Genomic DNA, 229,309 nt, shown 5'->3' with positions numbered 1-229,309 from the left:
TCTGATTGTTCTGTCTGCTTTACTTCAGACAGAAAAACCTAGTGCTGTGGGATATTGAATATCTTGAACCATGGCTAAATCAGCAGTCACTAAGACCCTGGAGAATCAGTAAGCTCTTAGCATAAGTTTGTAAAACAGTTGTTCTTGCCTGTCTTTACCAGAAGTCTGATTGTACTGCTGTCACATGTCACCCTTGCCCAAGTCCGATACAAAACTGGATTCTTCAAATGAGTATTCTATCTTCAAACTTTCATTCATTTAAAAGACCAGGTTTTATTCTATCTGGAAAGAAAAAAAAAATCTGGAGTTCAGTGGCTTTCTGTTTAATCTTGTGGCTTTACTTATTTCTATAGATTATTAGGTAGGTGGTAGAAACATATGTTCACAATAAACGTATGTGTCACATGAGAATTATTTCTTCATTTTTGGTATTTAATAAGTACAAAGGAGACAGAATAACTAAATGTTGTGGTTCCATTTTGTTCAGTTTGCTTGTTTCATTTATTATGTTATAAAAGATTATGAAATAGTTCTTGATATTATCAGTCAAGATCTTATGCCCTTATCCTAGAGACAGGCTGTCTTAATTCATTCTTCTGAGGTGAGACAACCAAGGATACTTGAGGTCACTTTTGGCTGGTCTGGTAATAAAACTTGGGGATCAAGCACAGTAGTCTTTACAGTTCACATATCTTCTGAGAATAATTGTGCCAAGTCTTTGTGTCTAAGTCCATAATACTGTATCATGCTTCAGATGCAGAACTCAAGAACTTTATTATATTTTCCTGCCTGAGAAGACACTTGCTTATGTCATGATCAAACTGCATTACGTCTTGAAATGGCAACTTCACAAGAGGAGAGCAGTATGGTGACATGACAGCAGTAGAGTAAAACTCCTGTATTCAGGAGACTTCAAGGATTATACTGATATCTCATAAATTCAGTAGGATTACATGTGTGAAAGTTTTGGAACTAGTACTTTTTAAAATTTAATTAGCAAATAATATAGAAAGAACAACAGTAAAGAGCATTAACACTGGTAAACCAAAGCACCCAGAAGTGTGGAAGTGCCAAAATTACAGCACCAGCTCTGACTGTGTGCTCACATTTTATAGATACTTGCTTCATCCTGTGCGTCAGGCTTACATCAACTGTGGCAAAAGCTGCAAGGAGAAAGAGAATTGTCTTGAGCTAAATGTCTTGAACTAAAATGCAGGCAGCTGGGTCCCATCCAACGTTCTGCCACAGCTGTTTTACATGGCTGGTGGATAAACATATCCATATCATAATGTGTTTGATATCTGTTATTTTCCAACATTTAATTTTCCAGCCTTGGTATTCTTTCAATGTTATTAAAAATGTAATGTAGTTAGCTGTAGATCATTACTCCTTTCAGCTTTACTGGTTCAACTCTGCGGGCCACTGATGTACTTGCACCCACAGCCACAGAAGAGATTTTCTGAAAAGTTGTTTTAAAACATTGTAGGAAGTGACTCAGGATAATTGCTAGTCTAATAGGCTCTCTTGGCTTCCTGGAGTCTTTTAAAAATAAATCCTTTGCAAGAAGTGGGAATGTCTAGGAAAGAAAAGAAAAAAATATGCCAGTGAAGACACTTAAATTTGATACAGTCCACATAATTTAACTCTCCTTGCAACCCAGGCTCCCCTGATGTTTTGTAACACATGATGATTTTGATATAGTATATCATTGGTGGCATTTTTGTCTGCATGGTTGTCTACTGTGTGCATACGTTGTTTTCCCCCAAGTTGTATCTCTGGCTTCTTTGATGCATCTGTGCTTTAACAGTCATCAATCCAGTATGTGTGTGAAAGAAGCCAAGAAACTGTTGTCCCACAAAGCTCTCAAAGGGCCCTGGTTAACCTGAATTTACTATATAGCTTTTGGTACAAAGCAAAATGAATCTAAGTTAGCTCTGAGAATAGCTAGTTGGCCTGTGATATATTACAAAAATGTTGTTTAATTCTGATATTATATATCTGCAGAACAATTTTAGTTTACAACTGTCCAAATAGTCTGAACTACTCAATTCTCTTTGGTCTAGTTGACTGCTGCAAAGGAGTCAGAGCTGAGCCACAACTCCCTGTGTGGGACAGAGATCACTCTTTCCTGCCTCTTCTTCTGCCAGTGGTGGAGGCAGCGTGTTCCCAGCCCGTGCTGCCTTCTTTCTACCCTCATGTATGAGTACTGTCCATCAAGCTAAGGCTGTTGCTAAATTTAGTTTGAGGAGTTCAGTTGCAGTGTACTGCCAAGATGCTGGCTTTGTAAATCTTACTCTAACACTGCACTGCTTTTAATTGGAAGCACTCCTTCAGTTGTGGGAGCCTCATTCTCCCCTGATTCTCACTTTTTATTGACTTTGATGCTGGAGGAAACTGAGTCTAAAATGCTGTCACTTCGTTGCCTACCTGTAAATACACATTTGTCCAGTGTCATGCATTGATTATGATACTCAAGACACTTGCCATCCTCTGCACGATCCTGTGTGGCTGATGGGACATCTCAGGTATACTGTGGTACTGCGCCACAAAGTGCTTCCTTCCCCCTTTCCTGATATGCAGGTTACAATCCCTTGCATGGGACAAAGATAGCTCTGGCAGCGTCTTAGAATGATCCTTCTTGCTGGCACATATGTGTCTGCAGCACATCACCATCTTCCCATCACTTAAACTGTTTACTAGCACCTGTAAGCCATTGTACTGCTTCAGGCCATGGAAATGAAGACATCTATGGGATCCGTAAGTCATTTCACTCTGGTCAGTGCAGTGCAGAATTAAATCTGGAGGCCAAAAGTACATAGAGAATAGAATTCTGTCATGCAAAATGAAAGGAAAATCACCGGGTGGATTTAAAAACTATGGCCAAGGCTGTGTGCATCTGAGGACAAAGACAGAGCTCTCTTCATGCTTTGGAGTGTGCTATTCTTTTGAACATATGCCATAACTTTGCATTTCCTGACTTCAGTGGATTAGAAAAAGGCCTGGCAGGTTCCCAAAACTGAAATATATGCAGAAATAACATTCGTAGCAATACCAGTGCAAGGAAAAAAACCCAGCATCTGAAACAACCTCATGCTTCAGGGTGAAAACTGATCAGCTGTGAGGTTCAAGAAAGACTTTCTTTTCCCTCTTTACCTTTCAGTTCTTAGGTAATATTCCAGCCCAAAACTGGCTGGATGTAGTGTGTTTTGTGTTCTTCATGCTCTGTCTGAATCATCAAGTATCTAACCACTGCTTGAGGCAGTGTACTGGACTAGAGAGCTGCATGGTCTGTTCCACTATGGTAGCAAGAATAGTATTTTAATATGGTTTCATTTCCTTTGGTTTATTATTTTGTTATGTAGCACTAAGGCAGTGACAACTGGACTGCTATAGCTGCTCATGTGAACATGTATTGAGACTGGTTGGGATCTGAGGAACACATACTCTCTTGTTTTGCCAGTCACGCGCTAGTGATGTAGAGGGTCTCACTGTGTTCTCTTTTTTTTAGGGCTGAGCAATGCCTATGCTTGTGTTGATCCAGTGCAAAAAGTTGATTTTCACCCTCCAAAAGTGCCTGCCTCGTATCTTTTGGGAGAAGTTCTTTTTAAAATCAATTATGTTTAAAATGAAGAAACTTAAGCTCCTGCATGCACGCTCCCAGTCCAATGGAGAGGGTTCTCCTGTATATGCTTTTCATATTGTGGTGTTGTGTTCTAAAAAGGGGTCATGTTGCGTCTTGTGGAAGGGAGTCTTATGTGATTCAGTGCAGAGATTATGAATATACAATGATACAACTAGCTATTCTTCCTTTTATTTCCAGAAGAAATGCAACAGGTTCATAGAAATATTGCCATAACCCACAGTAACTGGAGTTTTGTAGCACTTCTGATGGCATGGATGTTTCTGCCTTAACAACTACATGTTAAGAGGTATATCCCTTCAGGACAGAAATGAAATGCACTACTGGACAGCGGTCAATAGCAGCTTTCGCTGTCTTTGTCCTTACCATGTATGAGTAAACAGAGCATTTCAGTCTCTTGGCATTTCAATCTTGCTGCAAAGTCTGTTGAAATAAAGAAATCCCATTTGTGCTTGGGTGACATCATAAGACAGGCTGTAGTTATTAATCATAGAATCATAGAATGGTTAGAGTTGGAAGGGACCTTGAAGATCATCTAGTTGTAATCCCTCTGCCATCAGTGCTTTAATTCTGTGTGATAGTTAGGATTTCCACATTCCTCCTTTTCTATTATCTAAGGAGAAGATGTAATATAATCTTACAAATTCAATGGAGAAAGCAGAAGTCATGGATAGCCATCTCATCTTCAGCAAACATCAGGTGCCTTTACTGTGCTTTAGAGAGTTTATTAACCACAGGAGCTGAGTCAATGAAAGCTACTGGGAGGTGGAACTACCTATAAGGAACAGATCTGGTATCCTACAGAGAAGCCCCGAATCGCTCTGCCCTTTGGAGCTATCTGGGGATATCTATGGGACAGGCTGCCAATGAGCAGCAACATAACTCCAGGCATGATCTTCAATAAGAGTAGTATGCAGCATGGAAGGGTGAGGACTCATGCCCTGAATTATCCTTGCTAATCTTAAAGAGTGTTGTGGTTTAACCCCAGCCAGCAGCTAGGACCATGCAGCTGCTTGCATAGTTCTCCCTCTTCCCCCCAAGAAGGGTAGGGAGAAGAGGGAGAAAAGGAGGAGAAAGGAAAGGGAAAAAAAAAACCCTTGTGGGTTGAGGGAAAGACAGTTTTAATAGAACAATATCAGAAAAGGAAATTAGCACTAATAGTAGTAGTAGTAATAATAATAATAATAATGGTAAAAGAATATACAAGACACATGTCACTCTGACTACCTGGTAAATTGGTGAAGTGTCACTGTCTGAAGCGGTGATAGCAGATTCCCCCCCAGCTGGCCAACCCCTGTTTATATACTCTGCATGATGTCTATGGTATCGAGCATTCCATTGGCTGTTCCATTGTTCTGTCTATGCTTCTTCTCAGCTTCTGTGGGAAGCTGAAAAGAGTCCTCGAAAAGTGTAAATATCACTTAGCAACAACTAAAATAGAATTCGTTATTGACATGCCTTTCACTAGAAAGAAAATTACCTCTTTCCCAGCTGAAACCAGGACAAGTAGACAAGTGGGAGATCTGATAGCCAGAGCAGACAACAATGCCACTTGTTCAATGCTTGGATTCCATGGTCAAAACTGGGTTCTTTTTATTATTTTTCATTATATATGAAAATATTTTACTTCCTTTTCTTGACAGAATACTGCTTTGGGGCTGGAAATATTTTCTTTTTCCTGCATCTGCCAGATTCTTACATTCATATTTTAAGTATAAAGGTGGAAATTTTTTCAAAGAGACACCATCTTCTTCTGGAATTTATCTCAAGGCTTTCGGTTGTAGTGATGATATGGCAATGTATGGGGCTAGCTGCCATTAGAAAATTATCAGAGCAAACTTGATTTTAAGCCTTTTGTAGTTGATCAGATGATTTTTATTGATTTCAAAGAGCCCTGGCTTATGCTCAAATGTGATGACGGTAGAGCAGAAAAGAGAAAGCATATGTATATGAAAAAACTAATCCACACAGCTCCAAATGGTAAATTTGCTCTGCCAGTAAGCTGCACTGAAAAGAACCTTGGCTTTACATTTTTGAAATAGCACTCACCTCTCCAAAAGTGGTACCAAGACACATACTTCTTATAACTGTTTACAAATGGAAATGATGGGGTATAAAAAAAAATAACAGTTGCTTATAATAGCAGCACATTTGTAGACTCCTCCAGAAAATGTTGAATAAGTTTTGAACTTCTTAAAAAGGTCTGTCTGTAATCAGGCAAGGCTCACTCAAGGACTTTCAACATATATCACTTAAACTTCAGGCCTCAGTTTCCTCATCTCTTGGAAAGGACTACTGATACTTACAGGCTTATAGCCAAGCTCAGCTCCTAAATGCAAAACAGAGGTCTTATCAGCCCAAATTTATCGTCACTTGCCTCAGCAGGGTTATACCATGAGTACATTTCACTCTTCAAATCCTGCTTAACGTTAACACTAATGCTTCTGCTGCAGTTTTTGCTTTAGCATCTCTTCTCTTCTAAATAACATTTTATTTAATAATAAGTGACTTTCTCAGCAGGTAAAACGTGTCATACTCTACAGTACCAAAGAAATAACAGAAACAGACATGCAAAGAGAGCATAATAGAGATCAAAGATCAAATGAATTTTCTGAGCTGGTATTCATCTGAGATGAGACACTTCTAGAAAGTATTTTGAAGTTAGGAGGGAAGCTGGCCCACGTGCCTGGGAAAACATTCCAGCTGGAAGGGGTTTGAGCAAAACTGAAAAAGGATGCGGACAAGATGCTTGGAAGGTCTGTTTCACTCCTGTCTTAGTTAAATACAGCTGAAGCCTGGGCCCAGCAGAGGGCTGTAGGCTAGGAGTGTGTGTGTGGGGTGGCCTCTTTGCCAGGCTTGATGTGAAAACTGTTTAGGCACAGCTGAGACTGGAAAATACTGCTTTCCAAATGGGGACTTGCATGACAGATAGTTACATCCTGGGTGTGGATATAATATACCATGGGCAGCAAAGTACAGGAATTGTCTTTTGCTAGGGACGTACACAACCACATCTGTAGTTCCCTGCTATTTCCTGCCCGATCCCCCTTGGAGGGGTTTTCTATCCAAAAGTGTAAAAATTACAAATCCCAAAAAACTGCAATCTGGGCTCTACCTAGAGAAACTTTTAGATTGTTCATTCCATAAATATCTCTTACAGGCTGTCTGACGTCAGAGGATTTGGAGAGAGAGGCTGGTCTGAAAGTGAAAACAGCAGCAGTTCCAGTCTGACTACAGCAGCACAGCCAGCAAGAGGAGCAGCACAGGCATTTCTCTATGTGGATTACAGGACTGCGGAACAGGGAGGAACTGCGCAGAGACACGGGCACTACAGTGTAAGTGCAGCTGCTGCAGCAACTCTTCTCATGTTTTTGCTTGTTTTCAAGAACAAATCCCTGCAAGTACGGCTTGCCTTTCTTTTCTTTTTTTTTTTCCTCCTCTGAAACATTCTGAAGCCAGCTTGGCAGCACACAGGAATCAGTTTTGTCTTGATTGCTTCTCCCAAAGGTATGCAGAGGGCTGACAGCACAGGCTTTTGCACTCTTCTGTATGTGGATAGGGGTGACGGGGCTGAGGGAGGTCGGAGAAGGAGAGAGAGGGAGGGAAGGACATATTTTGGAAGACTACAAAATTAACTGAAATCCAGCTCCTTCATGGTAGCAGGACAACAAAATCCCAAATAAGCTCTAGGCAAAACCCAACTTCCTTAGGCAATTTCACAATGCAGGATTTCTTTTTTAACTCTTTAATCCCTTGACATATTTTGCATCAAGCAGTTTGTCTTCCTTTATGGAGAGGACAGGCAGTTTCCTGGCTCCCTGACAGTGAAGTCCTGTCCCACTCTATTTGCCAGGCTACGGACAGTAACAGATGCTAACATGAGTATGAGGTGTCTGTCACTAAATCTCACAAATTTAGCACCTTGAGCCCGTACTAGCTTGATACTAAGGGCTCTCCAAAGAACCCACCGCTTCTGCAGAGGAAAGAGGCATCTCTCACATCCAAAACCAAGCTGTAAAGGGGAGATACATGAGGGAGGCAACTGCTACAAGGAGAATCTCCCTGTGAAAAACCTGCAGAGGTACTCCTGTGGACGCATGCTGCAAGTCCCAAGAAACACTACTGGTTCTTAATAACTTTTTTTTTTTAACCTCAGCATTTCAGAGATTCCCAAGCCTACTCCATAAGAAGGCAGTGTTTTCAGTGGGGCACTCAGCTGTATTTATTTACAATTAAAATTCAGTGCCGCATTCATGTAACTAACGTTACCTCCCGCACCCCCACACCTGGATGTCCCTTCTTCATTCCCTGACTAGAGATTGGAGCAGTTCTGGGAACAGCTGTGGAGGCAGCTGTCCTCCTCATTGGCATCTTCTCCAATGAGACCCATGACAGAAACAGCTCATTTCCCTAGATGTGTGGAAGAGTTTGAAGCCTCCTGTGTGAAGCTGACATACTTAGCTAGCACTTGCAACTTTAGAAAGCCCTTTGCCAGTGAGAGGGTGCTTGGTTTGTGCAGGTGCTGGAAGGAGAGATGACGCCCTTGAACATAAGCACAAAGCTGGGCTGAGGAGCAGGAGCTACGTGAATTGCACAGTATAATGCACCGCACTGTTAGCAATCGGCTTCAGCCAACAAGCTGTCACAGGAAAGGCTGTTGCGAGTCAGCAGTCCCTGGGCTGAGTTGTTTTGGTAATAGAATAAGTCTGCAAATACTTTTCCTTTTGAGTGTGGCATGCTCGGTAAGGGAGATGGAAGTAAAGGAGGAAAGGTGAGGATTGGGAGGAGGAAGTTCTGCAGGGATCTCCCCTGCAAAATGAAATTGAGCAAGTGTAGTTAGCTGTGCTGAAAGCAACTGCAGGTTGATGTAACCGCTGCGCTGGCTAATGTAATGGGGGTGGCCTTTACTGTGCAGATGTTCAAGGTCTAATCCCCACTAAGGGATGCCATGCCATGCCATGTAAAGCAAGCTAGGCTGAGCTGGAGGAAAAGCAACCGTACTGACTGAACATGTAAGGGAGCATGTGTTCTCAGAGCTGGATCCTGCAGGGATGAACTTTGGAAGTGAAGTCTCCAGACTTGTAAGGAATCAGTTTGGGATCTGTGCTTCTTTGCCATGACATACCAGAATTCTTTTCCTCTCCCCCACTTATTTCTTTTTAGATTTTGTTTCCAGTAGCCTAGCAGCTCTATTTCCAAGTAGCTGCTTTATTTTCTTAGCAACAGCCTAATCACATTGGCTGGCAATATGAACGAAAAAAAATCCTTAAGAAATGTAGTAACTTGTTAGAACCCCCAATAAAAGCTTGAGAGCTGTCACAGTCAAGACAAGTGTCTGGGAGCCACAGACACTTTTACCTAGTTCAGCAGTTAGTCTGTCTGAAGTGCATTGGGCAATCCAGAACTAACATATACAGAACTGATGAAAGCTGGAGTGTGACAAGAGGAACTAAGAAGGAGATAATTCCAGATTTGGGGTGTTTTAAAATGATTACTTCCTTTCTGTGTCACAATTCCTCTCTCTGTCCTCCAGCTCAGCATCCCACTAGTGAGTGACGCTACCTGCAGGGGTTTGCAAGTCTGGAAGTTCCTTGTGGGCTGTTAGTTGTGGTTCAGGGGGAAAGTTGCACACTGAGTGGAAGGGTAGGAGGAGGAATGGGGAAGGAGGTACTGATCTGGCAGGAGATAAATATAGTGTCTCATGAAAATGCATGGGTCATCACTCAGCATCCTTGAGTTTGGATGAGGTTATACCATCCAGGAAATTGCTAGTTCTTATACTGGTGGACACTGACCCTGGAAGCAAGAGAAACAAACACACTATGGACAAGGCAAACATCTTTTCAGCTTTGTGAAACAGAAACGATTCCCTGTTGGAGCTTATGACAGTCACAGTGCAACCCTGAGGTTTTAAAAGTCTATATTAATGTGTTATGAAGTGCAGTCTCATGGTTTCACAGAGCTGAGTAAACAAATTATCTGGATATCCAAGTGGCCTTACCACACTGTTTCACTTGTTTGCTGCTATCACAGCTGTTTATTTTAGTTGTGCTCCTCATGTGTAATGGAGATCATTCTGTTCGTCTTGAAATCAGTTGCAAAAATTTTTCTTACCAAGTCCAGACGTGGCGTGCACTGACTGTATTTTATTGGTAGGGAGGCACAGCAAGAGTTGAACAGCATCTTGAAGGCATCTCACAGATAGTTTGGTTTTGCTCCATGTGCCTTAGTTGACATAAAATTCCCCCAAGTTCCAATGGAATCCCAGAAACCCATCTAGTCCCTCCAGGCCAGCCATCTGACCTAGCGATTGAGCAATCAGGGGACACCATTTCCTGACACTTAGGGGAAGGATGTGTGGGAGGTTTGGCTCTTAGCACTTTAATCGCTGTGAATTTTCAAACCTGGGTCAATCCTACGGAGATCTGACCCTCTCTCCCTTCCCTGCCCCTCCAGCCCCCAGGCAAGCACAGTATGTTCCTAAATTAAAAGAAAACTGACTGCTCTGATTTTCATTGTATGAAAGACTTTACATTTATTTTCCTGTGCTTTTTGTTGTGTTGATGATTGACAGTGTTGTCTCTTATGGCTTTTCTGTTTTACGATTGTGTTTCCTAATATCACACTCCTTTGAACTGAGGCATTTGCAGAAAAGTGGTAGTAGTAGGACTCAGTGTATATACTAACATGCAGTAGGTCTGATTAATTTCTCATCGTTCTGCAATTCCATTTAACAGTGGAGTTACTTCTGTTTGGCTGTACTCTGAGTTGTTATCAGGCTGAGGACTTGTTATCTTCCAAGCTCTGTGTATTAAATTATTAAATTTCGTAACACTATGTAAATTAGTTAAGTGGGATTTATTGGATTGGATTCTCAGCCAGTGCAAATTGGTATGGGGGCTGCAGTGTAGTATGACAAATGTATTCCAGCTGAGGATTTGGCCCAGTGTCTTCAGTAATGAGTGACCTAAGCTCACACAGTGCAAGCCTGCTCTCATCTGTACTGGTGAAAGTTTTTTGTAGCTCTGTATTGTTCAAGAAATTTATTCCAGGCTTCAATTACAAGTAAGTTCAAGTAGCATCAGAATTTGGTCCAGAGAAACTGAGGCCCAAGTTGTGCAAAGTAACCTGTAATTTTGGCTCTTTATTTTTAGTGTCTTGTTAAGGCACCAAGAAACTCGAAAATTGAGACAGCCAAAATTATAAGCTGCTTTTGAAATGCTAGCCAACTGACTTGGGCAAATCTACACAGTGGATTTAGTTCTTCTCACATACTTTTTACAACAGTGTAACTCTCTGAAGGTCAGCGAAGCTATTGCTGTTTTACAGCAGTAGAAGTTGCAAAGGAATGTATCCCATGTTGCTGGAATCTCCCATGAGCTTTGGTATGTCAGTCCTTTACTCATATTCTGTTTTTCTTGACATGCCTAGGACGTGCACCGCTTTGATTTGCTGAGAACCACGTAGCCACATGCCCATGAACACGTCACATGCTGAGCAGCACTGTTGGTAGTGCAGCTTCAAGCTTTCTTAGTGCTGTCTGTTAAATCTGTGCCTGGTGATGGTCAAATAGGCTTTTCCCTCCCTTAGGCTTTGTATCTGGTTTGTATGTTGCCCAAAGTTCACGTTCCGTGTTAGATTTGTATTTTCAGTTTGTTTTCCACATGGTATTTCAACACTTGAGATTTTGGCTTCTCTGTTGATCTCTATGGCGTCAGATAATGTGTTCTAGGAGTAGGAGTTTTCTGGACTTGGGACAACATGGAGTAACAAATCTGACCAGGAGAAGCTCTTGGGTTTTGGATTTAGTAGAAAAGTTATTCTGAGAGTATGGCAGGCTTATACCAGTGATAAGGCTTCTCTGGAGTTAGGAATTAGAGAGACTTAAGGTGGAAAAAAAGAAGTAGATAAGAAAGGGAGGAAATCAGAAGCCTTGCTGGAATTCAAGGAGTGGGAGCTGGAGATCAGAAGGATGTGTTTAGACTGCGTGAAAATGGAAATAGAGGTAGCCTTGAGAAACTGAGAAAAACTTTGGCAGCAAGAGAGGAATAGGCTCCCTCCCTGACTAACAAGTGCTTGCTCACTTCCCAGTTTTGCTGGCTTCAAAGTAATAATCACTGAAATTGATATTTCTGCTCATGAGCTTTGAAGTTCACATTTGTTTTTGTTGAAGAGTATTTTTCTCTTCACAGTGTCCCAAGATGACTTAAATTCAGGCAATGCATGTGCCAGCCCAGCTCTTCTTTGTGCTGGGGACAAAGCTGATTTGTGAGATCCAACAACTCTCTTCTGTCTCTTTGGTATATTACTTTTTTAACCAGGGATAAACAAGGACTCATTTTTACTGTTATGGCTTTTATTATTCAAGGCAGTGAACAAGCCTGATTTTGGGGGCTTTGCATTTTTTTTTGCTGTTTGGCAGGGCAATGTTTTTAGTAAACAATTGAATTAATGAGCCATGAAGTCTTAAGAGATGGAAATTTACGCAGTGCCCTGTTCATCCTTGAAGAAAGTGGTCAGGTTCAATTTAACTGTTTAAAATCTGATCTGAAAATGTATTCCCAGGACATTTTAATAAATTAAATACTCACACACATGCAAAAGGGAGAAGGAACATTTCTGCCAAGGAGCACAATCCAGGTTGGATTTCATTGTGAACAAGTCATGGAAGGATACATTTCAAGAGTTTAATATCATGTAGCAAGATTCCTTTCTCCCAAGACAAAGCTGTGGGAAGAGATGAAAAATCTTGGAGGATGGGTCCACTGGTAGCTATTAAACATGATAATCTGTCTGTACTTCCATCTCCAAGTCCTAAACAACTAAAAGGATTGAGCAGGGGTAGGATTAGACTATATATGGCATTTTTATGTGCTTTTCCTAACCATTTGCAACTGACCATTACTTGGAGATAGGGTGCTGGTTTAGATGGACTTCTGATTTCACTCTATGTATTCATTTTTATATTCTTTTGGTCTTCAAAAGAGAAAACACTGTGAAGATCCTCTGATTTTTCAGCTGTTCTGCAAGGGAGAAAGTCATATCTGTAAGATGTAGGCTGAGGAACCCGACCAGATATATCACAAACCTACAGAAATTTATTCACATTTTAGAGTCCTTTAAGTATCAAAAGTGCGTTTAAAGAAACTATACCTTCATTTTTAGCACTGTCTGTGTCTTCTTGTCAGTGAAAAAAGTGAACAGCATCTCTCTTGTTCCCCAGTTCAAAAGTGGATTACACACCGACAAGTTTTTGCAGAAAGGAGTTAATTTGCTAACCCCACTCCAGTTATGTCGAGAAATGTTTTGCATTTTCTTTTGCATTTAAATATTTATCTAAATCTGAATGTTTGAAATAGGCTTACTCTTACTCATTAATAGTATGATTGTTGCTGATGTTTTCATAAATAACAAATATTTTGAGTGCTTCCATTTTCCAGGAAAGCTCAGTGCTTTTAAAAAAAAAAATAGGCTATTTTTAGGTGTTTCAGGCTGGTCTTGAAAAATAATTAATCTCTTTGCACGCTCTTGGTCTTGCACTGTCATCTGTTTTCTTTCAAATCTCCAGAAGGCTGTGACAGAAATACATGGGAATTCCATGTTTCTCTGCGTCAGCCTGCCAATTCTGCTTCTTTCCTTGTCAGGTTGAAGGAAGAAACCTTTTCAAGAAGGAATGAAACTACTGTGGAGCTGTATAAGCATCCTTGCCTCTGCTGATCTGTGTGTGGAAGTTTTCTGGACTCCTGTAGAGGTGTAACATGACTTCCCCCTAACATGAAATTATTTTTTCCCCCAAGAATGTTACAACAGTCCAGTCCTTCTGAAAACATGTAGTCAATAAATCATCAGCGTGCAATACAGTATGTTCTGTACTTTACACTGGTTTAAGATCAAACCCTGAATGCTGTGGGTATTGTATGTTCATTAGCCAGATTGTTTCTGATGGAGCTGAGGCAATCTCAGTGGACTGTTCCTATTTAACCAGTAGGAGTTAAATGATGAGAATATTTTCTTGTCTGCAATCACACACTATACAATTATGTGAGGATAAGTTACATATATGTAGTTAGATAAAGTTAACAATTTGTTCTTTACATTCAGGACTTTCCTTTGGAAAATTTCCAAGCACTTTACAAACATTAATGGATTTAGCATTTTGGGAAACTGAGGCACAGCTTTCTCAGAGGCCTGCAACCTGATGGGAGTCTGTACTATCATTTAAATACTCTTACTGCAGGTAGTTTAGAGACCCATTTTTTAAACTATCTCTATGTCCTCTGAAATGGTAGTTTAATAAAGCTATAGCAATTAAACTAAAATATTAGAAGAGCATCTTTATCATTATGTCGCATTTAGACTCCTGCCTGGTAGACAAGCCATGTATTCACCAAAATCATACTTCTCCCAGAATGCAAGTATATCACCCAACTGCAGAGTGGGTACTCTTCCCCTTTCTTTCTCTCTCCCCCATATCTGTGTTCTGGCTTAGCCAGAGCCTCAAGTTATAATCCAAAGTTTTTCTACCCTTTGTTTAGGTTTCTGCCTACACTAAGAGTATGAAACTTAGGTATTGCCGATACTGATTGTAAGAGATCTGCCCTAACTAGATGGAATGGGTTTATTTGTTAGATTTAACAGCATACATCTGTTGAGAGGGTTTGCCAGGATATCTTTCTTCCTTACAAACATTGTCAGGAATGGGGCAATCCACTAGTACAGACAGTGTTGGTTTTCTCACTGAGTCACTGACCATTAAACTGGGATGCCTGGACTGTGAGTACCCTGCTTAAATTCATTTGGCAGAATCCTGACCCCCTCCAGGCAGGTGACCCCATCAGCATCTGCACAACAGATGAAAGAAAGCAAGATCTTGACCAAACACGAGGGGACTTTAGTCTTTTGCTACTTTTGCAGCCGTGTATACAGCGGGAACCAATTAAACTATGTTTCGAACAGCTGAATGCACAGAGAGACAGTTGGTTTTATTCTCGCCTGTGCTCTGATCTGTCAGCATCCTCCTGCACTGTTATGCAGGGATAGAGTAATAACCATGCTAGGGTCCTGCCAATATGAACTGTCTTCCAACTGTGCCCTACTGAGATATGAACTTGCCCTCATTGCTTGTTTCATACTTTTACTGCCCTGTGGGTCAGGCATCCCAATGAGTGAATCTCTCTGGCTCTGTTGTAGAGGCCCTGAAATGTGTTGCCAATGACAGAAGTACAAAGCTTGACCTTAGCCTTTCATCGTCAGCAGGATTCAGGCAGTCTTTGGGAATGCTACGAAGTCTTTGGCACTCACCATTACTAAGTTATAGGGAGAAAAACAGATGCATTTTCTGACTTGGTGAAATTTTCCTTGGGGGACCCATGAATTGTTTTCCAGCTGTGTCTGGGCTTATCTAGAATAGCTTCATGTACCTGCTGGGGGACATGTGTTAAGCTATAAATGTCCTACTGTGCCCTTCATGACACTTTTTATGTTTAAACAGAGGCAAAATTTAGCAAGCAACTCCTCACTGCCTCATCCCCTGCTTGCTTACAGTGGTGATGTTTAGTGTGTTCACATCTATGGGAACATCTCCAGAGGCCCATACTCTTTCTGATTTACACATCTGTTAGTGTAGCTAAGCTACTGTGAAATGGGAGCCTTTTCTAAGAAAATACTGTAAATACAAGCTAGAGTTGACCTAACATAATATATTAACATTTTTATATAGTATCACTGTACTTTTAATAAAAAGCAGCTTAAGAATGCTGCTTCATCATTCTGGAGATTCAGTTTTTCAATTACTGGCCTCGATTTTTGCAAGATATATCAACATACAGTTCAGATTATATACATATCAATATTTTGGTTTTTCTCACTTTGCTATGAAAAAAATTTTAACGTTATCTGTAGCTGTGTGTATTTTTATTCACAGAGCATGAATATTCAAGCAAGAGTGGACCGCATTATGATCTCTAGAATCAGACATCAGAGGTCAGGGAGATGATATTATACCTCTGTACAATGAAATACCTGATTTGTCATTTTCAGCTGCTTTAAACTAAGAATGAAAATGGCAGCCTCGCTTCGGACTCAAAAACATGTCTAATTCTGCTTCCCACTGGTCACTTGAAAAGTCTTATGTTAATGTGTGACAGTATTGGAATAAATGTGCTGTGAGGTCTGCTGGACTATGTGTCTGTTAGGCAGTTGTCTGCAATTGTAGGAAACAGGACGTGATGACCTTGTAGTCCTATACTCCCATGAATGCACATGACACAGAATCCAATTGACCACCCTACAGGCTCTGGTGACATGTGGGAGTGCAGCAAATTGAAATGGAAGCAGATGGCAAAAAAGTCCCCTCTGTGTTTTGCCTTGTCTTTTCTTTCAGGGATGTTGCCTTAAGTCTTTGATCCAAATAGCCTGCTGAGGAAATATGTCTCTGAGCTATGATGAAACAACACTAGGAACACTGTGTTCAATTCTGGCTACTCAATACTAAGTGGTTACACAGTGATGGGGAGAGATAGGCAACCTTCGTTTTTCCTTTGAGCACTCATTAGTCATGGTCTCTTGGGATTGTTTAGCTCTTTTAGGAATAGACTTAATTCACAAAGAAGCTAGAGGGAGCTGGGCAGTTTGGTGCCAGACTGGGGGGCAACACCTTCAGAGGAACGGGAAATACTCTTTGACTTCCTTTAGAAATTCTCCCATTATTAATCTCTGGCTTGCTTCTGCCGTCTGGCCACTGCCATTATCTGTCATTGACTGTTTGCATGACTTGGGGTATGTGCTTTCCAGTGTGCTGTCTATCTACCTACCTTCTTATCTACTTACCAATGTACCTACCTGTTTGTTTGTTTGCTTGTAATGGAACAGCTCAGGCTGCATTGATGTGTAAGCTTTATTTTCTAGGTTTCCTAGAGCCTGTGACCCTGAGTCCACGAGCTCTCTACGTTCCTATGTTTGTTGCGTTTGGACTTTTAAAGCTGAAGTTCTCAGCAGCATTTTGGAGGCTTGTTTCTAGGGTCGGATTTTGCCATTTGTTGTGGGTCATACACACTGCATCTTGTGATGCTAATAGGGTGGGGAATAATGTGCCCTGTAGCCACAGTGAAGCTCCCTGAGAAATTCACTCATGGGTGTCACAAAAGGAATTGTACCAGTTCTGTGATACTTAGAAGCAGCCTAAAAAGTCTCCATGTAGAATAAGATATCATGCTGGATTTATTTAGTATCTCTGGACTTCAGTTATGTTCTGAGTGTCCCATGAAGCTGTGGGATCATGGCAAATGTTGTGTTGCTCCTAGGCAAATGCACCCAGACTTGAGATTGTTCAGTGGTCATTGTGCATAGTTCTTAAAACACCACGCTCACTTTTACATATTCACTGAGCAGAGACATAGTAATCACTGCATTATATTAGCGTCTGTATATCTGACACACCCAGTGATTTGTTTTCAGACTTTCCCACACCCTGAGTTGTCACTTCTTAGTTTGGGTCATTTTTACCATGACTGTGTCAGATGTCATTTTCCCTCCAGATATTTTTGGGTGTGGTTGATTGCAGCAGGGAGAGAGGACAACTCAAGTCTGCCTTTTGCAGCACACCTGAGTTGCATCATTAGGGAGCATTAACAATTGAGGCAGTTGGACTAGGTGATCGTTGTAGGTCCTTTCCAAATGTTCTGTTCTATTCTATTCTATTCTATTCTATTCTATTCTATTCTATTCTGTTTGTTTCTATGTGTTTCTATGTGTTTCTATTTGTTTCTGTTTATGGGTGTTTTCTTGTCTGTTTTGGTTTGGATTTTGGTTTTGGTTTGTTGTTTTTTTTTTCACTATAGAATCATAGAATGTGTTGGGTTGGAAGGGACCTTTAAAGGTCATCTAGTCCAACCCCCCTGCAGTAAGCAGGGACATCTTCAACTAGATGAGGTTGCACAGAGCCTCATCCAGCCTGGCCTTGAATGTCTCCAGGGATGGGGCCTCCACCACCTCTCTGGGCAACCTGTTCCAGTGTCTCAGGATGTACCTTCTATCCAAATGGTTACAGTTCTTTCTTTTCACCTTCCTTTCTTTACCCATCAGAGGAACATGATAGTCCTGAGACTCTAATATGGGCCTAACTAGATCTCACTACACTGAACCACTAGGCCAACACAGACCTTTCATTTTCTTATTGTCATTTGGTATCAGTAGGATGATTTTGTTATATCTCATCGTGCCTGTCTGATGTATCGAAAAGTCTGTGTGTCTATGTTTGTTAGTATTTTATTATTTTTTTGCCTTGCTTGAACTGTGTCAGCTTTTGGAGATCCTCTTCTGTAGAATGTGTCAGAGGTGACTAAGTGGCCCCTTGTCCTGCCTGCTTTGCTAATTGTGCTGAGCCAAGTAGTATCTATTGGATACGCAAGCATGGAAGGTAAGGAAGGGTTTCGATAACTCAGGGAAACAAATGAGTTGTAGATGAGAGCTATGCTGCTGGTTGGCCAGTAATTACAGGCTGCAGACTTCAGATGTTCCAAAAGCTAAGCAACCTCCACCTTGCTTAATACTTGGCTAAGATAACAAAGCCTATATGAAGCAGTGCTGATCATTTAGAGGCATATATCAATTTTGATTTGGGTTCAAGACCAAAATCTGAGGAATTAAATATTATAGGATATCAGAGTTTCTTGCCTGTGTTCCACAGTGCTTTTGAGTGGTAAACTAGTCATCTTTGAGGAAAGGATTCAAGAGTTTAGACTATTAGGTAATATAACTTACAGAATAAAGTAACAATTTTGGTCAGCACTTTACCTCGTTCAGTAAAATGTATAGTTTTCAGATACTTATCATTAGGTGCACTAAGAATGGGACACAGTCTAATATAGCTGTCTTTGATTTCTGGTTTCTCTTTGTATTCTGGCTGCTTTTTTCTGACTCCCCATAGACCCTTAGTAAAACGTCCTCTTCCAAAAAATGTTAATATAGATGGTCCCTTGGACTCCACCCCTGTGTGTCTGAGTGTTGTGTTACATTGGGCCAATTACAGGACCACATTTACAAAAATATTTGTTAGCTGTGGATGCTTCAGTTTTTGTGTTCAAAATTTACACGGTTTATGTGACCCAAAACCACCTCAGCTCTAGCAGACATTGGCTTTGACCTGTAGGGCTTGTTTTTTCAGAATTGTTGAGCATTCACATCACCAGTTCACTTCAAAAGGAGTTGTGGGTGCAAAGGCATTCAGTTACTGGTCACAGTGACAGTCAGGATCAGAGCTCCACAGAGCAGTTCCTGGCTCCAGGTAAATAAACTCACATGAAAAACTAGTAGAAACTTCTGAGCTGTGCAGGGATCCCATGTAGCTGCACCTCCATAAATGGTTCTTGTCTTTCTTAATAAGATTTAAACAGCTAGGCTTTCATAATAATCGCAGCTATCGCCATCTATGCAGCAACAGTAATTACCAGTTGAGTAGGAGCTATTGTCTGCTACTGAAGTCATCTCTTCCATTGTAGTGATGGTTTTTAAAATATCATGGCTTGGGAACTGGTTGGAATGTCCCTTCCTACATTGGCTTGGCACTGACCTACCTGGTTGTAGAGTGACTGCATGGCAGTGCTTCTTGGTTTTCTTTCCTGAGGACTTCCTATGGCTGGCTTTGTGCCTAAGAGGTGGGTGAACAATGCAGCAAGCCCTGGTTTTTCTTATTCACTGCGGTAAGTTTAAGGTTGCCTGGAGAACTCAGCAGTTATAGAAAGCAGCACGTTGGAGAGGTGTCACAGCCTCATCCTTCCTTAGAGTGTCAGCTGAATTGACTAGGGAGTTCTGGCTGCACCTTTTCACAAAAACAGTAATTTCCCTGAGCTCTCATTAGCACACTTCAGTGATCATGGTGCACCATGCTGTGCAAAACCTCCACATAGTTCAGGAATAATGTAATCTAGGTTTTTGTCTGAGGTCTGAGCATGATTTGACTAATGGTGATTTAGAGCTGAAATAGAAACAGGGCTGGAGAAGCGGGCTAAACATTTTTCTCATTTAGCTGAGTTGTCTAAACACTGCGGACTAAGATGAGTTTATGCAGAGCCTTCTAACATTGACTCTGAGTCAGGCATTATTATCCCTCTTTTAGAGAGTACAGAGTCACAAACATGAATTGGCTTGCCCATGCCCACACAGAAGTGCACAGCTAGTGTCAGCATTACAACTTGGTTACTCAGAAGCACACAGATGCGGAACAAGTATCACACTTTTTCCCACCCTTACTTGCTGGAAAGACTTCTTGCGGGGGATCACATGCATGCTCTTTGTTCTTTTGCTGTCTTTCGTGAGTATGTTGTTTTGGTGTAATTTTCTTTTTGATATAAAAATCTTCATGAGTAAAGTAATGCTTTTTAACATGTACTGTTTCATGATCACTGTAAAAGTATGGTTCCTTGAGTATGAAAAAGTTTGTTTCTGTAGAGCTTTCTGTTGTTGGCTCTCCTGAGTAAACCAGTACACACTGGTGGAAAGTGAGAAAGGCCATATGAAGATTTCCAGAAGTGGCTGAAGGAAATGTTCATGGCCATACCAAAGCACAGCAGTGAAAATGAGAGGACAATCAATTTAAATGAAATCAGTAAGTTGCAAAAGGTTTAGAAAACTTCAGGTTGATGCTGAGGTTGAGAGTTAGGTTTCCTGTCTGTTGACAATTTATGAATGCCTTTGCCTCTCCCTAGATGTTGGGCATAACTGTTTGTGTCAACTTCCCTACGGCCCAGAGCAGGATCTGCAGGCCCTTTCCTTTAAAGCCTTTGGAATTTACATAACCCTGCAATTGTAGCAATGCAAAATGTGGCTCTGGTTACAATAACAAGGGTTTAGGGAACGCAGGGAGAGATTGTAGAGGCAAAGGCATAAAAGCAAAACAAAACAAAACCCTACATGCTGTTTTAATTTTCAGCAGCCACGTGAGAACTGTCCTCCAGTTCCTAGCTATAAATAAATCTCTGCCGTCATAGGAAGACAAAAAGCAAAACAGTTCACATTCCTCCCAAATTTTCTTAAGGTTATAAAAAATAAAGGAAAGGTAAATATTTCAAAAGCAGAGTGTGTCTTTGCTGAGGAATGTCGAATTATTACTCAAGGGGGTTGATATTTGCATCAAGTGAAGAAATTTACATTAAACCTCCCTTTCCCTGCTGCATCTCCACCAGCTCTTTTGAGAAAACCATGTAGGACAGGATATGGAAAATGTGCCAGACAATGCTTCTTAAAGCCCCAGGGGTTCACTGCCCTAGTGTCAGCTGAGGCAGGAACTTTCTTTGGGATGAATGAGGACTACACAGGAGCATACCTGTTGTTTCTTGTCAGATGTTACATCCTAGTTCTGTTACATGTTGTGTTAGGGAGATGGGGACTTGGTGCCAGGGTTTTTCCACTTTCCCAGTAACTTGGGGTTAGGACTGTAACTTCCTCCTTTGAAGAGATGCAGAGGTAATGGGAATGCTCTTCATGCCTTTTCTCCAGCTTTGAGCTTTCATTTCTCAGACGCAACTCGAAGGACAGGCTGGATAGAACGCCGTGTAAGGTATTAAACAGATGGGATAGAATTGTAAGGAGTTTCATCGCATTGGCTCTCCTAACAGAAAAAAAAACCAAATCCATCACTTGCACATAACTGGTGAAATAGAGAGTATCTAGGTCTACAGCACATCTGCTTTCCAGAAATGATACCGATAGCAAAAGCTGAAAGAGGAAGCTTTCTGGAATATTATTTGTATTCCTGGAACAGCTCTGGGGAGTGGATTTGGCATCTAAAGCCAAATTCTTTGCTGTAGCAAATGTGACAGGAATAGTGACAAGGTTCTACTGGCATTGAAGCAGAAGAAAATGGAGAACGACCTTAATGATTTGGACGTGGCAAGAAAACCACATTCTTAATTTAAGGTTTTTATATTCTTATGACTGGTCTTGTATGTGGCAAAATGTTGAAGTTAGTGAAGACTACTCAAAGAGGCAGCCTTTGAGCTAAATTTAATGAGGACAGAAGATTAAGTCCACAGCAGTAGCTTTTTCTGAACTGTTTTCCTTTTTTTCTAATCCCCAAAATGTTGTGAAATAGGTTTATCTTGCAAACTTTTGGGTTTTTAAGGTCAGAAGCTTCAAAAGATTTATTTCCACTATCACTGTTTCTTCTATCATGTGCTGCTTTTATGCAAGATTCAAACACCAGGTCTCCAGAACTCCTGGTATGTGTGAGATTTGGACATTTCAAGGACTCACCTCTCCAATCAAATCTGAGGTGTTATTTCTTATCTTTTATGAACAAACCTTGCTGTACCTGTTGCCTAACCTGAACTCAGTTTAACAGTATCATTATCTTCTCCCTCTGCCATCAGGAAGATGGAGTGGCACTTACAGTGCTGGGAGCAACAGAGCATTCTGACTTCAAGAATAAACAGACAGAAACTGATCCAAATGTTTTAATAAGAAAGGAAATCCAAGTCAGAGAAACAAAGAAAATGTAGTACAAGAGTACGTCTGTGTGCACGGCAGGTAGTGTGTATTCCTGTCTACACAACAAGGCCTACCTGAAGGCAAAAAAACCCATTCATTATTGGCCCCATTTGACTTACCGGGAAATTAGGCAAGAGAACTGGCTGCAGTGTGAAAAGGCCAGGCACTAAGTTTCCTTACTCTTCAGGACTCAGTCAGTGTAAATGCATGTGCTGTTGATAAAAGGCATTGTGCAATGCAGTACCATTATTTTCACTACTCCATTTTTCTGCGGTTTTCCCTTTCCATGTCACTTCTAGAATAATAACTTCTCAAATTCACTACACAATTCAGCTGAGGACAGACAAATAGTAGCACACTTCCCAAGGCAAACTCTTCCTGCCCTTTTGAAAAATTAGCCCCATGCAATTTTTTCAGCAGCATCAAAGAGTTAAGGGGAGAAGTGGATAGAGAATCTTGACATCAGACTCCCTTGCCTTAAATCTAGCCTCCTCCTACAGAGTTTCAGTCTCAAATGAAGTGTCTCATTATGGATTGAGTGGCTCAAGAAAAAAGAAAATTGGTGTACTTTCCAGCTATCCAGATTAATTAATAGAAATACCAGTGGCTGAAAATGTAAACAGAGTATTTTGATTCTCTCTGGTAAAATGAGGAATGGATTTTATAGACCTGTGAGACAAAGAGAATGAGTGAGTGAATGAATGAATGAATGAATGAACACAGCTGTAAGGTGCTATAAAGTTTTTATTTCTGTGTGTTTTGGATAACCACATTATTCATAAGTGGTTGAGCCATGAGTGACTCAGCTCATCCCAGTAAAGAAGCCGCATCCTTACTTAGTATCATCAAAGGTTTTTACTTCTGCCACTTTACTTTGTTGATTCATGTATTTGTTAATGTTTGCCTCAGTTTTCCCTCTTTTAGAGGACATCAGCTATTGTGGAAACACTGTCACTAGTCAGGACAGGGTTTAGTTATGTGAGCACACATTGACATGGATAAAATGTGCACGGAAGGCTTTTGAAAAATGAGTGACGATCACTTCATTGCATAGTGAGGTGCTGTGGCACTGATTGATGCAGATGTGAGTGCAGAATCAAGCAGACAGTGCTCCATACCAAAAGTGGTGCTATAGAAATAGGCAGGCCTGCTTGATAAGTAAGCTTATAGTTATTACATGTGGCTAAACAAAGATTTAGTCACCTGTTCAAATGCAATTTCAGTTGATCAGAATGAAAAATTGTTACAATTGCAAGTGTTGTAGGGTAAGCTACCGTATGTTTAGACGCAGGTATCAGAAGATGTAATGCTATGTGAATTGCATGACTAAGGATAGCTTTTTAGGAAACATAAGGAAAGACTGAATCATTGAGTGGTAACATAAGGAGATAACCTTTAGCAGTGAGCCCTATGGTAACCAGGACCATGTGAGGGTTTCTCTGCATTAACGGGACAGAAAGGTTTAGTTGCAACTTCTTTCTAGGAAGGTAAAGATCCAAGTCTTAAAAGTGGCCTAATGTGTCAGTGTGATGAAGAGTCCCGGGCAGCAAGAGTGGAGACTGGGAAAGAAATATTGACACCAGCAAACTGGGAAGGAACTGTGGTTTGCAGGGAGACTGATTGATTTAAGTTGAATCTGAACTATGGTGTTGCTTTGAATGGGCATGAGACCTCCCAGAATGGGATATCTTTGATTTTGCGAGTGTTCACTGGAAAGCACAGGAAGGACAAACTGCAGCAGAGGAAGAGCCTGATGTTGCTGTGAAATGGTTCTCCAGTGTATGATAACATCTGCTTGACACTACCTCGTTGTAGGGATGGACAGTGAGCCAGCTGAGAGCTTGTGGGTCAGGATTAGTGGGCAGTACAAGAGCGATGCTTTGGTGGATGTCTGTTATAGATCGCCTGGTTAGAAGAACAAGTAAAGGATACCTTCTTCAAGCAACTGGATGAGCCTCACAGCACACAGCAGGGCACAAGAAATCCAGGAGGTTTCTGGAGTGATGAAAACTTCCTAACATAGATAATGAATGTGCTGAAGAGAGGAGTCACTCTGCTGGACCTGGTATTTACAAACAAGGAAGAATGGGTTGGGGATGTGAAAGTCAAGAGTAGCTTTGGTTCCAGTGACCATGGGATGGTAGAGTTCAGGATCCTGAGAGGAGGGAGCAAAAAAAAAAGCAGGGTCACAACCTTGGACTCCAGGAGAGCAGACTGTGGCCTTTTCAGGGACCTGCTTGAAAGAAGCCCATGATACACGGCCCTGGAGAAAAGAGAGGTCCAGGAGAGCCAATTGATTTTCAAGGATCACCTCCTCCAAGCTCAAGAATAGTTCATCCTAATGATCAGGAAATGAAACAAAGGTGTCAGGAGGCCTGTGTAGATAAGCAAAGAGCTCCTGCCTAAACTCAAACATAAAAAGGAAGTTTATGAGAGGTCAAGTAGCATCAGGTGACCTTGGAGGAATATAGAGACACTATCAGAATGTGTGGGGATGGGAGAAGGAAAAGCGAGGCCTACCTGGAGTAGAATCTGCTAAGGGACATGAAGGGCAGCAAAGTGTGTCCAAAGGAAGATCAGCTGCAAAAGGAAGATGAGGGGGAAAGGTAGACCCACTGCTGAATTGTCTAGGGAACCTGGTGATAAAGGACACAGAAAAGGATGAGATACTCAAGTCTTCTTCACTGTGGTCCTTACTGGAAGTACTCACCTTCAGAAATCCCAGGCCTCTAAGACCAGCAGCAAAGTATGGAGCAAGGAAGATTTACCCTTGATGGATGAGGATTGGATTAGGGAATATTTAAATAAACGTGACAATAAACGAGTTCCCACCTGCAACCTGATGGGATACACCCACGAATGCTGAGGGAGCTGTCTGATGTCATTGTGAAGCCACTCTTGATAAGCTTTGAAAGGTTATGGCCACTGGGGGAGGTTCCTGAGGACTGGAAGAAAGCAACTGTCACTTTTATCTTCAAGAGGGACAAGAAAGAGGATCTGGAGCACTACAGGATGGACAGCCTCATATCAATCCCTGGTAAGGTGATGGAGCAAGCAATCCTAGAAACCTTTTTGAAACATACGAAGGACAAGAAGATAACTGGGAGTAGTCAGCATGGATCTATAAGGAGAAACCATGCCTCACCATCCTAATAGCCTTTTATGATGAGATGATTGGCTTAGTAGATATGAGGAGAGCAGTAGATGCTGTTTATCTTGACTTTAGTAAAGCTTTTGACGCTTTCATGTAATGTTCTCATTGACAAACCTATAAAGTGTGGGCTAGATAACTGAACAGTTACATGGTTTAGTAGCTGGCTGAGCTGCTGGGCTCAAAAGGTTGTGGTCAGCAGCAAACAGATCAGCTGTGGGCCACACAAATGGTGTATCCCAGGGTCAGTATTGGGATCCAAACTGTTTAACATTTTTATTAATGGCATGGATGATGGGACGGAGTGCACCCTCAGCAAGTTTGCAGACAACATAAAACTGGGAATAATGATTGATAGACCAGATGGTTGTACTGCTGTTTGGAAGCACCTCAGTAGGAATCTTGTAACATTCAACAAAGGGAAATGACAAGGCCTGTTCTTCGGGAGGAATAACGTCATGCACTAGTACAGGCTGGGCCCAACCCCTGGAAAGCAGCTTTGCAAAAAAGGGCCTGGAGCCCTGGCAGGCAACAAGTTGAACATGAGTCTGAAATGTACCCTTGAGGCAAAGGTGGCCAACAGCTTCTGGGCTGTATTAGGAAAAGCATTGCCAGCAAGTCAAGAGAGGTGATCCTTCCTCTCTGCTCAGCATTGATGGAACACATTTGGAGCGCTGTGTCCAGTTCTGGGGTTTCCCAGTGTAAGAGAGATGGACATATTGGAGAGAGTGCAACAAAGGGCCACAAAGATGATTAAAGGGCTGGTACATCTGACATATGAGGAGAGACTGGGAGACCTCAGACTGTTTATTCTGGAGAAGAGAAGACTTGAGGGGATCTTACTGATACATATAAATATCTGATGGTGGAGGGAGTAAAGGAGATGGAGACAGATGCTTCTCAGTGGTGCCCAGCGGCAAGACAAGAGTTTATGGGCACAAACTGAAATACAGGAAATTCCATTTAAACATAAGAATAAACATTCTAATGTGAGCATGATCAAATGCTGTAACAGGTTTCTCAGTGAGGTTGTGGAGGCTCCATCCATAGAGATACTCAAAACCTGACCAAATGGGACCCCAGGCAACCTTCTCTAGTTGACCCTCCTTTGAGAAGTGGTTTTGGAGCAGGTGATTGCCAGAGATCTCTTCCAACCTCAACTGTGTTCTGTGCTTGTGATACCTTAATCTGTTATTTTCTCATGACTGAGTCAAAACAGTTTAAAAACTGTGATCGCAGCTGGCACTTACTATTTTGTGCCAAGTACTATTTGGGATGTGCTGTCCCACATCCTCTAAAAATAAGTTATGTCAGGACAAAAATCAGGAATTGTGGTGAAAGGTTTTGGGGGGAGCAGTAGAATTGCTTCCTGTGCTATATATAATTTGAGGTTGAGAAGAGGACTTCACTCTCTAACGTTTCTAATGTGGTATCTTTCACTAGTATCAAATTCTTACCAAAAAAAAAAAAAAGAGTCCTGAATTTGCCTGGTGTTGACAGACCTGTGTTAAAGTTGATATTGTTACTTCAGTGGAAAAAGGGGTTAATGAAGGGAAAAAAAGGCCTGTGTTTCTGTTATCCCCCAAAGACTACAGTTTCTGTGAATAATCTTAAGGCACCCATGGAGGAATTGACAATTTTAATGATGTTTCTCTTAAAACAGCTTAGTTAAAGGCCATGGGAAGCAAACAAGGAAAAGGTCGCTTTAATGGTATTTCCTAAAATGACAGAACAGCAGCATTTGTGGAATGTCCTGGAGCACAATCATTTGGCTTTAATAAAAAATAATGAAAAAAACCCAACAACAAGAAAATTAGCTGAATGATAAAAGTAAATAATTCATAACAGATTTCCTCCTAAATCCTGGAAGTCGTCTGTATAGAGCAGCTGATACGAAGAAGCGAAAGCCAATAGTTCTGCATCAGCTGAAAACCATCTTTGTATATGTTACTCATACTCTATGCAGACAAATTTATTTCTTTTCCTCTGTCAGTGATCACTTATGATCTCCATACTCAATGTGTAGAGTAACCAATCAACAATTTGTCTACAATGCAGATGCAATCAGTGTTGAAGATATAATGGTACGTGTGAGATACTCATATTGGATTTGATTTTATAGTGCATTAATAGCACTATTGAGTGCTTCAGCAAAGAAGCTGTTAAGTGTGTTCTCGCCTTTACGTGCCCAATAGTACCTACTACCTGCATTTTCTCTTGCTTAGTGTCAAACGTGCTTCAAATCATTCTGGTTTAAGATAAAGTGATTTAGTCAAAACACTGGAAGACCAGCCCTGTACTGAAGTTAACACAGACCATACAGGAACCTCTGTACATATTTCTTCTGTACTTTCTTTTGAAAGTGATAAAACATTGGAGATGCATTTTATATTGATAGAAAGCTAAAAGGAAATATTTATTTGCAATTGTTTCTCCAGAAGACCATCTCTACAGTCAAAACAGCTGTACTAACTCATCTGAAGGTGGGCTCTTCCTACATTGTGAGGACCTGAATTGAACACAGAGACCTACACAGAAGAGAGAGAAGAGCAAATCAGAAACTACACATATCATCCAGGTTAGTTCTGATTCGCATATGGGGAATGGGAAAGGAGCAGAATACCAGGGAACAGGATTTTAGGTATCGCTGTTGTTCTCTTAAACTTCTGTGATGTTACCTATGTTCTCCAGGCAAGAGGAATCTTCCACCTATTGCAAGGTTGTTTTAACTTTAGAGCGAGGTTACAGCAAACAGGGCTTCACTGTCCCAAATTACAGACAAACCAGGTGTGTTTATATCCTAATGGCATAAATATTGTATCCTCCTACACGATCTGTTCTCTTCACCCCTTCACCGTTTTAACAGAGCAGAACTTGTATCCAGGCGGTGCTACAAGTGTTAGTCACGCTGTTACTCAGTCTGAGGGCCAGCATATTCACTTAGTTTTGATTATAATTATAGCCTAAACTGGAGGCATTTCTTGTAAGTTGGTAAATATGCTTATTGCAAATGATAGTTTAGTGATGTTTTGACTTTATGCTCTACTTTTCCTCTTTCTTTCTTTATCCTGTCCTTCAGAGCAGCCACCAATTAGAAGAAAACTTACTGTCATCATCTTCCTCCTTGGTGCAATTTAGAATCCTTCAGGGCTTTAGTCTATTAAAAAGAGCTTGTGCATTCAATTTGTGCATGAAGCCTAATTGCACATAATGTCTCATCCTTTTCAGTGTCCTTTCAATTTCTCTAGCAGTGCTTGAAGCAATCACTTATAGAGACAAAATAGCATGAAACCTTTTCTTCCTATGGCATTTCCACTTTATGGGATCTGAAATGCTGTGAAGGCCTGTGACCCGGTTCCCTACTGGCATGCACTCTGCAGCAGTACTTACATGAGTGCAATGTGAGTGTAAAGTGTGGGTGAATACATCAGCTTCACCCTGATGTAAATGAGTACGCCAAGCAGCAGGGCAGTGGTGAATCAGTTGTCAGGGCTCAAGCTCAGTCATACTTCTGCTGAATTGAGCAGTAAGTTTCCTGCAGTTGTCTCCATAGGCATGATCCTGCCTCTCTGTCAGTATCCTAGATAGTTCCCACAGCTGTTAGAACCTCACAGTCAGCCAATACAAAAAAATACAAATGCTAAACTTCAGATTCTGTTACCTGAAACAAAGTATGGTATTTTGCTCACAGCTCCAGTTCTCTAGCTGTGTATGAATATGTATTTAAAAGAAAGAGTTCTACTCCCCATAATTTTAACACATTACCATTTTATGTCTTTGAAGTCTTCTGGAAAACTGACTAATTCAGTCACATCCCTCAAGGTGACTACATTGTTCTCTGGCATGTGCAGTGGTTCAGGAGCAAACAATGATTTTAGGAGCCCATTCTCTGTGCATGAACATCTTGCATAGAATCAGGGCCACTACCTAGTTAAATTCTTGCTTCTCTCTTGGCATACACCAAGTGTCCTTCTGACTCAGACTACCACCGTGGAATTAAACCTTGCAGAATCTGGGCGTGCCCTTCTTCATATCCCAGTCAACTGTTTCACAGAGAGCGCAATGTTTTTTTTTTGTCTCTGGAGCAACACAATCTTTCTGGTAATCACACATGTACTACTTAGCACCCCACTGAAGCAGGGTGTTCTGCATTTCCAGTGAACTGAACCATCTTGCCAAGTACAACAAAGATGGCTTACACCTTTCTTCTCCCCTGTCCTCACCCTCACAGTGAAGCAGATTTCCAAGAGCAATTCAGCATCCTTTGCCTAGAAGTAAGGAGCCACCTTTCCGTAGGAACTTTGTCCCATTTCCAAGACTCCTAAGCATACAGGAATTCCTGCAAACTACTCTCCAGGAAAGTGTGTGTCACAAAATAGGACAGATTCTATGTGATGGAAGTTACGTCCAGGAAAAATCAGGGTGGATTAACAGTGGTGTAATGGAGGGGGGGAAAAACCAACCAACAGCAAAACACCAAAGCCCCAAAAGCCAGAATAAAGAGCTTGGTCATCAAGTACTGAAACAAAATGTCATTTGCAATTAATTGCTATAATAAGGTCAGCTGCCTTCCTAATTGATTTCAGCTTCTTACTAAGGGATCACTGCTGCTAATTAGTTTGCATGTAAACTTCGGAGGACATGAATAATCAGAGTTTAGCAAGACACACCAACCGTAACTAATCCTTCTAGCTCTTCTGCAAAGAATACACAGTAAGCAAATGTTGTCCTCTGTCCAGTACCACTGATGGAGCCAGGAGTAATTGCTCCAGCTCCTTTTTTTTCCACTGAGATGCTACAAAGCACTCAGAAGCATGCAGAACTGGCAACCTTGAAGTCCCTTTTGAAGGAAGTGAGTTTCCTAGGTAGAATAGGAGCCGTGCGATAGATCTGTCACCACGGCTGTAAAGAAGAGGATATTTAGCTGGAGCTCCCTGCCTGCTAAGCAGATGTGTCAGGATCCATGAGTAGCCAAGTATCATTTACAAAACCTCAAAGCTGTTCTAAGTTGACATTAGAATCTTAACATACCTTGATCAGCTTATGGACCACAGAGTCACAAGGGCCATTAAAAAACTGCCATTACTTCTTCACTCTGGTTTTGTTCTAACCAGAAGTCAAAGATCTGGCCTAGACCCTGTATCAGAATAAGAAGTGGAAAGAGCCTTTCCCTTTCCCTGTTCCTTTATATAGACATTGCTTTGATTTTTCTGGAAGTCACTGAGGTCTGTGTGTTCATAGCTAGAGACTGACTTTATTTCTGACTGTATTAATGCTGTATTCTCGGTTGGAGCAAGACATATTGATCTGCATCATTGCTAATTAAATGATGGTCAATACAACATCAGGCATTTCCTAACCAATTCCAAAACTTAAAAAGCCCACATGCCCCTCCCTCCTGTGCAGCTGAACAAATCCATGCACATAAATCAGGGGAATAAGAGGGAAAAGAAGCACAGACCATTCAGAGCCCAAACTAATTTTAAAATTATCATTAGTGAAAGCCTAGGTTGCAGTGCAGCCCAAGGTGGTCTCTGAATTTTTTTTCAAAAAGGCAAAAAAAATCCTTCAAATGAGAAACGTTGAGGAATGTTATTATACAGACTTTTGTTGTAGCAGCTGCCCAGGGACAAGCTCACTCCAGCCCTCCTTAGTTCAGATATTTAGTATATGTAGCCAGCAAGATGTAGTTACTCATGTTTGTGCTACAGATCTCTTGTCTGCATACTGCCCTTTCTGTAAGGTGACCATTTGCTAGAACACAGATTCTTTTTTTTAAAAAAATTTATTTCTCTGGAAGATGAGAAGATATATACCGAATAGAAGGAAGCATTCAAAAATGGTGGGGAAAGCAGAGGAAGACTCCATTTTACGAATCAGTATCCTCTGTTTTGCTAACTGAAAAGTAGGAATAAACTGAAAGGATCTGAAGTTCAGCTTAGTTTTTTTTTTTCTGAAAGTCTGGCCTGTTATCCCTAAGAAAGTATTATGAATAGGTTCAAAATGGTCATAAAGTGTTAGACGTGAACACAACCCAAGTTCCTTCAAGGCAGACAAATGAAGTCAAGGTGAAGTTGCTGGCTACAAGTGTTTACAGTAGTCAGGGACTGTTAACTACCTTTAATTGCTGGCAGAAGATCAATGTTTTGGTGTCAGGAAATTTAATCTAATTCTGGCTGATTCTGTCTCCCTTGCTTTGAGGGATCTGGGTTTGAGTTAGGCTGTTATCTGAAAACAGGGTTGCACTTTCAAAATGTTTAAGAAGTGCCAAGCAAAACTAAAGGGAGAAATGAGACAATTCCTGTAAAATTTACACATTTTTTTCTTTTTTCCTTCATTTGGAGTGATCTCTGACGTGCTCTTTATAAGAGCTTGTAAACCTTCTTTCTGAAAAACAAATGTCTTTTTCCTTTTTACATAGCTGTTACCTGAGTTGCAGCAACAAAAAATGGCTTTGCTTTTAGGCTTGCCTGTTCCCTTGTCAGCAAACAACTTGTGCAGACCACTCACTAAATCTTGACCAATAAAGGAGAGCAAGTTATAATGGGCATGAGAAGCCAATGGAAGAGAAGGAGCTGTGAACAGAAAAAACACAGGGAAAAGGGTGAAATTGAAATGTGCCATCTCCTGAAAGGTCCAAACCAACATCTTACAACATCTTATTATGATGGATATGGATTTTGATGTAGTTGTAGTTGACATAAATTCTGTGGTGTGGGACATTTTTTAATATGGAAATAAGATCTTTTTATTTAAGAACAATTGGTAGAAGTAGTTTGATAGGTAGTATGTTGATTTAAGGCATTGTCAAGAACATGATCTTCATGTTGAAGGCCCTAGCTTTTATGAACTGCACAACTCTTACAGACCTGATAAGGTGTAGGGTCTGGGAACCAATTTATTTACTTTCAAGCATTTTTTTTATCAACTGAGAGGACAAACCAACCAAAAATAAATGTTTGCGCTGGGTTTGTTGTGGCAGCTAACTAAAATGTGTTTTTCCATGGTTTCAGGAATGCCGTAGAAAAAGAGGTGCACCAACAATACACCAGATGCAAGCTAACCTTAACAACAATAAGTTCTGTCATAGTTTCACTCAAACATTTGCATGCATGCACATGTGTAAATGCATACATGCACACAAAAGTGTGTACACGCACTGTGATTCATGAAGTGGAAAACAATCTTGTGGCATTAATAGTGTTAATTTTTAATTAGTAATGAACATTATTTCAGATGAGCATTGTCCAGATCCCTACTTTTTTAAAGTTCAAAGTGAGTTCTCAAACTTCTGTATTAACACATTAAAGATGTGAGTTAGGATTGAAAAGCTTTACTCTGCAATTTATATACCCCTGAATTGGAACATAATTCCATCCTTATTCATCGGGAAGTCAGTGGGAGAGGAATCCAGCCCTTAGATCTGATGGTGTGGTTTGAGCCCAAAGATAAAAATAATTTTAGAAGAATTATATTAACTAAAAGAACAGATATGTACGTCTGTATTGTATTGACTATCTATGCCTCATTTCAGCCCCTCGGAGACAGGGAACAGAATTTCTTGTGGCTCTGATAAGAAAGGATAGTCATGGTTCCATCACCATGTTGCATCCAATGTCAGTGTATAGTAGTAATACTGCTCTGCATGTCACACTCCAGAGATGCTCAAAACACTGTATGGTATTTTGGAGACTGGGAGACATGCAGAAAAAAAATCTTTCTAGGGAGGGTATGGAAGTCTTGCTAGTTCTGTAGCCTGTGGTGACTGAGCAGAAGTCTTTGACCCTGTAGCTGCACTGGGTGGTGGTGTCAGGCAAGGCACGCAGCCGAGTGCACAGAGCCATGGTGTTTAATCTCACTGTCAGATGGAGCAGGCAGCCTGGCACTGGGTCTCCTCTCACAATGGGCACTTTTGTTGTTAGATTACTATACACGTGTCCTTTTGTTTTGACAACGGATCTAACAAACAGTTGGTATCTCCAGAAGTGGAGCAACATCTCACAGAAGCTTTTGCTTCAGCGTTCTATAAGGATTCTGTTTTTGAGCAGAAAATAATCTATTTGTTTTTATATGTCCCTTTCCCCTTGTCTTTTCACTCGTTACTATTAAGGGCCCTTGTACTATAGCTTTTTGGTTTTGACCTTGGTCATCAGAGCCTAAAAATACTTATAGAAATAGGCAGGTGATATCTTCAATGATCTTATTCCTAAATTCCAAAGGAGCTGCCTTTTTAAGTATGCTGGTGCGATCTTGGGATGTAGAATTTACATGATACACTGTTCAGAAAGAGAAACATACCTTGTTTCTTTCCCGGTAACTTTGGGATGACTTCTGATTTTGCTGTCCCCTCTAAGCTAAGACACAAAAATAGCTCCTATTAAATGTCACCTCTTGTGCAAGGGGATTGCTCTGCATAATCAAACATTTCTGCAAACTGCAACACTTTTCAGTTTTCACTGAGGTATCTGCAGTTCAGTATTTAATAATAAAAAGCTGGCTTCTCTGGCATCTTTCATCCCAAGCTGTTACTATACAAGTGTTGAGTTACATAACAACAGAGTTAAATGTACATTTTTGTTATTGGGGAAACAGAGTCACAGAAAGAATCAGTGATTTATCCAGTTTCATTTACTACTGACTTAGTATCAAAGCATGCAGCAGAATTCGAAGTCTATGTCCTTTATTTTATTTAATATACCACACATTTCTCCTACAGCCAGTAATAGAAACCAGGAGTTGTGCTGTAACCATGAGACAATGCTCTGTCAATGTCAATCCAGATGCTGCGGTGAGAGGGGGAGCAGCTTTCACATGGGATTAGGAGGAGTGTAAGGAGCAACATATGTAAGGAACAACAGAGACTCTTTTTTTTATCTTAACGTTTATGATGGTTAGATCATTCTGGGCCAGTGGCACAAGCCTGTTTCCTGCTAGGTACTTTCTTGTGTTTTGCATGATCTTGTTTTGTGCGTGCGGAACAATGGAGCATCACTTTAGCTCTCCCCAAGCCTCAGTTTCTCTCCATCATTGGTGTCTTTGCCATTCAAATCCCCATCCACTGCAGCACCTTACCCTGTTGTCTTGTAGGCAGACTTTGCCTGTTTTGAACATATCAGAACAACCTTAGTTGAGGCATCAAATGGATGACCAGCTTTGTCTTAAAGATGAGTGTTTTGTTAATTTTTAACTGATGAACAAGACAAGGGCCATTTGTCTTGGTTACACTGTATCATAATAAATGGTACAGTGTGCTAAGGTGGAAATGGAGATAGTGCCGTTAATGCGAGCCTGCCTGACCCTTGTCCCTTGGCCTGCTCCTGCAGGTTAGTTTCTAGGGCTGGATGCAGGTCTCTGGCTCCAGAACCTTGGCTGAAGGAAGGAGAGGGAAGCAAGAGAAGGAATCAGTTAATCATTCACACCTTTCCTTTCAGCTCTTCTTTCCTCTTCCAATGAGAAACTGAGAGTATAGAGGGGAGAAGGAGGGACCAAGACAGACAGGTGAAGCTTGCAAGGTGGAGATCAGCTGCAGAAGTACTTGGCATGCAGAAGGGGAAAAGAGGGAGTAAAAGGGCAGGGACTTGGAGGATGAGATGAAAAAAGTAGCAGGCAGAGATGTGAGTAGAAAGAGTAGAAAGTGAGGATTAATAGACCAATGGAAACATGTGAATGGAGGGGAGGACTGATGGAATTATAAAATCTCTTCTGCCATGCATTGCATGTAGTTTGCATGTGTAAATCATATAAAACTTTCCCAGGCTTTCTGCTGAGAAAGGCAGGAACATAGTACAGCTCATGCTAGAGGAACACCGATGGGTCCCCATGGTTTAATACATGGCTAGTAGTGCTGAAGTTTATGATTTAGTAATGTGGCTAAATGGCTACTTTGCAGTAGTTAGTGGATACCAATTAGGCCTGTTTGTGAAGAACCGTTACCATTAAAATGGCTGGATTCACCTTTTGGTTTGTATCCATGTTCTTTTACCATAGAACCAAAGAAAGAGAAGTTACATTGGCTCGCTAGCAGTTTGTACTCGTGCTGTGCTTATTGTGCATCGGTGTGTGTGTAGGCAGAGAGGACAGGACAGTGGTGACTTGGTCTCATCTTTTTAGTTTTGGCCTGCCAGTTTGAAGGGGATATTTTTCCTCTGTAACTTTCTTTCTGTGGTCGTGCCATTAAATATATGCATATTTGTATACATATGACTTTGCCTTGTGATATGTGTTGATTGGTGTTGTCATCATGAGAGTTCAGTTGTTGTAATGAAAACAAATGACTTACACGTACGGAGAGCAAACCATATATTTCCACGAGTTTAAAAAAACGGAGAGAGATATTTTGCAGATGGTGTTACTATCTCTGAATCTAAGCGTTACTGTTTAACAGAGGATGCGGTTTGTTCTACTGCAGACAGCAACGCACACGAGGCAGACAACTCCCCCATATTAGTGTAGCTATTAATATAAGATATAGTTGAAAGTGAAGTCAGAAAATAGAAAGCATGCTAGAAACAGTGGTTTACATGGGATTAAAGCTATCTGGAGAATGACTGACGAGGGAAAAACTGGGAAATGAGGGCTTTTTATTTAGTTGTCATATCCTCTCCGTTACAGGGAATAAAAAAAAAATCTGTTCAGGTCAAAATGACGGGAGTTGCCAGGGGCTATGCCTAATCCTAGTGCTGCTGCAGCCCGTGGGCAGGGGATGGTGTGCTGCAGAGCAGGGGGTTGGAGTGGACGCATGGCAGCCCACCGGGGTCCCCACCGCGGATGGGACCCTGCGCCCACGGTGCGGAGAAACGCGGGGCTCGGCCGCCGCCGCCGCCTCCTCCTTCGCCGGGTCACCGTTCCCACCGACGTTGCGGAGGGCGTGAGGGAAGCAAAAAGAAAAAAACAACAACAACAAAACACAAACAAAAAAAAAAAACCCGCAACACCTGAAAGCCTCGAATGAGAAGCTGCGTAGAAGAGTGTTGTTCTCGTTCCCAAGAACAACAAGGTAGGAAACCGGCTCGTATTGCGATGGTTATCAGCCGGCTTGGAGGCGGTGAGCCCACCCCTCCCGCCGCTCCGGCTCCAGACGCCGCCCCGGGCAGTCCCGGTAGCTCCCGGTTCCTGTGGGCTCTTGCCAGGCCGGAGCTTGTCCCTTTAAGAAAGTGCAGCACAGTAGCAGGGGCCGGCCCTGCCTCCCGAAGCCCGCAGCGCTGGAGCGGGGCTGGGGAATGGGAAGCAGTTCCTGATCTGGGTCCGAGCGAGCGCACGCAGCAGCAGCAGGAGCAGCAGCAGCCGCCGTCACCCCAGCTCCACTCGCTCAGCAGCATCCAGCCTGGGGATCAGGGCTCTGCCTGGCTCCCGGACGCGGGGTGGACGTTCCTGAGCACTGAGCTCAGCTGCTGTAAAAAGCAAGTAGGAAAATATACAGCTGGATAAAATTGGTAAGTCAAACTAAAGTCACATCCTCCTCCTCCTCGGGCTGCAGTTTTCCAGTCTCTTAATTTGTAATGTTTTTTGCAGGCCGGTTTTTTTTTTTTTTTATTGTCTTCTAAGCAGAGCAGCTGGGAAAACATGGAGGCAAAATAAAAGTGTAAAAAAAAACTTTGAGGATTTGTCAGTGTTTGTGCTCCTATTTCGAAATCCTCTTTCCACATTGACACTTTGCTGCAGGAGTGGGGAAGGGGAAACCAGCAAGTGCCGGGGGAAAGAAAGGTGGTAAGAGTTGTAATTGGCATTTCTCGTGAAGATGATTAAAGAGGGAGACTTGAAAAAAAGACTTTCAAGAGGCTTGAAGTGACTTGTCATTTACTTTTCCAGAGTAAAAACAAATCTCGTGCTAAGCAGTTTAAAAACGCAATGGGGTGTGTGGAGAAGGAATAAGAATCTTTTTAAAACTGTGTTATCAGTGGAAGTCTGGGTGCCAAAGTATTGCCGAGCAAATGTTGTGTATGTTTGTTTAAATTTAACTAAATACATTGGCAGCTCTGGAAGAGCAGAGGCATTAAATGCCACTTTCTCTGCATCGGACAGAGGGCGCTGTTGCTGCATCTGGCATCCCCCGCCCCGAGACGGGGGGTTGGTGAAAATTCAAGTGAAAAATTGAGTAGAGATAAGATGTTTTAAACAATTAAAACAGAAATTGTACACACATACAGAAAGCTACAGTATATAGCATCCAGTTGGAGCAGTCAATGTTTTTAATTTTTGTTCCCTTAAGTTGTGGGGGTGGTTTTTTGCTTTGTTTGTTTTTTAAGTGATGATCTGAATTATAGAGAAAAATATAAATTCTGTTGAACAGCTCTAGAAATTAGAGCCTGGTTATGATCCTGTTATCTTTTCTGGAATGTGTTGTGGGGTCAGCCCGGGTAACGAAGAGGAGGGAAAATGTGGAATCTCTTGACAGAAACATTACTTCAGTAATGGTGTGGGAGATGAGGAAGAGCTCTCACTCAGTGTCGATTAAGTTGCGGGCTGGAGTTCGACATCTGATATGGGAGGATATACATCCTTTGTATCCAGCACAGATGTGTAGCAGAGGATGGAGATCTATAAGCTGAATCATAAGACCTGTAACCCTAATGACTGAACGGCATATTGTCAAGTGGTTTGAGGAAAGGGGGAGGGACATGTTCAGACAGGCGTACAGCCTTCTTTATAGAAATCCCAATACCACTACTGGTACAAGAGGCTGATAATTGTTCCGTGTTCTACCCATATATAATGAAGAGTTAGAGAATACAGTAATAGACTCTCCTTACCTCTGTGTGTGTTTATACTTGTTTATGCGTACCCCCACGTGTATAATAATATTCTGCTGCTTTATGGAATAGGAATTTGGGTTTCCTTGAATCAAAGGCTTTAAAAGGAATGAAGGTATTATTTTAATTATTGCAGCTCTATTGTGGGTAGAGAAGGATCAGAGCTGTCAAGTTCTCGTCTGATGAAACCTCTATTAGAACTTGATGTTTCTGTTGTGACCTGGGGCTTTGGTTGTGCCTTGAACAAGATGTTTCTGTCTGGCTTTATTCCTATTACTTACAAATCACTTGCAGTGGAGTGGAAAGATTTGCATGTTTTGAGTCCTTAATGTGAGACATGCTGGGCAAAGCAGATGATTAAAAAAAATGAATGACCATATGGAACACAGTCATTCAGACTCCCAGATACCTCATCGAAAAGTTTAGACGGCTACTACCTCTGCTGAATCAGTGGAGTATGTGAGCAGGAGTCAACTTTCTTACCTGCAAGAGACAATAAAAAAGTTATTGTGAGACAGTGCATCCTTGGGATGTTAGTATTTTTTCAGGAAAAAAGAAAGTAGCCATTTCTTTATAGTCCTTAGGATTCATTAGACATCCAGGTACGAATGGCCCTTTGAAATGATTTATTGGATCACAGGAAAGATCTCCCTCTTCAGTTCCTCTCTGAACTAGCAGGCACTGGTCAGATGTCTGACTGCTGCTTCAGTAATTTATTGAGGAATCTTTTTCACTTTCCTTCAAGCAGACTACTTGATGGGATTACTCAGCTGTCCCCCGTGTGTTGTGCAGGACACGCTGGACCTCTGTGCAGTGGAGCAAGTTCATTGAGAATGATAGAGCTATTGGACATCCTGAGACACATTTGACCTAGCAGATGCTTGTCTCGGTAGGAGGCTGATTTATTCACTGAAAGTGTGTTTCCTCCACTGTCACTGATGTTCAGCTAAGCTCTTAGCAGTTGCATCTCCCCATCTATTTAATTTGCCTGCATGACATGTTTAATATGGTAGCTGAAGTGATTTCAGTTCTCCTACTTGCCTAAGTTTCAAGTTAAAACCTTTGCTTCACAAATGGAAGAGACAGTTTGATGTGCCTGATCCTATTTTTACTGTGTTGCTTGGCAATTCACTTTAGTATGTGTTTTATCTTGCTCCTGAGTGTTTTTCGTTGAGGTACTTTGTACCTGAGTGTCCACACTGTTAGACTGCTGATGCTGAGGTCATGCAGTTAACTCCTGCAGAGTCTCCAAAACATTAGCTTAATGTGACACATGCACGTGATACTCAAAATGTGAAGAATCCTCTACCTATATTTATGCCAAATTTAAGAAACAGAGCTTCCTTCAATATCTTCTTTCATTAGAGACCACTGTTTTTACCTGCCAGTAGATACCTAGAATGTTGGCGGTGCTATAAATTCTGTGCCTGCCATTGGAGTGCTTCTCTACTACTTGCTTACACTGGCAGTAGCTCTGCTGAGTGAGTCTAGCCAAAGCAAGACTCATGGTTACTCAACAAATTACCAACAGTTTGGTTTCTAATATTATGAGTTTTGGTCATTGTCTTGCAGAGCCTCAGGTTCTTGTTGTTAATTCATCTTTGAGCATCTTATCATAGTCTACTTCATGAAACCTACTGCAAAATCCTTTCTTTAAGAATGTTTCTGGCGTTATGCAGTGCAGGATGTTACCACAGGTTATGAAGGCTTGTGATGCTCAAACAGCTGAGATGTATTTGGCTTTATTCTCTGTTGTAGGTAAAGCCTCTTTTTGCTTTATATAACGGAAGCAGGATCCCAACTTAAAACCTCAGTTTCATATCAAAGACTCGCTGTGCTGACAGTGTAGTAACCTGCCTTGTTCTTTGATAATGTATTTCATTGACAATTTTTTACACTGAACGGTGATAGATGTGGTTTTATGTCTGATTTATTTGCCTGTCTCTACTTTTGCAATCATTTGGAATGCCACATTTTCCATTACACAAGGGATATGTTTATCAGTATAAGTGGAGACCTCTCAAGACGTTGTCCTGTGCAACATCAAAAAATGTTGACTTGCAGAGAAAGTGAAGGAAAGTAAATAAGATTTAATAGCTCTGAAGGTGGAGATGGACAGGAATTATTGCAGGAATGTGTTCCCCAAGGAATAATTTCAGTGGAGTAGATACCCGTATGCGGCTAGTCCTGACTCTTACAGACAGGCTACATCAGATCTGCCAATGCTCATGCGCGTGAGCATCCTCCAAGGAATTAATTTATTTCCATCTTCACGTATGTACAGCTGTCATCTTGTGTCTGAGACAGCTGATGACTGAGCTGTTCCTTTTTCTTATCTGTAGTTCCAAAGTTCTTTTCTTCTTAATCAGATTCATCAGAATCCTTGGAAAACTTCAATCTCTCTTTAATCTCAATCCATTATTGAGAGTATTATTTCTTAAATGTAAAAAATAATGAACAAGAAGTCTTTAAAAAAACTTTTAGGCTCTCTACCAGTTTAATTATACTTACAAACACATGGTAGTGACCTAATATATCATTAAATAATCACATTTAAGTACTGCACTGACCTTGCCAGCCAGTAAATCAAAGCAATGGCGAAATCGCTTTTGTTCTCTTTGCTACACCCTGAAACCTGTGAAATCATCTTCTGAGCACTTAGCAAAAGTATGTATCGAGTTGATGTGTTTTGGAGCATGAAATGGGGAAAAGAGGTAGGAATTTCTAGATTCCTAGGGACCAAAAAAGGCCCTGCTGAGATTCCCCCCTTCCTTTTTTACAATTGAGCATGTTCAAGAGACCGTGGATTGCAAAGGTTCCATATGAGAAGAAAAGACAAAGTGGCAGCTGGCATTGCTGTTATTTAGTATGGGCTGCAATTCTCAGTGCCTTCATTGGGAAGGGTAAGTTTTATACTCAGGGCTGTTGCTTACCATCTTGTAAAATTATCCTTTTGGGGAAGGGTGGGGGTGGGGTAACTGGTTCACAGTGCAACTGGTGATTTTAAAGTGGAGTATAGAGCAAAAGCAATTCTGAAGTCTTCGTCTGCATCATTTTTAGTTTCCTGCTCTCATGCATTGTCCTATTTGAGAAACTTGACATGGTGAGAAATGTGGATGAGCAGAAGGAGCATCAGATAATGAACTGTCTCTTATGCCCTATGTTGTATAACACAATATCCAGGTGCCGCAGGTAGGCTAAGGGCCTCCTTTGCGACGGCCCTTCCCAGTTCTTTTCACTTGTGCTTCATGTTTGTTTTTTTTTTAACTGGACGTTCTGTCATTTAGTCAATATGATGTGTTAGCCAGATTGTGTGTCTAGCTCTGCAGCATCTTTCTAGATGTATCAAGACCAGTGACTTTACCTACATCTATTAACTGGCATGATCATATATCTGTGTTTATTTTCAAATCCGTGGAAAGTACATGGAGAAACACTGTAATTTCATTTCTCCAAGAGAATCTTTTCCAGCAGCTGATGAAACCCAAGCTCATGCCAGATGAAAAGCTCTTGTGTTATCATTTTCAGTTAATTAAAAAAATAAACCCCAAATCCCTTACAGCGGCAGTTTTATAAATACTCTGTGTGTGCATGCGCGTGTGTGCGCATGCCTACACTAGTGCTTCACTCTTGTGTTGACAGCTTGTGCCTTTGACAGCAGGATGGGCATTATCATACACTTTCAGGTACAGGACTCAAAGATGCAGGGGATGAATGGATGATTTTGTTTTGTTTTGTTTTTCTTGTGTGTTTTTTTTTTTTTAAATACATCTTACTGCAGCTAAAACAGACCCAAAATATAGTAAAAACTTCAGTGTTTGCATCAAAATGGTAAATTTTTGTTGGTTTTTTTTTTTTTAAGAAAACATGCTGAAGGTTCAATTTTAGTTTTTGGTAGGCAAACAAAACATTTTTCTGGCAATTTGATACTTCAGTAAAATGAACAGTAACTTGATTAAATGTGCCAAATTTGTGCATACTAAAAGGCAGGAAGATGGGTTTGCTTGCATAGAAAGGTGCACTGGCAGCTGGGGCTGAACTACATCTTGGCACTCACATCTATCTATTAAGCACAGATCCGAGTAAACTGAAGGATTATTATCTTTCCAAAATCTTGGACAGCTTCAACGGTGAGTTGGATTTCTTTTGTTTTCATTTTAAGAAGGCAAAATTAATTTAGTTTGGGTGAAAACTGTTAAGCTGACAGCCCCGGAAAACCGCAGTCCCTTTGTTCAGCCACAAAGCAAGTGCTGCCTTGGACCATGGCTGGGTCAAATTCCCCAGTGCTGCTCTCTAGCTGTCCCTTTTTGGTCCAGTCAGAGGATCAAAACTGAAGTTCAGCATCTTTCTGTTCAGCTTTATTTTTTTGGCCAGCATTGTCAGATTGCCAACAAGGGGCTGAACGATTTTGGATGGCTTCTTCTGTAATCTGTTTAGGTTAAGCCAACAGAAGTCCCTGTGATCTTTTTGTTTGAAGTGACAAATAATACTGTGGCAAACTCACTCACTTACCAGGACAGTCTTGATCAATTCATTTCACGTGAGCAGCCATCAAATGGGAATGGTTTTTGTTCATTATCCAGAATGGATTCAGCCTAGTGACCTGGTGGGAGGACATACTGTATTCCATTACCAGCCCTCCGAATCATTCAATCACCCCATGCGGTTTTTCAGTACTCCACTTGCATTACACAAGCCCTGTGTTTTCAGGCTCTGCATTCTTTGCCTGGTTTAGAGGCCCTTTGGAAAATTGCACGTGGGCTTTTGCATTAAGCTCATCTAGAAGTCAAAAGACTGTGAACTGCAGACACTTCCTTTCAGACTGGAGGAAGCTGGGACAGAGGGACTATGTATGACAGTGGCACAGAGGTTGTGGTAGTGCCTACAAGGATGTGTAATAACTTTAGCAGGGACTAAGCTTTTTGGCAGGATGTTGTATTTAAAAAAAGAGATACTGGTTTTAAACGTTATGCAGACTTTGTGTTTTCACATTTGTATGTATGTCTTCTTCCCTTTTTCCTAAGATTTAAAGAATAGCTGTCTTTTAATCATATTCTTTAGAAAAAAAAATCTTTGATTTCTGTCTATAGAGCACTTTGTCGAAAAAGTATATATTTGTACTGGAAGCTGTTTTTCACTCTTTGTGCTGGTTATTTTTTAATTGCACATTACTCAGGTTATAGAGTGAAACTTGGCCAGGTAGTTCCAACTTCCTGTTTCTTGCTCACTTCGCTAACAGTTCTTTCATCGTCTAATACTGTACAGTGTTTGGGTTGGAAGCCCTTCAGGGATTTATTTATATTGAACAACCCTTTTTTTTTTTTTTTTTTTACTTAAGAAAATACCCGAGAACAAATAATGAGTTCTAGTGATGTTAGATTGTAGTCAATAATGTTGTGCTTTCGCCAACTGTCCAGTATCATGCTTAAGGTGGCTGACTTGTAGGTGAAATTAAAATGGAAAAATGAAAACGTACTCCAGCCAAGTTATTTTTCCCTGTTTCATTTATCTTTTCAGGACACCTTAATTAGCTAGAAAGAAAGCAACTACTGCAGAGCTTTGACTTTGAGCGCAATAGAGAGAGAACAAGAAAGTGTGACTGTCAGTGTTTGGTGACTTATGCTCATGCTTGCTACTTTGACTTCCTTCTTGTCCCAAGGCCCAGACAGTCAAAATAGCTCAGAGTTACATTTTCAGTTTCTCAGCCTGAGAACCAAATGACATTAATAGTCAGGCATCTAATGTGCAAAATTCTTTAGGTAAATATAGTATCTCATACCTCGGCAATATTTGAACTCTCTTGAAAGTTTTGTCTCTCATCTTTACTCAGTGATTAAAAGGAGTCTTTTCATATTTCAGAAAGATTTGCTGATCTGCACAGGGTGCTGTAAGATGCTTTATTAAGAAAAACTTTTTTTTAATGCCCTTGCATGCTTTAACATTATTTCTTTGTGAACCAGAGCAAAGATCAGCAGGACTGGAGTTCCAGTACAGGGTGCTTGCAGTATGGCTGGTTTTCCAATCCAACCTTTAAGTTGTGGGTTGTTTGGGTTTTTTTCTTCTAAAAATTTACTTAATTTCTTCTAAAAATTTACTTAATTCACAAACCGCTTTGACTCTAAAAATGTGCTAAGCCAACAGGGGACCAGTGCATCATTCTCAGTACTCAGAATTTCTTGTGGGATAGCAGTCGTAGGGAATTGGTGAGTTACCAAATAGGTCTAGTGACTCTGCTTCTGAGGACCACTTTGTATGAGGCACAGCTGAAAAGCCACCAGAACAAACCAGTAGCACCAAAAGAACTTTCTGCATTAAATACTTATGTTCTCTTCTGCTTCCTCAAATGTGAGAGATCAGATCTGGTAAACAGTCTTGGTGTGTGTGGACAGGGTTAGATAGCTACTGCTGTACAACAGTATGTAGTAAACAATGTGTATTGAAGAGCATGTATTTGGATGTATATGGATACATGTAGGTACGAGAGTGATTATTGCTTCGTAGTTGTACAGTTTGAAGGGCCTCGGGTGGATTTGATTCCACACATGGCTGCGTGTGTGGAAGGGATATACATGAAGTTATCATGCTACTTGGTTTATTGAGCCCCTTATCCCAGTGTCTGAAACTGTGATTTGTTATGCTGTGATATGATCCGAAATAGAACCACAACTCACTGTAGCGGGTTCTTTCAATCCCCTGGGAATGTTTGTCTGGCTTAAATGCATGAAACTGAAATGTGTAATGCAGAGCTGCAGCTTATAGATCATCACTGACTCCGTTTGTGGGAATGAATGAATACCTCATGTTTGATGTGCTACGGGAGAGTTCACAGATGACTTCTTATGTTACAGTACTATATTTTTCATGCTTTTTCAGCTTCGTGTGTTTTGCTTTTTCTTCTGTGTGTAGAATAGGGTGGTATTATCTTGGGTTTTTCAATATAGAAATGGAATGTGAAAAGATTTCTCCCTGCTGACTCTTTAATGGTTTCAGAGACTTCTTTTCAGTAAAATTTTACTTAAGTCTGAAAAAGACAGGTGATTGTTTCTATACCCATCCACACATTTCACAGCTATAAAACTTCTTTGTTTAACTCGTATTCTTCCTGAATGATTTGTTGTTTTAATTTTCTCACTTACCTACCCCTTTTTACAGTTCTTTTGACAGCTTTAATCTCTGGACACAGGTCTGCAAAGGTAACTTCTCACAGTCTAGTCTAATGATTGCATGATAGGTGGAAGGGTTCATCTCCGTATTGTTCATTGCAGGTGGTCACAGATATATAGAACTTTATTACTGATTCTGTCTTCCTTTACAATCCAGATTTTTACCTGGAAATACCAAAGTCCCTACAGGTGGATAAATTCCACTCAAAAAACCCCCCATAAATTTGCTTAATAAAGAAAGCAGACTCACCCTTATACTAGCTGCCCTGCTAATATTCTGGTTCTATTGCATCTCATCTCTGGATTTTATTTATTTATCCTGTTTTAGCTTAGCAGAGGATGAGGTGTGCAAGGCTGAAAGAGACCTCCTGAGTCACAGAGTACAGCGTTTCTGTAATTGCAGGAAATTATGTTGTAGGATTCCCTTCATAAATTTAGCAGTCTCTGTCTCAAAATCAAACAGCTTTTGTGCCTGTTGTTTCCTATTGGGAAGCCATTCAAGAACCTCACTCCTCTGATGTTTAGAAGTCTGCTTCTAATTTCCAAACTAAATTTGTTCGTAGCCAGTTCGTGCCCATTTGGTTTTGTGCCAACACTGGTCTTTAGTAGTTCTTCGCCTTTCTTAAAGTCCTCCTGTGATCTGAGGGGATTCTTGACTTGCTCTCGTTCTGCTTTTCCCCAAGAAGGGAAGATAATTAAAATTGTGCTTCTCTTTGCAATGTTCTTCATCAGTGTAATTATGCCTCAGTTTGATAAATTCTTTAGTCCTGAGAGATTTTTGGTTTTTCCAGTCAGTTCTCAGACAGACAGAAGAAAGAAAAGGTGGCTATTCACATTTTACTAGATAGGCAGAGAATATGTCTAACTTTCTGATAACTCTGGGGTCAGGAAGGTGAGATGGGGAGAAGGAGAAGGTGAAAGGAGAAAGTGGCCTGCATGTTTTTTGCATCTGTAAAAAGTTTTCACTGGGGACTTTGTGAAGAATGGCTTGGGTCTGAGGATCTGGTGCCTGGGATAGGCAAAGGCGTTGATCCAGTCCAGCTCTCCCATCCCTCTGTAAAACCTGCTTGAAATGAGCCAGCTGATAAAACTTTTGGAGGGAATGCAGCTCACAAATGAGTTTTTGAGGGCAACTTTCCAGCTGTTTCCTCAGAAGGAATGAGGCAAGCGGCTCCCAGAGCCCCAGACGAATGCCTGGGATCTTTCTTCTTTGGAGTGTGTGGAGAGTCCCTGAGAAGAGCTGAGAGTCCGGGGGTTGATGGAGAGATGAAGCCAAAGGCCTGTAGTGGGAACCTCCTGCTGTCAGGATCCCACGCTAAGCTGCAGTTGAGGGCGGGCATGGAGGGGAGAGAGAGAGCTAAGTAAGGTCTGCTGTGACCTTCGTATGTTCCCATGCTGCTTCCCTCTCTGGGCAGTGCTCAATGGCATCATTTACAAGATTCCTCAAGCACCCTTAAACTCGGTAGAAAAAAGTGTGTGTCCATTCAGCGTGCTACTGTACTTTATACTATACTTATCAGCATCCTGCTGATCTTAAAATGATATGGTTGAGGTTGGAAGTCTCTTATAAGACAGCTTTTTATTTAACAGAGTGTATCAAAACTGGGACTTTTTGCAGGGAAGTACCAGACTCAATCAAACTGTCTGAGGTTTAGGTGGAATTTTGAGGCAGGAGGACAAATGGTGAGAGGGCCAAAACAAAAGAGCTGGTTCCTGGATTAGAGCAGATGATGTACGAATAGTGGGACTTCTGTTTCGATCCATCAGCTTAAGGTGAATATGGTGGTTCTGAGCTCTTCTGAAGTTGGTGTCTGTATTTTTCTGTGTATGTTGAGTTATTTTTGATTAACAAAGAAATTAAACCACTTTATTTTCTTTTTTTTAATATTTTTTTCCCCTGTGATGCAAAGGCAGGGGAAAAAAAAAAAACATTTCTCACACAGCTCTAAGTGTGAGCTGCACTCACTGGGAAAGAGTCAGCTGCACTCTGGGAAAAAGATATTGCAATATATTTTTAAAATTCAGCAGGACTGTATCTAGTATAGCTATACCCAAGCAGTTTTTCCTCTCTACCCTTTTTTATTGTCTCCAGTGCTTCTGTGGTTAAGAGGTATGCACACGGAGATATGGCGGCTTGCTGCCTCATGCATTGCTTGTATTTCCTCTCTGTTGGGAGTTTACCAAGTGAGATAGCTCTGGAATCCTCCTGGAATGAAGGTGCCTGGGACTGGTGCAAAATAATATTTCAGACTTGTTTGCTGATCAGTAATTTAAGGTAACTGTCATTTCTCTCCTTCAACAGATCTGTTCAAACAGTCTTAATCATTCATTGCGTGAGATGCTGATGCTCTGATGACCATAAGTAAATATGTTTTAAATTGCCTTTGTCGGACTATATGCAAAGAAGCAGAACCAGTCTCTTTCTTTTCTCTTCCATCCTAATGATGTCCAGCAGGAAGAGTCTAAGTTTACAGGTAAAGTATGTCTCTAGTCAGTGCCAGCATAGACTGAGTAGAGCTAGCTGGAGGTGCACTGCACCTAGTAGATTTTTCACAGCCCAGCCTATTCTTCTGTTTTAGGACGAGTTCTCGTAGTCACTCATTGGTTCTTTCTTCATTTATAAAATATGAATGGTAATGATCAGCCCTACTTATGTAAGAAAATAGGCTGGTTGGAAGTCTTTCCATTTTTGGACTCGGATTATATCCTTATCCTCTGACTGCATTTTGTGGTGGTCTCCCAAGATGCAGGAGAAGTGACATTAATTGTACTATACCTATACTTCTGTTCTGTCATTGGAAATATGTGACAGAATCATGAGAGGATGCCTGACTGGGCTCCCTGTGTTACCCAGGCACGCCTTCTCCCGTGGAGGTAATGCAAGTTCCATGCAGCCCCCATGGTTCAGTCCAGACGGCACAGTGAGGACTCTCTGAGCTCTGTGTGCAGATGCTAAAGGAGTTCTCAGGACACTAAAAAAGAGGAGAGTCCCTGTGCTGTTGGTGCTTGGTTGGTACTCACAAGGACTTAGGAGGCTGAAGTTCAGCCACCCACCCAAATGCAGGACTCTTCCTGGGGACTCTAATCAAACATCAATAAACAATCCCTCACTGTTCTCTCTTTTTGGCTCCTCACTTATTGCACAGAAACTGAAAGAGCGGGTCATGACAAGCAAAGGTTGCTCTCTGAGTCCTGCTTGTAATTCTTGTTAGGGTTCCTTGGTCAGGATTAGTTGTACTTTCTCCCTCCAGAATCCTAGGGAGAGGGTTCATACAGGACAGTAGAGCCAGAAATAAATGTGCTTTTAAAAGGCAATATAATGTCCATAGAAGGAAACAAATGGGTGGATTCAGCTTGCAGGAATGCCAAAATTCTTTGCTATTACCTTCTACCCCAACACCCACCCCTCCCTGGCAAATGTGATACTGAATACATTTAATAGGTTCAAATTTTGAGGGCCTGATGCTGAGAATTCCTCCTGTGTTTTCTTTAATGTCTTAGTAAATATATACGTTTGTGATACACTGAGCAAGCAAACTGTGCATGGTGCTGTAAGGCTCACTTGCAAATGCAGTTCAGTTGTTTGTCCGCAGCTCACAGTTGCCATTCATTTGGAAGGCCAAGGCAAATGACCAAAATTATCCTTTTCCAATGGGGTAAAACTTCCAGGAAGAACAGACATACCTGAACATTCCTAGGCATACGGCAGCACTGGTGCTGGGGAAAGGGGAGTCTCTTTTCAAAAGTAATGCAATAGGTGGTTTAAGCAATGATATAAGGAAGAAGGATAGTCTGGTTTGAGCAGAAAACAAATACTTTTTAATTAAAGAGGTCCCCATATAATGAACATTTTTTGTTGTGGTTTTTGGAGTTGTTTTTTTGTTCATTTTGGGGGGTTTTGTTTTGACCATCTAGCTCTTGATACATAGCCTTGACGTAGCCTGAGCAAGAACCGGATGGTTTGTTTTAAAAGAACAGCATCTCTATTCACCAAATCAAATTGTAAATTTTTAAATTGAAAGGCCTAGTTAAATAGTCAAAAGAGAGTATTATGAAAGTTTCATTGTTAAAGAGGCTTTCAGTCACAATGATGTTTTTAGTAGCACTGTTTTTTAGACTGGGTTGTTTGTTGTTGAGTTTTTTTTTGGCGCTCTCAGATTTAGTTTCCAGGTGATTTTTGTCCCTCTGTTCAATGTGTATCTTTCCATTCTGAATAAGGACCTTTTGCTAAAATGTTTTTTCTGTGCCCCTCTTGTTATCTTTCCCCATTGTGTTTTTGAGATATATTCATGGGACCTTTGTGCACAGCTGACTGCTTGGTCCAAAGGCATTTAGTGTTTGTAATGTAAAAGGCAGGACTGTCCTTGACTTATTGACAGCAGTCAGTGCCAAGTCTGGAGTCAGAATGTCCGCAGCTGTTATCAGGTGTGGAGGCAGGAAAAAATTTCTTGGTGGATCTTATGCAGGACTTTATTTAATGTGTGCTTTATAAAGATTATTCCTCTTAAACACAATTGAATTTCACAGTTAGATGGGAAATGGACTGGATCTATTCATGGTGGCTAAGGAAAAAATTGGCAGTCAAACAAAGCTGGCAAAAGTCTGGTTCTACTGATACACTTCAGAGCTTTGCCACTGACTTTGTTCTGACTATTTGCTATGCAAGATTGAAGTTTACCTGTCTCAAGATTATCTTCTTGATCAACGTTGTGAGTTTGACATTCAGACCTTGCTTTTGCTTGAACATATTTCTACAAGGAACCCTGAGCTTGCAGGATGTGCCTAATACATAAGACAAAGATCCAGAATATACATACGCAGCACTGTTAGGTTATGAAACGCTTTAGCCTGGGCACTATTCTGATTTTTCTTGTGAAGTAGGAATATTGGTAATTCTGGAAACGAACATGTTGCCATTTCAACATTGTGCAGATGGGTACAATTTCCTTAATTAAGTTCTCTCATAATCAGCATGTAGTTCTGCCTCTGATCTTTTTTTACTCATTACCAAGTCTTAATTTGTAGAGAGTTTCCTTTTTAAGTGGTTTTAAATGGAGTTCAGCTTTCCTGAGGCAGGCTGCAGTGCCACTTTCCGGGCAATGTTTACTGGGGCTTTTCTTTATCAACATGAACTATGCCCTGCCCAACCTGTCTGAACACAGTCCGGTTCTGGGTGTGTTCTGTAACCACAGAAGTGAAAACTGATGGTACTTTTACCCTTTCTTACAAATGAGTACATATCTCTTAGCGGCATCTCTGGGCCCAACCTGAAAAAAATAAATCTGTCTTATCCCAGTTCCTTTGCACAGCCCCACAGCAGCTCTTCTTCTTTCCCTCTTGTTTCAACTTCAAACATAATTATAATTTAATTATGAACACGTTCTCTTATGCAGACAGAGATCATGATGAGTAACAGATAGTACTCCGGTCTTACCTTTCCAATGCAACTTGCAGAAGAAACTATGCATTACTGCACTCTCCAGTCATTCTTCAAGAGAATAGCAGAGGGACTTGGGAATCCTGACTTGCTGACTGTATTCTGGGCTTTGGGGTAGGGAAAGAGGGAATATAGTTTACCAGTTAGAGCAGACGGTGGGTTACTCGGATTTCTGGTTCATTAAGTATATCCTCTCTGCTTGTCTGTGTGGTATGGAAGAGCAGAGTGTGATTCTGAAGACTGATTTGTTGCCTGACTTTGGTGAATCACCTAACTATTCTGGGTGGGATCCAAACCTCATCAGAGTCGGTGCCCGCACCCTTATTTTGGCTTCTCTAAAAGTCTATTCTTTCTCAGTCAGTGAGATTGATTTCTATGTAATCACCTTTTGGGGGCTAGATTTTTATCAGTTGGTCATCTTGGCCCTGCATGTCACAGATGCATGTGATATTTTCTAAAATTTGACAGTCTGCTAACATTTGTTTCTCTGCCTTTTCTTTCTGGCCCTGCAAGAGTGGGTGGGCTTAAACTGGTGGACCCAATCCATCAAATTAGGCAGAGTTCCTAGGATGAAAGAAATATAACGCAGCAATAGAAATGGTGAATGAGTTTGAAAGCTCCGTTCCTAATTAAAAGGGATGAAATCCATCTCTTACATTCTTTTATGTGATGGCAAGATTGTGTGTTTAGGTTAGGAGATTAAAATTGTTCCACGGAAAACTTTAGTCATCCTCACTTTTATCTTGAATGGATGCACATATGGACATGCACATATACACACAAGCTCTCCCTCCTTACAGTTCTTGTACAATTACCTAACCTCTTCAAATCATGCTATACAGGAATGTGTTTCTCCTACCTTTCCCTGCCTGCCTTACCTAGAACTTAAGCAGATGAGTTGTCCAAAATGAAACTTTTAGGGTACTTAAAATATACTCCTTGTTTTTTGGTATCTTTAAAAAAAAAACAAAACAAACAAAACAAACAAGAAAAGCTTCCATAAACCCCAGTGTCTCAGTGTTACTTTTTCCTCCTTCGCTTTTTATTTTTCATCTGTCAGGTTGATGGAATTGGTGCACAGAGTATGTAGAAGTGACCTAGGCAGACCTTTCACTTCTCCATTGGCTTCATATATTCCTGTTCCCACTGATTTAAGTTTCATTTAAAGTGTCCTCACCTTCTCTGTTCCTTCCAAAAATCTTGAACTAGATTCTTCCCTTGTCATGTCACAGACATCATCTTGCCTCTATGGCATTTTTGTCCTCTGCTGAAGTTTCACAGGTGTCAGATTCCCTTCCAGGTAGTGGAAGAAGGGTCTCTGAGAGCTCTACCTCTGAGCAGTACCACAGCCTTCTCAGATAACTCTGCTTGTCTGAATTTTACAGCCTTAAAATACGTATTCATCTTATGCATGTTTTTCCCTGGGCTGTTATCTCTTGAGTTCCATATTCATCTGGTCCTGACTAACTGACTCACTACCTTACGGTTTGTCTTTTGTCTTTGGTGTCTTCTCTACTTTCAGCTGTCTGTTCTGTTACAGGGGTTGTCTTTCATCTGAACTTGAAAATCTACTGGTATTTACTTTTCCATATTTAACCTTCTGATTGGGCCCTCTTGAAATATTTGTCCTCTCAGAATTTTGGGCTCTAGTTAGTCTACCATTATCATCTTTCTTCTTTTTCTTCCCCATTTGATGTTTTTCCCAGCTTATGCTTATCTGTTTGTGCATTCCACCTTACTATCTCACCCTTCCATGTAGAGGAATAGTATTGATTTTCCAGAAGTTCATTATTCCACAGGAAGAAAATACTCCTTCACACATCACCTTTTGAGACAGTCTTCTCTTAATGTCATTTCTTAGTTCTAAGGCAGTCTGTGATACAATAGTTGAGAAATATCACAGCTTTGATGTCCCACCATGAATGAATTTGAATAGAAAAGAGCTTCTGAGGGCATCACTTGAGTGGATGATTGAGCTTGATGATTTAAACAGGCACTTGCTCTAGTGAACAGTGCTATAACATAAACAGTAATCTTACCCTTGGCCATTAACTTTTCATCCTGAAGTACTTTACAAGCAACCAGTTAAGTTGGTGACACAGCACTTCTCTGTGAAGTTATATTACTGCCACTGTACAGAAGCAATACAAATTGATTCTGTGCCATGACAGGTACAGTACTGAATACCTTACAGTCTCCTTTTCTTCCATCTCTAATCATTAGTATGCATGTTACCTGATGATCTAATGAAGTTATGGAAAGCAACAGTCAGTTACCAGTGTAGTATTTTTGCACCACTGTTTAGGAAAGGAAATGCATGATGCCCAGAGGCAGACCTAAGCTTAGTTTAGTCTGGGGAGCTTAGAAATCGGTGGCAGTAAAGCTGCAGTGTCTTGAACTTGGGAACATGTTTGCCACCTGGGTAAGTAACCCGATTCTAAGCAGGCTTAGCTTCTACAGAAGGCTCTGCTATGATCCCTCAGTGCTGTTTTACTGAAGTTAAAGTTAGAAGGCCATGGCTTTATGTGCCACAATCAGACCTTTCATTAAAGCTAGAAATAACCATAATTTGTCATATAGACAAGTAGGTTTAAAAATACCTTACTGTCTTTTTTAGGGGACATATTTCATATGTCTGTCTTCATATTTCCTTGCTTTTACTCTGCATGAAGAGTCTCTTGTTCTTCCTGTTCCTCTGTGTACCCTTCAGAGACATGAAGGGCTATGGTCAACTGTGGCATAACTCCTCTGCATTAGCCTAGTTAGCATTCACCAACACTAACCCCTTCATCTAATGACTCAAGCTGTCTCAGCTTCTTTGTTGACATAGCAGGAAATTTTTAGGGTACATAAAATACACTCCTTGGGTTTTGAGATCTTTAAAAAAAAAAATCCAGAAAAGCTTCCATAAACCCCAGTGTCTCCGTGTTACTTTTTCCTCCTTCACTTTTTTATTTTCGTTTGTCACGTTGATGGAATTAGTGCACAGAGTATGTAGAAGTGACCTAGGCAGGAGGGTTAGAAGTAAGTCACTAGAGGTTGGCAGAACAAAGGAGCGTTCTGCGTAAACTCCGTGGTCTAAACTGAAAGACTGGCAGTTGGAAAGCAAAAGATGACATAACCAATCTGCTTGTTTGGTTCCAGCTGTACAATTAAAAATCATAGTAATACAGATACTATTGTCCTGCAAATAGAGAATCCAAAATCAATAGCGGTAAAGCTGAAAGAGCACAGACATGAGCACAGACATAAATGCCCAACCAGTCCTGTGGTCACTGTGAAGTAACGCTGGTGTTACTACTGGACAAACGTCACACTGAAATCCTAACAATGGTAACAAAAAAAATCAACTGCATATCTTTTTGGTAATCTTGGTCCATATAGGTGGTTCTTCAGGAAGTAGAATCTAGGATGTGCTCAGTTGCATGTTAAACCTCAGTTGGTTTAACTAAATCCTCAGTAGAGTTGTCTTAGACTGATAGAATCATAGAATCATAGAATCTTCATGGTTGGAAAGGACCTTTAAGATCATCGAGTCCAACCAAACAACCTACAATCTCTGCCACTCGAGCATGCCCTGAAGTGCCAAATCTAGACGTTTCTTAAATACCTGTAGGGATGGTGACTCAGCCACCTCCCTGGGCAGGCTGTTCTGGTGCCTGACCACTCTTTCAGTAAAGTAATTCTTCCTAATATCTAATCTAAACCTCCCCTGACGCAACTTCAGACCATTTCCTCTGGTCCTGTCATTATTTACTTGGGAGAAGAGGCCAACGCCCACCTCTCTACAGCCTGCTTTCAGGTAGTTGTAGAGGGCAATGAGGTCCCCCCTCAGCCTCCTCTTCTCCAAACTAAACATGCCCAGTTCCCTCAGCCTCTCCTCATATGACCTGGTCTCCAGACCCCTCACCAGCCTGGTAGCTCTCCTCTGGACACGCTCCAGCACTTCAATGTCCCTCTTGTACAGAGGGGCCCAGAACTGAACACAGCACTCAAGGTGAAGCCTCACCAGTGCCGAGTACAGAGGCACGATCACTTCCCTGCTCCTGCTGGCCACGCTATTCCTGATACAAGCCAGAATGCTGTTGGCCGCCTTGGCCACGTGGGCACACTGCTGGCTCATGTTAAGCTGGCCGTCCACCAGCACCCCCAGGTCCTTTTCTGCTTTGCAGCTTTCTAGCCGCTTGTCCCCAAGCCTGTAGTGTTGCTTGGGGTTGTTGTGACCGAAATGCAGGACCCGGCACTTGGCCTTATTAAACCTCATACAGTTGGCCTTGGCCCATCAATCCAGCCTGTCCAGGTCCCTCTGTAGAGCCTTCCTACCCTCAAGCAGATCAACACTCCCACCTAGTTTGGTGTCGTCTGCAAACTTACTGAGGGTGCACTCAATCCCCTCATCCAGATCATTGATAAAGGTATTAAACAAAACTGGCCCCAAAACTGAGCCCTGAGGGACACCACTGGTGACCGGCCGCCAAGAGGATTTCACCCCATTAATCACAACTCTCTGGGCACGGCCATCCAGCCAGTTTTTAACCCAGTGAAGAGTACACTTGTCTATGCCATGATTCGCCAGCTTCTCTAGGGGAGTGCTGTGGGGGACAGTGTCAAAAGCCTTACCAAAGTCCAGATAGAGAACGTTCACAGCCTTCCCTGCATCCAGAAGGCGGGTCACATGGTCATAGAAAGAGATCAGGTTGGTTAAGCAGGACCTCCCTTTCCTAAACCCATGCTGGCTGGCCCTGATTCCTTGGCTGCCCTGCACTTGCCGTGAGAGCTCACTCAAGATGATCCTCTCCATGATCTTTCCTGGTACTGAGGTCAGGCTGACAGGCCTGTAGTTCCCCGGATCCTCCTTCCGACCCTTCTTGTAGATGGGCGTCACATTAGCCACCCTCCAGTCATCTGGTACCTGCCCTGTTGACCAGGATTGTTGATAAACGATGGAGAGAGGCTTGGTGATCTCTCCCGCCAGCTCCCTGAGTACTCTTGGGTGAATCCCATCCGGCCCCATAGACTTATGTGTGTCTAGGTGCAGAAGCAGATCATTGACTACTTCCTCCTGGATTATGGGTGGGTTGTTCCGCTCTCTGTCCTTATCTTCCAGCTCAGGAGGCTGAGGACCCTGGGGATAGCTGGTCTGACTATTGAAGATGGAGGCAAAGAAGGCATTAAGTATCTCAGCCTTCTCTTCGTCATTGGTTGCAACTTTCCCCCCTGCATCCAGTAAGGGATGGAGATTCTCCCTGGCTTTCTTTTTGTTGATGTATTTATAAAAGCTTTTTTTGTTGTCCTTAATGTTAGTGGCCAAGTTGAGCTCCAGCTGGGCTTTTGCCTTCCTAATTTTCTCTCTGTATAACCTAACGAGATCTCTGTACTCCTCCTGAGTTGCCTGTCCCTTCTTCCAAAGGTGGTAAACCCTCCTTTTATTCTTAAGTCCCATCAGACGTTCTTTATTCATCCAGACTGGCCATTTTCCCCGCCCTTTAGACTTGCGACACTTGGGGATAGCCTGCTCCTGGGCCTTTAAGATTTCCTTCTTGAAGAGCATCCAGCCTTCCTGGACCCCTTTGCCCTTCAGGACTGTCTCCCAAGGGACTCTCTCAACCAGTGTCCTGAACAAGCCAAAGTCCACCCTCCGTAAGTTCAAGGTGGAGGTTTTGCTAACCCCCCTCCTTACACTGCTACGAATTGAAAACTTGACCATTTCATGATCGCTAAACCCAAGACAACCTGTGACCACCACATCTCCCACTAGTCCTTCTCTGTTTGTCAACAGTAGGTCTAGCAAGGCACCTCCCCTGGTAGGGTCCCCCACCAGTTGTGTCAGGAAGTTATCTTCCGTGCACTCGAGGAACCTCCTAGCCTGACTGCTCTCTGCTGTGTTATATTTCCAGCAGGTACCCGGCAGGCTGAAGTCCCCAACCAGAACAAGGGCTGGCGATTGCAAGACTTCAGCCAGCCGCTTATAGAATATTTCATCTGTCTCCTCATCCTGGCCGGGTGGTCTGTAGCATACTCCCAGCACAACATCTACCTTATTTCCCTTCCCCTTCAACCTTACCCATCAACACTCGACTTTATCATCACTGGAATCTAGCTCTATACAATCAAAACACTCCCTAATGTACAGAGCCACACCCCCACCTCTTCTTCCTTGCCTGTCCCTTCTGAAGAGCTTATAGCCATTCATCGCAGCATTCCAGTCGTGACAGTCATCCCACCACGTTTCCGTGATGGCAAATACATCATAGCTGTCCTGCTGCACAATGGCTTCCAGCTCATCCCGTTTGTTGCCCATGCTATGTGCATTCGTGTAGATGCACTTGAGCTGGGCTATCAATTTCGTCCCCATCCTTGGCCCTTTATCCCTAGGCTCATTACTAGTGTGCCTGGTTTTATCGCTTTCCCCCTTTTATACTAGTTTAAAGCCCTGTCCATGAGCCTTGCTAACTCTTGGCCTAGTACCCTTTTCCCCTTTTGGGATAGGGTTTTCCCATTCTTAGCAAGCAGGCCTGGTGTCCTGCAGATCAAACTATGATCACTGAACCCAAAGCCCTGCTCGTAGCACCAGTTTCGGAGCCAGGTGTTGATCCGTCCGATTTTCTTGTTCATCCATTCGGCAGTCCCCAAAACTGGAAGGGCAGAGGAGAACACAATTTGTGCTCCCAAACCCTTGACAAGCCATCTCAAGGCCCTGAAATCTTTCTTCATTGCCCTCAGACTTCTACGCTCCAGCTCCTCACTGTCTGTCTGTTAGATCAAAAGAGGGTAATAATCTGAGGGCCGTATCAGGCCAGGAAGCTTCCTGGCTATATCCTTAACATGGGCCCCAGGGAGGCAGCAGACCTTTCTGTGGGAAGGGTCCGGCCTGCGTATGGGACCCTCAGTTCCCCTCAGAATGGACCCCGCTATGACTATTGCCCTCCTCCTGCCCTCCCTGCTCTTCACAGAAGCAGTCTTAGTGCGTGGAGCTGGCTGTTTTGGTGACTCCCTGGATGGGGCTTTATCAGTATCCTTAGTTCCCTCATCATCTATCTCCAGAGGCCCATATCTGTTCTGTACAGGCACCTGGGGGGGCATGGGGGATCTGGAGGGGGGTCTCCTGCTGCCACGAGCAGGTACCTGCTTCCATTCCCCCCCCATCCTCTCCTAGCTCCCCTCCTCCTGCCTGGTGACAAGAGGGCAGGGGATCCTCTACCTCTCGTGGAGCCTCCTCCTGCTGCTTTTTCCCCAAGGATGGCAGGGTGTGGCTCCACCAATCAATCTCCCTTTCACACTCCCGAATGCTCCTCAGTCTTTCCACTTCATCCTTAAGCTCAGCCACGAGGCTGAGCAGATCATTTACCTGGTTGCAGCGCACACAGGTACTGTGTCTTTGCTGTCCTCCTGCCAGAGTGACAGACGTTCCATGTCTCTTCGTCATGTCCAACCCCCCAGCTTCTCTTCTCTTTCTCTTCTTCCTCCTTCCCTCTCTTCCCTATGATAGCAAAGATCATGAACAGCATATAACTGAACTGAGTGAAAGTGAAACAGTTTAAGCAGTGCGCAGTCTCTCTTACCTAAATAATGAAGGGTACTTTTAGAACTGGCTGGTCTGCAAACATCCCCTTGATCCTGAAACCTCTTGTCTTTATACAGGACTTTAAATTCTTGGATGTTTTGTTATGTTGTTTGTCCATGATTCTTGCAGTACTCACCAGTAACAGTGAAAATTTTGACCATCACCTTTACATTGTGCCTCTAAACACAAAGATCTTAAGAAAAGGCTGCAACTTCACACTTTTCACAGTAAGAACACCCTAATTATGTTTATTTTTATATGGCTTTCATATCTTCTCCACTGAAGCTGTTCCAAAGCTGCCATCCTCTGTAGAAGTGGCATGGAAGTGATGACATGCCAGGGAGGCAGGCATTAAAAATAGCATGACCCAGGGATCATTCCCCTTCTCCTGTGGCATCTGAGCTTGAAAAATTGTCTGGATTCCTTGCAGTCCACAGGCTTCAGAATAAAAGGGAGTTGTCCTCTTTAACAGAGGTTTGCTCAGAGGACAGAGCAAATGGAAATGATGCTTGTGTGATTGAGACCAATACATCAAGTTGAAGAATCTGATAAAACTGTTCTTGTATTTAGAGTTGCTCTCAATCCCTTGATAGTGTGTTCTTTTCCTCTCTGTGCATGTGACTAAATGTATTTAGGAAACAATATCTGTCGTCAGTTTGCACTTTTATCTGAACATTTTGGTGGCACTTTAACCCTGATAATGAAACAGGAGTTTCCAATAGCAGACCTGTAACACTGGCATAGGTATTATTTGATGCATTTTGTTTCTCAGTATTCAAAGCAACACATAGTGTTTCTTTTTGCTTTCAATCTAAGCCCCAAAAACACACCAAAAAACCAACCCACCGAAACTGCATGGCTGGAAACAGTGTTGATTGATGAATAACTATCATCCTTTAGCTGGTTTGACAATGAGGAGTCGTAGCTTCAGAGAAACCTTTCTTCCCAGCATCCTCAGGCGTGCCAGGCTAATGTTAGGGTTGCCAGCCCAGGGCTTAAGACGTATCAATATTTGTCAGTGGTAGGGTTCCGTAACATTTAATTTCTGCTGGGAGTTTCTTGCCTGTTCAGGCTTGATAGAGATGACAAAGTCATTGTCTCTTCCTGCTGCAGAACATTTGTTAGCTGGAATAATTTCTTGTCACTACAAAGCAAAAACAGTTTTTTAGTTCTCTGCCTGGAATTCTGGTGGCGCCTGCTGAATGCTGCTTTAATGCCTGAGGCTCCTGTCGTTCTGTTGGTGGGTTAGAAGTTGGAGGCACAGGATATGGATGCTAGGGCACAGCTTTGGGAAACTGGAGAAGATAGGTTCTGTGGTTTTAGGGTCATTGAAAATCTTAGATTGGTAGCAGCATTGAGCAGGCAGAATAGCTGTTCGTGTTTCCAATCATTTGTTTCATCAGATGGTCTAGAATGCTCTAGAAAATAGTTAATGTCTGTGAAGGAAGACACATCACAGAAAAGTACTGTTTGGGTTCCAATTGAAGCAGACAGTGGCTTAAAAGCATAAAGAAGCCATCCAAGACCCACAGCGTCACTTCAAAGCCCCTCAGTTGATGCTGTCATATACAGTGAAATGTACATAATCCTCCCCTATTTTTATCAGAAATTACTGGATTGCATTATGAATGTCAGAATTCCCAGGTTATTAATACAGTGCAGGCAAACTGGAAAAGAGCCTGAAGAAGCCTCTGTCTTCTTCCACAGTCATCAAAAGACCTCACTGTGGTTTTGACTCTGCTGGTGTTCACAGGAACACAGATTCCCAAGATTTCACTTGGAGGATGGTTGTTCTGTGATTAAAGTATCTACATACCTTTGAGGGTCTCAGTCTTCATGGTTTAAACCAATTTTGGTAAAATTGCCACTTTTGCTTCTTTAAAAAAAAAAAAAAAAAAGAAAAAAAAGAAAAAAAGAAAAAAGCTAGAGCTGTTCTGTTCCTGGAATATACTATGACTTCATGTCGGCATGAGGTGCCAACATGCACATGGAATGGAAGAGCAGCAAGAAAAATGGCTTTTGCAACTTGGGTGGTATTTTCTACATGAGAAACATCACTCTTTTCTGGCTGCCAAGTTATTGCACTCAGGCTCTGAATCTCTGATTTGTATACAGAGAAGAGGTAAGAATCGCATGTGTGCGAACTTGTGTTTCTGCCTTCGTCCTGCCTGATCAACATGTGTACGCCTGAATATGCGAACAGGCATGCAATCACACGCTTTTGTCCTGGGATACACGAACACATGCTCAAGCTCTTCATCATGGATCCGCAAGCTTCCTAGCATGATGCTGTGCATGCACGTCATTGTACAAACCCACAACCACATCCAACTCTCTCTTCTCCTAAACAGTGGGAACAGACAGTTTTTATTTTGAGCAGAAATCATGTATCTGGGACCTTAAACATACTTTGATGTTTTTGCTGTTTTTAAAAATCCTTACTCAGCTGCTGTGTTGTGAAATGTGGCTGTGTGAGAATCTCCTGACTGTGAAATATGAGGATTTTTTTTTTTTGCTGGTCAGCAGTGGGATTTTGTGACCTCCATTTGATATCTGTACAGTACATCTTGTATGTGTGTGTTAGTGAGACAGCACAGTGCCTCCAGGAAATGCATTCTTTTGCAGTGGGCCATATGGGTAGCTTTGCATTTTTATGATGAAGATGGGAAGATAAGGTTTGTTGCTTGCTTTTTTTTCTTTCTTAAAACTCTTTTATTGCGTTTTGTCCCTGCACGTAGTTGAGGCATCCTAAAAGCATGCCTGAGATAAAGCAGATCTTAGCCCCTTAACCAGCATTTGCAACAGACTGCTAGATTTTTTTTTGAGGTGGCTCCCCTGTTTAGAAAGACTAGTTTTTCAGTCTTGGCTATTGTTAAAAAAATCAATAGCAAACATACCAGCCTAACCTCAACAGGTAGGGAGTTGGAGACTGAAGTAGTTTTCAACGGTTATCAAGACAACGCTAAAACAAATATAAAAAATCCCCAGTAGTCTTCTATCAGAGTGCATGCAGGCACTCGTCCTGTGTTTCTGGCATGCAGAGATCTCAGGATATCAACATGAAAATTATCAGCTTCTGATAAAGGAGTAACTTGGCTAGTTACTTCTTCCCACTCAAACGAATCGAGGTGCTGGATGGAGAGAAATGTTCATGTGCTAAGCCATTATTTTTCAATAGGAAATGGGGAGATTATGTAGCAACTTGGAGAGTCTTCCTCAAACTCAGTGGACATAATTAGTACTGTAATAGCACAGAATGCTGGTTCTGGCCTTTATCTTACAGATATTACCAACTGTTGCTTAAAGGTAGGCAAAAGGACTACTGTGCAGCAGATGATATAGAGAGGGTTGCGCTATGCCAACTTTGAGAAGAAAAAATCTTTACTGCTGCTTCTAAAGACTTCTTGCCTGACAACCAGCTGCCTACCTTAAGCATACCTATGTAATTTGGAGACCATTTTATTCTTTGATCATTATTTCAGCCCCACTTCCATCCTCCTTTCTTCAAAAACATTCTCCATGAAGGAACTGCTGCCCCCAAACTAAGTCAGGCTCACAGTCTCCCATTTGAACTTGACTGTGAGTAAGAACTAAATAAAAACCATCCTTATTTCTGTATCTTTGCTCTCCTATCCATGTCCCAAATGGTATTTTGCTTTCTTTCTCCTTACAGGAGCAGCACTTAAATCTATCTCTAGCTACCTGGAAAAATGAACTTTCTGTGCTTTTTTTTTTTGGCTTTTTTTTTTCCTCACCAGTTTTATAAAGGGAATCTTTTTAAACTGTACATGAAGTGAACATAGAAAACTAGAACTCATAGTTCTCTAGGACATCCCTGTTTTCCTCATTGAGAGATTTTTATTACAGTTGATAATCCAGGACATTTCTCGAGACATATTCACAAGTTACTTGTACAGCCAAGTACAATGTTCTTCTCTGTGTTTTCTTTAACCCCTCCCTGGTTCCATTGTACCTTCTTCTCTGGCTGCGGTGGGGCCCCATATTTCAGGACCTTGCATTGGCAGCAACTTCAACAGAAATCAATATTAAATTGGTACAGAAACAGCAAGGTTAGAAAGTGCTGTTACAGTAGCAAAATGTAGCAGTTTAACAACTGTTGTGCCAAGAGGGACCAAATAATCATTTCAGCTGGAATCTCATCTCTAATGGAAGCCAGCGCATACTCCTCTGCATTCCTTGCACAAGTAACTTGCCAGTTACAAGAGTAACTGTCCCTGCTCTCAAATTCTGATCAACTTACATCTTGAAGAATAATGACTTTGGCAAGGAAAATAGAAAAGAATTATGCTGAGGAAAGGATGAGCTAAACTTCACAGTGTTACATCCTCTTCATCCTATACAAATCACACAGTTTAAGATTCCCATATTTCATACTTACTGGTAGAGATAGTGTTTCGCATTCTGTGTCCTGGAGCCATTCAACATAGTTCCAGTCTAAGGAAAACATCTCCCTTTTTAACCTTTTTTTTTTTTTTTCTTTTTTTCGAGTTAAGAAAGGTGGTGGAGAGGACATATTCTTCCCAACTCCTGTCAGAGGTTAGCTTACAATCCCGAAGGTTACAAATACAGTTTATTGGAATGTGGCTTTTATAGCTTTTATGCCAGTTACAATGTCTATCTTGCATCTCTAGGTTGTCGTCTTTTCCACTGTATACCCGTCGTGCATACAGGATTTCTTTGGCCCTGGAAATACTTGTCTGTGGTGAAGATCACAGTTTGTACCAGGCAGAGTGGAGGAGCCTACTTGCTGTTTCTGAGAGGAGAAACTGCATCATCACTAAGTGAAACTTAATGGAATTCAGAAGACTCGTTCCAAAGTGCTTAGATTTGTTCAAAAGGAAAATATAGGAAGAGACTGTATCTTTCTCAGAACATTGAATAATGATTATGATTAGTCTGGAAAATTAGAATTGCCTGAACAGGTCAAAAGGAAAGCCACTGCGTTCAAGTGGTGTTGATGGGAACAAAATAATGACACGATAAAAATTAGCAGGAATTAGCTATCAACCTAATAGTTGGGTCTTACTGACTGTAGGCAATTTTAAATCAAGTTCTTGGCTCATTTATGTCTTGCATCCTATTGGAGGCCAAGGGCACCTTTGAAATACTAAGAAAAACCTGCTGAAGGCTAGCATGTTTGTTCTTCTGTGACTGAGCAAAGAATTTGGCCAGAGGCATCAAACTTGTAGCTGTTTCTTAGCTTTGTGGTAGCATAGATGTTTTCTGATTGCCTCAGTCACAAAGACTTACTAGACTGGGAGGAAAATTATATTTGAGCAGGATTCCTAAACGGTTTCCCTGCAACATTTGAGAGTCAAAGCTATCTAGATGTGATGAACTGCCATTTGGTAGTCTACCAGTGAACTGGATCTACCAGTGAAGTGGATGTTTGCTAAGCTGAAGAAAGAAGTCTTGTAGAGAAGCCTGTTTCCTGCAGATTCAAGGTTGTGTTACATTTATACAAAGGCAGGAGATATTTTGGAAGCACTCAAGTACAATGAAATTTCTTGTACTCTGGTGGGTTGTCTGTCTCTTTGTTGGTAGTTTTTTATATTTTTTCCTTTCTTTTTTTTCTTCTTTTTCTTGAAGCTCACTGCTTCACCCCAATCCCCTGCCTCTGAAAGGAAAAAACCAAGCAACTCTGGCTTGCCTGTTTGGATCTTGTTTGTCCTTTCACGTTTAGAAGCTGTAGTGCCCGATGCTAAAAGACATGCCACTTTATAACTGAGCAGTCCTACCACGCCGTTATATATATTACCGGGTGAAATTCTGTAACCTGTTTCAGTGATGGACAAATTCTGGGTTTTGGGGAAGGATACGAGCAGGTATTTTGCAGGGCAAGCTTTCATTGCTGCTGTTCAGTATAACGGAGGTCACAGGATGTGATAATTATTATCCCTTCTGGACCCTCCTGTGAAAAACTGGAAAAAAAAGACTAGTTTTCTGCATTACCCGGTTAATTTAAAGGAAACTGCTGGACCAAAAATGGGTCTGATCTTGAAAGTAGGAGACTTAAGTTCTATTTGTAGGTCTACAAGTCCTATTCTGTATAGTTCTAGTTTCCCGATTTCTAATTCTGTTTCTTCATCTGTGAAATAGGGGAAAGAGAACCCTTCTAAGCCATGACCTGAGACTAAATTCACTGATGCTGGTAAAGCATTTACTGATCCTTGTGTAAGGAGGGTCAAGTGGAAAGCTTGATCCAGAATTTGAGTGGTTATCAAATATGATTTGATGAAGTGTCTTTGGCTGTTAAGAAATATCTCCTGGCCTTCTGTAGATGGGAGTCAGAAAAAAAATTAAATGATACCATCCAGTGACAGCTCTGTTTCCACCTCTATGAGAGATAGTGGGTGAGAAGTTGTTAGGTGAGATTCTGCAGTTTGTGCTGTACAAGAGCTCAAGTTTTATGATCATAATGGTCCATTCTGACCTTTGTTTTACAGGAATATCTTTCCATCTGGTGCTGGGAAATGTGGGCTGTGCATTTATCCACAAAGCATGAAGCTTAGAGATGACTTAGCGTATGAAACAGATCATCTCCTGAACATTAATCATCTGTATTACAGTGTTTAGATTCTTGGAATGGAGGACCCTGTGGCATAAACCCTTGTGTGCGCAGATATTGTAACCAGCAAATCGCGGTGCTAGTCTGGTTTGGTGAATTCCGTTTCTAGTACTTTGTATGAATTGAATTCGTTCATCCCATTATCCACTTGTTCACCGTGATACCATTCTGAGTGGTCCAGTATTAGCAGTGTTTTGGGAAGGCGTTGCTATGTGATCATAATCAATGGGTTCAAAAGCAGACTCATCCCTCTGAGGTGAACAATGACTGTAACTGAGAACACAGAGCAAGCATAGGAGAATATTTTTAAGGTCAGAGAATTTCTGATGTTTTCTCTGGGCTTGATGCCTGGCCATAGAAGATGTTGCCAATGCAGATTTGACTAATTCTTTGTAGCTAAGCTCCAACGGGGAACAAAAGGAGAAGCTGCCACTGCTCCAAGGAACTTTCAGTATAAACAAGCTAAAGATCTGATACAGGAGAATTTGTGGGAACAGTACCAGGTTAAGAAGCAAAAGCAGGATTGGGGTTGTCTTATATGCAAGAGATGTTAACACTGTTTTACCACTTGGAGAGGGAAAGGACTAGTGTTTCATGAACCTAGTCCAAGTGGGATTTCAGACTGGACAAGGCTTTATTGTGAGTTCCCCAAACACTTTCTGTCTAAGAAGACTGTCCTGGTGCATAACTATTCCAACACACTGCTTTGGTGGAATGGAGAGTTTAGCTCCAAGGTAAACACTTGCTGGCTTCCAGTTTCCTGGGGAAAAACGTTTTTCATCCAGTACTAGATTGCAATTTACCCTTAAGTTCAGTAGGAAGATGGAAGCGAATATTGTGTCAGTCTCATTTCGCAGGGCTGAAGGCAGACATGCCACAAATGAATCCGTACCCTATCTCCTCAAACACACAGCCCTCTCTGACTGTGGAAGCCAGGGACAAATGAAGCCTGAGTAGTCTCAGTCTGGAACGTGCAACAGGGCAACGGCATGCAAACATAAGCATATCTTCATCCAGGGATAGGCTTGAGATATAATGTTGCCTCTGCTCTCTCCTCATGCTCTTTGGAAAGACTAATGTGCGCTCATCACGCAAAGATGGTGGTCAGGGATGACAGGATACAAGAAAGCGGTGAGGCTTTCTGCTTGTCTTTGAGGCTGTACCTGTTCTGCTGGTGATGTTATGTACTTGCTCTGTGCTTTCCTGGTTGTCTTAGGATGTCTGCAGCAATGAGCTTTTGTATTGCCTCAGTACCTGTCGGTGGTGGTCAATCCAGAATTTCAGTGGTTAGCATGAAAGCATGTGATACTGAAAGGCAATGAACTGCTGTAGTGCTTCTACCTGCACTCCTGTAGAAGAATCCACCAGAGGAGCATGTGTGGGATGCTGTGTGTAGGGTGTCTAGAAAGTAATTAAATAAGGAATACTTCCATTTGAAAACGTAGAGAAATACAAGTAAGGGAGACAGATGTTGTTTCTGCTAACTTTTGCTGAACAACAGCGAGTCCAACTGCAGTTTTCTTAACACCATCTGCTGTTGTCTTTTCAGAAATGAAAGGGTCCTGGGCTACAGTTGTTGTAGTGGTATAGTTGTTCCAGCACATAATATCTAACTGAGAGGAAAAAATGTTCTGGCTTACTCTGTCATTGCATGGACCTGTGATGCACCTATCTTTGCCTGTCTCTCTACTCATATGCCACCATATACTGCTGATTTTGGACAGCTTATTCTATTTGCTTTTCTCCTCTGCAAAATCTCAGTTCATAAAACAAGCTAAAGAATGTTAACAAGGGATGCTTCTCTGACAGCTGTGTGATATGCTGCTATCTTGCATGTGAGGAATATGCATGGAGTCCTCCAAAGTTTGTGTAGACGTGATCCATGTGCCTTGTGAAGACACAGGGGAATTATGTTATAAGTCTCACTTTCCAGGAAAAGTAGGATCTAAGTCCAGGCTTAACTTCTGCCTTGCTAGCTTTATGTTCCTCTTGTGGCTTTCATCCTCCTAATAACTAAAGGAGATCTTAACTGGAAGTTTTGGTCTGTCATTATTAAGCGATTCCAGGGTAGAGCTAAAGGAGCTGTAGCCTGAGAAGAAAGGGAGGAAAACAGTATCCAGCAAGTATGGCAAAATATGTTTTGGTTATAACACAATGTGTTTATTTTGTAATTGGACCAGAATACCAATAGGTGTGTTTTTGGATGTCCTCTGTTCAGACCGAGACAAACATGTCACTAATCAGAAAACACTAATAGGTGTTGTCTGTGCTATATAAAAATGCTTTTGAGTCACTCTTCTATTTACTTTGCATGAATCTAGGAATCGCAAAAATCTTTCCGTGCAATCTTACAGAAAGTTGGGGTTGGATAGTCCAGGATTAGTTGTTTAAGGAGTTGGAGAGAAGTGCACGTGGCTTTGGCACATGCATGTAAGATGTATCTTACAATGCTGCTGGCCACAGGGGAATTTCTGTGGGTAAATAAGATTTCTGTCTCAAGGGCTGTCCATATGGCCCCTTTCACCAGCACTAATTCTACTTAGATTAACTGCACAGCATGAATATGGGTCAAAGCCTGGATTGTTGGGAGAATGAGTTCCTGCTTGCAAACTGCTTCCCGCAGAAGTGCTTGTTGGCAGCTGAGATCATAGTGCTCACACTCCTCACAATAACCCACTTTGAAATGTATTTAAAGAGGGGTCTTGGCAGTCTGCTTGCTGCTTTTTCATATGAAGTGCAGGCCTTGGTTTGTAATCCCACTCAGCATGTCGAGACATTTGCTGCTGGGCCATCATCTTCTCTGACTTTATGTAGCACAAGGCAAGGCATCTGCATTTGGACCAGCAATACTAACCACTTTGGGTAGCATTTTTCCCCTCACTCTTTAGCAAGAGGAGAGAAAGTACTCTTTGAAGTACTGCATTATTTATTCTAGAAAAAACTGCTGGGATGTTTCCATGAACACTTTGCCGTGACTGCAAGTGGTGAAAAGAGACAGAGAGATGGAAGGGGAAGAAGGGAAGGAACCGATCTCATGGTGTCCCTGGCTCACGCGTGTCCGTGGTTCCAGTGAACATTGCTTCTTGCTTTTCTTTCTCCTTTGCCTACCCTACTGGTGGCAAAGGCCCTGCATTGCAGTCAGTCAGTCCTGAATCTGCGGCTAGTTTGGTTGTCTCCTATTATGTCAGGATTCCTTATGGGTGAAATATAAAACTGAGCCATGAATGACCTGCTTCATAAAGTGGATCAAAGCTACCAGGTAACTAAACTCTTTTGGGTTCTTTTTGTTTGTTTGTTTTTGTTTAAGTCTGAAGTGATTTTCAGAGCCCAGTTTCATTCCTACTGTTCACAAAGAGAGATGCCTTTGACCCAGACTTGGAGGTGCTTTAAGCACAGGCTACCCTAAGCAGTTAGAAGTATAGGTTAAAGGCTAAAACCTGCCCACACTGCAATGAGTAGAGAGGTAAGATTGTTTCAGTGCCACTAGCCCTCCCAAGTTTGTCACCAGTCTCTTTCCTTCCTCTCTGGATAGACAAATTTTTTGACAACTGACTGGAAAATGAGTATAAGTCATCACAACACAGAAGACTGCATCCCTTTAGATGCTGATGGTGGACTATGAGGACACAGTAACATAGGCATGGTTTTAATGTGAAAGTGCTTGCAGCTTGGTTAGCATAGGAGGTTTACATGCCTATTTCTGAGGTTAATACTGGGGAGACAGTGAAGCAATTCAGTGGAGCTAAGGGCCTCGTGGACAAAGGACACAAGGCAGGTGTTTGCTTCGTGCCTCTGCTACCAACTTGAGTTTGGACAACTCTCCCAATCGCATTCTGCTTGCATGTACAGTGCCCCCCACTTCCACCTTTGGAGATTAAAATCATTGAGTATTTATCAAGCAGCTTAAAATTAAAGTGGGCAGTGTGAAGGTGGATGTAGTTCTAAGTAGATGGTGAATCCCTCACCTTTTTTCTGGCCTCGTGGTCTTGTGACAGTGTGAAGCTTCCCATTTTCTGCCCCCTTCCATTTGGTGACACAAGGCAGGGTGTCCACCATGGAAGTGCACAGGCTCCAATGTGCTTCGGCATCCTGCCTTCTAAGCAGTGCTCACCCAGAAGTCAACATACCTGAGGAAGTTTTGTTTACTTATTTTAGTGTACGCAGAAATTATGATAGCTGCTTGTGCTGCATGCAGTCACACTTGCAAAGGGCTTCCTGGCAGTTGTGAGAAATTGCGTATAGAGAGGCGTTCCAAAAATCTGAATGGTCTGCATGGCCTAGAAGATGAGCGGTCTTATAAAATAATGTATTTCCTATGCATGGTTGTAAAAACACTTTGTGATCATTAAAAGACAAATATTTGGGGGCTATTTTGTTTTGCTTGCTTTATGAGAGTACACTTTTTTCTGAAGACTTCTGCCGCTGTTTTGAGACCACCATACTAGGAACTTTCTTCAATATTTTCCCATCTCTTTCTCCTTATGAATGCAGGAAGCACAAAATATTCTTCTGGCATTTAAGCTGCAGTTATTTTGAATGGCTCCAAACAGAGGGAAATGTGTTTCTGCGGTAGTTGCTGCAGAGAAAGAATTTTGCTGAAATGTCTCTCCCCCACCGCCCTTTGGTGGCTGCAGAAAAGAAGCCAGTGTTTGAGGCCCCGGCTCTGTGCATCTGCTGGATCAGTTTAGGCCAATTTTCCCCCCTCCCCTTCCCCTCTTTCCATTAGCAAACTAGATATAAAACAGAAGCCATTGGATAAATAGGAAAAATGTGTAGCAGAGGAAGCCCTTGTGATTAGGGAGCTGTTAACCAGTTATTTCATGTCCGGCTTTCAGTGTATTTATAAAAATGATGCTATTCAGTGACACGTTGAATTACTATAAATGGCATTGGCTCGGTTGCTTTCTCATGGAAGCCAACTTGCACTTTATTTTTAACTTGGGCCCACTGATTATTTTTAAAGTTAGTGTACTATTTGTTAAAGTGGCAAAAGCGGCAGGCAAAGTGTGGGCAACATACATCTAATTTGCTCACACCCTGTCTTGCCAGTGCACTCCAGAGTCCTGCAGAAGCATGCTGGGAGAGAGCAGCTTGGTCAATGTCTGCCCATTCACTGCTTGGCTGTTCTGGGGAGATGGCTGATTGATGGGATTAGTGGCAGCTGCAGTATTTGGTTTTGTGATGTGGAAGCTTGTCCATTAGGAGCTGGCTAAACTAGGTGAACTCCTCCTCCCTCTTTTTTTTTTTTTCCATTGGTCGCCAGCAGCCGTCACATCGTTACATGCATGTATAAAGTCCTTGTTGAGATTTCACTGTGTGCACATGGTTTAAATCAACGGCTTCCCAAACAGAGGGAGCAAAAGCACCAATACTCCCTACCTGCCTCCAACAATGTGCTTGTAAACTTCAGGGACAGGGAGAAAGAAAAATGCAGCTCATGCAAAAGCACCAGGGGGTTCTGAGTGTACAGTTCACGTTATGCATTGGACAGAGAGGTGAGTCTTGCATCATGGTCTACATGTGGTGAGGCTTAGGCTTCCATACATTTCTTTTGAAACAAATTTCACAGAACAGAAAATGTTCTGCGTGGCATTGTGGCACCTGAGGCAGATTCTCAAAGCTGTCCTTGTCACATCGAGGCATCTGGCAGGTTTAGTCCACTTGATGAATGGTAGCTAATAACTGACACCTTCAAGTGGGGAAGGAGACTGTTGCAAGCTTGGGGCACAGCTCTTATCTCCTTTGCTCTATTTAGGGGGTAGATTGCAGCTCTCATCACACTTGCTGGAGTTTCCACATAGTCTTCAGGGCTATCAGTCTTAGTAAATGAGATACCTGTGGGACTAAAGCATTGTACAGAACTGCCTTAAAGACAGCTTTAGCCTGGGTTGCAACCTGGGCATGAGAGTCTTATGCAAGTGCTAGGGAGCCATTTCCATGCCAATTCAGCCCCAAACAGTAAGCATTCATTCCAACGGCACAGTCTTCTGGTTTCCAGTTATATTCCCTCAAGGATCAATACTTTTACAATAGCTTTACTGTGCATAAAATGGCAACACTTGAAATTGAGATTGAACTGACCACTCAACAAAATATTGTCCAGCACAGTGATTTTGCAGTGGAACAAATAGAGTATACAAGCTTGGTATATCTTTCCCTTCTTTGCTTTCTCTCATTCTGAGAGATCCAGTGCATCATAAAAAAACATTGCCTTCGGAGCATTCCAGCCTGTCCTTGGTAGCCATTCAGTTTGTGTGTCTTAAGATATCCTTCTTCATAATATTTACATTTAATATTCTGGTTGGAATGGAGAAGACAGTATTTGTTCGTACATTGCTGGGGTGAGAAACAGAGAGTTTCTAGTCATACCACAGGACACCCTATTTGCTAACAGGCTGTTGTCTACTCTGGAAATTTTATAACCTACTCAAAAAGAGGTCTCTCTTGGCTGAGATTTAATAGCAGATGCATTTGTGATGTCTCCTCTGATTATTCAAGTATTGCTTTTAAGTAGGTGAAATACAATTAAGAATAATTGAAATAAATTAATTTTGTCCTATCTTTAGTTTTACTGCTATTGCAGTTGACAGAAGAATTTAGTCCTTACAACCATCAAACTAGGAAATGGCTTTGCCTTGTCCGTGTCTCAATTTTATCATCTGCTGGATGGAGGGATGATTATGTTGGTTTGAAATTCTGTTTACTAAAGAGATAAAATCCTTTTTGTGATCCAGTATCCCTTCCTCGCTTGTTGTGTTTATTTGCTGACTCGCTAATTCCCTTGATTTAGCAACTTCATGATTGTAAAGGCCCTTCCAGTGTGTTCACTACTTGCATGAACTGACTCACTAGAAGGCGCCCTCTGGTATTTTGGTTAGGTAATGGAAGTATAAGGAAGAGGAAAGAAGATAAAATAAAAAGACAGACCATACTTGGTTCAGCATCCTGCTTGTAACCCAGCATGGTTGCGCTGGAATCCTGCTGATGGAATGTCCTGACATTATGGTGTTTATTTCCACCACAGCCCTGAAATGTAAACAGGACATCGTTGGATGCTAATCCAAGGGACAGGAAATGACTGAGAATCCTGTACTCTTGGGCTATTGGTAGGAGACAAGGAAGTGAATTTTACAGGAGGATTGGCATATAGTACCAACAGTGCACTGGACCACGCATCAGAGGGAGTGTTTTCAGGAAAGGTATCTGACATATGTTTACGGGGAGGAACAAAACATAGCACTGGTGTCAAAAGAAGTACATTAATATATGCAGCAACTTGCAGGACATCTGACATGTCAGGGTGCTCTGAGCATCCCATCTTAACGTGATGAAAGATACAGAGGGAGTTTTCCTTGAGCTTGAAATGTATACAGAATCACTGGCAGCTTATCACTGTGGTATTTATTTTCCCCTATGCCTTATAAGACAAGAGTGAATTCAGCCAAGGAACACAAGAGTAGCAGAGAGGAGGCCATGTAGCATCTCTTGCTCCAGCCCTAAAGCCCAGAGGGCACGGATGGGAGGTCACGGTCAGGGAAGCATTCGTTTAAGTGGTTTGATGCACTAGAAAGCCAGCTGTGCTTTTCTTAGCAGACCTAAATAAATTAATGGCATGAGGATAATATTGAACTTCCAGTCATGGCTCCCTCCCCCCCTGAAATGGAAAGGGGCACGTACAACTTGTATAAGATGGTGTCTGGTGTGCTGTGTTCGGGAGGAGGAAGATGAGCCACGACAAAGCTATCGCTACATGCTGTGGGGCACTTGAGACTCGTGTTGCTAGAAAGAGGGTTGCACCCCACTTTTATCCTATTAGAAGACCTTGACTCTTCCAAGGAGCAGCTGCTAATGCCTCTTCTGTAATACCCCTTGTAGCAGTGAAGACAGAACTGTGTTGTCATGAATATAAAGGGGGTCCTTTTCTGAAGTTGCTAAATGCATACAGACTCTCTAATTCACACTGACTCTCTAGCTTCTAGACTGGTTGACTGCTGCCTGATGTTGCCACACAAGGTCTCGGTCTCCCTAAGTCTTGGTCTGGCGTCTGTAGCAAGAAAATGACTGGCTAAAGGGAAAATGAATCAAGTTTTCTGTGCTGTGAGTATTGTGCACTGTTTTGTGTAGTAACTCTCCACACGCTCTGCTGGATGGGTTTTGCAGCAAGGTGTGGTTTTATGGTAGGCATTTTCGTGAGCATCTTGCTGGCACGGTGTTGATACTTTTTGAACAAAATCCTCTGAGTTGTGCCTCTACTGTGCTGCTTGGGCTGGGTTTCTATCCGGATCTGAAATTGGAAATTTATTACTTGGAACTGGTTTTTAAAGGTGAAACTGACACCGGTTTCTTATTACTTACCGAGTCCTGAGGGCAGAGTTACATTCCTGACGCTGCTGTAGGTGTTAATGATTTCATCAACTTGAGAAGCACAGAGCCCTGAACTCTGCTCTTGGCAGCTAGTAAAGAAGGGAAACTGACTTTCAAATATTTTGTTTTTAAAGTTGGGGTTTTTTTTAATGGTGTTTACATTAGCAAACTGGAATTTGTGGGACAGACTTACAACTGGAACTGAGAGAATTTGTTGACTACTTAGTTCTTAGAAATCAAATCAATAGTAAAGCCTCAGTAGGCTGCTGAGACTGGTCTTGTCAAGCACCTCTGAAGTTGCAAAAGAACAAGAATCTGTGAGTGGGCCTGTTGTGGATGCAAGCCTAAGAGTTTCATTTACTTGGTATGTTTTCTATGCCTCAAAATAATCAGGAAGGATACTATTATGCAGAGCCCAAGATTTTTTCTATATTACTTTCAGTTGCATGCAAATAGCTCAAAAACCTAGCTCTAAATATGGAGAGATTTCAGGATGTGGTGTTTTGTTTTGTTTTTAGAATAGCTTCTGTCTTGTGTTGTGCAGGAAGATGGCATTGTGAACGAGGACCAGGATTTAAAATCAGAATTAACTGGCATTACTCTGGGCTGTGCCGCTTACTTGCTTTATGATCTTAAGCAGACCATCATTCTCTTCATACCTCTATTGTGATATCCTTGTGTCTTGCCAGGTTGCCATGAGACGTAACTTTTTCTGTTTTAAACTTGAATAACCCTTTCGATCCAAGAGCTTGCTGTTTTTCAAGTGACTGTTATGCATGCGACAGATGGCTGCAAAGGTAGTAAATGGAAGGTTATGGAATTTAACATTGATTAATCCCATGTATTTTGATGGATGAGTCTCAAAAGCTTATCCTGTAATTATTTATAGAGGTGCTTAAAAGGTGACTTGTTGATCACCATTTATAATTAGCAGTACAGAGAACATTTGATGGTAGTGTTCTTCAATCTGGGAAAACTAAGTCAGGGCCCAGGCTCTGGGAATTGAAACTTGGCAGATGACGCGCAAATTTCTAAAATGAGAGAGACTAAACTGAGGGTTGTGGTAGATTTTTCTGCTGCTGGAAATCTTTAAATCAAATGAGATGCCTATTGAAAAGTTATATTCTACTTCAGGGAGGAATTAATTTATGGCAATCCTGTGGCCTGTGCTATGCATTAGGTCAGACTAACTGATTGGTACAACCCTTTCAGCTTTATAGTTCATAAGATTGTCTGTCAGATTTGTGAGGGTAAGTCTCGCTGAGGCTGATGGAAGCCAAATAAATCTGAAGCCAGAGTTTTACACTGCCTTCTTTCACATCCTTCATGCTTCCAGCCTGTATTCACTTGTTGCCCAGATAACACATGGTAATATCCTCCGGAGTTGCTTTTATCTTCTTATCACTGTGTGGTGCCACTTACCTTCCTGTGTTCCAATCTGCAGTACCTTCTACGTGTGCCTTAAAATTGTGGGTTGTTTCTTTTTTGTATTACTTGGTTTTTTTGAAATGGGAATTGAAGAGTGAGAAGGTTTGAGCAGATCTAAGAGGGAACATGTCAGGTTGTGGACACAGTTGGACATTCCCGCTCTGCTGTCCCTTCGGCAGTGATTGATATAGGGCATTCATATGTATGTGTGATTTTTTTAAAACTTTTTTTCCCCCCAAGCATTGTACCATTCAGAATTGCTCAGCAAAAGAAGGCATCCTTGATTGCTGAGTTGCTATCCATGCTTCACACACTAGTCCAGCAAGTCAGATGGGGATCTGCTGTTGCTTTTCCCCCCGTACGTTATGGCACAAGGCAACTAGCCCAGTGGGTCTTGTTAGAATAGTCTCCCACTGTTGTGCTATACTACCAGTTCAGAGTGGATGAGGCAGCCCAGGGGTAAAGCAGGACTCCATATTCCTGACCAAACTTGGCAGCCAAATGATTGCTGTTGCTGAAGGATTGCAGCTGGCAATAGCCTACAGGTGTTGAAGCTGGAGAGGATAATCACTTGGCTGTTTGAGTGACTATTCTGAGAAGACAGGCTAGATCTTGGTAAGCGTTCATCTCCCTTACAGACACTGGTAGTTAGACTTTCGAAAGAGCCCAGTATGTCTCGTGCAAATTTTTCCATTAAGATTTTCCCATTAAAAGGTCTGTTCTCAGAATTGCCAGATTTTGAAGAAAACATAGTTTCCCAAATGTTTCCACGTTCTTATGAGAGCTGGATGTTTCAAAATTTGTGATAAATCACACTAGAAATGTGTATTTATTTGTAACTGATTCCTTCCTCCTTTTGTTTTTTTTTATGCTGCTGAATACTACTCAATCAACCGTGATAGATTTTTTTCTACATTCTTTTCTTTATCCTATTCTTTTGGGTTCAGTAGAATGGGAAGAGATATTGGTGAAAGGGGTCTTTGCTTTTTCTTTTTTTTTTTTTTAAATAAAAAATCTCAAAAGGCATCTCTAGAATTCCCAACACTAAAATAGCTTGCTTCTTTTCCAAATTATTTTTTTCTATTTCAAGAAGTTCTTTCTCCTTTTAACCATCTCTTTTCAATAAGCAGTACTCTTTGGAAATTTGCTTCCTATTTTGCACTGAAGTGGAAGCTGGATAGTTTTGTGAAAATCTGCTCTTGATGGGAAGGGACAAACTCTCTTTAAATTCTATTTATTGAAATTCAAGTGTGTCTTGTACACACATGGCAAGTGAAGTTTGCAGATTATATGTATAGCCCTCTTCTTATAAGCAACAGTGGTGAAGGCGGCTAGGCTGCAAAGCAGACTGATAAGATCAGTGCATTTAGAGAGAGGATTTCCTGCATTTCCTCTAAATAGTAAAATGTTCCTTTTATGGCCTGCAGTTGAACAGAAAAAGCATCAACTAATGGAGATGTTCTCTTCAATTAATCCCTGTTTTGAATGAATGCCCTGAAGGGCCACATACGACTTGGAGAGGCCAGGCTAGCTGTCTTTTGGAGGCATCATTTCAGGTAAGCCTTTAGAACTGTGTGGTACTGAATCCTTCTTGCTCTTCAGGGACTAATTCCATGAGGCGACAACTTGGACATGGCTGGATAAGCTCAGCTACTGCATGTGATAGGCCTGGCCCCAGGGGAGACTGGGCAATTTTGCTGAAAGGAATCTTACTCACAGCATCTTCTGGGTGTAGTCTAGCAGATGAGTGTCCTGAAGAGACCAAGCAGCTGCATGGTAAAGGAGTGCCTGAAGGGAGAGAACACCCGGTTTGTAGTCCTTGGGGGCTACATTGTTTTTCTGGCATAGGCATACACGCAGCCCTATTTTAGGGTAACCTGAAATGTAAGGGTTGCTTTTCTTTTTTTCCCTATTATGTCTTTAGAGAAAATAATCAAGCTGTCTTGAGGGGAAGCCCTTCTGATTTTGAAATGGTTATGAAAAAGACATCACCTGAGGGCTCTATCAGAGGCTTATCTGATAGATAATATATGCGGCGCAGGAGGGTGGCAAGTGTATGCTCGTTTGGCACGTGATTGGTGAACTGGGGAGTGTGTTTGATTTCAGGATTTATGGGGAGCGGCTTTATCTGCAGCACTGGTGCATTGGTGTGGGAGTTAATACCCTTTCCTTCAGACCTGCTTGGGAGGAGATGTGCAGTACCTGGCCTGCTTTGGGAGAGCCACAGGCAAGAGAATACAGTTAGAAAGTAGTACAGGATGGAGAATATGAGGGAGTGAAGATGAGCTGTTTGCTACTGCAAAGCTGTAATTTTCAGCATCCTGATCTCTCTAGCCAAGTTTCTGTGGAGACAGTCCCTAGCACATAAACTGTCAGATGTTTGGGGAGCTACATGCTGCTGAGCAGGAAATCATTCAGATTCCTTATCTTCCACACAACAAGCTCAGGAGAAGTTCTGCCAGAGAGCTTGCACCCAGGCCTCAGGGATCAGGGCTTGACCTCTGGGAAAGGGTTTTCCTGGGGTTTTGCTTACAAAACTGAATTCAGCTACTTTCTAAGCATTTGCCCTGAAGAGCTTCTGAAGGGCAAATACTAGATGGTAGTGGTTAGCAGTCCTGCTGTGGCTAAAATCCCATCCTGTTCCCACAGAAATCAGTGGTCAATCAGTCAAACATCCACTGACTTCAGTTCAAGCAGCTGAGGCACACAAAGGGAACAATTCTGCAAAGCCCTACATTTCTAGAGAATTTGAATTCAAATCCAAGTTGTTGGGTTTTGTTTTGTTTTGGTTTTTTTATTTTTATTTTTTTATTATTTTGGATCATCTCCAGTTACAAAGACTTATTCCCAAGCAATGAAGTAATAAGACTGTAGACTATCACGTCTAGGGAATGTCTTGGAGCAGGCACTAAGACCATTGCTATTACCTGGTATAGGAGCCAGTAGACATACAGGTCCATTGTGTTTGTCACTGTCACAGCTTGTGTTAATGCAGGAGCAGTGTCTATCCTGCGAATGGTATTAGAACTGGGAACAGTAGTTTGATAAGTGTTAACACTCAAGAGCTTTTCTTTAAGCCTGCCTCTATTTGTTAAATTATCTGGGGAACCACAGCTTTTAATATTAATGACAGTTTTGTCATTAACAAAGCTTGATAAGCATTACCAGTCAAGAGCTTTTATTTAATGCTGCTTCTATCAGTATTGAATTGTCTGGGGAATCACAACTTTTAATATTAATGACAAAATTATGTTGTCGTTAACATGTAGTTTTGAGAAAGGATGGGGCAGATGCCTAATGCAGTGGAGTAGCAATCTGTGAAGACTCACCTTCTACAAATAGGAGGAGTCTTTTTTTGGGCAGTTGATATCCTGTCTGTGAATTTTTGTGGTGTGAGAATCTATAATGAATTGGATTTATGGGAAAAAGTACTGGTGTGTTTATTTCTAACATACCTCTTCAATGCATGTATCTTTGTTCTGCAGCTTGTTCTTGTCTTTAATTAGCAGACGTTGGCTCGTAAGAGAATCTCTGCAATATTCTCTTGTCATTCAACCAGTCCAGATCTGCACACAGATGTAAGTCCCCTAAATGCTTACACAGAGCAGGGGCTTTGCTGGTAAGAGGACTTTTGAGAAGTTTCACTCTTTGCTTAAGAAAGGTGCATTCTTTTCAGTGGCGCCCAGTGACAGGATGAGAGGCAATAAGTTGAAGCACAGCGAATTCCATCTGAACACAATAATTGTTTCTCTGTGAGTGTGACTGAACACTGGCACAAGTTGCCCAGAGAAGTTGTGACTCCATCCTTGGAAATACTCAAAATGCAAATGGACACAGTCCTGGGCAACCTGCTCTAGCTGACCCTGCTTGAGCAGGGGGGTTGGACTAGATGCTCTCAAGAGGCCCCTTCGAACCTTAACTGCTGAGATCAATATTGCAGCACTTTCTTAAGAGCCGGCCACCTGCCTGGCTCAGCCCTATCTCAAAAACAGCAGCAGGAGTCATGAGGATTTATTGTCACAACCAGCCTGGGAACCACTTCCTAGTGCTTTCCTTTTCCTTAGCTCCACAAAGTGTGTGGTGTGTGTCTTTTGGCTCTTGACCACGTGAAAGCTTTTAGCACGTGGCTTCTGGGGCCAGGAAGTTGGGCCTTCTCTGGAAAAGATTCTTGGTAGTACACGTTGCTTTTAAATATCCTCTTTAACCCCCCTTGCAGACCAAAAGTGTAACTTTTTCTTAAAGGGTGTATTTTGGCTCATCATTTCACACTTTCCTTTTCTTTCTGCCTTTACTAGTTGCTCAGAACTCATTTATCAGCTTCTGAAGAAAGGTGCGTCATGGCTCACTCAACTGCTAGCTGCTCCAAGAATTGTTTGGTCTGCCTCATAAAGAAAACCTGTCATCTTTCTTGTTAATCTGGGGATTGTTTTTAGTTTTACGCTGCAGTGTTTGCAAAGAAAGAAAATGCTCTTTGTAAGTGCATGAAAGAAGTATCGTTCCTTGAGAAAGACATATAAATTTTCTTCAGTGAGGCTAAAGGCAATGCTTTCATTTTTTGTTTTCCCTTCAACTTTTTTTTTCTTTTCCTTTTGTTCCCCATATTTCATATAGATTAACCTGTACTGCCTGGTAAAAAGATGTGGACTTGTAACTTTTTCTACCTTTTGGAGAATAAAATGTGTGGTTTGGGATTCTAATGTCCTCTTACTGGAAAAATATGGATTGAAACATAAAATGGGGATTCGGAGCCTTGTGAGATAGGGCTCTTTACGTGTAAAGCCATTGTGGGATACTTGAGGGAACCCTGACCTCATCTCACTCAGGCTTTGAGGGGACCGAGATACTCCATCTATTCTGCTGAGCTTGTTTCAAAACTCTCAAATTGCATCCCTACCAACTTTTGGATCTGATGAGCCAAAGTGATTAGTCATAGTCACCTTTGCAGTTTTGTACAGATCCCCTCCCCGCATACTGCTTGGGAAACTGCACTGATGAAGGAAGGCATATGCACGGCCGTGGTGTAGCACGGCCAAGCTGGGAGATGACTCAGTACAGAGGGATGTACATACACATCATTATTCTTTTCTGCACTGGATAAATTCTATTTTCTTTAAGGAGCGTTGGGATGCAGGTGGTGTGGAGAGAGAAAAACAGGCCTGGAACTTTGAGTGGGACTTGTTTAAGGAAAATTTTAGCACTGTGACCCTAGTGGGGCTGTGCATCCAAAATACTGGAGGGGAGCCATAAAACAAACCAGCATAAAATAAACTTGTTGTACATGTTTTAATACTTACGTCCCCAGCTACTTTTGGTGTGTTTATCAAGACGTTGTGGGCTTTTCGGTCTGTTTGGTGGTGGGAACGAGGACAAGGAAAGGAGATAGATATCTATATCTATGTGGACCATAGTAAAGCTTTGTTTGAGGTCCTCTATCTTTAAATCTCCTTACTGAACTACTTCCTTGGCTGGAAGAAGGTAGGAAAGAGGTATTGCAAACACCTGTGCTCTCAATATTCTAATAAAGCTGGTGGAAGGGAATTCCTTGGCCTGGTTGCAAATGCTCTCGCTTTTGCTTTATCTAGAGGGGATAGAGAGCTTGAACTAAGGTGGAGTATTTGCCACAGTTGCAGTCAGTGGAGTTTGAAAGAGGGGGCAGAAGTCTGGACTGAGGCTGTTTCATTATTTTCAGATAGGGAAGAAAGGAAAACTTTCATGAAAGTGTTCTGATTTTCTATTTTAGAACTGCATTGGGATGTGTGTGTTTGGTTTTCTGAGCCTGGAAACATTCACTGTGTAGAAACACTTTGCACTGAAAACCAGGAGTGTATGACCAAGCAGCTTTCGCCGCTTAGAATTTTGACTCATATTTCAGTAGTTGAGCTTAAAGCATATGTTCTACCAGCTAAACCTGTTATCCATTTTTAACATGTTTATTCACGAGTTACCTGTGGGAGCATAACTGACCAGCAGAACAGGAGGACGTTGTTTTATTATTCACCAACTGTCTGACAGTGCCTTGGGTTGTGAATACATGTATGTTATTTGTGGATGGCTGATGCTGAACAGCTTATGTGGTTGTTGAGCAGCTCCTGAATGTCAGCGTGCTGGCATTAGCTTATTTCCATGGGGTTGTCTGCGAAGTGGTAGGCAGGTGAAAAGCATTTTGTTTGATGGGCTCCAAAGCTATAGCTGGAGAATCTGTTAACAGAAGTAAGAAAAGAACATAAAATGTTCCTTTGAAACCAACTAAGAGACATGCAGAACACTGGCATATCCCAACAAATTCTTCAATCAGTGAGGGAGAAAGTCTGCATCTGAAGTCAGTTTCCCCTGTACGTCTTGTGTTAATTATCCTCTCCAGAGTGAGTGCTGCTTATCTACTGCTGCTCTGTGATGCGTTGAAAAATCAATGAGGGAGGAGGAACAGTGAGCAAACTACATCTAGGTCTCTGCTGACAGTGGTGATGGGGGCACAGGATGGAGAGAGATGAAAGTAATTGCAGTGCTGTCCATGATGCACAACTCCGCACTCTGGCACTGTCTGGTAAGGGTGCAGAGGCTTCGCTCAGCTCCCAAAGAGACAGGGAAGCTTTGACTTTCTGCACAGCTTGAGAGCAGCTTCTGCTTAGTGGTGTCAGAAGCAATGACAACCCTGCCCTCACTTTCTTTCCGATTTGAGGCAAGCTGCTTGAGCTGTTATGAGCAGCGTGGAAGAGTATTCCTGGGCAAGGAAGGTTTAATGGGAAGCGTGGAAGTGTAGCTGAAGCATGAAACTACTACTGACATACAGCATATGTTGCTTTTCTGAATCTGTCGTCAGACACTTTCGCAGGGTTAGGATTAAGGATGAAAACTAAACCTTTTTTGAGTACAACCAGCCTGGAAGAGGTCTGTGCAACACTAACCAAGTACATGTACAGTTTCACGTTCCAGTGTGAAGTATTGCCTCCAATTTAGATTTATCTTTCTGCCTTGCTGCATTGCCCACTTCTTGAAGTGGAGTGAAGAAAACATTTTTACAGCCCAGTTGAAAAGGTGTTTTATCTTCAATCTAACCATTCATTTTAAATCTCAATTATTAAAAGAAGAAAGTTTCTCTACCAGCTCTGCTCCTAGCACTGTTGGATTTTCTTTTCCTTTTTTAATGATAGAAATTGCATGAGTGAATGCAGTTAAAAAGAGGCATTCATACTAGTGCCTACATAAGTTTGTATGTGACTTGGAATACATTCCCCAGGAGTCAGGAAATGATGATTTGGATGCTCTACTTTGACTTTGCTAAAATTGTCTCAAAAGGCCTTTGGAGAAAATAAAATATTTTGAGGACTTAAAAAAAAAAATCTCAGGTGCCCACTTGGCACAATTCCAGCGAGGGACATTTCACCAGAAATGAACTGAGTCTGAGTTCTGTTTGGAAGAGTTGGTCTCTTGTTCTATGAGGTTATGTGTTTCTGTCAGAATTAATAGGAGTCTGTTATACCCATATAGGGAACATATGTTGTTCACTCATCTGAGGAGTGAAAGGCACTTGTAAAGTCTCTATAACCTAATTCAAATAGTATGTTCACCCTGGAATTTATGCCTTGATAAGCCAAACAGAATTTTGAGTATACCTTCCAATATCTTTCTGAAGAAAAGGATAAAATGTTTTTTAGTTTGTTTTTTTTTCTTCCTTTTTGCTTTTCCTGCTGACTTTGCCTCATAAATATGACTTTTGGGGGATTCCCTGGCAAAGGTGTGAAATAATTTGCTTTACAGAATATAAGACGCTTAGTACCTGATAAGAAAGAGATTTCCTCTGGAGTAACCTAAGCCTAAACATTTGAAGAACTGAATACAAAGGCATAAATTTATTTTTGTGACTGAACTATTGGGTGGTTGACCCACTGGCATTACCTCCACACCACGGTCCTTCCACAGCACGAGACTTGCTATAGTACTCCCACAGAGCACAGCATCCTTCCAGCTAGAAAACTGATCTTTCCTCTTGCCCTTTGTTTCATTTCCTGTGATAAGTGGTTTCCCTCTAAGCAGTTATTTAGAAACTCAAATTTTGGTCCTTAGAGACACTCCTTCCAATTTAGAGAAATGCTTTATTTGGTGTGGAGTGGTTGGTTAGAAGGGGCAGAGATCTCATTTCCAAGATATTCCCAGTGTCAGTTCCTCTCTATTAAATGAATGAGACAAAACTGCTTCTCAAGGTGGATTCAGTCCCAGTACTAAAGTTTTTTGGTTGTTTTTTTTTGTTTGGTTGGTTGGTTGCTTGGTTTGGTTTTTTGTTTTGGGGTTGTTTTTTTTTTTTCATTTAGGCAATGTTATGTTTTATCCTTTATCGCATGGAGGTTGCTGAGGTGCTGGGAAAACCACTTCCTTGGAGCACGCTTCTATAAGCAGCTTTCTGAGAAACAGGTGACTTGGTAGTCATTATGCTGGGATTTGATGATTGAGAACTGTTTGCCATGTAGTCATACTATTGCAATTTAAACGAAGAGAAACTATCACTGTAAGAGTATTCCAGTAGATGCTGGGTATATGTCTTGCAATATTGATATGGATATGAAATGTGCTCTGGGAATTAAAGAGAGTTAGTTCTGCTGTTAGTGGGCCCTGTAGGACATGAATTGTTTCCTTATCATGCATGACCTCTGAAAAATGTAGAAAATTTTTGCCTGTGTTTGAAATCTCAGCATGAACAGGATATTCTAAGACCTTGTGGACTTGTTCTTGTCTAAAGCACCGTTTTTTTCTTGGAAACAAAATAACGTTCCTTAAAACTATTTCCCACACCAACTCCCCTCTCTAGACTGGTGTTGCTTAATGTGTTTAATTCTGGGGTTATCCCAGTTGAGCTTTTTGTGATTAATAGCTGATAACACTGTAAACCCAGCACAAAGAACATTTCCTGGGCAGTAGTCATGCTTCTTACAGGCTACATTTGACTGATGTTAGGGTATGGACAGAACAAGCACTAGGGAAGAGGTCACCTTGAAGAGGGTCTCAGTGCTGTGGGCTCAGTGTTTGTGTTATACATCTGCTAGTTTATATTCTTTCCTGAGATTTGGAGAGGGAACCACTTCTCTGTACAATTTTCTCTGTTTTAAGCATCGCCAGGTACCACTGCGGTGCAGTAGACCCTAGCTTGTAATATGATTGGCTATGGGGGTTTGGGGGGAGGAAAAGGTAAAGCACAGGGATTCAGTAGTGTTAGTTCCGTTTTCATCTCATATTTACTGGTCCAACAGCCGGTAGTTAAAAATTAGTGATAGGCTGGCAGCCTGCATGCAAATTGCTGGGTTACATATAACGTATTTCTGCTTGGACTTGCCATCTAGTCCAAATACATAGTTGGTCTTGATGTTTCAGAGCTTCTGATGTTTTGCTGGGAGGTAGGTGCAAAGTGGTGAGTGAAAACTGAGAGGGCTTCCTTGTTTAATTGGGTTTCTGGGCACGGGGCGGGTCAAATGCTGCTGCTACTTCTTGTGGCTGGAAAGGTTTTGGTACTGGTTGGCTGTGTCTTCTCTACAGCAAGTAGGAAAGGGGGATAACAGCAATTTCAGTCTTTCTTGCAGTAGGATATGTTCTTACATAACGTTCATTTATCTTATAAATGTCCTGGCTTGACCAGGACAGCAGAGCCAAGACCTGAACTTGTTGTAGGAAGCAATGTATGACTGCTTACTTACTGTCTTTATTTGTATGTATTCCACCCATAAATTTAAAATATAAGATGTAAGATTCAAGTAAGTTTTAAATATGCTTCCAAAATGTGAGACAAAATGAATTGCAGCAGGTGATGTTTTGGATAAAGTCCTGCACAATCTATCAAATAAATCAGTGTTGTACAGAACTAGAGACAGCAAGCAGTGATATTGGCACTTGTTCTGCTAAGACGTACATCACTGGGTATAATAATAATGTTTGCAGCCGTAAGGGGATAAAGAAGATATTCCTTCTCTAATAGAGGGTAGACTTCTGTTCTATTTGTATACAATGGGCCTTCTTTTTGAATCAAATCTAAGGACTATGTACGCAGACCAAGTAGCTGTTTAGAAGCAGGGTTGAGTTTTTTGGTTGCTTTTTTTTTTCTTTTAGCGTGCAGCTGTAGTGGGGTGCTGAGGGAATTTTATCCTGCAGTCTAGTTTTCTGTGGAGTGTGTTCAAATTTTTGTCAACAAGATGCAAGTAGCTTGGGCTCAGAAGCTGAAAGAACTTGCTGTATCTTCAGGCAGGCTATTAACTTGCTGTAAATACTTAGAAGTCCAGAGATGACTACCCAAACATCTGCTGTATGCAGCTTCTTTGCAGTTTTCTTTGGATATCTGAGCATACTTTTAAGCAAATGACTTATCCTTGGGGGTGAACAGTGTGTTGGTCAGTTACAGTTCTAGGAAGTCTTCCCTAGATATACGTCAGTACTTAAACTTTTCTTAATTGTGAACACTAAAGGCCTTGATGTGTTCATGACCTCTTGCTGTAAGAATCCGGGAGACTAGAACTTGCTATTGGCAGCCCAGAGAAGGGAGTAGAATAGACTTGGTAGCGATTGGCACAGACACCACACGTTTGTGTACCATATGCTCTAGACTACATGGATCTGCATTGCTTTGTAGAGAAGATCCTCGCGTTTGGGTATTTTAGGGGGGTTCTCCCTGTCCCTCCTTTTACTGCACTCTTTGCAACATGTTGGCCAAGAGCCTTGACCACGCAAGGAAGGTGGCTGGTTTTAGGTGGCACTTTTTTTTCAGACCCTTATAATTGATCACTACTTGTGTCACACAGAGCATCAGCTCTGTGGGATTTGACCTTAATGTACGAGGCCTGATTCACCCTAATGTCATGAAGCACTTAGCAGCCCTAAAACCTAAAGCAGTAAGTCATGGCTCTGAAACTAGCTTTCAGTGTTGGTGTAAAATCTCCTCTTGTAAATATTACAGCAGCCAGAAAATATATTTTATCTGGATGCCACTTAAAAATACACACAGAAAACAACCCAAAATCCTTGAGCAGAACTCTTTCCAAATATCCATTCTTCATGAAGATACGTTAGGTTAAAAGTTCAACAATTTCACCAAGCTGCTGGCTTGGAATCCAAACCTACTTGCGTAATGTTGAGGTTTCAGCGTATCAAACCCAGAGTATCCCTTGTCCGAATGTTGAACAAAAATAAAAATGCTGGAATAAAATGCTGTATATGACTTTTTCTTAACTTCACTTTCTAGATTTATTTTTGATGCCAAATTGACAAGTCGAGAATCAGAGTAGCTTAAAAAATAGGCATATAAAATCAATGACACTTTCACCCTGTCTATGCCTTGACCTACAGAAACAATCTCTTAAGAGGAGACAGCATCAAAATCCCAAGACCTGTTCCCTTTGTGATGCATCTACTGGCTGTTTCTTCCATTTAGTAAGTCGCTTAAGAAGCCTTTTAACTATCATCCCCATCAGTGGCTTTTCAGTATATGGAACTGAACTGACAACCACCATCTTTATTATTTATAGGTTCACAGTGAAATATACTTTACCTGAGGCACTAAGCAGGAAAGTGGCAGATCTGCAGACTGACTTTCCCAGGTGGCATTGATGGACACTAGGTTTGAAGAGATTCAGTGCCATCCATGAAAAACATGTAAAAGTCCAAATGTTGTCTTTGTAGGGCTTTTCCATAGTTATATGCATTTGCTATAAAGACTGAGTTGCTTTTTCTAGTGAGAGAACTTCAGAACTTCAGGTAATCGATTTACCTGTCAATAATGAAGACAGCACTTGTACACCTACATCTGTGGCCAGTTTCCAGTGGTTATAACCAAGGCCTATTTCCAGTCAAGTTGAGCTTTAATGTCCTGTAGTGGCCCTGAACCCAGTGTTAGAATGGAAATAAATTTTTGTATGCCGTGATGACATCGGACAGCAGATGAAACATTTTTCTACTAATTGTCTGAATAAGAAAACAGCATTTCACATGGAAATAAGCTGGAGTTTGGGAAGATGTAATTGGACCTTTACCATTTGTTTGTTTTTCTTGGAGCACGCTGGCAGTTCTTACAGATTATTTCTCTCTCAGAGGCACTCTAATGCCCTCAGCTGCTTATTTTGTCTGGAAAAATCAGGCACCCAGGATAACGATGACAACAACAGCAACATTTTGACTCCCAAATCCCCTGGCAAAATAGTTACATCATGTCTGGAAATAATTGGGCAATGACAGAATGGAAAAATTACAATGACTGAAACAAGACAGGGACGCTCTTAGCAATGGGGTTTTGTGTATTCATTCTTTCAAAGGTGGCAGTTCTTAGTGCTACTGGGAAACTCTGGACTGACATCCCTTGTACTTGAACCCCACTCTTCCCAATAGAAATATTGCAGAGATTTCCAGTCTCCCTAGATCAAGCCTTAGTGCTAAGCTGCCCGGTATTCCTGGTCTTTTGGCGTATAGGCATGAGTGAGACAGCTTGTTTTCCAGATAACTCTATTCTTGACTTCTTTCTTGTGGGTATTAAAGGCTTGGCTCTAGCATGAGCATGTCTTATGGATAGAACTGACAGACATTACTCATTAGGGCCAGTTTCAAACCAATGACATTAAAGGCATTTCATACCTTAAGACCCGTAAAAGGCATGGGACTTCATCTTCCTCTAGAGTAAAATAGTCTTCTGCACTAGAACTGAAGGAGCAATGTGCTGGTTCTGGCTGTCAATATGTATGTTGGCTTGACTAATGTTATTATGATCTATTTCATCTTCAGTCTATGAATTCTTATATTGAATAAAAGCTTCATCTCATTCTCCAGCTTCCAAGGCACTCTCTCCTGTGGAATTGCATCACAGCATTGTACCCCCCACCAGAAGAAAGCAAAGAAAGCCAGAAAGTCTAACCTGGCCTCTGCTCTCTAGATCCATAGCTTGCAGAAAAGGCAGTTCAGACCCACTTTGTTGTGTAGCACAGACACAACTTAGATTGTAGTCTTGTCCTGAATTCATGGCTCTGAGATTACAGTACGTTCTTGGCAAGTCCTAAAAACAACAATTTGAGTACCTGATTTATTTCAGGAGTAAAATCTGTGGATTGTAGAGAGTGTTTGAAAAGATGTCCTGTTGGATGGTCTTACCCTCAGTTACGATTGGGTCCTGGGATGGCATCTGTGGCATTTGTGGGTTTCTTTCCCCATGTTCGCTCTTATGTAGTGTATTTCCCACAAGCTATTACAATCACAGCAATTTGAAGAACAACAGTGACATAACAAACCAACCCATCTAGTGAAGCTAATGCTGTAGTAGGGGCAATCATTGCATAAGTTCAATTATTTCATAAAGCATAAATTTATCCACACTGGATTTGCAGACACTGCTAAATGCTGTCTCTACAGAAGCATCGTTACTGGGGTATGAACCATCATGTCCTGGCCAGATTCCAGTTGGGTGATTACTTTTTGCTGATGTAGTCTTTATATTACCATTTAGATATTACTGTAAGTCTACTTGGCACTGTACAATCTGATTCAAGCAGGTAACTAGGACCCTGCACTGGAGAACCTACAACCTCAGTGCCACACCTGGGACAATGGAGTACAATACACTAAAAATAAAACATACTGGTCAAGTATAATACAATAAAAATAAAACGTTCACAAAGTGTTGTGCAATCCTGTGTCACGCAGTAGGTATCTCTTCATAGGTTTGGTTTTTTTTTTTTTCTCCTTAATATATGCTTAAAGAAAAAGAGAGGAGTTTTGCAGTTTGAGGTGTCTGTAAGTGGCTACTACAAGCTTTTCCAAGTCTATGAGCTGTCACGAAAGAAAGTGAGGATATTGCCATGGAACAGTGAAAAAAGGAGAGAATAAAACCAAAGTTGGTAGAAAAGAAGGAAAGAAAGAACTAAGGCTTGAACTGCAAAGTGCTGGATTTTGCCTGCCTGAATAAGAAGCTTTTTGGTTTTCTGCCTTTTTTTTTTTTGAGGTATACAAATAGAACAAATATGGTTCATGGTGAGGAAGACAGGAAAATTAACCTTGGTAAAAGTCCAGACTTTCTGGACTGATATTACTGAAACTGCAGTGCTGCAACACTAGAAGACTTGGAAGTAATAACTGGGAGGGGGCAAGGAAAGAAAGATGGTACTCCAGACTACTGTGCTCAAACCAGAAAGGTTCCTTATATTTAGGGGTATGCTGTCCTGGTGGATCCACCACCATGAAGGTTTGAATTATTGGCAAGTTTGCTTAAGTGTGGAATTGATAAGTTGGGATGGGATCCTGTGGTACAGCAAGCACTAAGCAAAATGTATTTCTGCCTCCAAAGCTGCTGTTTAGTTGGACATCTCTGCCTCCCCTCTTAGCCAAATACCTTGTACGTTCAGACACTGGGGAGATGAAGGACATATATATTCTGGATAAACACTTAAGTTGTGAGTTCTGCTTGTTTTGTTCTCAGTTTAAGCTGCGGTGGTCACACTGCTGTTCAGAAATATTAAAGATGTATAGTTTTACTTGTATCTAAATGAGATGCAAGATTATAATTCGGACTCAGCTTTTGGTGTCAAGGAGGACAGATTAGTTTTAACTCTGCAAATTTTTGTGTGGAGCCAGTAAACTAATAGATTCGCGAAAATAAAATAACTTCATAGCAGGTAAAAGAATGAATGGATTGTACGTTCAGCTCTGTCAGGTATAGAAAATTATTAATCTGTACTTGATTAAAAGGTGGAAAAAAAGTATAAAGCAATAACAAATGATTACTAGCCAGATTTATGATACTGACACTAACTGCTTTGTTGCTCTCTCCACTTTGTATTTTGAATCTTGATTTGTCTGTGTTCCTTTAAAATAGTTTTTCTATCAGTACAATTTGGATAGATAAATGGATTGGGGTGAACATGAGGAACCTCTGGTATCTTTTTTCTGTTTTCTTTGGTTGTTCAGGCTTCGGTTTTGTTTGGTTTTTTGATAGAGGGTTTTTTTCCCCCCCTCATTCCCAGGTGAAGACAGAGAAAGTGTTGCAAATTAATCTTTCAGAAGGGAAAGGCCTCTTACAGTTCTTCAGCTTTTTTTTGTCTTGATAAGCTTGTATCAGGTGAGAGGCATTGGATTTGTGGGCATTAACAGACTAATATTAGTGGTCATTAGTCATCCAGTGCATCCTGAGCATCCTTAAAGTATTAAAAATAAACAGATTTTTGACAGACGCATTGCGTTAAGTAGGATCATGGATATAGTTACACCTGACAGTCTTCAAATAGCCCTTGCCTTTCCTGTTATCTCAGGGTATATTTCCTAGGCAAATAAATGACTAAAAATTAAAGATTAAATAAAGTGTTAATACTATATAATACTACCTATATAGCAGGAGACAAGCTTTAGGTCTGTGGAATGCTTTGAAATTTTCAGCCATCTCAGTTTTGATGAGATGGTGTCTAAAACAGAGCAAGGCTGAGGCCTGGGCTGGCTTAAGAAGTCCTTTTTCCACCTTGGGATCTGCACCCTTATTTTGATGTGTAGTGGGAGGGAAAAATCCATGACCTGGATGCACGGTGAGTTGCAAGCTGAGCCCTCTCTTTTGGTGGAACTGTTAAGTGTGGGCCGTGGCTCACCAGGAGTGAGGGGCTGTCGCTGCATAAGGCTCCGCTTGTTTTCCAGGATTTTCTTTCCTGTGATCTGTTGTTCTGTCTGGGGTCTGATGCCATCCTGCCCAACATAGTAGGCAGGTGCGCCCTTCCGGAAGGATGACCCTCCTAGCTGGAAGAAAAGTTTTAACTTTGTGGATTTTAAATAGTCGGGTATTTTGTTGCTGTTTTGTGCCCCAGAGATCAGGAAGCTCCTTAGCGTGGTGACAATTCCAAACCAAAGGAGTTGGGTTACTACTGCAGATGTAGCAAATGGATTGCTTGCCTGCCCCTTTCCCCATCCCCCATGCTGCAATTGCTTTGTATTGCGTCTGACATCTGTCACGTTACAAGTGACATACATGGAAAATCCCCATGGTAATTAGAACCTGCCGTGAAGCTAGTTGCTTCTCCAGCACACAGATGGTGAAACTTTGTGGTCCAAGGAACTGAGCACAGGATCAGTACGGAGCTGTCTAGCTTTACCCAATGTGTATATTTTGACAATTATGAGCATGGTGCTTATTTTCTGCATTTCATCATCAGTAAGTGATGATGAAGGTAGCTGATAATACCATGAAGTTCTAGTGGTTTATTATTTAATAGTTGAATAACAGAGATTTAACTTGGATTTGGGGGTGCAGGGTGAATTGGCTTATGTTCCAAACCAGTCCAAATCCAGGTTTCTTTCTACTTCTGTGACAATACATCATATTTATATGGTTTATCCTGCCATAGAGAAAGATACAGATTTATGGGGGAATGGAAGTTATTTAGTTTGTTTCCTCTCATGTTAGAATAAACTGGTGTGGACAGTGATTCTGCATGATAGATTTAGTCCCATGCTTCCCACTCAGGTGAGAGCTGTGGCTACATCCACCAATATTGTTTGTCTGCTGCTGATCAGTGGAGATTCAGCTCTGGAAGTGAGCGCATCAGTGTCTTCCATTAATGCAGGCTGGTTTTGCAGGACAGCTTGTGTTTAGTTAATCCACAGAGTTCTCTCTCTCTCTTCTGTTTTTTCCAAAGGTGATGATACAAAAGTAGTTTTCTCTATTTTAATTATAGTTATGCTCTGGCTGTTCACTGTGGTGAAGGACAGGACAGCGTGGGAAAAACTATGATAATCAGCTCTCTTGCACAGGAGAGCTGCTGGCATTGCAGTTGTTTCAGGTGTCTTACTGTTTGTGGAATATTGCTTACTTAGGGTATGTTTCCATGAAAATTAGAATTTCTGAGATGAGAATGAAGAAAAGAGTGAGACTGAAGAAACAATTTAGAACCTGCAATTGAAAGAGGATCCTCGTGTGCAGTTTGCCTGGATCTGATCCCATGTGGCTAAACCTTCTGATAAGACTTGGAAAAATTGCATGAGCTTAATTATGTTTGGTCACTGGGCCAAATGGTTTAGAAATGAACACGTACGCCCTGTCAGAGGAAGAGGACGTTGTTATAATTAGACCTTGGGCAAAGTTCCAGGTTGTGACTCCTGACCTAAGCTGAACCACAGATGGGGCTGGTAAGCAACAGGGGGATCGCTATGAGGAGCGGGTGTGTGGTGAGCTATTGAAATGACGGCGACTTGTTTGTATTGTGCAAAAGGGTAAAACAGTACAAGTGAAAAGAGCTGTGGGAGGGAGTTATGTGTAATAGTGGGATTCCCTCCAGAGAGAGATTTCCCATTGATTCTCACTGGAGGTATATATAGAAATAGATGATTGGACATGTTCCATTTTTACAATCACTTTACTTGCAAGAAGTTGAAAGGCAATAGGTCTTTCATTAGAATAGAAAACCCCTGCCTTTATTATTTTCATAATTTTTTATGACAGCTTTGTTTTCAGTTGCCTCTCAGAAAAATGAAATATGTTCTTTTCTTCATTTTCTTTGTTGGCCCTCCCCCTGCCCAATCCTTTGGAAGCATATTTTCCCCAGATTTGGTTCTTGACAAAGAAAAGGCAAAGGACAGAAAAAGAAAAGGAAAATATTATTAAGTTGGAAGCTATTAGAAAAAGTTTATTTTCTTTAAAACTATATCCAACAACAAAAATCAAGGAGTTGTAATTAGTTCTTTAATAGCATAAACAGTGCAACTTAAGTAAATGCCCCTCAGCATCCTGTGGCTGGCAGGCTTCATGTTTAGAAAGACAGTGGTCCCACTTAGAAATATTCGTTCATCCAGTGATTCAATTCTTAAATACCTGTGCTGGATTCCTCTCTAGCAGTCCTCAATTGTTCTCACTTTAAAAGCATCTAGACACCTCGCCTATCTACAGTTACCGTGTTGTAGCAATACAAAAGTGCCATTTTACCCCTCTGTGTCAGTATGAATTTCCTGTATGCCACTTATAGATGGACCTGGGAAATGCCAGTGTTAAGAGTATGAGTTGTGCAATGGAATGGTGCTTTGTGAAAGTGAGGCAATACAAGTTTACTCTTCATTTGAGCTCTCTGTGCTTTTGCAGAATAGTAAAAGCTTAGTATCTTTGCTGAGTTTCTCAAGTATGGATCCCAAAGAACAGGTGCCAATTTTGCAAAAGCACCACCGGAACAAGCACTAGCTTGGGGGTTTTTTTCAGCGTTACGGATGAAGAAGTCCTGAACACTGACTGTTCACCTCTTCAGTGAACCTGCTTAAGATGAAAGCTGAGTGATGAAATGTCAGTACAGGACAATCTGTGGTGCCCTGACTAGGGCAGTACTTACCCTGTAGAAAATGTTGGCCTTCATATCCATTCACATAGTATTCATTTCCTGGTAGGGTGCCTCTTTTGGAGGAGGGCTTACCAAAGCCTTCACCTGAGCTTATAACGGAAGATGTTATGGTCCTGTCACTTCAATGTCTCAGCCAAGGAGGATTCACTGTCCATACCCCAAATAATTCTGGTCCTTTCATGGTTGGTGAGGAAGCCTACAGGCAGCGGGCCAGAACTCGGTTACAACTGAATTGATGCAAATGTAGTTGTATTGTATGTAAATCAGTTTTGGCTCATAGATTTGAGTTCCTTCAAAACAAAGTTTTGTCAAACTAATGGGTTCAAATGTCATCCGTGACCAGATTACCATAAAGTCCCTGAGAAGATGGTGTGTGGTGGACAGGTTCAACTTCTTCTGAAGCTCTCTTGTGAAATCTTTTTAAGAACTGAACCTCTTAAGTCTCCACCACCAAGAGGAAACAGAAGTTGCCATGCATGTCGTTGTGCCAGAAAGGTGGAAGTTTGGGTGGTTTGGGTTTTTTTTGCTGTTTGTTGCTTGGTTTTCTTAAGTGAGCGTGCTGATTTCTACACAAAAAGTCCCTGGAGAGCTTCTGGCTGGGTGCAGCATGTTAAGCCCCACTATGCAATTGACGTCCTAATGGTGCTTTTCCTAGCACAGCTACTTAGTCTTTCTGAGAGCTCAAAGCAGCCTTGTTCTGGCAAGCAAGCAGACCAAAGCATTGTGGGGCAGGCTGGGGCAGCAGCTGCTCTGGTGACAAAGTTCAGCTGTGTTGCTGCTGATCCAGCATCCAGCATCCTGCGGTTCAGTTCACCTGCCGCCTCCCTCCCTGCTCCCCTGCCCTGTGCCCAGGGAGCTGGGCTTCCCAACAGGCTTTAATTATTTACTCTCCAAGGATATGGCTTATTCTGCAAATTAAGTGAAAAAGTGAAGTCCTTAAAAAAAATATAACACAAATAAGCCCCTGAGCTGTCAAACAACAAGTCCCTTAAAAGGGCAAAATATGCGGCTCTCTGTGGACTGCACAGATCCCTCCTTTCAAACTGCTGGCAGGAGACTTCCTGTTTGGATGGGCCGCTCACAAACGGTGTTGTGTGGTGAAATCAGTCACTTCCCAGCTCCTCCTTCAGGCCTCCTTTTGCCTCCCTTTACGCTCCTGATACCAAAGTCCCTCAAGCCTGGGTCCTGTCAAGATGGGATCTGGCAGCTCAAACGTAAATCTGAAAGCATGCATTAGCACTGTGCGGTTTCTCCCCTGGATACAGAAAGCAGCCCAAACTAGTTACGTGTGTTTGAACACGGGATAGACAAAGTGGTCCAACTGCAATAGTCCTGGCCATAAAGGGATAAATGAGTGTTTGGTGGTCTGGCTCCAGAGTGGTGGAAAATTGATTCCTGCTTCATTGTTTCATTGATTGTTTTATTTTGATCAAATTGTATATCTTTGGAGGATTCTTCCATTTATTCTGGGTAAATTCTCCAGTATGTGCTTTTTGCTTCTGATAGTTTCATTCCTTTACTGTAGTAGTGAGAGAGCGGCCTATACTGGCATTCAATGGTAGCATTCAGCCTTGGTTACTGAGCATTTCTGATAAATCTACTTGCTGGGAAATCCCATACTGATTTTGTAAAACCTTTTGAGAAGCTTTGGGAGAAGTGATTCTACACTGCCCTGCAAGAACATGTTAATACCATATGAAAGCTTAGCTACCTTATCTAGCTTGAGTGTTAATTTTGCCCTTTTGTGTCTTAGATCCTTCTGTCCTTTTCCAGCTGTTATACTAGTGGTAAGTGTTGTAGCTGCAGAGAGCTGCACAGATCCAAGAGTCTTCTCATTTAATGTCCTTTTTTTATTTTTATCTTCCTGCAGAACATGATCAGAAGATAGCATCATACACCATGATCATGGCCCCCCGGAAGAGGAATCGTCATGCGTTGGGGTTTCTTTGTTGTTTTGGGGGTAGCGACCTCCCGGAAATCAATCTCAAGGACAATAACCCCCTCCAGTTCCTTGAGTTTTCTGTCCCGATACCACCAGCAGAAGAGCTCAATGCCAGATTCTCCGAACTTGTGGTAAGTTTCTGCTGGCAGATTGATATATTTTAGGAGATGAATGACCACCTCCCTTCAAAGGGAGGAGTAAAGGGACTTAAGGGACTTATTTGGGATAGGAATAAGACTTCTGTTGAAGCTTTCCCTCCACCCCCTCCCCATTCTTTTATGACTCATATTCTTCTTATGAGAAAGACGGCAAATGACAGGATGCATGACAGTGGCAATGGCTATAAGTACAACAAAATGCTTAAATATGTTTATTTATTCTCACAGAACTGTGCAATTCTCCAAGTGTAGGATTGGGCATATTAGAAGGAACCTCAAAAGTTCTCTAGAGAACGAATCCCTGACAGTCAATTTCTTGTTAGCAACTGTTGATAAAATCTGCTGTATAATACAGTACAGTGGAAAATCTCACGGTCTGCAGGTCTATAAAACAAGGATGATACTGTTCTGTTGATCAGTAACATAGTGCTGGTGAGGTATAAGAATCGGATGGCCATGCTAATTATGTTTCATCTGCCAGCTGCCTTTGAACCATGAAATGGTGCTGTTGCAGCAACAGACATAAACAGGAAGGCAAGCAGTTATTTCAGATGAACTTTGTTGCTTGCGTTTGTGGTAAATGTTGTGGATTCCAGTAGCTGGCACTTGCTATTCGTGCCTGGCATCAAATGACTTCTCTGTCTTTGCACTCTTGTTAAGCCTGTTTGCAGAACACAGGCAGAGGTCTTAGGGCTGTGGTGTTTTGCAATCTGCATCGTAAAGGTGATGCCCATTTGATGCAGTTGATTAGCTATCTCGTTACCATTCTGAGATCGGAGGTTATGTGAAGTGAGGTGTCTGTAAGTGCATATACGCCTGAGTGGTGCTACTGGGATGAGGAATAGAACAGAAAATACTGGATCTCAGAATTAGAGGAATTTGCCAGTAATCTTTCTACATTATAACATTAGCCCAGTAAGTTCTGGTCTATTACCATGGCTTCAAAGTGCTGTAGGAATGAAAGTAACTTTATAATTTGGGTATGCAAGTGGAGGTTAACATGTGGGTGACTATAGTATGTCATACCAAACATAGGGACAGATATAGTTTGTCAGATCAGTGGTCTGACAACCTAGCCCAGGCTCCTATTTCAAGATTGGGTCCAAAGCAGATGCCTAGGGAAGAATATAAGATGTGGCCATAGTGGTGGTCCTTTCCTGGATGCTCTCCAGCCTCTAACAGTTTTCAGCTCAAGGACTTTCTCAGCCAAAGTTGCTTTCTTTGTACGTAGTGAATTGGTATGGATTTCTTTTCCATTGACTGTTTCCACCTTCCCTAGCACCCATGAGCAATTTTTTAGCATTTGCAGTATTCTATGGCAGGGGTGTGGGAAGAAGTCAATAGGATCTGCAGCTGTTTCGGGAAGAATAGGGTGTGCAGCTGAAGAGAGTCTACTTGCTTCTGACTAAGTAGCAGATGAGTAATCTCCTTTTACGGAGATATCTCACAAAATCCTGGTCTATATTTAAGTCAGTTTGCCTTTTATGTGAGACTACTTGAATTCCTCTCGGAAAGTGCAGCTGGCTGACTGTGGAGAGTTCTGCTTGGTGACAGGTATCTCTCATGAGTAAGAGTGTAATCTGTAATCTGCTCTGCTGTCAATTTATTTGTGGATGCTGCTTAAGTATTGGTTTTCACATGCAAAGCTTTAATTGCCGTATCAAAGTTCACGTCTCTCCAGTACCAAGATCTGCTGAAGCATTCAATCCAGCCTTCCTGAAGACGTCACCAACAGATGTGTTTTGCTCCTGAACTTGGCTTGCTAAAACTTGAACTTGTTTACCTTCGGGTCATACTGAATGACCTGCTTTAGCTGCTGCTGGGCTTTTGCTTACTTAGAAGGGTGCCAGTTTCTATGAGGAGTTTGAGAGTTTGTGGTGGTATTAAGGGTGCTTTTAGCTTTTTTTTTTTTTTTTTTTTTATGTCTGGCAAACACTGGTTTCCACGTGCTTGTAGCAAAACAGCTCACAGCTGCCTTAGGGAAGTCTATTAAACAGTATGATTTATAATGTTTTTGGTGCAAAATTTAATGACAAGTATACATGATGAACTGTAAAAATTTTTGGCCCCTGAAGTTTGTGAGTTGTTGGTCTATGCTATAACTTATTAAATGTGCTGACAGCCTGTAACTGGCATATACATCTCAAACAAATGAAGCCATTGAAATGAAAATAGATCATATTCCTGTTCTTATGTTTAATGATAGTACCCTAGCCATCATTACGTGAGAAGTGAGCTGGGAGAGAAAAATGCTATTTTTCAGAAGGTTAATGATGTATATCACACATTTTTATAAAGCACTCAGATAGGATGGTGATGCCTGTCCATAGGAGTTCCTGGGTAGGCAGGTAACATGGGAGCGGTAAGAGCTTTATGAGAGAGAGAACCTGGGCTAGAAACTGGGCTGACAGAATGCAGAATTTGCCTAGAAGGGCTAGTTTGTCCACAGGTCTGGATTAATGCATGTTCTACGAGACACTAAAATACAACAGCCTACATCTGTATTGACAGCTCAGATGAGATTTTAATTGGATTAGAAAGATTCAGCCTGTAAATGCGCCAGTGTAAATCAGCGACCTGGAAGTGCCTGAGAGGGCTCTGTGCTGTGTACTAGCTGCCCCACTGCTTATCCGCTAGGGTCTAGTCTGGGTGCGCTTGTACTATATAAAAAACAGATTTGAGTGTAAAGCCTTTTGACCCAAATCCCCTAGTGAAATGATGACACCAACATCATCTGAGATCTGTAGTGAGAAAAGCATTTGTGTTAGGTCCCTGAAGCAGGCCCAGGGGGTAAAGCCTCATCCTGCCATCTGCTCTGCAAAAGGGTATAATGAAACGTTGGTGTGCTTGAATGAATTTTTAAAAGCCTTATTTTTCCCCTTGTTGCAGTTAAAATCTGGGGCGTTTTCCCACATAAGAGTTAATGACAAGAAGAGCTAAGCCTAGCTGCACTGGAAAAGCCTCTCTTGTGATGAATTTTCCAGTCTAGTAAATATTCACTATGTTTCTACCTGCCTTTCTGAGGAAAATGGACATTTTGAGGGCCAGAAGCATTTCTTCTCTTGTTCTTGTGGTCCTTAAATTAGTATGATGAAAAGTGAATTTGGAGATGTCCATTTTGCAAGAGGAGGGATTAGGAATGTGTTGGGAACCTTTATTTGTGATGGAGACACAAGATCCTTCCAGAGCTTGCAAACTTGCTCATGTAGACTGCAGGCTGAGGCAAATATACATGTATGGGCTGCGCTGTTTGGAGGATGGACCCAGACAAACCAACTGAGTAATGGCAGCTGCAGAACTGGACTCTGGCCAAGGCAGTGGTTGTCAACTGACAAGTTGATGCTGATTTCAGCTGAAATATCTGCTCTCGATGCTGCTCAACCAGAAAAACAGTTCTAGGATGGATCCCAGGCATTTGTGTTACTTGAAGCCGAATGCTGTGTTTAGGCCTTGTCTCCTCGATTTAAAAATTAACATAGAAAGAAAAATACTCCTGATGTAGGCCAAATTCAATCTTGATTTATTTCATTGGGAACATGTGCAGGGAGTAGGTCTGAATGAAGACTATGGCTCAGGGTGATTTGGTCTGATTTTGTTTGGGCTAAGTCAGGGGGAGAGGTACTAGCTCTCAGGCTGTCTGCTGGCAGTGATTGCCTTGGGACTAATACAGTGGTATCAGTACAGATAAGTCCTTATCAGAAGTTTAGATGCACAGGACACAAAGCAAACAAATACTTGTGACCACAAGCTTTGCCCCTCAAAGGGCCGCTTTCATGCATCCAACTCAAAGAGGGCAGAACAGCTGGCTTTAGCGTCTCTCCTTCAATGAACAGGCAAGGAAGAGAAGCTCTAGAGAATAAGGTGTGTGGAGTGGTTCTATACCTCATAAACTGTAAAACTGTCCCTACCTAACCATCAAGGCTGTTCTAAACAGCATCACTTATACTTTTTTCCTCAGTCTCTCTTCTTAGCTGCCACTATGTATACTACCATGTAGTAAAGTGCTGCTGCAGTTGGTGGTCTATTGGTGGGTGCCAAGCTGGTTTTGTGCCTGCTGGCAAAAATGGCTGTGCTAAGCACATGTGTTTTTCCTTGCATAGCTTTATTGACTGAACAGGAACTGCAGAAGAATCTGGAAGAACTATTGCAAGGCAAGGGGAAATAATTTTTTTCATGAAACAACTTCTCCATGTCCTTGTTCATATTTGTTAGCAGTGGTGTATTCTTGTCACAGTGGATTCTGATTCCTCTTGCTCAATATTAGAGTCCCGGACAATTCTTGTTGGTTGAGGGTTGTGTGCTGCTTGACACTTAAAGATTTTGACACCTAGATCTATCTTACACCAGCAACCTGATCCCAGATGTGAACTCGGACCATGCCAAGAAGGGTAACTTAAATGCTGGAAATTCAGGGAAAGCAGAAAAATGTAAAGAATGCTAACACAGAGGAAAAAGTAGTATAAAGAACTTGTACTTTTATTGTTTCTCTTTTTCTTTCTTTTGTTAGTGGCTCTGTTGAGATGGTCATGGTTTTTGAGAAGGTGGAGTTCAAGATTGTCTATTTTAGGATGGAATGTCCACTGGGAAATAGCGGACTTTCAAAGTTGATCATATTATTACAGCCTCCAAGCTTGAATTATAATATCCTTGTCTGAGTTACATGCACCACATTAGATTCTTACACTGAGAAAGATTTGAGAAGATTTGCTTACTGTTACCCCCCTCTTAGCCTTGTCTGCCTTTGAAGCATCCTGATATTTAGCTCAGGTGGGGCACTGACTGGATTCTGCTGTCATGGTTTGTTTTTCTTACACTGCATTTGAACCCATTTCTTTTTTATTTTTGGTTTGTTTTTTTTTTTCTTCTTCATCAGAGTCCCTAAATAAGCGATTTTGTTGACTTTATAGATTCATAAAGGCTTTTTATCCATATTACTATTTACCATACTCCCAGCCTTTTCCGTTTATGCCACTAAAAGTACCAAATCCAGTTACATTATTTACAATTGAGGAGTAGCATAAATATTTATGAACTCTCTGTATTTGAAAACTTCATAATAGCTCAGCATCTCTTTTGGGCCTGCCTTTATGCCGCTTCTTGTCCATTGAAATGAGAGCTCTCTATGAGGTCCCATCATTCTTCAGTTGCCAAAAGAGGTGGGTTGCTGCTTGGGTGAGGCAACATACACTCTTCTCTCTGAAAAGATCTAGTTTTCTCACCCTACTGTGAAACCCCAGCTTTTGTTGTAGAGAAGATGCACATGGAACTGCTATGTGTTCCTGAACAATGAGGCCACTGGAAATCAAAAATGTATTTTCCCTTGTAGTGTTCCCTGAGTGCAATGAAATGAAGATGGAACCAAGTGCTGAATCAAGGGCTCTGTCCTTCCCTCAGGATCAAGCACCTTCAGTGTGTTCAGCCCATGCTGGGAACCATGACTGAAACCTTAACCTTGGTTTCTGTCTGCAGTGCTCTGTAACACCAAACACAAGAACGTGGAACTATGTCCCTTCTTGACGTAACCCTAAATTCAACTCTTCGTTTCTCACCTTGTCACCTCTGATCCCATAATGTGTAGTAACGGCTTCCACAGCATCACAGTTGTCTCGATTTCTGAATTAAAGATGAGTTAGCCCAGGTTTCTAGCTGGAAGGAATGGCAGTCGCTATGACATTAAAGAGAAGAGATAAAATGAGGATCATGTTAGTTCCTTCTCCTTCAGTCTCCTTGGAATAAGCGCTGTACAGAGAAAATGAGGAGATGTGGCAGGAGAGTACAAGCAGCAGAGGCAGCAACTTGGTAACCTCTGAATACTCTGATAATTTCTGTAAATGTGACTAGAACTTTTAATGCCTTGTGCCACCTGACAAGGAGGATATCTAGAGCAAGATACCTGTTGCTTTACTGCACCTTTTACTCTTGCCTGTTTTCTCTGGCCTCTCACACCACATGGGTCTCATTTGGTTTTTCTGCCCATTAGTATAATCCCTTCCGAAGTAAATTAACATCTTCATCTTGTCCTGAAACACAACTATGTAATTGGTGTGATATTTGCTGCTGTCACATATTTTGCTATGCTCTTTTGATTTCTCAGCCCTCTAGACTAGTAGTTGCCAGCACTTCCATGCCAGAATGCTGAAGAATGTGAAAGGAGTTGGTTGGTCTACTCTGAGCACGTGAGCCATCCACATGAGGAGAGGCTGAGGGAGCTGGGCATGTTTAGCGTGGAGAAGAGGAGGCTGAGGGGGGACCTCATTGCCCTCTAAACTACCTGAAAGGAGGTTGGAGAGAGGTGGGTGTTGGCCTCTTCTCCCAAGTGAATAATGACAGGACCAGAGGAAATGGTCTGAAGTTGTGGCAGGGGAGGTTTAGATTAGATATTAGGAAGAATTACTTTACTGAAAGAGTGGTCAGGCACCGGAACAGCCTGCCCAGGGAGGTGGCTGAGTCACCATCCCTAGAGGTATTTAAGAAACGTCTAGATTTGGCACTTCAGGGCATGCTCTAGTGACAGAGATTGTAGGGTTTTCTCTTGTGTGTGTGTAGTTGGACTCGATCTCAAAGGTCCTTTCCAATCATGAAGATTCCATGATCTTTGCTAGTCTTCTCAGGACAGAGACAAAGTGTGGTCACTGGGGACACATTTCTAGTAGCATTGGATGAAGCGATCAATAACAGGTTTGGGAAAACCCTGCTCTTTTCTTACTCTGTGACATCTCTCTACATCTGTTCCTTCTCTGCCTCCACAGAGCATAAAATTGAGTGATAATAGTCTCTCTTCCAAAGTAGAGAAAATTGAGGGGAAAAGAAAGAAAAAGGAGTTTTATGCTGAAAGAGATTAATGTACAGCATGTAAGTATCTGAGAATTCATTTATTTATTTCATCAGAGGAAGCAAAACAATTTCTGAGCAAGGCATCAATTTGGCACACGCTGGATAACACACCTTCATCAAGAGCCACAGGGAGATGATATCTAAACCTAGATAACTGTAGTAGAAGTTCCCACTGCAAACAGCTGACTTGAAAGTAGCAAGTTTCCTTCATGCTTAGTCCTCCCTTGCAGGCCATTTAATGTAATGGATACAACATAAACCTCAGATGAAAACTAGGCTTCACCACATAAGTGTTCCCATATATCACCAGTCCAACTCAAGCTTGCCAAGTCCTAGCTGTGGCAACGTTCGTGAGGCCCCTCTTTGGCTCTGCAACCTACCAGAGTATTTATGGGGTAAAAAGTACAAGAAATGCCTCCATTGTGGGCTTTCATGTGAATACAGACTGCCTTAAACATTAGTCAATGTATGTAGGCACCAGAGGGCATTCGCTGTGTTTTGCTGTGTATGTTGATGGGCCTGGAGAACAAAATTCTCTATTTCTCCCTCAGCTCCCTTGTAATGCTTTGGGGAACAAATATGCAGAGTTGCCTTTCTGTCTCGTGGCTCCCAGTGTGGAGCACCACCTTCCCAGAAAAGCGTCCTCCATGTCTGAAGCCTATTTAATCCTTAGTTTCCCACTGAGAGTTTGTGGTTTAAAGACATGCGTTTTAGGTCCTCACTTCAGACCTCAAACACATATCGTGTGTATTGATAACAGTATTTAATCACATTTAAATTCAGGCCTGTTGCCAAGATTTGACTATTTCAGTTTCATATTATCAGTCTTTTGAGTAATTCTGACCTCTTCCTGGATTCTTTTTACTACAGGGGTTTAATTTCTGTGTCACTTGCCCTGCATGTAAATCATAGTTTCAGACTACACCTCTGTCAGGCCTGTGGCTTTGAGTTGTTGATCAACGCAGATTTCTCTGCAGCCATAGTTCAAAAGTGCCTCTATGCTGTTTTGACCGTAAGAATAAGTTCTTTTATTCCCTGTGCCCACTGCCTCTGTGCTTTTCTGTAATGAGTGATTCTACCTAATCAGTGAGGAAGGTTGTGTAGTGCCAAATGCAATCAAGGCCTTGAGAGGTCCTTCATGGGTTTTTTTGCATACCATGAGCTTGGACTCCAGCAAACTAGGAGGCTTTGCTGGCCTTGGCTCAGTGAAGACTCCCCACCCCAATTATTGCTTCCTTTCTTGCACTTAATGAGAATGCGCCAGTGGAGGCTATAAGAAAATACTGATGATGAGACTAAGCTGGATTTTTCGTGACCAGAGGCTCATATCCAGGAAGAAGGCTTAGCATCATCATGTGAGTAGAAGACGCTGTCTCTGAAGGCAGAAAAAAGCAAAGCTTTGAGGCAGCAGATTGCTTTCCTCGCTGATGGGAGCCAGGCCACAAAAACTTTCCTTTCTCTTGGGTTAGTTTATAGTTGTCAGATTAACATTTTTCATGCACTCAGATGCACTTGTCTTCTATTATAATAATGGCAAAAGTACTGGGTGGTTTAAGATTTCTGAAGCAATTAGGGGACTGAGGCTTGGGAGGCAAAAGCTTTTCATGGTATCATAATCTGCCTAGTTATGCACAGATGTTCATTTATGTCCAGCACAGTTCTTCTGTCCAAGATTGTACATATCCAGGATACCTTTTTCTTTTTAATTGTCCATATCCAGGATACCTTCTTTCTTTTTCTTCCTGCTCTTCAAAGAAAACTTTTTTTCATAACATTGGGTCTGCTTTACATGTGTCCCATGTGCAACACATGTGTACAAGTCCCTGATTTTAGTGCATATATCACTACAAGCGGCTTTCTATAGTTACTCAAGTCCCAATACATAAGAAGAACTGCATTTTAGGCTCCATGGCAGAGACAGCTCTCCCGTTCAGACACTCACCTCCATATGGACTCCTGTGATAGGGACAGGCTTGTGGCACGGAGTGCAGCACCAGCACTTTGTCTCTCTAGGCTCCCTTCCAGTAGGTGCAGCTGGCTGGCAGCTCCCAGCTCCCTGACCAGCTGTGTAAGAAGCAGCAGTCACTATGCTGCAAACGTGTGAGACCCAGATGCTGTGAGAGGAGCAGGAGATGGGAGCCAGGTCTCGCACTCCATGTCTGAGAATCAATAGAGTTGTGTAAACAAATGTAAATCCAGATCTGGGCTTACGTGCCAGATTTTGGGTGTGAAGTAGCTGCGGGTGTTACCAAAGTACCCATAAGGCTTTTGTGCAGGCATACACTGTTTTGTAGATCTTGTTGGTTTCTATAAAACTTATGGACAGATCGTTATCTGATGTAAAGCAGTCCAGTTCCACTGAAGAGAGCAGTGGAGTTATGCTGTTCTACATTGCCTGAAATTTGGCCCGTGTGGTATTTTCTGTGTCTGTGGTGATTGTTGGCTGCTAAATACCACAAGCGGAGCATACGGGCCGCCTTTCTGAAAGGCGGGGAAGGTAGTGGTCACGGTGGGAATACCTGAGGGGAATGTTTGAGTGTGTTCTGAGTATGATTTACTTACAGTAGACATGAAACACCTGAGAAAGACCTACTTACTGGACTACGTGTTTTTAACAGGATAGTCCCGATGTTCCCTAACTGAGGAAATGCATGTAGTCCATCTAGAGCATAAGAGGAGAAGTACTGGATTTTGGAAGCACAGCAGATATATAGCTTGGGATGCAAAAAGAGAGGACAGAGGAGATTCCGCCGCTAGAAAATGGATGTACTAAGATGTGAATCTTGTGTCCGCCCTCTGCTGAATGCTTGGAAGCTGTCATGATATCCTATCCCCTAAGCCATGGACAGGGTGGATGTGCTTACTGTTCAGAAATCTTGTGTCCACATGTTTCTAATACCTTATCAGCTGATTTGATAACACTATCTTGTTTTGGCATAGCTGCAAGTAAAAGAAAAAAGAAAAAAAGAATGTAAAACTCTACTGTGGCCTTTTTCTTTAGTAAGACATCATTAATATTTGAATGGTTTTCATGACGCATTATGGCTATAATGAAGAGACAGGAACTTTCTGTACTGAGTCTGAAGGCTGCTGAAGTGATAAAACACTGAGATTATATTGATAGTAGGAGTCATATTTGCTAGCTGGAAGGATCAAATTAATTTATCTTTACTTCAACTTTCTGGGACTTTTCCAGCTCCACTCAGATGGATACAGAGCAGACAACTTACTACCTTCCTCCTAGAATTGAACCAGCATTCTCATATAGTTTCTGCCATTTTGATGCCTGCCATAGAGTAACAGGCTCTGCCCTCTCCAGCAGAAAAAGAGCCAGCAGCAGCAGTACAGGAAGGTCCTATTGCTCCACTGCTTTGAAATGGCATCTCTGGGTATGATTCCTGCCCTTCTGCAGTTTCTGTCCTTTCTTTACTTCTCTTTATTAGTGTCTTATGTTGTTCAGAGCTGTATTAGGTGACTTACAAATGTTTTAAGACCTTATTCCTCACCTTTTAGAGAGGATATTTGAATCTAGATTTGGTCTGCTGAGGAGAGGTTAGAGACTGTTATGAATCAGGTCAGAAAGGTCATTTGGGATGAGAAGGTGCCCCCTGGAGATGCATCTGGGAGAAATGACAGAGTACTAAGTCATGCAAAGAGCATGATGACCAGATTGTAACCGGACAAGAGATTGTGGTAAGAAGAGATAAAATTTTCTAAAGTGTTGGAAAAAAAAGACACAACAAATGAAGTAGCTGTAGTGCTGAAGGGAGAGCAAAGACAAGGTGCAAAGGTGGAGGTGACATGCCATGCTTTTGGAGACAGAGAGCTTGTGTGTTGATAAAGGGAGGTTGAATGATAAATGTCTTTTTCTTCTGCAGCTCATAGAAGAAGGGCCAGATCTGAGATGATGTAGGAGGTGTGATTTGTCATTTAGCCTGGTTTGAGCAAGAAAGGGGGAGCCAGGTCCATGTGTTGATGAAGACCTTATAAAATTTATAACAAAATAGCATTGTAAGAGTGACCACCTTAAGCTGGGAAGTAGTGACATTTTCCAATGAGGAGGAAAGGTTGTGAAAGAGGATGTGATGCAAGTTTTTTGCGGGATGGGAGTTACCCCTACTGAGGTAGAGTGTAGCTGGGGTTTAGGAGGAACTGTTAACAAAATAAGATAATTGAATGGAGAAGTAGGTAACAGTCATGAAGGATCATCTGTTTAATGTGTTGACTGAAATTCCTGTATTTGATCATCTAGTAGCAATTTATATCAGATATAATCATTGCTCAGATAGTGTATCATATAGCCAGAAGAAAGTGGGGAAAAAAGGGTTTATAATTATATCATGCCTCTCCACCTTTGATAGGTAGATTGTGTCTTCAAACAGTGCTCAAGGTTGTTTATCATTCAGGGGACCTGTTAAGGTAATCTGGGATGGTTGTTCCAGTGTTGGAGGGAAATGGCCTTTTCTTGTCCTGTGCCTTGTCTGCAAGACTCTAAAGTGGGAAGCACAAGGTGCCACAGGTGAGGCGGAGTAGAAGGAGTAGCACCTTTTTAGGGTACAAGGTTTTCAGGTCAGCAGTTTCCTGGCACCTTCGTCTGCACTGGGTAAAGGGGAGCTTTGGGTGTCACTCAGTACAGGAGATGACTGACCCTTCTGCTCATCCCTTCAGCATCGGCGGGGAGCAGCACATGGAAGGCAAGTGCTAGAAGGTGCTTTTCTGTCACTCATCGCACCGAGCTGCATCCACAGCTGCTCTGTCTTTGGTGTATGTTGTCCGGAGGAAGTACAGACAGATGCCATCCACCTGGAACATCACTGACCCAGAGCTTTTAATGCTAGGTACCTCGTTTTCTGTAAATGGAAAAGTCTGTAAACTTTCTGGGAGGAAAACATATTTCAAGAGCATTACCTCTTTTTCCGAGATACCTGTGCAAGCTTATACAACTCATTTCATGCAGTTGTGAGTTTGTTTCCCTAGTGGGAAACATGGAATAGTGATGCTTCTTAAACCAGTTTTAGTACAGAATTGTAGCCAGATTGAAAAGGTGCTGAAAAGATGCAGCATGTGGAGGTCATAGGCAGGAGCCTTCCAGAAGCAAAATGTATTCTATTTAAGATCTTGGGAGCAAATCTCTACCACTGCCTCCTGTCATAGACATTGCCCTGCTCTTATCTACTTGTTCTTTTTTTAGGAAGAATCTGATACAAGACTCCAGAGCCTTCCTGGCCAGACTCTGCTTTCTTTCACATGTGCTGTATGCAAAAGGGCTCTAGTCAACATCTGTATATTCTATGCACTTCTATGTGAAAAAACACTTAAGGGCATCTTTTCATTTTGAAGTTTCCCATCATTTGTTGACCACATAAAGGGAAAGGCTGCCCAGACTAATAACACAAACACCTTTTGAAAAGAATTTAGCAGCGTGCACAACAATGTTATGAAATGGTTTACTAGGTGGAGGTTTGAAGAATAACTTCTCCAAAGGAAATTACAAGGGGAAAGCAGATTGCAGTTTCCCAGTTTGGAAGGTTTCCAGGGAGATCCCTGAGTCATGGAAAATCCATTGGGATTGCTTTAGTGGCTGTGTTTCAGCATTACATCTTGTACAGAGAGCAACAGCTGGATGAGTATGTTGGTTGGTGTAAAGTTGTTGGCTTCCACATGAATGACGTGAGAGATCTTTTGGATTACAAATACTTAACCAGATAATAAATGCAATTATTGTTGCATTTGTTGTTGTCTCCAATTTGTTGTTAGGAGATGAATTCATTCTGCAAGGCAAATGCTCATCTTTCTCTTATTTCTTTTGCTATATTTTGTAAAAGTTTCTTATAATTTCTTTCTTAGAAATATTTAGAGAGAAACATCTTGTCTGGTGTTTTCTTAAGCCCAGTGATGTCAGTGCAGTAGTTGCTGTTCTGATTATCAGAATACTTGAGCAATGAGACAGGACAGGGTGTGAAGGAATAACCAAATGTACTGTCATGCCCTCAATACAGTGTTTGACTGTGGAAATACTCTGTTTGTGTGAGTGGTGAGCATTGTGGAATTGCCCTCCACCTCAACCCAGAGGAGATAACAAAAGCCTCATATGTGGGTGTTATTTTAGCTGGTCTGGACTGATTAGTAGTAAATACAGCTCATCTCCATTTATTGAAGTAGTAGTTAACAATTAGTGGAAAAGGGACTGATGGATTGCTCGGTCTATTCTATGTCTGAAGTCTGTGCTGTAGACTGTAGAACAAGCCTGTGTTATAAGCTGTCTAGCCGAGACGTTTAGTCTCTGTTTCAATTTAAAGCAGGTAATTTGATTAATATTTTGCACTGTTATAAATCCAGAGTAAGTCCACTCAGTTTAATGGAGTTAGGGACATTCTGATCTCTGGTTTGCACTACTAAATCTGAAGTAATTATTCAGAGAACAAGAGAAGAACTAAAGCCAGCTCCTGGTTTCACTTCTTTCTGTGTAAACCTGAACTCATGCCAGAAATTATGTTGATTTATTGGAGTTCCTTTCAGTTTACCCTGCATATAAGTTTGAGCATGTGTGTCTGAGCTGAACAACCAAAGCTCGATAAGTTAATTTTGCTCATTTAATTCTTAACCGACCTCTCAGTTCTTCCTGCCCTTTTACGTAATATTTTATCAGAGATTTAAAGGTCAGCCAAGCTCTGACTTACCCTTGTTTTCCTCCATAGGGGCATATGACAAATAGGATGCACACAAGAGGATAAAGCTGGGAGGAGAGGAGTAGGTGGCACTGACGCCCCTGGAAATTCAGCCTGCCTTTGGCACAGGGCTGCAGCAGCAATTCCCAGCCCACATTTTGAGGGTTGAGCCAGCAGGACTGTGTTTGGGCAGGAAGCGATCAGAGAGGTGTGTGCCTGTGTGCTTTGGCATGGTCCAAGCTGTGAATTGCTCCAGCCTAGGAACCTCCTCTGAACTCATTAGTATTAAAACAGAACAGAGGAGACTTTGTAGGGAGGGAGAGGGTGGGGAAGCCGGAAAGGTAACAGTTTAGATGGCAGTTTCCTAATAACCTTTCCCACACCTACCTTCCCATACAGGGTCTCATCTAAAGGACCTTGGCATGAAAAAAAACCCCTGGCACAGGGAGGGGGAAGGGAGGGGGAAACAAGGGGAGGGGAAGGAAAGGAAATGAGGGGCAGGGTATGGGCACTGTGCTGAAACAGCAAATTTTATTGGTTTTTAGTGTTGTATATGGTGATACTAGAAGCTCTGTTTGAGAGAAGTATTGGATATCAGAATGTGAAGGTAAATGTGGTACTTGCCCTAGAGGACTCGCAACCTGGCACAGCAAAAAGATCTATCAAGCAGAGGTTTAACAGCTTCAGTTCTGTTTGGTGTTTTCTTTTAATTGACTGGATAGTGGAATACACAGCATACCTATTCACTTTCCAGATGTCACTATAAACACTGTGGATATGTTAAAAGATAAGCTTAAAAGAAGATGGAGAAATTCTATGAAATAGGATGGGATTCAATGGGGACAGTTAAAACATGCTCCTTTTATGAGCAAATCTGGTAATGTAGAATGGGAAACAGACAGGTAAGTACATTCCTTCAGAGAAGAAACTAGGGATTATAGTGGATCACAAGCGAACATAAGTCATGCAGGTTTTGAGGTTTTTTTAATTAAAAAAAAAAAAAGAAGTCATTGCCTTCGTGGAATATAAAGCCAGGAATGCCGTCTGAGAGATGCACAAAGTAATCTTTACACTCAGCATTGGTAAGGTCTCAGCAGAAACACTGTCCCCACTTTTGAACAGTGCACTTCAAGAAAGATGTACTTTGACCAGGGAGAGCCCTGAAGTCAATTAGAAGGGGAATGAGAGGTCCAGAGGACGTGACCTCTAAGAAAGATTGAAAGAGCTGGGCTTGTTTAGCCTCAAGAAAGAAGACTGAGAAGGGACATTACAACAGCCTTTAATAGGTTTGAAAACTGTTATCAAGAGGAAGGAAAAAATCCGCTCACCATGTCTGTCGTTGATAGGGCCGGAAGTAATAGGCTTAAATTGCAGCAGCAGGGATTTAGATTAGACACGAGCCTGACAGTTCAGTTTTCATCCCCATCCCTCTCATTGGGCTTGTTCCAATTCACTGTCATGGACATGCAGCCCACCTTATGGAAAAAGAGGTGATGATGGTCAACTGTTTGCATTATTGTCCTCATATGCCCACTCATATCCATGGAGTGTCCCTCTTTCTCTCCCCTTATTGTAGCCCTGCATATGAGAATGTGTATCTAAGTCTCTCTCTAAACATCTGTGTGTATTGTTGCATAAACTGGTGCTGGTTTTCCTCATTCTTTCTCTTTCTATTTGGCCCAGCAGATTGTTGTCTCATGCAGGCGGTTCATGCAGAAAAAATGAACAGCATATGCTGCTGCCAGTGGCCTGTGAAAGGGGACTGCCACAATAGGCCTTGCTGGTTACGTGTACTTGTATGCTGTCAAGTCCCAGAGAGCTTTGAGGAGTAGGAGAGAGACAAGAAGCTTCTCCAGGAAGCAAAAAGCAATTAAGCAATGATTAAGGAGGAAAAAAGGAAGCAGTATAGCGGGGGGTGTGTTTGGGGGTGAGGGGAAGGGATGTTAATTGACTTTCTGTGAGATAAATTTCTCTGCCAAAAAGCAGTGCCCTTGATGGATGAAAGTCTTACTCTGCTGCTGAACCTTGAGTAACTTCTGTGTTGGCAGGGTAGAAGAGAAACACATCTTCCAGTATGTAAACATCAGGTGCTTTCTGTCTTGTACTGTTATGACTGAGATTCAAGGGATCTGGGCCCCTAGTACTAAGGAGGTTTTAAAGCTGCAACTTTTTGAAAAAGCAAGCAAGAAAAAAAAGTATAATGGCAATCACAGCCTTTTGTTTGTCTGCTTTTCTGCTTTACAGTCAGATCTGTGGCAGTACCTGAAATGTAAACGTTGCTGGCTGTGTGAGCAACTCATGTGTGCACAGTGGTTTCATGCACGAATGTAACAATAAAACGTTGTAGGTATGGGCAGATGTTATGTGATATGTCTTATTTATATAGTTCTTGTGTGTGTAAGGTGCGAGTGGCATATGTATCTGCACATACACATACTATGTGTATGCAAATGAACGGAAACCAAATGATGTTTTTCAGTGATCTCCCTAATTCTTATCAATTGGGAAACTGATCAAAATGTTAATCCCCAGCCTCATATGGTGTGTTGTTTCTGTGCTTTACAAAGTCTGCTTTTAATTCTAAGGGTTAGGATGAGATGGAAGAATTTGAGGGGAGGGTTTGTTTGGGGTGTTATTTTGCTTTTTCTTCATGGGTTATCAGTGGACTTAGGACATATATCGGGTGCCCAAGTAAGAACTTCTAACCAATTTGCTGCATCTGGAGGTGTGCTAACTGTGTGGGGGGTAGTGCTGTTGCCTGTCGAAAGAGCATCTGCCATCAAGTTCTGCTGCGGGTACAGCCACGCAGTTGTGCCAGGCATGGCCCTGAGAAGGGAGGGATGGGAACTGGTTGCTGTCTAGAGAAGGCGGCTCTGTTTTGCTCCTCTCGATGCCTGCCTCAATCACATTCCGGTGTTTGCAGTTGCATATTATGTAAAGCCTGTGAAATGTTTCTCTGTCTTAGGGAGCTTTGCTGAGCAGTCCTTTTCTTGCACTGCTCATTGCTCCAGTTTCTACATGAGTGTAGGCAGTTTATGCAGTCAAATGAACCTCATTCACTGACAGTTCGGACAGGCAGTCTTTCAGAATGCCTTATCGACCTCCTCAGTATTGCAAATGTGCACTCTTCCAGCAGGCTGCCTCTTACATGTCAGCCTGGTGAGCTGTATCGAACAAAGCAATGGAAGGAAAACTGAAGGGGAACAATCCTATACTGTCCCCTGGAGGTGGACACAGTGATTAAATAGGAAAGGTTTATCTCTTCTACTTGAAGCATTCATAGGCTTTTGCAGAGAGACTGAGATCTGAAGAAGATTGATTTTTATTTTAATTTTTTGATTTTTTTTTTTTTTTTAATTCACTCACTGCAGTTATCTCTGAAGCAGCTTTTTGGACAGCTGCCCCTGGACCTGTGATGAGAGCTTCTCCGCTCCTCCCCAACATCCCTCCCTGGTGGGCAGAGGCAGAGCTCGAATGTGAGCCACCAGACTAACCTTTTTGTTATTTGCCAACAGAACCTGGCATAGGCAGCATGAACTGGAAAATAAAGGTTCCTGGGACTGTTGTTAATGTAAGAGTGTAGCTTTCAGGCAATGTAAGTCACACGTTAGCAATGTGGTCCTACTCAATTCACTTGCTAAAACTGTAATAGTTATGCTGGATTGGATCCCCTATTGCAAAAGCTTGTAGTGTGCTGCGGACAGCCTCCTCCCTGATCTCTTTCCACCAGTTCGTCTTCCTCTGCAGTCCCAGACATGTCAGTGCCATTTATCTCATGTCAGCTTGAGTTGTACTTCAGCACTGATTAACCCACCATTAACTATTCCCTCAAAGTGACTGCACGTGAACGTGAACCTTCTCTGGGGCCTGCCAGTGGGTGCTGGATGGGATCCCATGGTGTGTCGTAATCACTGTTTACTTTGTACAAGATTTAAATAAATTCATCCGTGGCTTAAGGCTATCAGCTGTGCTCCGCCACTTGGGAGCATCGGTGGAACTGGAATATGGCCCTTTTGGGGACATGGTGACAGACATCTATAAATGACTTTGGGGAACCTGAGGCAACAGATTTCATACGGTACAGGGAATTTATTATACTGGAAACATTGGATTGTACTTCATTTTGTAATTTGGGTGGGTTTGATGCTGCTAAGAGACTGAGAGAGAAGGATTGATGAGGTGGATAATGGAGGGTGCATTTATGCATGACAGGAAAAAAGGATCAAAAGGAATGAGAAAAAGATTAGAGAGGGAAAAATAGAAAAGGTAGGTGTGTGCAAGAGAGGAAAAAAGGAAGGAATGGGGATATGAACAGGAAGCAAGATAAGAGTGGTGCATTTAACTAAAATTCATACAGTGCAAGGTCATAATGTAAAAATGAATGTAGCCTTGGAATCTAAATTTTTGAAGTGAGTATGCAAGCAAACTATTCAAATAAAAAGTTTTCAAATCATGGAGGTTTTCTATAGTGTGTAAAGGCATCCTCATATAATTCCTTCTTTCTCAGTTTTGTTCCCTATTGAATGACTCGCAAAGTACCATTAAGGGTAATACTGGTGCGACTGAGCAAAAGGAAAACTTTGGACCTGTGCAAAAAAAATACTTGCAAATACCAACGCTATCCCCATCTTGAGAGGGACGTTATCACCTGCATCACAGAATCAGCCATTGTTTTGAGACAGGGAGTTGGGAAGCGTTTGACCATTTACGGAGTTTGCTCTATGGCTTTGTACTTGCGGGGCTTTTGCACAGCCCTCTGAAGCTTTCGGTGTGGTCACAGGTCAGATAACTCCTGGTCTCATCTGTTCTGGAAGTTCTTAAGTTTACATTTTGAGTTTAACAAGGGAGAGTAAAGTTTAACCTTTCTGGGAAGCTTTGAGAGTTTGTGGCATCTGAAGCTTTGGTTCCCATGGTGCCCGTTGATGCCGGGACCTGGCTGTCCTTTTGCTTGAGTACCCATCTGCTGCTAAAGAACCAAACAGTGCAATACAGCTGTAATCAGGCAGTCAGTATAGGCATCTCTGAACAGCAAAAGTGATGAAGCCTATATGCCAGTGTATTATGTCTTAGTGTTGGATTCTGTGGTGTAAATAAGGATTGATTTCATGCCAAAGCTGTTCCCTCTGGGGATGGTAAACGGATTTAATTTTTTAATAATTCTTTAATAATTGCCTGAATATGTTTGTAGGCAGAAATAAACATTTAAAAAGCGAGAATATGCCTTTAGATGTCATTAACTTCTCTCAGTCATAAAAAATGCCATTAAATGTGAAAGACAGGCCTGGGTTGGATGCTGATAGAAAGGACGTGCTTTCAAGAGCACTGCTACCCACAGGCAAAAATTAAATGTCTAACTCAAGTATCTGTAGCTGAAATCACAAGAAATTGATGAAACAAGACAGATATCCAAGTAAATATAAGAAAAGAAGCAAAATCTCTTCTCCCTCCTGGCAAAATATGTGTTATAGCCATATTAATCACGAGTTATCGCCTGCAGTAAACAAAACATATCATATTAGAATTCTGTGCTTCATCATGCTGGAAATACTATGCACAATTCATTAAACTTTTAAGAAGACAAAACCAAAAAAACAACAACCAAAAAAACCCCACCAAAGCTCAAAAAAACAACCCCAGCCTCTGAAGGTTGGTTGGTTGATTAGTTTGGGTTGCTGTTTTTTGTCTTTTACAAAATGAAGCAGCTGTCTGACCTTAAGTCAGTGGGAAGCTCTCTCATGACGGCTAGAGGGACTGGGACAAATAGAATGAGAAACTGTAACTGAGGAAATCTCCTGTGAGTTCCAAGAACCAAATTTGAGGCTCTTGGTCTCCAGCATTCTGACTTGAAGCCAAGAGGTGCGTGAGCCCCAAAGCCCTAATACTCTGTGTACTTATATAATACCCCTGCTGTGGCTTCGGCATCGATATGTTGAAAATGGTAAGTCTCATTGTGTCTTGGAGTATCTCACTAAGTTTGCCTTTCAAACCGTTTCAAGTTTTCCCCATTTAAATTCCAAAGTTCCTATGGACTGTATAACTCTTCTTGCAAGGCCAGGTAAAGTAGACTGGTGAAGGAGCAGCTGTCTTGTGACTCTGTCCCACCTTTTCACAGATGACTGAATGGTGGAGATGCAATACACTTTTCAGTACAGAGATGTAGAAGTCATTAATGTTTCTCCTTTAGAGAGGCAGGCATGCTGGTAGGCGTTAAAGGCTCTCTTTTAGTGATTCTCTCTCCAAGTGAACCACTCTTCTATATTCCCAAAATATTACTTTTTCTCTTATTTATTTAATCTTAAATCACTAAGAAAAGTGCTGCCCAGTCTAGGTGAGAAGTGCCTTTCTGTTCAGTTCTTCCGGGGCTTTGAGTGATATCATTATTGAGCTGATGGCTACCCAGCATCAAATCCAGCTTTCACACTTTAATGAATGTTCCCCAAAACAAGGGACATAATGTGGTTTTAAATCCCACAAAATACTGGTTTTATGTTTCCTACCCATTCCTACTTCTTGTTCCCTTTCTTTCTCTTTGTCTCTTATTTCCTTGGGTTGTAGCCATTTTGAATGGAGGCCATCTTCCCTTTTGGCCTGAAAACTGGACTGGAAACATTTGAACCTCAAATCCAGCTCCAGTATATTTTAAATGTTTTATCATTGAAATTCAATCTGTGTAAGTAAAAAAAAAAATAATAAAAATGCCCCCATGAAAGTGAAAATAACTGAATGTATCCCTCTCTCAGTAAATAAAATAAAATAGGAAACAGATAAAGGAGAGAAATGTAAGGAATATTAACTGGAGGTACTTTACATCTCCCTCAGGCCAGCCTGGCAAATGTCTTTTTAATCTGTGTTTGATGAGAACACTTGCAACTTCAAGTATTTTTAAGAGCCAGGAGGCTGAGCTCCATTGTGCAGGGTCATGCTGGCATGAATTGCTGGAACTGAGCCGCCCATCCAAGGCATAGAAAAGGAGTTATTACGTTTCTGTTGGGAAACTGGCTCAGGTGATCGAGGAGGGCATTTTCCTTGCTTTGTTCTGACCGACCATTTTTTTCTTGCCCTTTACATTTGCTCCCTGGGCGTTCGGTCACGTCGGCTTCCTTAGCCTGGCTCCAACCCCAGCCTTGATGACTGCGTTCAGAGTTTGTAGTTCTTCCCCTTTCCTGCCAGCCTTTGCAATTTCTTCCTCCTTCAATAGCTGCTTGCTGTTGCTGAGCTAACTCTAGGGTCTGAAGTTCTTCACACTGACAGATCTACCTCTGTTGTTGGGTCAGAATGACCTATTCAGGAACCAGACTACCCTTCTGAAATTTCTTCTTTCTGTTGTTCCTGCTGCTTCCCTCCAAGGCAGCAAGTTTCCTATGTGCTCTCTGTTAGGATCTTGAGTCAGAATAGCAAAACGTTCTGCCTGATCTAGGATCTTCTTCCTTAGCTAGATCCAGGGCTTTCCTGTGCAGTCATGGTAGTCTGGTCTTCTTCTACAGACAGGGGACGGGGATGGAAGAGGTAAGACGATTTGAAGAGTTCCAGAAGAAGGGTTCATGTCTCTTGTATTTTGCAGGGATGTCTTGGTTCTTTATAGGGTGGGATTTGATTAATGGTATAGGTAGGGCGGGCATGTAGGCCTTTTTGGTTCCTCCCACTTCCTCTCCGTGAAGGAGCACACTTGCTGAAGACTTACTTCAGGCAAGGGTGTTGAAGAGCTTGACTGCTGCTTTGCATTCTGGAGAAGGTGTCTCTTTCCCTATTGAATATTCAGTTTCCTGCCTGCCCATCTGGCCTGGGGGTTAGAACCCAGCATTTTGCCTTCTAACAAAGACAAACACTAGCTGTTTCAAAAGGAAAGGTAATCCATCCTCCATGTGCTATTTTCTAGTCAAGTGTGTTTGGGTCTGTCTCTGGTGATCACGTTATACCTGGAACCCTAAACAGTTCTGTTGTTACTATGTTACCTGGGCTAATGCCATGACTTCTAATTTAACCTCCTGAGTCACAATTAAGTAGGGTGTGGATGCACTTTGCTCCCACTGTATCTTCCATCCTTTCAAACTACCTTTCTAGGCTTGTGTCCTGAAAAGGATGTCATGCTATCAGGATGCAAAATGACATGACTGTAAGTTGCATACTCTTATTGCCTCATTGAAGAGTGCTCTTTATATCTCTGATACTGCCAGTGTCCAAGGCAGTGTCTAGAAGCTGCTGAGTGTCAGCACCCTGCCCTCTGGGTGGTTTTACTGAATAGGAGCATTCTTTTGATGAAATGGTTGTCTTGAACTATATTGGTTGAGTTCATCATTCAGTTTTAAGCACAGCTTCTGGGAAAAGCTTTTGCTGCTTGTCTGATCTGCTACCAGACTCCAGAAAGAGCAGTATGGATTAGAAAACCAGGTTAGTTGCTCTTTATTAAAAGAAAGAAGGGGAAAAAAAAAAAGAAAAAAAGGGGGGAAAAAAAAGGCTAAGATCATTAAGCGGCTCAATAAAACAATCACAATTTTTCTAAGAATTTAGCTGAGCCCAGCCAGCTCATTTCAGATGTGTATTCTGGCCTCTTTGGTGGTTCTTCCAAACCTGGCATTTTTGATTCCCTGACTGCCCCTCCTTTCCCTCCCACATGCTTGACCTCCAACAGCATTCCTTTGCTTGTCTTAAGACCTTACATGTCGTTTCACTCTCCCTCTCCCCCCAAGAATGTGATCCTGGCCTGAGCTTTCTAATTGTGTGTAGCAAGGATAAAACTCCTTGCCTCGCTTGGCTGCCCCCTTGTTTGGAAACTCACCCTAAACATTTCCACATGGTTTGCACTCTTTCTGCACAGCTAAATTTTTTTGGGTGGTTTTTTTTTTGCCTTTAAACTTTTTCTTCTTTAAAAAAAACCTCCAGCTTCTTCTACCTTGAGCTGCTGGCACTGACCTCGCCTTGTTACTGTTTGCATTTCTTTTGTACCTTTTTGCAGCTGAAATCTCTATGGGCTTTTAAATCTGTCAGCAGCCGCTACCAGGCTCAGTGTGCAATTTAGCTCACTGTTTTCACAAGTTTCCCAGCCCTGAACACTTTCCAAATGAGCCATTGTTGGGCTGAGTTAAAGAGGTATTGTCTTGCTTGGGCTAGGTTAGTGTGGGTGCCAGAATCTGCATGTGCAGCCTTCTTAGTGCTGCAATGTCATCTTGATATTGGACCCCTGGACACTTCCTTCACCAAACACTTGCAAATATATAGGAAAAAGAAAACCTTGCCAAAACTGATTCATTGAAATGTTATTGGAAGCCTTTCTTTATATTGCGGAAACTCTCATTTAGACATCTTCGGCTGTCCCAGCTCATGCAGGCTGCTTGCTATGAAGACCATTCTTAATTGTTTAATTCCCATTAGAACATGAAACTGGCAGCTGTGGTTGGAGTACTGTTTTGGTCAGCACTGAATAAACAGAGAGCAAGTAGCAGTCTGCTTTGATGATTGTAGACACGTTGTATAGGAAGAGAGTCTATTGTTATCCACCTTTTACAGAACAGAAACCAAAGCTGGGGAATTCAGTGGTGTATCCAGAGGGAACTTGTGACAGAGTTGCGAGTCAGTTCCAGATCACAGCATTATCCTTCGTTTTACAAATATAAGGTTGCCTAGGCTCTAAAAGGGTGTGTTCCACTGAACTCACTTTTCTTAACCGAGACTGAATTTGCTGGTCTGTTGAATCTGATATGACACTGTGTGGAGATAAGTCCTTTGTCTGAAATGCTGGTTGTCTTTTGCTGGGGACTGTGTGGTTCAGAGGACAAACATCTGGACAAATATTTCAACCTGTAGTTTGCTGTTGACATTACTGCCACTTGACAACTGTCTCATGACCTTTGTTTAAAAGATACAGTGATTTCACTGTTCTCCTTCTATGGAAGACCTGATACTGCAGGCCAGGGAAAGGTGTACTGAATTATTAGCCTTTCTCTAAGTGTTCTGAGGAGTGTCTGTGTCACATAATCCAGCGCTTTGAGTTTTTCACTTCATGCCTTTCATGTGGTCTTTCCCATCCTTGACTAATCGTTAGTAATAGAAGTTTGACATGGGAGTTGTTCAGGCTGCCTGTCTTCATAGGTTATGCTCTGACAGGGAGAACTTGCAGTGGCAAGGTAAAAATTGTGAAACCAATAATCTTTGGAGTCTTTGGGAGCTGCCAAGTGGCTTTTGATTGAAGGCTAGTCAGCATACCTGGTCCAGATTCATCTCAACCTATTAGAAGTTACCAATGTAGCTGTTAACTGGTTTTTTTTTTTCTGTTGTTCTTTTTCATGATCTCCAGGATGAATTGGATCTCACAGACAAGAACAGAGAGGCTATGTTTGCACTCCCTCCAGAGAAGAAATGGCAGATTTACTGCAGCAAAAAGAAGGTACTACTGTTGTCCTGATTGAAGTAGCTCACCAATACATTCTGTGTGCATATTTTTATTAATTACTGTTATACATCTAGATTTGAACTATGTGTTTATCTACTGTTTACATGCACATGATTAAGTGAGGTAAGGATTTTTATCAGCATGACTATGACACAACTTTCATATAACTAGTGTATGCATGTGTGATTTCTGCAGAGAATGTTCACAAGTTTAAATCATACATTGTCCCATTTTGAATCTTTTACATGTTTGGTTTTGGGTTTTTTTGTTTGCTTGTTTGTTTTTGTGGGTTTTTATTCTTTGAGCTGGAAGAAAAGTTATCATGGAAATGTTTTAAGGAATTTTTAAAAACTTTTGTAAATTGCTTATAATACAAAATGTATTATTGAAAGCTTTCAGAGTGTCTTTAAATATCTGTAAAGTACATAATAATAGTGATGTCTTAAAACTTGGTAGTCCAAGGTCTTCCAGAGCTTGTAGGAAATGTTCTGTATTGCAGTGGAAACTGAAGACGACTGGCTCCTATCAATTTCTATGTAACACTTCACCATTCAAGGTCTTCAAATTTCTGACAGATCAGTGAGAGGGGCAGTGGCTGATGTATCACACTGGCTGTTTTGTCACTGGCAGAATGAGGGCCAAGTGAATTGACAAGTTGTATCACTGTTGTGAAACTTGTAAAAGAGGAATTCCTGCAGGAGCTGTGTGGTAGAAAAGTTTTGCTGCTCTAGAAAGGAGTCAGTCAGAAACAAAGACAGCCCCAATAGCACGGATTCATTAACAAAAAACGTTAGGCAAAAAAAGGCGTGGTGAGTTTGTTGGTAGGTTAAATGTTCAAGTCATGCTATGAGAGCATCAGTCATTATATGTAAGCCTGCATAACAGAAGCAGGTTTAGAGGGAAGAGGTTTAGACTTCAGTACTGAAGATGGCAGATTCAAACCCTGATGATGGTCCTGAGGCTGCATTTGCTGCCTTTCTTTCCTTGGGGAGCGGGTGGGGGAGAAGGGGAAATTTAGCTTTCTTACCATGTAATTAAGGAAAAACTCAGTCAAAACAATCAGATGGGTGCTTTGCATATGTGTTGCTTTTGGCTGAAATGCATCATACAGGGAAGTTAATGGCAACAAATTAGTTACAGCGCCTCTGAGCTAGCAGTAATTCAGGAAGTGCGTAAGAGCAGTCTAGGCTCAGTTGTCTTTGCGCTTCTCTCCATTCTTCTTCCTGCGGGTACACAGAGCTTGCAAGTGGAGGGAAGGTGCAGGCTGCTGTGATTAATGCCTGCTTTACATTTTTGCTGGCCAGCTCAGCTGGCTTTTTCAGCTTTGGTGGAAGAGGATCTATTTGTAGCCATCTTTAGAGAACCACACATTCCACCTCCCAGACCAGTCTGCCTTGGCAGCAAGATTCGGGCTTTAATGTATTTAATATGTTGGTTGGATTCACTACATTACACTATTTATTTTTTGTTGTTGTTAAAGCAGTGGATTTGATATAAGAATCTTGAAGACCTCCAGAGTTAAAGACGTTGCATACTGAAAAATCTTTATAATACTTTTATGGTGCAGCCTCCCTTAGCTGAACTCCAGCTCTCCGAAATGATGTGCTAGCTGGAACAGGATACTGTTGCCAGATGTCTAATCAGTGCATCGTAGATACTTTCAATTACTTGAAACCTTAACTGTCCAATGTTATTCATTGTTTCCCTCCCAGGCAGCCAGATATCAGTGATGACATCTCTCTCTCTCTTTAGCCTACTGCGTAATCCACCTATCATCACTGTTTTACAGTGACAGAGAAGCTTGTTGTAGGCTTCCCTTTAGACGAAGGCTGTCTTTTCCCTGAAGAACTTGTTACCTAATTTTAGCCACATAGGGCCTAATTCCTCACTTGGCAGAATGCTGTCAGCCATCCAGGACAAGCCCCCAGAGAGCCCTGTCTTGCATATGTTGGGTTCTTTGAGTTTTCTGGGAAGCGAGGGCTCCACGCTTTGTAACGCGGCAAGTGAAAACACCATGAACTAGAAGGTCAAGAAGTCCAAGTTGAGGCAACTGTTCATAATCATTAATCTCAGATGACTTTTCTTGTCTAAAAGTAACGGAAGGTCAGAGCTTCCTGATTTGCTGCAAAGGTGGTGAGATTAGTGGACTGTCTTAAGTAAACAAATGTCACTTGCCAAAATGAAGGTCAGTCATTGTTGTAGGCACACTGTCCATTTATCTTGGCAGTTAGACTTTGGCTATAATCTTCTCTGGCACTTGTTCCCCATAGCAGAAAGTAGCAGAAAATCACTATTTTATCAAAAAACTCATTCCACCTGTTTCTTATACCAAGCCTTTCTGAAGAAATGGGGGAAGACATATATGTGTGTGCATTTAAAGTTAGAGGGCATGCAAGCCAGGGGCACAGCTTGCCAATCAACATTCCCTGGTACTCAAAGGAGATTCAGTTCTGGATTGAAATTTCATGATTGTGGGTGATATCTACAGAGGAGCAGTGACACAGTATTCTACAGCCATGCTTGCGTTGGTCATTTTTGGCCATTTTATGTTCATATCTGAAACCATTAGTACTAAAAACAAATCACCAATGATTTGATCTAAAGGAGTGGCTTCAGATAGCAGCTATAGTGAATGCTTCACTCTCATTTGTGGAGTAGCTTTTCGCAAGGAATTAAGGTTGCTCTATTGGAAAAAGTTAATGTGTTCTCAGTCTCAGCTGTCCTCTACCTTGCCATTAATGAGTACAGAGTGGACAATGAGAGATGCAGTTGTCTTAATTTGCATCAGAAGAATCATTAATCAGTCACTTCTGATGGCTCTCTGACCCTCTACTGAAAACACCAGCACTACATGTTTTATATTGCCTCTTTCTCAGTAGTATGAACTTCCCTGATACCATATTGAGTTAAAAGTAAAGCTATATGTAGACAGAATGCAAATGATGATATCCTCCCCCAGTTCAGGTACTTTATTCTGGTTTTGTTTAGGATAATCTTCATGTCTCACAATCAGCTGAAATTCAGACTTACATATATAACCCACTTCTGTACTTCTAACTCCTTCCTGTAAAATTATGTCTAGATTTCCTACTAGTTATGTGTTTTGCAGGAATTAGATGAAGCATTAGACCATGGTTTCAGGCGTATTTATTTGTAAATTTCTGATGTCAAGGTTTAGAAAACTGCTGTTACTCAGTGTGGGGTTTTTTTCCAGGAACAGGTACTAACGTACATAATCTCATTAAATACTGATCAAATCATGATATAAAAAGAAAAAGTTGTCAGGACAATTACTTCACCTGTAAATGAGATCATATTTGAATCCTAAAAAGGGTAGAAAATGCAGGTATTGCACTGCTTCAGCACACATTGCTTTGGATGCAGTCTGTGTTTCTAAGAACGAGGCCTCATTGTGCAGGCAATAGCTTGTTGCCTTCTGTACATCCTACAAATTCGTAGACATATTACCATTGGAAAGCAAGTCGTTTTCTTTTTATGGCCTTTCCTGCCTCCAGAGACTAATTTGTAAACCTTCAGTTGAGCAGATTTTAGCAGGAAGCACACACATTTTGCAGAGTTACACAAGTCAGGAGTTTTACTTCTGTATTTCTTTGAGGGAAAAATTCATAGCAAATCTCTTTCCAAATTATAGTTAACCTGGACTAGCTATATTGTACAGCTTCTCTCAAAACCAACAAACGAAATGGACAAAAACCTCAATCCTAATAACTATGTTGATCTCTCCTAGGTATTTTGGGGTTATTTTATAGTCTTCTGATTTTAGTTGTAGCCTAGAATGTCTGCTTTAAATTGATTGTGCTTTGCGTACTCAAGTGAGATTATTCAAACTCAAGTAGTGAAGCAATAATGAGTACACTGCAACTTTCTAGAAAGAGGCATTTATGGCATCTGAAAAGACAGTACATCCTTAAATTGATTATTTTTCTTCTATTATGGGAAACGGATCTAGAGAAAGACTTCTCCACAATAGCAAAATAGGCTTTAAAAACTCTGAAGAAAATTTATCTGAACCATACACTGTAACAGCCAGTTGCAGAAAAGAGAATTTGCTTATGATTCCATACCCTGCAATTATTTTTTTTTAATATTTGTCTATTATATTTTTCACCTACTTGATGAATAAAAAAACCTACTAAACTGAATATGAGGACAGGAGTCAGGAAACTCCTTGGTTCTAAAAGTCTTTTGATCTAAATTGTTGTATAATTTCAAAGAATATATCTTTATTATGTTTATGTAAGTATGTTTCTCTCTACCTGAAAGAAAGAGTAGCTAAGTTAGGAAACTTTGTGGCAATCTTCTGGCCATGCCATCCTCTCACACCTTTTCCTTGCACTATATAAACATGCCTTGGCTGCATACAGCGTTCCTTTCCCCCCCCCACACTTTTTCCTCTCTTCCCCCCTCTCCTCTTTTTCGTCCCCCCCCCCCCCCCCCCCCTTTCCCCCCCTGCTCTTTTCCCTCTTTTCCCCCCTTTTCTCTCTCTTCTCCTCCCGTCTTCTCTTTTTCCCCCCTCCCTTTTTCCTCTCTTTCCAGACCCTCCCGCCCTTTTTCCTCTCTCTTTCCTTTTCCGGCTTAAAAATCTTCATTCTTTTTCCTTGCTGCAGCTATCTGTCTTCTAAGGTATTCTTGTAGGAATGGATTTTGTGGTGAAGTCTCCAGACTGGGGAGAGCTCACTGCAAGGAGCAGAAAGGGTGGAGTGGAAGGCACTTTTGTGCATTACACAATCACTGAGGAGTCCAGGTCCTTTGGACTGAGGGTGCAGGTCAGTGCAGAAACCAGTGAAGCTGCAGACCAGGTGCAGTGTGCCTCACGTGCCCTTCTAGAGAAGGTTTACATCTCTCCCACAAAGAAGCAGCAGTCACTGCTGCATCACCTTGTGTTCTTTCCTAACGTGAGGGCTGCATTATGCTTCAGAATGCCCTGGGGAATCTAGCCTTAGTCAGACGTCAACTTTTAGTAGTTTTACTGCAGTCTTTTTATACCATTTGCAGCTCAGTTTCACAAACTCCCACTTTGGTCCCATGCTGGCTGTCTAACATTAATGAAGATAATGTCTACATGTCAGGTTCTGGTTTTTTTTTCTTTGTTTGAGAGTTTCTCTTTGAGCTTTGCCCTTGAGGTTTGCATTGTCAGCAAAATCTCACCATAAAAAGTATACCTTGATATTGTGCAGCTGGATATAGAGTAAGATACTTCTGTCCTCCACCCCCGTGCCCACGCCTGCCTTCAGACTCACAGAGCTGTAAGCAAAATTTCCGATCCAAAACCTGGCTGTATTACTGCTATAAACCCTGCTTGAAACCCAGCTACACTTCCAGTTTCTAGAGGGTGCAATTTACCCTATACCTTGGATTCATCCTCCTGTTAAAACTATAAATATAAAAATTAATTCATATATATATGAATTAATATAAATTCATATATATATGTGTGTGTGTGTATTAAAATTATGAAATCTGCTGGAGGAATCTAAGCTGATTTTGTAGCTTTTGATAAAATTGCCTTAGCCTACCAGGGATGAAGCAGAAGATGGACGCAAATATGAAACCTGGAGTCCTGCTTAATTTTGGGGAAAACTTGAAGAAGTGAGTGAAAGTTCCTGCATCTACTGTTTGTTCTTGGCTGGCTCTGTTCTGTGTTTTTTGCACTGTGAAGTGTAATTTCAGCTTGGTTAGGGTGGAAAGGCAGTTAATTCTCAGCTAAAGTGAACTGGCAGGGCTTTTCTTCCAAAACCCTGAGGTCTTTTCTTTGCATTTGAGGCTTCATATGGAGGCTCTAAGAGCAGGAGGCTGCGTTACATCTGTTGTATTTAGATAGGAGTTCTGCAATTCATGATGTAGGAAAGTGTTCGTATCTTCAGGTTCCTACTTTAAAGTAGGAGATATACATGGAGATATTCAGAGGAAGATAGATATTCCCTAAAGAAGAGAGAAAATGGATCTTCATCTGGTCTTATTTAGTGATACAATACACCAGATGAAGATCACACCATTGTGTTGTCTGAGTGTGGGTTTTTGGTTTTGTATTGTCTGATCTGAGCTATGAAAGCCCTTTGGGGTTCATCCTTTCTGTATGAAGAGTGCCAAGCACGTGGTTGTCTCATAATAAATGAAGTGGGTGGTTTGAAGTTGTATTGTTTTCAATTCTATCTTCTTGCAGTACTTTTTCCTCTTTGAAATACTCTTAAGAGTCTGTTATTGATTTGGAATATTAAACTGTTTTGTTATGGATTTATAGCTATAAGGAGCATTTAATGTGTTCCTTTAAGTTCCCTTCTTTAGAGTTGTTATTCCACATGCTGTATCTGGGAGCAGCAGACATGAACACACAAGATGATTTGCTGCAGTATTCTAAGAAGCCATTTGTAAGGAGTCCCAGTTTGATGAGGCTTGGATGTGACTTCATGAGACTTTTTTCTCCCAGCTTTGCATGAAGTGTTTAGGGGCCGTATGGCTGGGTGTGTGGGTGAGTGCTTCTACTGTCTCTTCCCCTGGGAAGTCTGAAAAATGCACAGTAACCCTCATCGTGCATGCAATAGCCTAAAAGCAAAAGCAATTGGTAGACAGTAGGAGGCTGAAGAAGCTGTGTGAGACTTGTATTGCTGGCTAAATGAAGAGAATATCTGATGACCACAGGGCAAAGCCCACCCAAAGACACATTGAAGCTGAAGAATTAGACTTTATCTGAAGTCTTCGGTGCATCAGAAAATTGTTTCTTTTCCTACTAATGCTTTAGAAGTTTGTGGCAGGAGTTCGGCTCTTCAGTCAACATTTTAATTTAACTCAGTACTCAAACCTTGACAATGACCTCAACGACCTGGCCTAACTTTGAAATTAGCTCTCCTTTGAGCAGGTCCCTTCTGCCTGAGGCTCCTTCCATCCTAAATTGTTTTGTGATTCTCTAAACTGACCCACCATAAATCAAACTAGGAAAGCAGACGTGTGGCCCTGTAAAGAAAAGGGACAACAGTAAGGCTCTTTGCAACCTACTGTCTCCTGTATTATTGCTATGACACCAACTCCTTGAAATAGGCTGTAGCAGAAGGTGTTATTTGGTTCCCTCTCAGTGCCTGGAATCCATGGTTGCTTTTGGTCTGAGTGACTGCATGACTTCCTTAGCTCAGGAGACTGCTGGTGAAACAGTCTGAAATGTGGAATTTCTCAAATGAATTCCCTGAAAATAGTCTTGCTTTCAGTTAGCCTATGGCTCAGTGGAAATCTCATAACACTGGTAAGTCACAGTGGGAGGATGTTGCCCTTTGCAAACCGCGGCATTCCTTCAACTGGATGTTTGGAAAATGCCAGCAATTGTGGAGTTAACTTGCTTTTTTCCCACCAGCATCTGTTCCTTTTTCTGTTAGCAGAATGACTTCATGCTCAGATGTTTGGGATGATTTGTTAGCTTGATGCTGACATTGGGTCATTCCAGAATCTTTAGTCTAGGTATGGAAGACAGGCACATGGCTTCAGAAATTACATTATTAGAAATGCAAGAAGGCTCTAGAGCAGTAAATTCAGAAATTCCGACCTATGACAAGCACAGGACATAAAGGGAAACAACAAAATGCAGCAAGAGTGTCACTAACGCAGCAAATGCACAGATTTCCTGATTAGTGGTGTTCTTGGATCTTTTAAGTGTGAAAGAGCTGTTTGGTTAATGGCACCTGTTAATGTGTGTGGTAGGCTGAAGTAACAGTTCCCAAATTTGGGCAACATGGTTAATACAGTGTAAAAGGAAGCCTAAAACGATATACATTTCCTTCTACGTCATTTAACACAGAGAATGTGTTCTTGCTGGAAGAATGAAACTTGAGATTTGTATGACACCATCTCATTCTTTTATAGTTCCAAATAATGAATTTAGGCTTTTTTGTCATCTCACATAAGTATAAACTTGTTGATGTTGACTCCATTATTCCTTCTGTAGGTCAGCATAGCTGAGAAAAACTATTGGCCATTTTGTATGGTTTATCATTAACTTCCTGTAATTGTGACTTCATGGTTTTTTTCCTTGATATTTTCCTTTCTATAGCAGGTGCCCCAAAGTCGTTACTTTGAGAAACAATATAGTAGGCTTAATGATGTGAGAGACTCCTCTTAAAAATACATTTATTTTCTTGGAGGCATTGTTGTAGTGGTTTAAACGATGAATTTGGTGTCAAGGAGGCAAAAATGCTTGCACAATTCAGCTACTACACCGTTGTTATAGCTTGGAATCATGATACCTGAAAGACCACATTGTAGCAGACATAAGAGGAGATAAGAAGTTTTTCCAAATTGTTCATTTTACTTGGTTTATGTTTTCCATGCTGCAATGCTAACAGTTACAGGCTCATTTATTTATCTTGGTGTAAGAGGTTATTTTGGGTCAGAGCCTTGAAATTATATATTTATTTATGTATAACCGAAAAGTCTTCTCTTCCCCACCCCCCCATGGGAACAGCATGGAATATTTTTAGTTTCTTCCTCCCTCTCCCTCGTTCTCTCTCCCAACAAGAAAGGCTAGCTGTTGCTTAGCAAATGCCTTCCCAGCTCTTTCGTTCAGACTGCTGAAGACATAAACGCCATAAACTTGCCATGATATTTGCTATAGATATTCTGATTATGTAGAATTTGGGTGTCCATCTTGTAATTCTGCATTTTTCAGGTATGCAACTAGTGCTCCAGTTGAAGTTAGCACTCAACACTTCTCAAAAATCAGGCCCCAAATAGTCCTGAGGTTATACAGTGATAGTTGGAAAATTGTCATCATCATGCCTGATCCTGTGTTTCGCATTTGGCTTGCATTCTGTGGGAGTTTGGGAGAGCTCAGTGGGAGCAGATTTGACCTTACCATGGGAAAAAAAAAAAGAAAAAAAAAAAAAGGAGAAAACATTTATCCAGCTGTCATCCTACTAAAATGGTGTAATTTACTGTACTTAAGAACAAAAATAATGGTGAGCAATCCACTTCTGCTGCATGGGAAGTATGTGTAAATGCTGATTGTGTGATTTAGTGGCTGCCATTATGCTGTGTCCTTGTCTGTCCTCTTGTAAAAGTTCTGGGTCTTCACGATCCAAGTATGAGTCAGTCCTGCTGATGGTATGCAATAATAATAATATATACTGCGTACAATGCGGTTCTCACCGTTCAGATTAGTCTTAGGTGGATAAGCAAGAGCAAAGAATATGTAAACGACCAGCATATTTCCCTGATACATGCAAAGCAGATTTAGCACAAACCAGGGCTCACTTTTCTCTGTATTCTGAATGTCACTGAATGCTCACCAGCCTTTCAAAAGCCAGTGAATACCGAGCGGGAAGAGTTGCTGAATTCTTTTCAGTGAAAAGTTTAGAAACAGGCACAGTAACGAATTATTGCCAGGATCTAGTGATAACCATGAAGAAAAAGAAAGAAATTTCTTTCTACTGTTCTGGAGAATTGTTTAGTTTCCATTACAGTCAGATGTGACAGTTTCAGCTGCGCATCTGAATTGAGGTGAAAATCACATTGTCTTCCATAATATTCAGTCATCTGTTGAAAGGCACTTGGCATCTCAAACATTTTGCAGATGTAATAGGCGAGAGACATGACAGCTGGGAGAAAGGAAACAGTTTAACCTGAGCTTATGGAAAAGGGGGAGACAGACAAAGCAACTGAATGATACACTCAATATTGTGTTAGCAACTTAAAAGCCACGGGCCTCTCAGTCTGTATTTATTCCCTTTGTTCACTTGTCCAACAGCTCCTAACTTTACTGTTGTTTTTTTTTTAATATGACTAGGGTTAAATGAGGGAGACAAATAGAACATACGTGGCTGCTTTGACCATCCAGCTGTCATCACTATGAGTAAAGGGCCCAGAGCAGAAGTGAGCTGGAGCAAACAGCAGTGTCACTAGAAAAACAGCGAGTGGACACGTTGAGGACAGTGAAGAGAAACCTTTTAGAGTCTGGCATTAATAAATTCTGTGTGTGCGCCCAGAAGAACTTGTCGTGGGTAGCTGTGCTGGCTCTATGTAGGTGTGTCGTAGGTAATTCCATGTGTCTTTGAGCACGGTTAGTGACATTTATTTCCCATCATCAAGCAACACACAGAGTGATTACATAATCAACATTAGGAATGGTAGGTGACTTCATTTTATTTAGAAAATACTGTAAGTGGTTGCTTGTCAGAGATAAACAGAGTAGGACAAAAAGATAAACTTTCAGTGCAGGCATGTGGCAGACAGGAGGCTCAGTTACGCAGGCTGGGCTCTTCTGTGGCTTTTCAGATTGCGTAAAGAATGCCAGGAGGAGGAGGAAAGGAAGTGTGGAAGGAGACGGTCCAAATGACATAAATACTAGTGGGGCAGGGATACAGCTGAAAACGTTGCTGTTAGAAGGGGAACAAGGTAAACTGGATGGGTGAGGAAAAAGTCCATTTGTGTATCCACAGCATGTTGACTGTAAGCTAAACAGCGTTACTGTTAGAATGGAAATGTACACACAATACTTTTACGTAATGCAGAGTAAAAAGTAGTAGGGACAATGCGGAGCTTGGATGTTAATGAAACAATAGAGTATGTCCCGCTGTTGTTTAGGATTTGTTGGGATAGTGACAGATTGTTGGCTTCACCTGCCACAGGAATTACTGCAGAACCTTGACCCTAACCTCAAACTTGCCACAGGTTTGTGGGAACAGAGCTGTGGTTCAGGAGTATAATCCAAGTCCACAGCTACACAGCTGGAGGGCACACTGTGACTATGAGAAATGTTTTGTCTTCTCCTGAAGAGCTGCTGAGTAGAATGGTCATGAACTGACCTCCTGACCGGTAGGATCCTCCACAGTGGACATATCCCTTCACCTCCAAAAGAAGTATACAGAATGGGCTGAGGGAAGGGAGGCTCCTGAGAACTTCTTCATTGTTAAGTGCAGGGAATTCATGAATTGCCTTATTTGACAGCTTATTATTTAGATAATATGCTTATCAACTGCAAAATATCAGTTGATTGACTTGGGGCTTGTGAAAAGTAGAGCATATAAGAAGTTTTAAACATGAGTATGGACTTTAGCTAATAGGGCAGAATGATCTTTAGGGAGTAACGGAGTCAAAAGAACATATCCAACAGGAGACCGACTTCCATGACAACGGTAAAACATTCAGGGGAGGAACCATGCATAATACCAGTAGACTTAAATTTGGCAAGTAAGCGTTGTCCTGAGGGCTGAAGGTGACGGATAATTCAGTGTGACTTCAGCTGTACATTTTAGTAGTTCTGTAAGTATAGGGCAAGTTGTCCTCTTGGTCACTGCACTATATCCATAAATTAATGCCTGGTGATGGTGGAATCCCCATCCTACAGGAGGGCTAAATATGTTTGAAGAGGGACAAGCGTGTTTGTACGATCTGTAAATGACAAGAGGAGGCTGATGCAGTCAGTGCTGGCAGCAAGTATATGCCTGTCTGTATTGAGGAGAATGATAAGAAGCCAACAGAAGAGGAAAGAGAAGAAAGGTTCTTAAAACCAAAAGTATACTGTGCAACCTTGCTACAATTTAAAGTTCCTTAAAATGGGATTCTCTCCATCAGTAATCTATAGTAAGTCTTCTGCCAGACGTGGTTACTTTAAAACTTAATCTTAAACACTACAAATGTACATTTCATTAAAATCAGTGGTTGAGACTTCTGAGGTTTCAGAAAAAAAATAATTCTTATCTCAGCTCATAGCACTGTACCAACAGCCTTTCTGCCTGCCAGGTATGGCATTCCAGTCCACTTTCAGTGAGAAACTATGTATCTATGTGTGTAAATGCAATGGATCTGGCATATTTTCTGGAAGATAAGAAATAAAAGCATGGCCTTCATCTCCATTAGACTGATACCAATTAGAAATAATTAATTTGAAGTGGTTTTGAGTGTTGGATTAGGTTGGAAATAATGTATCGTGTGTATACAATGTGCAGCTTCTAGAGTTGCTATATCTATGGGTGCTTGGGAAGCCAAAAAAGTGATGGATGGAATAAGCAGTTCAAAACAAAGCATGTATTTAACTTTATTCGAAAGTTTTTCAGCCTGTGGTAGGGCAAACCATCTTTCAGAAATGACTGGTAGTCCCATTTCAGTTTCTAAAGGCTGATGAATTTCAGCAGCGTTGAAGCTTCTCTTAGTATTTTGAAAAGATTTCTAAGAAGGAGTCCTCATCCTTCATAAATGTATCCCTTTTTCACTTGATGCTTTTAGACTTTATTACGTTTTGTGGCAGTGAGTTCCACAGTTTGGCAGTATAAGAAATTTTGTGATATAAATAATAATATGAAGCCTTTGATTCTTCCTTTGAAAGGCTGGTTAGTAACCAGCATCGGAGGTCATTATTAGGTCTATCAAGTTAGTGGCAGCGGGACAGAGATCAGGCTAAATGAGCAAAAAAAATTAAAAAAAGGAAGAAAGAAAAAAACCCTGTGGTCTGTTAGGTAAAATGTTCCCGTGTCATTATCCAGTGAACTGGAAGCATGTATGGCTATACCTGACCTTTATTAGAGGCAACTAGAACTCCTCGGTTGTATGCTCCAGCTGGTAATTAATGAATATTCCCTTTCAATAAGTTATACAGTAGACTGCTTTTGTTGCAGAAGGATTATTATCCGCACATCAATAGCTTAATTCCAGGGAGAGAAGTAATGTTTGTTTTTCTCACTCTGGATAAATTGTGCTTAAAAGGCTTGAATATAGCTCCCTCCCCCAAACCCTGAGAATATTTGTGTAAATGCTAGTTATGGAGTCTGAGAAATGGAGTAGTGACCACATCTGTCTAGTGAATGGCTGAGTCCTATGGTCTGTCCTGTTTCAAAATTAGCATCTCTTGGGACATGGTTGGCTTTTTGGAGGCGTAAACTGTCTGAAAAGCTTAGATGTATTTTAGCTGCAATTCTGAATTAGTATTTCATCCCACAGCAGATCAAACACGTTTTGTGTCTTTTAATGAAAGGGCTTTTTATTTATGCAGCTTTGGCTGCTCTGAACTGAGACGTAGCCAATAGGATGGACAGTGTGTTAATGAACAGGTAAATGTTTCTTTGAAAGCTGAATTTCTCCTTGAAGTGAAGAAAAGTCAGTAAGTCGGTCATGGAGAATGGGGGGAACAGTGATTTGGATGAGAGTGCAGTACAACTTCAGTGTGGATTGATTCTTGGCTGTGCTACAGATTTCCTGCGTAACTGGGAACTGTGTAATTGTCTGCATCCCATTTTCTCTGTTTCTGCTGATCTCACTGAAAGAGAGACTGGAAAACCTAATATGTGAATTTCTTTAAGGACCTTTGACAGTGTAGAGTGTAAGGTGTTACAAGATTGTATTGTATTCAGCATTAAGAGCAGACGTTGTGATAAGCTGAGTCTTTTTTAAAAGTATCTGAAGGGAGAAGAGTAGCACTTGTGGGAAATACAGCACGAGTGCCAACCATCTTCCATGCTCCAAGCAAACAAAAACCCCACCTTCTTTATAGCGGCCAGAATATTTGTGTGCAGAGCAAGGGTCGTGCACCTCACTTTGAAACAGCACACAGACACGAGTCTGAATCCTGCACATCTCACACGAATGTTTTACCAGCTAAGCTGCTCTTCTGAAGAGTGCGGGAGGGCTTCATCCAGAAGCAGGGAATCTTTAACCAGCAAAGCTTTCATCTCAATTAATCTAAGTCATGTTAAAAGTTAAAGTTTCGGTGAACTGGCATTAAAAAAAAATAAATCACTGAAAAGTCCCCAGTTATTTGTAATCAGGATCCCAATTCCCATTGCCGTTTAATGGGAAATACAAAAAAAATAGCTACAGGGACTTACTCAGTATAACAAATAACATATTTAACTTTTTCTTAAAAGGTATTAGTTTCTTGTAATGACTTCAACTCCAAGATTTATATTTTCTGAACAGTATGTGATGATGCTGACCCTTCATACCAGGTAAAATAAGCTGTCTTTCACCTCTGTGAGGTACTAGAATGATGCGTGCAGGCTTTTGAGAAGAGGAACCACACTAACCTTAATGTCGCTTTTGCAAGAAAATGCAATTCTTTGTGACGCAAGTATAAGCCTGAGCCATGCGGTGTCCGAACACTATACAGTGAACAAGCTGGAACAGGAATTTACATTACAGTAGCCTCATTTCATATTCTTCATCTATGTTTGCACGCTGTTTTTATTGATATAGAGAGGAGCTCAATGAATGGCACCACGGTCCCTTGCCCAAGAAAGATTTTAAACCCACATTTTGCAACAGTCGGGTACGTGGCTTGTTCCCTTTCTGTTCTGAGCAGTGCAAAGCAGTCAGATCAGCTGCGTGCAGTTCTGAAGAGACGGGTTTGAGAAGGAAGTCATTCTAACTCTGTCAATGATTTCCTGGATGAGTTTTTATTGTCACGTCACCATATATGTCTCCCGGTCTCCATCTGCAGGACAGAACCCTTGTAAAGTTGCTTATTTTGCGGATGTATTTGTTAATGCTTTGACATGCTTGGATTTTCAGGACACACTCTAGAGAACTGCTCAACATTGTCTGGGGTCCGTTTGGTACAGAGTTAAATACCAATGTGTCATCACTGGAAACTGAAACCCAGTGCTCGCCACAAAAGAGCTTCGATGCAGGCAGTTACTGTTCAGGCTTTCCCTGTGCTGTTTCTTTCAAAACTGAAACCATCTTGAAAGAATCACCCACCATATAAACAGTGTCTTTCATTTTCATGATCCACTCAGCCATGAATAACTGGCATTTCCACGTGATTTCTGTAACACTAGTGTTTGGTACGTCTTTGTAGAAGGTTTTTCAACAAAGGCACTGGTCTATAAATCTTGATTATGCCTATTATGGCAGTCCTTGTATTGCAAATGCGTGTCCCACTGGCATGGTATCCACGGAAGGTCTCTGCTCTCTAGAGAACAGCTTGCCCAATGGATCAGGTCTTCCAGGATTCACAAAAAGGCTCTAAGGATCAGCTGAGCTCTGCGCACAGTGCTTGTATTTTATTTTGTTTCATTTTGATTGGTTCAGATGGTCCAAATATTTGCAGAACTCCATTAAGTCCTATTTGGGATGAAGTCATAAGTTCCACTTCCCACCAAGGCATGGAGCCTGTCCAAATTAGTGTCAAAGCCTATATAATACCTTGGCTATATTGTAGGCTTGTATAGTATCAAGATCCTGTTTTCACAGCAGTTACATAGTTGTTACTCCAGTGAAGAATGATATGGCCCCTTATAAAGTCCACAAGCTGACGTCTGTTTTTTAATGTAATATTTACACTATTCAAGGAGCTAAAAGAAGGCTTTGCTTTAATAGATTCCTTCAGCTAATGTTTTCCCTTATACAGATGGGTTATTGTTTCCAGCTTTTGATACCTATGTGGCTTTGTATATTAAGGCCTCATTTTTGGGTTTGGCTTTTTTTTTTCTCTTTTTTTTTTTTTTTTTTTTTTCCCCCCCCTGCTCTGTGTCTCCTGGAGCAAAGGAAGCGTTTTGCTATTATCATCAAGTTGCCTTGTGGTTTTCTCTGAGGTTTTATTTGAGGGTCAAACCCCTGGAGACACTAAAATCAAAGCATACAAAAAAACCTTAGCACCCTGCTGTTGCCCTCTCCCCCCCCCGCCACCCTCACCCTGAATTGCTTTCTATTTTTGACATATCTTCCCCTCTCTGAGAGGAAACAGGGTACAGCAATTTCTTACCATGGGCAGAACTCAGCCTGGAGAAGAGAAGGCTCCAGGGAGACCTTATAGCAGCCTTCTAGTACCTGAAGGGGGCCTACAGAGAAGATGGGGAGGGACTCTTTGTCAGGGAGTGTAGTGATAGGATGAGGGGTAACAGTTTTAAACTGAAAGAGGGGAGATTTAAATTAGATATTAGGAAGAAATTCTTTACTGTGAGGGTGGTGCGGCACTGGAACAGGTTGCCCAGGGAAGCTGTGGATGCCCCATCCCTGGAAGTGACCAAGGCCAGGTTGGATGGGGCTTTGAGCAGCCTGGTCTAGTGGGAGGTGTCCCTGCCCATGGCAGGTGGGTTAGAACTAGATGATCTTTAAGGTCCCTTCTAACCTGAACCATTCTATGATTCTAATTTAGGCAATGAAATGGTTTTGGTTTTTTTTTCCCCAATGTCTCTGATGCTACAGGTGTGAACTTGTCTCTCTTTTGAAAAATGTTGCCTGTGATTTCTATAAATAACACTGTGCCACCTAATGATTTCATGTGGCTGGATAAAAATCTATATTTTCATACTAAATATAGGTAGCTTTCTGGGGCTTCATAATGGAAATAGAGTGCCAGGTTTTAAGCACATAATCACATTTATTTTACTGAAGTAAAACACACGTTGACAGCCACAACAGTCTGGTCTGAACAGGGAGTGTGGAGGACCACTGAAATTAGATGGACTTTTCTGCTTAATATGCTTCTGGGCCAAAACAACTTCAGAAAGTGGGGATTGCATAGTGGAGTATCTGCTAGAACTTTTTTAACCTCAGCAAAGTACAGCTTCAGTCAGGAGAAAAGCTTACACTTGCTGTGTTCCACTGAAAACAGTTTTCTCCCAGTTCTAATTAAAAACAAAACCAAAACATAAGATGTACAGACTCGGAGTTCAGACCAATTTGTAGTGGATGGAGAATGGTCAAAAGCAGCATATACCGAGGACCTTATCTCATTTGCCAAGCTAACCTCCTATACAGATATACTTTAGGGCATCAGAGTCTTCTTATCCTTGGTTCTGATTGAAATTTGTAATGGTTTGTGTTCAGATAGGAAATTATTCAGAATTCTGATTTTTTTAGTTTATCTATCCTGATGCTCTTCGGCCTGCATGTCTAAACTAGACATCTAGAAAGGTTGGTTGCGGCATTCCAGCATTTATAATTTATTTTTTTTCCTTAAGAATTTTAAGGAGAAAAAATATTGTAACTTATTTGGGGATATAAAGCTGGATCCAGGCAGTTCTTAATTTACGTGTGTTTGTTTCTTTACTTGGAGTTCAGAATGGAGGCAGAAGTATAGGGAACATAGGTATGCACTGTTCTAACAATGTTCTTGTCACCTGTACTCTGCAAACAATTATAGCTGTCACTTGGGCTTCTATAATTTTACGCAGAGAAAAATGTCAGAAGGACATATGAGCACACCTTGCACTTTGGATTGGTGGCTCAACCTGGTTCCTTGCAGAATGACCTTACTTCATTACCTCTGGATTAGCTCCCCATCTCTATTATTCTCTTTGGGGATGATAAGGTTATCTTATAAAAATAATGCTGTATTTATCTATGGTATGTTTTAATTTATTTTTCCATCATCAAGGTCATGTATTGACTTTTTCACAGGAGGTTAAGGTTTGCCAAGTGTGAAACTCTTGTCAAGGTTATGAATGCCACATTCGCAGAAAAGGGGCAGCAAAAAGCAGTCTACTGATGACATGTGGTGTGACAATTCCAACTGGCTATTGGTAGGGAGTTGCATATTTCTGTAATGTGCCATTTGACATGGATTTGGGTCCATCACATTCCTGCTGATTGTGGCCAGAAAGGAAAATCAGCAGAACTTGCCACTTAATTTGAGAAAGGTCACCTTGTTCTTAATTGTTACATTTATTATCATGAGGTGGTGGGTGCATAGCAACTGTGGATGTAATTGGTATCTCTTGCCACTTCGCCAGCATCTCGTACTTTTCATACAGTGGTAGTCTACTACATGATGCTTTGTTTAAATCTTGTGCTCTTCCTAATTTTTCAGTTGGATGCAAGGGCTGAATAAAGAGTTGTGATCTGTCTAGGATGTGTCTGTACTGCAGTCCTTTGCTAGATGGGAACAAAGCTGATTTGTCAGTATCATGATTATTTAGTTTACATGTTGAAAGACCAGTGGAACGAAGAGAGGGGAAGGAAAGATCCAAGTCTCAGTTGTGATTTTGTTTTTAATGCTAAATATGAAGATTTTGATTTGTGCAGAATTGTTGCCATGTGTTGGTATGTAGCCTGGCAGGAACTTGTCAGGTAGCAAGGTGTTTTCTGAATGTGGCTCAGCAGGGAGCATGTAGAGATATTTCTCATCTCTGATTTCTAAATTCTGGAATAGCTGAGGTATTCTGATAGACCTACACGTTTAATATTGTTCTGTATATCTTCCAGAGTATCTTTTCTAGGATGAGTAAGCATTCATACATAGACAACTGGTGAGATACACACAGTCTTCATCCACCTTTGAACATCCTTAAGATGAGTCAAGTGGTTCAGTTTCTTATGATATACTATGAGTCTTAATATGAGTTATTTGTAGTTTATAATGGGAGATTAGAATCCTAGAAACGAATCCTCATTTTGCCGGTGACTGTTACACCTATACAGAAATAGACACATTACAATGAAATCTCATTTCCACTGAGCAGCCAAGGAACAAGAAAGAATTGATTCTGAGTAGGGTTGGATCTTCCTTTAGAAGTTAAACTTGGTTGAGCTTAGTCTGGTGAAGTGAATTATTTGGGATTATAGAAGGATTAATACTGCTCCTACTGTAATTGAGGGGACGCTCTTCTGTTCGTTTGGATGTTCTGAGGTTGTGCTTAACTTTTTTAGAATAGAATAGAATAGAATATTATATTCCAGTTGGAAGGGACCTACAATGATCATTTAGTCCGTCTGCCTGACCATTTCTGGGCTGACCAAAAGTTAAAGCATGTTATTAAGGGCATTGTTCAAATGCCTCTTAAACACTGACAGGGTTGAGGCATCGTCCACCTCTCTAGGAAGCCTGTTCTTGTGTTTGACCACCCTCTCAATAAAGAAGTGTTTCCTAACACCTAGTCTAAACCAATTTTTGATTTATCACATCAAAATGAGGCAGTCTTTTGGCTTCTTTTTAGGTTCCTTGACTTGACTTTTTTTTTTTTTCCTAGCAGATGTTAAATGCCTTTGTTGGTGAATCCCAACATTGCTCTAGCAGTAGAGAGGCAAAATAATTTATAAGATCTGACAATATGAAGCTACAAAATGTAAACCTGTTATCTGTAAATGGGCTGTCCTTCTACTTGGAAACATAGTATGTTTAAGGGACTGAGATTTGCTGCTTAGATGCCAAAGATAACTGTGTCTTGATCAAACTTTATTATTCTGTGTTCAATGACCTTAGCTGAAGGGGATTCTTTTTATCTGACACACCATGGTGATAGTGCTAACGTTACACTTTCAGAAATGTTTGTAATAAATGCTATAAAGCACATCCATGTGCATTATACATAAAGAACAGCGCAGTGAAGAATCCCAGGTGGTTCTACAGTGGTATTTCATCCTGTAAAGGCTCCTTGTCTAAGCTTGTTTAACTTTCTGTTTCAGGAACAAGAAGATCCTAATAAGCTTGCTACCAGCTGGCCAGATTACTACATTGACCGCATCAATTCCATGGCAGCAGTAAGTTACCTCTCCTGCAAAGCAGGGAAGATTTCCTACCACAGAGGTGTGTTTCTTTAGGGAGAATTCCCCACAGGAGAGGAATGTTAGCCCAAGTGCATGTCTGATTTAAAATAGGACTTCTGAAAGAAAAAGAGTTTGTGTATTAAGAAAGAACCCTGCTCTAGCAGAAGAATAGATTTGAAAGCACCGTAAGCATTTCCAGTTTTTATTTCTACAATAATGAGCACTGAAGGCAATTAAATTGGATTCTGCAATGAAAATTCAGAGATGGAGTAATGAGATTGATGGTTTAAAATTATTTACATGCCAGCTGTGAAGCCTATCCCAAGGTGTGGCCCTGATCCTTTGGTCTCTGCTCATTGACTGGTCCTGGAAAGAAGGCACAAAAATGGCTGTGGGCCTTTTTGGAATTCCTGTACAATTAAGATGGCTTTAAACTATAGTAGACTGTTGGAGCACAAAGGTAGTTCAGCTATGACCCCTATTTTGGAAATTTTGAGGAATGTTAATGTAAAGCTAGCTTTCAGCACATGCACACACTCATGCTTGTGTCTTGGCAGGGCTAGACAGTCTGAAACTGTAACAATTGAAAGCACCTTTTTCCAAAACTATACTTTTAACTGCAGTTAGCATTTTTGGAGACCTGTGTGCCGTTTGGGCCAAGTAGAGGTGAAATAATTTGGTTCTTCAGGAGGAATCTTGAGTGCAGCCTGTAAGTGAGTATTATCTTGTGGACAAGAGGGAACTGGGGCCCTATTTATCCCTTCAGAACAGAAGAACAAGATAATTATTTGATGATTCAGAAAAGCAACTATTTGAAAACTAGGTAAAGTTTTGTTGTGTAGTTTCAAATTGATTTCTAACTAATCTATGAAATAACACTGGGGTTATTAGTCTAGTAGAAGAATTAAAGAAAGGGTAGTTGTTTATGTAAGATACTCTTATCTAAGAGCAGATAAATAGAGGTACATAAAGCTGTAACACCTTAGACATCAGACACAAACCAACAAGATATTTGAGGAAAATTTTCTCTAATTGTCCTTGTTCAATAGCTGTATAATTGTCATGGTTTGGGCTCAAACCAGGGTGATAATATGTCTTCCTCTGAAGCATCCAGTAGAACTGGTTACCAGCAGAAGCAGGACACCTGCACATAGTGTCCACTGATCTTTTATATGCTAGATCTTATATTTTGAAATTATATCCTTTTACTGATTTTTGTAGCCAAATTTTGCCTCCAGTTATTTATGTGCAATGTCTATTCAGCTCTTTTTTGGCAGTTGTGCAGAAGTGATGGTGGAATTCTGTTCCTAGCATCTTAGGTAGCACACCTTATTTGTTTACTTATGTTTTTATGTTTGATTTCTAAAGGTTTCTCTATGCCTTTTGTATCATGATTATGAGCTATAAAATAATTTCATAAAAGTAATGCCTTAATGGATGCTAAATGTGTCAATACTGGTGCATTTCTCACAGTGAAATCTGTCTTGTTCAGTAAAAAAAAAAAAAATCAAGATTTACACATTGTTATAACTCACTCTAAGAGAATAAAAGAAAAGCTGCTTTCTACTGTGAGTCATGAATAACCAGAATGATCACCTTCCTTCATGCCAGATATTCTTGGGGCAGAGTAATGGAACAGAATATGGACTTGTTTAGAGAAAAGAGGTTGAGCTTTTGTGACTGGCATGGTACCGTGCTTGATTTCCTGACTGAACAAATTTGCTCTACAAGGGCCATTAAGGAAAAAAAATGAGTATGAAACCTTGCAATGTCACTAAGCCAAATACTTCTGGTAGGATTTGATCCAAGGCCTCTTGAATCCACTGGAAGTTTTTTCCATTGATTTCAGTGACTTTTGGATTAGTCTTTAAATGATCTTGATGTAAACCTGGAGTGAATATGTACACGCCACTATTGTAAATCTGGAGCAGTTCCATGGTATGAGACTATATTTTGGCCTATGTTTCTAATTTTAAACATGTTTTAAGAGCACCAATAAACACCAGCCCCGTAATGTTGTTTGCATGCCTCAGCACTGAATGATTGATAACCTTTTATTTGGCTTCAAGCCTCATGATTTACTCTTACACTTGAAGTGTTAAGAAGACACACTGAGGTTAAAACCCCTGCTTCTGATTTACCACTTAGTTGCTTCCCTTTTAGGCAGGTGAAACTTCGTTGACTTGATTTCACAGGAATTGTATCAGCGGAAAACTGGAGTAATCCAGCTGAGAACCAGCTCCAACACACTTTAAAAGACATGTTCTATTCATTATTATTTAGACCTCTGAGATTCCTAGCTTCCAAACGGTTATTTTGGGTCCCTTATAATTTCAGTCCTAAATTTAGTGCTAGGGTTTTTTTAATTATTTTTTTTAAACTGCATCCAAGTGGAGCTGGCTCAGAAGTGGTGAAAGAAAAACATGTTTCATGTTGCTTCCTGACACTGTCTAGTCTATTTCAGTTTGCGTCTCTTGGGCACTATCAGGTATTGCAATATTTTAATTAGAATAATGCAAGAAGTTGAAATGGTAGCAATAATCACAGAAGTGTTAGTTTAAAATGCCTTAAGTCACCTTTTTTTAATAAAATTTAATCTTTGCATCTCCTGTGAATTAACTGCATAAGAATCTTTTTACATGTGGCTTTCACATCTTTTTCTATGTCCTTTTGTTTAATTAAGAAGTTCTTTTTCATATATTAGCTTGGCAAAAAAGTTCTCCCTACCTGCTGATGAAATGGAAATGGCACCTTTACCCTGCTGATATCATTAAGCACCTTTTTGTGCATTTCAGCAGGCCAAGGCCCCTTTACTCAAGGATCACTTTCTGAGAAGACCCGCCGCACTGTTACCCATCGTATGTGCCCCTCACAGATTATGCTTGAGAGCAATGTGGTGATTCCTGACGTGTTTGACATTCCCTACTTGTAACCTTAGACCACTATGTTAGGAAGCACTTTAGGTCACAGATTCCTGATCCAGTTCAAAAAGCCACACGTTTTAGGCACAGTTCTGTTCCCACAATTGTTTCTGGTGCTGTGATGTTTTAGAATTCAATAGTTTTAAAACTCAATTCTCACAAGAGCATATAACAGTAAAACTAGATCTCGATACTAGTCCGTAGTGTGCAATTCCTGTGGAGGGACTGTCCCATCCTTCAGGTGACCTCACTGAAAGGAAGAGTCTGTAGATCTGTAGAGGCCAAGTAGATCATTGGTAGAGTATCTTCTAGACCAGTCCTTCAAAGAAAGGGACATCTGCTAATGATGTCTAATTTAGAAAGAGGAGCCTCCAAATTTGTCCAGTCTTCTGATGTCTACATGCTATAAATGATACTGGTGTTTGTGCGTAGGTTGCACACCCACAATCAGAGACCATTTCCACTATCGAGGTCATTGTCATCTTCTGCTGATTCATCAACGCACAAAACTTCTTTTCTTAAAAATGTAGCAGCTGCCCTGTTAATATCACATGTAAAGAAACCTCTGTGTGCTCCTTCTGCCCTCCTCACCCCATGATACTGTCTGCTTGGCAGCACAAATAAACAGAGACCTCACTTTACTGGGAGGAAAACTTCTGACGGCACTGTGTTGCTTTTATGAGCTTGGCTGAGCATGCATTCCCACTGAGAGACTTTCAGGTGAACAGTAGTTGCAGATCCAGCTTTTCTGGAGAGATGGCTTGGTTGAGAGTATGAGGCAGGGGTCAAGATTAATAAATACAGCTGTAACCAGGCCCTTTTCCTTTCCTTTTGAGAAAGCATTTGTTCAGGGCAGAGCAGCTTCACAGGACATTAAAATTATGTATCTTTCAGCAGAATTTAGCAGGTGGATGATAGCTCCTCCATCTGGGTTAGGTGACATCTATGTTACTTTAAATTTATTTGCTTAAAAGCTCAATTTTTAAAATGAATATCTATTCATAGTTTATGATTCATAGTTTATTCTCTTAGTTCAGCCTTAATGTAGTTAGAGATGTGGTGCATCTTGAATTTCAACTGACTTGTTTCTTTGAAGAAATGTTTTAAAGTAGTATTGGCCAGGTATGTCATAGGAGGCATGCAATACAGTATTTTTTAATCAAATTTTTATTTTAATTTTACTTGTATTTGTTTATAAACTGGAAGTGATTTCAATAATGATAACACTTTGTTAGTTATGATTTTAGACAAGATCTAAAGAAAGAGCTTGGACTATAATGAGAAATCAGAACATCCAGTTGGTTTTTCTCTATTTATTCCATTTGCTTCCTTTGTTTTTTTCATTTCATTTATATGAGACTGTTAAGTAAAACTAGGTCCATCACACAGTATATTGCTGATGCTAGTCCATGCCCTTTTATTCTTTTTTTTTTTCTTTTTTTTCCTCTCTCTTTCTCACACATACTGTCATTATGGTCCCGTAGTTTCTTTCCCAGTCATTTAGAGAAATGATTAGCCACTAGGATAAGATGTGGGAATTAATCTGTGCTTTTAATAAAACTAAAATGTTTCATTTTTAATGGAGCCAAATTTTCAAAAATATTTTTTTGGGCTACCTGAAGTTTTACACATAAAGTTCTATGTGAATAACTGTTTTCACAAATTCCGTAATTTTTTCAAATTGGCAAATCAAGTAACTAGATGTTACACTCTCCTGGGTGATGCACTTAATTTGGAAAACTTTAAATATGCAAAATATGCTTTTAAAAAAGAGCCTTATGTATACCACTTTTTAGGGACCGGATAAAGTCCTGGCACTATTTGGCTTCCTCTTGCTAGTATGTCTGTTTAACTGATAGTAACTAGCTGCATCCTCAGCATAGCAGACGTTAGTCCTTCAGTGCAGTTCGGAGTTCAGGAAAGCAATTCATCAGTCAGCCACATTAATGAAATCCAGCCTCAAATAATGACAGTTCCCTCCCCTCTGTCTCCCAGGGACAGTTATGTTTTCTATAATTCTTGCCGAGAAAGCTATTTCATAATGCAAACGCGCGACCAGTCTGTCTTTAGAGAGGGCATGAGGATTTGAGTTCCTGGCGGTGCACAGGAGTGAGAAATGAAAGGCTCTTGGCTGCCTGCAGCTTTAGAAAAGGGGTTTTCTATAATCACCCTCTGTTGTAATGGCAGGATTATTTGTATTTGTTTCATTTGGAAATGGGCCTTTTTCACTCTGAAGGAAATACTGTTGAGCACCTTCCTACCATCCATTTGCTTTCCCCCCACAATGGCTCAGAGGAGAAATTAAGTCGTTGGAGGAATGGGAGCTTTTCAAAGGAGCATTTATGGGCCAAAGGAAAGATGACCAGATGGGCTGTCACCCAAGGAAATACAAATCAAGCCCCAAATCACACCCCAGGACTCTGCCATTGAGATTCCATAATGCCTGTTCAGGATTTCTGTTTATTTTTCGAAGAGAGGGATCATATATGGCTTGGCTTAAGCATTTCAATTTATGTTTCTGGCTGTCGGGGGATGCTGGCAAAAGATAAAACATCATCAGCTCATTTTCCATCAGTAGCGCTCTGTCATTCCATTAGGGCAGGAAATAGCTTGCTCTGTTACTGAGTGAATTTGACTTTAGCGTGGATCAGAGAGAGGACCCCTAGAGTTAAACACGTCTCCCTGTGCCAGCTGTTGAGCATAAGACAGCAACGGCATGTAGCCAAATGACCACCCTCAGGATCCGACATGTGTTGGCACCACATGGTTTGCAAAAGCAAGCAACATGGGAGCACTTCCAAGGGAAGTGAGGTGTTGGGGGGTGGGGGAGGGTTAAAGGAAGTTTCAGTGAGAGGAAGGTTTTCTTTGGTGCTTGCTGAACAGGAAAATAGAGACTTAAGTATTTTGCTGTAATGGGCCATAATTGCAGCTACTCAGATTTCACCACAGAGAGGTATAACATCAGATCCCTGATAGATGATACTGGTTTAATCGGGTTATTCATTTGAGAAGGGGTTCAGAGCTGCTTTCCAGATACCACTGAGTGATATCCCCCAGAAGTCCCGCCAATAAGAGAGGCATTTATCCTTTCTGTTTTACAATTAAAGTGTCTAAGAAGACATAGCTATAGGCTAAGAATTTCCGGCATTGAGTCTCGACTTCTGAAAAAGTCACACATTGAAGTTGTGAGCCTGGATGGTATATGCGATGGGCACTGCAGTCTTGCTTCGCATCGCAAGATTGAAGTGGTGCTAAGTGTAGACCTGGAACCTTGATTTCCTGATGTACTGCTTTTTTTAATGACATTGTCTGATTTTGAGAATCTTATTTTTTGCCTGTATTCTACTCATTGTCTCACCCTAATTTATTGTGACCCACAGCATCTTCAGTTACAGTTGACCGCAAACTCTAGTTATCTCAAGCTGCACAGTGGGGGAAAATCTCGTGTCCATGTGCTTTAGTTTACTCATTAAAAATAGGGACAGGGATTTTATGATGCTCCAGGTTTTTGCAGTGAATGTTCCTAATTAACAAGGGCAAAGTGTATAAGGAAAATCAGTCTCTTAAACGAGGTGATATACTTTGGGTGGGGGAGAAAAGTCAAACTTATATGTACACAAACTGTAATTCAGGGTACTTGCAGGCTGTTTAGTCACTTGAAGAAAAAGCTTTTATGCTTTGAAACCTGACACGTCTGGTTTTTTTCTCATCCCCCCCTGCCCCCATCCCCCAAATCCCTCCACCCATGTCAGCCTAATAAAAGATATTACCTCTCCTCCCTACAAACTTTGCCTCACATATCCATAGATTCCCACAGCAGATCCCTGTTCCAAATTAGGTACAGTTTTCTGAGGACATACTGGCAAGTGTGATGTTTGGGGCGTAATCTGAGAACCTATTGCCAGTGTGGCAAAGTGGTATGCTGCTGCCAGTCCACATGAGCGGCCTCATCTGGATTCAGTTTTGTAGCTGAGGCGCTGCTTTCCTGGTGAGAGGTCGGCAGGCACCTCTGCATGGGTTGATGGGATAGTTGTTTTTCATAATTCCTGGCCCATCTCTTAGCTTCCAGCCAGCCCGAGCTGTCCTGATTGTCATCTTCTTTTCTGAACAGATGCAGACTCTGTATGCTTTCGATGAAGAAGAAACAGAAATGAAAAATAAAATAGTTGAAGACTTGAAGACAGCTCTGCGGACTCAGCCCATGAGGTAATGTTGTTCGTCTTTCATCGCAATTCACTGCCTCCCTATGGTCAGATGTGACACAAAAAATAGTGGCAAGGACAGAAACCTTATTGTCTCGCCTCACGCAAGCCTCTCTGATATTTTAGACAATCCACAGAGAGCCCTACAGTCCCTGGTCTAAACCTGCCTAGTTGGGAGGGCACACTAATGCTGAAGCATGTAGCTTCAGGAAAATAAAAGACAAAGTCTGCTGGGAAAAACCTGTGGCAGATCTGTGCAAACACAGGTAATGACGATGAAGATTAGATTTTAGACTTCATAGCCTCCCAAATGTCCCATGTAATTTGATTCATGTTGGGCAAAATCTCAGCCTCTTCTCTGAACTTTGAATTCAGGCGTCCCCTTATCTTTAGTAATGTGAACTGTTTGGTACAAAGCAGCTAATCCATCTGACATCACCTGGGTTGGCAGTCTTCCTGTTCTGTGTGTAACTGTGGCATAGAGAAATGTTAAGAGACTTTATTGTGTGCTGTGTCTTTGAAGGTAAGGTCACCTTTGTTTTTTGGAAGAAACCTCTGAACAATAGCAAACTAACTAGCATAGAAACCCTTTCCATTTACCACTTGGAAGAGCATTGTGCAGAAGTAATAACTATAGTTGATATGATCTCAGGAATCACTCCATCAAAAACTTTCTGAATGTCTTTGTATTGGGCCCAAAATATGCCAAATGTGTTTGCATCCACACTATGCTGAAATCATAGTTCCAGAGAGCTTCAATAATGTCTAATCAAACAGGGTTTTTTTAGGGGGAACCTAACCAAAGCAAACCAATTAAATATATAAATAAAAAGCACCCCAAAAATTCTGTCAAAGAATTTACATGGCAGTTATGTTGAATTGAAGATATTTCTGGGACTTCTTGCAGAGCTATGTGCTGATTGTGCCTTCCCCTTCAAGATGTTTAAAAAGTTGACTGTATGCAGCTTCTCACCTCATGGCAAGTATGAAGTAGAGCACATCATCTTAAACCTCAGTGTTTTACCTCCTGTTGTGATGGGCTGTAAGAGAGCACAAAGCCAGATCCTGATGCTCCTCCAAGGCATAAAGATTCGTCAGGCTTTGGTAACTTTAGCTGTGGGTAGGGTGAGTGCTTTTAACATTGAAGTGGAGAAACAGTGGCCTACGTTGAGACCTAGCCCAAGGGGATAAATGACTGTTTGATCCTGTCTATCACTATCCACACTAAAATGCAGCTGGACTTCATGTTAAAATGGAGGCTAAGACAACTGCCAAACTCCCGGCTCTCACAAGAATTTTAAACTGAAGTCCTGTGCTGTTGAGACTTGATGTTGCAACTCTATTACATTAATGTGGAATTGGTTTGATGCTTCCTCCGTGAAAGCGGTAGCTTTCATTGAGGATAAGTATGCCAGCAAGGCCTCTCTGCTATGTCCAGCTGAAACATTTTGATGGCAGCCATTGGTTGTTCTGCTCTGTCATTTTGAATAGGACAGCCCGGCCTCCTTGTGAGAGCAAGGCAAAAGAGAAGAAGAAAGAGCAATGTCTTTTACTCAAAGCCTCGCAAGGTTTTCCTCCTCAGACCTATAATATTGCGTGTGCTGGATCCCCTTGACAACAGCCCGTTGCTTCATCTGTTTATAATAACCCTAACAAGCTTCAGTACAAGCATCTATGAGCTGCCCTATAAAGTGTTCTCTTCTAAATCGCTGGCGAAGGTTATGGGGCTTTTTTTTTTTTTTAATAGTTAAGCCAAGCCAAATTTTGAGTTAAGTCCTACGTCTCAACTAATTTCCAGCGACTCAATTCGTTAGCTGCCAAATGGGCTGCATGCCAATACCTGATCAACAAGCCAATTTCTTCTTGATGGAAAGGTTGCAGTAGAGAGGCCCTCGGCTCCATCAAATCCCACTCATAAGCAGTACTATACCCAAGCCTTCAAAATACTAGTCTTTCTAGTTGAATTTGGACATCAAATCCTATTTTCTTTGCCACTTCTGTTCACCAGGCCTCTGAAGAAAATAGAGACCTAAATTCAGACAGAATGGACTGTCCATAATCCATTTTGATTGTAGGGTACACAGGGGTTCTGACAGCTTACCAGTAGGCTCCTCTGCTTGAATTCTCTGATCTAGAAGAATCAAAGGAAGAAAAATGCATGTGTTTGGCTCTCTGTTTTATTTTACTGTAGAACCGTGTCTCTTCTAGTACAAAATGCAGAGTAATTGTAGTAATCTGTGCCTCTATTCCAACCCACCAGTTCTAACAGCAACAAAAACTGAAGCAGACCTACCCAATCTCAAGTTCTTCTCCTCTTTGAAGAAAAGGTGATAGAAGCATCCCTGGGCAGCTAGCTGTCCCCCTTTGAGCAAGTGCATTTTGTTCTGGTATTTGGGAACTGCCCTGAAATAATAAAGACAGGTTATGTCCCAGCACACAGGAATAACTCCAACCTTACAGAACAAAAACCCCACATCTGCATCTTGTAAGAAAATGCATTTTCTGTTAGGTTTGTAAGAACTTATGACTATAAACAAGCGTGATGACAAACTGTTGGACAGAAGCAACGAGAGAAGAGCTTTTCTTTTGGTATTTTAGTGCCCAAAAATGGAGGTTCAGAAGTGCAGCAAAAGTAAAAACTTACAAGGGACTGGAAAAAAAATCACCTTTTGGAACCCCAGAAAAACACCTCCTTTAGTCTGAATCATCACTCTCTTTGCTGTCTGCTTTTCTCCTTTTGTTTAACTCAGATTTACCTCCTGTTATTTTTGTTTGATTTAGCCACGGTGCATTCAAGCGCATAGTGGAGATGATCATTTATGCATCCTGCAAGCAAAACCCACTATGCTGAATTTTTCAGCAATTCAGTAGTTGTCCGGATTACGTGTGCCCCCTGGTTCAAAAACTAATGCTGCAGGGAAGTGTAGCCTTAGCTGTTAACAGGGTGGGAACATCCTGCTCTCTGCACACCCACAGCATATGATCTCTCTGTCTTTCCTGAGCTGGATCAAGTCTCACAGGGAGGGTGTCCCCCTCTACACTTGGAATCCATCAGTGGGTCATTACCTCTTAGGCTGTGCTGCATCTGTGTTTGGATGAAAGGTTTGTTATTAGAGCTAGCTAACTCATTCTGATCAGCACTCTCTAAAACTTGAAAGGCTAAGAGGCGCCCTGCCTTTTAAAGTGTGCTAAACTGGTCAAGTGAGAGTCTGAGGTGAGGTTAGGCTTTAATTTGCTTGTTTAGCACCTATTAAAACACACCCTGCTTTATTTACACTTGAGTTTTTGAATGTGTTAGCCAGAAAGCATTGGCAAATATGCTTAATTTTACACCTTCCAGTCTAGAACAAGACCTTATTTTGCAGCCTACAGGATGTACAGGATGGCAGTTAGTTACACATATGTATATTGTGAGGAGGAAGGTACTTTATTTGTATGAGTTGTGTATGAGTACGGGCAAACACTCCCCCACACACACACACATTCCTGCTTATAGACATACAGATGCACAAACACCAAACAGTGTGAGGATGACGGCGCTCAGCCTGTCAGCTAAACTCCCACTTCTTTTTCTCTCCTGTATAGACATTTGCACACATGCCTTCCCACATACATGCTCACAACGAGCAAATTCTCATACTGAGAGTGTCTGTTGGCTCAGAAGCTGCTATCGCCCTTTCTTTATCTTCCTCTTGCATGATTTCTGGCTTTTCCGGAGAATAGTGAACTAAATGTTTTGGAAAAGGAAGGTGAAAATGATCATTTGATTCCTGCTTCTGATGTCAGCTGAAATGGGAAGGTACTTGATTTTGCTTCCTATTGAGTAATGCAGCTTACTGTTTGCTCTTTGGACTAGGAAGAGTGCAGGAAAATCCCGACATTGTTTTAAATTATGTCATTAATCAAGGTCTGTGACACACACTGCTTTCCTGCGCATGCCTCCTTTTAGGCATGACCTCATCCAAACAATCCTAGAAAAATTGCTCTGCCAGTGAATTTAGTAAGGGATTGTACTTAATTGGGACAATGTGACTTTTGTGGATTTACCATTTTTTCACACGGTCATCAGAGCAGGCTAAAATACATGAAGGTTGTGGTGCTTTGTATGTCATGTCATAAGACCAGGTGTTCCATCTGAAAGTATGTTTAAAGCACCCTTTGTTCAGCTGCTTCTTCAGGACATTTTCTTTTGTCAGTAGTGCTCCGTATCTTCAGAAAGGTATCCATCTAAAGTATTCCCTCAGCCCTAGAACTAAAAAGAACAGCAAAACATCAGCTTTTTTTGCCCTGGTTTGATTTTTTTTGTTGTTGTTGGTTGGTTTGGGTTTTTTTCCTCCCCTAAAAGGTGGAGGGAATAGCTAAAGTATAGGATGGATTCATAGAACTGAACTTTGGAGGTGAGGAGGAGAAGGAGAATTTAAACTGGTCCCTCCATAGTAGAGGCAAAGAACAACTCTGCACTGTAGGCCCAGGGTTAGAGAAATGCTCAGAAGTCATTGGCCCACATTGGTAACAAGTTGAGTTTGTGCTTATTTTAGTTCCAAATACTTCCTTAGCAGCAACTCTTTTAGCCATGAATGCACTTATTTTGGTCTTCTTTGGCATGTTAGCGGCTAAATGCATTACAAAAACTGAACTAGGTTTTAATATTTCTATAATTAGTTTAAATAACAAACTGTTTTGAGTGACTTACCAAATTCCTGGTGCACAATGTTGATCCCATTCTCTGGGCTGGAGGCAGAGAGGCTTTCGCTCCTACGATTTGTTAGGGTAGACAAGATGATGCATCCAAAGAATGTGCAATTGGACCTGTGTGAAACTTGGCAGATTGTCTTAGCAGGGTTCAACTAAATGTTGTTTTCATTTTTGGTGTGTGTGTGTTGTTGTGTGTGCTTATAAGCTCTGATATTCACTTTGAAATTCAGTTTTGAACAAAACCCAAACCTCAGACTGAAACTCTGATGAAAGCACCAGGGTTTGCCATGTTTCTAGTCAAACTGCCAGCCCAAACAAGCTCAAAGTTGGCAAATCCATCAGCATAGTGAGCATAGCTTTCAGGTAGGCCCTGAAAATTCCTGTGTGGTGTGGGGTGTAGCCGGCAGAAGGCCATACATATGTCAAGTCCATATGATCCGGGAGATACATAAGTATGGCTCAGTTTTGCCTTGCCGGTGCACAGACATGAAGAGAGACCAGTGCAATTCAGTCTTTCAGTACGGTGCTTACATTACTGCTGTATATTAGGAACAGCATCTCACTTAAGGATGGAAATGAGAAAGATAACACCTTAGGAAGTATCCAGCAGGGAGGAAGAGGGGCTGGGTAAAAGCAAAATGACACAAACTTTTGCTATTCTTAATTCGTTATACAGGTGGCAATTGTTAACAACCTTTTCATTTGTTTGAGGTGTCTTTCTACATTATGCTGTTTAGAACACGGTCACGGACATATTATTGTTGGTGTACATTTGTTGGTGTGTATTTTGGTAGACTGAAAATTCAAATGGAATTCACATGGGTTTGCATTTAGACATTCTAAAAAAGTGCACCTACCTGAACAACCTGTTAGAGGAGGCAGGAAGTAAACAAAGCGATCTAGAGAAATTATTTGCCGCCCTCTTCATATCTTTGAATCCCCATTTTTAAGGCTGGGAATTCTAAATGAAACATTGCTAGAATGATTTGTTTGAAATTACTTATATAATTCCATTCATTTCAGTTGATTCGTCTAGGAGGCTGTCTGCATGGTCTAATTTGACCCATCTGGGGTTTTTAACCCTGGTTTTCAACAAAACCTTAAACTTTTCCAAGGGCTTTCTCCTATGTTGTTTTCATCTTCAGTTTCCATAATCTTAACCTGAAGAAAGAGAAATTTTATGGTAGAATGCAATAGAAAAAAAACTCTAGTAATGTCAATAGTCAAAATAAATCTGCCCTGCTATAGGTTTTGTCTTCAATTTGTCATTTGGTAACTGATTAATTCTATATTTCCTCTATTTATGAGGTTTTTCTGTACATTTTGCTACTGCAGGTTGATAGTGGACCTGTTCCATCTTTCATATACCTCCTGAAACTAAAAACAAACAAACAAACAAACAAACAAACAAAAATGTAGCCAAGGCCATTATTGGAGCTTCGCCTTTTACTGAAGAACATGTACCTTTTAAACTTTAACTTTATAGGTTCCTATATGTATATCATGGGATCCAGGTGTGAAGTCAGTACAGCTGACTGACACGATGGTGATGAGTTTGCCTCTGTCAGTGTACCCACTCCCAGAGGCAGCAGCCTATAAGTAGTATTGGCTAAAAGTTTGACCTAAGTCTAAAAATGGTTTTCAAGGTAATCTGAAATCCTAACTGTGGTGATGAGTCTGTATGAAAATGTATTTTGTGTGTATTAGCATGTATGTAAGATGTCGCAATTTGAAAGAATCAATTCAGTGTTGAAAATGCAGCAACTATTGGGGTGGACCATAGCAGCTGTTTGGTGGTAACTGCAACAAAGAACACAGCGACCGAACAGCATGGTCATAAAGTGGTAGAATGTAATTACCCTGAAACTATGTGACACACCATTATTAGGTGCTCTGGTTTTTTTCTCTTTTTTGTTTGTGTGTTTGTTTTGGTTTGGTTTTTTAAATACCTGGGAATTATTCTGTGAACTTCAGGCTAAAAACTTGGCAGCTTTTACAGATACAATATGGTATCTTTTGAATAAATTGCCTTTGGTCTACTTTCCTTATTTTTCCTACCTGTTTGTTTGGTATTTTTTCAGGTTTGTGACCAGGTTTATTGAGCTGGATGGCCTGAGCTGTTTGCTGAACTTCCTGAAGAGCATGGACTATGAGACCTCAGAGAGCCGTATACACACATCCGTTATAGGGTGTATCAAGGCACTGATGAACAACTCCCAAGGACGGGCTCATGTCCTGGCTCATCCAGAGAGTATCAACATCATCTCCCAGAGCTTACGGACTGAGAATATTAAGACCAAGATTGCTGTGCTGGAGATCCTAGGAGCTGTCTGCTTGGTACCAGATGGTCACAAGAAAGTCTTGCAAGCCATGCTTCACTACCAAGTCTATGCTGCAGAAAGGACAAGATTCCAGGTACAAGGAGGATTCTTTGCCAGAAATACCCAGCATGATGAATCTCTGCAGGGAGTGATTTTTACAGTGCATGTATTGCAAACTTGCTAGGTAGTAAAAAGGCACCATTTCTCATTTTGTTTTAGGAAGGGGACTTCACCTCCTCAAACGGTGGTGATTATCAGCACATATATTTCTTTTATCAAGACCCAATTACTTGTCATGAATGCTAATTTAAAATCCCCTATATTTTACCTTAAAATGGGGTCTTGCTATGTTAAATGAAAGCTGCTAATCTGTTTCCGCTCTAACCTAATGGCATTTCTGGGGTGGTAGTCGTTTGTTTTACCCTAGAAGCTGAAGCCACAGAATTCCAGGAGCCTCTGTCCTGATTTTAGAACCCTTAATTTACTAATAAAAGAGTTGTGGATTAAATAATGGAGACAGTGGATTAAATAATAGGCAGTGGAGGCACTTCAGTTGCCACTTAGCAATCAACTTGTGAATTGTCATGACTTAGCAATTGTTGGCTCAGATATCTCCCATTCAGAACACAGAAGGGAAACTCAATCTCAGAGACCTTGAGGGTAGGTCAGTGGATCGTTGACAGGCTTTTATTGTGGATACTGCTGGCTGCTATTATAAGTTCCTCTTTCTAGTGAACTGAGCACCTTTACAAAAAGATATAACAGAATCTATTGTTGTGTATGAAGCTGTAGCTCCTAAAATTTGGGGTAACCTCACCAAATTGCTGTTTGTTCTTAGGTGAAATAAGTGTGGTGTTGGGCACACAGGCCCTGGATCCTGGTTTCTGTCAGCCCTTATCTCCTGCCTCCTCCCCATCAGTGGATTTGGGGCTACAACAAGCTATGACTGTAATGGAGAAACAGTCTGTGCTCATGAACAGTAGCTGCCAGTGTCTGTTTTTTGGACTGAATGCACTATGGGATTCACTGACTGTGACTCAGACCTGAGACCGGGATGCAGGAGATCTTGGTTTGGTATTAACCTATATGTAACACTGGCAGGTCCACCCCCTATGTACACTGCCCCTTCCAGATTGCTCTCTAGTAATTAGCTGAAATGGAGAATCCTTCCTGAATTAATTTGACATTCTTGTATACCTTGGAGACAGGTGGGAGGTGACCTTAGATGCTTGGCAAAAAGTAGTGGTGACTAACAACCCTGACAACAGTTGTGGACCTGTGTTAACTTACCCTTACTTGACCAAGTGACTCTGCTTAATAAACCCCAATGGGAGATAGATGCTGAGTTTACTCAGTGTCTCCAGTTTGGGTCCTCACTCTCTCTTTTTTCTTTCCTTTTTTTTTTTTTTAATTTTTTTAATTGGTTTACAGTTTACTGAATAACTGAGATAAGTCATTGCAGGACAAAGTGTGGTAGCACAGGTCTTGTCAGCTTTTGCGGAATCTGGTGTAATGATTTGCATATGCTTACCAACTCTCACATTCATGAGAGAGTACTTTGCATAAATGCTTGCTTTTGTCAAAATGCTTTTTTATTGGGGGGGAAAAATGAAAGATAAATGGATACTATATCTTTTTTCTTTCTTAAAAAAACAAAACTAAACAAAAAAACCCCACCCAAACACCAAAATTATTTAGCAGATGGGAGGTGTTCTTGTTTGCAATTTCTAACACCTGAGTCTAGATGCTGGAATGGGATTTTCCACTACACAAAGCAATAGCTTAAGTTTAATTTTGAGGAGGTAAGGATTCATTAAAAGACATTTCTCATCCATTTTCAGTCATTTTCATCTAACAGAGAGACTAGGGCTTTTTTTAAGTGCTGATGAAACAAATGTGGTCATGGTCGTCTTTATGTTTCAGTGAAAGGTTCTCTGATCTCTAGGACTTATCAGTTAAGACAGTGTTATATCTCTTTGCCTCGTGCTCTCCCACACCTATGTCTCAGAATGGTCTTTCAGCTCATTATCAAGAGAAGCATCCACTGTAACTTGACTGTGGGAGGCCATTTTAAGAAAAGGATGAGCTGACGACTCTTATCCTATGCTTTAACTGTAAACCTCAAAGCTGTGGTGTACAATGAAAGCCAGCGAAAGCCCTTTTTTCTTTATCCTAGTCCTGAGTGTAATCTTTGTAACCCAGACTTTGTAGATATCTTATGAGATCCTTTAGGTTTCAAATTGAACTCTTGAGGCTGTAGCTTGGGCTACTAGCAGCATCACTCAGTGCAGTGAAGTGTCCAAACAGCTTAGAGCTTGCAGCTTTAGGCTGACTGTAACTGGCCACACCTAATCACTGTTATGTTGAAAATGATCCCCCACAACTGGGGATCTGGCAGAACAGAAAAATGAGAATTCTTTCTGTGAAAAGTAATAAAAAAATGAACTAAACTGTAGGAACAGGAGAAACGGACTTTGAATGTGCAGAGTAGGAATTTATTCCTTTGGCTCTGTGGCTCTGTGGTTCATTATTGCAGACTGATTCTAATGGAGGGGAAAGGAAAGCAGGGAACTGTAAAGGTGCTGCTCAGTCTTTCTCTAGATCTAGCTCTGTAATACAATGGTCAAATTAGAGGCACAATACGTAAGAGGAGAATAATTTCAGATTCTCGGTTTTGGAAATCAGACTTGATTCTTGTGAAATAAAAAGTGTAGGGCTATCTGGAAACCGTACTGAGCTCACTTTCATTGGTGTCCAATAAATAATTTACAGCTAACGCTGACCTCTGGCAGCATCACTGCAATTGTTGCTCTTCATTAAGTTGCCTTCCTGACAACAGTGGTTGATAATATTCTTCGTCCCTGTCAGCCACTTCACTGCCAATTTATCCCTCCTCATCTGTGAAAGCTGGCACTTTGTATACTCGGTGTTTGGATTTATTTTCCCCTCTTGCAGATTACAGTAAATCTAAGTGTCCCACTCTTCCCGTATTACCTGTGATGACCAGCACAGTACTTTGGGGAATCAGGAGATAAATGGATGAAACACTGTTCCAGATCTATTTTTCCCCAACACAAATTGTTTTCTCTTTTTTTTTTCTTTTTTTTCCTCCTTCTTGCAGAGGAATATCATGGTGATGAATAAAATTTTGGGTGCATGGTTCTCCTTCCACTTCTCTTTGTAAGAAGGAGGAAGAGAGGTTCAGAGTTATTTACTGGCAACCATGTAAAACTTGAGCTCCTGCATAACTTGCTGATGACAACTTTAGATTGAACACTGATTATTTCTGATTTGCCCATGCTAAAGTGCGGTGGAGTGATGTAGAGATCACATATTTAACACAATAATATAAAACATGGTATGTTTAGTTGAATGTCAGAAGTTATTGCTGGTCCGTGTTCTAAGCACAGCTCTTGCTACCTGGCACAGCTAGCCAAAAGTAGTCAGAGGACCCAGGAACTGGTGAATTAGTAGAGAAGGAAAGCTGCGACTTAAGATACGGTTCTTACTAAACTTGCATTGGCTCTGTCTTGCTATTTGAGTAGGAAACTTACAGTTTTATGCTAGTGTGTCTAAAATCAAAATACAAATTACAGTGAGATTTCTGAGTGATTTAAACATTTGTAATCCAGATTAATTTAACTAAATTGCACCAGGTGATACCACCTGAAGACCACTAATCAAACTGCTGAAATATTTTGGAAAGGATGTCCTTGCGTTTTGATGTGTTCTTTTTTTAAAATTGAAGTTAATGGAAAATATAGATAGAACTTCTATGAAGATGAAGGACTATGTCCTTAACAAAATTTCACACTTTGCTCCAAGTGGAAACTCTGATGTAAAATGTTCTTTCTAAATTGCCAGCATTTACATAAAAATGACTGCAGTTATCAATCTAATCCTTAACTTCAGAGAGGAGTCACATTTAAAGCTACGAGAGATTCTTCAGAAGTTACTCTTCCTTGGTGAGATGACTTCACTTGAATGCCTCTTAGTGCTACAACTTCACCCTATATCTCCGCTGTTCAGCGTGTTCACAGGTCAATCAGGATCATCTTTGTCTTGGCATTTGCAACAACATTCTATACTTTCTCTTTGTGTCTGAATTTATATTGTGGCTATTCCTATTTTCTCACATTTCCTGCAGCATCTTGCCTGAACCGATCCCTTTGCCTGCTTTAATCTTTGACCCTTCTTTCATGCTTCCCTTCTGCCTGGAGTAATTCTCCCTGTAATGGCCAACAGGCAGTCTCCAGTTCGTCTTTTAAGATATTCCTTGAAAACCGTCCTCTTCAGAGTAGTATTCCATCTTTCCTCAAATACCACAATAATATAAAGGCATGCCTTCAGTCTCCTTCCTGGGGCAATCTGGAAAACTCTGTACTTTCTTCATGCAATTTTTGTTTGAAATATGCTTCTTTGCCTACAAATTCTACTCTGACCTTTAAGGAAGAGAGATGAAAGAAAACATTGGAAAGCCACACAATAAACCCTCAAAGCAGAAATGTGTAATTAGGAAGATGAGCCCTTGGTGTCCTTACTGGGATTCTTTTCCATCTGATGTATTCGAATTGGTACTAGTGTAATTTTGTCACTGACTCACTGTGTGACCATGAAGCCGTTGCTTTATCTTGAATTTCTTAGGTGCTTTTCTTGTGAATATGGAGGTTTCTAAAATGCTATGAAAAATGAGAAGAGTCTCTGATTTCAATGTCATTCATGTCTGCATTATCGTATTTATGACTGGTTTCTTGTCTGAAAGGAGCACAGTCTTACTCTTCCCTAAATTGTTGCCTTTCTGATTCTTGTTGTGCTTGCTGCTTCCCCTCATTTCTCCTGTGGACTGAATGCCTTATGTTATGACATTGCAACATGTTGTACTTTTCAGCATGCCATATTTTGAATCAAACTAATATTGCAAAGTCATAATGATGTACCAGCCCAGACAAGTATATCAGGATGTTCCAGTGCCCTTCCAGCCTAGTTTGCTGCCTGAAACACCTACCCAGCTGGGGACCCCTGTGGGAAGAAAAAATTTTACTTTTAGTCTTGAGAGAACCTAGGTGTTAGATACTGTCTGAAAGGAGCTGATTTCGATTCCCAATGAAAATATTAACTGGGCTGCTTTGGGCAGAACACTCTTGTTATCCTCCTTAATGCTGCTAGAAATTTTGAAGCTTGAGGTGAAGGTATAAAGGAAGCTTGATATTTTCGGTTGAAAAGGTGGAGATTAGAAGCATTCCTTCCAGAGCCCCCTTGCCTGGTTTGTGTTAAACACCATCAGTACAGACCATAATCTGCAGGGAGAAATCTGATCAATTTGGAATTGTAGTAGAGGAGCTAACAAGGAACAAATTAAAATCCTGTATTCCCACTTGATTTGCTTCTTCCCCTCAGGGCTCATCCAAAGCCTTTTGAGGTTTGGTGCAGATTGAATGAAACCCTACTGAATGTCAGTGATGAGGAATAATGGGATTAAATGAGGAAAGTTTTGCTTTAATAGTAGGAAAAACCTTTACAACCATAAGATCAATTGGGCCACGGAGCTGGCTGCCAAGAGGTGTGGTGAAATCTTTTTCACAGGAAATGTTGAAGTGAAGACTTGAACCACAGCCATTTGCAAAGGGTTAGAGATATTGGAGTTTGGCCACAGTGTGTGGGTGTAGACTCTGGTCTTTAGGAACCGAGTGAACTTATAGTGTTTCCTTCTAGAGCTGAACAATCTACATGAAGATGTGCTCTTCAATTAGTTTAGTGCAACCCAGAGTTTCTGTTTTTCTTGTCCTGAATTTGGCTTGGCCCCCACTGCATTCTACCCCTAGTCCATCCTTCTGAAATGGGGGATAGAAAACTTTTGTTAACATCCTTCAGCCTGTCGGAATGCTACGTCTGATATGTCGTTGCATACGGTCTAGCATGTTCATAAAAGTCTGTGAGAATATATGGTAGGAATGAGGCCTCTGAAGAAAACCAGCAAAACCATCCTTGGTTTTGATGCTTCTTTAATAATGGCTACTTAAATTATTCCAAGAAGACACATGTGCTTTGGATTTTGGTGTCAAACCTGACAGTAACAGAACTAAATTCTCTCATTTATTTCACTTCTGCTTATTTTGCAAGGTGAAGAGTTAAGTTTGTTGGTGAATTTAAAGACCTCTTAAATAGTCTCCTGTTGTCATTGTCAGAGATAGGATGCTGGACTGGACTGACCCCCAATCTGACTTAGTAGGGCATTTTATGTATTTTTACATAAGACTCTCTAGCGTTTTTAACAGAATGGGGGAAGGGTTGGTATGTGGCCATAATGTAACTACTGGGAAATCATGGATGTGATGGAAGTTCAAATGCCAGGAGTAGGGACATTTACAAGTGGGCAGTTTAGAAGATGCAAATAAAAGGAGTTTATGAAATGAAGCTTGCTTGATAGTGAACGTGCTATGCTGAGATATAAGAACAGCTGTCAGTAGCAGTGTTATGATAGATCAAAAGATTTTTACACAAAATGAAGCAAAGGGTTTGTGTGAAGCCAGGAGGGTATTCTTTCCCCTGGGGAATGCACAGGAGGATATTCCCACTGTTTCTTGAGGCTTATCTCCATGGTGATGTCCGTTTTCTACAGGAAACAAGATAGACCTATGAAACTGATGACTAGCACAGGAAAGATTTTGCTATGAATGAACACTTTCAGTAGCCAGGGACAGAATACTGACTAAAGGAAAATGAACTTCTTTACTCAGCATCATAGATTCAAATTTTATTTAGATGGATCTGCCGAGCTGAACACTAAGAAGTTATTTTTGTCTTTATTCTCCATTTATGGCCAAAACTTCTTGGGAACAGTAAAAAGTATTCTGTCTTTTCTAGTGCATCAGCAAACCAAATATATGAGTGTAGAGTGTTTATTGTTAACGGTGGCCTGAGACGCATGCAATTGAACTGGCAGATCTCAAGTGAAATTTATTACTCTTCCAGTAAGGAAAATCATCCTTGAAATGATGAACTGATCAGAGAATACCCTGAAGAGAAGATTCACAGTCATCAGCACAAAGCTAAAAGTAGAGTTGCTTTCGTGGCTAATCAGTTTCTACACATTACCTCTTTGGTAAATATACAAGTGAAGTTAATACTAAACAGACTGTATAAGGCATAGACTACCAATGTTATTTGTCTAGTCTTTTTTTCTCATTTGTCTCTTGATGTTCAGAAGATTATGGTGAAATATCTGTAAGTATGATCCGTAAGTATACAGAGGTTAGATCAAAAGCATTTCTGCGCTAAATACCCCCTGAATGCTAAATACTCCTGCTATTTAGTTAATAAGGACATATACAGTCTCCAGGGAGACCTTATAGCAGCCTTTCAATATATAAAGAGAGCTTATAAGAAAGATGGAGAAAGACTTTTTACCAGGGCCTGTAGTGACAGGACAAAGGGTAATGGTTTTAAACGTAAAGAGGCTAGAGGTAGATTGGGTGAAAGGAAGAGATTTTGTTATGATGAGAGTGGTGAGGCACTGCAACAGGCTGCCCAGAGAAGGTGTGGATGCCCCATCATTGGAAGTGTTCACAGTCAGGCTGGATGGGGCTTTGAGCAGCCTGGTCTAGTTGAAAGATGTCCCTGCCCATGGCAGGGGGTTGGACTAGGTGATCTTTAAAGGTCACTTCCAAACCAAACCGTTCTGATTCTGTAACAAGGGAACTGGAGTTTAACTGCACTTCCAGTGGAGCTGTGTAATTCACCTTTAAGCTTTGGAGCTGTATACACGGAGGATATTCCTGTTATTTGCAAATCCCTAAAAAGATCTTACTAAGAGGTAGGTAATTTTCTGCTTCACGTGAAATGTTTTTAAGTAAAGGAACAAGGAGAAATCTTCCAAGGTCCACATATAGGTCTTATTCCTCAAAAGACAGCTTCTCTTTAGAATTCTCTCCCCCTGTATACGTAAGTGCAATCTATCCTGCTGAGGTCCAAGAAAATAATGAAAATTACCTGGGTGATGTGAGTAGAAAGAAATAGATAGAAATCTGATGCTATTTTTCTGCATGTACAAACTCCCTGTCATATTCACCATACGGAGTTAACTGACTAGGACGGACATTATTCTGCTACTTGCTTAGATCGTGTTGGCAGGAACTATAAAGGGCATCTGGTTTTTCTCAAATAATAGCTTTTTAAAAACTTTTTTTTTTTTCCAATTAGGATGAGGTGTGCATTTTATTCCTATCACTATTCTTCATTTGTTTATTGTGGCGTGCCCAAAACTGCTAACAACTTTGTCTGAAAAAAATAATTTCTTTAAGCAAAGATATAGCAACTCAAAAGCAGACTGTGTGCAGATCCCATGAACAGTGTGCAAAATAGTACGAGAAATTAGATTATATCCTCTAACCAAGCCTGCTATTCTATTTCAGACATTGTTGAATGAGCTAGATCGAAGCATGGGGCGATACAGAGATGAAGTAAATCTCAAAACAGCCATCATGTCCTTTATCAATGCTGTTCTGAATGCTGGTGCTGGTGAGGTGAGCCACTGCCCTGAAAATTCCTTCCAAAATGTTATGCTTGAATTAATTTACCTTGGAAATGGCTAGTAGATTAAGTCACAAATCTTGTGTTGTTGAGTGGATATAGTTTGTGGAAAATAATGCTTAATTGTTAATATCAGTCTTATAATGTCTTCCATACTATTTCATTCCCAGCCTCTTCTAATAAAACATAGACGACTTGCACTGAAATGATGGCTTTGGGTTTTGGGGTTGGTTTTGTTTTTACTTTTTTTAAAGAACTGCAAAGCATTTATCTCTGGATTTCAGCATTTTAGAAAACATTTTGATTTACCTTCAGAAACATTTTGAAATGTTGTTTTGACTCAAAGCCGAACTCAAAAGGTTTTAATTTGAAAAAGTCAAAGGGAGGCATTCCAGAAAAGACAATTTGTTGTTTTTCTTTCATTAACAAGACTTTTGTTTGAGGCTGTAGGATAGTTTAAAATTATTTTGTTTTATTAGAAATGTTACGTCTGGTACATTGGCTTTTCTTTTCTTGGTTAAACCACAACAGAAAACAAGCTCGTAAGAGCTTTGTCCGGCAGTTTATTTGTCTCTATCTGCAGCAGTCCTGTAACATCCCACTGAATAGGTGTCAAGTTTGCCAGACTATATGGTGATCTTATGATAAATAAACATAAAAGCTAGGAGGAAGACTGCAGTACTATTTATCTGTAAGCAGGAGCAATGGGCTAGCAGGACAAACACTAATAACTTTTGCTCTTTATGGAACAAGATGGAGTGTGCTGTCCTTCTGACTGGGCATGCAGAACTCACTGTAGGTAAATGAGGACTGTATTTTTGAATGAAACAGAGGTGAATGCATTAATATTTTTTGCTTACTTTACTGGAATTAATCAACCTGTGAATTTGATGCCAGGATAGATTATATTAAAAAGGGAAGAACTGAGGTTTTAAGTTTGTTTTCTTTTTTTTTTTAATGTGATTAAAAGCTTTTGGAACCTAATTGGTTTTCCCACACTTTTTAAGGACAATTTGGAGTTCCGATTACACCTACGATATGAGTTTCTAATGCTGGGAATTCAACCTGTCATTGACAAGCTAAGAGGACATGAGAATGCCACACTGGACAGGTAAGACATGGTTTTTGAGAACAGTTATTGATCAACAGAAAGAATTCTTAGAAACTCTTCTCCATTTGGGTTTCAGATTTAAGCACAAAGCTGTCTCTCTCTCTTCCTAAAACTGACTTCCTTTAAAGACATAAAGGAGATTTGTCCTTAGAATTAAAATCAGCAGATGAAGTAGGAAACGTACACACTAAATTGGCAGTGGCTGTGGCAAGGTGTTCCTGAATTGCTTTTCTTTTAAGCTGGGGATGGCAATCATAATGAAAAAAACCCAACAAAACAAACCCCAACAACAACAACAAAAAAACCCAACAAACTGAAAAATCCCACTTCTAATTCTTTTCTCTTGTAGCAAAACTGGAACAAAAGCCTGTCCTGGTAGGAGGGACGGAAGCCAGTAATTATTGACTTCATTGAGACTGAGTATGTGTAGTCAAAGTGCAGGTTCTGAATTTCCAAGGTTTTTCTTTAAGCTCAGTCTTTTTTGTGATCTAGCTTGTACTGCACCCTCCCAAACAGTGGCACTGGCACAACTATGAGAGAAGAGGCATCTGTGGTGGGCGAAGGGGTAAAGATACCAAGGGGGCAAGAGAGAAGAACAAGGAACATCTTCAAACAGCCCTGCTACTGCACAAAATGCAACACTTGAATGGCACCTTCAAATTACTGCGTTAAAAGTTATACAGATAGTAAATGTTTTCTCCACTAGCAATTCCATATTTTGCTACAGTAATTGAAGCTGCTAATGACCTTAAATTAAACCCTTCACAAAGCCACATGCTGAAATAAACTTGGAGTGAACAATCTGCACAATTTGACTGAGACACTTCAAGAACCTAAAAGACTGATGAACCAATGAGGACCCTGGTAAAATCCATTTGCTTAACAAAATGAAGCATTTTAAGGTGTAAGAGCAGGCAGCCATAGGAGTCTACCTTCTCCTGTGACCACATTAAGCTTTGTGGAGAGGCACTGACCTGCTGATGTGCTGCTATCCCTTATTGTCTGCTACTCCAAGCTCCTTCCTACAGAGCAGGGCTGATTTGTAGGTATCTGTTATTTGTGATTTCCTAGATAGAAGTGTCAAGTTTGCCAAAGCACATGGTGAAAAACCTATGGATCACGCCTATGCCTGCAGGTTTCAAGGCACCGTTTTCTCAAACATCCACTGTCAGGAGCTGCTATAGATCTATCCCTTAAGGGCAAACGTAACATGCCTCAGATTCTGCATAAGCATCAGGTTAGCACCAGCTGCCTGTAGTAAAGAATGGCCTCGCCTCTTTGAGCAGGTGGAGGTGTAGAGGTGTATACCTGTGGATTAATGTCACAGGAAAAGATTGCATGCAGTTGCACGTGTCTGCATTTTGCTGCAGAGCTGGAACCAGTAATGTTACTTTTGATCTACAACATTATAACAAAGAAGAGAATCTGTCACATAGGCGATCCCTGTGCCTTTGGTCAGTAGCTAGGAGTGTTTTGGATCTTACACGTTACTGTGATGAGAGTGATAACAGAGGTTTGAGAGGATCCCAGATGCCTGGATTAAGTTGACTATATGCCAGGGCTATACAGGGGGATGTGCCACAGCCTTTCTCCACATCATCTGCTGCGCTCTGGTCTCTGTGCAAGAGAAGTCCAGATGCCGTGGTCAAATGTGTCTCTCACCAGGTCCCCCAGATCCCAACAGAGGCATGCTGCTGTGCTCATCAATAGGCAAATGTAAAGACAGCTGTGAGCTCTGCTGTTTAACTAATCCACTGAATGCGTCTCTGCTCCACCATGTAAAAGAAACAACTTTTAATGGTCTAATATCTGGTTAACAAGTATGGCGTGGATTTTTTAGAAATATATTATCACTGCAGGCATTGTATTTATCACAAATAGAATATCCCTTTCCTAGTTTATGTTTATTTTTAGCAGCCTTACTTCAATGCAGTGACGTAGCACAAGGATTGAAGAGCGTGTATACCTCAGCCAGCCATTTCTTTTGGCCTCTCAGTGACCCCCATGGGTTGCTTTGCATACCTATCCCAGCACTTCATTTAAGAAAGGCTCGCCATTTTCCAAGTGTTCTAGCTAGAAATGAGGTGTTGCTACTTCTATACTAACATGCCTAGTTTAAGTCTGAATTATGCCATGAACATTGGCAGGTTTTGTTTGTTTTGTTTTTCCGTTTTCTCTTAGGCACTTAGATTTCTTTGAGATGGTCAGAAACGAAGATGACCTGGAACTTGCCAAGCGGTTTGACCTGGTAAGTTTTTCTCTGGAGTACCCGAACTTGCCAAAGCTGAACAGCCGCTTTCAATGCTTGGTGCAACTTCCCTTTGTGTTCTCTGAAAACAATTATTGACTTTGGTGCTGAGAGTGGCTGGTGCTCTTGTTTTCACTGTTTCTCATTTGGCAAGCAGGGGGTCTGTGATGTGTGAACAATGAAAACAATGATCACAAACAGGGCTTCTGCCAAGTATCTTTGACAAAGAACTTCTTTCTTTTGTTTGGCTGAAGGTTCAGGAGTAGAGGAGGTTCTCAGCCCTGCTCTCATGTTCTTAGTCCTGGTGATCCACATGCATTCGAGTTTCAGACATCCTCTCTACAGGACTATGGGTGAAGCTTGAGCTCTTCTCTGATGCTTTTCCCAAGATTACAGGAAACTGTCTTGAAGACTGTACCTCAGAGCCTGTGGAGAGGAATCAGTGTTTTGGATTGGGTGGATTCTAAAGATAAGCATAAAACAAGGACAGTTTCCACAACCTCTAGTAACAGTAAGAGGCTGTAGGGTCCAGAATTGTTACAGTTTCCTGTCTTCATGACCAGCTCTTGCTGCACACCGATACAAAACAACTAGCCATTTCCTACTTAGCTTCCACTATCTGTGCCACCACATTCCATGACTCAAATGTTTTGCTTGCTCCAGAACAGCTCTCGGTGGCTGTCCACGCCTCCCACCTTTCTAGCCCTTTACTTTGGGGATCTTTTCCATACTGGAGTTGGGATGACAATGCTGGTCTCAAAGACCCTGCTCCTCACTGGAACTTGCAGCTGGACATCGCAGGAGACTCTGCAGAGGTCCAGTTGCTAGAAATTTGCCTGTCTTGGTGTTGATCAGATCTTTCACAGTTAGTCCGGCTTTCACTGTGCGTGTTTTTTCTCTTACTTGTTCTTTCCCTACCTTCTCTATCTTCAGATCCACATTGATACAAAAAGTGCCTCTCAGATGTTTGAGTTGATCAAGAAGAGATTGAAGCACACAGACGCCTATCCCTATTTGTTATCTATCCTCCAGCACTGCTTGCAGATGCCATGTGAGTACATCACAGTTTTCCAGAGCAAGGGTTATTGGAGAACTTGGTGAAGCTTTGGTTGTAGGTACAGGGTCACAGAAACACACCGCCCTTGTCTTCCATTCAGAACTCGGCAGTGGCTACGGGACTTGGTGTCTTACACTGACTCCATCCAGCAGATTTTTGTCACAATACTTAAAGCAGCAGCTTGACCTTTCTGCACTTGCAAGTAGCTGAAACATTCCAATTAGTCACTGACAGAGCTTTTAATGATTTCAAATTAGAAGTTTTAAAAAAGAAAGAGCCCTTGTGCTCTAAATCAGGGGATTCCCAGAAATAGATACCATTTTAAATCTTAACAAAATGCACTGAGGAATTTTTCCGGTGAAACAATGCAGTACTGAAAGCTGTTCTATCACTGGGAAATTCCACAGTAAGTCTTCATGCTGCTATATCATGGCGATGAACCAGTGGAGAGCTCCTCAACTCAAATGGAAAAATAACATCAGCATTTGTTTTCAAGAGAAGTGATAGGAATCTTCTTGTTAACTGTAACAAAGTGATTCGGTTGTGCTTCCAGAGTGTAGCGACTGAGCAAAGGCATAGCAAGATCACTAAAGAGCTGCCTGCCTTGATCCTGTTTAGATATCAGGTGCTGGTCTTCATTACTTTCAGCCATACTTGAGCAGTCAAACTGAAAAGGGAACATGAGGGAGTTATGTTGTGGTGCGCTTTTTCAGAAAGTAATGTGATATGTTTTCAGGCACTCATTAGATTCAAGTACTGCTGTGCACAAATTCAAGCAGTTGTTTGTCCCAGTGGTCTCCTTGATATCACTCTTGAAGGCAGTACTTGAGCTTTAGGTATTGACCTGAATTTTTGATGGCAGAAAGGCCAAATCCTGCTAGGCTGGGCCAGGATTGTACTGGAGAGGTTTTAAAGAATTTAAAGGTCTAGGTTATGTAACTCAGGGAGCTGAGATGAACTTTATGTTGCTCTGTCTCTTTGTTTGATATCCATGGGATCAGTGCCTTTCGTTCAATTTCTGTTCTTTCTTTCCACACTTTTTAGTCATGTTTATTTGAATTTTTCATGCCAGTTGAGTTTCACTGACCTGCAGATAACTGAGCATGCAGATAAAACATCTGATTGTTTTTACAGTACCTGGTCATGATGTTACCTACGTGCCAAAAAAAAACCCCAACATCAAGCCCCAGAAAATACTGAGAAACAGCTTTCATAGAGGAGTCACTTCTGTAGGCATTTGAAGTGCAAGTCAGAGCTAACCTGCCAAGTGAGCTGCACAGCCTGAATGCACGTATCAGGCAGAGTTGCCCAGGCCTGTTATCTGCTGTTCCAATAGCCCAAGTGTTTGTAAATAACCTGCTAGCGACACTTCAGGGTTACGCTTTGTATTCTGTAATTTACTACATACAGGATTGAGATGGAAGGTGGAAAGGAACGAATGCCAGTCTGTTGGCAGGACTGTGCACTTTGGCATGAAAATGGAAGTTCTCATGCGTTGGTCTTTTTCCATACAGATAAGAGGAATGGAGGAAACTTCCAGCAGTGGCAGCTGTTGGACAGAATACTCCAACAAATTGTTCTTCAGGATGAACGAGGAGATGATCCAGATATAGCTCCATTGGAAAACTTCAATGTCAAGAATATCATTAAAATGTAAGCAGCATTATTATTGTTTATTGCTGTTACGCAATAAGTAATGATAATTACTTATTATCTTATTTAAGATATCTTGATAATTACTTATTATCTTAATAATTACTTATTAAATAAGTATATGATAAGTATGCAGGTGCTTAGGAAATAAAATATCATATCTGAGTACTTTCTTACAGTATTTTCCAGCAAAGTCCTTGCCTTTGGCTTCTAATTTCTATTCAATATTAAGCTGGTTAGAAGAACAGAAAAAATACCTACGATATTATAACAAGGCTTCCTTGTGTGTCTTTTTCATGCAGAATGTTGGTGAAAGCTTTCATTGATATTAAAAAAAAATAATGTGGTCATCTCTACTTAGATCTCATTCCTCACTAATGAGCACATCATTTAGAAAGATTTCAAATAGTGGAAAGCAGCCCCCACCTAGCACACAAAGCCTTTACCTCTTCATAAAATATCTGCATGCTCTCACTCACAGACTTGGCTGAGGGCACTGCCATTATTTTTTCCCATAGGACGCATCATTTGAGAAGTCTAGCTACATGAGCTGGCTCTCATCTCAACTTCCCTGTTCTCAGTCCTTTTTTAGCCAAACTTTTGGACTCTTCATTCCATCCATCTGCCTCTGCAGGTAATTCATGGTCCATTACCCTTCTGAATTATCCACTGAAAAGAGCATTTTATAGAACATAAGCCTCATATGAAACCAAATTCTCCTGTACTAAAAATCTTACAATCCCTCCTGTTACAGGCATGAGCCAAAATCAAAACTGTTTTCTCATCATGGAAAACACACACTGGTGTTGATCTCTTTCTGTCTGTCTGAATATCAGACTTCATTGTAGACCTTGTGCCTGATCTTCCCTTCTACTTTCATAGCTGCTCCTCATTCTGTATATTTAATCAATCCCCAGCATGCCCTGCATATTTTGTCAGTAATAGGAAATAGCTTCGCCAGTATGAGATATGAGCATTGCCTTATTTCTGATATGTTACCCAACAGATAAGCATCCTCCCTCCTCGTAAGAAAGAAAAAATAGAACCACAGAAAGTATAAAAAAAAAAGATGGCAATCTGGTCTTGTAATAAGGGTGGGGTAATTTGTAACACACAGCAGCTATGATTTAGTGCTGACTTCTCTCTTTCAAAGTAAGTAGACGTGGCACTTTGAGGGCATTACCTGAAGATAGGAACGTATCAGGATTTTTTTTTCCCCAGGCATTCCTTTATCCCTTTTCAGGACTTTGTGCAACAAGCCATCACTTTTATATTAGTTGTTGGCTACAGTAAAGATCATAATCTGGAACCAGCCTGACCACTGGTATGATCCTGTGTAAACATGTACATTCACCAGGTTGCCTTTTGCTGGTACTACACATAATGGCCACTTGCATTTCAGCCTGGGTAGCTCAGAAGTTGTTTAAATAATCTGATTTAATCTTTCAGGCTGGTGAATGAAAATGAAGTCAAGCAGTGGAGGGACCAGGCAGAGAAGTTTCGGAAAGGTGAGTGCATTCTCTGTGCTTGGGAAGGCAAAAGAGGGTGCAAGACTGATCCCGATTCTGTCACAGAATAGTGGGCAGCAGAGCTGGGCACAACTCTTCCTTTTGTGGACAAACCCTGCTTTGTTCCCTCCAGTACATTTTATCTCATGGTGATCAGTTTACGTATTTCATAGGATGGGGCTTCCCTCAATTTTCACATGAAGTGATTTTACAGTCTAAATGAAACTTGGGCATTGCTGTCCTGATCACTAAAGATCACTGTCAACACAGTCAGACTCTGTTTTCTTTTTCCTACTCTCATTATACATCCCCAGTTGAACTGAGAGATTTGTCAGCTTTATTTCAGTGTAACCTGCATCTCTTCAGGGACTGTTCATGAGCTTTATTTCATCAGCCCCACTTGCCTGTTTCCCCTTAGATCATGCCGAGCTGATGAGCAGGTTAGAGAAGAAGGAGCGGGAATGTGAGACAAAGACCCAGGAGAAAGATGAAATGATGAAGACACTGAACAAAATGAAGGACAAGCTGCAGAAGGAATCCTTGGAGCTGCGCCAGACCCGGGACCAGATGAACGACCTGGTGGCTCAACTTAATGAGTTCTCGGTATGAGACTTGGACTCTTCCCATCCTTGTTTAAAGCCTGCTAACTAGTGAATGATGGATAAAAGCACATTATGAGTGAAACACTTTCTATGGTCAGTACAGAGAGGAGAGAGTCTGTCTAGCCAGCTAAAAACATGAATACTTAGAAGCTGCTCAGCTTTGATTTGAGACCGAAATCCCTGAGCTGGTGGTATTGAGTGGGTAATGCATGGGCTGCTCCATTCCTTCTCCTCAGCCACTTTCTGTGCAGGAGCTGCTGAGTCACACTAGCCATAATTTTCACTGCTGAGTGGGGTCGCCCTTGTTGTTATGTCAGTGGAATAGAGAAAAATCTCCCAGACACAAAAGTAAATTTGGTGAAGAAACAGGATTTTCTCCAAGAGCATCTGTACTGCCTTGGAGCTCTGCAGAAGTGACATTTGCAGCTGCTTCCTCCTGCTTGGCGCTCCTTCTGTCCCAGCAGTGTGCCTGAGCCTTAACTCGCCAGGACACGGCCCTGAGAAGTTAGGCACTGCAGCAAGCAGATTCATTCCCTCCTCCTCTCTCCCACTTTGCGTTAGTGGGGCCTAATGACAGGTATTCAAGTATTTCAAATCCTAAGGTTTAAAACCCAGGAGTTCAAAAGTTCATAAGATTGAACTTTTCTCTTCTTTCATACATAAGGAGAAAATAATACATTTTGGCTTCTTTTACTAGCTTTCTGTTTTTCTGAGCCATTTATGGTTCCTTTTTTCAAGCTCTTCTCCACAACTTCAAGGGCTTGAAACTTTCTCTTAAATGAAAGCTGAGATTCCTCCCTTTATTGCATGGCTTTGAGTGCAGGAGGCTTTAAAGAAAACATCAAATATTTTGAGACTCGTAATAAAATCACATCAGCTGGCAACATGGAGTTATTGTGCCTTTTAAACTGTTTGCTTTCTTTTTCTGTGTGTTTTTTATTTTCCAGCAAGGGGGCAGCATTTCCTTCCCACCCCCACCACCACCCCCTCCAGGTGGCCCATTAGCTTTGTCCTCTTCTCACATGTCTGAGAACTTGCCACCTCTGCCACCTCCTCTGCCTTTCTCCAGCTGTCCCCCTCCTCCTGCTCCACCACCTCCTCCAGGAGGACCTCCTCCCCCACCAGGAGCACCACCTTTCTTCAGCATGGGGATGCCACCCCCTTCAACAACCACCTTCAGCAGCAGTGGCACCAGCTTGAAGAAGAAATCTATCCCGCAGCCTTCACACCCACTGAAATCCTTCAATTGGGCTAAGCTGAGTGAGGTAAGAAATTGCAGTACTCTCACCAATTAATTTAGTTTCGAAGTATAACTCGGTGTTGATTAATGCCATGAAGTGCAAGATGACAGAAGCGAGTGATATTGTGGCTTTCCTTGGGCTGAGGTCAGTAGGCGTCAGTAACTATCTTGAGGGAGTCTCCCCAGTTCTCCAGCAGTGCAGCACATCTCCTGTGATGACCGAGGTGCTGGTTAGGTGAGCTGCAGTAGATCTGGGCATACTATTGGTTAGGCAAAGCTGTAGTGAGACTGGACACGTAAGCCAGAACTGGACATCTCCAGGACGGCTGCGCCAGAGTTGCCCTCACTTGCTCATCAGGGAAAAGGATGGCCAGAGCCAACGTGGACAAAACATGGTGAGAACCAGCTCCAAAACCAGCCTCCTCTACACTGTCAGGAGCTGTCACCAGGGAGGGAAAGGTGGCCCGATTCTCCTCACCATTTTTTCATGGCCATGGGGGAAGCTGCTTTTCTCCTTGCATGGTTACAACTCTGTCTCTTGGTGATAAAACTCCAAATTGGCAATAAAAACGGAGGACTTGGATTCTTCCTGTTGTGCTCATTTTCTGCTACCTTGGTTGCCTCTCCTTCCCCTCCACTTCTCTCTCGTCTTCCCTCCCCGCCTTCCCTTTAGGTCTTAATTTTTTTAAACTGATTTAGAAAGAAAAAAAGTGTCTGTGTTGAGTTTGGATGGCTGCCTAGAAACCCAGGTTCTCTTTTAGACTGAAACTCACCCAGGGCCCAACTCCGGCATTTGGAATGAGTGTCCAGGGACCTCTGGAATGCCACAAGAATTCTCTCTCCCCCTCTCTCCTTTTCTTTAAAATAAAGTGAAGTGAAATATTTGCTGCACCGTCTGTGCTTGTCTGTCAAGGCCACGTGGGGGGTGTGGGAGAGAATGTAAGGACGAGGATTTATTTTCCTTTGCAGAACATGGGACTTAGTGCTCTGAAGAAAAGAAATAATAACTAATATATGTATATATATGAACGTATATGAAAAAGAGAGAGTCACAGGTGTTTCTGTTTAGCGTACAGTAACTGTAGGCTTATCCTGCCCTCTGGTTAGGAGTGAAGGCAGCTGTGCTAATAAAATTGAAGACCTGGGTGGTGAGGTGGGTAAAAGATGCTATTTTGAGGAAGGCAGAATAGTTGTAAAAAGGGGCATAAGAGGGTGCGGGCCTCATTTTGTGGTGTTTGCCAGTGTTAGTGTTTTGACCTAGTAAGGTCTCTGCAAAACTGCAGAGGTTGTGGTGCAGACACAGGTGGCTTGCCTTGTTAGTTGGGGTGCACTTTGTTATGGAATTATTTAATTCTGCTGACAGCTGGAGGAGGCAATATGTTTTGGCCATCTTCATCAGTTATCCCAGATTCCCTGCTTCAGTACTGGGCACTGTCTTTCTGTTCACATGGATATGAATCCTCTGAATACAACGTCACAGGTTGGTTGGATGGCCTCATCTTGCCTTTTCTTACCATTGCAGCAATTCTGTGGTGTTATCCTGAACTGTCAAAGTAGCCGTACATGAATGAATGAAGACTCACAACAAGCATACTGGCTGGGAGCAGCATATCTTGAGTTTTTGAGCATGGGAAACTGAGGCCTGAAAGTGTGCACAGTATTATTGTGGTTTGTGGTAGTGTTTAACTTCCAGTTCACGTGAATACAAGTTTTCCCTACAAAAAATTTTTGAGGGAAAATACATCTGACACCATGTGTATGTTTTTCTATTTTAAAAGACCGGTCTAGTTAGCGAAGAGCACAGGCGTGTCTGCAGCACGCAACACAGCAAGGTGCAGTGACACAGTGTTGGAAACAGAGCTGTACACAAATTTAGGGCTGGAGCCAGGTCAAATATGTTATTCAGCTCTTCGGTATCTCTGCATACTGTTTAGACCATCCTTCTCAAAGCAGTTAGTACAGAGTCTCTCTCCTAAGCTTTCTTAAGTGTGAAGATGATGCCAGGACTGAGGCAGCCCACATGAGAGCCAACCCCTTTCTATCCATGCAGCCTGCCACAAGGGAGTGAGAGAAAGCCAACTTTGCCCGACAGGAGTGTGGACAGGGCTGGCTGAGAGGGATTTGGCTGCAATATACTTTCTCAGTAGCAGAATCAAGGCTGTTCTGCAGGGCAATTCATATGACACCTTTTTTTTCCCAATGCTGATATTGTCCTTGGAAGGAAAGGACTGAGCTGTTGCGTGTTAGGACAATGATCAAATGTATTAAAACTCTTAGCAGTTGACAATAACAGATTGTCCGCAGTTCTCATGGGCACCACGAAAAAAGGTTTGACTGTGAAGTATTCGTGCTCCAACACGAATTCGTATACTCCAACAACCTGCTAATTTCCTTTGAGAATTAAAGATTTTGTACTAGCTTTGATGTGAGCTGACAATCAGTGGCAAAGCCATTTAGATGCATTGATGGGCTGAGTCCTGGTGAAACCCTTCCACACCACAGCTTCATTCATACAGCACTGTAGCATTGTCTGTGAATTCCATTCATACAGCACTACAGTAGTGCTGATGCCAAGGATCGCTGTTTTTTAAGAAAAAGATATTGCAATGTAACCACTGTAATGTCCTGGAAAGATTCCTTTCTTTGTTTCTGGACAGCAAGTGGAGTTTGCTCTCCCACTCTGAATTTTACACAACTCCCAAGGTCAAACAGGGACCAGATATTTATGGTTAATCCAAATGATGGACTAATTTGAAGCGCGCTGGAAGTATGGATTAATGTAATTACCTCTTTAATAACTTCAAATCAATATGTTTATATTTATCAGAGTAAATCAAGCCAACCTTCAACTACGCTGCTTGTTATCTCATGGCTGGAGAAGCAGCTTCCCATTAAGAGTCAGGCTGGTAATGATTCTAGTCAATGATCTGGAAGTGGCTTTCTTTAGCCAGCCCTAAAATAGACCGAAGTGAAATTGTCTCAGAAGAAAGGTATTTGTTCTACATACCGCATATGGTTTAAAAAAACCCCAAACAACACAACACCAACACCCCGCCCCCCAAAAAAGAGATCACATAAACAGAAAATGTTCAATTTGACACTGATTTTATTTTTTTTTAAATGTTTCTGTAATGTAATTGATGATTCTGATTTTGAGAACATTCTTCCAAAAAGCAGCCTGAGGATCATGGCAAACAATGATGCAGGACTGCCGCCAGAGATTCAAAATTAATGGAAAGATTTCTACAAAATCTCAGTGTGAAGCTATTCATAATAGCCTTGGTGGTGCCTAGTCCTCCAGTGAGATAAAACAGCTGTCTCAATTAACAAACATGCCAGAAATACAATTTGCTCAAAGTGGATTTTTCTTACACTGAGGAAAGGATCTGGTATCAAGAGAGAAATCTTAAAAATGCACTCTGTTGATATCCCTTATTCAGATTGATAATGGAATTATGAATCTACTTGTTAGATAATGAATTGGCTGCATGTTTGCAGTCAAAGAGTTGCGGTCAACAGCTCGATGTCCAAGTGGTGACCATTGACGAGTGGCTTTCCTCAGGGGTCAGCATTGGGACCAGCACAGTTTAACATCTTTCTTGGTGATATGGACAGTGGGATTGAGTACACTCTCAGCGAGTTTGCTGACAATACCAAGCTGAATGGTGCGGTCGACATGCTGGAGGGAAGGGATACCGTCAGAGGGACCTGGTCAGGCTTGAGAGGTGGGCCCGTGCAAACCTCATGGATTTCAACAAGGCCAAGTGCAAGGTCCTGCAGGTGGGTCATGGCAATCCCAAGCACGAATACAGGCTGGGTGGAAAATGGATTGAGAACGGCCCTGAGGAGAAGGACTTGGGGGTGTTGGTTGATAGGAAGCTCAGCATGAGCAAGTGTATGCTTGCAGCCCAGAAAGCCAACCGTATCCTGGGCTGCATCAAAAGAAGAGTGTCCAGAAGGTTGAGGGAGCTGATTCTCCCCCTCTAGTCTGCTCTCATGAGACCCCACCTGGAGTACTGCATCCAGCTCTGGGGCCCCCAACATAAGAAGGACGTAGACCTGTTGGAGCGAGTCCAGAGGAGGGCCAGGAAGATGATCAGAGGGCTGAGCACCTCTCTATGAAGACAGGCTGAGAGAGCTGGGGCTGTTCAGCCTGGAGAAGAGAAGGCTCCGGGGAGGCCTTCCAGTACTTACAGGGGACCTACAGGAAAGATGGGGAGGGACTCTTTATCAGGGAGTGTAGTGATAGGAGTAGGTGTAATGGTTTTAAACTGAATAAAGGTAGATTTAGATTAGATATTAGGAAGAAATTCTTTACTGTGAGGGTGGTGAGGCACTGGAACAGGTTGCCCAGAGTTGTTGTGGATGCCCCATCCCTGGAGGTGTTCGAGGCCAGTTTCGACGGGGCTTTGAGTAACCTGGTCTAGTGGGAGGTGTCCCTGCCCATGGCAGGGGGGTTGGACTTAGGTGATCTTTAAAGGCCACTTCCAAACCAAACCATTCTATGATTCTATGAATTAAAATTTCAAGTTGCTTCACAAATAAGCAGCATTGCCTGCTCCAGTATTCACTGGACACTCATAGTTTCTATCATTTCTCTGGGCCTGCAGGACAACTGAAAGGCTTTCCCAAAGTACTGTAAGTTTTCACTCCTGCTGCGAGGTTATTGAGGCACAATGGACTTTTGTGGCTTGCAGAGTATCACTATTTATCTTTCAGGGTAAATAAAATCATCTGTTAGAGGAAGTACAGGGCAGCTTGATATGATTTGTAGCTCCATGGAACACTCTTATTCTTGCTACACTTGGTACACTCTTAGTCTTGGTAGATCTCTCGGCAAATTGGACTTCATTACAAAGGGGGAATGACGTAACTGCAGCTGCAATGGCAAGCAAATTGTTAAATGCAACACACCAAAAACTGAGCTTGATGGAGTAAATGTCTTGCCAATACTTGTTCTGGTAATAAGATGTTTCCTTACCAAGTATGTCCTACCATTTTGGTAGAGGATGCTGGGAAACGTAGTTCACAGAATTTGCTTTTCAAAGGGGGCTAAAACTTTGCAAAGCAGAGGAACCACAGATCTTGGAAGATTTGTAGAATGAATAAATGAATGAATGAAGAAATAAATAAATATGGGGAGAAAAGCATGTTACAGATGAAGTGACCTCTCTTTTTTCCTTTTCTTTTTTTTTTTTTTATGGAGAGAGAAAAAAGTAAAGAAGAAATAAAGAATTTACTTTATTTTTAAATTCTTATTTATAGACAATAAATATTTTTTATGGTGCTGAGGGAATCATTTATCATAGCAACCACATTATGCAAGCCTGTTTCTCTTAAAATGTGCAATTTCTCTGGCTGATGACAAGGAACTATCAGCCAGTTAATCCATAACGGAGTAGCAAGAGCTCAGTGTACGAAATTATCTGGCAGCAACATGAAAGTTTTCAAGGGCAGAGCTTAGGGTAGAAACAGAAGGGAGAGCCCCATTGCAAGTGTATTGTGTAACAAAGGTTGTTTATACCTCTGCCTGCCTCGTTTTTTCTTTGACTGGATTAGCACTTTTGGTACTAAAATGGGGTTGCTTGGGTCAAAGGTCTATTTGTGCACACCATTGCAATGGGTGTTGCTTTGGAATTTGTCTTTCCGCTACAACTAGCGTACAAGCCATCCTGTACAGGACGAGATTCAAACTGGGTCTTAAAATGGATCTGAATTGAAATGAGAATCATTCACACTTCCTTAGGTTGTTTTTCTGGGAAAGTATGGATGAGAACTACTCTCTGCAATCCCTTTGTAAGTCTCAGAACTGCCTGTTCTGGCACCTCTGCAATTCATTTGGACTAGCCTGTTCTGAAGCACATTTTCACTGTTCTTGGCCTTTGTGGGGAAACTTCATTCCTGTGGGAGCTTTGTCAGCAGGACAGGTAAATGGGCAAGACTGTCATGAGTAGCTGTCTCTTGAGTCACATGCAGGCTTCTGCCAAATGCAGCATTAGAGCTTTTTGGCATCCTCGGGGCTCTATCCCAATGATGATTCTAAGGACTGTCCACTGGCGCCTGTCAAGAAATATTCTTCCATTTCAGTGTTTGATGGGACAATCTGAAACAGTGAGGAACTGCTCTGCCGTTCAAATACATCCCTCAGGATTTATAATTCAAGGTTTATAAAGCCAGCCTGGAAATTGAATGAGAATGAACACTCTGCCTGGATGCTTCTGGCTAAGACTGGCAGTGGACTCCAGGGTTAGGATAAAATGAAAATTAACTTTGTCTCCTATTCCTTTGGCTGAGGTGAGCCTCCTGAACTCGTTTGTCATGTTACAGTCACAGGGTCATGATGTTTTTCCTGCTATGGAAAGAAGAGCCGCCCCAATTGCAAGGAACTATACAATGATATTGGTGAGCTTGTTCAGGGATGGGTGCCGCTCCCATCTAGTATATGCTCTCACTATAAATAGCGCTGCAGACACCCTTCCTTGCCCTCAGGCACTCACAGGCTGCCTCTGGAGGGAGGGTGTTGGTTTTCCTCCACAGTGTCTGCCCTGCCAGGAATTTCCTCCAGAACACTTCACACTTTTATTTCCCCTCATTTCATCCTCCCATCAGGTGTTTTTCCTTGCTCCTTGAGCCTTGTGGCTTAGCACATTTCCCTCATTCCTTTGATGACTGTGAATGGGAAGTAGAGCCTGTTCCTAATTAGTTCTGATAATGAAGTGTTAACACACTTTGCTGTGTAGGTACAGGTCAGGTACTTCGGAGCTGTAGCCTGTGTGAGGGTTTCATTGCTTTTCCTTGCTGTTCCTGGCTTTCCCTGCATCAGTATTCTGCTGGCTCTTCATCTCCTGGGGTTTGCTTAGGTTTCTTTACAATCCCTTCTGTCCACTTCCTTTTTCTTTTAATCAACACCTTCCTTATTTTTGCAGTTAATAAAGTACAATAAATGCATGCTTCATTAACTAAATGAACTGGAAGATAGTGTTGTCAGGTGTGAAGAGAAAGTTTTCCTTTTCTGAATGGGTAATTGCCCAAAGCTGGTCCCACACAACATGCACTTTAACAGTCAGTAGGAAGGAGAAGGTAGTTCAGTCTTTGTGTCCTCTTTGCCAGCGAGGCCATCTGTCCTGAAAAAGTCATCAGGAGACCCCAAGGCCTTCTCCTAGTTTAGGATGACTGCTGATTAGCTAATTCATGTACTACAAGAGCTTATTTGGTCCAGGGTTGGTGGACAGCAAAGTTGGAGGAGTCTGTGCCTGCTTCCCTCCAAGCTAATGATCTGCCAAACAGCTAGGATCCTTGGCATTCGGGATAATGTATCACCCAGGTTGTGAACACTTCCAGTTGGTGTGGATGGTGCTCTTTCAGAAATCTGGATATGGTTTGTTTCTATTTGAGTCAACAAAGAACTCATGTAGGCAGGGGAGATCAATTAGGCTTCAAAGACTCAGAGCCTCAAAAGTAAAATAAAAAAAAATAATCTTAAACTACTTTCACAGACAGGCAGAATGAAAACCACACACCCTTTGGGGTTTGCAACAGAACCTGGCAAAATTTGCAGAAGGGAAGATGTGTCTGGGGTTTGTCATGCATCAGTGCCCTTCCTAAGCTTTTTCCTCATGATGGTAACACTTCTTTCAGCATGACCACAATCATTGTGTTAGACAGATGGCCACTCTTGAAAGAAAACGTACTGTGGGATCATAGATATTGCTTGAGATGCGGTCTGCGAGTCTTGGAATGTACCCTTTCATCAGATGGTTGCTGCGATGAAAAATACAAAATACTCAGTATGTTTAAAAAAAAACAAAGAAACCCCCAAAGCTATTTTTTTTCTCCTTTGACTCTTGAAACAAAGTGTGCCCTCTAAAATGACAGCAGTAGTACATAGGAATATGGCCAGTGAGCAGGAGAGAATGATCTGTCCAAATGTGATTGGGTGTTTTTAGCTAAAAGCTTTTGCTATCTTATTAAAATATGACCTTTTCTTTCAGGAGAGGATCCATGGCACAATCTGGAATGAGATCGATGATTTAAAGGCATTCAAGGTGCTGGATCTAGAAGATTTTGAAAAGATGTTCTCTGCATATCAGAGACACCAGGTAGGGTGAACTCTTCTACACCTTGTCTTCCCTGCATTTCTGGAGGAGGAAAGAACACATGACAGTGATCTGGGCCCTTGTCCACCTGCAGTCAGGCTGCATCCTTTGCTGCTCTGCCACTGTTCAAAAAATCACAAGACCAAAAGAAGTGGGGAGGACATACAGGGCAGAGTATAACCTTCTGTTATCAACATAGTTCATGCTAATGGTCAACTCTCAGAGACAACAGCTCCCAGCAGGTAATGCTTTATTTGATCTGAACGGCCACTGGCTTCCAAAAGCCCCTGAGCTTTACATTCATGCTTGATATCCATCTTTCTATTTCTCCCATTCATCCAGACAAAAAGTCTGTACTTGTTTGAGTACTGAGAAAGGTGACTGAATTAGCTATCTTTTGCTTTGTCTATTTTTCTTGAACAGACAACTGACCCAACTGGCTAGGTGACAAAAACTGCCTGAATTACAGATTATAACACAAACAGCATAGTTTAAAAGCAGCCATTTATTAGAATGTCTTTTTTCCCTCCTCTTTTTCTTGGAAAGCAAGTCACCTTCAATCTGTCTGTCTCCACTAAATGAGATTTAGCAGGGGAGAGGTTGTACTTGCACTCCCTGAACTCCCCCAGCTTTCCTTTGCTTTTGGAATATGTTTGGAGAAATTCTATCTTTTGTACTCTGCAGAATTGGATCATTGCTCTGGAGTTTTAGGAAAAGACACAGACGTGATTGCCATAAGCAGCCTTTATGATTAAGCCTTATAGTGATAATGATTACTTCATTGTCATTATGATTAACTTATTCAGTACCTTGAAATTAACAAACCAACCCCTTGTCTTTGGACTTTCCACCTGTTCCCTCCTCTCTCTTGTTTTCCTATCTAATCCAATAGACATAATGAATAACTCTTCTGATTTACTAGCTCACAGCCACCTAGATAAGCATCCCAACTTGAACTGTGGAGAATGTGATGTTACCCATTGCATGATGAGATGTCATTTGTCATTCTGCTCCTGCAAATAGCTGTTGCTGTTTCAGTGGGTCCCTCTCTCTTTCTGTGAATCCCATTCCTTGAAACAAGAAATTAGTTCATAAATGGGAAGAAAGGCATGTAAAACTTCAGTGCTGTTGCAAGGTTGGATTTAGACCCCGTGCCAAAAGCTGAGCTATGATGGGGAGCTCCCAGTTGTCTTACAAGTAGCCTGACTGTCTGACTGTCATCTGTGCACATAAGTAGCCATTGCAGCATCAAGGTGCCATTCCAATGTTTCAGGTGCAAACATTGCAGCTTCCTCACTAGGAATAACCTTGCAAAGGCTTGCCTCCTTTGGGCTCCAAAATCCAAAGTCAAAGCTGTCCTGGTCTGCCGACTCTCAGTTAGAATCATAATATTTATGGCTGTGTTACCAACCACTGAAAAGCAGCCTGGCCCATTCAGCCATAAACTAACCTGACCCTTACCCCTGCCCACTGGAATGGAGCCATCATCGCAGAGTGACCTCCATGGGTCTTGGAACAGTTCTCTCCCATCCTCATTAAACACACTTCATGACAGTGGCTCCAGACACTAGAGTATCATTTATGTAAGCTACTTATATTTTTGTGTGGTTAGGAGCATTGCTGCCCCTCCAACTTTCATTGAAGGTTTTGTGTTGGTTTTTTCCCATTAAATATGCCATTGTTATTACTATACGTGATACTTTCTTTTTCATCCATACTCACTCCAGTGTGAACTGGATTCCAATCAACAAGTCCTCATCAAATTTCTTTTTTTTTTTTTTTTTTTTTTTTTAAAAGACCAGGCAACCAAAATTGCTTTTGAATCAAAATCTTATGAGAACTTTTCCAGTTGATTCACACTTAGTCTTTTCTCCTCTTTTATTTTTGGAAATACTCCACTCTGGCCAAGTACGTGTTTACGCTGGGTTTGTGACTTTTAAACTTCATCCAAATGTCTGTAAAGAAAAATGTCAGTGCAAAGGCCTGCTCCTTTGCATCTGAAATGTTGAATGAGTACAGATAAAGACATTTCTTTCTTTGCTGTTATTAACATGATCTTCATATTTTTTCCAGTTTCATTTACATTAAACATTTTTTCTTTCTTCTTCATTTTTTTAATGACAAAGGGTCTCTTCTCCTCTCTCAAGTCCAGTGTGTCATTTTTGGTGGCTATGAGGAAAAGCAGAATTGTCCAGTGTAAGAATGCTGGACCAAGAATTCCTACACTTGTCTTTTGACCTTGCTCCAGTCTTGTGTAATGTTGAACTTTTGATTCAGTGTATCTGGTGTTTTCCTCGAGTATGGAATATTTGGTGAAATGGTTGGAGTCTGTCACCCAGTAGTGCTGCAAGGCTGCTTTGGTGGTTAAGGAGTGCTTTCAAAATACTTGGCTGTAAGTTGCTAAAGGGTATAATATGCCGTTGAAACAAGTTGTTACTAATAATGGCAATCTGTGCCTGTGCCTCAGGAGAGGAGAACTGACCCTCAAGTTTTAACCTTGGAAGTTCTTTCAGTAAGGCTACGGACTAGATTTGTAAAGGTATTTAAGCGTTATCCTAGTTAATGCTTCAAGACCTAAGAGATTTATGCTTTGGAGACTGAATTTATTCTATTCAGAAAAGACCTAGAACTCTTAGTTCCCCAACATCTACTGATTTAAAATATGCAAAGGAATGCTGAAATACCTTTGAACCATCTGGGCCAGTATTACTTGCTAAGCATTTTATTCTCTTAGAAAACAGTGTGTGTCTAAATTCAGCTGCCTTGTTAAACTTGATATCTTTCTCTGTGACTAATTTTTGGCATGTTTCCTTCTTCATTATTTGCGGCTGCTGCCTGCATAGGACCTGCTAACTAACCCCTCCTCCTGTAAGCAGGTGAGTATCATTGTCTGCCTCCTGATCCTCTCGCAGTGTGTGGCAAGGTGAAGTCCTGCACCGTGCCATTATGGGGTCATGACTCATCTCATGCTACTCTTTTATATGCCCTTGCACCTCTGCGTTCTGGGTGGGGAAGGTGGCACAAAAAACTCCTTCAGCTGTATTAGCTCTGCAGTAGGAACTAGTGCCTATTCTTTACTTAGCTGTAACCTTTCTGTGTTTTCTACTGGTGTGCCTTTTTTGATGATCCTGAGGAAAAAGACCAGGGACAAAGTAAAATGCACACGTGAACTCTCCTTAACCAAAGCAATACTCTCTCTAGTGGAGAAGAAAAGGGACTTACTTTCAGGGAGCCTTCACTCCCACTGTTCCCACCTGTGGTCCATGTGCTTTGGACAGTACTGAAGACTCCAGATGTATTGCAACTTGACACGGACTTTCTGATAAAGAAAATCTTTTTTTTTCTGTAGAACCAGAAGGCACTTTGGTTGGGCAAAAGGATTTGTGCCAGCTGAGGAGAAAAAGGATTAGACTGAAGGAAAGCCTACTTCATTTCAGACTGCTGAAACCCTTACAAAGTTCAGGGAAAGACTGAAATGGTGTTTAGAAGAAGTAGAGATATCAGACTGCCCACATGTTTTCAAACTGTCTACCTCTCAGTTTGTCCATACTCTTAAGCGAAATTCTTGGCAACACGTTTGAGAAGAGCGATGCTCTCAGAAGGCGGTTGTTCAGATGTCCTCACAAGCGTCTCTGGTGGCACCATGAGTGCTCAGGGAACTGTATTTGGAAAGTCTGGTCAGGACCTCTGCCACTGGGTGAGGCTAATACATGGCTCTGGGCCATTTATTGGGCCATCATGGCAGTGCACATCATGAAACATGTCAATGTGGTAGAAATAGTTCCCTAAAGTATTTATAATTACTAGAACCCTAGGGTGCTGCCGTGGTACCAGACCACAAGTTCTGCGGCTAAGCAAAATCAAACTGCACTGAAATTTCAGTTGATTTTTGAATTTGCAATTCAAATCTCAAATCTGAAATACTCTTTGAAGCACATGATGTTATCCCAGATGGAAAGTTGGTAAAGAATGGTGGGGTAAAACTTAAGGATCTTGTGCGTCAGCTTGACAACAGCTCCAACTATTCTTGCTTTGTGTGTTTGGCCTATCTCACAAAAGCTAGTCACTAGCTCCTCTTTTTCTATGTCTAAGAAAATGCAGGTAGTCCATATACAATCTGTTTTCCTACAGCTAAGCTTGCGATCTGGCTTCAGTAAAACCTGAGTCTTTATCTGCTTTTGCTTACACACGACTCCAAGTATCTATAAATGTCTCTCTCTGTAATATGAGTTGAGGAGAATATATTTTTAGATGAGACTAGCCCAGTCCTTATGACCGAGGAGTGGGCCACGTCTGAATAGTTCAAGTTGTTCATCTGTGTTGAACCTTTCAGGCTGGGGAATTGGAAATGGGATGGAGACTATTATACCAATCCCTGCTGCACAGCTTTAGGGGAAGCCATCTAAACCTCCACCCCACACACAGTCAAACCCTGAAACAATTTGTTTTTCTCCTTGGGATGGGTGCTGGTTAACACTAACCAGGTGTGCTTGTCTGCAAACATTAGCTGGTGAGAGACAGTGAAGCTTTTAAGCCAAACACACAGGCCAACAAGTACCTTTCGTACCTTCAACAGCTGCTTGTCTCCCCATTCCCCCATCTTCCTCCCCACAAACTGAGGAAACTCAGGAAAACTTTGACATCTCTACATGCCAGATTATACTGGGTTTGCCCTGCTTTTTGGTATTGTTAGTTATTCTCTCAGAAATAATGAACTTGCCCAATGCCTAATTTTCCTTTTTTTTTGGAAACACTATTTGATGGATCAAGTAACATTGCAATTTTTTTTCTGCCAAGCAGGACACTTTGGGCACATCCAGCACAACTATTGTGTGCGTGTCTTCAGCTGGTGCATTGTACCTGCTTATAAATGACACTTAGCAGTGGTGGTGGCTCACTGCAGCACATACAGATGTGGTTGTAGGAATCCTTTATATATCCAGGAGCAACAGCTCATGTAACGACAATCAGCTCATTGTAGCTGATTGTACCAAGAACTCAAATGACAACTAGAAGCATGAATCTATGATTTACATTTAACTCTCACATATTTGGGTGTCAGAATCTCTTTGAGTGGATTAGTCATGCTGATATAAGTAAGCCCTGAGCTGCAGAACCTTGAGTCCTGGGACTGAATTCTGGGAAACACCACTGTATGCTTGCCATGATCTTACATCTTTCCTTGGGTGTCTCCTGTTGAGCACTCTCAGCGACAGGATACCGCAGTAGATGGACACTTTGATCTGACTCAGCATGCGTGCTGTTATGTCCTAAGAAAGAAGTCACGTTGCTAATCTGATGGCTGCGTTCAAAGCTGGATTATATTGGTAAATCTCAAAATCTCAAGGCATGACAATATGGATATCATGGAAGGGCATTATTGAAGAGGTTCCAGCAGCAGTTAGCTGGAAAAATAAAAACTGTCTGGTTTCCAATTCCCTCTTCTCTGTTGGTAACTAGAGAGCTATTATCCAGGATTAACATCTTTTATCATTACCTTTACTTCCTGTTAAGGAACGGTGTTAGAAGATACTCAAAGTAACTACAGAAAGCCAGTCTCTATAAGTGAAACAAATCTCATGGCTGTGGTGTGTGGGCAGGACAAGGAGACAGAGACTTCTGGATTGTCAGACCGAGTTTGCAAATAGTTTCTTTCTGTGTTCTGTGACAAACATTTTGGACGGGGATTTTCCAGGCTTTTTCCAGGTGATAAGTTTGGCAATGGGGATATACAGAGAACTTTGAAAAAGGGTGGTTTCTGTAGGATTAAAGGTATTAATTAATTTAAAAAAGAGAGGGTAGTTCAGATGTAGATGTTGACCATTTAGTAAGATGTATTTAGTAAGATAAGTGTCATCTTGCCCTACTGTTTGCCTCTCTCATATAATACATATTGGACTGGTCCAGTGGCAGCGTTAAGAGATGACGGAAGGATTTTTCCTGATTGTGCTGCAGCCTTTCAAGAATGCTGTGTAACCCCTGCAGGACGTATCTGCTGAAGGATATGCTGTGACACCAGTGGACATTACCATAATATGTGTGATTTCCCTGTCATGCGAGTTTTGCACAATAACGTAATGATAATAATAACATAACTGTTGGTAGAGCAAGTCCAATAGGTCAGAATCAGGTCCAGTATTTGGAATGAAAGATGATCCTGTAGGTGGTAATGAGTGACTTCTGTTTGTCTTGTAATACAGGACTTATATACATGTTTTCTGCCCTTCCTTTTCTCACCGTGTGGGTGGATTTTCCCAGATTGGGATGGGTTTTGTTCATTACAGTCAGCTAAGTCTGTTAGTCTTGGGTGAGAAACATGATACTGATTGTTTTCCCCTTCCCTTTTGAATTATATGCAGAAAGAGATGGGTTCAACAGAAGACCTTTACCTCTCCACACGAAAGGTGAAAGAGCTCTCTGTGATTGACGGCCGGAGGGCCCAGAATTGTGTCATTCTCCTTTCCAAGTAAGTGTGCTAAGCCTTAGCTCACAGGGTATCCTTTGGTCAATGTAGAGGCAAGAGGGGATGGAATTAAACAACGGGCATGTTTCTTTTCTCACCTAGACCTGCTGTCTAATACCAGCAGAGCTTCAGAGAAACCCTTCTTGCAGTATCATAAAAGCAGTCTCTCTGAAGTGTTAGCTCACTTAATAAACATATGCACTGCATTAAAAAGATACACATAGACCCCAAGATGTATCTGAAGACTCATCACCAGAAAACTATCAGTACTGATAGGTAGGTGAAAGCAGCTCATTGGCAGTGCTTGCACTTCACTCTAACGATGTGTTGCCCATGTTCTGTGTGTGTCATTTGTCTCTGTTCTGTATGTGGTTTTTTTTCTAAATGTCACTCTGAGCCTCTCCCTGGAATACAGCAGAGCTGAGAGTGGTGTTCATCTTTGTTATATTTCATGCTTGGTGAAAAGAGTGATTAATGTAAAAAGAGATATTCAAGAATTAGGTCTTGTATTTGTAAATCAGGCTTTGGAAACGAAGAGTTGCCTTTACATGCTCCTGCAATGACTTTAATGCCTTCAAATGCTGTGACATCAGGTCCCTTTATATGCTTTTCATGCCTTTCTACCAACATGAGTGCTGGGCTGGGTGTCTGTCACTAAACATCAAATTTGTGCAGACACTGATCCACCTGAGAAAGTTGCCTTTCCACCAGCAGAGGGATAGCAGGACTAGAGACAGATCCTAGGAAAGCTGTGGCAGTACCAAGCAATAAAACTGTTTCATTGATCAGTAGAAAATGTGGGTTCATGTGGATGTGATTGCTTGTCCGCTCTAGCAAACTAACAGTTAAAAGCAAAGTTGCGGCCAGACCACCAGGACTGGAGTGAGTTCTTTCCATTGCTTAGTGAAACCCACGGAGACTCTCATTATGCTACTTATGTGGCATTAGCCTCCATGTCAGCAGGACCCCCACCATCCAAACCAGCAATGAGGGAAGGCTTACATTTCTCTCTCTGCAGCAGTTGCCAACGCATGCCTTTGCTGGTGTTGGCAGCTGACTGCAGGCTGGGGCAGAGGAATGGGGAGGCACAGGGGCAACAGGATTTTCATGCTGTTTGACAGACCTGCTAAAGTGTGTCTGGGGTTCAGATTAAGTCATGTAAGCACGTGGAACATTTCCTAGAAGTGGTAACTTAGTGTGTGCAGGTGGCTGGGCTGAGGAGGATCCAGGAAGGTGGTCCATGACTTGGTATGACACTCGATATTTATTTCCAAAAATCTTCTATCTCCAAAGAAAAAGCAGTGTGGATGGCAGCAGTACGAGTTTTTCACCATTCACCTCTTCCGCCGTGCAAGTCTGGTCCATTCTTACCTGAGAGAAATCCTCTCTAAATGGTGAGAGAGAAAGGACAGTCTCTTGGTTTGTCTTCCCATCTGCTGCCTCCAGCAAAGTGGCATTGAAGCATGAACCTTGCACTTCAGGGTACGCAGCGTGTGTTCGCTTCAGGTGTGCCATGAAGCCAGTTCACCCCAAGCTAGTCTGGACTCAAAACAGAGGTGAAAAGCTTTGTTTTGTGACTGTCAACTTCTCCACTAGGAAATACCCTGATCTTACTGTTAGCAGGCCTGACATGAGTGACAGAGATTTGGAGATTGAACTCGCTGTCCCTAAGAAGCCTGAAGTTTGCTTTGTGCCCTGTTGACTTTGCTGTGCTACACCATGGGAAACACCAGTCATCAGGGCTATCACTGGCTTAGATCATTTAATGTTTGTAACAGTGTTACACTCTATATCTTACAGCTTGGCCCAAAATTGCTATTCCTCCAGAAACTTCCCTTTTAAAGGCAACTAGAAAAGCAAAAATCTTTGGGAACTAACATGGCACCTCCACATTCATGCCTTTTTCTGCTCTTTGTGCTTATATGGTTCTATTCTTAAAGACAGCAATTGTGAGGATTGGCTGCAGACAATAATTGAGAGGTTTACGACCCCTTTGCAGTTTTTGTTCATTTCCCCATTTCTTCCTCGTTTAGGTTAAACCCTGATGGAGAGACACTCCTAGCTAAATCATCCCTGACTGCTGCCATGCCCGTGCTGCTCCTGCAGCGCACCTTACACGTGTGTGTGTGGGGGGGGTGCACACACGTGCAATGAGAGGGGATTTAAAACTGGTGACAAACAAAGAGGGTTTGTGCAACCCTGAGCTTCAGCCCCAGCTTTCAGGTTGCTACAGTATCTGCCAACAGCTGTTTCCAATTGATTCTTACTGTGCATATATCCCTGTAGTTTATTCCCCCTTTGTTTACACTAAACTGTCGTGTCCTTTAAAGTAAAATAGCTGCATGGGTTGGGTTTTCTTTCCCTCCACTACTCAAATGTTTTTGTTTTACTAACACTGTGTTAAAAGGGGTCAGGCAGAGCTCATATTTCATATGGTCCAACAAGCCAAAACCTAGCTAGAGTGAGAAATAGATGTCTCTTGCTTTCTTTTGCAAAGAGACTGGAGCATGGTAGACTGAAAAGAGATGACAATTGAATTGCCAGCTGATTTTTGCTGACAGTTAACAGATTCGTAAGCCTTCTTCCCCGTTCTCATCTCTATTTTCATAAAAAAGCTCTATTTCCACTACTTGATAGCAGCTTTTTTCAGTTTTCCTGAAGTGGAAGGATGTAGTTGTCCTTGTTTAATGGAATCTGATGGATCCAAAACAAAGCTCTGTCCCATAGGCCAACTGTAAAGGTTTGAATAGGCACAAGATCAGTTTATCTCACAGTTTTTCCAGGAGGCCATAATTCAGCCAGGACCTGTCTGTCTGTGGTGAGTCCAGGCACCCACCAGCTTCAAATCTGGCTTTCTTAATGGTGTTTTCAACATACAGTTATTTCTGTCACACTGGAAATCTGCTATCCCTCATGAATTTCCTGATGTCTTCAGTTTCCACCAGGCTGGAGATTTACTGTCAGGCTTGTGTGGTCTGGAAGAGTCACCCCAGATCCCTGTGTTTCTCTGCTTTCACTCAGCAGCTGGAAATTTCTCTGACCTCTCTCATGAGTATGGCTTCTCTCTGCCTCCATTACTTTAGCAACAGGTATTTTTGCTGCTCTAGTGTTTTTTGTTGTACCATATCTTTAGATGTTCTTTAATTTAATGTAGAACGTTAAATGGTCCTTGTAGAACATGCCTAAGATATGTATCTCTTACGGTCTTTCTCTGTGAAATGCCCTGGAGAGGTCTAGTTCTATGAGACACATTGCTCAGAAGAAGGCTGAACATATACTTGTGGAACTTTTTTGTGCAAGATATTTTGCATGAATTCCAGCGAAATAATTATGTCAGTGTTCTTCTGAGATATGTTTGTTATTCTTGTGGCTCAGCTGGCCAGCAGTAAACCTCTCAAGAGGTTCAAACAGTGTGAGTGCTAGCAAAATGCCATAAAACCAGTAGTAGCAGAAGGCAGAATCCAACTACACAGAAATAGTCTTAAATGTGAATATGACAGTAGCTAGATACTAGCAGGCAGCTTCACGAAATGTTTGTGGATTTCGCGATTGTCGAATCAAATGTCTATCAATAAGGGAGAAGAAAGGGGACTTGTGCAGAATTTCCAACCAGAATACTAGAGAGACCGAGTATTTTTCTCACATAGCTGTGCCTCCTCAGTGCTTCTAAATCCTTTCAGTTCAGACATTAAGAGGACAAGCTATTCAGCCAGTGTCAGTCTCCGTGTACTGCTCTGCTGTGCCCTCAGTTCCCATGTGCCTTTCTGCCATGTGACAGTAGAGCGTTCACCGTTATTTCAAGGTAAATTCCAAGCAGTATGATATTTTGTGGTACAGATAATATCTTGATACAGAAACAGCTCATCGGACTCAGAAGTTCAGTTCCTCAGTGTGCTGTCTTGAAAAATACTAGGCAATAAACAGTGTCTCCTGGGTTCGTGGAGACCTTTACTGTTTTTAAGTTAAGGTCCACAATAAATGGCTTTAACTGCTATTCTGAGGATGATAAACCCCAAGGTTAAACTGAGCGTTAAATGGTCAGTGCCATCCTGTCTTAGATCACAACTAGGAACCAGTAGGTAGGGTTGTGATAAAAGATGAACCACTGCGTCATCAATATGTCACTGTAATTTGGGAATTACCAAGTTTGGCCCTGCTTTGCTCTGCTTGGCTTAGAAAGACAGCCATCTCCAGATCCTTTGTGGTAGGAAACTGAGGATATTTGGATGCAAAGTAATTTGTCCACTCATGCACTTTTGTGGAAGGAAGAAAAGAAAAGCCTAATTCTTTATGCACTTGGCAGAATACTTTCACAGTGAAGTGCTGAAAAGTCACTGGTGGATTTTTTCCCAATACATTGATATAATGGTGTAAGATGTACCTGGTAAAATGTCCCAACTGTTGTCCCCAAAAGGTTAAGGTGCTGTCTTCTTCACTGATGAGATGAGTTGACAGCTGAGATAAGGGGATGTGAGAAGAGTGGCTGCATCCTTCTGTCTTCTGTGTGAACCTGCAGTTTGACCAGCCTAACTCCTGAATGCTTCTGAGAGCAGGGAAACATCTTCTTTTCCTGCCTTCATGGGGTAGTGACAATGAGTATTCCCAAAGCACAGATATTTAACAGCCTGTAGCTTGGCAGTGTACAGAGCCTTAGGAAAGCTCAGCAGTTAGAGAAGTCTTATGTCCCAGTCACAAAGTTTGTGAGTGAATTGAGTAGTAGCCTGTGTGAAATGAGTTGTGGAGATGGAGAAGTTGGCAGTCAGTAACAGCTAAGATTTGGGTGAGCTATACAAACTGACCTTAGGATGCACCTAAGTATCAGTCAGTACCTCTCACTGTCACAGCTACTACTGCTGGCATCTTTAGGAAGTGCTATGGTTCAGTTCAGTTTGAAGTAGAAAATGGCCTTGATCCATGATAATCAGTCCCCTTCTCCAAGATAAAAGGAAGAGTGGGATTGTGATCCCTGTGGTATGGGAGCTTAATGTAGCTGCAATGAAACTCGGGGTTCTCTGCTAGCAGGCCAGCATGCTTCTTTCTCAAAAGCTAAGGAAGGTTTAAGCCCATGAAGTAACTCACTTTTTCTTCTGGGGGGGAGATGGTTAACGGGCGACAAGTATTCTGCTTTGATCCATGGGAGGGAGGAATGAAGGGGGGAGGTTACTGTGAGTTAAATCAATGGGTATATTTAAGAAGGAAAAATGAGCAAGCACTGGATGTCTGTAAGGGAAGCTGATGTAAAACGGCAACATGTCTCCCAGGCATGTTCAGAGTCAGGCTGCTGGCTTTCTCCAGGAGGATGAAACAATAAACCACTTGATGTCTGCAAGTGAAGCTGGTGTTAAATCAGCCGAGGTGTCCTGGGGAGATTAGTGATGAATTACTCTGCAGAGTCAATAGAGATTATTTATGAAGCCAGAGGGGATAGAGGGAGGCAGGCTAAGTACCATATCAGAAGTTATTTGGTACTTGTTGAGCTTTAACATTGCTTGAAGATGACTCAAGCAGTTGGACTTCCATATGCTGCCACCAGATGTATGGGTGAGGGAAGAAGGAGGGAGTATTCTCAGTAAAGATGCTTTTCCTTCCTCATCTGACCAGTGTTGGGCCGCTGTTGAACAACCAGTCGCTATCTGTGCTATGAATGAATGTGCTGCAGCTGAGGAAGAGGGCATTCTGTTTTCTTCTGGTCGCATTTACTTCCTGAGTTCTGATGCCAGGATCCATGATTTGGTGGAGTGTAAGGGAGAGAGAATACAGCTTGAATTGTGTGCTATTCCGAATTGAGTTGTCTCCAGCAGCTGGAGGAAGAGTGCCTGCATCTGCAGAGCTTGTAAGAAGGTCATTGCAGACTTTGCAATAGATACTGAAATGTAATTTCTGTAGTGTAAATTTTTGGGCCGTAATTCCACTTTAATTTGCTGTCTGTCCCATATGAGTTTTAGACTCTGAGGGATGCCTCTATTCAGCTCTAAATGGAAAGATTTTACGCATCTGCTTTAGGTTCCTCTTTAATCAGTTCACCTGTTTCTGTTTAAAAGCAGCACATCTGTTTCACATTACCACTGGCCATCTTTATGATCTACTGCGTGGCTGGGCATGAGTTTTGAAAACACAAGAATCACTTGATTAACAATTCTTTGGCCAGTTATTCAGCCGGTTTTCAAGTGGGTAGATCCTTGTTTTGTGCTGTTGATGCTTACAGCTCTTGAAACGCGTCCTGCCACAGAAGAGGAACAAGCCCACTTTGGAAGAGTAAGATTCTTTTGGTGTAAATCCTTCTGTACTTGTAATTGGATTGGTAATAATCTAGGATGCACACCTGCAGGCGCTGTGACCCCGTTACAGGCCTGTAAGTGACTAAGTTAAACGGCTTCTCAGCAGGGGGCTGGCAAGCTTTCTGCTTCTCTCTACTGTGGGCTAAACCATTCAAGCCAGATGTTTTTCTGCTGATGGCAGGGGACAGAGTCGTCCAAGAAATCAAAGTGTTTGTTTAACTGTCTGTCCTTGGGGCTCTCAATTATTTTTGAACAGAAGATGTTTTCAAGTGTATTTAGTGCTGATGAATGGCAGCAAACAGAGGAGCTTGGAGTCTGAAGTCCTCAGGCTCCTGGACAGAACAGCAAAATCATCAATAATCTGCACTACACCGTCTGTTGTGTTGACGTACCTCAAATCTGTCTGTATGGTCTTCTTTACTGCATCCTCAAACACACACAGAGGTACTTGCACTGTGTAATGGAGTGGTCAGTGTAGTAACTGCTCGAGTTACTTGTATGGAAAAAATGTGAAACTTGCCCTCATTCTTCTTAACTTCAGTGAAAGTAGCAACAAAAAAAACCCCACCCTGGTATTCATGGGTTGGCTTGTTGCATCCCCTTTGACAGACTGTGTACCTGCGTCACAAGGCAGAGCTCATCTGTGGACTGCAGATTCTGGAAAACGTAAACGTGCTTCCTAAAGTAAAAATAGCCAACAAAATGCGGCACTTTAAAAACTTGCCCGCACCGAATTGTCTGTGCATGTGTATATGTGTCTGCTAGGAGCCAGGCCCACACCCACCGTTATGCTTCTCAGCCCTCGTGTAGTCACAGGGTTTGATCGGTTCAGGGTCGCACAACTGTGCACTTTATAATTCCTGGTTATTAAACGCCAAAAGAAACCCTTCCGTTTTCTGATCGAGACTCTAGAGCTTTATGCAGAACCCCATGTACTGAGGTTTCTTGTTTTGATACAGAGTCAAACTGATGACCTAAAATAAAAAGTTTCCAGCCTTTTCATTGTAAAACTTCTAATCCTTATATCTCATCCAAGAGTGGCCCAATTATGTAGCTTTTCTGGAAATTCAGTAGCTTTATCTTACTTGGTTAGTATCAGTTTGCCCTCCTTGTCAAGAGCAGACACAATGACCAGCTAGGAACAGAGTGAGAGCAATTAGTTCAGAGGTGTAATATTTAAAAGCTTTTGAATGTCTGCTGATTCATATTTTAGTTTCCAGCTGTTGGTTATATTGGGCAATATTAAAATGTTTTAAGTTTCTTAGATTTAGTAATATTTCCTGTCTGTAAAAATAAAACTCTTTCTTATGCTTTTACCTAGTTCCAAAAATATGATTCCATCCAAATGGCAATAGCAATGTGAAATTCCAACATGGAATTTCTTAGCACTGAAGACAAAAACATTCTCCCTCATGCATCATCCTGTCTCTCATTTATATTTGCATTTTCTCTTTCTGCTGTTAATTAATTATATTGATTGTAGAAGGTCCATGGAGACTACAGACTTCACTCCTCAAATATTTCTTTTCACACTTTCCTGTTTCAGTCCCAAAATTGAGATTTTTCTTGGGGATAGCCTTTCCTTTGTGATTCATTTGGTCCTCCCCTACTCTCCTGAAATGACTGATGGGGGTGTCATGGGTTGGGGGCAGTGGGGTGGAATTTGTCACTTGTGCATTTCTTTGTTGAAATCTGCACTGAGAATCACCAAGTTCATTTCATGTAATCTATCAATAGCCTCACAATAATCACAAATTTTGACTCCTTCTGGTCTGCCCTGGATTTCAAGTGGAGATCTTGAGGGTTTTTTAATTGATTCTGTGTTTTGTTGTAAATGCTGACCCCTCCTCATTGCACACAGATGGACAGGAGTAGATGGGAAGGAGAGTGTAATTTTAATACCTCAGATAATATAATAAGCTTTTGTTTTCAGAGCTTGTTTCATATTGGATATGAAACATGGATATGTAGATGCTCTCAATTCCCTCTTCAGCAGTGACTGCTGACGGAGTGAACTTACCTAGCATGACCAGTCTTACAAGAAACCCTTTTCTCAGATCTGTAAGGGAAAAATCAGCCCCATTACTTGTTACTCTGGGAGATGCTTTAATACACAAGCCAGGGTGTTACATGGACTCACAGTCATTTACAATTCACATGGATTTGAGGGGTTTTATTATAGCAAAAGAATTGATGAGGGAGGTATCTGATATGGAGGAAGTTGGAAGCGCCTTCCATCTATGAGGACCTGATTGTTCTTAATCACCATCTAGTTTTTGATGTGTATTTGATGAGCTGAAGAGGATAAAATCTCTGCCTTTGGAACTGATTCGTTCATCTTGCTGAATACTTTAGAATAGCAGCTTCATAGTAGAACTTCCCATGGTTCTTTTGTGCTTTTTTAGCGCAGCTTTTCAGACTTACTACTTTCTGTCAGAGTCACTAAAGCTTTGCACTAATGGTACAATGTTGATATTGTTGAAAGGCTGAAACTGTCTAATGAAGAAATCAGACAAGCAATCTTGAAGATGGACGAACAAGAAGACCTAGCGAAAGATATGCTTGAGCAGGTGAGAAAGATTACAGTCAGATCTATCTTATTCTTAATCCTTCACGGCCTTTTTTTCACCTCAAGTAAGTGGATACATGTACTGGCTCTGCTGGTATGTCTGCAGATCTGAACTTGGCCCTTCATGTCAGTGGAGCTCTACCTGGGAGCATGAGAAAAGTATTTTTCCCAATGTTGTCAGATATTCCTCCCTCATGTAACTGTATTTGTATCAGGGTGATCTTATAACAGTTTTCTCTTCTTCATCCAAAATGTGCATGATTACAGTTGGTATGAGGTTTCCTTTCGTGTCCTTTGTTCTTACCTGTCTTTGCCATAATTTTTCCCATCTCTTCTTTAACTGCAGGGGTTTTTTTGTTGTTGTTGTTGTTCTTCTTTTCTTTTTTCTTTTCCTTTTCTTAATATCCCTTCTCTCTGCAACTTTTCCATTGGGAAATGCCATGAACCAGGCCATGGAGGTCAATGGTTAGAGCCAGGACTAGAGGGGTCTCGCATTCTAACTAGAATGGTTAGAAAGGGAGTCAGGGACTTCTGTCCCCTGCAGTTGGTTCACAGTGTAACTTGTGAGGAAAAAAGCCCAAACAATTAAACTCCCATTTCCCAATTTCCCCCATTTATAGAGAGTGAAAGATGATGCTTTGACCAAAGATGCATATGATAAAGTTTCTTAGGAGTGCGCAAAATACTGTAATTCTGAACTGCTTGACAAATATGATTCCTCCTTTGTGTGCAGTCACAGTATTTAATTGTGTGCAAAAGCTTTTCCTTTTTGGAAACTTATAGCCTACTTGTCATGTTATCTGAATACTCACAGCTGCTCTAGAAGTCACTACAAGCTTCTGATGCTCCACACCATTGAATATCACGTTTTTTGGGAAGTGGGATAAAATATTAAAGTGGTAAAAAGGGAAGTGCTTGATACGCCTTGTGAGCAGTTTTTGTGGGTGTGCGTTGGGGCTGTGTGCATGGCAATATTTATAACCATACTAAAGCACAACTACCACCAGATATGTCAAAAATCTGTCAAAGTATGAGCTTTTAAGGTCAGCATATGAATAGCAGCCAATGTCACGCAAACATCCAGTCGCTTAGTTATTGTTTATTGTTTCAGCAGAGTAGGGCAGACCCAAGAGAGAGATAGATGAGGCTTTGTGTGTACGCTAGGATAGGCATGATGGGTACTTCACACGGAGTGGGACACATCCTGCTCTTGTTTGCACCAGTCTAAACTCCAAGTAATGCTGTGGGAATCACAGTTCCCTCTGTACTTCCCCTTGGGTAAGTTGCAGCAGCACTTGGCCTTTTGGATTTAGAAATGGGAAATTCCCCATAGAATTAAAAATTAATCTAATGGGGTCAGTGAGGGATAAAGACAGAACAGCAAGCAAAGGTTTAAAAAGGTCAGTTTTGTAGGCACAGCTGCACTTTTTTTGAAGTTACGGTCACACGGCTGAGTCAATGTAATGCTTCCCCATGGTGGCAGAGAAATCTGAGGGCCCTCTCTCTCTCCACCAGGGTTTGTTGTGCCTCTCCCCTTTTCCCTGGGTCTCTCATCTCGGTGTTTGGTTTGTGTCTGTCACTCTAGCTGCTGAAGTTTGTTCCTGAAAAGAGCGATACTGACCTGTTGGAGGAGCATAAACATGAAATTGAGCGCATGGCCCGGGCGGATCGTTTCCTCTTTGAAATGAGCAGGTCTGTTTGATACATTATGGGAAAGTGCACTGAGGGATTCTTGGAAGCAGCTGTAATTGTTATTGAAAATGGATCATCTGGCAGTGAGGGGGAATGTGCAAGAGATCGTGGGCCAGCATTATACCCTGCATTTGCCAGAAGCCCACAAATGTTACAAATGTTTCCGTTCATTACACAAACTTTTTATTGATGATAAGCACTCTCCGTGCTGTCACTTAAGGACCAGTCCCCTGATGGCAAGCAGAAATCTGCCTCATCTAAACTTGTTCACACAAACAGGAATTCAGATCCAGCTATCAGATGTAGCCAGGGATCAGGATTTCATATAGATCCCTTTTTCCATTCAGCTATCCCATCTCCTCATCCTTCTTTCTTGTTTCAACTTTACTATACCCCAATCAGGATTAACGTCTTGTTCTGCTAATTGAGATGCAGCTGGTATCTCCCATGATTCATATTTTGAAAGTAACGGGAATTCTTCCAGCTTCTTTTCAGTTGTCATCGAAACATGCCTTGAGGTCCTCTATTTTCATAACAAGGTTGATTATGTAGTGTTAGATGTTTGAACCACGTCTGTAATCCCATGCATAGGCCTTGTGGGACTCAGCATCCAACCATTAGATTATGTAGGCAGCATACTGACCTGGGGCTTCAAAGTACAGTTCCAGTTCAGTGTTGGCTTTCCTTTACCCTTCATGCAGGATTGACCACTATCAACAACGGCTGCAAGCATTGTTCTTTAAGAAGAAGTTTCCAGAGAGGCTGGCAGAAGCAAAACCAAAAGTGGAAGGTATGGTTAAAGCTTTTGCGAAGAGTTGGGTAGAGGGGCAGGGAAGGTCAAGAGAGGCTTGTCTCCAAAGGAGGTGCTGTTACATGCGGGCTACGATTGTAGAGCCAGTGAGCCCAAGGCATGTCCTGTGCTAAGAAATGAATTCTGTCTGACACTCTTCTTGCACCCATTGACTTAATAAAGTCAGTTTCATGATTGTCACACTGTAAAGAGACCTGACAGATGTGACAGTATGCTACCAGGCTGTGCTGAGCTGACAAAAGCTTTCATAGCCTTTCTGTGCAGATCAGCCTTCCTTTCTCAACCTCAAATCCTTGCACCTTCCCTCTCCATGGGGCAGTGAGAATAGATGCCTCAGGATGGTGGTATTCTGGGAACGTGTCACTTACAAGGAGGGGGTGCATATGGCTTCTGTGCCACATCCATGGTTATCACAGTGAAGAGATGTGCGTACTCTACTCTACATCATTTTCGGATGAGCTCAAGCCTTTTCCCTGTTCTCACTGGCTGTGTTTTTAGAGTGTGAGGTCCAGGAGAACAGCCTTGCTCCTGGGTTCAGAGGAGCATCCTACAGGCTACATGTAGTGCATCTTCCTTCCACTTGTCCTGGTTCTGGGCATGTGGGTGCGGGAAGGACAGTACAAACACAAACTGTGTTGCAGCATTTGCTGGGCAATAGTCAGATGGGCATTTTGGGGTACTTCAAATTATAGGCCCAAGCATGTTAAAATCGCCACTGTGTAATAACCTGTTACTTTTTTTTCTCTTTTCAAGCCATTCTTCTGGCATCCAAAGAACTCATCCGAAGCAAGCGTTTGAGGCAACTCCTGGAGGTAGTTCTGGCCTTTGGGAATTATATGAACAAGGGCCAAAGGGGAAGTGCTTATGGCTTCAAAGTCTCTAGCCTCAACAAAATTGCGGACACCAAATCCAGCATAGACAGGTAGGCTAGAAGGCTGTAAATGAGTTAGTTACTGTCATGATGCATCTCTTATCATAGTAATGAAAGTAGGTTTTGTTTGTTTTTAGCTCTGTAGACCATTTAAAATAATGTCTTATTTGGCATTTAAGCAGTGCTTTTCACTCTAAAAGATCCTGCAGCAGTTAAGACTACCTGTTAACACAGCGCTCACATTCTGCTGTTTCTTTGGGTAATGCACATCTGTTGTTGGATTGTGTTTCTGCAACACTATGCAAAGATGACAAAATGTAGTATTTCACAAATAACTGAAATAAGTTTGGGGGGGGAGGAGGATTTCTATGGAATTTGCCCTTTATACCAGAGTTTTATGGCCATGGTTTTGCAAAAAAGAAAACACAAAAAACTCTGACCACAGTTTTATGTCTCCTGTGGAACATGGCATATGTTTCTGATGCAGGACTGTCATAAACTGTCTCTCTACCTACAGCAGTAATGGAACCACAAGGCATAGCTCAGAGAGACTGAGCCTGCTTGTATCTAGAGCAGTTAAGGAAAATAGCTGGTTTGGGGAAGGTGGAGCTTACTGTTTATGGACATGGGCTGCATGTCTTTATACTGCGACCCCATGTTTTGCCCCACATCCCCATACTGGTTCTGGAAATTAATCCAGATGTGACTGGGGAGAGAATACCACTTTTGGGCTCCAGCAGCACTAAGGTTTTCTTTGGAGATCTCCTACACTGGTTCTTACTAACTTGCACCTTCCTTGACTTGTGAGACCTGCTGAGACCATAGTTGTGGTGAAATGACTCCAGACTGTGACAGAATGAATAATGGCAGTAAGAAGCCATAGGAAATTCATCCCTACCTAACAGAGTTTGAACTAACAGAGTTCTGTTTTGACTACCACAATGTCCTTTCCTTATTCCAAGGCTAACACTTGTGTAGCTAGTGTTGAAATTTTTTTTGTCTTAATGTAGCTTAGCTTGATTTTCCATGTATTAAATGTCCTGTGCATATTCTGTTCTCTTACCAGTCGCCAGCTCCCAGGCTCTAGTCTGTGTGAAGCAGTGGCCATCTGCTGTCTTGCCTGTCAGTTAACCACATAACACCCACCTCAAGTAGCTGTTATGGCTGGCTGTTCTCTCTACGTGCAAACTTCACTGATGCAAAATTCATCATTTACTTTGCAAATTTTCTTAAACCTTTTCCTGCATCTCTCACACATCTCATTTCCATCCACTCCTACTTGAGCTGCCATTGCTTTTGTAGTAGTGAGCCTGACCTCTACTCAGAAGTATAGCTCTTTCATTACTGTAGTTTTCTTTGCAGCTTCTTCAACCTTCAAGAACCTTTTCATCTTCTTAGTTAACTCTTATGTTTTTTCCACATTGCCTCTGAGAACAATTCACTTCTCCTTTACGAGTCAATGTCACTTCAGTGCTTTTAGGTTTTATTCTCTGAAGTATCTGGGGTCAAATAATATAGCGTGTTGCACAATTTTCTTTTCTGTTACACCATCTACACGGATGGATGGAAGGATGCTGGTGCTTCCAGAACAAATCAAGGCACAATATATTGCTTAAGCTTGTAGGAAGGATGGTTCATAAAGGACTAATTCATTTCAATCTGTGATACTTTTTTTTTTTAATTCAGTAACAGAGCTGCTAACAAAAATGTTTGTTTTGTTCATTCAAGCACATTTCCTACCCAAATAGTTTTCACTGATTTGTCACAATCCTCCCACCATCCTTTTCCTTCTCACCACCATCTTCCAGCTCATTTATCCCTTTTTTTTCTTTTTTAGGAACATTACGCTGCTGCACTACTTAATTATGATCTTTGAAAAGAATTATCCAGATATCCTAGATATTCAGTCTGAGTTGCAGCATCTTCCAGAAGCAGCAAAAGTCAAGTAAGTCCAGCGCTATTGCTCGTTCCCGGTGATTTCAGTTGACTTAATGATCATCAGTTTTTTCATTGCTGTCGTCTAAACTCATGGCCAGCCTTTCGGATGAAATGCCTTTGCTCACATCCTTGATGTTATTCAGATGTACATCAACAGATAATTTTGGTCCAAAAACATTTGTAGATGATGAAGTTGACAGCTTTACTCAGATATGTCTATATCTATTTCTGAATCAGACATTGTAACCAGACTGGTTGTTGTTTGTAATTCACTCACCATATTCTGTGGTTGTTCATCTAAGTCAAGTGCTATTTTTTCTGGATAATTGAAGATTTGTTTCTCTGGCAGACTCAGTTAGGCACAGAGGCCCTCTGCCTAATGATCAGGAAGATCATTCAAACTTTTGCACAAATCAGTCTTGCACAAAAATTGGAAAGCATCATATTTTCTGTACAAATTTCAATTATGTTTTTTTCCATTTTCTGTAGGTGTCTGTGGAAAACAAATACACATGCAATCCTTCAAAATACTAGCATTTTTTTCTTTCCAAAGCACTGCTCAAAAATACCTTTACATATTGTTTGCCCAGCCATGGTTCTTTGTGTAGGGAACTACTGAAGCTAATGAAAGATAGGTAAAAAATAACTGTAGGTTCACACATAAAGGCATTTATTAAGGCTTTAGTGGTGTTTTTGAGATGTAAACTGCTACTCATCAAATACTTGAAGGAGATGCCTGCTGACTCACAAATAGGTACTAACTAGTTACGTGGAAATGAAAAGCCTATTTTTTTTCATACAAGTCCTAGAAAAAAACCTCTTGTTTTTATATGATGAGCAGAAATTCAGTACAGCGCTTGTGTCTAAGGAAGCACGTATTAACATTAACAATAGGGTTTAAGCTTGCAAGGACTACTCTACGGTAGAAATGCAGATGGAAAAAAACGTTTGGACTGTGAGGAAGACAAAAATCACATATAAATTTACTGCTAATGGGATTTAGTAGTAAAGTCGTTCAAGAATCATATGTAGAGATAATCTGAGACCCCAGTATTGCATGTGCCTAAAGCTGGAGTCCTTGGTTATGTGTCAGCTGATAATTGCAAGCTGTCCATGTGTTATATGCTCCTTGCTGGAGGGTCAGGCTCAGCTCATGGGGCAGATGTTCTGAGGGCAACCCCCCCTCTTCTTCCCAGGAAAATCTCGATCTTCAATTTGACCACAGGCAAGCAGGGTCTGCCTCATCTTACATCTCATACAAAAAGCAGCACAGAGCGCTAACAGACCCCCTCTCCCTCATTTCGAGTCATCTGGCGTGGCTGGTGCCAAAGGCCGGATACCAGACTTGATGGGCCAATGGTATGTTCTGCTGCACAGTTCCTGTATTGCTGAGTAACACTGCTCTTTTTGTTTTATCTGCTCTGTGTCTGTCTCCTGTGCAGCCTGGTAGAGCTGGAGAAGGAAGTCAACAACATAAAGACCGGATTGAAAGCTGTTGAAGCTGTAAGTATCTGAAGATTTCCAAAGCACCATACTTAAAATATCTCACTCGGAATCAGGGGCACTATATATTTTATGATAAGAGAAAGTGGGCTTTCTTTTTCTGTTCCTTTCCATTCCATTCCAGAATGCATTAACCAAGAAAAAACAAATAAAATCTTCTCATGTTGAGCTCCTGCTGATGATCTTAGCAGACTTAAGCCTAATGAAAAGCCTGTTTGATCTCGGCCTGGAAAGTAAAAGGACAGTTTGACAAATGGCATGGACTGAAAGAAGAAATAAAATTCTTGCTCTTTCTTATTGATGGATGGCTGGCTGGCTGCTGAGCAAGTGTTTCACAGGGCTTTTGGAGTAGTAGTAAACAGGTAGTGCACTGTTATATGCAGCCCTAACCTATCCTAAGCACTCTTTGGGAAAGCAAAGTAAAAAACAGACCAGTTAAAGATGAGGGAGCTGAGTTGGCAAGCAAAACAACAATGGCATTTTTTCCTGCTATTAATGAAAGCCTTTTAAGCTGGACTTAGGTTGCCTGTGTTCAATTTGTATTTAGGTAGTGCAGAGCCTTCCATCTCAACAGAGGACAGTACAAATGGTGCATTGATGCAGTTGTGTGTACTGAATTATAAGAGTTAAAGATGAGGGATGGGCCTAAATGCTCCCTAGAGTCACAAATTCGTGTGTTAGCTGTGGTTCCCCTACTTGGACGCCTCCTTTAGTGAATGTGTTGGGTTTGTTCCTGGGGCAAGACTCCAGCCTTCCTGAGGCAGGAGAGCACGGAGAAAGACACCGTGTTCGGTGGCAGGAAGTAGGAACTCTCCTATTTGCCTCTTGCTTATGCCATTGACATACGTGTGTGGCTTTGAACAACATCATGTGTTTGCCTCCTCTCCGTGAAATAGGAGTTACAAATACCTACCTCTCACAAGGGCTGATGTGAGGAAGGTCAAGTTAGTGTTTGCGCAGCAGTTGAAAAAGTAAAGATTAAAGGCCAAATTCACTCTATTGTCTCTGTCCCTTAAAGTCTCCCATCATCTGCGCAGATGTTATAACCCTAAGAACATCACTCGCTCTTTCTACAAGTATAGGAACAAAATCCTATGTTCAGGCTGGTGCTGGCATCTCTTGCCTGTTGGATATACTAAGACAAGGGTAGTGCTGAGAGACACAGCAGAGGTCTTTGGAACTCAAGAAGGTTCCTGCTGTTTAGCTGTTCTTTGCCCTTTCAAATAGGGTTTTATTAGCCACACTTTTCAGTATCCCTCCGTCTTCAGGATGTTTCACCTTTTTCAACTTATGTCAGTTTAATGCTAGTGGAGCATTCCAGATGGAGAGCGTTCTGTACTGGGACTGCTGGCAAAGGGAGCAGTTGTTGGGAATTGCATTGGGTGGTTTCTGTGCAAGGATTACCTATCACCTACAAGGAACTAACACAGGACCCTCCAGTCCTTCTCACCCACTATCAGACAGACAGTGATGACTTCATTTTCCTTTCACCTGGCCTGAGTTTGGTTTGGCTCTGGGGGTAGAGGAAGGGATCTTTGTCCTGTCAGCGGCCCCCAGGTTGTCTGGCTGTCTCCAGCAGTTCATCATGTAATTAGCCAGTGATCCTCCCGTGAAAAAACAAACTTTCCAAACCTTATTTCTGGATCGTTGGGGTAAGGGAGAACACAGCAATGAGAAGAGATACTGCTGCATACGTGGAGTGCAGTGTTTGGGAATTAAAAGCACCTGTAAAGGGAAGGCTGACATGGAGTTCATGACACGAAGAGAGGCCCAGTTTTGGCTGGGACAGACAATTCCCCCCATTGAAATGTGAGTACCTACCTCTGTTTTGCTTTCTGTGATTGGATTATTTGTCCTTTTGCCTTTACAGCCAATTTTTTCTTTTCTTTCCCATACATGGGTTCCATGGGCAACCTCTCCTTCCCATCACCGTCTTCCCTCCTCAGTCTTCTCCCTGCCATGGTATTTTTCATCTGGGGCTGCCAGCACCTCCCAGTCTGCTTGCTCAATTCGTGGTTTTCTGGTGTGTAAAAAGCAGCACTGTAGCAACAATAGAAGATCACTGTCAGGTGGAAAGGGGAGGAGGGGAAGGTGTGATTCTTGATTCCATTCCAGTGTGTTCTCACCACAGCCTTGGCTCCAGTGACTAAGAAGTTTCTTCAAGGCCCCTTAAGAATAGAAAGCTAAAAATAGTTTCACAGTCAGATGTTCTTAAACGTACTACTAACCCTTTGCCTTCCTGGACTTGCAGCTTCTTTGTAAAAATAAGACATAATCGTTTTCAAGACATGCATGCAGCTGTTGCCTTTGTGTAGGGTGCTCCCAGAAGGACATCCAAGTAGTTCTTGGTCTTATCCAAATCAGGAATTGAATTCTGTCAGCAGAGCCCTTCTCTCACACAGCAAGGAGATCATAACCACCGCTTGAGAAACCACTGCCATGGCTGAATCATTTAATGTCTCTAGAGAACGAGCAGCCCAGCCCTCCAGGGGCAGTGCTAGCTTCTGCGCTTGTGTGCTGTTATGAGTAGTGTAGACCATTTCTGGAAGACACAAAAGAGTTTCTTATTCTCTGGCATTGCTCTTGGGCTGATTACATAGTAATGCTCGTTACTTGTGTGGGGTTTTTTTGTTTTGTTTTGTTGGGGTTTTTTTTATTTTGGAAGAATTATTCTGCAGGGAAAATTGAATTTGAAATTGAAGGACAGACCACCTAATCTTAATTTTGCTTTGAAAAACATTGCTCTCCAGTAACAATCCCAAATGCTGTAGCTTTCAACAGTGAGTATGATGACAGAACTGTTATACTCACCTGCTTGGGGAGGTAGGTGAGAAACAGATAAAGCAACTTTCATCTAAAATTAGCTTAAAAATTAGAATGGGCAAGAATGGCTGAAGAAAATACGCATAATTCTTAGAAGCATGTGAAGTGACATCTCCTGTACTTGTAAGCTCCAATTCAAAGTGATTGTAACATAGAGACAATTCATTGCAAAGTGATGTAACTGACTAGTGCTCCTGGGACTCTCCCTTGGGATATATTAGGAAAACCAGTGGAGAAGAAGATGTAATATAAAGCAGGGGAAGTAGCACTTTCTTAATGTGGACTTTTCTCTGGCTACCTGCTCGTTGCTTTTCCTGCCCCGTTTCTGCCTTGTGGTCTTTCCTTGTAGTGGTTACATTCTCTTTCCAGCTCACATCAGACCAGAAGATATATCACATCTGATTTTAGATTGTTGATGGCCAAAAGTCATTCTTTGCATTCAGCAGCACTGTGGAGAAAATCCCAAGGGGTTTCTCAGCATAGATGCTTATAAACCTACCCATTTGGCTCTGTGAACCAGTATTTTCATGACCAGTAACAGAGAGCACCAAACATGCATGTAGCTGGAGTTGCAGCCAGCACAAAAATATTTTTTTCCAAAGGGAACAGAGGGTCAGATTGTAACTTGACCTGTTGTTTCATGCTGCTTTCCCTACAGAGAAAGTAAGGCTTTATCATTCCCACTGATTATCCAGCTGAGAATAAAGATGAGGCCCAGATTACGATTTCATTGTCCCCATGAGACTGTCAACTGCACACAAGCCAAGCATAGGCACGGGAGACTGCCAGTCTTACTATAATTTTGGGGAGCTCCATAGCTCTTTCGGTGCCACAAGCATGGTGAACAGAGTAAGAGAAGAGAAGAGAGATAGCATGGGTAATCTTGGCTTAAAACTAAAAATCTTGAGCCAGAAAGAACGAATCTTACAATATTTTTTTTTCTTTCTGTAGCTAGTGGACAAATAGAGCTTAGCTTCATATGGGTTTATATCTTTCTCTTTTTTTCCGCCCATAAATCTTACTGCAATAGCCCTGGTTTATAACCCTGTGACTTTTATGACATCCAAGCTAATGCTTATTGGTTAGCAGGGTGCTGGCAAATGTTGCACCTGAAATCTTTCTGCATGTTCTTCAGTGGGAGAGCCAATTTTGATATCTTTTTGCTGCCCATCTAGTGCTTTTCAGAGAACTAAAGGTGAGATCCAGAGCTAGGAACTATATAGGTTATTCACATATGTACACGTTTCCCCAAGTATACAACCTTTTGAGCCACCATGGCACGAGAAGACAGAGGGAAACTCACTGTTGAAAATTCCAAATTCACTTGCTGCACGATCTGAGTTCTCTATTATTTGTCATTCTTCATAGGAAAAAAAAAAAAAGAAAAAGCAGCTTTTCATGTACTTAATGCATAAATTATAAAGTCGCTTTAGAAATTCAAGATGTTGATAGCTTTCTTGGGAGTGGTTGTTGTTTGAGGATAAAGGGAATTGTAACTAGGACTTCATTCATCCATTCATGATGGACATCCTTCATCCTACCTTAATTTTCCCTCTCATTCTGAAAAGGCAAAACCTTTGAGTTAGTGAGAAAGCAGTTTCTGAGTTACAACTCTGCGTGCGGAGTGGGATCAGAGGATGCTCTGCACTGAGTGAAATAGATGGGCTTCCCTTCTTCCCTCCTTGTCAGCGAGGAATCTTTGATGCTTGCCTGTCTATATCTCTTACTTCTTCTCTTTCAGGAACTGGATTATCAGAAGAGACGCATGCGGGAATCAGGGGACAGGTTCGTTCCCGTCATGAGCGATTTCATCACTGTGGCCAGTTTCAGCTTCTCAGAGTTAGAAGACCTTCTCAATGAGGCTAGAGACAAGGTAAGAATACCTTTTGAAGAAGTGTTTGGGGTTTCACTGGCTCATTAAAAAGCCTGAATCAAAATGGAAGCAGCAATTTCAGCTGCTGGGACTGCAGTGAAAACTATAGAAGAAGGTTCAGTGCTCTTGCCCATTTCTTGCTAATCTTCCTTAACGTTATCCATGTGTGGCACAGAATTGCGATGGCAATGTCTGCACCAGGATACCCCACCATGCCATCCATGGTGTTAAAGGGACTGCCTTTTAAGCAAGCTCTCAAAAAGAGGTCCTTTGGTGATTAGTGATAGTGACCTCATATCTTTTACCTTCTGCTTCCAACTTGATCCTACTCTGCTCATTCAGCTGGGAACATTTGTGCTTCATTTCATTCCTTTAAAAATGCACCTCCATGTAGTTTTGTAACCCTGAATATCTGATGTTTTCCACTTACGCTTCTCTGTTCCTGCTTGTATTTCCTTGCAAGGATAGAAATCCCAAACATACGTGGCTTGTTTGACATTCTTGGATCCCTCTTACACAGCCAGCACCATGTGTGTGTTACTCTTCAGGTGCTGCTGTGATCATGTTGTCCTTGCACTGTCTGCACCTCCGTTACCAGATTTGTACAACTGAGGAGGAGCTTGTTCTTTGCTGATGATTGGAGTCTGGCACTAATCCCTCTGCCTCTCAGCTGAATGACAAAGAATTTATATGAAAAGATCATAAGCATATGAAAATGTTTAGAGAAGAGCAAGGTCTAAAGTAAACGATATGTAATGGCAAATCTGCCCTTGTTGGCTGGCACGTTAAAAGTGCTTGGCTTTATGAAGCAAATGTGTTATTTCTTTTGGATTGAATTGTTTCCACTGCTGGTGTCAATCCTTGCAGCGTTAAGGGACCTATTGCATTAGTAATGAAACCTGTGCTGTTGGGTTGGTAGGCCGCCTATTGTGAAGGATAGGCAAAATACAGGCTGAGGCTCTGAACAGTAAGACTCCTCACTCATCCAGTCGCTCTGCAGTAATGTCATTCTGTAATTCCAAAGCAGTTCCTTGCTGTGGAGATAATGTTGGTAACACTGACTTGCAGCTGCGAACACCAGGGGCTACTGGCTGTCAGCTAGAGCTAGCTGCCCTGGCTATGTCGGGGCTGTAGTTGTTACAACCCTCAGAAGGCAAAGCTGAGCAGTCTAACACTTGTTAATGTAAGGAAATTTTGTGGAGAATAATGTGTTTAATTTTTTCATTGCTGTCATGTTGCTTGAGAAGATTCAAACCAATTCCAACATAAGAACGTTCATGCCATACTGGCTTTATAATCACAAAACCAATATTTTACATGCTATGCCTCCACTAAATTTCCTGAGAAAAGCTCAGTTTTCTATGGTTTGGGGGTTTCTGTTTTATGACGGGGTAAATTTCTCAACTTCATTATCGTTAGGTGCACATTTCTGGAAGCAAATTCACTCCGTCCTCGGCTTAGAATGCCCGGTTTTCATTCAGCGTTATAGATGGTGGTGGTCCTTTCTTTTGGCATACTAGGACAAAAAGTCCAATATGGTTTCTTTACAAGGTCAGTCGGGGGTTAAAAAACAGCAAGTGGTACATGTCCAGCACAGCAATGCAACTTCTCTTGATTGGGCGCTTGCAGGAAAAATACCATTCTTTTGCTTTAAGAATAACCAGAGAATCTCCCTGCAGACGGACCAATATGTCTGGAAGTTGTTGCATGCTTTTTTAGACATAGCCAACATAAAGCACTCGACATAAAGAGATGTTTTATTTTAATGACTATAACATGCTTAGGAAACATTTTTCTACCTTCTCCTAGCACACCCTTACTATGTTTGAACACATGCTGTTCCAACTCCTGCTCAACCTATGGCTTTGGTTCTTCCACTGGCAAAAAGCTGCTTTTGGACTCCTAAAAGGGAACTGTCTGTCCTTACCAATGCTGAGCTATTTCTCATGTTTGCTTCACATTATTTTTCCCCTCTCTTCTTCCTCTTTTTCCTCTTTTTTCTAAAAAAAAAAAAAAAAAAAAAAAAAAAAAAAAAAGGAAGAAAAAGCAAGCTGGAAATTTTCAACAAACCAGATGTGCTTTGCAAACGCTATAACATCTTCCAACCTCAATGGGCTCTCTGTTTTTGTTGAATCTCAAGCTTTTTTCTTACCATGGAAACCTACAATGTTAGGTTTATTAGCCAATTAAAGGAAGAGAAGGACCAAGACATCTGATTACCCTCTTCTTTTTTGATTTCTCAAAGCAAAGCAAATTGAAAAAATGATAGTGGGAGAGAGAGGACTTTTAAAAATATCCTAATGAGCCCAGGAAGAATTGGTCTGGTTCACAGATTTATTAGTAATAATGAAGCCCTAGTTTTAACAGCTGGAGTTGGATATCCTTCTAAATATAGATGTGGCTAATTGATTGCCATGAGTTAATCAGAACCACGTTTTCTCAGCTGGGATTTAAAACAATACAAATTATCTTTTCAAACCTGGGAAGTTTTTTTATTTTTTTAAATGCCTTTAGTATTAGCAAAAGTCACTTTTGTATTCCTTTAAGTTATGGAAACGATCCATTACCAAGGTGTGGTGCTGACCTTCTCTGTAGAGGATATTTTTCACAATCCCATGCAGTACTTTTTTTTGGCCTTTTTTCTTAAACAGGACCATTTACAGTTAGTGGCCATGGGGAGGAAGTGATATTTTAAATTTAAAGGGCCAGGTTGTCAAACGCAGGCACCCATGTTTTCAGAGGAAGCCTTGTAACTCTACTTATCTTCATGCAGTAAACACATGGCTTGGTTAAGAACTGATTGAAAACTTAGACCGACTCTTTAAACAGGCTCCCTAGCACAGCTGGTTCTTGTTCTTTTTGTGTTTTTCTCACTTTCAATACCACTTTATAAGGGAATATATAGATTAGATCAAGGGATAATGTTTTCTGCCATTTCCCATAAACTGGAAGGTGGGGGCAGGAGAAAGTGAAATTCTGCCAGTTTTTACATGTTTGAATAGATGAAAAAATTACTCTTGCACATCAGAAAGAATGGAATGGGGTTGAATTTTGTTTGTGAAAATTTTTCCCTGTGGGGCAAATACCCAGGCAGAGGAACAGTGACCTCCCATGGTATGATTTCTGTTATCCTGCTTGAAAAAGGTGATATTTGCCCTATATGAAGCTTTACAAAATACTTCAATGTAGACAGGTATGAACTTAGATTGCTAAACTGCTTCATAACTGTTCTACATTGTGCTTGGTTTATAACAAACCTGAATGTTTTGTATTTTCCTAGAACAAAGTCTGCTTAGTCAGGTGTTGCCATTCCTATGATGAATATCAAACTTAAGTCTCTCTATAGAGGCACAAAGGAGGCCACCACCTGGGCAAGGCTGATGAGGAGGGTAGTAAAATTGTCCATGCCCAGTCTTTCTCATGACAGCTCCTCTCAAGCAGGGTGTTTGTCATCATGGAGACTGGAGTTCAGAGTCTTCACGTGCGTTTAATAAGCTTAACACATATAGTAACTGTTTTGAAGAATAGCAAGGCAGTGAAAGCCAAAATCCATTTTAAAAAATAGTCATTAATGGTAGAATGCTATGAAGCACACAGAAATACTGTGGTCCAAGAGCCAGATACAGGCTGTGCACTTCAGTGACTCATTTTGGGGAACCAGTATTTTCTGTCAGCCACTAGGGCTAATGAATAAGGAAAGGATCAGGATGGAGACTGAGGAAGTCAAGATGGGGTGTGTTACAAAGGACAAGGGCGGGCACCACAGCCTGCTGTCAGAAACAGCCATTTGGTAAATAAATTACATAGCTGTTGTACACCAACTTAGAATCATAGAATTGTTAGGGTTGGAAGGGACCTTAAAGATCATCTAGTTCCAACCCCCCTGCCATGGGCAGGGACATCTCCCACTAGATCAGGTTGCTCAGAGCCCCATCCAGCCTGGCCTTAAAAACTTCCAGGGATGGGGCTTCCACCACCTCTCTAGGAAACCTGTTCCAGTGTCTCACCACCCTCATGGTGAAGAGCTTCTTCCTAACATCCAGTCTGAATTGTCCCAGCTCTAGTTTTAATCCATTCCCTCTAGTCCTGCCATTACCTGACATCCTAAAAAGTCCCTCACCAGCTTTCTTGTAGGCCCCCTTAAGATACTGGAAGGCCGCTATAAGGTCTCCTCGGAGCCTTCTTTTCTCCAGACTGAACAATCCCAACTCCCTCAGTCTGTCCTCATAGGAGAGGTGCTCCAGCCCTCTGATCATCCTCGTGGCCCTTCTCTGGACACGTTCCAGCACGTCCATATCTTTCTTGCAGTAGGGGCTCCAGAATTGGACACAGTACTCCAGGTGGGGTCTCACGAGAGTGGAGTAGAGGGGGAGAATCACCTCCCTCGACCTGTTGGCCACGCTTCTCCTGATGCAGCCCAGGATACGATTGGCTTTCTGGGCTGCTAGTGCGCACTGACGGCTCATGTTGAGCCTCTTGTCTACCAGCACCCCCAAGTCCTTTTCTTCAGGGCTGCTCTCAAGCCAGTCGCTGCCCAGCCTATATCGGTGCTTGGGATTGCCCCGACCCAGATGGAGGACCTTGCACTTGGTCTTGTTGAACTTCATGAGGTTGGCATGGGCCCACCTCTCCAGCCTGTCAAGGTCCCTCTGGATGGCATCCCTTCCCTCCAGCGTGTCAGCAGCCCCACACAGCTTGGTGTCCTCAGCAAACTTGCTGAGGGTGCAATCTATGCCACTGTCCGTGTTGCTGACAAAGATGTTAAACAAGACCAGTCCCAGTACCGATCCTGGAGGGACTCCACTTGTCACTGGGCTCCACTTGGACATGGACCCATTGACAGACACTCTTCGGGTGTGGCCGTCAAGGCAGTTCTTTATCCACTGAATTGTCAGTCCATCAAAGCCATATTTTATCAGCTTGAAGACCAGGATGTCATGCAGGACAGTGTCAAAGGCTTTGCTCAGGTCCAGGTAAATGACATCAGTTGCTCTCCCCTTGTCTGTTGATGTTGTGACCTTCTCATAGAAGGCCACCAGGTTTGTCAGGCATGATTTGCCCTTGGTGAAGCCGTGTTGATTGTACCCAATCACCTCTTTGTTATTCTTCTGCCTCAGCAGTGCCTCCAGGAGGATCTGCTCCATAATCTTACCAGGCACGGAGGTGAGACTGACTGGCCTATAGTTCCCTGGTTCCTCCTTCTTTCCCTTTTTGGAAATGGGGATTATGTTTCCCCTTTTTCAGTCAGTGGGGACTTCACCAGACTGCCATGACTTTTGGAATATGATAGAGAGCGGTTTAGCAACCTCATCTGCCAGTTCCTTCAGTACCCGTGGGTGTATCCCATCAGGTCCCATGGACTTGTTCACTTTCAGGTTCATCAGATGGTCACGAACTTGATCTTCACGTATGATGGGCAGTTCTGTCCAACTCCTGCCATTGTCTTCTGTGACTCCAGGAGTGTTGCTGGAGCCCTTGCCAGTGAAGACTGAGGAAAAGAAGTTGTTGAGAACCTCGGCCTTCTCCATATCACTTGCCACCAGCTCCCCCGTTTCCTTTCTGAGGGGGCCCGCACCCTCCCTAGTCTTCTTCTTAGCATTAATGTACCTGTAGAAATTTTTGCTGTTTCCTTTGATCTCCTTGGCTAGACTTAATTCTAACTGAGCTTTAGCTTTTCTCACCAGGTCTCTTGCTGTTCGGACACCTTCCTTATATGCCCCCCATTCCAGCTGTCCTTTCTTCCACTCCTTATAAAGTTTCTTTTTGTGTGACAGTGTGTCCAGGAGCTCCCTGTTCATCCAGGCAGGTCTCCTAGCATTCTTCCCTGCCTTCCTCTTTGTCAGTATAGTTTGCTCCTGGACACGGAGAAGGTGATCCTTGAATACTGACCAGCTGTCCTGGGCCCCACTTCCCTCTAGAGCTTTGTCCCACGGCACTTTGGCCAGCAGATCCCTGAAGCAATCAAAGTCTGCGTGCCTAAAGTCCAGGGTCATAAGCTTGGAATATATCCTCCTAGTTGCCCTGAGGATCTTAAATTCTATCGCTTCATGGTCACTGCAGCCAAGGTTATCCCTGAGCCACACGTTGGTCACCAGCCCTTCCCTGTTGGTGAGAACAAGGTCCAGCATAGCACCTTTTCTTGTTGGTTCCTCTACCATTTGGAGGAGGAAGTTGTCATCTATGCATTCCAGGAACATCCTGGATTGCTGGTGCCTTGCTGTGTTCTCCCTCCAGCAGATGTCAGGGTGGTTGAAATCCCCCACGAGGACCAGGACCTGTGAACGCAAAGCCACTTCTATCTGCCTATGGAGGGCCCCATCTGCTTGGCTCTGCAGATGCTTCAGGGTAGGTGGGCATCTAACACATCAGAAATGTTTATAGGACCTATATCTTGATTTTGAGCCTCCCGGAGTCACTTTCAAACTCCTAGGATAATCCTATAAGAGCATTTAGGCACAAGGAGAGCTGGGCCCAGCCCTGCCTGAAATCGGTGGGGCTACTTGTCTGGGGAAGACAGTCCATGTTGCATGGCTACATGGTGTAATTCATTTCTGCATTGGCTCCTCCCACAATAGCAGACAGGACAGACAGCAGGAAATTTTTATCATGGCTGCTTTTCCTCCTCCTCGTAGAGCGTCGTTCCTGCCATTTCCAGAACTCCTCTGCCACTGTTTAACATTTCGTTGGCAAGCACAGCAGAGAGTGTGTGCACTGCTGTCCCGCTTTCCCTCTCCTTGCTAAAATGGCTTTTTAAAATAAACAACTGTCTAAACGATTTGCTTTGGCAAGAGGATGAATTCAGTGGAAAGTTTGGCAGAGGAAGCGGAGCTGGCACTGATCTCGTGGACCTGTTATATCATGGAGCTTGGGGGCCCTTATGGTGTGGAAATGAATTTTTTAATGAAAAAAAAGAGATACCATCCTCTATTACAATGGAAAACCTGCTGAAACATAGTTTTCCATCTTGCTTTTGCCCACGTTATCTGTCCCCAAATGACTTCAGGAATAAGCAAGTTTCAGCCCTTGTTCCGTGATATTACAGCACGTCACAGAATTCTGGGGAGTGTTTTGCACGCATGAGGACTTAGCTACAGATTTCACAATTGTGCACAAGAGCAGGTACTGTTTGGCAGGGAATCTGCCTGTGGAGCAGTCGAGTGATTTGTACAGGGTGACACAAATCCTGCGGCAGAGAGCAGAAGAGAGGGATGGTGTCCAGAGCACCTCGGTCTGCGTCGTGCTGCCTCTTACACCCTGAGCCAGGCAGACAGTGTGGTTTTAGCCACTGTGGGCAGGTAGCATCCTGAGCTTCGTACCGCGGCTGGGAATGCTGCCTCCAACAGCTTGCTGCCCCTCGTCCATACCCTTTGAAGAAGTACACATGATCACAGAACCAGAGCCATGGGGAAATAGAAGAAATAATAAAAACAGAGGGGCCTGTTGCAGTTTAAACAGTGAAAAGACAGCACGGCTCTCTTCACAACAGTGCATTGAATTGATGTAGTGCCCTACAGATGCGAACAAATGATTTTTTGCTCTTTTCTGTGTCAGATTAGTGGGGCAACACTTTCTGTTCTGTAACAAATGGAGAAAGTAAGGCTCAGAGAGGGAGCATGATTTCCCAAGCCACATCATGGGCAGAGCTGGCAACAGAGGCTGGATCTCCTGACTTGCCTTCCTCTGCTCAGTCAGCTTTTTTCCGTAGGCGGTAGAGAAAGAAGGAAAATGTTTACTTCGGTGAACTGCAGATTTCTCTGTTTTCGTTCTTTTGGTACATCCAGCTTACAGATTTTTGCTTTTCATCTTTCAGTGCTTTACAGTAAGTGATTGTGACCTAGTAAGCCATGTTACAGGGCACTGAAGACGGGCTGCTCGCAGCCTCCTCCTCGCTACAGACCATAACACCTCATACTCATGAGTGTCTCTGAAAGGCTCCCAGGCTGCTGGGTCTTTCCAGCACAGCAACACTGTTCCTCCTCTGAGTGGCAGTGGGGAGGCAGTGGCAGTAGCCCCTCTGCTAATGTGACAAGAACTAGCTGCTGGTGGTAGTTGGGTGACAGGCCATGTGCAGAACATTTGCTGACAACACCACCCTCTAATGGAGACTTCCATGTATGTAGGATCCAAGAGCCCCAGGCAAGGACCCCCTCTTTTTCAACCCCCAACCTCCCTAAGAGACTAGGAAACCCCTATGGGCATTCACTGGCTCAAACCAGTTGGGTTCCTCTGTGGCCCCTCGCTCACCTTTGCTATGCACAGGAGGAACGCGGGGGACAGGGGCAGTGCATCACTAGGTACAACAGCCATCTCCTGTTGGCTGCCCCTGGTCTTCAGGCTTCACAGGAGGGGGACGAGCCTTCCTTCTAGACGGCAGCTCCAGTCGCTGATCTTAATTAGTGCTTTATTTTCAGTTTTCATGGGAATTAACCATAAGTTAAATTTCCAGGTAGCACATCTTCTTTGAGCAATGAGCTTCAGGTGCTCTATGTGCTCAAGCACATATATAAAGAGAAAAAAAAAATAAAAAAAAATATATATATACACACACAGAGAGGGGTGGGGTGAGGGAGTAGGTATGCATACCTGTGTACATGTGTCTGTCTTCAGAGGTTTCAGAGAAAAGGCGTTAAAACAGAAATAATCTGTTGCTGTTTCCATGCTCTGAAGTCCCTCTATGATTTGCTGCTGTAGTGCTTCCTTCAACTCCTGCCATGTTTAGTAGCTCAAAGCAACTTGCATTTCTTCCAACACTTTTTTTATTTTTTTCCCCTGATACTTTGGGTTTCTTTGTTTGTTTCTGGCTGAGAACACAGCCTTTTTAAAGAAAAAAGAAGCTATTGCTTCAAACTGCTTTGTGGGCCTGGCAGGGAAAGCAGAGGAGGGGGGATGCCGAATCTCTCAGGCTGTGCCAGAAGGAAGCTGCTTTCCTTGGAGATTTCTTCCCCCTGCAGTTGACTGGGAGACATTGTTTATGCTTTACATGGTACCGGGCCAGAGGGGTTTATAAGACCTGCTTCCAAACTCATTTTTTGCTTGGGATTGGAGCCTGAACTGTTCTTACTGTCTTTTGCATTCCGTAAGAGCACCCACCTAAGGAAAGGGAAGCTGGGCTATGTTAGTATGAGCTGAATACTTAGTATGAGCTCTGCACTGAAGGCAGTGAGTGCATAGTCTGGGAGAGTCTGAGTTTGGTTTGGTAAACGTTGAGGTCTGTAAGGATGCTCTGCTGCTTAGTGGTGGTGCGTTGAAGTGCTGTCAGGGAATGCTAGGGCAGCTGTGCATCAGGGCAGCTGTGCCACCAGGAGTGTGTTGCCGGTGCTGCCTGTTACGATACAGAGGTGTGTGAGTAGGTGAAGGTAGTTGGACAATGGTGCAGCTTTTGGATGTGTACACTTATATAGAACTTAGTGGACATGTGCGTACAGGCTTTTGACAGACTATGTGTGCATGCATTTGAGTGCATTTTGATGAGTACAGAGGCATGCTTGTGAGCGTGAGAGAGCAAAGAAGAGAGTACAACTACTGCAGGACTGATGTCCAAGAGCCAGGGGTTGCTGTGAATTTACCATATCCCAATCAGGACTGCCCTGTGACTGAAGTCCTGCCAGTTGGCTGCCTCCGCTTGCATCCTGCAGCCTCAACATTTGCCTTTTAAAATAAAAGCCACTTGTGATGTATTCACTCTCTTTTAAGTCTGCCTGGGAGCCCTGGCTGCTTTCCTTGTCCCTCTCTCATGCCATGTCTGTCCATAGTCTCCTTTCTCCCAGGCAACACCCTGACTCGGAGGACACCAGAGTGATGGATGACATGGCAAAAGGCTCCTGAGAGGACAGACTGTAACATTATTGCAAAAAAACCTTCTAACTCCAGCCATTTAAAACATGGATGTGAGGGGAAGGTGGAAGGGGAAAAGATGGGCTAAAACTGCTTGTTTGGTAGTTAGGATGGACTAAAGCTACTTGTTTCCCCAGCTAGCTCACTGTCTTCCATGCCCCTGCTGTCACACAGCTGCAGCTGAGATGCGGCCAGATGGTCGTCCTCTGAAATTACTCCATCACCCTCAGGCGCTGAACATTGGGGGTTTTTTTTGTGTAAGTGGACAGCTAGTGCTCTCCAGCGTGGTTGCCCTGGGTTGCCCAAAGGATATCCAGGAGAGCAGATTCTTCAGGGAGAGAGGCACCTGCCTTAAGGCGAGGCACTTCTGTTGCTGGGGGGTAGATTTTGCTCTCACTGCATGAATGCTCAGAGGGTATAACCACACATAACCACATGTGTGGTTACTCATAATCTTTCCTCACTGTCTTCACCAAACTGCCTGCCTAATTATTGCTCTTGTGTTTTCTGCCCCCTTGACAGTATGCCAAGGCACTGAAGCATTTTGGAGAGAGCGAGGGCAAGATGCAGCCAGATGAATTTTTTGGCATCTTCGACACTTTCTTACAGTCATTTGCAGAGGCCAAGCAAGATCTGGAGAATATGAGGAAGAAAAAGGAAGAAGAGGAGCGCAGGGCACGCATGGAGGCCATGGTGAGCACCTGGGCACAGGAAGGTGTTTCCTTCCATTGCCTTTTCATGTCTAGAGAGGAAGGTTGAGAGTGCCATTTCCAATGCTCATGTCCTGTCACTGTTTTATGTCCTTCTCCCTGCCACCTCTCTTTGGCATCATTCTCTTCACAAATGGTGCTCTTTTTCCTGCTGGCTGTCCTGTCAGCTCTCAGGGGCATACCATTTGGCTCCTAAATTACCTTCCTTTGGATTCAGATACCAAATCTAGCCCTGCCTGTTCTGCCCCAGCACTTTGCAGCATGGTGCTGCCCCTACCCAGTGCCAGACTATCCTGCTTTTGGGCTGCAGTCTCTGTGCAAAAGCTCTGGGAGCCAGATCCCCCTCGGTCCTGCTAGCTGGTCAGCTTCCACTCGGACTCCATCATCATCTGCTGTGTGCCTGTTGCCTGACAGCGCATGGTGACACAGCAAATGCCCTGGCGCCTGCTGCAGCCCATACTGGCAGTATTCCTCTCTGGCCAGCATTAATGGCTTGATTACTGAGGCTGCATCTGGCCTTGACGTGGCAAGAGAGCTTTTGTGCATCGTTGATTTTGCTGCTGGGAGACAGACGTGTGTGTCCCCAGGGGTTCGTGTGAACCAGCCTCCCCCTCTAACCTCAGCCTTTCCTGAGGCCTGAGAACGGCTCAGCAGTCCCCTGCCTCCTTCCCTCCTGCCGGCGCTTTAACCCTGGCTGCCGACATGGCTCCAGGCTTCGCTGCGGGGAGTTGCTGCTTTAAATGTTTGCTGTGCCAAAAGCACTGGTTTGTGCCTTTCAGAAGAGGAGAGAGGTAAAATGCCAGGATGCCAGCAGTCTTACTGTTGGACATGGGAATAAAATGCCAGGACTTAGGCTCAAGTTTCCTCTCAGCCAGTCTGGAAAGTGTGGTAGCTTGCTGTTAAAGCACTAGGATGGTTTCGTAGGCCTAATACACCATGAGAGAGATTGCAGTTTGCTGATGGAAAGCAATGTGGTCTTGCAACGCAGGGCTAGCACGCAGAGCAAGCGACCTGCTTCCTGACAGCCACATCCATCCCTTGCCATTTCTGCTAATCTTGGAGCTGAGCAGTGGAGGGGGATAACCGAGCTCCCTGGAGCTTCTCTAGGGAGACCAAGAGCATCACGTTGACAGGTGCACCTATCCAATGATTTGTAAAATCAGCAGTTCTGTTTCATTGCTCGTTGTGTTTATAACCAGTTTCTCTTTCCAGAGTCAAGGCAATGTGCCTTCCTCTTCCCATCACTGCAACATGCTGCCTCCATCCAAACATGAGCTGTTTGGTGGATAGAGTTTCTGTTGATGTTTTGATATCTCAAGCCATTTTCATTCTCTAGTGTGTTCAGCTTGTGGCTTTCTGGGGTTTTTCCTGTTTTCTTTTCCTTCTTCTGCAGGACTGCAGCCTTTCTGCCTGTCAATTTAACTAGCTATGCCCCAAGCACAATGCTGTTGGTGACTGTAGTAGTGACTGTGGTTTGTACGGACACATCCAAACTAACTTTCAACTCACTAGATTAGGCACTGTCAGCGTAGTAGGTGCTGCCACACTAAGGTCACTACAAACCTGGTCCCAGAAGCCGGGTAATTACCTGTGCCAGCATCACTTAGGGAGTGTCTTTTGGCACCGCTACTTTGATGGCACTGTTCTACTGTAAAATTAGTGCAAAACAGCAGCAGCATAGACAGATCCCATGCGTCCTCTTTGCTGCAGAGTGGTAGTGCTTTGTGAGGCAAACATAAGATGCTGCTCATTCCTCATCTCTCTTGCTCTCTGCTTGTCTGTGCAGAAGAAGGGAAACCCAGCACGGTTGCCTGTTGCTCTTGGCACAGGTGATGCCCTTGTGGATAAGCTCCTGATCTCTTTTTTCCCTAAACTGTACTGATGCATCTTAGCCGCTTCTTGGCGGTGTACCTAGCGATCTGGCATCTCTGTTAGCTAATTCTAAAGCTCTGTGTCTTTCTCCACAGCTAAAAGAGCAGAGGGAAAAAGAGAGGCGACAAAAGAAAGCAAAAGCTGGAAGCATCTCTGAAGAGAGTGGGGAGTTTGATGACCTGGTGTCAGCATTAAGGTCGGGTGAAGTCTTTGACAAAGACTTATCCAAGCTCAAGCGTAACCGCAAGCGTTCGGGGAACCAAGGCTTGGAGACAAGCCGGGAGCGGGTGGTGACAAAGCTAAATTATTAATTACAAGAAGAAGAAAACTAATCAACCAAAAGAAGGTGACGAAAAAGTGCAAAACAAGGAAGATGAATGTGTGCGATGGCGCCTGGCTGACAGTTGCCCCAAAGGATTTCTTTGGTCTGTGGCTAGAGACGTTACCTTTCCATGATCAGCTTTCCTCTCATCCCTCTTCTGTGCTCCTAATTTGAACCATTAAAAAAGTGCCTCTGTGGAGCCAGCAGGGCCTGTGACTGGGCCATGCAGAGCTGACAGATTTGCTTCTGGGAGTTTATTGTGTCATCAGAGGCCTCATGGCGATGACAGAAAGTACTCGGGCCTTGCAGACTGCCTCACAGCTGGAGTAAGATAATTTCCTGTGTGCCAAAGTGAAAACTAGTCACGATCTCCATCTTGCTGATAACAAGGAAGACTAATTTCAGAGCAGCTCTGTAAACACCTGCCGCTTCTTCAAGATCTAGTCTGGCCTGCAGGGGCTTGTCAAGACGTGGTTCTCAAGATTTCCAGTTCCCTTCCAGAATTGGATTTTATAAGCCATTGATTACCACCTGAAAAATGCTTTTGATCTCATGTTCTCCATAGTAATTTCGTGTGGCCTACACTGTCCAAAACGAGTGATGCTCAGAAGGAAGTAATTGGGTTCTGGAGCAAATTGAAATTCAAGAATCAGGATCTGTATAAAATACTCTGCAAGTCTTTGGGATTGTACTTCTCTAGAAGCAGTTTTCTGGAATTTGTTGATGAGCCTCGAGGCTATGAAATGCATCTTCTAAGAAAGAAGCTCTGGCTTTTCTTTAGAATACTAAGCCACTGCCAGGTTGGAATTACAAGTAGATAAATGTGGAGCCGGTTGTCATTGCTGGAAGGTGGGAGGGAAAGAGCAGAACATTTCTAACCTGTTTGTGCAAGATTTCTTAGTGCAGCTCAATGGAAATCGGAAGCTCCCTAGTATCATCCACAGGTCACAAGTAGCAAAAAGCAAACAGGGTCACTGGCTGCAAGAAATGAGATTTCTTTTCCACGTAATGCTAGCTGTGATTGCTGTTGGCATGAACTGGTCTTTCTGTCTAACAGGCAGACCTTCACTGCACAGACCCCACTCCTACCTAGGGGAATCGCATAACTCAGTAAGATATGAGTGGCGTCAAAGGAGAGCCTTGGAGCCCACAGCCTTTTTCATTCTGAAGGGATCACTTGGGATGAATCAATGGAGGGGTCCCATAATGAAAACTGAGAATTCTTCCAGGAGGACACAGAATTGTGTAAGCCAAGCAGGCTTTGGAGATGGTTTAATTCATAGGAAAGAAACAAATTTGTATTTAAGCTGCAAGTATGAAGCACACAGTGAAAAAACAAAAACCCCAAGAAGAGGCCTGAATTCTGTGTGTCTTCATGGCTCTAGGAAAGGAATTGGATTGTATGGGCTGTCTTGGGCTGGTTTGTTTTTTTTTTTGAATCTCGTCTTCCTTTTTTATTATCTTCCCTGGAGAAGGAAAAGAAGAAAAATAAAGAAATGGTGATGGATTCTTCCTCCGAGACAGGAAGAAAGGAGAGAACATTTGAGAAGAGGGACCTACCATCTACAAACTATGCATCAATAGTCAACAGCACAAAAGGTCAAGGAATCCCAGGGAAGTGAAAAAAGCTCTATTTGTCACTTTAATAATTTGGTTTGATTTTTCTCTGAATGTCACTTAACCTCAGGCTCGCTCTGCACCGAGTCTGCAGAACAGAACTTCCTCTGCCATGCACGCTGCCTGATCAGTATTACACACTACCAATATTGGAGAAGCAAACTATGGTGGTATTCTGAACACTTTGAGAGTAAAATAATTATGTAAACTATGGAAAGAAGCAAAAAAACTCAGAATTGTTAAACTCTAATGTTTCATTGTTTACTGAATTTTGAGTCTCCCACCCCAGAATTTCCCTATTTACGACATTCCAGACTGCCGCGCCTCTGTATAATACTCATCGTAAAGAGCTGGTATCTTACAAGAGCTGGGTGCATTCTCCTCCCTTACTGTCCCACTCCCCTTCTGGGATTAGCTATTAACAGCAATGCCCATTGCAGCGGACACAAGCACCTTGTAGAAGAAAGACTGTATTTCATAAAGGTTTTTGAAAGTTTAAGAAAAACTCTCACTTTTTTAAGCATTTTTATTTTAAATTACAAAATGGATTTTAGAACTGTCTCTTGTAAATTATATTAACAAGCTCCTTGCTGCTCCCTGAAGTAGACATGCGCTATCCCAGCCCTTTTTGTTTGTCTCGTTTTAAAGCATGCCATATAACCTATGCCATGTAAGCCATATGAGAGGTGGTAATATGTGCCAAATTGGTATACAGTTGAGTTTAGATTTGGATAATCCCTGAATTCCAAAGATACGATGCTTTTAGGGATCAGAACATTGTAGGTCTTTTTCCCCTCTTTGTTCTCCCCGGGTTTAGGAGTCACCCAGAAATTCAGGTGTAGTGCCAAGGTCAGCCCTGGTGCAAGATGATGTGACTCATGACTCTGTCCAACTTACGGCTGCTTGCTTGCTCCCCAGGTACTTGTTTGATAAGGCAGACTGTCAGCACGGCAGCGCTGTCAAGAGAAGAAACACCTCAGGGCAAACCCCTTGAATATAAATACAGCATTCCCCCCGCCCCGGTATTTGTCAAACCAGGTTTGTGCTGTGCTTTTTTAAACTGAAGTCACTTTGCTAGGCCACAAATGTAGCAAAAGCAGAGAGAGTGATAAGCCCTCTGTCCATTTGTGTACACAGTTCAACCCCGATTTAAAGAGATCCTGTATGATGGTACGCGGCGCTCCAGCCACGCTGACAGTCAAAGAAAGCTGCTGTGGTTTTGCCACCTCCTTGACTCATGCACAAATAATGAGAGATTGTGCAACTCCTGTAAACCGGCTGTGGGATACTTGCTGGGATGGACAGAAAGCTCAGACTCATGCCCCTGATTCATCGCAGCTCAACTTTCTCAGCACTCCAGTGCCCAGACTCCTGTTTTGAATCTATGACGGTGACTGAAGGCTTGGTTCAGCATGCTGGACAATCCCCCCTGGCTCTTGACTCCACGGTGAACGTTCATAAAGAGGTGTTTGGAAAAGCTTTAGTTACACACTGAGACAAGCAGTGATTTTATATAAGTGGTGACAAGGAGAGAGGCCCATTAGTAGGTCTGTGGTATGAGATGAGGCTGGCCACGCAGAAGATAAGGAAAAAAGTTGGCTGTGCTGTAGGGCCTGGCGTCAGATTCTTACTGAAGCCAAGTTTGTCCTTTTTTCTCATCTCTTGGGTACTGTGAGTGCATCTATGCTCTGTTCTTCATCATCAGTTGTGGTAGAGTTGCTGAGCACTCAAGGAGAAAGGAAAATCTTATTCCTTGTCTTCTAGTGCGAGCAGAGCCTGTTCAACAGGCAAGCAAGCAGTCGTGAGGTGTAACATTGAGGCATAACCTCTTTATCACTGAAAGCTGGAGAAGAGCTAGGGTCTGCTGTTGTCCTTGCACCTGTGCTAGCACCAGCATGAAATCACTCTGTCTTTGAAAATAAGTGGAGGAGGAGGAGGAGATCTGAGAAAGAAGGGTGTAATTGAGGGCTTGTTCTGCACCCTGCAGAAATCAAGTCATTGCTAACTTTATGGTGAAGTTCTTCACACCTGGAAGAGGAGGTACTTTCTAACTCTCCAGACTTTGTCCCTAGAGGTCTAGCGCTCACTCGCTCACCTCTGTGTCTCTGCGTTGTTCTTAAGCAGGTTGCATTAGGATGATCCCAGAAAATACTGAAGAACTCCCTCTCCCTCCCACTCCCTTTGGTCTGGGTCACTCTTCTCAGTCAGTCATAAGTCTCTGGAAATGCTACAAGGTAAAGTGACTTCAGGGCAGCAAGGCCCTTCCATGGCTTGCAGCACGGCTATCGTCTGGGCACCGGTTCCCTATGAGAGCAGAAGTAGGACTAGTGTTCAGGGGTGAGAGACTCCCCACTAGGGAGGTGACCTAAGCATCCTTCAGAAGCATTTCTGTAATGTGTTCACAATGTCTGAGGAAGGGAAAGGAATCGCGAGAGGCCCTGGTGGGAGACTGTGGGACAGGTGTTTCCGTAATGGTCAGCCCCGCTGGCCAAATCTTTCCTTTTCTTTAGGAAAGCTCACATTCTGAGCTGGGTTGCATGGGAGAAGCTTGTGTCAGGAGTTTCTGTGAGGGGAAAGGAGATCAGTTGTACAGTTGATGATGTACATGATATATGCAGTTTTGTTTCTGGGTTGGTTGTTTTGGGCTTATTTTGTTTGTTTGGGGGTTAAATGATATTTTTTTTTAAAAAAAAAGGTTTTAGGAATCTCTAAGGGGAACCTGTAAATCTGACACCTCTATTTATTTTGCCTTATTTTAGTTTGCTATGTTTGTATGTATACACTGCATTACGGCAAAGACTATTGAGACCGTGCCAGGGCATTACACCGGCCAGACAGCCGGCTTGGCTACTGTGCAGCAAGCTGAGCTAGGCAAGGGGATGTGTGTGAGCAGTCTTGGGGCGAGAAGAGAGGGAAGAAAAAAACATTTCCTTTCGCTTTTTGTCATAATCACTCTGCCCCTGGTAATCCTGGTTCTGGGAAAGCACGCATTTTAAAGCATGTGGTTATTTTAGAACAGTTTCTATAAAACCTGTTCATCTCTCATCATGAATCGTGGTGAGAAGATTTAGAAGAGTTAAGCTGCATAGTTGCTTGCTCAAACTTCACCCTTCCACACAAATTCTGTCCATAATCCCAGAGAAGCTTGGATAGATGGGCAAAAGTGGTTCATGCCCGGTAACTTCCCACCAGAGTTAACACACTGGTGAGACAAACTGGGACAGTTCTCCTTCCTCAGAGCTAATATTCCTTCCTATCTTCGAGGCCAAGGAAGAAGGATGTCCTCTACTTCCCCTCTCTCCTCTTTCACCCCAGCTCCCCAGATTATCCAGGGTAAACAAAATCTTTCTACTGGTTGGTTTTCTACCAGTGGAGTCTCCAGCAATCACCAGGTGTTTGGCCATGGCTCCTTGGCTTCTGTGCTCGACATAAGAGGTTTATAGTTGCCTGCCGTCCAAACAGGTAGCCTCCATTGGCCACCTTATCTTCTGTTATCAAAGGTTGAAGAGGCCAACCTGGGTAACACAATTTGGCCAACTGAAAATATAAAATTTATATATGCGTGTGTATATACATATATATATATATAAAAAAAAAAATCTATCTACTACTCTAAGTAGTAGTTTTGATGACCAGTATCCCCTGAAGTTGGCCAGATTTTGCTCACTGTGCCTGCTGAGAGGGATGCCATTAGTCTAGCCTGGTGTTTTGGCATCTCATTTCATGAGAGAGTCTGGATGTTTCCAAACCAGAGTTTTGTTACTGGTGACAATGTAGAATAGATCCACTGTAACCAGTACAAGTTGCTTTAGGTTTACACCAGTGTAATTCAAAGCAGCATCTGGATCAAAACTCTCCTCTGGGCAGTTTTATCTGTTTACAAGATGTTCCACAGAGCTCCTAAAGGGCTTCATCCTTTCAGCTGTCCACCACTAGAAGCTCTCACCCAAATGATCTAGAAAAGCCTCAATGACAAGCCATTTCCTCGCCTTCATGCGTAAACAGGCTCTTTAAAGCAGTTTTAGGAGAATTGTAAGGGGATGTCAGGTACCTGAGCTCCTCTGTGCTCAACACCTCCCTTCCAAACCATCCTCATTCTCCTCCCCTGCAAGCCCGCTCAGCTTGAAACTTGCAGGTCACTTTGGGAGGTGCCTCTGCCCGCCAAGCCAGAAAGTACCGTGCTGCTTACCGAAGCGGGAGGTTGTGTGCTGCTGTAATGCCTTGGTGCATCCTCATTTCGTAGTCAGTTTAAGACTATAAGTGAATTAAGTGTACAAATCCTGTAGTGTCCTTTTTATCTGTATCTTTTTATAAGAATATACTGTAATACTAAAAAACAAAAGCAAAAAAAATTAAAGTTATATTGCCCCCCGCTGCGTCTCAGTAAGTTTCTTTGGAGTTGCATTTTCTGTGCATTTTGCTGGGAAGTCTTCAAGGCGAGTTGGAGTCTGGATGCACTTTTATGCTAAGCTCCATGTCCTTCTCTTTGGTTAAGAGCCTGCAGCTCTTTAGGTGACACAGTCACTGCAGAGCAGGTTGTTCTGGGGAAAGAAGCAACATGGTGGAATGCAAGCACATCCTCCCCACACCTTGCAACGGCAAAGAGCTAATCATGGAACCACCAGGTTACCACATCCAAGGGTCCTCTTAAAAAGAGCATGAGTAAAGCGCTCTTTCATTGCTCTTTCAGAACGACAAAGGAAACACAGGAGTTCACGTAAAGAAAAAAAAAAATAATCGAGACATTCCTGCTATCTAAGAGTTGATGAGCCACGTCTGGACGTAACTAGCCCAAGAGAAGAAGGGAGTGCAGGGCTGCGGCGCTGGCCATAAGCTCACTTTTAAATGAGCAACGTCCTGACAGCAAGAGCCTGTCTCAGAGGAGGAGGGGGCAGGAGAGGACTGCTTCAAAGGAAGGAGTTAAATAAGGCCAGCTGAAAAGAAGCCAGGAAAGCCAACATCAGGATTGAAGCCTTCAGGGATGTGGGAGGGGAGATGGGAGAGAAGTTAGACACAGAACAGCAGGGCGAGCAGGAGGCACGCAGGGGCTAGGGTTAATTTGTGGCTGAATCGAGGGATGTGCCGAGGAATTCCTTGGAGCTCAGGGGCAGAACCTTGTTTTCATCTTAGATGAGATGTGTGCAGCTGTTTCATTTACACATGGATCTCCCTGTCTCCGTTAACGGAAATAGCCTGCTGGCAAAATTCATCCTTAAGCCACAACTTTTCGTGTTTATCTTCAGCCCATCAAAGGGCAATGTGTTCACTGTGAGCTCCTGAGAAGCTCATGCCTAGCTTCGAGTGGCAGCCTTGATGGCTGTGCAGCACGTGGGTTCCCAGGGACCCCAAACAAAGCCCCAGCTGTTGGTTCTGGCTCTCAGGTGGGGAAGGGCTGTGGAAACGAGCAAAAGTAATCAGGGGATTATTGCTTGCACAGGCTGAGGACCAACAGGCAGCAGATGGGAGTCTGAGTGGGAAGGTTCTTGGTTTATATTTGTTAAAAGGGCTCTCAGTTTCTCTGTTTTGATCTGTTTGGTTCAGGCTTTGCTAAAAGTCTGGCAGTGAGGTTCTTCCTTTACAGAAGCAAGGGCAGAGGCAAAGGGACATTTCTGAAATCCATGCATTGCCTGAGTGGCAGAGGCAGGATGAAAATGCAGGGACCTCCCTGCCTTCTCTTTTCTAGCAGCTGGATTTTAGAAGAGGAGGCCAAACCATTGTGTTTCCTCTTGTTAGAGGTGAAACCCAGCAGCATTTGACTTCTGTCTGCTTTGACCAACCAGAGAGGTGTCCTTCCTGAATTTTAACAAGAAGATTTCTCTTTCTTTGATATTTTCATCGGGGTTGGAGCACACAGCGAGGGGCTGGTGTTCTGCCCTGCAGGACAGGTCCAGCACAGAAGCCTCCTTTCTTCTTCCTGTTTGGCATCGTCCCCATGGTCATGGACCTCCCTGTCCTTGTCATCGCTGCACAGAAGCAAGGTAAGTGCCTCGTGGCTTTTCCTGGGCAAAACTAGTGTTGGGGTTTTGCTGCCCTGAATGACTGGGAGTGAGGAGGAGGGTAAGGGGAGCTCTTTGCTCTTGCTGGGAAGGGCTGAGGATCTATTTATTCACTGGTTTTCCCTTTCTTTCACCTTTGGCTTCTTCTTAAACAAAGATGACTTTTAACATGGAGCTTTCTAGGAGAAATCTGGCCCTTTGGGAACAGATTTCTACTGCTAGGAAACAAAATAATTGAAGACCTTCCCCCCCCCCCCCCCCCCCCCCCCCCCAAAGCCCAAAACTTTGGTTTTCAACATTGTTGTGCTAGATTTTGTTTATTTGCTTGATGTTTCTGTAGTTAATGGGCTTCTTGCTGTTTTCTCTGAGACATAGTTGCTGTTTATCTCTACTTTGGTCAGACTCATCAGGAGGTAAGGTCCTTTTTTTCCCTTTTTTTTTTCTTTTTTCTTCTAACCCTCCTCTGCAGTCTCAGTACAGATGAGGGTGATGCCGCCTGTGGAGCCATATAACTCTGCTAAAATGTTGCTTTTTATCCATTTTTTGAGATGTGCTTGTCTGTACGAGCACCAGCCTGGTAGACTGAATTTTCATATAAGATAGCGATGTAAAGATGCATTAAGAAAGCAAAATACCTTGCTCATATGTGCCTTGATGAGGGAATGAAGCAGAGGAGGAATAAACCAGGGTAGGACGTCATTTTGGCATACCTGGTTTTAATCTTTTTGTCTGTTTCGTGGCCAAGTATGTTTTTGATGTTGTTTTTAAAAAAGCAAACTTAAGTGTTTTTGAAAGGAAATGCAACTAGGATTCTTCCAAAGGGTTAACCTTTGCTTTTTAAGGACAAGTATTTGTCCTCTCCCAAAGCTGAGCTCCCCTCTTCCTTCCTATGCTTAATTAATGAGGAGGAGTTGTCTGGCTAAAAAAAAAAATACCTTTCCAGCTGTGATCAAAGCATGAAAAATGACACGAATGTATTGAGGAGTTCCAGCTCATTCACTGCCTGTGGGCTGGATGCTGGCTGGGGGCGAGACGGGGACCTTGGGGCTGGTGGTGGGAGCCGCAGGCGCCTCCCAGTCCACGGGCTAAGGAAACCAGTTGTGGGATGGGAAAGTTCCTGGGGTTTCCCCACTGCATGTAGTTACTGGGGGCGAGGAAAGGGGTGCCAGACATCCCCTAGCAGCTGGCCTGCCGTGGGGAAGGGGACACCACAATGTCCAGTCTCATCCCCAGCCTCTGCAGCCCTTCCTTCAGGTGAGGTGTTGCCAGCTCTGTTGACCAGGACTGGCGTATGTCTCTGCAGGGCTGGAGCTTAGAAGGTGTTTGGCTAAATACGAATCATTTGATGGTTTATGCCCTCGTTTGTATGCCTCACATACCAGTCCCTACCTAGAGATACCATGTCAGGTAGCTACTAGTATTTGTAGACTCCTTTTTTACTTTCTTTTTAAATGGTGAAATTTAAAATGAGCAATTGGTTGTGCTGCTGCCTCTCTGCCTTCAAGCCAACGTTTATTCCCACTTGGTTGCGGAGAATCTTTGTGCGAGTTGGAGGGTTTGCAGTGAGCTGGAGGCTTGCCTTGAGAGAGCTGCTGCATCTCAGGGACCTGGGAAATTAGGGATATTCACTGTTTGTCTGTAAGTAAAGAAACTGCCTTGCCAGTGGGTCTGCAGGGGCAAAGTTCGTGTTCTATCATCCTCTAAAATGTCAGGAGTATTGTAAGAATTAGCTTGGACGCCCCATGAGAAACTACCTGAGTAATTGCCTGTGGTGAACTCGTAGATCATGCTCTGATTATCATACTCTGCCGGCGCTTTGTGATTTGTCATTCCTGGAAAGCCACTGGTCTGTGAAGGTGGTCTGTGGACAGTGGCTGAGGAAGGAAAAAAAGATCAAAAGCTTTTGTGTGCTCCATCACCCATACGAGTAAGCAAACAAAATGAATGTCCATTTGCTTAAACTTTAAGCTGTTTTTCATTTGGTTATGGCACTGTGGCAATACTGTAAAAGAACAAAGCTGGATTCCCCTCCCTCCCCGAGAAGGTTAGGTGGTCACTGGATTCAAGAGATAAGAAATGGTGCTCTAAAGCATCTCTTTGCTACTTGCGTGTTCCCGTGACTGCAAGCAGGCTTGGTGCAGGCCGTGCCTTGCTGGCTGCTCTTGGTGTGCAATGGCCTTTGGGTGCGGTGGGAACTGTCATCTCAGACCCTGCGGAGTCACAAGGTGTTTTCAGGGGGAAAAGTAGGAATCAGCCTAGTGCTTGTCCACCCTTGGGCTCATAGGAAGGTGTTATAGCTGGGCAAGAGTTTCCTTGGGTAACACAGTTTTTCTTTTCTTTTGGGCTCCCAAGCAGGAAAATAACTCTTTAGAGCCATGCCCTGTTCTGCTGTAAACTACCCCTTGCTTCTGCCCCGGTTCCCTTCAACGTCTGAGCCCTGTTCACCTCCCTCTTGTGCCCTCACAAGTCCTTTCTGTTGCTGTGGCCCTTTGCTTGCCCACCTTGGGAGGATCTGCTGCCCTTTCTTGGTGGCAGTAGCAGCTGCTGGAGCTCGAGCACCTCAGGCTCCAGGTGAAGCCTCTTGCAGAGAATTGTCCCTGGTACAAAGGCTCTTGCTCTGTGCTGAGCCCGGCTTTGCACACGGGTGCTGCCCTAATGGGGCAGGAGTTGGCAGGCGGATCAGACGGCACTTCCTACCTTCCCGTCGTACCCCTCGTGTGATCTGCTGGTGGTGTAGCTGCTGTTCATCCCGGGAGCGAGTGTTAAACGTGTAGTGTTGCCCTTTTAGAATGGCGGTAACATCTTCCCTTGCTCTGGTCCCTGAAATGAAAGCTTTTCCCTAAGTGGAGAGGAGGCCCTTTCCGCAGCTGGAGAGCCGAAGCTGCCTCTGGAGTCACAGGGACGGGCAGCCTTTCACCGCAGAAGCAGCTCCAGCACTGAGGCAATATGACATTGGGACCAGAGCTAACTGTGGCCTCGGGGATGCTGATCTCGTGCCAGCTCCTGGGGTGTCAGTGCTGGGATGCATCAGCAAGCATGTCTTGGACTTGTACCAGGGTCAAAGAAAGAGACTCCAAATTGCAGCTTGTCCCATAGCCGCGATCTTGTCCTTGTCAGGCAGCTGCCAGTTCTCTGTCTGTTCCTGATTAATCCTCTCCCGGGGGGATGCTGACCAGCACATCCCAAAGCGGGATGGGAGGAGGAAGGGGATAAATCAGATATTAAGGCAATCTTACTCTCTAATTTTTAACCCATGCCGGCACCCTAATCCAAACAGGAAGGCAGCAGGAGTTTGGACAGGGATCAGTAGACCTGATTTGGTGCTGCGCAGAGCAGAACCAGTATAATTATGGGCAAATGGACATAATCACAGAAATAGCTGAGCTCTGATGAAGGGCAGGCTCTTTTCTGAGAGCTTCTTGCAGGAATGGTGGCCAGCTCTCTTCCCTTCCTGCTCCTGCCTGCCCTTCCCCTCAGCTCAGCAATGAGCTTTGCCACCCCTGACCATCTGCGCCCCTCGTGGCTGTTAGAACAGGATCTGGGCTGTCACCAACGCACGTGGAGGTTTTCCCGTAAGAGGCAGGGAGGGGGAGTCTTCATCTAGCATTTGGGAGAAACCGAGGGACAAAAGCCACATCTAAAAGCAACCTTGTCGATCTGG

At 42.0% G+C, this 229,309-nt stretch overlaps 1 protein-coding gene across 6 annotated transcripts; it reads left to right on the top strand.

Moving 5' to 3' along the window:
• The first annotated feature begins 6,800 nt into the window (after window positions 1–6,800).
• DAAM2 (dishevelled associated activator of morphogenesis 2) lies at window positions 6,801–219,629 on the top strand. 6 transcript variants are annotated; one of them, XM_074579704.1, is made up of 27 exons: window positions 6,801–6,975; window positions 27,713–27,852; window positions 94,753–94,955; window positions 118,776–118,865; window positions 138,213–138,287; window positions 145,326–145,420; window positions 152,193–152,526; window positions 160,844–160,954; window positions 161,969–162,072; window positions 164,254–164,320; window positions 165,254–165,371; window positions 166,892–167,030; window positions 168,480–168,538; window positions 168,957–169,141; window positions 170,088–170,405; window positions 178,372–178,479; window positions 181,320–181,352; window positions 184,836–184,942; window positions 193,703–193,787; window positions 195,372–195,478; window positions 196,180–196,268; window positions 197,043–197,211; window positions 198,998–199,105; window positions 200,541–200,601; window positions 205,166–205,297; window positions 215,654–215,824; window positions 217,809–219,629. In XM_074579704.1, exons 3-27 carry the CDS (start codon window positions 94,782–94,784, stop codon window positions 218,022–218,024), a joined length of 3,255 nt encoding a protein of 1,084 aa, XP_074435805.1. In that variant the 5' UTR covers window positions 6,801–6,975; window positions 27,713–27,852; window positions 94,753–94,781; the 3' UTR covers window positions 218,025–219,629. The 6 variants fall into 6 exon arrangements, with proteins under 6 accessions (XP_074435805.1, XP_074435807.1, XP_074435804.1 ...); XM_074579706.1 differs by lacking the exon at window positions 181,320–181,352; XM_074579703.1 differs by lacking the exons at window positions 6,801–6,975; window positions 27,713–27,852 and adding an exon at window positions 36,402–36,706.
• Window positions 219,630–229,309: the final 9,680 nt, after the last annotated feature.

This window comes from Larus michahellis, chromosome 3 (assembly GCF_964199755.1).
Source record: "Larus michahellis chromosome 3, bLarMic1.1, whole genome shotgun sequence".
Taxonomy (NCBI): Eukaryota; Metazoa; Chordata; class Aves; order Charadriiformes; family Laridae; genus Larus; species Larus michahellis.
The sequence above is the reverse complement of the archived record's forward strand: the minus strand, read 5'-3'. Positions and strand labels throughout refer to the sequence as shown.

Coding starts and splice junctions, on each gene's coding strand:
- DAAM2 (XM_074579700.1), top strand. CDS start 70,205: ATGCAGCTCATGCAAAAGCACCAGGGGGTTCTGAGTGTACAGTTCACG. Junction 138,288..145,325: donor GCATCAATTCCATGGCAGCA/GTAAGTTACCTC, acceptor TTTTCTGAACAG/ATGCAGACTCTGTATGCTTT. Junction 169,142..170,087: donor CTCAACTTAATGAGTTCTCG/GTATGAGACTTG, acceptor TTTATTTTCCAG/CAAGGGGGCAGCATTTCCTT.